The sequence below is a fragment of the Podarcis raffonei genome, chromosome 15 (genome assembly GCF_027172205.1).
Source record: "Podarcis raffonei isolate rPodRaf1 chromosome 15, rPodRaf1.pri, whole genome shotgun sequence".
Taxonomy (NCBI): domain Eukaryota; kingdom Metazoa; phylum Chordata; class Lepidosauria; order Squamata; family Lacertidae; genus Podarcis; species Podarcis raffonei.
This window is the reverse complement of record NC_070616.1, coordinates 43478544-43739233: the sequence shown is the minus strand read 5'-3', so window position 1 is coordinate 43739233 and position 260690 is coordinate 43478544. Positions and strand designations below refer to the sequence as shown.

At 44.2% G+C, this 260690-nt stretch overlaps 5 protein-coding genes, 1 long non-coding RNA gene and 1 pseudogene across 13 annotated transcripts; 3 read left to right on the top strand and 4 right to left on the bottom strand.

Annotated features, from left to right (window-relative positions):
- Window positions 1–27062: 27062 nt before the first annotated feature.
- Window positions 27063–67907, bottom strand: PHYHIP (phytanoyl-CoA 2-hydroxylase interacting protein). Its single transcript, XM_053367045.1, has 5 exons — window positions 67781–67907; window positions 38920–39103; window positions 33006–33180; window positions 29359–29476; window positions 27063–28019 (listed from the first exon to the last, which is right to left on the bottom strand). Exons 2-5 carry the CDS (start codon window positions 39082–39084, stop codon window positions 27485–27487), a joined length of 993 nt encoding a protein of 330 aa, XP_053223020.1. The 5' UTR covers window positions 39085–39103; window positions 67781–67907; the 3' UTR covers window positions 27063–27484.
- An 11778-nt stretch (window positions 67908–79685) lies between these two features.
- On the bottom strand, window positions 79686–81037 carry LOC128402712 (uncharacterized). Its single transcript, XR_008327761.1, has 2 exons — window positions 80927–81037; window positions 79686–80144 (listed from the first exon to the last, which is right to left on the bottom strand). It is a non-coding gene; the product is annotated as an uncharacterized LOC128402712 (long non-coding RNA).
- A 152-nt stretch (window positions 81038–81189) lies between these two features.
- POLR3D (RNA polymerase III subunit D) lies at window positions 81190–106684 on the top strand. The gene is made up of 9 exons (XM_053367037.1): window positions 81190–81287; window positions 83750–83927; window positions 97306–97349; window positions 98112–98263; window positions 99734–99858; window positions 100745–100910; window positions 102142–102404; window positions 102888–103040; window positions 106453–106684. Exons 2-9 carry the CDS (start codon window positions 83760–83762, stop codon window positions 106573–106575), a joined length of 1194 nt encoding a protein of 397 aa, XP_053223012.1. The 5' UTR covers window positions 81190–81287; window positions 83750–83759; the 3' UTR covers window positions 106576–106684.
- A 4829-nt stretch (window positions 106685–111513) lies between these two features.
- On the bottom strand, window positions 111514–111948 carry LOC128403160 (profilin-2-like). The gene has a single exon (XM_053367820.1). It carries the CDS (start codon window positions 111946–111948, stop codon window positions 111514–111516), a length of 435 nt encoding a protein of 144 aa, XP_053223795.1.
- A 1314-nt stretch (window positions 111949–113262) lies between these two features.
- Window positions 113263–158258, bottom strand: LOC128402706 (outer mitochondrial transmembrane helix translocase-like). 3 transcript variants are annotated; one of them, XM_053367039.1, is made up of 10 exons: window positions 158164–158258; window positions 146835–147045; window positions 140284–140382; window positions 139604–139724; window positions 136453–136653; window positions 121662–121768; window positions 120713–120802; window positions 117403–117453; window positions 116537–116712; window positions 113263–114035 (listed from the first exon to the last, which is right to left on the bottom strand). In XM_053367039.1, exons 2-10 carry the CDS (start codon window positions 147006–147008, stop codon window positions 113909–113911), a joined length of 1146 nt encoding a protein of 381 aa, XP_053223014.1. In that variant the 5' UTR covers window positions 147009–147045; window positions 158164–158258; the 3' UTR covers window positions 113263–113908. The 3 variants fall into 3 exon arrangements, with proteins under 3 accessions (XP_053223014.1, XP_053223013.1, XP_053223015.1); XM_053367038.1 differs by lacking the exon at window positions 158164–158258 and adding an exon at window positions 152505–152552; XM_053367040.1 differs by lacking the exons at window positions 136453–136653; window positions 158164–158258 and having other exon boundaries at window positions 146835–147451.
- A 388-nt stretch (window positions 158259–158646) lies between these two features.
- PIWIL2 (piwi like RNA-mediated gene silencing 2) lies at window positions 158647–230409 on the top strand. Of its 6 annotated transcripts, XM_053367003.1 has the most exons (23): window positions 158647–158764; window positions 162226–162424; window positions 165040–165118; window positions 166149–166272; window positions 168683–168871; window positions 169848–169958; window positions 171850–171967; window positions 184324–184448; window positions 186215–186295; window positions 188663–188776; window positions 189915–190103; window positions 190310–190394; window positions 190983–191072; window positions 194223–194363; window positions 197475–197588; window positions 199720–199908; window positions 201981–202082; window positions 203513–203632; window positions 203880–203968; window positions 222564–222669; window positions 223622–223875; window positions 226968–227075; window positions 229676–230409. In XM_053367003.1, exons 2-23 carry the CDS (start codon window positions 162230–162232, stop codon window positions 229830–229832), a joined length of 2880 nt encoding a protein of 959 aa, XP_053222978.1. In that variant the 5' UTR covers window positions 158647–158764; window positions 162226–162229; the 3' UTR covers window positions 229833–230409. The 6 variants fall into 6 exon arrangements, with proteins under 6 accessions (XP_053222978.1, XP_053222982.1, XP_053222983.1 ...); XM_053367007.1 differs by lacking the exon at window positions 168683–168871; XM_053367008.1 differs by lacking the exon at window positions 199720–199908.
- A 2814-nt stretch (window positions 230410–233223) lies between these two features.
- On the top strand, window positions 233224–235555 carry LOC128403159 (pleckstrin homology domain-containing family M member 2-like; annotated as a pseudogene).
- Window positions 235556–260690: the final 25135 nt, after the last annotated feature.

Here is a 260690-nt window from a genome sequence, read left to right as displayed (position 1 = left end):
TGGTTTGCCATGTGTGTGGTGATGTTTGGGTAAGAGTTCTCTAATGCCAAATGTCCATTGGCTCCTCCCCTGAGCATGATTCAGCCATTTTGCTTTGGGTGGCTCCCCCAATACCAAACAAAGTGCCCCTATTCCCTATTCCAACTGCTACATGTTTAAACAACCCGCTTGGAAGGAGCTAGATATTAAAATCACTGCACTGTAAGTAGTGAGCACGTGTATTGAAATTTATCTTTTTTCTTTGAATGAAAACAGTGGCCTTGTGCAAAACCTCTTCGAAATTTTGGAATGTTTCAGGTTTTTGTAGGGAGCAATGCATGAGTTTGCTGTTCATGGCTATGACCACCTATAAGGCATTCCTACTGTTTCTGTGTATTACTCCACCCCCACCCCAGCAAATCAAACATCTCCACCCACCAGCACCAAAAAAACCAAACCTCTGTTTTACCAGTTCTTAAACACAATAACTTTGCTTTTGGAGCCTTATTTTATTAAAACTGTGTACCTCCATCTACCTGTAGATCTCAGGGCACTTCACAACATAAAATTACAATATAAAAAATACATAATAAAAATAAGAACAGAAACAAAACAAAACACAGAGAAGGGGTCTGGGCTTTGCCAGTTCTCTGAGCCAATGAAGACAACAGCGAGTACAGAGCATGGCTTTATTCAGGCTGCAGGGGGGAAACTCAGGGGAGCCTCCTGCAAAGACTGAGCAAAAACCACAAGTGCCAAAGCACGCTTCTTTCTGTTAGACAAGCTAATGCTGTGTTTTGATATAAGTTGATGCAAGCAAACAGGGACTTTATCTGAGATCAGTGGCTCCTAGCTCAGCAAAGGAAATGAGCTGATGTGATTGGCTCACTTCACAGTTATGAAGGCCATCTCTGACCACGTCCAGGCAGCTTCACCAGAACACATTTAAAAAGGCATCAGATGTCAATGAGCCAAAGGCCTGATTAAAGAGGAACATCTCTGCCTGGAGATGTATAATGAAGGTACCAGCCAAACCTCCCTGGGGAGAGCATTCCATAAGCAGGGAACCACTGCAGAAAAGGCCCATTTTCATGTGGCCACCCTCCGGACCTCTCATGGAGGAGGCACAAGAAGAAGGGCCTCAGAAGATGATCTCAGAGTTTGAGTAGGTTTATAAGGAGAGAGGTGGTCCTTGAGGTTCTGGGGCCCTGAGCCATTTAAGGCTTTATAGGTCAAAACCAGCACCAGAGGCTCCTCACGGGGTCTCTGCCATGGGAGCATATTCACCCAGTGCTTTTCCAGCTGCACTGGCTCCCAGTGGAGTACAGGGTCAGATTTAAGGTGCTGGTTTTGACCTTTAAAGCCCTTCACAGCCTAGGACCCTCGTACCTACAGGACCGCCTCTCCCGGTATGCCCCACGGAGAGCCTCAAGGTCCATAAATTGCAACACCCTAGAGGTCCCAGGCCCTAAGGAAGTTAGATTAGCTTCAACCAGAGCCAGGGCCTTTTCAACACTGGCCCGGCCTGGTGGAACGCTCTGCCTCATGGGACCAGGGCCCTGCAGGATCTGATTTCTTTCCACAGGGCTTGTAAGACAGAGTTGTTCCGCCTGGCCTTTGGCTTGGAGTCAATTCGATTCCCTCCCCCTCTTTCTTTTTTCTTTTCTTTTCTCCTGCGATGAGGCTACATTTTAATATTTTAATGTTTCAATATTTTAATGTTGTATTTTAATTTTGTTTTTAAGTTGTATTCATTCAACTTGTTTTTATTATTGCTTGTTAGCCGCCCTGAGTCCAGCCTTGGCTGGGGAGGGGGGGGAATAAATAAATATTATTATTATTATTATTATTATTACTACTACTACTGCTGCTGCTGCTGCTGCTGCTGAGCTTGAAATTGACTTTAAAAAATGCCGTGGGCAGTCTTATGACAATGCTGCCAACATAGCTGGCAAGTACAATGGTATGCAGCAAAAAAATCATTGGAAAAACCCAATTTGCAAAATTTATTCCATGCGCTTTAAATCTGGTGGGCCATTCAGCTGTGGATTGCTGCCTTGATGCAATTAACTGTTTTGGCATTATCAGTGAAATTTATACCTTCTTTTCATCCCCCACAAAGAGATGGGCATTTCTAAAATCATTTTTGCCACCTCTGTCTAAAGTGCCTAAATATTTGTCAGACACTAGGTGGGACGCACATGCAAAAGCCACAGAAGCTGCTTTGGAAAGTTACAGTGATGCCCTCAGTCATTTGTACTCTGGGGTTAAAGGGAAGGGGGAGAGCAGGCTCCAAGCTAACAATCTTTTGCAGAAAATGGAAGAACTGGAATTTGTGTTTATGCTGCATTTTTTGGTTGGTCATTTTCAAAAGGTCAGCAAAGCCCTTCAGAAATCAGACCTGTTATTGTGTTTTTGTGCTAGTTTGTACAGTTCACTCCTGGATTTGTTAAGGAAAATTAGAGATGATTTTGATGAGCTTGAGAAACAAGCAAAAGCCACCTTGCAAAATGTCAACTACAAAACAAGAAGATATTAGATGCACTTGAAGCCAATTTTTTAAAATATATACTTTTTATTAAGTTTTCAAATTGGCACTTGAAGCCAATTTAAAAAGAAGTACTGCGTACAGTGATATTGCACAATTGTTTGCCATTCTTGCTAATTTCACAGCATCTAAGCAAGAAATTAAGGGACGCGGGTGGTGCTGTGGGTTAAACCACAGCACCTAGGGCTTGCTGATCAGAAGGTCAGCGGTTCGAATCCCCGCGACGGGGTGAGCTCCCGTTGCTCGGTCCCTGCTCCTGCCAACCTAGCAGTTCGAAAGCACGTCAAAGTGCAAGTAGATAAATAGGTACTGCTCCAGCGGGAAGGTAAACGGCGTTTCCGTGCGCTGCTCTGGCCACATGACCCGGAAGCTGTACGCCGGCTCCCTCAGCCAATAAAGCGAGATGGGCATCGCAACCCCAGAGTTGGCCACGACCGGACCTAATAGTCAGGGGTCCCTTTACCTTTTAAGCAAGAAATTAAGCAAGAAATTAAGCAAGGTGTTGAACTGTTGATGAAAGCATACCCAGAAGATATTGACCTGAAACTTATTGATGAACTTTTGCACTTTCACCTGTACATGACACAAAGCCATAGGCTTACAGCAGAGCACTCTCTGCCTCATACAGACCTTTATCAAATTATATACAAAGAAAAAATTCAGATAGCCTTTCCTAATGTGGAAGCAATCTTGCAGCTATTTCTTAGCCTTATGGTCACTAACTGCTCAGGAGAGAGGAGTTTTTCAAGACTCAAAAGAATTAAAAATGAAATAAGGGCCACAATGTCTCAAGAGAGGTTGTCCACACTGAGTACATTGAAAGTGACAAACTTAGACAGATAAATTTTGATGAAGTTTTGGATGATTTTGCTATGAGGAAGGCTAGGGGGAAAACATTTTACTGTATTTGATGGTTGTAGTTTACTTCCATTTTAAAACTGACTTTTTAATGGCAGCATAAAGTAGATTCTAAAAGTCCCCAGGTAGGACTTCCGGGTTAGCGCCAACGGCTAATGGCGGATTCCCTCCGAGCTCCGGAGGGAATCGGCTCTACAGGATTAGGGTCGTAGACTAAGATTGATGGACATTTGTTGGGGATTGAAACCGGGAAAGGGGGGGTGGAGTTTGGGAATCCAAAGGGGGCATAATTATAATTTGCTTTGTTTTTATTTTGTTTGGTTATATGTATGAGAATTGGGGAAATCGTGGAAGGGAACTTAGGTCGACTTTAGGGGGGGGAAAGTTTTTAAGTATGAGAACAGATATGCAATTATTGATCTTTATAAGTTATAAATTTATAAGTCAAAAGTTTAAAAGTTAAAATTGGTTTTTTAAAATGACCGAAATGTAAAAAGGTTAAGAATTGGGGATAAGAACTTGTTGAGCTAACAATTTGAACTGGAATACAAGAGGGGGAGGTGGGGGGAAGTCAAGAAAATATGTCATTGAAAGTGAGGGCTTTGAATTTTATGTGTTTTTTAATTTTTGTTTGTTTGTTTTGTTTTTTATTTGTGTTTTTGTGTTTTTCTTTGACTTTTTTGGATAATGGAAATTTTTAAATAAATATCATTTAAAATAAATGATTACCCCAGGTAATCATGATCATATTATTTACACTTCCCAGGCAAAATAATTTGTAAACTCAAGGGTTTTTTTTAAGGATAACATTACAACTTCATTTTCCTAAAAAATTATGCTTATTCCACAACAGGTTTACAAAGTTCAGTAATTGCAAAAGTTTTTCAGTGTTAATTCTATGCATTTTTAATCATCACCATGGTATTTAAGTTAACAATAACATCTTATGTCCTTTAGAGGAGAAATTGAGAATTGCAGAATTTTAAATACCGACCTCCATCCTTCGCTTCACTCAGTTTTGTTTATAACACTTCCATTTTCTTCTAGTCCTGGGGGGGGGGGCTCACAAGTGGAGGAGCCGAGGGCCTCTCTTCATCTAAATCCGGCCCTGCTTGGCCAATCTTCAGCAACTATCTTAAGGAGCTGAACAGCCCTGGAGTATACAAGAACTTGAAAAGGTACAAAGTGAACACGGGTGGAGGGGCAGACATCTCAGAAGGGCTGGAACTAGACATGTCAAAGAAGTGATTCCGTTAAATGCGTTGTAAACTCATACAGGGAAATTCGGTAGGGAAAGATGCAACTCCACAGCGCCACCTGGTGTCACACTGTTATACTGCATATACAATGCACATGAAACACTTTTTCTTTACCAATCTATCTGGGTTCAAGGAGTTTGTGTGAATGCTACTGTGACCTTGCTTGCTGTTGGAGCATGTTGGTGATAATAATGCTAAAGCCACTCCCGAACTTAGGAGGGGGGGTTGCGGGCTCATGCCCCCACCTACACTCTTGCGGGGCTGGTGCCAGCCCCGCGGGACTCAGGGATTCCCATTATTATTCATCTCCTGCAGCACCAGCCAATCGGTGGGTGGCAGGGGCGGGCCGTCCAAGGGGCACTTAAGGTTGGGGCAGCCCTGGCTCGCCCCTTTTCCTCCTTTGCAGCAGCTGCGGTTTGAGCTGCGGTTAGGACTTTCGTGCGGGTTTCCTTTTGCCGTGGTTGTGTTTTCTTTGTTGTTTTCTTGAGGCTTTTCTGGCTCTCGGCGAGCTTCACGGTACAGCGAACGAACGGGTCGCTGCCTAAATCCATGGGGATTTTCGCCGTGAGAGGTGCACGGGAGCCTGCGGCTCACCCTCTTCCTTTATTGCTTCGGACATCAGCTTCTCAGGGGGTGAGCGGATCGCGCGTGTGCCCGGATATCGCTGCCATCCTCCGAGCGGGGCTTCACCGGCTTCATTCTTCTTCCCCCTGAAACAGATCCTTATTCATCCCCGGAGACGCGTCTTCCTTCCTCCCCCGAAGCGGATCAGCGTGAGTTGCCACAGCGCTCACAGAAGGTTTGATTTCTTCTGGCGGGAGCAGGCTCCGGGGTGTCGGGGGTCGGTTGTAATATGGCAGTAGGCGTTTGCAGTGGAGTCCCTTCACAGCGCTGGCTTCCACACTGCGGTGAGCCTTATAATAATAGTACTTCCTGAAGTTTTCGATCGGACCGAGGGTGGATCGGGCTCAAAAGGGTGTCGTTACCCCTTTTTCGGTGGCTTGGGGCCATCGTTTGCCTCGCCTTTGGAGTTCAACACTTAGTTTTATAGAGTTATAGACGGCAATTCTCTCAGCCCTTACAGAGGTAGGAGATTTGCGGGCACCTGATCAGCTGTTTGACGCGGAGGGTGCGCTCGCTGCCTCAGTTAGATTGCCGGGAGTGCAGCGCTTTAGCATAGATTATATTTTACTTTAAAATCAGTTGTTTATTCGGTGTATTTCAGGCGGCATTGCAGAGTATTTCAAGGCGTGCGCAGTTGCCCGGGGAACAAAGGGGGGCGGGCGCCATCTTGTCTGGACCACATGGTCCCAGCGGCAGCCATTTTGGGTGAGGCATACCCTCGCCTACAGGCGGCTTCCTTGCAGCCTAGTGATAGGAGCTACTGTAGCATCGTTATTATATCCATTGCATTGCTTTAAAAAAGGCTACTTTGTTACTGTTGATTGCAGTTCTCAGCAGTTCTCTTCAGTTTAGCAGGCTTAGTGGCTGCAAACAAGCCCGGCTTTGCAGAATACTCAACTCACCTTTATCATTATTAGATTGGGCTGCCTGCTTGCTACATTTAAATCCTTGCACCGCCTCATAATCTAATAATTCATTTGCCGCATACAATTAATTTATTCTGCTATCTGATATTAATAATTCATTAGCTCACTATAAGGTGCTGCATTCCCAATTTAATAGTTCTTAAGTTTAATTTAAAAGTTTTGAATAATTCATTGGAAGTTCCTGGTCATTTCATGTAGGGAGTTATTGCTTGTTGTCTATAGGATTGTCTTTCATTGCATATTGGTGGCCCAAAGGCGCAGCTTATTATTTCTATTCAGCGTTGGCTATAGCGTCTTAAATTATTATTACAGGGAAGTTACTGCTTGTTTCTCAAAAGGCTTGCCTTTCGTTTGCATTCCTGGCCCTAAGGAGCAGCTTCATTCTGTTCAGTGTTGGCTATTGCATTTTAAATTAATCATAGGGGGAAAGTCATTGCAAAGTTTTAAAAGGCACGCCTTCAACCTTGCTGCCTTACTTTGAGCCGCTGTCTAGCAACGGTATCAGCATAATTACTTAATTATTAGGTGAATATACAAATATTATACATAAATAATAATATTAATAATAAAATAAATAAATATAACTAAATAAATAAATAATAAAATTTAAAAACAAACAAACTAAGTAAAATAAAAGTAAATAAAGTAAATTAAACTTATATATATATTTTAAAAATATATATATATATAGATACTCTAATCCTTTACATACATACATACATACATACACTCATACATATTTCGGTGGTTAACATGGCAAACAGGGGCAATGCTCAAGCACCCCAGTCGGGCTGTGCTCTAGTGCCTGTTGGGCCCTGTAACCCTCAAGCCCTAGCCCAATTGTTCTCGGCTCTACAATCATTTTACACGCAATGCAGCCCTCCGGTCGCCTCAACGGCTACCATAGTGGAGGTATCCCAAGATTGTATACCCGACACACACCCCCAGCCAGCAGGGCCAGGCAGGACCCTCTTCAGCTACGTCTAGCACGATGCAGCAAGGCATCAATCGGCCCCAGACACGTTTGCAAACCGCACGCGCACAGAAGTCTAAGTCTAGTGCCCAGAAGGCCAAGGCCGGTGCGCAGAAGTCTAAGGCCAGCACACATAAGGCCAGACCATCACGGGCCACCCCCTCTAATGCAAGCCAGGAGGCAATTGGGGTTCCTAGGGTTTTTCAGGATACTCCAGCCCAGCCCAGTCCGTCTGAGGGGTCTTCTTCGGATGACGAGTTGCCACCTCAGCAGGCAGCATCAACTTCTAATGACCCAGCCCCACAAGACAGTAGCTCCCGCGGAGGGAAGCGGAAGGCGAAGAGGAAGCACGTGTCCAAGAAGAGCAGGAGAAGAGACCCATCTGACTCCGAGGATGAGACAGGTACTTCTTCTTCAGAGGGTGATAGTGACACGCCCATGGAGACTTACTGGGGTGAAGGGGAAGAGACAGGTGCCCCCTTGTGGGTCCATGAGAGGCGGGCCAATTCGCACCGGAAAACCTTTAATGGTACCCTTGAATGGAAAGATGGGGTGCTAGTGGAGGATGTTAAAGTTTCAACTCACTTGTCTACTGATTTTATATTGGGTAATCACCTTTCCAAGAGGAAAAGGGATAAGATTCTGAATGGGGATTTCATAGATATGTTCACATTGCTACCGCCGGCACAAATAAAGGGTAAAGGGGAGAAAAGAGGTATTATGGTAAGAAAAGATATAGGACACCTTGCACGGAGCATACATTTGAGAACTGGCTCAATGGCTACCAGGTATTTATGGGGATAGTTTTAGGATGTTATCCAAAACGTGGGTTGCACCTTGCATCTTATCTGGCGCATGTGAGAAGGGCTCGCGAATTAGCGGGAGATGTGGCTGCTATATCGTACGACAAGGATTTCCGTAGGAATGCCTCGCTTTTGTCCTCAACGCGCTGGGATCAGAGGGACAATAACTACTGGCTGGAACATGTGGGGCCTAACATCGAGAAGAAAGTACATGACCAAGCAAAACCCGGTAAGGTGGACGCCAAACATTGTAAGCAATGCTGGGATTTCAATAAAGGGGCCTGCCAGCACACCTCTTGTAAGTACTTGCACGAATGCGATAAGTGTTTAGGCAGCCACCTGGCTAGTAACTGCTACAAGGGTAAACAACAGCCCTTTTGAGGCGGCAGGGGTCACCTCCACCAGGGAAGCCGGGGTGCCCCCTCTGGTTCTTCAGGACCCGCCCAAGGGGCAACAGGGAATCGCTACTAATTTGTCCCTCCACCTAGCTCACTCTCCGATTAAGCTCCAACCCCTAAGAACGCTGTTAAATCTATATCCTAATAGACAGGCCACCCTTCTTTTAGGTGAGGGGTTTTCTCAAGGGTTCAGAATTCCAGTTGTCTTCACCCCTAATTCCAGTTGCCCCCCCAATCAGAAGTCAGTTTTAGAGAGACCTGACATTGCTATGAAAAAGATCCAGAAAGAAATCCTAGCCGGGAGGGTGGCTGGTCCATTCTCGGAACCTCCCATTGATCAGCTGCATATTTCACCACTCGGTATTGTCCCGAAAAAGGCCCCTGGGGAATTTCGGATGATTCACAACCTTTCTTACCCCAAGGGTGCTTCAGTTAATGATGCTATCCCCCAAGAGCTATGCACGGTGAAGTATGCATCTTTTGACCAAGCGGTGAAGTTGGTCCGGAGATATGGTAGGGGCGCTTTTCTGGCCAAATGCAACATCGAATCCGCATTTCGCCTTCTTCCAGTTCACCCAGAGGACTATCGTTAGTTAGGTTTTAAATTCCAGGGCGCTTACTTCATCGATAAAGTGATGCCTATGGGGTGCTCGATTGCCTGCGCCGCTTTCAAGACTTTCAGCACCTTCCTGGAATGGGCGCTTAAATTTAAAACTGGTTCTGAAGGGGTGGGGCATTACTTGGATGACTTTATTTTGGTCGCAAGTAATGCAAAGGACTGCATGGCCTTGCTACAGGCCTTCAAATCCTTGGCCGAGGAGCTGGGCGTCCCTCTAGCAAACAAGAAGACGGAGGGCCCGGTCACCACGTTGACTTACTTGGGCATCGAACTCGACATGGTTGCCCAAACGTCTTGCCTACCTAATGAGAAATTGCTGGCCCTAAAAGAGCTTATTTCACAGATATTGCCCCTGAAGAAAGTTACCCTGAAGCAAATTCAATCACTCTTAGGTCATCTCAACTTCGCGTGCCGGGTAGTCTCCCCCGGTCCCCCTTCTGTGGACGGTTGGCAAAACTGTCAGCAGGCCTACGGTCGCCTCATCATAGGTTGCGCCTCTCAAAGGCAGTAAAATCGGATCTCCAGGTGTGGTTGCAATTCTTAGATGGCTATAATGGTATTTCACTTTGGCAAGATAACATGGCCCTGCAAGCTGATTTCCAGGTGCATTCAGACACAGCAGGTTCCTTGGGATTCGGTGTCTACTTCAGAGGTCAGTGGTGTGCACAACGATGGCCCTCTTCCTGGCAGGGTAAGCCCATACTACGTGATTTAACATTCTTAGAATTCTTCCCTATCGTAGTTGCAATTCACATATGGGCCGAGCAATTTAAAGACCATAGGGTTTGCTTTTGGACAGACAACCAAGCAGTGGTGTCTGTCTTAAATAAGCAATCTTCTCATTCCCCCAGAGTAGCGTCGCTGTTGCGGTATTTTGTCCTTTCCTGCCTTCGGCTAAACCTATATGCCTCTGCCAGATTTGTTCCGGGTATTGATAACAACATTGCGGATGCTCTATCTCATTTCCAGATGGATTGCTTTCGCTCATTGGCGCCGGATGCACAGCAGCTACCGCAGCCGTTTCCAGAGCACCTCTGGAGTATTGGCAACGAGAAGCGATAAAGGGAGTATTGTCAGCAGTAGCACCCTCAACCCTAGGATCCTATAACAAGGCGTGGTTAGATTTCACATCATTTCGCCAGAAAAAAGGGCTATTTAAACCAGGCAGGCCCCCGTCTAAGTCAGAGGTCATTGAATATCTTGTCCGCCTCCGTGACCTAGGTCGGGCCCCCAAAACCCTCAACATTCACTCCGCAGCAATATCATTCTTCTCCAAAGCTTTGTTCTCAATCGACCCCTGTGCACACTTCATGGTGCGGAAGATGCTGGAGAGCTGGCGTAGGTCTCGGCCTACTAGCTCCGACAGCAGAAGACCCATAACTTATGACATACTCAGGGAGATACGTAAGAAGCTCAGGGTCATTTGCTGGTCCAGGTATGAGGCCAGGTTATTTTCCATGGCATTTTCCTTCGCCTTCTTTGGGGCCTTACGCATAGGCGAGGTGGTCTGTGAGGACCAACCGGTTAGTAACAACAGGGGGCTCTTGTTAGAGGACGTGTCCTTGTCAAGCTCAGATGTAATCTTAAAGATCCGTAGCTCAAAGACCGATCAGCTTGGTAGAGGGGCCCTAATCCGCCTGCAGGCAACTCAGAAGGCTGGCCCCTGCCCAGTAAAGGACGCTAGGAAGTTTCTGTGCATAAGACCAAAAGCAAGTGGCCCTTTCTTCATACACGCAGATGGCTCCCGCCTGTCAAAACACCAGTTTACGAGGGTTATGCACAAGGCGATCGCAGCCATTGGGCTTCCACCTGAGGAGTATGCTGCACACTCTTTCCGCATTGGGGCTGCGACCACCGCTGTCCACATGGGTTTACCGGCAGAGAGGATAATGGACATGGGACGGTGGAAGTCGAACGCGTACAAAGGATACATCCGCAAACCACGTTAACTCCCCCTTCCCCCATCTTTCCCCCTGACCCGGCTCTCTTATTCTCTTATTTCAGGTGTCGGGGCAGTGCGTCTCTGGATCATTGGCCACAGTATTGTCCACTGGGCAAGACTGCGGGCGGTCACCAGGGGCTGGTGCAGTGACCTGCAACTCCCTAACAATGTCAAAGTGTCCTGGATTACATGGCGTGGAATGTGTTGGGAAGAGTTCTTCCCGGCAGTAACGAAAAGAATTGCAGCAGAAGGCCCACCCGACGCGCTGGTCATCCAACTGGGTGAGAACGACCTGGCTTATAGAAAAGGCGTGGACTTGATGTGGAATATTTTAAATGACCTGGAGGAGTTGCAGGCTTCCTATTCAAATATAACAATAATCTGGTCATCTTTGCTTGAGAGGTGCTGCTGGCGGGACGCCACAAATCCTGTGGCTGTGAATAGAGCCAGGAGGATCCTTGAGCGCTCGGTGGCGCGTAGAGTGGCTGCAATGGGTGGGCGGGTCATTGAACACCCATGCATCCAGTTTAGCAAGGAAGCACTCTATCGCGGGGATGGCGTGCATCTCTCTGATGCGGGTAATGATATTTGGCTGGCCGACATTTGTCAGGGTATCAGGGATTGGTTACAGGTCTGAGGGTATTGGCGGCGAGCCTGGCTCAGGTGGCGGTTAGGCATTGGCAGGGGTATTGTTATGCAAATGAGATTGGGGGGAGGAACACCATCACCTCCCCCAATTATTGAAGGGTAGTTCGTTAAAGGACTCCGAGGGGCGTCGCCTCATCCGAAACCTACGGAGGCTAGGGCCTAAAGCGCGCTCCTGAGCGGTAACCCCTTGGGGAGCGCCTAGGGATGTGCATCTCGGGGGCTCCCCCTGTTGGTGCTTAACCCTTCCCGGTTAGACCGGATAGTCTGTTAGGGCCAGTGCCTAAAGCCAATACCGCTCTTACCTGTAATCAATAAAATTGTGGCCATTTTTTGCCCATTAACCTAAATTCTGGTGTCCGGTGTCTTTATTTACTCCATCTGTGGGAGGGGGCGGGAATAGCCACGCAATCTTCATAGCATCCTAGTTAGGAAACCTGTTGCCATGCCACTGTTTTACCATCCATTCATTGTCTACTACAGTTTGTTTTTTTATCACCTGTGTGTGTGTGTGTGTGTGTGTGTTTCCCCCCAAATTATTTTTGTTGATTTTCCATACTATTACAAATCAAACCAAATAGTCATTGTCTACTTTGCATCTCCTTGAGATTCAGTTTGCTTCCTAAGTAGCACAAATGTGGCCACACATTTCTTTAAATATATATATACCGTATTTTTCGCCCTATAGGACGCACTTTTTCCCCTCCAAAAATGAAGGGGAAATGTGTGTGCGTCCTATGGGGCGAATGCAGGCTTTCGCTGAAGCCTGGAGAGTGAGAGGCGTCGGTGCGCACCGACACCTCTCGCTCTCCAGGCTCCAGGAAGCTATCCGCAAGCCTTGCACGCCTGGGGGGAGTTCCCCCAGGCGCGCAAGGCTTGCAGGCAGCAGCCTGCAGCGCGGAGCACGGGGCGCCCTTCAGAGGACGCCCCGTGCTTCGCGCAGGTGTCGGCAAGCCTTGCGCGCCCGGGGGATCTCCCCCCTGGCGCGCAAGGCTTGCGGGCAGCAGCCTGCAGCGCGGAGCATGGGGCGCCCTTCGGAGGACGCCCCGTGCTTCGCGCAGGTGTCGGCAAGCCTTGCGCGCCGGGGGGAACTCCCCCCTGGCACGCACGGCTTGCAGGCGGCAGGCGGCAGCGCAGAGCACGGGGCGCCCTTTGGAGGACGCCCCGTGCTTCGTGCAGGTGTTGGCAAGCCTTGCGCAGACATCGGCCAGCCCCACAAGCTCGGGGGACAGCGGGGAGGCGCAGCGCCACCATCCCACTGTTCCCCGACCTGGTTTGGGGGGGGGAATAAAGGGAAAAAAAATTTCCTTTATTTCCCCCCCCAAAAGTAGGTGCGTCCTATGGGACGGAGCGTCCTATGGGACGAAAAATACGGTATATACCCATTCTGTCTGGGGGCTGATGGACATTGCAGTCCAAATCATCTATAGGGCACTCGATTGGACAAGACTGCTATAGAGGTTGAGAGTCTGGGCTGCCCCTCTTAGAACCTGCATCCCAATCTCATGGGAGAGCAAGTTATCTTGAGCATCTCAGTCAGCATCAAGAACCCATGGTGGGTCATGGGGTCCAGTTGCCTAGCAACAGCAGTTGCATTCTGCTCACTCCTCCCACATGCGGCATAAGGATGGGCTTGAAGGGGGGGCGTCATAGGGGAGAAGCTACAAGGGGAGAAGCTCCCACGCCCATCAATAATTTAAGATGAAAACACTGTCAGGGGCAGAATGCTTCTGAATCCCAGTCGCAGGAAGGAAGGGAACCATATGCACCTTCTTGGGCTTCTGGGTGGAAATGTGGGATATAAACATCATTAAAAAAACAAAAACAGATTTGTTGCAAAAAACCAGTGTCAAAAAAAATTATCCTCCAAATGTCTTGTTATACAGATTGGGTTGGCCATGTGCCCAAAAACTCAGCAGGCCCTCCTAGCTCCAAATGACAGGTCCCACTACAAGGAAATCCTGTTTCTCATAGCTACCAGCCTAGCTTCGGTGGCCGTAGCACTCAGCAGGGAGTCAGGAGAAGAGCTGAAGGGGGCTGAAAGGCACTACTTGAGAACAGCCTTCCTAAACCTGTCAGTACTCTTGTCAGTGGCCTGAGATTGACCACCCAATAGCAAATTGACACTGTTCCTATGTAATGTGTGAAATGACTATAGCGTTAATTCTAGATTCAGGTAGGTAGACATGTTGGTCTGATGCAGTCAAAATAAATTAAAAAATTGTCCAGTAGCACCTTAGAAACCAACTAAGTTTGTTCTGGGTAGTGTTAATTGTTCACATGGTAAAACAGAATGTTTCACTTCTTTGGGACACACACAGAATTCTTGTGGCCTTTTTGGTTGGGGAACACTTGTATTCTGGATTTGGTTTCCTTATCAGGGCTACTTTGTACAACTCATCTTATTAAGAAATGCCACCGGTGAATGCAGTATTTGAAAATAACATGCACAGCCACAGCAAGCCCTTCAGAGAGAAGGATGACAGACAAAATGGCTGGTTTCTCATTTATTTTATGTACTTAATGCTTAATACTCCAAGTGAGATAATAATGACACAGGGCATGTTGGGTAATTGCAAACTAATTGCCACTTAGTCCAGATCTTGTATCAACAGTTTTCTCTCTACACGGGTTGTCTGATTTGCAACGAGTGTGTGTGTGTGTTCAGTATATAGCAATAACAACTGTCAAAGAATAAAAATAGTATCTGCAGGGGCGTGTGTGTTTGGGGTTGAAAAGGCCTGAGATAGAAACTTCCCACATTTCAAGCTACAACCCTGCCAAGGTTCTGGAACAATCCTCCCCCATTCTTGCCCAGTGCCTAACTTACTTTGCCAAGTACATTTACAGACACGTGCCAAGCCTTGCTGGGATACAGTGGTGCCTCGCAAGACGAAATTAATTCGTTCCGCAAGTTTTTTCTTCTTGCGAGTTTTTCATCTTGCGAAGCACGGTTTCCCATAGGAATGCATTGAAAATCAATTAATGCGTTCCTATGGAGACCGCTTGCCAGGCTGGCGGTGCGGAGAAGGGACAGGTACGGGAACAGAGGGGAAGGCGCGCAGCGCTTCTCCTCTGTTCCCGGGGCTTGCGGTGGGAGGAGGGGTTTTCCTCCCCACCGCCAACATTCAGAACAGCATTCTGAATGTTGGCGGTGGGAAGGAAAACCCTCCTCCCACCGCAAGTCTTCAGGACAGCCATCCGAAGGCTGGCGCGGGGAGAAGGTCTCTCCGCCCCACCGCCAGCCTTTGGAGGAGCCTTCCGAAGCCTGGTGGGGGGAGGAGGTCTCTCCGCCCCACCGCCAGCCTTCGGAGGAGCCTTCCGAAGCCTGGCGGGGGGAGAAGGTCTCTCCGCCCCACCGCCAGCCTTCGGAGCAGCCTTCCGAAGCCTGGCGGGGGGAGGAGGTCTCTCCGCCCCACCGCCAGCCTTCGGAGCAGCCTTCCGAAGCCTGGCGGGGGGAGAAGGTCTCTCCGCCCCACCGCCAGCCTTCGGAGCAGCCTTCCGAAGCCTGGCGGGGGGAGGAGGTCTCTCCGCCCCACCGCCAGCCTTCGGAGCAGCCTTCCGAAGCCTGGCGGGGGGAGAAGGTCTCTCCGCCCCACCGCCAGCCTTCGGAGGAGCCTTCCGAAGCCTGGCGGGGGGAGAAGGTCTCTCCGCCCCACCGCCAGCCTTCGGAGGAGGTCCGAGGACAGTGGGGAAGACGCGCTGCGCTTCCCCGCTGTCCCAGAGATTTCCCTATGGGCTTTCGTCTTGCGAAGGAAGCCCATAGGGAAATTCGTTTTGCGAAGCGCCTCCAAAACGGAAAACCCTTTCGTCTAGCGGGTTTTCCGTCTTGCGAGGCGTTCGTCTTGCGGGGCACCACTGTAATTGGCATAATTCTTGCTGTGACTAACTTTCAGGTGCCCCTCTTCAGATGACTAATGCAAAAATGTCTCTCTCATCACGTTGCTGAAATTGTAGCTGTTTAAATTGTAGCAGCTTGAAAAACCTGTTCTTACAAAGATCCTTTAAAACAACATTATTTTCCACCACCTGGTTGTGCTAAGGGATGGGGAAGAAATCTGATTCGGTTTGCATTTAACAGCAAACCTACCTCATTTGCGCTTCTGAAATGATACACAAACTGCAACACAGACATCCTTCGGAATTTGCCATTCTCCTGCCACGTAATGTGTACAAAAATGCATATACTAGGGTAAAGTGTGCTTTAAAAGGCATATATTAATGAAAATAATGTACAATGAACATATTAGGCAAAACTGCACACAAAATGTGCATATTAGAAGAAATTTTCACTAATGTGAATTTTCATGAGAACTTGTTTAAAAAAATCACAAACTGATCTGCAAATATATAAAAAAGAACTTAAAATTTAAAAAATGAGGAAGTGAGAGATACCAAAATTGACAGGTTTGCCCATCCTTAGTTGTGCGTATTGGATGTGGGCCCCAATGGGCAAGTAGCCAATCTACATTTATTCATTGGCTATGTAGGAGAGCTGGACCATAAAGAAGGCTGATCGCTGAAGAATGGATGCTTTTGAATTATGGTGCTGGAGGAGACTCTTGAGAGTCCCATGGACTGCAAGAAGATCAAACACATCCATTCTTAAGGAAATTAGCCCTGAGTGCTCACTGGAAGGACAGATCCTGAAGCTGAGGCTCCAAGACTTTGGCCACCTCATGAGAAGAGAAGACTCCCTGGAAAAGACCCTGATGTTGGGAAAGGTTGAGGGCACAAGAAGAAGGGGACGACAGAGTATGAGATGGTGGGGCAGTGTTCTCTAAGCTACAAACATGAGTCTGACCAAACTGTGGGAGGCAGTGGAAGACAGGAGTGCCTGGCGTGCTCTGGTCCATGGGGTCACGAAGAGTCGGACACGACTAAACGACTAAACAACAACAACAAAAAACATGTAGGTCTTCCTTGAGTGATATGGCAGGGGAGGCTGGTCTGCCCTTAGGCAGCCCCATCTGCCTGCCTGGCGGGGGGGGGGGGGCTGTCAGCTTCCTCCTCCTCCTTCTCAGGGTTGCCCTTGTGAAACTCACCAGGGAGGAGGAAGGTGCTCATCTAGAATGAGTTGGCTCTGCCCAGGAGTGGCGCATCCCGTTCTGTCCTTCCCCCATCAAAGCCTCCTTTCCCAGGTTGCACAGCAGCAGCATGAAGTGGCAGCGGCAGAGCAAGTGGGGGCCAGGGGGGGCTTCTGCTAACTGAGGCAGCTGCTTCACCCTTCTTCCAGGGTGGGCCAGCCCTGATTGTGGCATACCATTCTAGTGATGGATTTCTCTCCCCAGAGAACCTGGCCTCGCATCCGCATTGTTTACTTTCATAAGCCTTTCAGGTTTTATTTTGTTGACTCTTTTATGTGGCTTTGACATTCACAGTCTTGCTACCTTTTAATTTTATTGGCATTTGTAAATTTTGCTGTTTTGTTGTCATTTTACTGCTTTGCAGTAATTTTTTTCTGCATGTAAGCCACCCTGGTCATTTGATTGAAGGACAATATATAGAAATCCATGATAGACAGGTAAAGCAAATATTTTCGCACCATGCACTGGATATTCATCGCTCATGGCACACAACTTGCTAAGGAGCATGCCTGCTTTTGGTAGTTGGGCAAAAGTGATGGACAGAAGGACCACTTTGTTCCAGGAATGGCCAAACTTGGCCCTCCAAATGTTTTGGGACTACAACTCCCATCACCCCTAGCTAACAGAACCAGTGGTCAGGGATGATGGGAATTGTAGTTGCAAAACAGCTGGGGCTCCAACAACAGCATTGGAGCTTATTAGTATCATTAATAATAATAATAATAATAATAATAATAATAATAATAATAATAATTTTACTATTTATACCTCACCCATCTGGCTGGGTTGCCCCAGCCACTCTGGACAGCTTCCAACACATATAAAAAGCAAACATCAAACATTAAAAACTTCCTGTTACATTATTATTAAGGTTCCTAATATTGCTAGTTAATGTAAGGGAGTAGAAGTTAGTATATGTATGGAGGATTAGGCTTAAATGCATCTCTATCATCATCTCTAAATAAACAATCATGTGGCAATAGCAATCATTATCTCTGGAGCAAGACTTCTGCAAATAGCAAGGATACAATTTAACCTGAGCACAGAGGGCACTTTCATGCTTAGTATTCTTGAGATTCAGTGACATATCGGCAAATTCAGGTTGTGTAATTTAACTGGATTTGGCATTCTTGAGCAACAAGCCTGCTTTTTTCAACATACTTTTTGCAATTAGGAAAGTAACAGGAAAATGTAGCAGAAAGTGGGGGTTCCAATTGCTTGATGCAATGTCAAGCAAACACCCTGCAAACAAATCAGAATGAAGGCTCAGTATACCGATGTGGTATAACCTCTAGCTAATTTTGGGCAAAATGTGGATGAATACTCAATAAGGTCATCTGAATCCTGAATGAAACCTGAGATTGTAATGGTTTTCCTGCTCTGAATGATGCTGAATTATCCTTAGGTATGGATTGTGTAAATGGTTAGATGGGACATGAGAACTTTGTGTGAGGACCTTTGCCTGTGGTCAACAAAGTCTACATTTATGAATATGGATTCATGGAAAATGATGAAAGAAGATAAATCATCGCTCAGTCTGCATTGGAGTCTTTAAGGACCAAGAAAAAACTTTCTCAATTATGGCATTTGTGCAAGTCAAGAAACAAAAATGCCCACAATGCAAGAATAGCTCTACTGCACACCCACACATGCACAATTTATGCAGATGTCAATGCACTCTTATTGTGGGCTCTCTGGTGGCAGTGTAGACAGTCAAAATAGCAGAGGCAGTTGAACACAGGTTCGTAGTTTATTGATACACACTGTAAGCACAGCACAGTCTTGCTCAGAATATCGTTTCACAGAGTGCATCATACATAGAGTCTGGGAAAACGCCACTTGGAACTAGGGACGCAGCTTAGGCTGTGGCGTGAGAGCCATGCTGAAATTCTCAGCCGCATGCAAGCGTTGGGAGGGCTGTGGAGTGAGACTAGGCAGCCAACTTCTTAGGCTGCAACCAGAAAGACAGAGGTACCCTTGCCATAAGACCCACCACTTTCTAAATCAGCCTTCCCCAATATGGTACGCGGTGGATGTTTTGGACTACAGCTCTTGTCACCTCTAACGAGCATATTCCCGGTCACAGCCTGAAGGTTATCCCGATTCTCAAACAATTTCAGAATGCTCTCCAGGAAAACCAGCGTCTACTGACCAAATGATACATAAAATGCATTCATGCATTCTTTGTTATTTGTTATCCACCCTCCCCCCAACTTAAATGGCAGGTGCAGAGGAGTCTGATAAGGACTGAGGCCACAGGGAGGTAGGGAGGGGGCATTTAATCTTTTCTTCTCCTGCATTATGCTCTCGGGCTAGATCTAGACACATTAAAGAAGCGTTTCAATTTAAAGCGTTGTAAATTTAAACAGCGGAAACAGGTAGAGAAAAATGGGGCTCCACATCGCCATCTGGTGGCACAATGTTATATCGCATATACAACGCATAGACAGTGGTACCTCTGGATGCGAACGGGATCTGTTCCGGAGCCCCGTTCGCATCCAGAAGCGAACACACCCCGCGTCTGTGCATGCGCGGTTTGCGATTTGCCGCTTCTGCGCATGCATGTGATGTCATTTTGACCATCTGCGCATGCGGCGAAACCCGGAAGTAACACGTTCCGTTACTTCCAGGTCGCTGCAGCGCGCAACCCGAAAATACTTATCCCAAAGCTACTTCAACCCAAGGTATGACTGTACTGTAAATCGCTTTTCCTTTACCAGTCTAGCTGTATCCTGGGTCCAATGAAAGTAACATCTCAAACCTGCTAGTATTTCCAGGAGGAAAACTGCCACTGGTGCCAATGGAAGAGACACTGATTTTCAAGCTCTCGTCATTCAGAGAAGCATTCCCACATTTGCAGAGGAAGCCCAGGCTCCAGGCCAAAGAACTAAGCCTGTTGCCCTTGATCCTGGGACATATTCTTGGGCACAGTCTCAATCCATATAGGGAACTGGCCAGGCTTGCCAGATGACACCCACCCCATGAAAGTATGCTCTACAGTATGTACTTATCCATCTTTCTCCTGCAGTTACAGATTGCAAGGAAAGCTGCCATGGGCCATTGAGTAATAATCCCTCTCCTTGAGGAATCCCAGAGTAACAGCACAGATTAAAACCCACTGCCTTTAGAGATGTGTGAAGTCCAACGTTTTCAACAGGGGGCCAGTCCACTGTCCCTCAGAACTTGTGGGGGGCCGGACTATATTGGGGGGGGGATGAACAAGGGACAATGAGTGGCGCATGAAAGGGCTCCGGAGAGGGGCTGCTTTAAATGGCGGCCGCTCAAGAGGGGCGCTCAGCCAACCGCGGCTCCTGTGTCTTGTGAGCGGCAGGGGCTGGCGGCAGAGGGACAATGAGTGGCATGCGAAAGAGCTTCAGAGAGGGGCTGGCACCAGCGAAGCCCAGTCCCCTTCCTCCTCTAGGCAGGGTGGGGAGAAGCCAGGAGGAGGGAGGGAGGAGGTGCTGACGCCGCCATGGGAGGAAGAGGGAAAGAACATGCGCATGCTGGCGATCCACGCGGTGATTCCCGGACCGCCCGTGGGCTGGATTTAGAAGGCAGTTGGGCCTGATCCGGCCCGCAGGCCTCAATTTGCCGAGCCATGGTCTATACCAAAAGGCAGGTGCTCTCGGGAGTTTCAGACCAGACTCTTTCTCAGTCCTTCCTGGAGATGCCAGGGATTGAAGGAAGGGCTTTCTGCACTCAAAGCAGATTCCCTACCACTAAGCCACGGCCCCGATGGAGGGCTTGCAAGGGCATTTGACATGGAGCTGGCAATCTCAGCATGTCTTAGCTCCACATGACAGGAAGAGCAGGGAGTAGATTGACAGGCTAAGCCTCTTCCCAATCCTGCATTTTATGAATTTTTAAATATGGGATGTGTTTATGAATGTAACTGACATACTTCATACTTGGCATGTGTTTTTTCAGAGAGATGTGTGTTTTTACTTACTCCATGTTTGCCTACACAGGCTAATGGCTGACTAGGGGCAGACCCACCACATCCATTTAAAGCATATCCAGCCAACATTTAAAACACATGACTTGTCCCACATAATCCTGGGGAAGTGAAGTTAGTAAAGCATGCCAGGAATTGTGGCTTTGTGAGAGGGAAGCTAATGTTCTCAGAATTATTTGGAGGCGCTCAGGTGCTTTAAATGTGTGTTAGATGCCCTTTAAATGTAGTGTGGATCTGTGCTTTACCTGGTCTCTAGAACACACCCACATGCTCTTACCTGGGTTTCTCACCCAGCTTGTGTATCACATCAGCTGCTGATGGTCTGCACTTTGGAAGTGGATCTTTTGCTGCGACCTGCTCTCTTTTGTCCACTTGAAATAGCTCTCTCTTGCTCGCTCTCATTTTAATAGAATCCTGCAAAGTGTAGATTTGTTGAGGTTACTGACTTCACAGAGCTACTCTTTCCATGGTATAATAGTGCTTTAAATGGATGGTGTGGATGTGACCCAAGTGGCAGGTGATGGAAAACTCCCTGCTGCCAGTCAAAGGATCAGAGAATCCTAGAGGGCATAGATGGCATTTGATCTGGTAGACTGAAAGTTCCTCTCCCATCCTTTCTTATGAGGATATTAAAATTATTCAATCTTTTATCATCCATCAACTAGTTAGCCTAATCTCAATCCAATTATGTAATGTTACAATTCTGATATTGGGAAGGAAAATAAATAAAATCTCCTCCTCCTAATTCTCCCAACCAGCATTCCCCTCTTTAAGATCAAGTACATTAATTTAAGACAGCTAACTGAGGTTTGACATTTATTTTCTCAATATTTAATTGGTTGGTTCAGTGAAGAGATTTTATATGGAGGGAGCCTTGCATCACCCAATTCCCCCACCAATGGTGCAGTCCAGGAGCCATTTTTGCACAGGATGAACTCAGTAGACTCAGTAGACTGAGCCTGTGTCAGTCTGGGCTGCCGCTGATGGGAGCTGTAGTCCAAAACCTCTGGGTGGCACCAGGTTGGCCAAGGGTGCGATAGTACTCCTCACCTCCTCTGCACAGGGGAAGCAATTGGTGTTATGCACCCTTGGTGTTTGGCAAACAGATTCTGTGTGAAGATATGCAATACAGGAAAGCTGTCTGTCGCTTGTTCGGTTCCCTTTCTATGCCTGGTTCACCAGCCAAATGCTCTCTTTTTGCACTGGAAATGAAATGGGAAAAGGCTCTTGTCTCACAGAGACAGGAAGGCATATCCCACAGTTCTTCCCAATACAATTTTCAGATACACCTGCTGGAGGGGGGAAAGCATCTAACAAATCCAACACATACTGCCATCGGACTTCTTAGCATAACACTTACAAAGCTGGAAAGAGTCAAGGACAGCTGAATTTGCCTCCCAACAGTAAATACAGCATTCCCAGGGGCAGGTGTCACGCTTTCCATCAGCAAAGTTGAAATTTGCAGTGCAACAGGAAGGGGAAGGGGGAGGAGAGGAAATGGAAAGCTAGTATAGAAAAAGCCAGGGTTCTTATTACTCCATGCTAGCAGCATTCACGGCACGATACCTGCGACAGCACACAGCAATCACCACACAGCTGGCTGCACTGAACATCTGGACACTCACTTGTTCATTTTGAAATGCTGCCAAGAATAAAAACTTATCTGCAGCCCTGAAAGCCAAGCCTCCCCTGCCAAAACCTCTTTGCTTTAAAACCTGATTTACTGACTGCCATGTAATAATATTTATTTTAACGAAAAAACATTCTCTGTTAGGACTTCTTTGAGCACACCAGTCATTTTGCAGAAGGCCATTGGATCCAGGCTTGAAGTACAATCTACACTGCTTTGCTGATAGGTTTGTTGTGATAGAGTCCTCCAAAATGAGTGGGTAATGTAACATGGAAGTGCAATATATACCAGACATCCTTGGTCTAGCTGTGGGATTCCCTGCAGACCCTCTCGGGTGCTGAGATCAGCAGAGGGGGCCCTCTTGGTAGTTTCTCTGCCCTCATAGGCTCAGGGGCTGGTGGACCAGGCCTTCTCTGTGGTGGCCCCCTGCAGTGGGACTCCCTCCCCACAGAGTTCCACCTGGCACCTTCATTATGCACCTTCTGGAGAATGCTGAAGACATACCTCTTTCCTGTGGCTTTTTACACTTGAAGTGTATATTTTTAGGACCCACCTTATTTTTGTGATTGCAAATTGTTTTAAACTGCTTTTACTATTGTGTGTGAATGTTGTAACCCACCTTGGGACCTTAGGGTGAAGGGCAGGTAATCAACATCATCAACAACAACAACAACGCTTTCTCCAACCTGGTGCCTTCCAGGTGTTTGGGGAGTACATCTCCCATCAGCCCCAGCCGGGCACAGCTCCAGCTGACAGTGCTTGTGATTGGTTGCTGATGTATCCTCATGTATTTTTCAGCCAATGAGATATTTTGCAGGAATACACTCAATTCTACACACTGGCTACACAGGGAACTGTTGATCCTTCTGCATCATCCATCCAAGAGGATTATAATTCCACTGTCTACAAAAGAGACTTCAGTTTGCCTCATCATTCAGCAACCAACAAGACAACCCCATCTGAGATGGCCCCAAATGTCTTATTTTCAGGACTGTTTCTCATATGGGACTGGAGGGCATCAGATTGGCAAAAGCTGAACACTGTGAAGGTGCCTTGACCCAACTCCAGAATCATCTCCTGTTTTTGAAATTACTTGGATTTGGTGACTGAGGAATTGCTGTCATCTAAAAGGTGGCTTTCAAGACCACCATTGGCAGATAGTGGGAAAGTGGTTGGCATCTGGTTTCTGATCTGACAGTAAGAGCTGTTGGACAGTGGAATTTGCTGCCAAGGAGTGTGGTGGAGTCTCCTTCTTTGGAGGTCTTTAAGCAGAGGCTTGACAACCATATGTCAGGAGTGCTCTGATGGTGTTTCCTGCTTGGCAGGGGGTTGGACTCGATGTCCCTTGTGGTCTCTTCCAACTCTATGATTCTATGAAATTTTTGTTCCTCCATGGGTAAGTCACTGCCTCTCCCAATCTATATTCATTGAGCGTGAGGCTATCAGTGGCTGCCATGTTCTGCCACTGTGGTTTTAGACAATCGGCCTCTGCACACCAGTTACATGGAATGAAAAGTAAGGAGAGTTCTGTCGCACTCACATCTTGCCTGTTGACTTCCCATGGGCAACTCCTTGGCCGCTGTAAGAATAGGCTGATGATCTAGATGGGCTCTTATGGTCTTTTCTCCTCAAGATTTCTATGAGGCTCACCTTTCCATGTACAGTGGTACCTCAGGTTAAGTACTTAATTCGTTCCAGAGGTCTGTACTTAACCTGAAACTGTTCTTAACCTGAAGCACCACTTTAGCTAATGGGGCCTCCTGCTGCTGCCGAAGCACGATTTCTGTTCTCATCCTGAAGCAAAGTTCTTAACCTGAAGCACTATTTCTGGGTTAGCGGAGTCTGTAACCTGAAGCGTATGTAACCTGAAGCGTATGTAACGCGAGGTACCACTGTAGATTCATCTGCTATTATATTCATCAGAATTATTCCTGCAGAATCTCCACACACAGCGGAGGATTTTGGGGGCTGCAGTCTAAAGCACACTGGGTGAGATTCAACACGAATACGATTGTCCATCCATTTCTACTTTCTTCTCCACCCATGTGCTGATCTGTGGGTTCCCTTGACTATCCAGAGAGGATTTGGGGGAGACAATGGGGTGGAAGGCCCTTTGCTCTAGCAGGAGTCCTTGTGATCGCTTCTGCCAGCATTCCAGGCTAGTCGACTCTGGCCCAATGTGAGTTTATGGGCTAGCCTGCCCATATCTGTTTGGCCTTGCTATGGTTCCAGATCACAGACAAGCTGCCTTTTAGACACACCTGGCACCATTACAGATCTTTTTGTCCAAGGCTTCCTAGCAACACAGGCTGAAAACCCACAAGATGGCAAAATGCATTGCAGATCTGCAGAAATCTGCAGCCCACTGAGCCCAATGGTCCCCCTTAGCCATACATGGAGGCTCAATAGAGGCCTGATGAACTCTCTGGCTCTGCTGCTTCCTGGGGGGGGGGCGGAATCGGAGGGGTGTGTGTGAGAGAGAGAGAGACAGACAGACCTGCCAGGTCACATGTAGGGGGTGGGCTATGATCTTCATGGTAGACAGACACTCCAGGTTTCTTATAGACCAGCTGACTCCTCTCAGCCCCAGTTGGGCAAAGGCTGTTTATAGGTTCAGAAGAACCACAGAAAAGTTGCCACCCAGTGGCCTTCCATTTCTCTCTGTGTGCTCACAAGTTGTTTTTCTCAAGGTGTGAGCGCTCCTTTGGAGTATTCCCTTTAAATCTGCCTGTGGGGTTGGGGAGGGAGTTCTCTGGCACAACACTCCTATTTATTCAACAGTCGTAGACTTTTACCCCAATGCAAAATGGAATCTCTGCTCATCACCAGCCATATCTTACATGCCAACTCAGCAAAAATAGAGACACTGACCGAATGGAAACCCTCTTTCCTCCTGGCTGTGGGGAGACAAGTGGATAGAGAAGTTCTCTTCCTCCTCACACAATACTAGAATCTGGGACTATTCAAAGGAGCTGAATGACTGAAGATTCAGGACCATGAAAAGAATGCACGTAGTTCAAATATGGCATCTGCTCCCACAAGATGTTGTGACGACACCAACTTGGATGGTTTGAAAGAAGGACCAGACTAATTCATGGAGGCCCAGGCTCTCCGTGGCTCCTGGCCGTGATGGCTGCGTTCTCCTCTGGCTCTGGGGGCAGGATGTCGCTGAATCTACGCTACTGGGAATCATCAGCAGGGAGGGCATTTGGGCACTCAGGTCCTGCTTATGGGTTTCCCAGAGGCCTGTTTCTCTCTGTGAAGACCAGATGCTGCATGAGATGCGCCTTTCGCCTGATCCAGCAGGACTCCTCTCATGTTCTTAGTGGCCCTGCTGGCCTGTCTTTGTGCCAATGCCCTCTCAGGTGGCCCTGCATCAAAAGGAGCAGTGTGCAAGCAGCTCTCTTGGAAGGCAAAATATTCGCACGCGCACACGCAGCACAAGAAAACCCAAACAAATCAACGGAGGTGGCCTGAGCCTGAAGCACAGACCTGAGCCGGGGGGGCGGGGGTTGATTAGGTCTAGCCTGTCTCAGCAGAGCAGGTTCTTGGTGGCTGAGTGAAGTCAGGGGCAGGTTGAGACAGAGCTGGGGAGTGGCTGCAAAGGAAGTGCTAACACCTGTCAGGCCAAGCCTGAGATTTTTGCTTTTACCCCCACATTCCTCTGACTCTTCTTTCCTGCTGCAAGTAGAGCAGTTGCTGCCCCAGATTGGCTGTAGGCAGAGAGCGCGGTCCAGCGCTTAGCAGCTTCAGACGTGGCCAATTACCTGCTGCAGGACTGTCAGCTGCCAAAAGCAGCCTCAAGAGAGCTGCACCTGGAAGCAAGGGAACGGGGTGGGGGTGGCCCTTGCATATCCCTCCCCACTCCAGCCAGGGGGAGAAAAGAAGAGAGTCAGATGGAAGGGAAAGGGTGGAGCAGCCCTGTCCCCCTATTATGCCATGGCCACCAGGCTGCTTTTGGCTTAAGTCATACTTTGGTGGGGCTGCATGTCATCTGGCCCCAAGGCGAGGGGCCGCTCCCCCGCTCCCCATGCTGCCATAGTCTCAAAAGACAGTCACGTGAGGACACACAGCCTGGCCCAACGTGGGCAAACTGGATTCCTCTGCCAGCCCAGATAAGCAGGGAGACCAGGCAAGGCTGGGCTGCGTGACAGACGAGGGAGACAGGCTGGGAGCCTCTGTGCCGCTACCAGCCACCAGCATTCCAGTCCTCTTTGAGGCTGCGCCAATAGGCCTGCTGGAGCATGCCTCCTCTCTCTCTCTGCCCTCTTTCCCCTCCTCCAACTGCTTCTTTTATTTCATCAAAACACATAAATGATGTGAAGCAATAAGATGTCGCACCCAGAGGAAGTGAAGGAATCTACCTGTGATTCTCTTTTCCCTGCTGGGAGCCCCAGAGATATGACACATCATCCATAGGCTTCCCTCCTGCAGCCCTTTGTCCATGCAAACCACAGACTAGTTCTGCACATCACAAAACCTGATTGGGGGGGCGTTGTGCCAGCTGAATATGTGAGCTTCCCCCCAGAAGGAGGGGGGTTCTCCCCCTCCAGTCTTCCATACGCACAGAAGGCTGCAGATGAGGGGTGAGCCTCCTGCCGCTGCTGGACTGCAGCTCTCCCCACTCCCTGCCAGCATGACCAAGGGCAGGGAGAATGGGAGACGCAGGACACCAACGGCTGGAGTGCCACAGGCTCTGCTGTGGACGAGGGAGGGAGACGTGGCAGGAAAGGCCCCTTGGGTGAGCCTTCGGGAGCGGAACGGCCAGCAGAAATAGGGTGGTAAAGAAGTCAAGATGGCTCCCACTTGGGACCTGTTTCAGAAGGCAGATCCTTTATCACACTGGCCAGAGTGTTTGCTGCATCTGCAGTGAAATGCCCACATTGAGTTTGAACAGGGTGAGGGGCACAGAAGGCAAGCGGTCTTTCTCCCTATAGAGAGAACCCAAGAAATCTAGGCTGACCTTTCACAAGTGGACCCACTGGTTATCTTGCTGGAAGAGTAGGGCCCTGCAGAGCTGACTCCACCCACCTCTCTCTAGCTCAGGATCTTATTTACAGTGGCTCTATGGAAGCATGCAAGGGCTAGAGAGATGGATGCAGTGAGGGGCCCACTTCTCTAGCAATGGGGAGGCGGCAGCTCACAGCCGGCCACGTCACTGCCAGGGGCCTTTGGTCCACAGAGATCTCTCGTATCCCCTCCCTTCCCCTCCCTAATCCACCCCACCCCCTCCAGTCTCTAGCGCCCAACACTGATGTTGCACGTCTTGCAGCTGGGATCCTTCTTGGCGTCGGCCGTCGAAAGGCTCATGAGCTGATGGCCGCTGATCTCCCCCAGCACCCCTAGGCTGAGGTCAACAGGCTCGGTGTAGATGATCTCCAGGATGATGTCCTGGGCATGGCGGTAGACCAGCTCGCCCTCCTCCACACAGCAGGTCAGGAACTTGTTGCCCGTAATGTCCAGCTGGGGCAAGCGCTCCTGGCAGAAGTTGTCTCCGGGGGACCCCTTGGGCGCCAGCACCAGGATGACATAGTGGTAGGCGGTGTACATGCAGTAGAAGTCCGCAAAGTAGAGGTTGGTGTTGGGGCCAAAGAGGCGCTGGGCAGGGATCTGGAGGCGGTAGCGGCCGTAGGGGGAGTCCTGCGGGGGCTGCCCTGTGTTGAACTCGGTGTTGCAGCTGAAGAAGATGCCATGCAACATCCCGCTGGTGGGAGAGCCGTGGCTGCCGCTGTTGTCCTTCAGGTAGGGCTTCATGACATTCCCACTGTGAATTCTGGCCAGGAGGGAGAGGCAGACAGTCAGCCACAAGGGGGGGAAGCTGCGGTCAGGACGGGCCTTAAATGTAAAGAGCCCTTCTGACTATGCCCCCGCCCTGAATTATAGGAAGTGACCTCAGGAAGGTGGGAGGGGATCATCAGGGCTTTCTTATTTTATTGTTACATGAATAGCTATTTATTTATTTATTTCATTTATATGCAACATTTATCTTCCAAGGAGCTCATGGTGGTGGACATGGTTCCCCCCCCCCATTTCATCCCCACAACAACCCTGTGGAGTAGGTATGGCTAAGGGTTGGTGACTGGCCCAAGGTCACCCAGTGAGCCTCGTGGCTGAGTGGGAATTCGAACCCTGCTCTCCCAGGTCCTAGTCTAGCTCTCTAACCACTGTACCACACTCTGGAGCAGGTGAAGCAACCTCTGACCCCCACCCTTAGTACTTCAACCTAGCTCAGGGAACAGGAGTGAGAGGCAGTGTGAAGCAGTGGTTCAAAAGTTTTAGACTAGGCCTTGGGAGTCCTGGATTCAAACGCCTACTCAGTTGTGAAGCTCACTGGGTGACCCTGGATCCTTTGTGATCTCTCAGCCTGACCTACCTCACTGGGCTGCAGGGAGGATAAAAGTGGGTGAGGAAGGGAGATTTATGCATCACGCTCTGAGCTATTTGGAGGAAGGGAAGAAAGAAAATGTATTTCTTTTCATTTTTTTAAGTGTATTATATAATGGTCACCGTGTTGGCCTAGATCCAGGGAGGTCAGGGTTCAGTTTCCTATGCAGCCTTGAAGCTCACATAGACTAACCTACTTTACAGGATTGTTGTGAAGAGAAAATTAAGGAGACTTTGAGTTCCTTGGAGGAAGGATGGGATAAAACGGTAATGACTGGAAACCTTGATCAAAATGGGGGAGTAGCAGGAATCCAGAGGCCTGACCTGTATTCTCAGCTCTGGTGGAGAGTCTGAAATGGATTTCACCTTTAAGACAAGACAACGTGGGAAGGTGAAGCATTGCAGCTTATGACTGGGCAGTTCTTTGAGAGGGTCCCCCCCACCACCCACTTTCTAGGATCCCTAACATCAGACTAGAAGGGAGACTCTAGAATAAACGTTGGGGTCAGCAACTGGAGGCCCCGGGTCCAAATCCAACTCTCTGACGTCATATCGGATGTCATATCACACCTCTGTCCAGTGCAATTGTCAGAGGGAGAAGAGGGATATGGGCAAATGATAACCGTGACAACGGGATATGGCAACTTGGCGTGGAGGAAGGGATGGGGTACCAGCATCCATTTCCTGCCACTCTGGTCCCCATTCGCACATGGCTTGAAAGCCCTTACCTGACATGCTGGAAATATTCCTTGGTGTGGTTCCGATAGAAGACGGAGAACCTGAGCATCCTTCCTGCAATGAGTTCCGCTTTCTCCTGCAGCTGCGCCAAATGCTCCTTCGCATAGTCTGCAGGGGACACCAAGGGAACAGGGTTTCATCAAATTCTCGATCAATTGCCACATGACCAATCTCCACCTCTCTTCAGCCCCCACCCCAATATATCCCTATCCCCTTCTTCTTCTTCTTCTTCTTCTTCTTCTTCTTCTTCTTCTTCCCACACCTGGATCTTTTGCCTCCAGCCAGTTCTCTTGCTTGTCACCCCCACCCACCTCACCTGCTCTGGGCGTCTTGCAATGGCATGCCTTTTGCCTCCCACTCAGAGACTCTTGCTTCATCACGAAATCTGGATTTACTACCTTTCAGCACCACTCAGCCTGTTCCAGCTCCCATCAAACAAGGCCCCGCCTTTTAGCTAGCCCAAACAAGTGTGTGTGTGTGTGTGTGTGTGTGTGTGTGTGTGTGTGTGTTATAAAATCTCCCTTATTCCTTAAACTTCAAAACATACAGTACAGTGGTACCTCGGCTTACATACGCTTCAGGTTACAGACTCCGTTAACCCAGAAATATTACCTCGGGTTAAGAACTTTGCTTCAGGATAAGAATAGAAATCGCGCAGCAGTGGCACGGCGGCAGCAAGAGGCCCTATTAGCTAAAGTGGTGCTTCAGGTTAGGAACAGTTTCAGGTTAAGAACAGAACTCCGGAACCAATTAATTACGTAACCAGAGGTACCACTGTAATGGCCCACATTCCCTTTCCCATCCATGCAAGTAGGTCTTTTGAGACTGCTTAAGTGCTTTCAGACAAGGCACCAGCTTGTAGGCCGTGGTGTTGTGGAGCAGAAATGTGGAAGAGTGCAGAACAGGCACTTTTTTTTCAGAGCAGGAGTGATGACATTCTCTTCTGGAGCACCACAGTAATTAACAAACCCTCCATAGGGAAGAAGTGATATTGAGTTTTACTATTGTTAGTTGGCAGAAAGAAGTCAGAGAATAAGGAAAATAATCAAGAAGAGGCTGGATACTTCTTTCCTTTTCCTTGACGGGGTTCCTACCTCTTGGCAGAAATGTCTGTCCTTCTATTTAAAAGCTAAAGCCTGCATTTCAGCTGGCTGAATAGCTTTCCTTAAAGCTCATTTACAAATTGAACCTATGCAGCCAGCATCCCTGAGTTCAATGGCATTTACACCCAGATAACTATGCACAGCCAAGCCACAAACAATAGTGAGATGTGTTATTTTATCTCCAGTCTAATTACAGGGACAGTCATGGTAAGCTTCTGAATTTCAAAAATTTACCATTACACTTTTAAAAAGCAAATTTTATCCTACGGGACCGCCTCTCCTGGTATGTCCCACAGAAGAACTTACGGTCTGCAAATAAAAACATCTTGAAGATCCCAGGCCACAGAGAGGTTAGGCTGGCCTCAACTAGAGCCAGGGCTTTCTCGGCCGCGGCTCCAATCTGGTGGAACGCTCTGTCACAAGAGACTAGGGCCCTGCAGGACCTGACATCTTTCCACAGGGCCTGTAAGACAGAGCTGTTCCACCAGGCCTTTGGTCAGGGCGCAGCCTGACCCCCTCCTCTGGCAATCTGCACAGAATTTTGCTTAATGGTTGCCATCAATTTGATTTTAATTAATTTTTATAATGAAAGGTTTTTAGAATGTTGGATTATTTTGATTGTTGTTAGCCGCCCTGAGCCCAGCTTCGGCTGGGGAGGGCGGGGTATAAATAAAATTTATTATTATTATTATTATTATTATTAAATTGCAGACACTGGGGTGGTTGGTGGGTGAGAGTGATTTGGATTGGGACCCAGGTGCAAGGCAAGGGGGGGGGCTCTCACTGCAGCAGTCCTGAAATAGATCAGGGCCCCCACGTCTGCAATTTGCTTTGTGCGGCACAAGCTTTCATTGAAGGAAAAAAAGCTTCCCTTAAAAATGAGTGCCTAGGGCCTTGTCAGCTATCTCAGTTCCTTTGAACTTACTAGGAAGTGGAATAAATTTATCTCTTGGGGCTCATTCAGACTTCTGCTTTCTAGGCACGGGAAAAGTGGAAGTGTGGATGAGCCCTTAGTGAACAGTTGGGTAAAATCCTGCTTGCCAGCTTTTCCTCCTGTCTGGTTGTGGGGAAGCTGTGGCCCTCCAGATGCCCTGGGACCCCAACTCCCACCAGCCAGGGTGGCCAGGCAGCATATGGAGAGCCACAAGTGCTGCATCCCTCTTGTATCTTTTTCACCCATAAAAGTCAGAAGCTTCCCTTTTAAAAATAAGAACAAAAATGTCAAGGTGTCTGAGGTGTATGAAAGAGGCCTCCCTGTGGCCGTGACTCCAAGACGTTGCCATCGAGGTCAGCAGGTTTTCCAGAAGAGAGCAGCTCTGGGGGCTGCTGTCTCCGTGAGTGAGGCCCCCTGCCCTGCCCTAGTACCTCTAGCGCAAAAGATCCGCTGCACAAGGCAGCCACGTTGCCAGGCCTCCTTCTGGGAGGCTTCTAAACAGAGGCAGGATGGCCATCTCTTAGGGATTCTTTAGCTGTGACTCCTGCCTTGCAGGAGGCTGGACTAGATGAGCCTGGCGGTTCCTTCCAACTTTACAATTCTCTGATTCTGCAGTTCTATTATTCTCTGATTCTAGCATGTATTTTATTTATCTGCTGATTTATAAGCTGCTTTGCAAGCCAAGCTACTTAAGTAGTGTTTAGTAAGACAAAATAACATAAAATATGGAAGGATACAAATTCAATGATTTAATTTTCATTGAAATGAATGACAGTGTTTCTGCAGTTTTGCAATCAATAGTCCTTAACATTCCTGGTTCAAACTTCCGGAAAAGCCTTCTTAAAGCAAAGGGGCCTTCAACAGGCACCTAAACACTTGTCTAGTTGGTAACTGAGTCAGAGGCTGCAACAAAAAGAGCACACTTTCTAGCAACATGGTAACCTCCAGATCGGGGTGAGGAACCTCCAGGCTGCAGACCAAAGCTGGCCCCTAGGCCTCTCTGTTTGGCCCACAAGGCCATTTACAGAAAGCCACACACACACCCCCCCCGCACCCCAGGTGATGGCGGGAGCAGCATGCTCCATGGAACTTTGAAGGAGAAGGTGGAGAGGGCATTTGAAGGTGTCTTCCCACCTGCCCATCAGCTGGAAGGCAAATGGAAGCATGCTCCCAATCTCTGAGCTCCTTCAAATCTTTGAAGGAAAAATAGTGGAGGGGGTCTCTTAAACACACAAATATGTTTACTAAGGGCTGTTGGTTCACTTTGAAGTCCCAACAATTGGAACGTGGATCAGCGGATGTCATGATGTTGTCAGGCGATTGACAGGTGGGTGGCTCTGCCCAGGGTGGAGGAGATAAAGATCTAGCCCTCTGGCCAGAAGAGGTTACCCACCCCTGCTCCAGATGTTTACAACCACAATTTCCACCAACCCTGACCATTTACTTATGTTAGCTGAGGCTGATGGGAGTTGTCTTCTAAAACACCTGGAGTGTGACGTGTTGGCTATTATGGTTCTAGTACATACTAAGTGCATCTCTGGGTGTGTGGCCCTCTCAAGAGTAGGACTGCCAAGGCTCAAGGCTTCTGCTGAACACTCACCTCCTGTGCAGAATTCAATGGTCTCGCTCCATCCAGACACAAGGTACTCTCCGTCACTCTGCTTCACGGCCGTCTGCACGGCCACGCTGTACTCCGTCCGGGGACTCAGAAACCAATGACCCCGCACAGTCATGGGCAGAGCAACTGCCTTGGCCACTAGCTTGGTAGGGACATCCTGCCCAAAGAAAAGAATCAAGCCGCGTCAGGAATCAAACTAGATTTGGGGCCTGGAGTTTCCTGTGAAATGGCTGGGCCCAGGCGCCACCACCCTAGGCACCATCAGGAGAAGGGAGAGGCCAAGGTTTCTTGCTTTAATTCTGGATTGGCCACAGATGGGATGTTACATTCTCCCGGCCTGATAAAAGGCTGTGCTCCATCCTTTGATCTATGGCAGCCTTTGCCAACCTTTGCCCTCCAGATGCCTTGGACTACAACTCCCATCAGTCATCCCAACTCCAACTGAACTGACTGGGGCTGATGGGAGTTGCAGCCCAAAGCATCTAGATGGCCAAAAGTTGACAAAGGCTGGTCCACAAAATAAGATAACCCTTGTGCATCCTGCACCAACCCACTCCTGGCTTTATAGACTAGTGCACTCTCCAAATAGTCTACTTCCCAATTTTTCTACCTTCCCATATCTGCTTGTCTGCCATGAAAGTTCTGTGTGGCTGCAGCAAAGCACCTGGGCAAAGCAGAGGATTTGACAACCATGTTTTTAGGGTGCTACCTCAGTCCATGCAGGACACTGGCTAGCACTGTTGGGCCTCCCCATTATCTCATGCAAGCCGAGAGGGTGCTCTGCAACTGACAGCTGGCACTCCCGCAAAGCTGTGCAGGTGAAGGCATTGGGGGGGGGGGCAACCTGCCTTTCAGCAGAACTTTTCCTCCCCTTTTTTTTAATTTAAAATACGTACAGAGTGCCCTTTATTCTGAGATCTCAGGATGTGGAAGACAAATATATAATTTAAATTTATATTATAAGACTAAGGCAGAGGGAAAACAACAACATGACTCATTTGTGCAGGAAGTTGAGCCTGTTATTCATTACTGGAGCAAGGTACAAGATGCCACTCAGTTGCATGTTATGTTAGGAACAATCAGATTAATTCATCATTTGGAATCCTTGGCATAATTTTAAAAAATAATAATAGTCTATTAACAGGCAAGAGCAGATTTTTAAAAATTCACCCCGGAGAAGGCCCTCTTCTCCACCATTAAAGATCTTCTAATTCAGGAACCTTTAATCCTGATGCATTTCTCTATGCATTGCATTAGATGGGGAGGCTTGTCTGTACAGATTGTTTGCAAACTTGAAATGGTGCAGTGAATGACAGCCAGAGCTGTAGCTAGGTGATCTTGCACCCCTGGAAAAACTGTCCAGTTGTGTCCCCCAGCCATGGACAAATTAGCTCTTCTTTTCGCCTCTCCTCCAACCCCGCCCCCCCATTCAATTCACCCTCTATTAAAAACCTTTTCTTATGAGGCAATAATCAATATTTTTATTTATAGACATATTTATGGACATATTTCTAAGCCGATTTTGTGTGCGCCCCCCCTCGCCTGCGCCCCTGGCGGGGGCCCACCTCACCACCCCCTAGCTATGGCCCTGATGACAGCCAGGTTATTAACTGGGAGAGGTAGAACTGGTAATAATTGGCCAATGCTACCAGTTTCTTTCCAAACCCTGGAGCAGGAAAGCGAAGGGGCTGCTTGCTGCCCTATAAAAGTGCCTGTGTGTTAAGATCTTTGGTGAAGTGTGATCATGAGAGAGCACATACCTTGCATGACTGACCCAGGTTCAATCCCTGAAGCATCTCCAGCTAAAAGGACCAAAAAGCAGGGAGTGTGGAAGAACTCTGTGCCAGAAACCCAAGAGAGATGCTGCCAATCAGAGTAATGGCCAGGTCTAACAGTTTCCTATGTTCAGCAGAACCTATGCTCAGAGGCCATGCTCAGAAGATGGGGTCTCTCTATAGCCAGCAGGGCTCTACCTTATTCTTCTCCCCATTTGTCTAAGGTCGCCAGATAATGTTGAACTACAGCTCCCATCAGGCACAGCAACTACGGACAATGGTAAGGGATGATGGGAGTTGTAGTTCAGTAACATCTGGAGGGCCAGTGGTTCCCCACACCTGCTTTGGTGGTATTTTGTGGGTTTATTGGCTGCTGCCCATTACTGTTTGATACAGCTCCTTGCCAAGGGTGCAAGGGAGTCTAGATAATAAAAGTCCCACTCTAGCACTAGAAGGTGAACAGAAAAGGTTATCGATGATGCTTTCCTAAAACAACGGGCTGAGAAACATTGTAAGAAGAATCTGGCAGCTCTTCCTAAGCGCCGTTCTTCTAAAATCATATGCGAGGTGATGGGGCAATGAGGGTGCAGCAAGCTCCCACAAATCCCACATGGATCTGTGAAGTCCCCGGCCAGAGCCATTCAAAACACTACCTGCATCTTGGCTGGAATGCAGAGAAGTTTCCACCTGCTTTAGGGTCCTATTTGTCCCAAAATGTCACAGCTGCCCCACAGTTTAAGAGCTATGGCTCTAGTCTTTTGTTCAGCTGAAGACATTACTTTGATGGGCACTCAACAGCTTTTGATGCCTGATGGCAGCTGCCAGCCATTGAACACCTAACAGCCAGGTTGGGGGGTGAGTGATCTTGCCTTTGTGTGAGAATTAACAAGTTTTTTTAAATATCTGCTGTCTGATTAATGGGGGCAAATTTTTAATCAATCAAAAAGTTTTTAATAAATTAATCTAACTTGTTAACTGACAATATGCAGCAACCCTCCTTATGTGTTTACTATGTGGTGTAAAAGTACATTTTCTCTAAAGGTTTCAAAAATCTTTTGAGCACAACATTCCAGCCTCTACATCAATGTGCATCAAAGTCTTGTTTGAAACACTGAAGAATGGCCGCCCTAGGTGCCATAAAAAGATGGATGATGGATGTTGAGAGGCTTTTTGCTTACAGTGCTCGCAGAAGAAAAGGCACAGTATAAATTAAGCGTGGAGAACTATAACATTCATTAAAATAGTACTTGGTTACTGTGGAACACTGCAATATTTATTGCTATCAGTAATTATTGATGAACAGGGCAGTATGTTTCTGTGAAATACAGCAGCATTTTACTAGCACTGCATTCCCTGTGTACTCGCCTCAGTTTGTTTAAGTTTTAAAATGACTAATATGGTTGCTGTATACTCAGGTTTCAAAATGTAACACTGTAGTGAGGTCCGACTATTGCCTCTCCACCCTCATCCCAGGACCCGGATCTTGCTGAGTTGCTAAACCTGCATCCAGCTTGTACCACTTCGGATTATGGGGGGCTCACATAAGCCCCCTATGTCTCCATGCCAAATAAAATACATTCCTGTATATATGTCTCCATGCCAAATAAAATACATTCCTGTATATAGCATATCAGGGATACGACTGGGCAAGTCAGTCTATTTCCCACCTCTGTCAGCTGTGCATGTTTTCTTTCATAAGCCATTTCCACATGGAACTCCCTGCCCATTGATGGTGATGATGATGAAGAAGCAACCACATAGTGATGATGATGATGATGATTTCTACTACTACTACTACCACCACCACTACTACTTAATGCCCAGGTGTCTTCTAAGTGGTTAACAAAACATCATTAGAAAAGTGCTTTTACTGTCCTGTTTTTAGCACCTGTTAAAAACTTATTTGTTTAAGAATGCCTACCCAGACATAAATTTGACAAGCATTTTAATATGCCTTTTTCATGTTTATTTTTAAAACTTCTGATTTTATTTATATTGGGGGGAGGAAAGGTTAACTTGTTTTTAGCATCTGATTTTATGAGTAATTTTAATATATTATTTTATATTTTATGCAAACTGCTTAGAGGTTTAGTTGATTAAGCAGTATGTAAATCCTGTCAAATAAATAAATAAAACCGTAAGAGTTAGGCAAATCTGCTCCTGTTTGCATAATTTTGTACATATCTTTTCAAATACCTTGCCTTTTCGTATGCTTTCATTTTAATCTAAACTGCATGTTTTTCTACACATTGTCATGCAAAACCCAAAGGATAACCGCATTCTGATCTGGATAGCAGCTTGGGGAAATGCAGACTGAACAAAATCCTTGAGGACCCCTAGCCAAGTGGAAAGTTCTTTCCTAGCCTCCTCTTAGACAGGCTCCTTGTATATGTACAGAGCACTTTTTATATGAATGAACATTTGGTCATGTGAGTCTCCACCTTTGACCTGAAATGGCATGGCCTTTTACCAGCATCCACGCTAGAACATTTAAGGCACTATCATGCCATTTTAAACATTCATGGCTTCCCCCCAAAGAATCCTGGGAACTGTAGTTTGTTAAAGGTTCTGAGAGCTGTTAGAACATCTCCATTTCCCTCCAAGAGCTACAGTTCCCAAGGTGCTTTATCAATCAATCCCGCTTCCCAGGGAACTCTGGGAATTGTATCTCTGTGGGAGGAATGGGGGGGTCTCCTAACAACTCTCAGCACCCATAACCAGGGGTCAGCAAACTTTTTCAGCAGGAGACCGGTCCACTGTCCCTCAGACCTTGTGGGGGGCCGGACTATATTGGGGGGAGGAGAATGAACAAATTCCTATGCCCCACAAATAACCCAGAGATGCATTTTAAATAAAAGGACACATTCTACTCATGTAAAAACACACTGATTCCAGGACCATCCGCAGGCCGGACTGAGAAGGAGATTGGGCCGGATCCAGCCCCCGGGCCTTAGTTTGCCTACCCATGCCCATAACAAACCCTAGGCCTAGGCAGAAACTGACAAAGGGTTTTAAAAAACCCATCCTCTTTCAATGTAGTTGGAATAGCCCAATGAACAGAGCAAGTGCTTTAAAAATATTTGTTAGTAAGGGAGAACATGGTCACACCAGCCAGCAGGCCACCGGGGGTCCTCTGCGGAGCAAGGCTGTTTCTGTGGCAACAGCAAATGTGGAAGAGTCAGGAGACGGCAGCAAAAGGGAGGGGAGAAAACCTTCTCACAGAAAGGGTAGTGTGTGTGTGTGTGTGTGTGTGTGTGTGTGTGTGTGTGTGTAAATTAATGTTAAACATTAAGTAGCATTGTCATAGCAACCAACCAACCAACCTGTTAAACAGCATCCAAATTAGTGACTCCATTTCAGAGGGAGAAAGATGTGAGTAATTCATTTCACGACTCTGCAGCCTCTGTTCAGAAACATACTTTTTAAGTGTTCTCATTGTGAGGGTGTCACACACACACCCCTACACCTCAAACAGCTTTTAAAGCTACTCGCCCATCTCTGTTTTATAGTAAGAGAAAGCCTTTGTTCCCAGGCTTCCCTGGAGAAAAAAAATTACCACTGAACTAGTTTGCTTTCCGCAGAGCAATGCCCAAAGCCTTCCAAGTGAGCGATCTGGTTATTATCAGAAGCATTGGTAGGTTCATAAATATAGAGGCAGCCACAGCATGGAGCACTGGCGGTAGGCTGCCTAGTGCCCTTGCCTTGTATGTCTTGGACCACTGCTCCCATTAGAACCGACTGTGGGCTGTGCAACCACAGAACATACAATCTAGCCCATCAGGAGGGCATCTCATTGCTCACCCCTAGTGGTTGGTAATCAACAGCTGCCAACAAGGATCTAAGTCTGCGTGCAACTGAAGCAAAGGGGGAATGCTTTTTATTGGCTGAAGGGATTGCTAGTAGAGATGTATTGGAGAGCATGTCTTGCCCCACCCTGTATGCTAGGGATGAGGAACCTGTGGCCTTCCTCAGATGCTGCTGGACTTCCACTCCCATCAACCCCAGATAGCATGGCCAATGGCCAGAGATGATGGAAGTTGTAGTCCAACAACATCTGAAGTCCACAGGTTCTTCTGTTTCACCCCTGCTGAACACCAAGGCAGCCCATTGTAACAGCTCACCCGGTGCTTGAATTTGTTGGAGTTCTTGTTCTCTTTTTTGTTCAGGTCGATGAAGTAGTGAGTGACTCTGTTTAAGTCTCCAACATCCATGGCCCAGGAGATCCGGAATGAGTCACAGGTGATGTTGTTGATCTCAATGCTGTGTGGGGTGGACAGCAACTCCATGATCCGGCCAGTTCGGCTCCTATGGTTGGAACAGACAAAAGACAGTGAAAGATGGGTGCTCAAGGGGGGAGATTTGCAGCAACCAAGGTCCAGCTGGGTGTGGCCAGAATACCCTGGTACCCTGGGAAGGCGTTCACACTGGCACAAGGACGAGGTGTCTTGAGGCTGCTTGCCACTGGTGCAGTCACCCTCCTTACCAAATGTTCTGAAGATGGAGAAGGCCTCATAAGCTGCCTTGGGCTGTCAGAGTCCCCTTCTGACGCAGAAAGACATTATTCAACCTGGAACCCTCTAGCTGTAACTGCAACCTTTTGCATGCAAAGCAAACCTTTCCCACTAGGGATGGCAAATCAGTCCACTTCAGTTTTTGTCTCTGTTCCTCATTTTCCCAATCTTAAATTCTGTTCTCCTTGACAGTTTGCAATTTTCTTTTATAGAATCTTTTAAATTCATCAGGACTTGGGTTTAAATTTATCCCAATATACACAGTTTTTTGTATGAAATGCTGTCTGAGATTTATTTGTGATATTTATATTTCCCTTAATATAAAGCATTTTGTATGTTATTTTCTCCTATATATGCATTTTAACGCACACCACCTTAGAATGTACTCTTTTGTACACATTTCTTGGTGGAAGAAATGTACTGCACAATTCAGAGCAGCACAAATCTTAAAGAACGGTGGTGCTTTAGTACACATAGTGGTTCAAAAAGTGTGAATTAGGCAGATCCACCTTTAAATGTGAACTTAATTGACTTTCTTTTCCACCTGTATCAACCACAGAGCTATGAGCCCTTCCCCAAACAATCCTTACCTCCAGACAGGGACCCTATAGTTACTGGTTCTACCCCAACTACCCCACTCTCCCTCATGTGTCTAATTAATTCTTTCTGCAACCATGGAGCCATTTGAAGAGCGGGTGTCATCCCACACAAAGCCTTGACAGAGCAGACGGCTCCTTGCAGATGTCAGTGCTCAGAGAGTACATGGCAAGCATCGGAAGGGACAGATTCAGAGCAGATGGTGCTAGGGAGGGAAGGGGCTCACGGCCAACAGGCTCAGAAGGAAGGGGGGTAATATTTGTTTTGAGGCAGAACAAAGGGGAAGCTCAGGTAGGGAGGGAAACGCATGTGCAGGCATGTAGGAGGCATACAGAGGAAGCACCACATAGGCATCTCCATATAATTTGGTGTGGAGGGTGAAGTAATCCTGTCTTGCAGAGTATGAAATCTGTTTTCCATTTCATATAAGGCAGTTTGGCTTAACACCACTGTGCAAACAAGCTGGAGAGTGATACAATTTGGACAATGCTGCAGCTATGCTTCTTTTCTTTTTTAGAATAAGTGTTGCTATTATTCACATAAATCACACGTGCTTGGTGTAAAATTGGTGCACAGCTAATGCACAGTCACGCACGCATCCATCTGTGTTGTCCAAACCCGTGAGTGTGGAAAAACAGGCTGTATAACTATAATTCTGTAATGCTTGTCACAAAAATGAGGTGTGCAACGTGAGTTTGTGCACTGCATTTGTGACCCTTGTATGCACAGGCAAAACAAGTAAAGATGCTGCTTTGGTGGTTACAGATGACTAGAAGGTCAGTAAGCAAGGAGGCTGGTTCCTGCTAGTAGCTTCTGAGCCCCCCTGCCTCCTTGTACTTGAAATATTTCTGTTACTACACAGCCTGCTTGCTTGCCTGCTGCCCCTGCCTTTCCTACTCAAGCAACAAAGATGACTAAAATGCCACAAGTCTCGGGTACTCTTTCTCTCCTTAGAAGGAGAAGGAGAGGCCCTCTTCAAACTGGCCCCTGAAGTTTCCTACCACCTGGGGCAGCAGAAAGAAAGCACATGATGCAACCCAATGCAATGGCAAGATTCCCTAGATTGGCATTTTTTCGGTGGCTTTAAGGAAAAAGCTGCTGAAACTTCTTTCCTGTGGGTGGGTGCCTGCTGCTGTTTTGGCTACATAAGAATTGGCACTTGTACAACTTGGTGGCCATTAGAAAACAGCAGGGATGGGGCACATATGCTCCTCCAGATGTTTAGAACTATTACTCCCATCACAGCCCATGGCCAGGGATGATGGGAGCTGTAGTCTACATCAGGAGGGCACTATGTCACTTCCCTAGAAGGAAGCCAAAGACAACACATATCAGCACAGCCTTTCTTTAGGGTTTGTTCAGATGCTGTGCTGCCTTTTAATGCACCCAGGAGTTTCACTGGCAGCAGCATTTGGGGGAGCAATACATTGTGTGACCAAAGAGGTCTCTGGTCTTAGCCAGAGCAACTGTGCAAGAGAGGGAGCAGAGTACTGGCCTTGGGAGAGTTGTCGCTCTCCCAATTGAAACTGATAGGACTTTACAGTATCAGGGCTGTCATGTTGCGATGTGGGAGAAGAACTGTCCACCTTCTCCAAGCCCCAAAGCTCCCGCTTACTAGAACAAGCAGGACCCTCGGCAGGCAGGCAGGCAGGCAGAGGGTGGGTGGTAGCACTGGGGAAGCCTGAGCCAGGCAGGAAAGGGCTGCTGTTGCCCAGTGGCACAACATGTGTTTTTCATACCAAAGGTCCCAGATGGCATACCCAGCATCTCCTCTCTGGAACCCTGGGGGGCCACTGCTAGTCAGTGTAGGCACTACTGAGCTGGATGGAACAATGGTCTAACTTGGTACAAATATTCCTACATCCCGAAGGCACCAACTGCATCTTCCTTCATAACTATGGTGATGTTTACGGCAAAAGAGCTCTCCAGGTTGCGAGCCAGAAAGCCAACTCAAGGCTGCAGTCCTAAGCCCAGTTACAGAGTGGGCCATTTCTAAATACACATGCTTAGGACAGAAAAGCATAAGGGCTGGAGCAATCATTGAATCACAGAATTGTAGAGTTGGAGGGAACCCTGAGGATCATCTAGTCCAACCCCTGCAATGCAGGAATATGCAGCTGTCCCATCAGAGGATCGAACCTGCAACCCTGGTATTATCAGCACCATGCTCTAACCAACTGAGCTATGCATGCCCGAATTTTATTATGTCAATGTCTAAGATACTTTACAAAACCTCTCTGCTTAAATTACACACCAAACCAGTTGCCTTTTCAAATAAGGAAATCAGGTTTGGCATGATTTGTCCTTAAGTAATCCATGTTGGCTGCTTATTATCCAATTGTCTCTTATGTGCTTACAAATGGATTGTTTTATGATTTATTCTAATAGCTTGCCAAGGGTGGAAGTTGATTCCAGACATGTACAAGCATAACTCGTGTGTGTACTCTCACCTTCAGTGTTTGCCAAATGAAATGGAGGCCTATAAAGAATGTTAGCCAAAACGCTTGCAGACAAAAAACACAAAGTTGCCAATATTGTCTGAACTAGGAGATTCATGTTGTGACTTTAACAACTTGCCAGCTGACCAAGAGATGCCAAAGTTATTGCTTCTTCCACCTGCCCCTCTCTTTCCCCTGCTTGGTATACCCCTGGAGATAGTCACAAGGAAGGAATAGAGGTAGATGGCAGAACTGGGGAGGAACAGGAGGGGGCGCTGTCTCTGCTGCCTAACTGGTCATTTCAAAGCTACAGCATGAATCTCCGGTTGCAACATGGCAATCCAACAGAAGAGGCTTCTGACAGACAGACAGATGAAGAGTTAATCGCTACTTGACAGCTAAGAGAAAAACGCTTACGAGTCACTGTGACGTTTTTATAGTGGACCCTGGGAGAATTAAATCAGGTCTATGCCAAATTCAGACATAAACACACAGGATAGCCTTTGGGCAAATCTCTTTTACTCAGCCACAATGATTCTATTCTAAAATGTGAGTAATAGTAGGAAGCCTCACAAGGTATTGTGGGGATAAATGAGACTCTTGTGAGTTACCTCAACTTTCCCACTGCAGAGCTCCAGTGCCCTTAACAGCCTCATAGTGGCCATGAATCAGGGGTAGCCCATCAGGGGCCCTCCAGATGTTTAGAACTTCAACTCCCATAATTCTTGAGCATTGACCATACTGGCTGGGGCCCATGGGAGTTGTAGTTCTAAACATCCGGCAGGTAAACTGGTTACCCCTATCATAAATCAACAAGTGATAGTTTTGCCATCATTGAAATTTTCATGCCAGATCCAGTTTCACGTGATGATTTCTGGCTGTTATGCTGCTGCTAAGGGCACAGGAGTCCCGTCAGCAGGCTACCCTGCCTGTTTAAAGAAAGTAATCTCATTAGTCTAGAGGCAAGGCTTTAAAAGGTTAAACCCATTAAAGGAGAACTCAGATAATGGCTATGAACACGAGGAACCTGCTGTTCACTCTCTTGTATCATGGAAGCTCAAGAGTACCAAAGCTATTAACAAAGCAAAAGCAACAAAACACCATTTCCACAACACACACGAGAAGCTAAAAGGCTCAACAATGTCAGCTTCCTGTAAGAAGGCCTACAAACCCAGGTGGGAGAGGGGCAAGTCAGTGGCTGTTGGATGACATACCAATAGGATGCAACTTTACAGGTAATAAGCTTACAAATACAACCTTATGCATACCCGCCAACATTTTGCCAATGAAAATAGGGACATCCTAAATCTATTGTTGTTGTTACTATTATTTTACTATTTATACCCCACCCATCTGACTGGGTTGTCCCAGCCACTCTGGGCGGCTTTCAACATATATAAAAATATAATAAAACATTAAACATAAAAAACAACTTCCCTATACAGAGCTGCCTTCAGATGTCGGATAACTCCATACCCTCCAACATTTTTCTGATGAAAACAGGGATGTCCTAAGGAAGTGGGACATTCTGGGGTCAAACAGAAACCAGGGCGGCTTCTGTAAATCCAGGACTGTCCCTGGAAAACAGGGACACTTGGAGGGTCTGCCTCATGGCCTCCGTTGTCCCATCTGGGGGTTTGGCTTGAGCCTTGGCACCTCTTTTTAGAAATGAGCTAACAGGCCTGGCAAATGCATCTGTCTCATGAAGCTCCTACCTTCTGGGTGAACAAGCTAGGGCTCAGTCTGAGGAAAAAGTAGTAATTAGTCAGTGTGCTCAGGCAGTAACTGGCAGCAAGACGCTGGGAAACCCAGCCAACTGGGATATGTTTACAGGAAGGAAAGGGTCTGGACCATTCCTGCCTTGTTCCAAACTGTAGATGCTTTCCCTAGTTCTGTAAAGATTAGTGAGGTGATTAAATTGATTAGACCTAAATGCAAGCTGTTTGTGCCCTAGTTAATTTCACTCTTTAATTTAAAAAAAGACTTCACACTTTTACTTTTTTTTACACACACACACACACACACACACAGAGTGGTAAATATGCACATTGTCTTGATAAAAAAGAATGTAAACATGGTTTAAATCTACTCTGGGCATGGGGTGGAGAAAAGTCTATTAAACGAATCATATATACTATTCTGTGGGTTCCAATAACAGGCATACCAAAACACACACAAACAACTAGACATACTCAGGGGCTAATCCCAGTATTATACAGTACAGCTTGAATCACTACCCAAATCCTAGCCAAACTAGTTTGACCAGGGCAGAATACATATGACAGCGCACATGTTTGCTAAGGAAATGATGTTCTCAAAACAGCACCTTAAAAAAGCTATAATATCTGAACACCCCTCAGTTGCGCAAAACGTCTGTCTGAATTGAGGATGCAGGAAGAGTTTGTCTGCTCTGCCACAGAGTGTAGCAATGGCTGTGACTTTGGATAGTTTTAAAAGCAGATGAGACAAATTCAAGGAGGAGGCTAGAGCCAGATGGCTAAAGCCCTCCCACCCAGGTGCCCACCAGCATCTGGTGGCATCCTGCTGTGGAATCTAGAGGCTCTATATGGCCTTCAAAACCTGCAGCAGCCATGAGTGAGATTTGCCCCTGGTCCCCTTTACAGCCTTTTCAGCACTGGGAAGCTATGAATGTTTAAAGTGGTCTGATGCTGCTTTAAAGGAATGGTGCGGAGGTGGCCTGGCACAAGGCGACTTCCTATGTCCCTAAAGAGGCCCTCATGAAATGTAAACATCTACCTCACACCAGTCCCATTGGTGTGGCTTCACAGTTTCATAGCAAAATTAATCCAGACTAAACCACTTCCCATTCCAGATTAGAATGTCTGGGATAGAGCATGGATAGGAGAAAGGAAAATGTGAATCTGGTTTGGTGAAGCCAGTTCTAAATTAAAACAGACCAGCTCTTTCAAAGACCTTGTCATCATAACAGAGCATATGTGTTACGGCAGAGGCAGCTGGCCTATGTGACTCCAAAATGCAGTTTGGTTTACTCTGGCTCTAAAGAGAAGCATCCTGTATATTAACAAGAGGAACCAACTTGGTAGGGTGAGGCCTTATCTAGAGAGGACAAGTCTGTCCACCCCCATTGAGTGGGCACTGGATAAGTCATTTCCTGGGGTGAGTTTCCTTGCCCCTTTTCTTCACCCTTCCAGTTTAACTATGTAGGTGTAGACTAGGGTTTGAACTGCATTCCTAGCAGAGCCAAGTACCTAAAAACCTTCATGGAGAGTCAGTGTGGTGTAGTGGTTAGAGCGTTGGCCTAGCAACTGGCAAACCAGGGTTCAAATCCTCGCTCAGCTATTGCTCATGGTGACCTTGCATTTGTCACTGCCTCTCTGTCTAATCTACTTTACAGCATTGAGCCAGGCAAAATCGTGTGCACTGCCTAGAGCTCCTTGGAGGAAATTTAATGTGATAAAAATCTATGGAGAGACTACACTTGGCATGCTGTGTACAATTCTGGCAGCCTCATCTCAAAAAGCATATGATAGAGCTGGGAAAGGTCCAGAAAGGGGCAACCAAAATAGTCAAGGGCAGGGAGCAATTTCTAGTTTGGAAAAGGGCTAGTAAGTGTGGGGAGCACAATGAAGGTGTATAAAATTATGCATGATTCTGAGAAAGAACTCAGAGCAGACACAAAAAATACTTCTTCACCTGGTGCAGTTAAACTACGGAATTTGCCCGCAGTGTGGCTGGCTTTAAAAGAGGACTGGACAAATTCATGGAGGATGAGGCTCTCAGGGCCATGTCCACCACTGCTGTCGGAGGGGAGAGGGCTGCTTTCGCACTCGGGCCCTGCTTGTGGGCTTCCCTCAGGCATCTGGTTGGCCACTGTGAGAAGAGGATGTTGGACTAGACAGGCCTTTGGCCTGATCCAGCAGCCAGCCTCTTCTCAGGAAGGTTATCATGTAATAATAAAATCAAGGAGTTTGATGCTGAAGGGCGAAAGCTGCTGGTAGACACCTCAGTAGAGCTGTTTGGTTCTATCTACACTACAAATACTTTTGTGCTTTGCATCGCTTTTACCAGTTTGGCTTTCCCCAAAGGATCATGGGAGTCTCTTTGGTTTTGTGAGGTTGCTGACTGAGAATTCTCATGATTCGTTGAGGAGAGGAGTTTACTGGGAAGACAGCTAAAGTGTTTTCCTTCATAGATCGTTTCTGAAGATGCTGTGCTCCTTGATGACTCTCTAGAGTCCAGTCACACATGGCTTAGAGTCCCATCCTTGGCTTCTCCAAGAGCAAGAGGAATTAATGGGACATGTGAAAGGCCTAATTTCAGCCAAATAACACCAGAGCACGTGAATTAGAAACGGCATACGCCTTGTGTTGCATCACTACAATAAGCCTTTGGAAATGTGAGAGCATGGAAACACACTTTCGGGTCAGAGGATGTGACTTCAGGCAAGCTGGCACCTTGGCACCTCTCACCCTACTACTTTGCACATTTGTCTCCTAACCATCCGCGGTGACACCTCATGTTAGCATTACCACAATCCTGTGAAGCTACCCAGTAATCTTCCTGGTATAACAGAGATTTGGGAGTAGACTGCTTTTGCATCATGTTAACGGTCATTTATCATTGGTATGGAGATGGAGGAGAAATTCAATTCAGTTCACATTTAAAGGTGAACCTACCAAATTCTCATAATAATGCATATATTTGTGAAAATGGTGTAGAAAAATGCATTATATTAAGGGGAAACTGCGTTATAAAAGTGTGTATAAAGCTGTATACAAAAATGTGCATATCAGGAGAAATTTGTACTAAAATGCTGTTAACTTTTCATAAGAACTTTTTTTTAAAGTTGCAATCTGATGTGAAAATGTGAAGAACCGAATTTAAGATTGGAAAAATGAAAAAATGAAACTGATGTATTTGCCCATCCCTAACCATTTCCCTTTTAACTGAATAAATGATTGTTGTGATGATGATGATATATACATACCTAGCATTTACCTAGCATTTATTAGAATGTTCATAGTGTTTTCCATATATGCACCATAAGGCAGGGAACCACCTCAGGCGGTAAATGTGGTGTGGAGAGGCAATGTGGTGCTGATTAGAGTGCTGGACCTGGAAGACCAGGATTCTAGTCCCCCATCAGCCATGAAGTTTGCTGGGGGACCTTGGACCACTCAGCCTAACCTACCTCACAGGATTGTTGTGAGGATAAAATGGGGAAAGGGAGAACCATGGACACCACCTTGAGCTCCTTGGAGGAAAGTTGGGATATAAATGTCACAAATAAATGCTGGCAGAATACTTCTGTAAATAAATGCTAGGTGTGCCACACAGCAGATCCTGCACCCCCTAAATTAACTTGCTGCCCTCAGATGGCATGGAGGACATGATCCCATGGCCAGTGTCAAAGTAACATTCAGCTACTGCCAGTCCAGTTGACTTCTGTATGCAGAATGAGAAACCATTTTGTCCTTTGCCTCAGGCAGCAAAATGTATTGGGCTGGTCTGGCATATATGATCTCAGTAATTCTAACAATCTCCCTGGAAAGTACAGTGGTACCTCTGGTTACGAACTTGATTCGTTCCAGAGGTCTGTTCTTATTCTGAAACTGTTCTTAACATGAGGTGCCAGTGGTGGAAGTGCGCCTCTGGCGCTCGATTTCTGCTCACATCCCGGGGCAAAGTTCACATCAGGGAGCAACTACTTCCAGGTTAGCGCAGCTTGTAACCCAACACTTGCGCAACCAGAAGCATTCGTATCCAGAGGTACCACTGTAGGTCAGTATTACCAGTGCTATTTTTCTAGAGGGGAAATGGTGCTGGAATTCACCATGAACGCCTCCCTTGTTCTCTTATAATGGCAATAGCGTCCACTTGAGAGGGGCCAGAATTGAATTCTGGTGAGTTCTGGCTGAAAAAAAGGCCCTGAGTATTACTATCCCCGTACCGAGGCTGAGAGAAGTTTGCCTAAGCCTACCAGTGAGTTCATAAAAGAGATGATATCTGAGCAGGCAACATCCCAGTTCACAACTAACATTATAATCCTAACCATGTCTATGCAGAAGTTGTTGGCATCCATCTGTCTCAAGAGACAATAGAGTGTGCCTCCAACAGTGAAGTCAGCATCAAAGTGACCTCCTGGGACACAAGCCTGGGCAGTATGTATGGAGGTCCTGGGCTGCACAGACAACAAGACCCCCCCCCTCTCTCAGCCTCACTGATGGGGTCCAAAGGAAGGCAGAGCAAAATGTTTGGCACCAGCTGGGCTGCAGTAGTAGCTGGAAGGAGGTGTACAAGGTGCCACCCAACCGTCTTAGGGACTCCACTCCGGATTTATGTGCTTTACTCCTTAGCCTTTTCTTCTTCCAAAGATATACCACAAGGGAGCAGAAATTTAGGATCAGAGTTTTCCTTCTCCTAGATGGGCTCCCTTCCCACACTGACGAACCCCACCTGCCCTTTATGCAGAAGTAGGTTTTATCAAATTCAGTGGTGTTCACTCCGTGGTGAGATTAGAATTACAGTCTAACAGCCCAATCCAAACCCAATATTCACCAGAATAAACAAGACTGGAATAGACAGGGCTTGGGTTATCCCAGCTGAGTCAGGGATGTCCCGCAGAACTCATACCAGCACACACCTCAAAAGGGGGAGTTGGGTGGGGCAAGGAGAGAGTTACATCTAATCCAAACATTTTTCAGTTCAGTCACATTACCTAGCAATTTACACCAGCAAAAAGGGTGGTATAACTATATTTTAAAGGTTTGTTTTCTCTCTGACTGGATTTGGCCAGCTCAGTTGGCAGGAGCTGCACTCCTGAACAGAGTTTGGAAGAGAGATAACTTACACCAGCTTATATTAGGCCTCTGCAAATTCCACCAGCTTCCTGTACTTGGAGACGCTCTGCAAGTCTCTTCACCACTATGCTACACTAGTTCACACAGATGACTTGCCTTCTACCATTCAACTTCATTATCTTCATATGAGACCCTCCTCCAAGTCCCACCTTCACCTGAGGTTAGGCAGGTGGTGAATGGACAGAAGGCCTTTTTGACTGAGGTGCCCTGCATTTGGAATGCCCCACTTTAGAAAGCCCACCTGATGCCAACTCTGATACTTTTCAATTGGCAGGTGAAAGTTTTTTATTATTATTATTGTTTGCCCAGGCATCCAAAACAACTGTATAATCTACTGTTTTATAGTTCAGCTTTTCATTTTTATGGGTTTTTTTCTTTTTTTCTTTTTTTGGTGCTTTGGGGTTGCTATGTTCCCTTGAGGGCTTCCATATGCTGCCCTGGGTGCTTATGCAGAAGAACAGCTGGCAAATTTACTAACTAGCTAACCACTGCCTGGGACCTCAAGGGGATTCTCAGCAAATGGGTGGAGACTTGGAATGAGTGAAGCTAAATTATACCCTGGACCTCCAAGGAACATTCTCTTACAAGGTTGAAATACATGGGAAGAGGGCTCCTTAATGAAATCCATGAGCCTAATGCCAGTGTCTCTGTTAAGCCTAATGCTCTGCTGGTCATGCCTGCCTTTGGCCCACCTTAACAAAAATTGACTAGTTTCCCACTCAGTTTGGTCCTGTTGTCATTTTCATTTCCCAGAATGTCCCCAACTTAGCATCACTCTGCTGCATTGTGGGAAATCAAAATGGCATCGCTGAGCCACCCAGTGACGCTGCCTCCCACCACTGCCAAATAAGTCCAGATAAGTCCACCAAGGCCAACCACAGAGGAGGGGCTCGCTGGAGAGCACTGGCCGCTACACACCTGTCCCTGCATAAACAGCACCACCGTACGCCTCCCTGAGAGCTTCCTCAAACAACTGCAAACCAGGGCCAAAAGGCAGGTCCCCTCGCCCCCCCTCCTTGTCATTTGAATTATATCCACATCAATCCTAGCATCCTGATATTTAGGCAGCTACTAAATATGTTTTTGCTTAATAAGGCCTTTCCTGAAGTGTGGCTGAGTCATTTTATGGAAGAAGAACTGTACCATCATAGAGATGAGTTTACTGATTATTAAGAGTTTATCTTTGGTATTTCTGTCTCATTTTATTTTATCATACACCACTTCAGTAGTTTTCAGCCATTAAGAAGTTTATAAATCTGCAAAATAAATACTAATATTCATAATAAACATATCAAATAGTATGTTTGGTATTCATAACTTCCAATAATAAATTCACCACACATTTCCCTTCTCCATGTTATGGAATAAATAAGCTGTATTTCTGCTTCCCCTCTCTCACTTCCTGCCACCTTCACTCCCTCTTTTCTCCTTTGACTTTACTCCTTTTCCATCTACGTGAGCAGCACCTGCTTCCGTGGCAGCATCACAGCCCTTCCCTGCCAACTCCTTTCCCCGTGATGGCTCCTTTTGTGCTCTGAGAAGAAACTGCTTGTATTTATAGCTGTCTCCCTGGCAGCCCCCACGCCTGCTTTTTTCCCTGTCAGAATTCAGCTGATTAGAGCTGAACCCTCTGGTGGGCCTAATAAATCCATCTGATAGCACCAAATCTACCTTCTCGATAGCGGCTATGAGTTGAGCTGCAAAGAGGAGCAGCATGAAACTTATCTGCGCACACGCAGGCCCAGCTTGAAACAAAAAGTCAAGAGCTCCACTTCCTCTAATGAAAGAGAGAGAACAAACCAGCTATCAGCAAGAACTGATTGCACAGAGCAGAAGAACCTGTCAGCCGGCCCCGTAATCACAGTCTCCTGACTGCAACAGTCCCTGAAGTGGCTCTTGCTGTCAGGAAATGGGTGGCTTAAAATAAATAAAACCAGGAATATAAAAGCAGAAGGTACTAGGACTACTTTTTATTCAGAAACATCTCTTTCGTTTTGTTTTGTTTAAGATGTAAAAAACAGAATACCATTAAAATACTCTGTATCTTCACTTGCAACAAGGCAGACCCCAAACTAAATGTATTTTAAGCTATATTTTTACCATGTACTCTGTTTAGTGTTTGTAGCTATAGTGGTAGAACACAGGCTTGCATGCAAAATGTCCCAGGTTCAATTCCTGGCATTTCCAGGTAGGGAAGAGAAATGCCAAAACCCTGGAAAACTGATGCCAGTCAGAACAGAGCCAGAAGGAACTGGCAAACCACTCCAGTATTTTGCCAAGAAAACTCCACAGACATAAAAAAGGAGAAGCTTTGAGAAGAAAGTGAGCGTTTCCAAGGCATGCTCTGGTTCATGGGGTCACAGAGAGTCGAACACGACTAAGACGACTAAACAACAACAATTACTCATGGTGCAATAGTAAAAAAAAAAATCGACACATTTCTAACACTGAATTTCAGAATAAGAGGCACTGCTGTCATGAGCCTGGATGTTTGGAGGCTAGGCGTAGTTAGTGGTGAAGGAAAAAGCACTCTTGGCTTGCTCAGGGAGCCCATCATTCTTCAGGGTTGAACTGCAGCATTTAATCAGCTTCAGGGATGAAGCGCAGGAGGACAGGTTCAAATAAAGTTCTTATTACAAAGATCCTGACTGTTTACTACCTGACTGAGGTTCTCTTTCAGCAAGATCCTATCTATGTCTACTCAAAAGTAAGTCCCACTGAGTTCAATTGGACTTGCAAATAAGTGTGCATAAGTGTCGCCTTTATTATCCCATTTTAGAGAGGCAGAAATTGTCATCTTGATTAATATTTTGATCCCCCACCACACCACCCTCGCTTATCCTGCTGTTTAGTTTTCTTCCAGTTACATAAAAGTAGCAGTCAGAGGTTAGGTATCATCATTTTTTCATCCTGCCCATCCTCCAAAGGAGCTTGGAATGGCAAACATAGGGGTTATCTCAATTTAGCCTCACCACAATTCTGGGAGGTGGCATCTGGAAGCTGTGCCAAAGCGGAGGCTCTGAGAGGGCAAAAAAGTGAGGGATGGCGACACAGCAGGACTCCCTGTTCTGTTTCCATGGCAAAGATACAGCTCCATCCATTGCAGAGATGGCAGCCCCAAGGGATCTGGGAAAGAGCTAGAGCTATGAAGTGGGCACCTGTTCAGAGGCAGTAGAGCTAAAAGCAGTGCCGGGGGCAGGGGGGCGTTGAACCATGGTTTTTGCCCCAGGTGAAGCCTCCGGGGGCGCCATTGAGGCTCCCAGTCTATATGTGTGTGTTTGCATATGCGCCTTGGGAGTGCCAATCTGGGTCTTTGACCCGGGTGAAATAAAGCCTAGTTTCGCCCCTGCTGAAAGGATACAGCAGGGGTAGCCCACATGAAGTGAGATGGGAACAGAAGTACAACTCAGAGCAGCTCCATCCACTATGACCAAGAATGAGGGTTGATGGAGGCTTTCGTTCACAGCAGATGGAGGACACCAAGGTGGTTCTTCCATGGCTAGGCGGCCGCTGGGCCGAGCAGCAGAACTCAGCTAGCTGCCTGGGGCAGCTCCAGGTCTGAGGAGGCCCTGGCCAAGCAGCAGCCCCTTCGGCCTCCGGGGGCCTCTGGGATCTGAGCCAAGGTCTGCCCAATGCAGCTCTTACACTTGGTTCCCATTACACTGGCTCAAGGGAACCAGGCCTGCTTCCTGGAGCTGGGGCTGCGACGGCACAACAGCCCTTTCCCACCCTGGTGCCCTCACTTAAATATGGTGAGACCACCTCACGGTGATTTTATTACACAAAGGAAGTTTATGACACAAAGTGGATCAAACAAAGGATACTTCAGATTATAATGTTATTGCAGGTAACAGTTCACCTAATAATATTTATACTAAATCTAACTGATATTATGGACTTCTAATCAAGCACAGCTTCTTTTAAACTTCAGTTGCTTATGTTCAGTTACTTCACTTCAGGTAGATGTTACAGGTTTTTAGATTAAAGGGTAAATGCTCGGCTTATTTCCAGTTATTTCACTTCAGTTCTTTCTCAGTTGTTGTTGCTGTTGCTGCTCTGATACTTACAAGTTTAAAGTATATCAGGTCTCCAAAAACAACAATATGCTCTCAGAGAGCATATACAGTGGTACCTCTGTTTTTTAAACATCTCCATTGACAAACGTTTCGGAACTCAAACACTGTGAACCTGGAAGTAAATGCTTCCGTTTTCAAACACACCTCAGAAGTTGAACAGAAGTTGAAAGAGAAATTGTCATTTTGGGGAAGAATCTCTGTGATAAAGATGAACGTACTACCCAAAATGTTATTTCTATTTCAGACAATCCCGGTGATTAGTAGAATAGGACAGTTCAAAGATTGGCAAAAAGCATTGTCAAGCTTTATCTGGTAGGGGAAGAAACCTAGAATAAAATATAAACTTTTACAGATAAAAAAGAAAGAGGCGGATTCTCGCTCCCAGAGTTAAAGATATATTTTGAAGCATCATGCTTGACATGGTTAAGGGATTGGATGAAATTAGAAAATACAGACATATTAGATTTAGAAGGTTATGAAAATAGATATGGGTGGCACGCATATTTGTGATAAATTTAAAGTTCACAGAGGCTTCCTGAATCATGCAATAAGAAAACCACTGTATGAAGTCTGGATTAAATACAAAGAATTACTAGAACGTAAAACACCATGGTGGATTTCGCCAGCAGAGGCAATTTCAGTCAAGAGGTTAAATATGAAAGGTAATTGGCCCACATATAGGGAGTTGATAAGGGAAAGGGATAAAGTGTTAAAACTGAAATCATATGATGAAATATGTGATATGTTAACATGTTGGCTACAATATCATCAAATTAATGATGTAGATGAGGAAATTAAGGAGGTAATGATAAAATGGGCAATTGACATTGGGCATAATATTGATTTTGACAAATGGGCAAGGCTATGGAATAAGGGTATGAAATTTACTGCATGCAGAAAGAAAATATAATGAAAATGATGTGTAGATGGTATTTGACCCCTACTAAACTAGCGAAAATGTATAAAACAAGCAATAAGCAATGCTGGAAATGCAAGGTTAAAGATAGAGATTTTTATCATATGTGGTGGATGTGTGACAAAGTTAAACTATTCTGGGATAGTATTTATAATGACTTAAAAAGGATACTTAGGTACACACTCCCAAAGAGACTGGAGGTGTTTCTGCTAGGAATGGTAGGAGGGGAAATATCAAGAGCTGATAAAAATTTGTTTATGTATGCAACAACAGCTGCTGGAATTTTATTAGCCCAAAAATGAAAACAGCAGGAGTTACCAACTGTGGAAGAATGGCAGGCGAAGATGATGGATTATGCGGAACTGGCAAAGCTGACCCGGAGAATCTGGAACCAGGGCGACCAAGCGTTCCAGAGAGAATGGAGTAAATTTATATTATATAGAGAGAACATATAAAGACACTTGGCAGGACTGAGATAAATCTCACAACGTTTGTAATATGAGACATTCTATGTGTGATTAAAGTGTTTAATAATATAAGGTAGAATCAGAATCGAAATGTAAAAAATGTGGGGAAATATAAATGTGATATAAAAAACCAGAAGATGGAGGGAGGGAAGTCAAAAGCTCGGCAGAGCAAGGGATAAAATGTTCTTTTTTTAGGATGTCAAAAATTGTAAAAACTGGAAAACCAATAAAAATTATATTAAAAAAAAAGAAGTTGAACGGCCTCCACTGAGTGTATATGTTATTTTTCTCAATTTTCTCTATTAAATTTGCAGACCACTCTTTGCGCCTCGGTTTTTGAACATTTCAGAGCTCAAACGGTCTTCCAGAACAGATTATGTTCGAAAACCGAGATACCATTGTACTTCAAAATTAAAATCATTTCTGGACCTCCGGGTTGGCGCCATTGTTTAATGGCGGATTCCCTCCGAGCTCCGGAGGGAATCGGCTCCGTAGCGTCTGGGTCTGGCCGCTGCGGCGAAGCGGGGACCCTTAAAATCACAGGCGCGGATGCCTGTGAACACAGAGACTCGGCGGGCACCATTTGCGCCCCCCCAATCCGCGACGGAGCCTTTTTAAAGGCTTCGGAACGGAGGCAGGGTGAGGCGTGGTGCTGAGAGTACTCCCTCGCCTACGGAGTGAAGCCGCAAGCCATTGACAGAGAGCGCCAACTTCTTCCAAGACCGATTGGACTCTAAAACATAAACCCGTGAGTAATACGGAGATTGGAACTTTAAAAATTTGTAATTTTGGATTTGGAACGAGCGGGAAGGGGCTAAAAAGGAAGTTCACCCCCCCCTCTTTGTAAACAATCTAAAGCAAAGGACTGGGCAGCTAAGGTCGAGAGAATCTATTTCTTGTTTTTTTTTAATGAAAGATCCTGACTTCACGGTTTTGATACTATAAGAAGATTTACTGGAGGATAAAAAGAATTTTGGGAGCTGAAATTTCACCCCCCCCCCCCGAGACCCGGGAACGTCCTATGAGAAAGCCTGTTGCATTGAAGATTTTGACAGCTGTCAAGTGAGCTGCTAGTCAGCTAGCTGTCAGCTGGAAAAAGAGAACATTGTTTCTGCTGTTTTTGCTGGTTTACTTGGTATAACTTGTTGAAAATAAGGAGGGCTGATACAAAATAACTGGACTTTTGGTTTTGAGCTGAAAGGAACAACAAGGAACTAAAATCCCCCTAGAGGGGTATTAGGGACATTACATCACAAAAATGGCTGGAGTATGTAAAATCCAAGCAGAATTGGACAGAGCACTCGTTCTCTTGGGAAACTTGCAAGATGAGTACAATGCTTTGTCTACAAAGGTATCACTACTACACTGGACAGTAAACAACAGTTTTGAGCCTGATAAGGACTTGAAACAGGAAGCCCATTCAACTGAACAAATAAATGAAACTGAAAGTGAAGATACGATGGAGCAATATGTTGTTTTTGAAGAAAATGAAGGAGGAGCAGGAGATTTGCAGGAGTCAAAGGAGAGTTACAATATGAGGCCTGACATGATGATAAAAAAGGATAATAAAAAGTGGATGTGGAAAGCCTGGTCTGAATGGGAGTCTGGAAAATGGAGAGATCCCTTTTGGAGGAGATCTGAAGACCTGAGGATTACAAATTTGTTGGTGAAAGCTGGAGCTTTGGGGACATCTGGATTTGAAAGAAATTTGAAACAAGAGTTGGAGCACCCCATAGGCTTTGCCTTTAAGTATGGAGGACTGGCTGGAAGCATCATGGATTCTGTTGGGCCGGAGCCCCTCCGAGACTTGGGGTTTAACATCAAGGACTATCAAAGAGACCGGCAGAAAGGAACTGAGAGAGATATAAGGGCCTTGGATGTGAGATCTCCAGGCTAAAAAATAATAATAATAATAATATAAAGACTGATGGATATTGGTTGGGGACTGGAACCGGGAAAAGGGTGGGTGGAGGTTGGGAATCCAAAGGGTACATAAGGATAATTTGCTTTTTATATTTTTTGTTAGTGGTAAGGAAATTGGGTAAATCGTGGAAGGGAAATTTTGGTCGACTTTAGGAAAAAGGTTTAGGAATAATCAATGAGGTATAAGTATTGATGCGTAATTTTAATAAGGTAAAATTGGTTCCTTTTCTTTTTAAATTAATTGAAAATAAGGCTGTTAAAAATAAATTGAAGAAATGGAAAAAAGAAGTAAAGTAAAGCAATAGTATGTTGGAACAAATGTTTAAGCTAAGGTAAAGAAATAAGTTAAGGACTTGCTGAACCGACAATTTAAATTGGAATACAAGAAGGGGAGGTGTGAGGAAGTCTGAGAAATAAGGTTAAGAATAATAAGTATTAGAAACTTTATGTGTTTTTTCTATTTTTTTTTGTCTAGTTTTGAATGTTATGTATTTTTGTGTTTTTTGTTTCGTTTATTTTTTGTTTTTGTCTGTAGTGTGTTATTGGAAAATGCTAATAAATATTTAATAATAATAAAAAAAATTAAAATCATTTCTTTTCAGCTACAGCAAGCCTGGACAAAACAAGTCCCTTATGGCACAATGCAGATTGCCATCTGGGTAAACCGCAGAATGGAGCCAGCACAGCAGGTCACTCTAGATGACTTGCATAAGTGAGCCACGCTGCGTACTACAGGGCAAGTCAACCTGTAAGAACACCCTTTTCTAAGATCAAATACTAAAAGTGTAGAAAAACAAAGGCGATTTTTTCATGGAGGCAAACCCATTGCTATGGAGATAACAAGCACTGGAACAATTTTCTGTCATACAAAGATTTGCTATGTTCTAATGGCTTTGACAATAAAGAATGTGGCTGATGAAGGACCCTGTTCTTGAGCGATCTCTTTCGGCCATTGCTCAGCACTGGAACAACTGCTTCTCAGGCTGAAGGCTCCAGGTTCCCCCTCCAGGTGGGGCTGAGAGAGTTCTGCCTCCCTGAAGATCCTGGAGAACCACTGCCAATCGGTCTTGATCAGGCCAAGCAGGATGGCCCAATGGTCTGACTTGGAATGGGTCAGGTGTTGCTCAGCCCTCGTCCTTTAAGGCTGGCAAACAATGCCCTGCGGAGAGTCCCCTCAATGAGAGTGTAACAGCCTCTTCTCAGGGGTGACCTGGTTCCTGTGCGAGAGCCACTTGGTCCCAAATACAAACATTGTCTCCGTAGTTGTAGCTCAATGGCCGTAGAGCAGTGTTTCCCAACCTTGGGCTTCCAGCTGTTTTTGGACTACAACTCCCATCATCCCTCGCTAGCAAGACCAGTGGTCAAGGATGATGGGAATTGTAGTCCAAGAACAGCTGGAGGCCCAAGGTTGGGGAACACTGCCATAGAGCATATGCTGTGCAGGAGGTCCTGGATTCCATCCTGGAATCTCCAGGTAGGGCTGAGAGAGATTCCCCACGTGAAACCCTGGAGAACTGTTGCCTGTCAGTGTAGAATGGCCAACTGCATAGCTCAGTCGGTACAGCAAGCGAGACTAAATCTCAGGGTCATGGGTTTGAACCCCACGTTGGGCAAAAAGATTCCTGCATTGCAGGGGACTGGCCTAGATGACCCTCGTGGTTCCTTCCAACTCTTCAGTTATATATGAATCAATTTGGGGGGGGGGTTGGGGGTGCCACCTGGGAATCCTGCCATAGAGTAATTAGGGATTCCTGAGAAGTTTGAGCTTTGTAAATTCTGATATGAACTAGGTAACCAGATCAGCACCTCCTGGACTAATGTGGAACTTGATTACCCACCAGCTGCTGCCTGTTCCAAATGCTCTAGCACAGTTCTCAGCTCAGGAAATATATCAAAATGCTTATTTTGAGAGAAAAGCCATTAAAAATACATACTGAAATGTGAATTTTTGTGCAAATTAAAAATACACCACAGAAATGGGCAAAAACAGACTTGTGAATGAATATATGCAAAAGCTATATGGACCAAAAAACAGAGGGATTCTTCCACTCCTACTTGTGAGTGGTACAAGAGTAGTTTGAGATTGAATTCTGCCCTTTAGAAAGAGGGGAGGGAGAATGCAACCCAGCAGCTCGACTGTGAGCAGGTGAGGAATCCTGGCAGCATGCCTCTCCCAAATTCCAAGCTGACCAAGATCCTGCCCTAAAGCACTCCCAGATCCAAGGAAGACAGTGGCAGGAAGGTGGCAGCGACTCGTGCGCAATGGATGCATCAGATTCCGGCCTGACTCAGGCAGCAGAAAGCAGCACGTGGCTGGGGAAGCATGTGGGTGTAAAATGCTCCTGGTAACCTGGGAGAGATTCTGGATATGGGAAAGAGTTGCTTAGCAAAGCGTGAGCGATTGGCATGAGCAAAGAGCTCTTCTCTCTCTTTTGAAAGATGCATTATAGGGAGGTTGCATAATAATCTCCTTCCGGGAAGGATTCCAATAGGAGGCTGGAGAGCCATCTGTTAGGAATTGTAGAATAACAGAGTTGGAAGGGATCCCTAGGGGTCATCTAGTCCAACCCCCTGCAATGCAGGAATCACAGTGAAAGCATCCATGACAGGTGGCCATCCACCCTCTGCTTAAAAAACTCCAAGGAAGGAGAGTCCACCACTTCCTGAGGAAGACCATTCCACTGTCAAACACCAATTACTGTCAGAAAGTTCTTCCTGATGTTTAGTCAGAATCTCCTTGTTTGTAACTTGAATCCATTGGTTTGAGTCCTAGCCTCCAAAGCAAGAGAAAACAAGCTTGCTCCCTCATCAATCTGATGTATTCGAAGATGGCTATCATATCATATCATACCTTCTCTCCATCTCCTCTAAGCATACCCAACTCTCTCAACCTTTTCCACACCTTGATCACCCTCCTTTGCACACCTTCCAGTTTGTCAATCCCCTTCATAAATTGCAGTGCCTAAAACTGGACACAGTATTCCAGGTGTGGCCTGACAAAGACAGAATAGAGTGGTGCTTCATGAAATATTGTTTGTCCTCTGCCTTGAGCAGGAGGTTACCATTGTTCAGTGCTGGAGCATCTGCTTTGTAGAGGGAGAAAGCCCCATTGCACTGGGGAGGGGGGAGTGCTGGTTTCCGTAGCACACTGGATTATAGTTAAATCTAGCCCATGGATCATACAGTTATTTGGGGCAGAGATAACTGAAGGTGCAGTGGAACTAGGGGTGTACAAAGGAATCAGTTTCCATTGTGTCCTGCGTTTGCCACCTACAGCACTCTTTCCGTTCTGCCGCCATTCATCTCCAAAACCAACATTCTTAGTCTTGCCATCCACTGTGGCAAAATTGCATAACTAACGTAAATTACGTAATTAATTACATGTTACTCAAACCACATTGGCATGATATTATCTCACCCAGGCAAATTAGGGGGGCTGGAGGGATGGGATTGATTATCATTCTGGGCATTGGATGCATAAGCAAACATTGGCAATTTCTGTTCCCATTTCCCTCGGAATTCTCTGACACCCCTAAATGGAACCAAGAGTTCTTAACCATCCATACATGTCAATAAGGAGCAGACCAATCAGGCCTCCAAGCAAAGGGAATTCCATAACCTGGACATCACTCCAGAAGATAGCTTCTCCTGCATGCCAGAATATGTGGGTGTTTGCAAAAATGCTGTTTTGTCTCTAAAAGCACGTGTATGAGAGAGAAATAAAGTGTGCATGTCTGCAAATGGGATGAACAACAGCAAGGGATGGTGCTTAATTAGGTGCATGCACAGCTATCCAGACTTTTGAACACCAGTTCCGTAATTAAATAGTCTCAGGGCATAAGAACTGCCCAACTAGTTCTAACTACAGGTCTACCTGCTCCACTAACCTGCTTCTAAAAGCATTCAGCCAGAGGTCTCTGGGGAACTGACAAACTCATTTGCCCCCAGTGCCTGATATTCAGAGATATATTGCCTGTTAACCTGGAGGTTCTACTGCAGGTGTTGACAAGATTTACTTAATCCTCTTCAAAGCCATCTAATTTACAGGCTATTGCCCACACCTTGTTCCACTGAGTTAATTGCGCACTGTATCCAGAAGCTCTTGCTTTTGCTGTACTCTTAGCCATGAAGCTCCCTGGGTGACCTTAGGCCAGTCACTGCCTCTCTGCCTAGCCTACTTCACCAGGTTGTTGTGAGGATAAAACAGAGCGCAAGCAGCGGCATGCAGGCCACCTTGAAGTCCTTGGAGGAAAGGCGAAATACAAATGTCACTACAGCAGCACCAGCAGCAATAAGCTCCAATGGAGATGTTATGAGAAACGAATGGGGGGGGGGGAGTGTCACTCTCTCTGCATACTTTGAAATTTAAAAAACCTCTGTCATAAAAAAACCTTCAGGTGCTTGAGCCTTTCCTCGTAGCCAAGCTAATCCAAACCCCTTCTTGCATACAGACTCACCTAGGCCGGCAAACGCATCTCCCTAACTGTTGAATTCATGCAATTTCAATCACTGTTGCTTCAGTTATTTTTTTAAATGCCTCGAAAAACAAGAAATGAGACATCCCTTTCAGAGGAAGAGCATAACATGCCTTGCTTGTAATCCCAGTCAACATGCCAAGATAAAGAACAGCAGAACGGGGTGTGGGAGTTTTGGCGGGCGGGTCACATGGAATAAAAGACATCTTGCAGTCCTGGCTAAGCAAGGACTTGCAGAGAGAGGAGAGTTGAAGGGGAGGTCTCTGAAGCAAGGCGTAGGAAGCAAAGCCAGAACTCCTTGGTTCCCCCACTCATGTCCCTGGAGTGTTTCCCACACTTCCCCACACTTTCCCTTCTGACATTCCAGACCTTCCCTTTAGACGTGCCTGCACAGCCTCCCCAAGAAAAAGCTCCCTCCCCCGTTTGCAGAGCTGAAGCACAGGAGTCAGAGGAAGAGGCCAAAGAGGTGAGGGCCTGACTGCCACCAAAGGGCCTTTCCATTAATATGGACCACCCATCTACAGGAAAGCAATCACCTGAGCCAGGATGACGGTCAGGTCAAAATGTTCCTGTCAGGAAACAGCAGCAACAAAAAGGCTCAGTATGCAACCCCCCAGGCAAGCTCACATGGCCTCATGCTTCTCCTCCACTCACATGTTTGCAGGCACTGCCACGTGGATATGCACCCACTCACAGCAATCCAACTCCTTCACATCCCTGCAGATAACCACTCAAAACCATACATGCACATTTCCGCCAGGTTCTTTCTCAGATGCACATGCAAAGACACCTGAATCTCCCCCAGCTTCTACCATGGAGGCTGCCAGGTTCGCTCCCTTCCAGAAAGATGCCAGCCTTTCCCCAGCCTGGCACCCCCCAGATAATTTGGTCTATGGCTGGCTGTAGTCAGGTTTGGGGAAGCTGCTGATTGCTAAAATTCTCCAATATTAAATGCAATGTTGTTGTTTAGTCCTGTCCGACTCTTCGTGACCCCATGGACCAGAGCATGCCAGGCACTTCTGTCTTCCACTGCCTCCCGCAGTTTGGTCAAACTCATATGTGGAAGTAAATCTCTCTTCTTTGGCCTGAGAGCCACATCCCCTTGTGTGCAACTTTAGGGGGCTGCATGCCAGAGGCAAATGTGTGTGGACCAATGGATGTGCCTCTTCCTTTGCACAATGTACCCATTCCAGTCACACAAACGTCAGAGGCCTCTAAGCATCCAATCTGTCGGTCCTCCATCGAGGCAGGCAAATGGCATGCTTAGCAGCTCCAGGATACAGTCCAGCCAAGCAAAAATCACTTGGGGAGTACAGAGCACAGCGGGGTAGAGGCTGGCCTTGGGAGGAGATGCGAGGTTCTACATGCCTGGCATGGACAATTCTGTCCTGAGCAGGGTGGCCAATGCCCTGACTTTGCACAAGGCAGCTTCTTATGAGAGATGGACACATGTCTAGGTGCACACTCCAAATCTTGCAGAGACCACCTCACAACTGGCTGCATGCTTATTTCTTGTTTCAGTGCAGAAAGTGGAACTTGAGCGTTCTTACCTCACATTTAAAGACCATACAGTGTCCTGGGGAAATGATTAGGGATGTGAACCTGGGTCACTGTGAAGAACTTCTCCACTTGTGAGTCCCAGCACAGCTATCCAGAGGCCCGCTGCCTTCAGTACAGTAGTCCCTTGTTCAATATGTGTGCAACTGTGTACACACACAACGCGCCAAACCCAGAAGTGACCCAGGAACGTCATAAACACATCACTGAAGCATCACCCAAAGGGTGGGGCATGGGCAGTGCCAAACAGTGTTTGCAGGCTAATTTTCACTGGGTTTCAATTATATATGATTTCACCGACATGTACGGTGCCTCAGAACGTGTTAAAGGGGGGTCTGCCTGTACTGGACATAGTACACAGCTGTTGTGGCAAGCAGCCACTGGTAATCTCACGTTTTATGGATTTGTCTAATTCCCCTTTAAAGTCACTAAATTTGGTGCCCATCACCTCCCCCTGCTTTAAAAGGGGATTTGAAAATATATCTATCCATATTCTGCAAATAAAAATAAATATTGTGATACTCTACTCCCCTATTCTACACTGAAATGTTTAAATGTTTCTGTCCTTGAATCTTCCTGCCACATTTGCCATCCTCTCCTGCCAGACCCTTTGACACCCAGTGGGTTTGAGTGTTGAATTAGGACCGAGGAAAACAGGGTTTAAATAATCACTCAGCCACAAAGCTCCCTGTGTGACTCCAGGCCACTCGCTGTGTCTCAACCCGAAACTACCTCACAGGGCTGTTGTGAGGATGAAAGGAGGAGGTGGAAGAGCCATTTAGGCCCCCTTGAGCCCCTTGGGAGGAAAAGTGAGGTATTAACCCAAGAAAGAAAGAAATCATCCTCATCTGTCCCACTATTCTCCCACTATTCAGCTTCCTTGGATAGCCTTGGGCTTTAGTTTTATGAGACACAAAGAAAAACTTCTCTCTGCCCACTTCCTCTTTCCTTCCTTTTACCAGCAGCTAAAACTTAGTATGCACTATTATTGTAGTAGTTGTTGTTCAATTTCTTACACATCCTTCACCAAAAGGTCCCATGAAGGATTACAGCAATTTAAAATATAATATTAGAATCAGCTTAAAAGAAATAAAAAAAAAAAAATAGTGAGTGGGGAGTATGCTTCAGGTTCTGTGTGATGATTCCTCAAAAGGACCTGTATGTCTTTTAGGCCACCATCTGAGTGCCTATTGTTGTGAAAAAATATATCTGCTTATGTATCAGAGTTAAAAGGCATAGGCACAAAACTCTCCCCCCCCCAAAAAAATTACTAGGATAATTATACCAACCCACACAGATCTCAGAGCCAAATTATATTTTTTTCACACCATTAGGCCTTGCCTATATGATTTTTGTTTAAAAACTAGCCAGCGCTGGAGGCAGGTCAGACTGGGAATGTGATGCAACAGCTTTAACTCTTTACTCCGCCCTGGTGCCAGTTAGATTCAGCTCCTTTTCTATTCACACTGTACGGAAAACTCCTGCCAGCCCTGACTGCAGCTTCCCTCCCACTGCAAATAAATACTGAGGAGGTCTTGGTTCCCACTGGGACCACAGCAGGGGCAAAGGCTTAGACTCCCCACACCCTGGTCCCAATCCAGCTTGTGGGGGTCCCTCTACACCAACTACTTGTTAAAACAAAAATCAGCTGCGCAAGCTCAAGCGATGTACCAAGTGGCTACCAGATATCATGGTTGCGTGCTACTTGCACCACTGGGCGTCAGGTGCTTATAGGAAGCCTGCAAGCAGGAAAGAAGCACGCTGGAGGGCCCCCCACCCGGTATTCCCTGACTCCTCAAAGAGCAGGCTGTTGGGCGAGATGTGCCTTTGGCCTGATCCAGCAGGGCTGTTCTTAAGATCTTATGACAAATGTCACATCTACTCTGGCCCTCGGATGGTGACCAACACTCTCTCTTCATTCCCATGCTGGCTCTACAAATACCCCTATGCACACTCAGATCCACACACCCATACCCCACAGGGTAATGAGTTTGTGGGTGCCAGACTGATCCTGAGCCCCTGGACCCAGCAAGGGTTAAAATATCAGCCAGGCTAGCTTTCTGTGTTTTTGCCTGAGTGATGGGCCATTACAGAAGAACAAAGGTAATTGCCTGGGTGATGGGCCATTATGGGAGAGCAACAGAAAGGTAATGGGCCATTAAGAGAGCAAAGGAGAGGGGACCCTGTGCCAGATGACAACTGAGTTGGGCCCCTCCTCCAGCTCTTAGATAGTTAGAAGGACAAAGCCAGAGTTGCAGTTGAGCTTCTCTGTAAAGTCAGAGAGGCAGAGCACAATGTTTGATTTATGTTAGAATCCAAGGCTGAGTCTATGGAAGAAATAAGCCCTTTTGGGGATGTTAAAGCTCTGTACTCTCTCCATATAGGTTTGTATATATGTGTAACAGAACCATATATCATAAAGACACCACAGTCTCTGCTGTGCCTCATTTCCCAAAAGAAACACAAACCCTGGATGAGTGATGGAACCCCTGGAATCTTGCACTGCCTGCAGCAATAGCTTTGTGCCCATATTCAATGTGTACTTGAATGCCCTACATCCAAATAATGTCCACGTACCCATTAAGAACCTTGCACGCCCATCCACTACTCCCCGAGCAAAGTCATGCACATAAGCAGCCCTGCTTATGCTAATGTAAATGTCCATACTTTCACACCCACTCATGATAACGCACTTGCACACATATTTCACAGTCTCAAGCAGACACTTTCTCTCTTGGTTGATCACGTAACTTCCTCATAGTTCTGCACACTTATGAATTCCCATAATTATGTGCAAGTCATGCGCAACCCTGCATGTCCCCACAATACCATTTCATGTGTACTGTTACAGCTAGGCACACACATCAGAGTGACATAAGATCTTAATTAGCATTATTGTATCCACTTAAAGAAATAAAATCATTTAAGAATACAGTCATACCTCATGTTACGTTTGCTTCATATTACGTTTTTTCAGGTTGTGTCCCGCAGCGACCCGGAAGTACCGGAAAGGGTTACTTCCGGGTTTCACCGCTTGCGCATGCACACAAGTGCTAAATCGCGCTTCACACATGCACACAGGCACCAAATTGCACCGCACACCTGCGCCGATATGGCGTTTCAGGTTGCGGGCTTTTCATGTTGCGAACGAGCCTCCAGAACGGATCCCATTTGCAACCAGAGGTACCACTGTACATACAAGTTCTTTCTGACCTAAATGTTGAAATACTAAGCTTGAGTTTTTTTAATAAGGCAGATCAAAAAATCTGAATAAATGAGATCCTAATTATTCTACATATGCCTTCATTCAAAATGCCCTTTTAAAATCACATCTTCCCTACACATAAACCCTTGCTTTATTTTTTATATTTATATTCCAAGTTTCTTATATTCTACTCACCCCACACACATGCCTTTTCACTTTACAACAACCCTGTGAGGTAAGCGCAGCTGAATGAGACTGACTGAGCTTCATAACAGACTGGAGATTTGAACCCAGGTTTTTTTAATCCTAGTCCAACTCTCCAACACCACACTGGCTCTACGTAGGAACACAAGAATCTGCCTTACACCAAATCACATCACTGATCCAATGGGCAGCAGCTCTCTAGGTTTTCAGACAGAGATATTTCCCAGTCCTCCCTGGAGATGTCAGGAATTAAACTTGGGACTTATTGCTGTTTGTGCTGCCTCTAAACCTCTTCCCTACTTCTAAAATCTGTGCCCACAAGTACTCAGGTGGATAGTTATAAAACACTTAAGCCAGCATGTAATGCACACTCATCTGACTGTGCATGGAATAAGTTGACTTCACATTTTCACTGCGACACACATTTTGCCTATGCATGCAAGTGGTGTGTACTCATGCTCTCCGACACCTTGTCTAGAGCCCCAGACTTGTGCATGCACATACAATCACTTGAATCTGCATATACCAAAAACCCATCTGAAACACAGACCGGCTCACAAAGCCAGGCAAGCACCAGCAGGCTCCATCCGTGTGGCCTTTGTGCCCCCCATCCCCACACTTTTTCTTTTCCCTAAGCCCTCTGCTTTATTATTCTTGCAACATCATCTGCTCCTTGTTTGCAAGAACCAAGCTGAAGTTCTTGGTGGTTTCCCCATGTTTGGCGGAGCTGTGGGAGTGAAGGAAGGTCATCCCCTTCGGGACAGTGAAATTCAGTCTGACAGGTCCATTTGCCTTCATTAAGTAGATTCCAAAGTGAGGAGGAATCAGTTGACAGGATCTGTGTCCTGTCTATCTGGTCTCATTGTTTGGACCAGGTTCCTGCTGCCTGTCCTACAATAAATGGGTTTGTTTTTGAGGGGGGAGCTCTGTGCTGCAGCATTTCCCACCCCGAGATCCATTAATTCTCCAGAGCAAACATTTCCCCCCCAACCCCATTCAGCAGAGGAGAAAAGTCCTGCTGCCTGGAGGTGCCTTTGGCCTTTACTCTAAAGGGGAAAACCATGTGGCTTGGCGAAATGTGTCCCCTGAGAAGATGAAGTGAGTTGCTTGAGGCTTTTACGGGAGTCATTGTCAGAGATGCATCATAAAACTGCAGAGTTGGAAGGGACCCTGAGGCTCATCTAGTCGAACCCCCGCAATGCAGGAATATTTTGCCCAACGTGGTGCTTGAACCCCAAACCCTCAGATTAAGAGTCTCATGCTCTACCCACCGAGCTATGTCCCTCTGCTCTCCCCTCCTACACTGCTGGCCTTTGGATTACTGGACTGTAATCTCTTTGGGGCAGGGAGCTTGACTTGCTCTTCATTTTTGTTGGTTACATGGATGTCCTGCCTTTCCTCTCAGCCGCTCCGAGGGGCTGACGGACATGGTTCTCCCCGCACAGGTGGTCTTCACGAGAAACCTTTCCGGAGAGGCAGCGCCTGGCCCAGGGGCATCGCGGGAGCGAGACGCGAACCTGCGCCTCCCCGGCTCTGCTCTCGCCCGGCAACCACTACGGTACCTCACCGGGTGGCGTAGCCGACTGGATCAGGTGGCTGCAAGGGGGAAAGGAGGGCCGGGGTGCCGCCTCGAGCTCCTCGAGAGAAAGGCGGGCAAGAAACGGAATAAGCTGAATAGGCAGCAATGAAGGGCGTCTCGGTTTCGCGACTCCTTCCCTTCCACGCCTAGGCTTCTTTCAGCTAGGCTTTTCCCGCAAGATCGCCGTCCTACCTGGCTCCGCAGGAGACCCCGGACCTCTGGGAAGTTAACGTGGTGGCGGCTGCGCGGGGAGCGCGCCTCAGCCGGGAAGCCCGAGAGGGCGAGAGCGAGCCTGCCCCAGCAAGAACTCGGCTCTCGGGCGGGATCCCGCAGCTGCTGCCCGGGCCGGAGCAGGAAGGCGGAGAGAGAAGGCGCGCGGAGAGCGCGAGAGCGCAGCCCGATCCGGCGACTCCAGCAGGCGCCGCGCAGAGCGAGCAGGGACTCCGAGGCTCCGCAGCCGAGCAGCAGCCGGCGAGGGAGGCAGGCGAGGCGCCCCCGGAGCCCGGCTCCTCTCGGCCAATCAGCTCTCAGCCTGAGCAGCATCCAGGGCTGCAGCCAATGACTGCGCCGAGAGGCGCGAGCGCAGGAGGGAGGGAGGGAGCGCGCAAGGCAGCGCGCAGCTCCGCAGTCTCTCTGCGCCGGAGCGCACGGAGGGAGGCCCGCCGGGCAGGGCCGCTGGGCGACGCGAAAGGGAGTCCCGAAGGGACGCGGCTCGGCAATCAGCTCTCGCCCCAATAAAATATGGGGGGGCTGGTCCCCAAAGTGGACGGGCATTGTTCGCCGCGTCTTGTGATCGATTATGCGGGGCGAGGTTTATTTTGTATAAATAATTCTGCAGCGCATCGTCCAGAGCAGCGTTCTCCAACTTGCTGCTCTCCAGATGTGATTGGACTACAACTCCCATCAGCTTCACCCTCAACATCTGGAGTACACCAGACTGGTGAAGACTGGTCTAGAACAGACATTATGGTCTACATCAAATGCAGAACTGAGCCCCACTGAAATCAATCGATTTAAATGCACCTATAACTTGTGTGTTCACCTCAACAAGTGGGATCTGCAACAAAATGTTGCCGTTTGAATGGATGCTGCTCAGGGAGTCAGCCAGCCAGGCGTTGTTCCATTTCATTTTGACTTTTTTCTGTTTTTCCTCTGCCCAACAGACACTCTGTTTTTTGTAGCTACTGAGTACACCCCGTAATCATGGGGCTGTTTTGGAGGGTCCCTCTATTCTATTTAAATAATTATAAGTCTTCAAATATTGGTGTCCTCTCAAGCCTGCTGACACCTCCTACTTGCCGATAAGTGCTGCTGCTTTGTCTGCATAAAGATCCATCCTTGGAGAATGAGTTTGCTACGTAAGTTTTCTTTTGCACCAGGGATGCAGTGGGGTGGGGAACTGCGGCCTTCCAGATGTTCTTTGGCTACAACGCCCATCAGCCTCAACCAACATAACAATGGCCAATCTAACATTGTTAGATTGGCCATCTAACAACATCTGCTGGGCAACAGACTCTGCAAACTCTGTCTTACACATACCATCTTTGATTATCACATTTGGCCTAAATAGCACTTAGGTACAAATATATCTTTAGAGTGCTTCCAGATGGGCATTTATTGTGGAATTGGAGCTGCTCGTGCACCCTGCCCTGTGAGACTCCATTGCAGGCAACCGCACTGCCTGGAGACAGTCAGTCAGGTTGTGTATCCAGAGGAGGAAAGACCACTGGGATGAGCGCAGAGAGAAGAAACACCCTGTTGCATGTGCAGCAGCACAACTGGACACCTTCATCTGCCCCAACTGCAACAAAACAGTCTCTCCCGCATTGGTCTCCACAGCCACAGCAGGTGCTGCAACCTTCCAACAGTTTGACTTCATACCCAAAGGCACACTCCTCCATTGTCTCCTGAGGCAAATGGGTGCTAACCAATTCCCCTTCCCCATTTAATCCATGGAAACTCCAGCAATTTATTTATTTTTAAATACACCTGTTGCTAACAATCTGTTTGCAATACCCAGATGACTCATTTGCATTATTTATCCTCTTGGAACAAAAAAGCACACTGGCTAAAACAGAAGTTCTCAAACTGTGGTACAGCAGTGGTCCGTGAACTTCTTTCTAGTGGTCTGTGAATTTCTGATTGAAGACAGAAGAGGTCACACCCATCACATTATATATTCATATTGATTTTTAATTGTATTTTTAATTGTAATAATTAATTACAATTTTTAATTGTATGAATTGCTTCATTTATTTATTATATCACACTTTATTGTATTACACTTTGAATCCTGTGGTATTCAAATTGTAATAGAGTATAATACAATAGGAAAAAGCAAAAAACAACAACTTTAAAAGCATCTTGCATTTAGCACAGTACATGACAATTGCTACATCAGGCAGAAAAATATTGAAGTAGTCTGCTAAGACCTTCAGCAATTTGGGAGTGATCTGTTGCCAAAAAAAGAAATGTTTGGGAACTACTAGTCTAGAATGTAGCTCTCCTCTGCTTTCAGTGCTCCAACAACAACGTTCACAAGTGACACATGCCAAACTACAAGGCACTTTTAGTGTAACTCATGAAAAAGCCCAAGGACTACAACCTGGCACGCAGAGAGGAAGGATTTGCATTTGTCAGGGACAAAGAGAATCAAAGAAGAAGAGAAATGAGGGCTGTAGAGCAAGGGGCTCCAGCAGAGTCATTCAGCACAGCGAATGGAGAGACACAGTGCTACCTTATGCAAAAGGATAAATGAACACAACACTTGAGCTCCCTAAAGTGTGACATTCAGAACCAGTAGGAAATCATTACAGTCTCTCCTGCTGATGACCTGAGTGCTATGGTTCTTCGGCAAAAAAAGACTACAAAGAAAAGCTGCTGGGCTCTAATTTATCACCAAATTGGATGCTATTTAAATATGGCTTCCATCAGGTTCCTGTGAGTTTCCTTCCCATTGCAACTAGTAAATCCATCAGAAAGACTGCAGTGTGTACTGGTCATTTTGTTCTTATCTTGCATGCAAGATGAGCTTTGCATAGAACTGTCAGAGATGGTCTCTTGCCTTCATTATTTTATGAATCTCCCTCTCTAACACAGTATATAAATTAGGCTGCAACGCTAGCCTTACCCCCACTCAGTTTAATAGGACTTGGTTTTGAGTAGACATGTTAGGAATTATACTGTAAGACCATCAACGCTTGTGCCGAAATCAGTCTGTTAGATATGGAACTGCTACAAGATTTGCCTGGACAGACGAATATGGCTGCCTCAGGAAATTGGTGCCTTGTTACATTTCTTGAAAAAAGAGTGAGGGACAGGTGGTTCAGGGAAGAGTTTGGCGCTTTCCTGGCAACTGGTTTTGTCTTCATGTGGAGGCTTAGGAACATGAGAAGAGACCTGCTGGATCAGACCAAAGGCCCTTTTAGCCCTCTTGTTCTCACAGTGGCCAGTCAGGTGCCAAAGGGAAGCCCACAAGCAGGACATGAGGGCAACCTCAGCAACAAAGACTTAATGCCTCGGATACTGGAGATAATAATATGCAGCCATCATGACTGGTTTCCATTCATTGGTTTAAACCACTTTTAAAGTCATCCAAGCTGATAGCCACAACATCCTCCAGATTCAGACTGCCATGTTATACCCACTTGTCTGGCAGCAATGGCATGGTGTGGGGGAGCTGGGGCCCCCCGCGGTTCTGGGCGCAATTTTGGGAGGGGTGCAACTAGGTGCCCCCACAACACGCTCCTTCATTGAAGCCTGGCTCCAGCGCATGAGGGAGCTGACCAAGGTCTGACCCGGAGTGGACTCTTCTACTGGGTTGCGGCGCATAAGTGCATCCCTCACTCAGGGGAGCGCCCTGCGCACCTACCACAGACAGTGGTACCCTACAGTCTGCCAGTGTCTGGGAGCATGCCCCATTGAACTACATGAGTTTTACTTCTGAGTAGGACTGTATACAAACATCACTTTATAGTGGATTCTGTGCATCCCACAGGTACATGTTCTTCAAGACATCTACATGACATTCTCACCCAAGTGGCAGCCCACACTTTGTTGTTATTGTTTAGTCGTTTAGTCGTGTCCGACTCTTCATGACCCCATGTACCAGAGCATGCCAGGCACTCCTGTCTTCCACTGCCTCCTGCAGTTTGGTCAAACTCATGCTTCGAGAACACTATCCAACCATCTCATCCTCTGTCATCCCCTTCTCCTTGTGCCCTCCATCTTTCCCAACATCAGGGTCTTTTCCAGGGAGTCTTCTCATGAGGTGGCCAAAGGATTGGAGCCTCAGCTTCAGGATCTGTCCTTCCAGTGAGCACTCAGGGCTAATTTCCTTAAGAATGGATACGTTTGATCTTCTTGCAGTCCATGGGACTCTCAAGAGTCTCCTCCAGCACCAAAATTCAAAAGCATCAATTCTTCGGCGATCAGCCTTCTTTATGGTCCAGCTCTCACTTCCATACATCACTACTGGGAAAACCATAGCTTTAACTATATGGACCTTTGTTGGCAAGGTGATGTCTTTGCTTTTTAAGATGCTGTCTAGGTTTGTCATTGCTTTTCTCCCAAGAAGCAGGCTTCTTTTAATTTCATGGCTGCTGTCACCATCTGCAGTGATCATGGAGCCCAAGAAAGTAAAATCTCTCACTGCCTCCATTTCTTCCCCTTCTATTTGCCAGGAGGTGATGGGCCCAGTGGCCATGATCTTCGTTTTTTTGATGTTGAGCTTCAGACCATATTTTGCACTCTCCTCTTTCACCCTCATTAAAAGGTTCTTTAATTCCTCCTGACTTTCTGCCATCAAGGTTGTGTCATCTGCATATCTGAGGTTGTTGATATTTCTTCCGGCAATCTTAATTCCGGCTTGGGATTCATCCAGTCCAGCCTTTCGCATGATGAATTCTGCATATAAGTTAAATAAGCAGGGAGACAATATACAGCCATGTCGTACTCCTTTCCCAATTTTGAACCAATCAGTTGTTCCATATCCAGTTCTAACTGTAGCTTCTTGTCCCACATACAGATTTCTCAGGAAACAGATGAGGTGATCAGGCACTCTCATTTCTTTAAGAACTTGCCATAGTTTGCTGTGGTCGACACAGTCAAAGGCTTTTGCATAGTCAATGAAGCAGAAGTAGATATCTTTCTGGAACTCTCTAGCTTTCTCCATAATCCAGCACATGTTTGCAATTTGGTCTCTGGTTCCTCTGCCTCTTCTAAATCCAGCTTGCACTTCTGGGAGTTCTCGGTCCACATACTGCTTAAGCCTTCCTTGTAGAATTTTAAGCATAACCTTGCTAGCGTGTGAAATGAGTGCAATTGTGCGGTAGTTGGAGCATTCTTTGGCACTGCCCTTCTTTGGGATTGGGATGTAGACTGATCTTCTCCAATCCTCTGGGCCCACACTTTACCCTCATTCAATTCTGATTTTCCTGATCTGCCGATAATGTGGTGGTGGGGGGGACTCAACATAAAACTGCATGTCACCCAACTCTGGGTATACTGGAGCACCTTCTGTGTCTGCTGGTAACGGCATTAAGTGCATGGGGATGTTTTACTCAGTGCCATCTATTGCCTACTTCTGCTGGGGAGGCATGTTGAGTGTGGTATATTGGAAAACTTGTAGCTAAGACAAACAAATAAATTAGCTGCATACAAACACATGCCCACCATGGCCGGAGGTTTCTGGAACACAGAGAAGGTGGGGAGGGGAGGGGACAACAACACACTGTGCGGATGCATCCTATCAAGTGCCACCCACTAGTGTGGACAGAAAACATTGAGATAGAATTCGGTTGTAAGCGCCCAGGGGTGCAAACGAACATGCACTCAAACAGAATCCTATTTGTGCAACCCATGGGCTCATTAACATTCTGGTGTGTACTCAGCCTAGGTATGTTAGAATTGTGTTGTCACAACCTGTTTCCAAATCCTCTTCATTCTTTTATGTGGCTGACTAGTAATTCTAATATTTCAGACTAGCCATTCCATATTTCTTAATCATCTCAGATGATTGGAACACTCAAATGATGACACAGGAAATATGTGCCAGCAGAGTGACCCAGTGGTGATCACATCCATGCAAAGCTATGTTAACGAGACACAACAGGACCCACAGAGGTTGGGCATTCCTTCAACTCCTAATACTGTTGCAGATCTGGGGTAATAGAGTTTAGGGGTACAAGGGCACCCATAACAGCTAAAGTTAATGAATGTTAGAAATTAATAAGTGATAATATTTGGGATATTGAAGGGAAAAATCAGGCTGCAGCAGTTCTCCTGAACTGTGCCAAACACAGAAATTATGGGACTAGCCTATGAAAACTAGCCTGACCAGGCTGGATGTATGCAAGCCATTATCAAACAATGGCCAGTTACCTACACATCAAAGAAGGATCCTTGGGTCTGTGCAAAACAGAGTTGCCATGGTCACCATGAGCAGAGAAAGGTTTAGGATTGGAAACAGGAGAGGAGGCTGGCTGTGCCCTCAGGGGAAAAGTGTCCTTTTACACATAGGGATGGGCAAGGTGTTATGGGGACAAGGAGGGGGAGGTAGGCAGAACTCCATGTGGGGACTGAAGGACAGAACCATCTTGGCACTGGCTGGAAGAGGCTGTCCTGAGAGACTGGGAGCCATGACCGACTGCTGCTTTGGACCCCAGCTTGCTGAAGCTAAGAGAGGGGCAATGAGAGACACTCTTGGGGTGTAACATTCTGCTCCACCACCACTGAAGACTTTAGGTGTAAATATGTGTAAAATAAACCATATTTCTTAAAGACACTAGCCTCCACTGTGCCTTGAATTCCCAACAGAAACACAACCCTGGGTGAGCGCCTGGAACCCCCTGGAATTTTGCTATTGTTCGGCAGAGATTAGGAAGGCATGCAACCTTCATAACAATATGTTTCCACTGTGATATTGAGGGATTTCCTTCAGGCTTCCAAGAATTCCTTGCACATTACAAAAGACTGGGCACATGCAGAACACTGCATATGGTAGGTTGGGACTATTTGGCGACACTGTCAACTGTTTGTAAAGTGGGAATGCACACGAGAACAGGATACCAAGCTCTGCTGTTAGCAGTCAATATCCATTACAGAAATTAGAACAAAATAGCGTAAGAAGAGCCTCCTGGGTCAGGCCAGTGGCCCATCTAGTCCAGCATCCTGTTCTCTCAGGTGACAATCAGATGCCTGTAAGAAACCTGCAAGAAGGATTTGAGCACAAGAGCACTCTCCCTTCCTGTAGTTTCCAGCAACTGCTACTCAGAGGCATTTCTGCCTCCAGCTATGGAGGCAGAGTGCAGTCATCACAGCTAGTAGCCATCGACAGCCCTTTCCTCCTCCACGAATTTGTATAATCCTCTTTTAAAGCCATCCAAGGTGGTGGCCAACACTGCCTACTGCAGTGGCATAGCGTGGGTTGCCAGTGCCCAGAGCCACATGAAGAGGGTGGGTGGGAGGGAAACAGAAGCAGGACGCATGCTGGTTCAGTACTTCCTGGTTCACATGGAGAAGCCATTTTCAATGGAGCCCAGCGATGGAAGGGCACAGCTGTATTGTGGCAGCACCAGGTGTTGAAATTTTGCACCCCTAACAATTTTGCACCTGGGGCAACCCCCCCTATGCTACGCCACTGGCCTACTGTGGGAGCAGATTCCATAGGTTAACTATGTGCTGCATGAATAAGTCTTTTCTTTCTTTTGTTCTGAATCTTCCAACATTCATCTTCACATTGAATGACATTTGCCATTTTACTGCCTATTCACTCAGCACAAGAAAGAATGTACTGGAAGAGACTAATAGTCTGTCTAAACCAACACCTTCTGTTTTCTATGGTGGTTAACCTGATGTCTCCAGAAATCCCACAGGCATAGGGATTATGAAGTGAAGGAGGTAGCCCCCTCTTGATGTTGCCCCCCTCCGCAACTGGTGGTATTCATATTGCCCTTGAACATGGAGGGTGCATATAGACATCATGAGCAGTAGTCATTGAGCATTTAATTATCCAGAAATATCTCCAGCACCTTTTAAAGCAGGAGTAGCCAGCCCCTAGTCCTGGGCCTGATCCATACACACCCACACACCAAGTAATTATAATATCTTGCCGGACCTCAACTTTGGCAAAATGAAAAAATACTGATGCAGTCCTGGGCAGAGACACTGTATTTAAAACTCTCCTCCTGTCCTGGCACTGCAATGGAAGTTCAAATCCACTGCAGTGATGCTATGAATGTGTCCCTGTGTGTGGTTTGTGTAGCATGTGGGGTGCCCACACCCACTTATGACAACACTCATGGCTAGTATAATGGAGAGTGGTCAAAGCCAGGTGAGCATCACCCTTGGACCTTGAAAGGGGTCTGCCTAGCCCAAACTGAAGCTATGGAAGCGAGTGGCTATTGCCTGATCTTGTGGTAGCAATTACGAACTGTGCAAGGAAGTACTTCACTTTGCCCGTCCTGAGTCTCCTCTCCATCTGCTTCATGGCAGGACCCTGAGCTCTGTTGTTATGAGAAAGGAATAAAAACATCTCTCTGTCCAGTTGATCCTCCGCTACTAATCTTCTCATTAAGAAATTTACAATAAGCTTCAGAGGAATTCCAGTGGCTAATACCTAAAAAGAAATGTGCTGACTCTTAGTCTTGTCTGGAAGGCATACTCTCTTCCCTCCCCACACTGCAATTCCACATGCATGGGTGTTGGTTGGAAGTTATGAGGTGACAGAAAGGCAATCTGCAAATATTTAGAAGCCTTCTTCTTTCGTAGTAGATTTGCATGATCCAGAGCTCTGGCACTAAAAAGAGGTTCCGAGGTTACACTACAGTTAGCAGAGCCAGGTCAGGAGCAGCCCAGACCCTGAGACCTAGGGGTGGCCCCTGGTGAGGGCACACAAATGGGCCCTGGAGACGGACGTTAATTGGGAGAGGGGAGGGCAGGAAGGCAGACTACCCTATGCTATAATTTGCAGCCAGCCCCTGCTGGGCTGGATCTTGAAAGCTACATGCACAGTCTTAGTATTTTTTTTAAGGTATTAAAGGCACTCTTGTTCATTTCAGTCAATCAATCATTTTATTTGCATGCTACTTTTCCAAAGTTAAAATAATGTTCAAGGCGACTTAAAACATATAAAAAAATTACGCAGCTACAAACATAACAAAAGTAGTCATGAACAATAAACAAAATGTCAAAAAGTACACAATCAAATTCAACATTACCACATAAATCATATGATCCAAAATTAATATACAAAAAATTAAAAGCAACAGCAGCCACACCGCCACACCTGGAGAGTCAAGCCCTCAACCTGCCACCAGGAAGGAGCCAGGGAAACCTGGAGACCTCTTGCCAGTAAATAATCCCTCACGCCTTCTGCATAGTAGGATTTGGGGGAAGCAAACTGATTTTCTTTGCAGCAGCAGCAAAATGCTGTATCTTACTAAGTATGTTCTTAGTTTAAAGTCAGTTTACTGTCATCTAGTGGTAGAAAAATGTGTTGTGTCTCTTCCCTACAGTTAAAACAGTTCCATATTTGCAATTACTTGAACAGTTGGAAAATCTTGGATAAAATGAAAACAAACAAACAAACAACACTTATTAACCTCCAGAGCAGGGGTCAGCAACCTTTTTCAGCCGTGGGCCGGTCCACCGTCCCTCAGACCTTGTGGGGGGCCAGACTATATGGGGGGGGGGAATGAACGAATTCCTATGCCCCACAAATAAACCAGAGATGCATTTTAAATAAAAGGACACATTCTACTCTTGTAAAAACATGCTGATTCCCGGACCACCCGTGGGCTGGATTGAGAAGGCAAATGGGCTTTAGGTTGCCTACCCCTGCTCCAGAGGGAGTTAATGTATCTGGTTTCCAGAACTTTTTTCAGCTGGAACTCACAGGAACTAAGTTCTGGCACCTCTCAGGTGAGCACTATTGCCATAATAAGAGAACAAGGGAGGTGTTCATGATGAGTTCTGGCACCTCTTTTTCTAGAAAAAGAGCGCTGCTGGTTTCCGTTATGTGGCAATGAAGTTCATCTACCCCATAACTCTTTTTGTTGCATATGGAGTAGAGGCTGCTATTTATTTATGTACAGCATTTATATCCTGCTTAGTCTAGATAGAATAAAATATAAATTTTACTAATACTACAGTTATCATCATTATTATTATTTTAAAGCTATACATAATGGCAACATAAACCAACCAACCAATGTATAACTACAGAGGCTATCTATAAACATCCCAAACTGAACACCAACCATGTTTTGAGCAGATACCAGAAAGCAAAGAGAGAGAGATGGTGCCCTCTGTGTCAGGGGTGGGGAATTCCACAACTGAAGGGACACATCAGAAAAGGACCTCTCTGGTTATTGCACAAATGGATAGCTCCTGCATGGATTACCTTGTCCCATATGTGCTTCCTTGGCCACATCAATCCACGGGACTGACACTTGTACAATTGTCACATAATGTTCATCTCACACCTGTAAGGAATCAATCTTGCAGCATGGCAGCAACTACACACTGGAATTCCACCTTCATTGTGTTACTTTTAGTGCCTGCTGAAAACTTTTTTGTTTAGGCAAGCCTACTTGTGAAGCTGACCTGTATTTTAATATACATTTTTTTTGCTGGTTTTATGTATATTTTGAATTTCTTAAGGTCAACTTGCAGGTGTTCCTCCTTATGAGGACATGGGTGCAGCTGCAGCCGAGCCCCTTGCCATCCTTCTGGCCACAGGAGTGTAGCTGTCCAGGGCTGGAGCTGGGGTTTTCTCTTCCTGTCCCTGCAGTCAGAGGTGGGGGCTGGCTTAATACAGCAGAAGAGATGCGGGTGGCACTGTGGTCTAAACCACTGAATCTTTTGACCTTGCCAATTGGGAGGTTGGCAGTTCGAATCCCTGCAATGGAGTGAGCTCCTGTTGCTCTGTCCCAGCTTCTGCCAACCTAGCAGTTTGAAAGCATACCAAGTAGATAAATAGGTACTGCCATGGCAGGAAGGTAAACAGCATTCCGTGCACTCTGGCTTACATTCCCAGCCCCCCTTTTTATTTATAGAAATTTGGAAAATACATAATAATTCAACATTTCAAATTTAATATTCAATCAGCCAACCTAGGACTTCCCCTCCATCCCTCCATGGTTTCCCCAAATTCCAACTTTTGCTGCATATTATAATTACTCTTCTTCACACAAAAACCCCCTCCATGATACTTTCCACTGCTGTTCTTACTCAAATCCAAGTTGTTTACAGAGTTTTTAAATAATCCACAAACATTTCCAGTCCTCCTTAAAGTCAGTCTCTTTTTTATCTCTATTTTTGCAAGTCAAACTTGCCAATTCTACATATTCTGTCAGTTTCAGCTGCCATTCTTCTTTAGTAGTTACTGCCTCTTCATGCCATTTTTGTGCATACAGTATAATGTTTGTGCTGCTGTTGCTGCATAAAAAAATAGATTTACCTGTTTTGTGGGGACATCTGTTCCCGTTATCCCTAATAAAAAGGCTTCTGGTCTTTTTGGGAGGGACACTCCCAGCCCCTGTGACGCTTGGGCCTCCAGTGACAAAGATGAATATAGGAGCACTGCAGACTACGATCTGTACCTTCAGGGCTTGTGCAAGTCCCATTCGCAACAGGTCGTTTAACTCCCAGACCTTGAAAACCTCTATGTCACAGAATCTCCAGAGTATCTGGATTAATGCTCATTTTCTTGGCCCTCATCCAGCTCATTAAAATGACCAGATAGTGGCCCAAGACCTGCATGGCTTCCCTTGGCTCACATGACAGAGGGATATAGCTTGGCACCATCTTGCTTACTCTAGACTCTAGGACATGCCTTGGTGTGAGAGAAGGTGAGTGGCAACACCCAGTTATTGGCCACGTCCACCACTTAGCGCACAGCCCCTGAAGGAGCAATGATGGAAACGTTTAGTCACCCCTGCTCTAGAGCAGTTTCATTAAGATCAACAGGGCTTTTCTGGAATAGATGAGCTGTGGGATGCAATTGTAAATGGAGCTAAGCATTTAACCTAGCTGTCAAGTCACCTTAAGAGCTCACACTTTTGCATGTCAGGTAGAAAACCACAGGCAGCTAGAATGATGTTACCAAGAGGTAGTTTATTTGTCCTGGCCCTTGAACTTCCTTCAACCACCAGTTGTTAGACTCAGGGCACCATCTACAATTGGCAGCTTCCTTTTGATCATCCATGAATAGCACATTGGAACACCCATGTGCAGATGACTGAGTGAGCATGCAGGTATGCAGTGGTGCACATCTTTTCATGGATGCGCTCAGTGATGTCATTTAGTTCCTCCGCAAGTTAAACATCTTCAAGCTACTTACTCCTAAGTTAGCATGAATAAGACAGATGCAAAAAGAGCTTTCACGTATATTATCTTATTATGGTATTTGTCGCTGTGCTGCCTGGTTCTATGAATGTTCACTTAGGAGTACTTTTCAGTGGGGCCAGTGGGTCTCATCCCATGTAAGGGTACATAGAATTGCCATTTCTCTGCCTTCAGAATGTTCATCTGTGTTGCTTCCTGTCCTGGGCATCTAGGATAAAACAGTAGAAAATTCTAAATAAATGGATAAATCTCATTGCATGGCTCTTAATCATAAATCTCATTGCATCATGGCTCTTAATTATTTCATTTTTCCTTCAGTTGACTAGCGAGACTAGCCTTCTTACTAAAGCCTCTTGTAAATGTGGAGCTAGTTTTAAAAAATAACTTCACTTTGTGTGTTAACAAAGAAGCCTGAGCAGAATAATTTATTAGAAGAGTTCCTGCCCCTCAAAGTCCTGCATTTATCACCAGTTTTAAATTTTCCTATTTTTTCTCTCAAACAGAAGCATCACATCAGTCTAAAAGATGAATTACTGTTTGCACTTAATACTAAGCGCAATGAGTTTATATTTGAAAACCAACTTGTGAGAGCTTAAGTAAACTTCCGAGGAGAGAGCGGGGTGGAATCAGAAACATTATTTTATTAAGAAACAGCCTCTGGCTTCTCTCTCGGTTGGCGGGCGCTGGTGACCTCTGAAAATGATGTATAAAATAGCACATGAGGTAGAGAGAATAGGCAGAGAGGGGCTTCCTAGCGCCGACTATGTGAGAGGATTTGTGCTAAGAAACGCTGAATCGCACCTCCTGGCCTTTGCTTCCCGTTACGGGACCTGCGAGCGAGACTCGTTCTGCACGTGTCTCTCTAACACCCCCGTAACGTTGCATTCCTCATCAATGCTTATTATGTGGCTTGCCAACAAGTCCCAACTCTCCTCAGCTTAATTTTCCTCACACTGTCGCTAGAGATATACTGTACAGTATATCGCTAACCTTAAATTAAACTAAATTGAAACGCCCGTTACAAAAATGGCGGAGTCGTGGCCTTCCCTTCGTAGGAGCAGCAAGGTTACAAAGTTAGAAAGCCCTGCCCACAACAAAGATGGAGGCTCCGTCGCTTCCCCTTCCTCGGAGAAGCAACTACTACAGTGCAGTATACGAAACTTCCAACCCCTGCCCGGGACAAAAATGGCGGGTTCGCGCTCCCCTCACTAATCCCTCCAGGGACGTAGCGACGGGAGCGCCCTTCTCAAAGATGGACGCCGCTTGCGCGCCTCAGCCCCTTTGCCGAGGCGGCGCCTGAGGAGCCGCGAAGGGCGCCGCGCGGGAGGTCGAGGGAAGGCGGCCGTTTCGGGTGCGTCGGGGGCCGAGAGGCCGGTTTCTCCGGGGGTGGAGGAGGCGAGGCGGGCGCCTCGATGGGGGACAGGAGCCCGTATGGCGGGCTAGGGGTCGGGGCGAAGCAAGAGGAGCTTTTCCCGCTGCCTCCGCTGTTCTCCGCCGCCGCCTCGTGTTTCCCCGCGAGGAGCTCCAGGCGGCGGGCCAAGTGTCCTGGGGGGGCCAAGCTGCTCCGCGGGTTTCGGGCTGAGCAGCGGCCTGCGCCCCCAGCCAGGCCCCGAGGGCCACCCCCCTAACTTCATGCCACGCCAGGCTGGGTCTCCACGAGGATTAAGGGTCGTCGCAGGAACAGGCTAGGAAGAGATTCAGGAAGGACCAAGTGCTCCAGGCATGGTTGAAGTGCGGAACTCACTGCCACAAGATCCAATGGTGGCCACCGGCTTAGATTGCAACTCTTCCTGCAACTATTTAAAAAATAGACAAACTCTGTGCTCCTCACTATGGTGCACCCAAGGTCAATTTATGAATTAAGGGCAACCATTCACGTGGAGGGGGATGGCAGACAAATGCTTTGAATGCAAAAGGTCCTCTGTTCAATCCCTGGCATGTCCAGGGAGAGTTGGCCTGGCAAAGAGACCTGTTGTGAGACCATGGGGAGCTGCTTCCAGTCAGGGGAGGCCAGGCTTCCTCAACTTCGGCCGCCAGATGTTTTTGGCCTACAACTCCCATGATCCCTAGCTAGCAGGACCAGTGGTCAGGGATGATGGGAACTGTAGTCTCAAAACATCTGGAGGGCCGAGGTTGAGGAAGCCTGGTGTAGGCAATGCTGGACAGACTGTGTAAGGCAGCCTCCTGAGGTAGAATGTAAAGGAGTCGGGGTGAAATCTGGGGATACTGCTGAGATGGGGGCAACTTTGCTGTCTAGCCCTGATAATCTCATTGATGGATGAGAGACGAATGGGAACATTGGAAGCTGCCTTCTGCTGAATCAGACTGTTGGTCCATCTAGCTCAGATTTTCAGACCCAGGACTCACCTTTTAACTTAGCTGCATTTGGGGATCCCTTTCTGAATTCCGTATATTTGTACAGTGGCACTGCTGCAACCTGGAAGTGGGTCCTGACCCACCAGTTGAAGACCAATGCACTCAAGCATGGCAGAACTTTGCTTTTTTGACTCCCACCAAGGGGTGGTGTTTCTGTGTCTCGCATAGTTTTATGTATGTGGTGCTGCTGTTGTTACATCAGAATGTTTTACTCATGTCACTGCCTGAATGGAGTCTGTGAGATCCCCACTGTGCGTCTGCTGCCATGTTCTGGATATGGTCTTTGTATCAACTGGTAGCCTTAATTTAAGAAGCTTTGGTGGCTATATGTTAGAAATGAAAGGCAGCAGCTGCACACAACTGGTTTTCCATATGCAGCCCCAAATCAATGCAGTATGTGGGGGTCACCCACATACTGAAAGCAATACTAGTCCTTGATGGACATGAGAAGTAACTTAAGTTCCAGGAGTATGTATTGTAGTAATGTTTACTGAGGCCTTGACTCATAGATACCAACAGACAGGTCACGAAAGGCTCTAAATCAGGGGTCAGCAAACTTTTTCAGCAGGGGGCCGGTCCACTGTCCCTCAGACCTTGTGGGTGGTCGGACTATATTGGGGGGGTGTGTGAACGAATTCCTGTGCCCCACAAATAACCCAGAGATGCATTTTAAATAAAAGCACACATTCTACTCATGTAAAAACACACTGATTCCCAGACCGTCAACAGGCCTGATTTAGAAGGTGATTGGGCTGGATCCGGCCCCCGGGCCTTAGGTTGCCTACCCTTGCTCTAAATAATAAGGATGTGTAGCAGTTCAGGGGTGTTGGTGTTGTTTTGAAGCTATTCTACCTGTACGTCATCACCCCTCACCCCACCTGGAGTCAGGGGATGCTTGGCATTCCCAAATAACATCTATGCAGAACTTGCACTGATCATCCAGTCATACTTATGGCAGACGGAGGGAAATTGTGAAGATCTTTAATGAGGAAAAAGAGCACTCTGTTTCCATTGCTACTTGCTCATCCACACATGCGAAGGCACCAAACCAGGAGCATAGAAAACTTAAGTGCTCAAAGCTTGTCAAGTATTTTATCTTTATGCTCATATTCTAGATTGAAGGGCTGAAGTTGACACACAATGATTTCCTTAAGGCCCCTGTAAAACTCATGTCCAAGGTTAGATTTGGCATAGGATTTTCAGCTCATAGCTTGCACTCTTACCCATTGCACCAGCTCTGTAGTTTGCCAAAGGCTTCTTCTTGAGGGCTTTGGTTGCATTTAACATTCTGTTGCTTCTCCCTTATTCTCTCAGGTTGCAATTCTACAGTTGCCCTTAGAAATGAGACTTTTGTTCAACAGTATGGCATGGTTTGGAAAGTGTCATGGTTTGCAAATAAGAGTTAAGAAGAGCTTTTGTTGACCTTTCCTCTGGCAGGTCATTCAAGATGTCAGAAGGAACCTCAGGTAACGATACTGGGAATCCTGGAGGCAGCATCCGGCCCATGCTTAGTGCTGCACGAGGGTTGATAGGGAGAAGAACCACTGCCCCAATTACCCCAGGCCGACTGCCCTCCATTCGCTCCAGAGACCTGACTCTTGGTGGAGTTAAAAAGGTAAGTGTTTAATGTTTAAGGAAAAACCCTGTAAGATACTCCCTTTTCTACACACACACACACACACACACACACACACACACACACACACTTCTAGGATGCAGGTATAAGAGAGAGACTGAAAAATGTTCTTTTCTGATCTGGAATGGAAATTCCCATGTTGTTAAGGGATTAGGGCAGAGGGCTAGCAGTTGGAACCCTTGATTCTAATTCATGGCACAGTGTTCCCTTCTGGCCTTCAGCAAGTTATTGATTCTTACTATGTTTTGTTTCCTTATCTAGGAAGTGGGAGTAATGTGTATCTACCTATTTCAACAGTAGGTTTAATCAGTCCGTAATTTAATGTTGAAATTCCTACCTAATGGAATTTTTAACATTTCTGGTTGCAGGAAACTCAGAATAAGCAATAAACAATGTGTGGTTTACCCAATAGTGTGGTTTACCTCCTCTGAGCCATCAGATTCCAAAGAATGCCAGACTGCCTTTTGGGTTTCCTATGCAGTCCAATACATGCCTACTGAGAAGTAAGACCAATTAAGTTCAGTAAGGTCCAGATAAGTGTGTATAGGCTTGCAGGTGTAGTGGATGATTAGGACAGTCTGACACAATACAACTTCTGTTCTTAAATATACTGAAGTAGTTTGATAAGAAGAGGTTATACATACTACATCATGATCCTTGCTGTACTGTTGTTTTAAATAAATTTTTTTTTTGTTTTTACAAAATATTATGCAGGTGGTTTTTATGTATAGGAGGTTAAATCATATTAACAGGTCATCATCACTGTTGGAAAATGTGACTCAGATTTAAAGCAGTGGTTTTCAAACCATGTTTCAGGAACCCTGCAGTTCCTTGGGAACTTATCAGGGAAAAATAGTTTATTGAAAAAACATTTTACCCACCATGATCAGTTTGCCATAAGTTGCAAGGGAATATTGAGCGTATTCTAAAGTGCACATTTACTTTGCAAAGAGTGGTGTGAGGTCTGGTTTGCCAGGCAGAGCCTATTATCAACCAATTGTGCATGTTAGAACATGCCTCAGACTCTTCTACAGCATGCATGGCTTCTGTGGGAGATGACTTAATGTGGAATTTTCTCTGAAGGTGAAAAGTTTGAAAACCTCAGGGTTGAAACCAGAAGTGCGCTTCCAGCAAACTCTAAAACTTGTGGGTTATCTGAAAGATCTAGTTCAGTTCAATCTGGAATTGATAGTGAATGTATTGACACACAAAAAAAGGAAAAGAGATTTACATATTGCCAACTAAAACATAACCATTAAGGCAAGTTGGAAGGTCATTATGATGGTTAAAATGACCTATTTGGCAAGAGTTTTATGAGAGAATTGTATGTACTGTACTAATAGCTTCCATATGAAAGGAATTTGGTTTGATTACTGGAACTGATTTATTGCATACCAAGATGTTTTGTTAAGATTAATAACTTTGTCGTTTCTCTCTCTTGATTTGAATGTAATGAAAAGGAGGAGTGTCAGGTCATGGCTGGTGCAGTAATTCCTGTATTCACTTACAGTACTCATTGCACTCCAGAAAATTTTCTGGAAATGTGCATAGGATAATTTGCATCAGAAAAGAAAAATCAGTTTGCATTTTCAGATGCCCAAGAGAGTGATCTAATTTAGCATGCTTGTTTTACTTTTATTTAGTAAACAAATCTAAAAACTTTGAAACTGTCAAGCATGCCTAATAATTGTACTGCAATTGGCAATACAATTTATTGTTACTAATGAACTTATGAAACGGAAAAATGTCCACAGAAAAATAAAGCACTGGAAAATTTTCCACTCATTGGTCCTGGAGTGTGAAAGACAAGTTGCTTTTTAAACCTCCTAGGAAGTTGTATAGCAGCCTTCCCAAATCTGTGGTTTGGACTACAAATTCCATCAGTCCAGCTATGTATTTTCTGAGCTTGAAATGCTGTCCAACTAGTTCCATATTGCTTCTCAGCACACCTTACTATTCCTGTTGGTACTGTTTTTCTGGGAGGTTAGTTAGATATTTTGGTCCTTCTCTGTAGGGTGGTGTTCAAATGACAAACCTACATGGAACACCTGTTGGGCTGTGATAAACCAAGGAAAGGGTGCCAAGCAAGGTGGGAAGAAGATTATCTAGGAGCCAAATATTTAGAGTGCCTTTCCAGAATGTAAGACTTAATTAGCACACCTGCCCAGGAAGCTGGCAGATACCTGAGTGTCTTATTATAGTTCATGCTGTACTCAAGCCTTTCTTCTGAGAGCCACAACACCAATGCTGGTCCCCTTGATATGCAGGACAGCATGCTTGCTTTACTACTGTTGCAGACACTCACTGCTGTTCCCATCTTGCAGATGAAGAGAACTGAGCACATAAGAGGGTGACTGGTCAATGGCTATATAGTGATTAATTCTCCCATTTGGCCCTTGGACTACAGTACACTGTATGTCAGTACCTCCTGAGGTATAACACCATGATCAATATTCACCTCTAACTAAGATGTAAATCCTTGGTCAGGAAAAATCCCAGACAGTGCAGCAGAGTATTCCTGATAAGTATTCTCTTTTTTATATGCCTGGTGTCTTTGTCTATGGAGTTTTCTTGGCAGGGATACTGGAGTGGCTTTCCAGTTCCTGCTCCAGGTGGATCACGTTTAGTCAAAACTCTCCACTATGACCTGTCCATCTTGGGTGGCCCTGCACAGCATAGCTCATAGCTTCTCTGAATTATTCAAGCCCCTTCGCCACGACAAGGCAGTGAGACATAAAGGTCTGTATAGTTAAAGCTATGGTTTTCCCAGTAGTGATGTATGGAAGTGAGAGGTGGACCATAAAGAAGGCTGATCGCCAAATAATTGATGCTTTTGAATTCTGGTGCTGGAGGAGACTCTTGAGAGTCCCATGGACTGCAAGAAGTCGAAACTATCCATTCTTAATGAAATCAGCCCTGAGTGCTCACTGGAAGGACAGATCCTGAAGCTGAGGCTCCGATGCTTTGGCCACCTCATGAGAAGAGAAGACTCCCTGGAAAAGACCCTGATGTTGGGAAAGATGGAGGGCACAAGGAGAAGGGGACAACAGAGGACGAGATGGTTGGACAGTGTTCTCAAAGCTACCACCATGAGTCTGACCAAACTGCAAGAGGCAGTGGAAGACAGAAGTGCCTGGTGTGCTCTGGTCCAGGGGGTCAAGAAGAGTCGGACATGACTAAACAACAACAACAACAACAATTCTCTTTTTTATTATTATTTGTTTTCCAAATTATTACAAATCCATCCAAATTACTTTAATTTTATATAATTTATTAAAATCAGGTTTCCCACTCCTGTTGCAGACGTATGTCCATCTCTTCCTCCTGTTTCCACATCTTCTCATTTTTTATTTCCATTTCATCTATTACTTGTTGTCCATTCTTGCAGCAAGCCATATTTTCCTCCTCACAGGCAGCACCTCTGTCATCTCTTATAAATATAAAATCTATTTAACGTGTGCAGTCCTGCATAATCTTCATGTTGTCTCAGACCTAGTGTGCTGGGAGAGTTGAATATTGTCTGTCCATTCTTTGCTGCACAATCAATCTAAGGTCCCAGGGTGCAATGTTTACAAGACCACGTTCCCACTTCCGCTGTTGACCACTTAGACACAGGCTGTGGCTATAAATAACTTGCAGAGAACAAAGCAACTCTTACAATTAAAAGTCCACTCTGGAGTTCTTCCTCAGCGGACAGTTACAGCCAAAACCTTTTTCCAAGTACAGCCCTTTATCAGATCTATGCAGCAGCTGCTCAGTCTTCTTACTCAGCATTTTTGCAGGGGAGGACAAGAGCGAAAAGAGACCATTTGAAAGCCATATAAAAGCATAAAGCGCCTTGTCCTCCCTTTCTAGCTGTTGTGAGAAATTTCAAACTTTAGAAAAAACATTCAAATACCTTCAAAGAACCAGACCCCTTTCGGCAGCTGATTGATTGCAACCTGTTATCATATGTTGTTTCAGGAGCGCCTCTTGATTAAACGCCAATATTCCAGATTAATGAGGAACCAGTCACAAACAATGCCAGGGGTGGAGGCTTGGCCATGGCAGGGACATGCTCCCAGGTCGCACCCCTTCTGCCTTTCAAATTGGCAGACACGGGCTTAAGTGGCACAGCGGGATGCAGTGAACTCCCCAGAACCCACAGGGGGGCATGGCCAGGAATTTCACCTCATAAATCCTGGCTTTCGCCTGCCTGAACCTCCCCACAGCCCCGGAGGGCAGAGGAGAGCTAGCGCCAAGTTCCGGAGGGCGGCGCCAACGGCAATGGCAGTCTCCTAACTACGAGGGAGAAGCTCCGCAGAAATCGGGTCTATCTGCTATGGCGCAGCGGAGACCCTTTAAAAAACCGCAGGCGGGGGAAGCCTGCGGCCGTGGGACTCGGCGGGTGCCAAAAGCGCCCCCCCAATTGGCAAAGGGATCCCGCGAGGGGCTCCGGAGCGGAACGGGGGTGGTGCGGCACTGAGAGTCGATCGCTACTTCTGTGGAGTGAAGCCGCTGCAGCTGTTGCCGGAGAGCGCTGCCCTTTCTCCTTTGAAATTCGGCTTTTAAACTACAACCCGTGAGTAAGATCTTCTAAAGTTAGAAAGATCAAAGGATTTGTTCCTTTGATCGGAATAAAAGAATTTGAATTTGGCTCTGAAACGGCGAAGACGTAAAAAGGGAGTCCGTCTTCCGATTTTATAGACAGTATTAAAGCAAAGACTATTGGAACTAAGAACTGTGAAAGTTGAATTAAGAAGATTAAATTTTAATGTCAGATCTAAGAACCCCCCTTCAGAGTGGGGGGGGAGAAGAATGTACCTTTGAAGGGAAAAGTGGAAGGAAAGAAGAGACCACCACTTAATCCCTGACTTTGGTCTGCCAGGAAAGTGGAAAGTATTGCACCGTTTAGTGACATTGTAACTTGATGTGTTTAATCTGCATTTGAATTGATTCTGAGGGACTCTCTTTGCAACTGTTGCCATTCTATGGGAGAATTGGAAAGTAAGAGATACTGCTGCCTTTAGATAAAAGTTGCTTTGAAAAGAGCATTGTTGTCATTGTGCTCCCCTAGAGGAGGATTGGGATACAACTGGGGAATTTCCACTGCAGCTGGCTCGGAGACTTTCTCATAACAAAACAAGTTAAGTTGTGAGAACGACCTTGGGACTTTAAGATAGAGCTATGGATCAAGATAAACCCCAGGAAAAATCTACAAGGATAAAAACGAGGCAGCAGCAACGAAGACAGTCGATACCAGCTCCATCTCTCCCAGAAAAAGAGGACACTGGGCAGACAGGAATAAAGGGAGTAGGCTCTGATGAGACATTAAATGCATCACTTGACAAAATATTTGGAGCTTTGGAAAAGCTGTCAGCTAAAATTGATTTAAACACTACAACCATTAGCTCCAATACACAGGCTATTGACCGGCTGCTCCAGGAATCTAAAGAGACAAGGAAAATTGCTGAAGAAGCTAAAGAGAAGGTGACGGAGATAGAGGGAAAGATACCTCCAATTAATAAGCAACTGGAAGATCACAAGGCCCAACTATCTCTAATTGAACTTAGAGACAAACAGAACAATTTAAGAATTAGGGCAGTACCGGACGTGGAAGGTGGCAACTTGTGTGACTTTCTTACACAGGAGTTTGAAGAATTTTGGGAACTTGAGCCAGATAAAGATTTCAAGATAGTGAGTGCCTTCAGAATTGGCAAAGGGGGAAGAAAGAACAAAGTGAGAGACTGCTTGATTTCACTTAGATCTAAGGAAGAGAGAGACAAACTATTGAGCCTTCATTATAAGAATCCATTGGAGATACAAGATTTGAGAATTGAAATCTACAAAGATATTCCAAAGTATTTACTGGATTTGAGAGCTAACTACGGTGACTTAGTGCAACTGTTAAGAAGAAACAGTATCATTTTCAGGTGGGAGTTCCCTCAGGGTTTGACCTTCAATTATAAAGGAAAAAAGTGAAGATAAGATCAGAGGAGGACAAAGTGAGATTTTTGAACCATCACGAGGAAGACCTACAGAAAGAGACGGAAAAAGAGCTGACGATATCAAGACCAGGAGACCTGGACATAGGGAACCTAACATCAGGCGTGGAAAAAATAGAGAAAGCATTACCACCCACTGATCAAGAACAACTGACGGGAGCAGTTGGAGGGTCTACAGAATAACAATACAATGTCTCTGCAAGCACTAAGTTGGAACATTCGGGGCCTGAATTCCCCTGACAAGAGGAAAACAATCTTTCATTTGTTGAAAAAAGAAAATTTGGACTTGATTTGTCTGCAAGAAACCCACGTGATTAGAACACATAGGAAAATATTGATCAACAAAAGATTGGGCCAAGAATTTATTTCATCAGACAAAGTTAAGAAGAGAGGAGTGGTGATCTATGCGAAAGAAAGTTTATCCCCAAAATTTGTCCTTAAAGATGAACAAGGAAGATTTGTGGTAATTGAAATACAGGCCCAAGGAGAGAAATTTTTGATAGTAGGTGTTTATGCACCAAATGAGGGGAAATCAGAATTCTTTAAGAAATTGCATGAGACGTTGTTGGACTTTATGGATTATAACATCATTATGCTTGGAGATATGAATGGAGTGGTATCGACAAATATGGACAAGTCAGACAGACAAATAATAACAAAAGATGGAAGACTGCCGAAATCTTTTTTTGAAATGACAGACAATATGGATTTAATTGATACTTGGAGAACTAAGAACCCCCTAAGTAAAGAAGGGACTTTCTTTTCTGAAGCTAAAAAGACCTGGACAAGAATTGACCAAATCTGGATAACCAGAGGAATGGCTCCAAAGATTCGAAAGGTGGAAATCTGCCCCAAAACTTGCTCTGACCATAACCCTGTGAAACTGGAAATGAAATTAACAATGACTGGCTCCTTTAGATGGAGGATGAATGATACCTTGTTTAGAGATCCAGAAATTACTAGGAAGGCCCAAAAAATGGTGAAAGACTATTTTGAGATAAATTTGAAGACATCAGTGGAAAAAAGAGTAATCTGGGACGCAAGTAAAGCTGTGATGAGAGGATTTTTGATTCAGCAGAATGCAATAAAAAAGAGATCTCAAGAAGAAAAAAAGGGAAAGATCTTGGAAAAAATAAAAGAAGGAGAGAAGAAGCTCAGAGTTAAACCAAAGTCGCAGGAAATCTTGAGAGAGATCAAATTTTATCAAGTACAATATATGAAAATGACAAATCAGGAGATAGAATGGAAAATCAAACAGATGAGACAAAGGACTTTTGAATCTGCTAACAAATGTGGGAAATTGCTAGCATGGCAATTGAAGAAAAGACATAAGTTAAATACTGTGACTAACCTTGAAGTGAATGGAAAGAACATACAAAACCCACAGGAGATCAGAAACTGCTTCCAGAGATACTTCAAACAACTTTACACACAAGGGCCGCAGACAGAGTCTAAAATTGATCAATTTCTGAAAACCAATGGATTACAAAAAATTTCTCAAGAAAATAAATTATTGTTGAATTCTAAAATATCAGGACAAGAGGTTGAAGGTGCCATACAGACTATGCAACTAGGAAAATCTCCAGGGCCCGATGGACTAACCTCCAAATATTACAGAACTTTGAAGGACTATTTGATTCAACCACTAAAGGAGGTTTGCAACGAAATTATGGAGGGGAAAGAAGCGTTCATCACACTTATACCTAAAACCGAGTCTGAGAAGACACAACTCAAGAACTATCGTCCCATATCCCTGCTTAATGTGGATTACAAAATTTTTGCTGATATTTTGGCCAAAAGACTTTAAAAAGTTTTAGCAGAAATGATACATAAAGACCAGGCTGGCTTTCTCCCTGGTAGACACTTGTCAGACAATATGAGAAATGTAATTAACATCTTGGAAAAGTTACAAGTGAATATTAATACAAAAGTGGTTTTGATATTCGTAGACGCGGAGAAAGCCTTTGACAATATTTCTTGGGTTTTTATGAAGAGAAATCTGCAGGGGATGGGGGTTGGACAAAATTTTGAAAATGGTATAGGTGCGATTTACTCTGAACAAAAGGCTAAACTGATAGTTAATAACATAGTGACAGAAGAATTTAAAATTGAGAAAGGGACACGACAAGGCTGCCCAATTTCCCCACTGCTCTTTATTTCGGTCCTGGAGGTTTTGCTAAATATGATAAGAAGGGACCAGCTGATTCATGGTGTCCAGGTCGGAGCAAAACAATATAAACTTAAAGCCTTTGCAGATGATCTTGTATTGACATTACAAGAGCCAGTACCTAGTACTAAAAGGGCTTTAGAATTAATCCAGGAGTTTGGTCATGTAGCAGGTTTTAAGTTAAACAAGTTAAAAACTAAGGTTTTGGAGAAAAACTTGACACCAATGGAGAGAGAGAGGTTTCAGAAAGAGACAGATCTGACATTAGTAAAAAAGGTAAAATACTTGGGGGTGAATATGACTGCTAAAAATGCAAATTTATTTAAAGATAATTATGAGAAATGTTGGTCAGAAGTGAAGAAGGATTTAGAGATTTGGTCGAATTTGAAGCTTTCCTTGCTGGGTCGGATTGCTGTTATTAAGATGAATGTATTGCCGAGAATGTTGTTTTTGTTTCAATCATTACAAATCATTGACAAGATGGATTGTTTCAAGAGGTGGCAAAGAGATATTTCTAGATTTGTCTGGCAGGGCAAAAAGCCCAGAATAAAATTTAAGATACTTACTGATACTAAAGACAGAGGGGGGGTTTGCCCTGCCGGACTTAAAACTTTATTATGAATCAGCAGCTTTTTGCTGGTTGAAGGAATGGCTACCTCTTGAGAACACTGACATCATAGATCTTGAAGGTTATGATAATGTATTTGGATGGCATGCATATCTGTGGTATGGCAAGGTTAAAGCGCATAAAGCATTCAAAAACCATATTGTCAGGAAAGCACTATTTAATATCTGGACAAGATATAGAGATTTTTTGGAGAACAAAACCCCAAGGTGGTTATCACTTATGGAAGCGAAAGCTATGAAAAAACTTAACATGGAGGCAAAATGGCCAAAGTATTGTGAAATTTTGGAACAGGAAGGTGACAAGCTGAAATTGCAGAGTTATGAGAAGCTCAAAGGGAAGGTGTGAGACTGGTTACATTATTTTCAAATAAGAGAGGTTTATAATCAAGATAAAAAAATTGGTTTCCAGGTGGAAAAATCAAAGCTGGAAACAGAATTGTTGGAACCCAATGCTAAGATATTGTCAAGAATGTATAATTTGCTGTTGAAATGGAGTACTGAGGAAGAAACGGTAAAATCTGCTATGATTAAATGGGCACAAGATATTGGTCATAATATTTTGTTTGCCGACTGGGAGCAGTTGTGGACCACTGGGATTAAATTTACGGCATGTAATGCCTTAAGAGAGAATATTATGAAAATGATGTATAGGTGGTACATGACCCCAGTCAAGCTTGCAAAAATATACCATTTGCCCGATAATAAATGTTGGAAATGTAAGGAGATTGAAGGTACATTCTTTCACCTTTGGTGGACGTGCCCAAGGATTAAGGCTTTCTGGGAGATGATTTATAATGAAATGAAAAAGCTATTTAAGTATACTTTCGTGAAGAAACCAGAGGCCTTTCTCCTGCGCATAGTCGGCCAATTGGTGCCAAAGAAGGATAGAACTTTTTTTATGTACGCTACAGCAGCAGCAAGAATACTCATTGCAAAGTATTGGAAGACACAAGAATTACCCACCTTGGAAGAATGGCAGTTGCAAGTAATCGACTATATGGAAATGGCTGAGATGACTGGCAGAATCCGAGACCAGGGAGAAGAGTTGGTGGAAGAAGATTGGAGGAAATTTAAAACTTATTTACAGAAGTATTGTAAAATGTATGAATGCTGAGGACATTGAATTAAAATGAAGGGGTTCTAGTAATAAGAGATAAAAATTTGAAATTTGGGAGGTAAAATAAATAAGGATAAAGTAGTAGGATACGAATTTGCTGAACTAATTGTTAAAAAGGGATATAAAAAAGGGAGGCATGAGGAAGTCAGGAAAATAAGTTAATTGAAGATGAATAATTGGAAAAGAGTGATCTGTGTTTTTCTTATTCTACTTTTTGAGTGTTGATTGTCTTTTTTTGTTTTCTTGTTAAATGTTGGTATTTTATGTATCGTGAAAGTTTGTATTGTTGTGTTTTATATTTTCTTTGTGTTTTTATTGTTCTACTTTTTTATTGTTAAACTTAATAAAATATTATTTAAAAAAAAAGAGGAGAGCTAGCGCCATGAATCGTGACATCAGCAAGAACCCCTCTGATGCGTATTCTCATGCTTTTATCTTTCTCCTTCCCTTTACTCCCCCCGCCCCCACCTTACTTTGGAGACAGATACGCTGCCCAACATGTAGCCACCTGTGGCTGCACAGCTATACCATACTCCAGGGCAGTGGCGGAAGAAGGCAGGTGCGGGGGGTGCGGTGCGCCCTGGGTGTCAGCCATGAGGGTGGGTGACATTGCCGTGCCACCCCCAACCCCACCCCACACTTGCTGCGCGGGCTGTACCCCGCTAGGGACAATGCAGCCGCGGGCAGCTAGCGGCGCGCCACCCGGGCGCTCGCTGCGCAGGTGGCAGGTGACTAGGGACGCTCACTGCACAGGCGGCTAGCCCCACCCTCGCGCCACTCCGGGTGCTGGGGCAGCTAGCTCCGCCCCTGCTCCAAGGATGGGGAAACTGTGACCCTCCGAACGTTTTTGGCCTTCTGTCAGTCCCAGCCAGCATGGCTAGTGGTCAGGGATGACGGGCATTGGGAGTCCATCAGCACAAGGTCCCCATCCCTGTCATAATCCTAGCTCTCTGCCTTCCATCAGTGTGGCATATTTGCTTTTCATGATCATCTGGTCCAGTATTTTGTTTCCAAATGCATGGGCACAACAAACTTTATTTTTCCTCTGCTGCATCTGGTATTTGTAAAGGTTCTATTTATCACAACCAGTAACCAGTACTTAGCCTTATGCTCCATGAATTTGTGGAATCTTGTTTTAAAGACAAGTAGGTTAGTCAGTGCTTGTTAGCAGCATCCTACCTATATACCTGTCATCAGTTTTGTAGGGCCCAATAGGACTTAGCTGCTGATTTGCTTATAGTTTGTCTCAATTTTCCCCCTGGTGGGCCTGGCAGACCACTTTGGAAACCTGTTCTTTGGCACAGAGCCCATGTGGTCCGAGTGCTGGTCAACTAAGTCTTATTCAAGGGAGGCCTATTGAAATTAATGGACCTAACTCAGCCTTGTTCATTAATTGTAGTGGTTCTACTCTGAGTAAAACTTAACTGAATTCCACCCAAGTTCAGATCCCTCTGAATTTGATGGGTGGTTTACAAACCTCCATTTTGTAGTAGTAGGAAAAACAGAGCTGCTGCTCTGCTTTTTTACAATCACAATTCAACAGCTAGACAACCATAAATCTCTGTCAAAATCTGAATCCTTTTTCCTGTATACATTACATACAGTTACAGATCTCTGTTGTCTGCAAAGTTTATTCTGTTTTTGCTAGCTATGGGAATAAAGGGAGCAAAGAGCTACGAGGAGCGCTAAAGACCTCATGGCTGGAATCCTGCTCAGCCCTCCTGACTTGAGAGACTGGTTTTAACCCCACCCCCTGTTTCAAATTACATTTTTTGGTAGCAATAACAGTTAGGAACCATACTTGAAAGGGAGAACTGTTCAAATTCCAGACTTGGAAGATGTGTGGCGGGGAGGGGAGGTGATGGAATATGGGCTGGGCACAACCTTGACAGATAATCATGGAAGAATAGATCAGAGGTGGCAGAGTCTGGACTGGCAGTGTTGTAAGTGGATTGTACTAGACATCGTTTGGTGGAAGCATAATGGTCCTGCTGTTTAGATGGAGCTAAATTATCCTGCTATATATATGAAACTAGGTATCTTTTGTAAGCCACCCTGGGAGGATTTTCCCCTCAAAGGTGGCATACAACGATGGTACTTTAAATATGTAATAAATGAATTTGCTTCTGCAAAGAGAAAGCAATCCGAGACTTCCAGGATTGCAAATACTGTACAGGCAAATACTGTAACGTGGGGGTAAGTGAAATCACATAAAGTGGGTAGCAGCCTCCCAATGCCTGTTTTTTCCTGCTTTCCAGCAATCTCTCCACACAACTCTCTCTCCAACCAGAGCTGAAGCTCTGAGGCTGGCTGGAGGATGTGTAGAAAAGCAGTGGCAGCGGCTGTTGTGCTGCCCCGCATGTCAGCTTTGGCTGAGCAGCCCAAACAAAGCCCCACTGAGCCTCTGGTCTCTTTGGGACTTTCTTGGCCCTCACTAACGTCCTCTTTGGGCTCCAGAGAGGAACTCCTTGCGAGTCACAAGGACTCTCCAGCCCTCCCCTGCCATGATTCTATTTATTTAATTTATGATTCTATGATTCTATGATTTTCCAGCACCACGCATATATGCGGTCACACACAAGTAGAACGCGCATAAGTTGAGGGGATGCCTGTACAAAACGCCTCCGTTTTGGAACGTTTCAGCTCCCAAATGCCCAAAACCTGGAAGTAAGTCTTCCAGTTTTTGAACATTTTTCGGAAGCCGAATGCCCAACGCAGCTTCCACTTGAGTGCAGGAAGCTCCTGCAGCCAATCAGAGGCCGTGCCTCGGTTCTCGAACAATTTGGAAGCCGAACGGGCTTCCGGAATGGATTACATTCAACAACCAAGGTTTGCCTGTGTTGTAGCTTTTCTTTGCTTGAAAAGAATTGTGGAATATGTACAACCACAATTGTAGTGAGCTGCACTTTGCAGAACTGCTTGGAAATGGTGAAGTGTTTTGCTTCTTTAAAGTGCTATAGAAAATGAGTAATCCTAAAGGTAAGGTTACTCTGTGCTGTGGAAATGGAGTGACACAAAGTTACAATAATGGGCAATTTTGCATACTTGCTTCTGAACTTAATACTAAGGTGTTTGCAGATTTTGGAAATTCCTTTTGGACAGAGAAAAGGAACATCTCAGTAATAGCCACTCAAGTTAGGAGGAAATGGAAAACATTGTCAGAAACCAGAGAGGGCCTAGTAGCCATGCAGACCAGAAAACTTTCACCCTCTCTGCATGTTGGAGCTTTTGAAAAGGCACATTATTTCCCTTTTTTCGAGATATAAATTTTGCAGCTTTGAAGTCTAGAAACTTGTCTCCCCTTCACACATACACAATTTTGAGACTCCTAAGTATATTTTGAGACCAGATTTTGCAACACTGTTTTCTGTGAGAAATTTCACACACTGTGTTTTGCAAACTGAAGTACCATATACACCTGAGCTGATGACTTGCTTACCTTTTTACTTTTACTTTTTACAGAAAACCTTTGCTCCCAACATAATTAGCAGGAAAATCAAAGAAGAGTAAGTAGCTTTCTCATGCTATGTTGTCTGTGAAGTGTGACTATAGAGGTTGTAAATCCAGATCTGGGGGAAATAAGGATTGTACCCAAAGTAGGGTTAAGTAACTTGCTCCCTCAGCACAAGGGTTTATGCTTGTGCAATAGAACTCCCCCCCCCCCACCTCGGATGCACCCTCAGTCTGTTCTGGGGGTTCCTCCAAACCTCTGGAGCAGATGTGGGGAGAGCACTTGCAGAAGGTTGAGTGGAGTAAAAGTTCCATTGCAAAAGTGTAAAGCCTTGTGCTAACAGAACAAGTGCATTGGATGCCACCCTAACATAATAATTTAGTGCAAATGTCTAGTTTTCCTAGCTTCTATCTGCAGTGTATCCTATGAGCCATATTTACAGGTGGGGGATCTGTTAAAGAGCTTGGCACATGTGAAAATGGTCTTAGAGTAGCTGTCTCTCTGACATATTTCCACATGCAGGAATTTGTTACATTGAATTTATTTATTTGTATTTATTTAACAATTTGTATACCGTTTAATCGCAAAAACCTTGTAAGTGATTCAACCATGGGTTTCCCCCCATCTTCAGTATGAAAAGCTATATTGTGCGCTGTTTCTGCACATTTGACTTGGCTCATATTCACACATTAAGGCATCAGATGCTCCTGTAGCTACTGGTGAGAAATTGCAGGAGTCTTCTGGATATATTGAAGCACATAACAAGGGCAGGCTACTTTTACTTTCTTGTGATTCTGTTTGGTCTGCTTTTTCTTAGGCCAAAAGAGGAAATTAACATCAAGAAAGAGAAGAAGGAGCGTGATCGAGACCGGCAGAGAGATGGTCATGGACGAGGCAGAGGGAGGCCAGAGGTCATCCAGTCTCATTCCATCTTTGAGCAAGGTCCAGCAGAAATGATGAAGAAAAAAGGTATGTGGAAGATTAATGTGAACACGCCTCTGTGGCCCAGCATCTAGCATTTGGGCTTGAACCTGAGACACTTATTTCCAAGTCCTTCCTCATCTCTGGACTCCCAGGGATAGCTTTGGCCAAGTCACTGCCTCTCGGCATGAATTATCCCAGTCAGTAAAACAGGAATATTTCTTATCTACCTCACAAAGATGTTATGAGTAAACTGTCACAGAGTACTCTGTGAATATTAAATAGTGTTTCCATAGAAATTAAGAACAGTGCTCAAAAATACCAGCAAGAGTTGATACCTTTGGTTTCTGCTTTCTGTTGTTTCATATCCTCTTGAGAGTGATATAAAATATTTAAAACTGGCTGCTGTGGAAAATAAAGCAAAAGCTGAAGCCATGTTGGCAGTGAGCAGGCACACATTGCTGCTGACCACACAGCAAAGAGGGTGCTTGATTTAAATGCATGTGAGTGAACTGGACATGCAGCAAAACCGTTGGCCCACGTCTTTGTCACACATCAGCCATGGTGGATGTTATCTTGGTGAACTTGAAAGGTTATATAAGCTGTCCTTTCGGGCAGAAATTATTTCCATGTAGCTACCACAGAGAAGGGAAATGGGCCTATTCTGCCTACTCTACTGAGAGACCAGATCCATCAGGCCTTCCCTCCCACAACTGTCACCTGAGAGCAACCATTTGGTCAGAGGGAAACACAGGAAGTAGGACCACTCGATCTTCCCTGCTGAGAGGCCAACTCTCTTGGTCTTTTTCTTTTCCTGGTGGGCTTCTTTTCATCATAAGTGTTGCTGGTTAACTTTAAGAATTGGTTCCTCAATTTGTCCCGTTCCGCCCCCCCCCCCAAAATCTCATTTTCCTTTGTGTGGTTTTTTTAGTTTGTAAGCCTGCAGGCAGGGGCCTTATTGTTTTTAGTTTTAGCCTTTTCATCTGAAGTGGAGTGGGAGGTCAAAATGCTTTAAAAAAATAATGAAGTTCAAAACCTTCACACCTAAAGCTCATCTTTAATCCTAACCTGCACCATGAGACCCAGCTCTATTTTTTTTTTACTGTACTGTATATGTTCCATCTTTCTCCACCACCACCCTGGGTGTCTAGATGCAGGGAACTCGGGGTTCTTGAGTATTTCAATAGCTGTATAGAGGAGTTCATTTTGGAAAGTGGTTGCCAAGGTAAGCAAAACTGCTTGAACTGTGTTTCTTGCTCTGAACATGCCTTTCTATCTTTTTTCGTTCTAGCCCTCTGTTCTTGTCTTTTCTCTCTGCTTGTACAACTGAAGGCATAGCGGCACGCACCCGGCCTCTTGGGCTTCAGTTTTAAGGAATGGCTTGAGCAGTCGACTTCACCACACAGGTTGCTCTCAGTTGTGGAAGTTCAAGCTTCAAGGCGCTGTAATAGCCGAGTTACCACTTGCCATTCGAGATATGTTCTGCTTACAGCCATGCCATTCTCTCTTTCGGCACAGGCACCTGGGATAAGACTGTGGATATGTCTGACTTTGGCCCATCCCACATCATCAACATAAAGAAAGAGAAAAGGGAGACAGATGAGGAAACCAAGCAGATCCTGCGCATGCTGGAGAAGGATGATGTGAGTTAGATGGGACAGCTGTGTCTATGCTGAATCTTTTAAGGACAAAAAATGGCATGTAGCCCATAATCTATGTCCCAGTTATAGATGCTGTGGTCTTTCCCATTTTGAGGCAGGGAACCTTGGAACCATCTTTGACACACTCTCCTACCTCTCCTTTTGGGAAAGGACTGCAGCTTCACAGGAGGGCTATGGGCTATAGCTCAGTGGTAGACCTTTCATGCTGAAGGTCCCAGGCTCAGTCCCAGGTTCAGATCCCCACCTGAAACCCTGGCATAATACTGCATGGATAATACTGTGCTACTTGGTACCAGGAGCTCCCTATGTTCCCCGCTAACCTCCTTACCCCATTTCATTTTTTAAAAAATTCCACTCACAGTTGGCTTCCTTTTGTGTGTATCCCTTTTTGAGAGCTTTGTTGGAGCACCAGATGAGGGAAGGAGCTCTTAGGGAGGGTTGTTTAGGAAGCTTGTGATAATGAGACCCCCATGCCAGTATTGTTTAGCCCTGTTTTGCTGTGAGGTTTGTTTGTTTTATAGTGTGTATGTGCAACAGGTTCACTTTTAAATAAATGCTTTGTTCTCTAAAACTAATTTCTCTACACAATTATGTGTCAGTTGTTGATGAAATATTAAGAAAAATCAGAAGCTCAGCAAGTCTGTTTACTGTTGTATTCACAACAGGGTGTGGGTATGTATGTTTTCATGTGTCCCCATCCATATTATTATAAATATCTCCTCTCTATTTATTTATTTATTTATTTATCTGTCTGTCTGTCTGTAGGTATGGGTGTCTGGCTACACACCCATACACCCCACCACCAAGAACAGCTCCCTCAACATTCAGTACTTAATTCATTTTTTCTCTCCTGTTCCTTTGGTGCCAGTTCCTTGATGACCCAGGCTTGAAAAATGACATCCGGAACAAGCCAGTCCAGCTTCCTCTGGCCCATTCAGGCTGGCTTTTCAAGGAGGAGGATCAAGAGGATGTCAAGCCTTTGAGCTCCAGTGCCAGGGAGGAGGACATGGAAGTAGACACATCTTCAGTGAAAGGTAGATGCTTCAAATGGATCTGCTGTGTCCCTCTGGGGATTATACCACTGGGTGTCACTACTACAGTCTTGTGGTGTCCTCTCAGACAACAAAGACATAAATCTGAAAAGTCACAAATTTGCTTAATTTAATTATCATCTGTCAAGGGAGAGCTTGTCTTTGAGTTCCAGGTTCTGGGAGGGCAAACCGTGGTGGATGGCTGTTGCTGTTTTGCCCTGCATGTAGAGTTTATGAAGACGCTTGAACTCAGGACAAAAGGGAGCACTTGGCAAACCCTCGTGATCAACTCCCGCCCTGAAACCTATGTCTCCACTGTGGAAGGACGTGTGGATCCAGAATTGGACTCAGTGTTAAAACTGTGTTTATGGAAGACAATCTTACTCGACTACGAGCGATCCCCAAAGAAAGAAAGAAGATAGTCCAGGAGAACCTAGGAAGTGTTTTTTTCTCCCAGGTGCCAGGGATTGAAACGGGGGCCTGCATGCAAACTCTCTGCCACTGAACTGTGGCCCTTTCCTGTCAGATGGTCCACTATAGGATACAGGGTGCTGAAGCCAGCAGGACTTTCCTTATTTCTCTGGGCTGTATGCCTTATGTTTACTTCTGTGTAGAGGAGCTTCCCCAGGATGCACTTAATCAAAAGCAAATATCCTTTCTTCTCACAATGCATCTGTTCTAGCAAATCTTGCTTGCTCTTGATTTCTGCTCACAGTATATTATGATTGCAGTTTGCTTTTACTTTATCTTATACATGCAGTGTGATGGTGCTAGTGAAAGTTGTAGACTCTCATTTCAAATCTCAACAACCTGGTTTGAGGCAGAAAATTGGACCAAGTGACTTCTAATTTGTCTTTATGGTTTTATAAACTACTCATATTATAGAAATATCAGAGCAGTGCATAGAACACCAAAAATAAGTATAAAATATGTATCAGAAATAATCCAGTTAAAATAGCAGTAGAAGACAACACCAGAAGACAACCACTGGACAATAAATAAAAGTCTTAAACATGTGTCTGAAAGAAGAGATTGTTGGAGCATGCCTCATCTCAGAAGTCAATAAATCATCCATTAAAGGGACTGCAAAACTGAAAGTCCTGCAATTGGTAGACACCATTTGAATATGAGAAGCCCTCAGTACCACCAGGAGGTCCTCTCCCATGGAACATAGTGACCAGGTAATGGTGTAATCCCTTGCAGCTCTGATTTGAATTGTTATGTCTCATTTCAGTGAAAGAGGAGCCCCATGATGAAGAAGAGAACCCACTGGTCCTCAGACCAGCTCCTGCAAAGGCACCCCCTCCCTTCCCCCAGGATGTGTCTGTTGCGGAGCTGCTGCAGCGGCTCAGCCTCTGCAAGGAGGACGAGTTGCTCTTTCTACAGCTACCAGATACGCTGCCAGGACAGCCGCCCACCCAGGACACCAAGCCCATCAAAACTGAGGTGCAAAGTGAAGATGGGCAGGTGATGGTGATAAAGCAGGAGAAGAACCAGGTATGGGAAGACTTGATTCCTGTTTAGAATAAGAAGTAGCAGGGGGCTGGATAGGATGTCGTTCCTTATGTTGCCAAAGAAGGGGCCATAGGAAGGGATGTGGAAGTGTAGAAAAGTCACCCCATGTGTGGAGTGTAGGGCACATGACTTCTTCAATTTAAAAGTTTCTAGTCTTTCTGGGTGCTAAGATGTACTTGAAACTGTATGGGCTACACTTCATGATGCATCAGAAGCCAGAGGCCTTATTGCATAGAATTTCCATTGTTGCCTACTCTATAACCAGCAGAGGTAAAGTATGTAAAATGAGAAATGGGTCAACATTGTTTAATTTGCATAACTTTCACTGGTTTCCTGAGGTTCAGCTTATTCAGTTGAAGGCACTAGCTCTTGGTTCGTGAGAAAACAAGGGTGGTTTCTGAATACTCCAAGATTGGTTTTCCCAGAAGGATGGGTGATGTTTGTAACTTTGTGCTTCCTTTTCAGGAAGCCAAAGAGGCAGAGAACATCTGCACCCTTGGTGACCTCTCTGAAGGGCAGGTGGGGAAGCTGCTGATCCGCAAATCAGGGAAGGTGCAGCTAGTTCTGGGCAGGGTGACTCTTGATGTGACCACAGGGACACCCTGCTCCTTCCTTCAGGTATGGCTTACTCAGGAAACCTCTCTTTTACTCACCCTAACAGTAGATGACCTTTCAAAATGCACATTCCCTGCTAGCAAGTGAAATGGAAATGTTCAAAGGCAGTGTGCCTCTGAATAGCAGTTGCCAGTGTGGCCAGTGGCAGAGAAGAGCTATTGTCATGTTCGTTGGCTTGCCTTTGCTGGTCTGATCCAGTTGGGCTCATATATTCTTGCGGCTCAGTATAGGCTTTGATAGACAGGGGAGGGGAACCTCCAGCCTGCAGGACAATCAGCTGATGGATTGAAGGGTAGAGTTAAATCTAGCATTGGTTGTAAACACCTGGTTGCAGCAGGGGATTCCGATGAAAACCCCTTTCTGAATCAGAAAGAAGGAGAAGGATGATGTGAATTAGTTTTAACAGCACCCTTAATCTGACTTCATTGTGATTGACAGATGGGCAACCCCACTCACCTGTCAAATCGGGGTCACGAGGCAAATCCTCATGAGGACCGAAAAGGTTCTCTATCCCAGCCTCAAGGGGACACAGGCATCTTCATGAGATGGAGTGGTATACAAAATCAACCATACTCAGAAAAGAGCTGTTGAAATTATAGGATATGACTAAATTAATTTCATTGGCCTGCTCAGAGTAAAGCTTAGCTGGATTCCCCCCATCCATGGTCAGCCTCTGTGCTGGAACCAGAGTGTGATGTGTCTGAGGGGCCGCACCTAAAACAGGTGCTGTGCACTTGTCAAAAAGGTGCCGTCACCAGGAGCCCAGCATGGGGTCCAGCTCCTTGTCCACTGTCAGTTTGGAGTTTGGGTTTCTTAGCGGTATAATGTCTCTTTCCATATATTTTGTCCCGGGGTTCCCAGGGCAGAACACAAAATATGCACACAAAATATGCACACTATGAAGGTCACTTTTTTGGATGAAATCTGGGTTTCCTGTCAAGCTACATGCAAATGAGGGATGAAAAAGTATTTGTACATGTTTTTCTGTGATGTCAACCTCTATTTTAAAAACGGGGAGCCCTTTGTAATTAAGTAAAATAAGTATGGATTTATTTGTTTTTAACTTAGGCATCATAACTCGGGTACAAAATTGGAGAGAGCTCCAGGTTTTGGGGGATTGGCAAAAGAAATTCCCCCACAAAGCATATTGTTGTCCCTGGTAGTGACAGTGGTACTTTCTCTTCTCTGCTGGACAGAGGGCAGGCATCTACTTCTGGTCCTATTTCTGTCTGAGTAGGAGGGTGGTAGCTGAAAGCCGCTGCCACCACCTCTCTGGCAGATCGAGGGGGATGGGAGACTCAGTAGGCAGCAGCAGCACCAAAGCACAGAGGATGAAAGGAAAGAATGTGTCTGCCGCTTGTGCTACTTCTGTAGGGGGAATCAGAGCAGTGGTGGGCCCAGCCTCTGCTGTTGCCTGATGCCAACCCCTGGTTGTGGTCCTGTATAAAACAGTGCATATGAAGTGGCTCGGAGCATCACTCTACTGGTAATTGGAACAGGTTTGAGGATCTCAAACTCTTTCTGTACTGGACCCACCAAAGGCTTCAATAAAGGATCTGGCTGCCTACTTTCCTAGATAGCTGCCATTGGGAATCCTCCATTAGTCTTCTAGAAATAATAACCAACACCTTGACTCTTCTTCCTCATGAATTGATGACCCACAAAGTTGGTAGAGAGCACTCTCTTAATGCTTCAGTCTGGGCACTCAGAATGTCAAGGGATTTTTTTAAGCTAAATTTGTTTCCCCATATCATAGCTAGGAAGGGACGTGGGTGGCGCTGTGGGTTAAACCTAGGACTTGCTGATCAGAAGGTCAGCGGTTCAAATCCCCGCAACGGGGTGAGCTCCTGTTGCTTGGTCCCTGCTCCTGCCAACCTAGCAGTTCGAAAGCACGTCAAAGTGCAAGTAGATAAATAGGTACTGCTCTGGCGGGAAGGTAAATGACGTTTCCGTGCACTGCTCTGGTTCGCCAGAAGCGGCTTAGTCATGCTGGCCACATGACCCGGAAGCTGTACGCCGGCTCCCTCGGCCAATAAAGCGAGATGAGCTCCACAACCCCAGAGTCGGTCACAACTGGACCTAATGGTCAGGGGTCCCTTTACCTTATCATAGCTGGGGAACAGTTAAAAGACTTGGCTAAGGAATTAGATGAGATTATTAACTTTCAGCATTGCATTTTCTAATATCACAGTGCTTCCAGCTGTGAACCTATAGGACTACGATCATGGGTAGGCAAACTAAGGCCCGGGAGCCAGAACCTGCCCAATTACCTTCTAAATCCGGCCCGTGGACAGTCCAGGAATCAGCATGTTTTTACATGAGTAGAATGTGTCCTTTTATTTAAAATGCATCTCTGGGTTATTTGTGGGGCATAGGAATTCATTCACAACCACCCCAAAAAATATAGTCTGGCCCCCACAAGGTCTGAGGGACAGTGGACCAGCCCCCTCCTGAAAAAGTTTGCTGACCCCTGTTCTAGATTGTACAGTGCTGACCCCTGACTAAGACAACAGGCATATATATATATATATACCTCCATTATTGTGCTATGTTACTATTCTGTTAGCAGAAGGATTTCCACATTCACAAGAAAGCTGACAATCACATCTCCGTTACTAAAATGTATGCGGTGCCATCTCTGTCACTGAATGAAGAAGGGTGTTGAAGGAGTTGAATACAGGCAATGACCGATTAATGTACATTCAGAGGGCACATGACGAACCCACCAGTGACCTGAAAACGTCACTCAACATGTCACAAAAAGGGAGGAATGGGGCAGGGCGCATTTATAGGCACTCTGCTGATGTGGGGGGTGGGAGCGAGAACGGAACCCCCATGCGAAATGGTTGTTGACTTTACTGCCCTTAGTTCTGAGTAACAGAGATGGCCAAAGACATCTTAGTATCCGAGATGGAAGATGTTAATGGAGCACAATCTACTAGGAAGTTCTGCGCAAGTCTTAATTAAATGAATGAGCGCTGCCGACGTTTCAGTAGGAATTAGCTGCTCCCCCCTGCCTCATCTGCAGAAAAATGTTCTAGGTGAGCTATGGGGTTAAAGAGGATTTGGTGTTTTAACCCGCTTGTGGAGACTATCAGAGGTCACAAAGAGAAAGGAAAAATATATGAAAATAACAAGAAGAGATGTGGAAAAACAGTAAGAAAGGACTGGATAGTACTGTGAATATCATATGGTCAGATTTGTGGACATTAAAGCAGCAGCAAGATGATTGGATCCCCTTTCGGAACTTGAAATATGGGTACCCCCAACAAAAATTTAAAATTCGGCTTTGTAATTTGAAATTTATGTAATTTGGTTTGGTTTGATTTGATGTGATTGGTCGGTTAATAAAAATTATTCTTTAAAAAAAAAAGAGGATTTGGTGGTTAACAGCTTTTTCTTTTGCCCTTGGAAGGAGCTGGTGTCAGTGGGCATTGGAGACAGTAGGAGTGGCGAGATGATCATCCTGGGCCACGTGAAGCACAAGCTGGTCTGTGCCCCAGATTTTGAATCCCTGCTGGAACAGAAACATCGGTAGAGAGCATGGGCTGTGGCAAAGGCCTGTGGACAGGACTGCTTGCCCTTCCTCGAGGTTCCTTTAGAAGTAACAGTGACTGGGCTGTCCAGAAGAGCCTTGTTCCGAATCTGGAGAGTGCAGAGGTCATCCTAAGACAACCTCCTAGACAAGACATTGCAGTGGAGCAGAACTGTGTGACCACTTGCTGCATTTGGGTCTCTGAAGCCATAAAGTGTTACGTTGGAGATGCTCCAGTGGCCTACCCTTCTCCACAGGTCTAATTTACAAGCAACATATAGCAGACAAGACTGTGTCACAATCCCAGGCACCAGAGTCCTAGTAGGGGATTTGTCATGTGGGAGAGGCTTTTGAGCAGAGATTTGGCTGTTCAGCCATTACCTCCAGATGAAGAGGAAGGGTGCTCCCATTCCAAATGGTTCTATGGATTCTCAGGATGAAGCCAGTCCTCTCTGAAATTGTTCATATAGTTTCCCCCTTTTTTTTTTGAACAGCTACAAAATGTCTGTGCATTTTTAAAAAAGGTATCTAGTTGCCAGGGCTTGTGATTTGACGTGCCTATCATGCTACTTCATGTATGCGAAAAGCAGCAATAGGTTTCTTTAGAGAGGCCAGAAAATGGCATGAAGGGGCACACCGTCCCTCGCCCAGTTTTTGGTTTTCCATCGCCTGCAGTGTTGCTGTCCTTGATGAATGTATGGTGCATGTGATGCTGATAGTGAGTTGGGTGTATTTTGTCCCACCAGCTGTGCATCTTGCTTATATAACATATTCAATTAGCCTTTGATGAGGGAGAGCAGTACAGGAGATGGTGCCAAGATAAAATGAGTAATCACCCCTAATGATATTTTTTGAGGGGAAAGTTTGCCTGTTAAGAGTTTGATTTGGGCTCTGGAGGGTCCTGCTTTCGCCCTCTACCATACTCTTAGTCTGCAGGGATGATGAAGCTGTAAATCATGTGCTGTTTATCGTGTCTGGGAAATGCAGGACAAGAAGGTTTTAGGGCAGGGATGAGGAACCTCTGGTCCTCCAGATACTGTTGGACTCCCACTCCCATGGCCTAGTGGTCAGGGATTATGGGATCTGCAGTCTGCCACCACCAGAAGGGCCACAGATCCCCCATTCCTGCTGTAATGGTTTTATAGAGCAGGAATTAAAACCTGTCATCTTCTAAATTTTTATTTTTAAATTCAAGATGTGGAAGTTATAAAAATCTGCTGGAAAAAAGCTAAATGTTAATTCAGCTGGACCCCTGCTCAAGCACTGCTCTTAGGTAAGGACAGTCTTATGGGATTTCTTAAGGAAAACTCATTGCCGTGGTGCCATGGCACAATTGTTGAGCTCCATCTGGTGGCTGTGTATCTATAAATAAAAATGAGGAAGTGGCTTTTGTATCGTGTGGAAAAAGTGGATAGAGTGTTTTTCTCCATCCTGATACTAGAACATGGGATCATCCAATGCAGCGGAATAGTGGGAGACTGGCGTACTTCATGCCACGCACAGGTAAGCAAGCACTTTGGAATCCACAGCTTTCCCTCTTTCTTCAAAGCTTGTATATATTTTGTGAAGTGTTTGTATGTCTCCGCTTTACCTGTTCCTCTGTTCTTTGCAGCTATGAGACCAGGAGAATGCCTTTGAGAAATATTTTATTAATGAATTAAACTGAGCTTGTGGTGTCTGTTTAACTGCTGCCCTCAAAGCCACACTGCTTCATCGGAAGGCAGCCCTGTTTAGGGAAGCTTTTAATGTTTAATAGACTATTGTATTTTAATATTCTGTTGGAAGCCGCCCAGAGTGGCTGGGGAAACCCAGCCAGATGGGCGGGGTATAAATAATAAATTATTATTATTATTAGCGGCTAATTTGATTTCAACTGATTACTTTGGTCCAAGAGCATTTCATGTACCTTGAAGGAAAGAGGCGGTTTGCATTGCACTTCAGCCTGGATGGGCATCATCCGTGGCAGATATGCCATGACTTGCTTTCTTTCTAGACATAAATAGAGAGTGCTGAATTGCCTCCTCCACCTCACCATAAGCTTTATCTCCTCTCATCTGATTCCTGATGTCACTGATGCTCAGCTTTATTTGAAGTGGTGACAGTTCTGGATATCCAGCGGGACCTGCAAATGGCAAAGTGAAAAATACCCTGGAAGGAGAAAGAGACTACTAAATTGGCAATATTATGGTAGTGATGAAGTCCTGCTGTCGCAAAATTATCATGCCCAATTAGGTTCTTTTAATTTGTTTCGGTGTTTTAACCTCCATTCTTGACATTGATGTGTGTATGAGTGCATATTTTCTGTGTTGACTTGTTAGCTGTTAATCAATAATACACTATTATAGAGAAATCCAGTATTGGTTGTCTGAGGTTTATTTGTGCCTTCCCTGGAGCACACTGGGTCTCATCTAGGTTAAAACATCTAAACAAATTAAAAGAAGCTAATTGGGCATAACATAATTGGTGTTTTTTTAGTATTATTTGTGCAAGGTCTACTATTTATTTCTTCTTTAAAAATCACATTAAAAATAAGTCTTTATTTTACACATAAAAATAAGTATGAAAAACATGAACAGAGGTTTTTTTGGGGGGGTGGTGGTTCTTAAAAATATTTATTGGTGCAAACTGTAGACCTTCACAAAGGACTTGGAACGCTTGGCAATCTTCCTCTTGCCCATGCTGGCTGTCACTTTGCGTGGGTAGCGATCAATGCCAGCCACCAGGATGTGCCATCATCAATATTCTTAACAATAACAGCTTTGCTTCCAGAGTAACGCCGAGCAAGGACAAGGAGGACTTTTCCTCTTGGAGCTGCAGCAGCGATGGCACCCACGCCGGAAGAGCAACATGATCACAATTTGATTAGCAATAATGCTGACTTGGAAATTTATTATTGTGTCATGCATTCAGAAACGTCCTTGTATGAGTCTTCTGCAAGCCAGTGCTTTATAGTTTTCTTTGTAGTCTCTGCTGCTTTGTCGGTGGACTGGACACCTAAAGACTTTGTGTCCGCAGTCACCTCCTCTTGTTGCACTCTGTGAAGTTTTTGTTTTCTCACCTTCTCTCTGTGCTCTGCAAGAGCTTTTGCATTAGCCAGTTCTCGATCAAAATATTTGCACTGTTTCATTCTTGCCATGTCTGCTTTAGCAAGCCAAGTTTTGAGGTCCTCAATTTCATCCTTGTTCGATTCAGCACCTTCATCAAGTTTGGCCTCGAGAGTTTGCTTCTCTGCAAGTGCACTTTCTAGGCAGTTCTCCTTCTCCTCTAACACAGCCTCAAGGCGGACCACCTCATTCTTGAAGCTCGCACTTTAAGCTCCGTTGCCATCGTGTTTTATCCTTTCTTTATCCTGGGAATTTCTCCTCAATTCACTCATGGCATTTTCCAGCTCTTGGTTTTTCAGCTTCAAACTCTCTTGCTCTCTTTCAAGAGCCACAAACTCATAAGTGAATATGTTCTCCTTCAGCTCTCTGGGCTCACATATCAGCTGCTCTTTCTCTAGTCGCAGGTTTTCTAGTTCTACTTTTAAGGCTTTTTGTCCTGTGAGAGCATTATCCCTCTCATCTGCTAGGATTTCACAAAGCATGACAGAATCTGCAAAACTCTGGAAGAGCATTTTTTCTTTTTCTTTTAGTGCTATATGTTCACCCTGAGGAATGAAGATTATCCCTTGGAATCCAGTGCTGCTGCCTCAGCATCACTGAAAGCCTGCTTCATTTATTCCATTTCGGCCCCCGAGTTATTCAAAATCTTTTTTAGCTCACTAACATTGTTTTCCAGTGCTTCAATTTTATTCTTTTGCTCCTTGATCTGCAAGTCTTTTGACATTACTTCCTCCAAACCAACCTCAGACCTTGGAATCTGTTATTCTTCAGGAATTGTAACACTGGCTGTCATCCATTGATCTTCATATTCTGAAAACTCTGAGGATACAGACTCTCAACTCTGCTGGGCAAGGCAAAGACCTTTTAAACTGTTTGGCTTTTGGGGAGAAGCTTCCTGGGAGACATTCCCCTCCTTCCTGGTTTATTGTTCTTGGTCCGCAGGTCACTCTACTCCCCTGTCAAACCTTGAACTCTTCCGATGATGCAGAAGTTGACATCACCAGCATCTCAGTGAGAATCCTTACTTTCTCCTGCTGCTCCTTTTGAAGAGCATTCTTCTCTGAAACGATCTGTGCCAGTTCTTTTATGCGTTGTTTCAGGTTCTGCTTGAGCTATCCGTCTCTTTGCTTTCAATTATCATTTGGAAGATTGTATGCGAATGGCTGCTTCCTTTATTCATTTTCGTCTCCCCAAAGTTGTGTGCCAGACGCAGATGGGATCCCGTTGTCCGATCACCCAAGCTCTTACTGGGTCTGATCAGTCCAGTGAAGAGTGGTGCGTATGGATCTGTGTGCATGGATGTGTGTATGAGTGCATATTCCCTGTCTTGACTTTACTTTTTAAACAATAATACACTATTATAGAGAAATCTAATATTGGTTGTCTGAGGTTTATTTGTGCCTTCCCTGGAGCACACTGGGTCTCATCTAGGTTAAAACACCTAAACAAATTAAAAGAACCTAAATGGGCATAACAAAATCAGTGGTTAATTCCACTGCTTTACTGCTTGGCATTTTGCAGTGAGAATCCTTTCTCCCACTGAAAACTTGGGATGAAAGGTTGAAGAATATTCTAAGCTATCTGTCTTCAGCTTTAAATTTATAGATCTGTTTAGTGTTGTGATTCTAGTTCCGCCTCTAGCTGTGCAAGATTCTTTGTGATTGCCTGCTTTGGCCTACCTAGACCCCCACAATTTCACCAGCACTTCTGTGGGGCTTCTCTTCCAGAAGTTGTTGGCGTTTTCCTTTCAAGAATGCCTCAAGAGAAAAAGGAAACTGTCACCATTTGGAAGTTGCAGTGGTAAAGGAGGTATGTGCTGATCACCCATAGGACACATTTAATGATGCAAGTTGTCTTTGATATCCCGTGCAGTCTGAAGAGCCTTCATATTCAGCGTTCCTCCCTGAACCCCTTTCCGGCCAATGAGTATTAGGCATACAGGGTTGACCAGGACTACAGTGATGGCATGGCTGCAGCTGTCTCCATTGTCCCCATACAGCTTGGTCCGGAGGTCCATGGTGTATTGATGGGCATCAGTATAGAGGTTGTCACGTATGACCAGACACTTGAGCCCACCAAGGGTCAACCCTTGTGCGAGGAGGATGTCTCTGCTCCTACCAAGGAGAGCTTGGATCTCTGGCTTGGTCACTCTGGTCAATATGCCACTTTGGTGAGCACCTAGGAGTTGCTGTTGAGCTATAGAGACAACTGCTGCATCCCAGCAAATCCCATCTCTCATGATGCTGTTGATATACCTCTGCCAGACAGTCATTTTGTGATTTAAGAGTCTGTTATGGTAAGATGTACCCTGCAGCCAGTTGAGTAGGAAGGAGAAAGACAAGCTCTCCTTTTAGGGGTAGGTTGCTTCTTTAGAATCTCTAGTTGGATGTTGGTCATTAGATGAGCAGGAGCTGTTACGTGTCCTTTCTGTCCATCGCATGTGCCTGGGAAGACGAGTGTTGTAGGCTGAAGCAGTAGGATGGTGATTACTTACAGAGAGTGTTTCCTTCTAGCATTGATGTACGTGTCTTTTGGTGTCTCAGCCAAGGATAGCTTGCGATCAGGTTTTGGGGCACAAAGAGTCTCCTGCAGCAGTCTCTTTGATACCACCTATCAGTAGTCACTGCTGGCAGTAAACACCTCCTTTTCATAACCTTTTTGCTCCTTGCTCTAGAACTCTGGAAGCAGTTAGAGTCTTTCTGGTTGTGATGTCATAATGTTTGTGTCTCCTGGACAAATCAGGTTGGCCTGTCTTGCTTTACTGCTTACATATTATAAATATTAAGTGGTTTAGAAATCCTTCTAAATTAATAAAATTAAATATTCTAGGGTCATTAGTTGTTTTCTATACATCCCATTGCATTTTGTAGCCAGTGAACACTTAGAGGCAACCATTTTGCTGCACATCTGCATTCAATAACCTGTACAATGGTACCTCGGGTTACATACGCTTCAGGTTACAGACTTCGCTAGCTCAGAAATAGTACCTTGAGTTAAGAACTTTGCTTCAGGATGAGAACAGAAATTGTGCTCCAGCGGCGCGGCAGCAGCAGGAGGCCCCATTAGTTAAAGTGGTGCTTCAGGTTAAGAACAGTTTCAGTTTAAGAACGGACCTCCGGAACGAATTAACATTTTTCTTACCACTTGGCAGAATGATACAAGTGGCTTTCCCTATTCTGATTTACGTTGATTTTAATCTGATTCTAAGCTGTATTTCAGTCGATTGCTGGATTTTATGTTTTAATATATATTTTAATGTTAGCCTCCCTGAGCCCAGTTTGGGCAGGATATAAATAGCATATTATTATTATTATTATTATTATTATTATTATTATTATTATTGATTGCAAACCATGGTAAGCTGCCTATATGTAAAAGGTATTAAGTGCAGTGGCAAAGTACAGCAAGCGCAGGGGATGTGGTCTTCCCCAACTGCTTACATGCTGTGGTGCATAATTTGTCAGCTATGAGCACTTGAAGCATTATCTAAAGTAAAAAAGCAGGAATAATCCAGACTCCAAACCCTTCATGAGGCACCAGATTTCAGTGTGAGAAGGAAGCAGCCAAGACAAAAAAAGGCAATGAAATATTTCCAGTTCTGTATTTCTAGGTTTTAAATGCTTTTGTGTATGAACCTGTAGAGGAGATGAGCTACCTAAAAAAAGACTTCTTTTGTAAAGAGCCATGTGCACAGATGTTCAGGATGGCTCAGCCAGCAAACTTGGAACAGAAATAAATACTTGCTTAGTCTAGGCATTTGTTTTAGTGCCCTCTTGTATTATGAGCAGGTCTACTTTATAAGCATACCTTGCCACTCACTTACACAATAATAGCTCCAAATTGGGCTTTACTGGTGGTTGTCCTTTCTCACTTGTATTACACGGCTCCCCTCATCTTACAACCTCTAGAAAAGCTGTGACACGCCCCTCCCCCCACAAATGTTAACTGCGCTGACTTCTTTCTTTTGACATGAGTTTCTCCATTCCTACCAAGTGCCTGTTATGTCCCACTCCACCCAAGGTGGGTGTGCTTGGCCCAGATTCCCTTTCCTTTCACCTTTCCTCCTAAGTGCTGAGCTTGTGTTCTGCCACTATCTCTCTGTCATCTCACACATATACATATACAGCCTTTGCCTCCAGCCTAGTAAAAATACAGTGAACAGTCAATCGAACCTCTGGGCACCCTATTCTAAGTTGATGGTCTCCAGGCTCTCAGCTACATGGGCCAGCAGCTTAGTCCAAAGCCAGTTCTTCTAGTGTCGGCACAGCAGTCGACGCACCCTTGGACTCCTCCATCTTCTCTAGGGCAAACAACAAGTCAAGCTGGGTCAGTGGCCGCAACCGTTCCTCTTCCAAGTCACTGGATGCAAAATAAATAAGTCAACTGCCTGTTGGTTCTTTTGTCTCTGCCCACAGTTCTTTGCTCCCTAAAATGCCTGCCATCATCTTCCATTGTATCTTCAGTGTTTTTCCCAAGTTTATTGAGTCTGTGGGTTATAGATTAGTTTTATTTTACACTTTTTGGTTTCAAATTGCCTTGATTTAGGAACATAGGAAGCTGCCTCCTACCAGGTCAGAATATTTGTCTAGCTGAGTATCGTCTACTCTGACTGGCACAAGGTCCCAGGCAGAGAGAGATGGTTGTCATCTCCTGTCTCCTGATCCTTTTAACTGCAGGTGCCAAGTGTGGAACCTGGGACTTCTCACAGGCAAAGCATGTGTGCTTTACCATTAACCTATGGCACCTCTACTATTTCTTGATGTGCTGTGACTTGGTTCTGTTTTGCTTTTTGTAAACTGTTTCTGAATAGAAATAAATGTTATAGAATGGCAGAGCTGAAATGACCATTGGACTCATTTCAGCAGTACCATTCCAAGCTCAATGGCAATAATGGACTCCACCACTAAACTTGGGGCCCCTTCTAACATTGACTGGTTATTAATGGAGGTGCTGTAGGAGGAATAAGAAACCTGTTGAAGCTGGCCTCCATCATCCTTATTACCCATGCTGGTGGGGGCTGATGGGAACTGGAATCCAACAACATCTGGACGGGCACAGTTCCCCCCTCCCTGGGCTAAAGCATGGCTCCTCTTGCCCTGCTTGATAATAGTGAGCAGAGCCCTAGCTCAGTTGTGCCTATGCTTTGCCTGCAAAAGATCCCCAGTTCAGTCCCTAGCTGTAAAAGACACCTGTCTGAAATGCTGCTGCCACGGTCATTTGTGCCCTGTAAACACAACAGAGCTAGATGGATAAAAAAATCTGACTGGATTTCAGACCATTTTCTACGTTTCTAATACTGCCCAACGTGCACGTTTGTTGTAAGGATCCTAACACACCTCCTGGGTTCCTCCAGATCTACGGAGGAATAACAGCAGCATGAGAAGGAACTGCAGCAGAGGCTTCTCCTACATGGCCTCAGATTTCCACAGGAAGCAACTTTTATATAGGAACTGCTCCTGCACTGCTAAACGTAATGTTGAAAAGAGCTCTATAAACAGTTACCGTATGTTAATTTAAAGTCACCTTTTCATAAGTATGTCACAAATGAAAAGAAACCAGCTTTTTATCAACTGATGGATTATCCATATGAGAACTGGTGCCTTATGGAGATTGGCATGGAGTTGTCTCCCCTACACAGGATAGGATTTCAGAGGAAAAGATTACAAGTTCACAAGGCAAACAGCCCAATTCTTTTCAAAAATTGATTGAGAAGTTAGAACTTGTAGATATTTGGAGATATAAGAATGGAGATGCTAAAGAATTTACACACATGAAAGATACAGATCACATTCAAGACTGGACATGGCTTGGTTGTCTAAAACGTTGACCACAGAGGTGTATAAAGTAAGCATCTTACCAAAGACATTTTCAGACCATAACCCTGTCATTTGAGACTTTTAAAAGATTAGATTAAGTAGTTGTTTTATTTCAGTGTGTTATAAAAATATACTTCATAATGGGTGTGAACTTTTGTATATTTTTGAATAAGTATCAATAAATAAATTTTAAAAGGGGGGTCACCTTTTCAGTCTTCTGCAATTTAGCCCTCCTCCATTGCACTGATAGACTTGCTTAGATGTATGGATTTCATTTGGACAATTGGAGTTTAACCCATATTTTCATACTTCTGAAAGTCCATGGCCCAAATAATTTGAGCCCAGAACCTTCTGGTTATTAATTCATTCTATTTGTATAATTTAAGTTCTTTTGTAAGTATACAGATAAAATTCAAAACTGTAGACAATAAAACACTAAAACTTGGATAAGCACAGCAGCTAAAACAATTTAAAATGAATATAAAAACGAGATGTGCAAGGTTTTGATATTCCAGATAGATGTATGTATTAAAATTAAGGGATCTGGGAGAACAAAGGCTACATACATAACATGCATTTAAAGCTCCTCTCTCCTCTCCTCCTAAGCTTGGGAACTAGTTTGGTAAGATACTGGGAATGGTAGCTCTGTGATGGGTAAACCAGAGTTCCCAAGATTGGGGGGGGGGGGAGAAGGAGCTTTAAATGCATGGTGTATATGCAGCCAAAGGCTTTACCTGGCACAAAGAAAACCACCTTCGAGATGCCAGGTGAGCCTCTCTGAAGCCTGCATTCCCTAAGTGGGAGGCCAGCAAGGAAGGGCTCACTCTGGTCATGACTCAGCTGACTTCTTTCAGGTGGGAAAACCCAGAGAAGTGCATCCGATAAAGATCTCAAGACCTAGGCATGTATGCATGGCAAAAAAAAACAATCTTTCATTCAGAGCATTCTCTGTTAAAAGGAGCAAGGCAAATGAGGCTGAGAAACAGACCCAGAACTATGAAAAGTTAGAAGCAAAGAGGAACGGGAGTTGAGTGAAGCTCGTACCTTTCTTCCCCACTGTCTGCATCATGGAGCATCCGAGCAATCTGCCGCATTTGTTGCTTGCGGACATAATCACGCACACGATACATGGCAGCATCCCGGCACAATTCCCGCAAGTCACTTCCTGAGTAACCTTTTGTTTTCTCAGCCAGCTCTTTCAAGTTCACAGCATTGCTCATCTGTTTCAAGGGCAAAGGATCCCCTCTGGGTTAAATATGGAGAGTCACACATGCTCCCTAGGCAACTCTGTGGTAGTACTGGCAGCTGCACAGCCTTGAATCTGTCTGGGTAAACATCTATGACTTGGCAGATCTTAATAAATTTAGTGTTATGCTGTGCTGCTGATTTGGGGGGGGCATGTTTGCATACATGTGTAAATAGGAATTAATTGAGCTGCTTGCATATTTGGACTTTCCAAGAGCATATCTGTGGGGTTCATCACAATGAGCTCCTGCACTTAAAAATTATCCCACCTTCCCCTAAGGTGAGCCTAGGACTTGCCGATCAGAAGGTCGGCGGTTCGAATCCCCACGACGGGGTGAGCTCCAGTTGCTCGGTCCCTGCTCCTGACAACCTAGCAGTTCGAAAGCACATCAAAGTGCAAGTAGATAAATAGGTACCGCTCCGGCGGGAAGGTAAACAGTGTTTCCGTGCGCTGCTCTGGTTCACCAGAAGCGGCTTGGTCATGCTGGCCACATGACCCGGAAGCTGTACGCCGGCTCCCTCGGCCAATAAAGCGAGATGAGCGTCGCAATCCCAGAGGCGGTCACGACTGGACCTAATGGTCAGGGGTCCCTTTAACTTTACCTTTTACCCATAATCAGGCTGCAATTGGGGGGGGGGTATGGCAGGGAGAGAGGGAAACTTACATTTTCTCCAGCAAGGATGAGCTTCAGAATATCCTGCCGCTGCCTTTGTGTCTAACAGAAGAAACAGCAGAAGAGAATGAGACCAGTATGCTTTGATCTGGAGGTGGACCTAAGAACTGGCCAAGGCACATGATACAGCAACCTTACTGAAGCTAAACATCTGGATCTGGTCTGTGCCTGGATGGAAAACTCCATGGAAGCCCAGGTGTGCCACAGTGGGTTTCATGAAAGGCAGGATAGGAATTAAGACAAACCAAATTACATCTCCAGAAATGTACTGTCGCTGACAAGAAAGTGATCTGTACTTGTATAGTGCTTCCAGGTGTTCAGAGCACTTTACAGGGCTTACCTAGTTGTAACCTGTGGCCCCAGATCTCGGACTCCTGCTCCATCAGCCCCAGCCAACATGGTCAGTAATTCAACCACATCTGGGGAGGCCACACTTTCTCCACCCCCTGAATTAAATCAATCCTAATTGATTATATTTTGGTTGAATATTGGAGTAAAGAGCCTCATTTTGCATAGGAATAAACCAATAGATTTTAAGAAGGAAGTGTACTGGTATGTATTGCAGCAGATGTGATCCCAGAAACGGCATTTCCTCCTGGGTGTCAGAGAAGGAGGCAATGCCAATGAACTTAACACCCTGGCTTCTTTCTGAGCCATTAATCATATTCCTGACTTTGCACATAATGGGCAGCTTTGGTGAACAGCTGAGTCATGGCTTGTGAAGGAAAAGGTACATGAACCTCATGCATATCCTGCCTTATGAAGCAGGAACTAGTCGTGTCATGGGTTGAAAGCCAGTTAAGGTATACATGCATCTACTAACAGTGCAATCCTGTACATGTTGACTCAGAAGAAAGTCTCCACTGAGCTTAGTGGGTCTTTTTACTCTCAAGTAATTGTGTAGAGGTGAAGGCTTTATGCTTGTGCTTGCAATTAACAAAAACATAAAATATGGGCGGAATATGTAACTGTGTCTAGAACAGAATGCTGAGCTGATATTTGAAGTACATTCAGAAAGGCCATGCGGATTTGGAAGAATCTGAAAGGGGGTGTGTCAGGAAGAAGTCAAGATCACAATGGGTGAGGAGGGAGATAGTCAGATATTCAAAAACTAGGATAAAGATCATGGCTTTGTCAGTGGCAGACCTTGGGGTCTCAAATTTCAGTGGCATCCTGCATGATGCCAAAATTCAGTGCCCCCCATGCTCCATTCTAAATAATAGCTTCAGCAAACACAGTGACACCCCTGAGGCTCCGTGCCCAGTGCACTCCCCATAATCTGCATCCAGGGCCATCTTTACCTGGGGGTGCAAGGGGTGTGGGGCACCTGGGATCCAAATTCTGGGGGCACCAGGCACTCACTGCTGAATCCGCCCAAGCTCTTAACTAGCTACGTGTTATGAAATAATACATAATTTTGATCAAGCTAGAAAAACAAAATACATATATACCTAGGTATTACCAAAATGTATACCTACTGTTTCACTAAAGGACTTCGACTTTGTGCGCTCATTTACCAAAGATGTGCCGTGCCAGCGGCGGTGCTTGTCATTCACAATGGCGGCGCTTGTCAGACGAGCCAGCGGCAGCACTTGTCATTCTCAACAGCGCCGTGCACGCGACATTAACTCTTACAAAATATTATGTTACGTATTGCACCGAGCTGCTATGCAGCACCTTTGACACGACTGATCTCGCGCTGCCTGCCTGCCGGCTGCAATAAACACACAAGACGTAACCGGCTGTACGTTTGAAAAAATAATATATACTATTCATTGTATTGAATTGTAGATTTCAACAGAAGTGACTCAAAGTTCAACGAAAAAAGTAGAAGACCCAGTGGGTCAGTTCATTCTCTAATCTGTTTATGCATAAGGTCCATATATGTGAAAGTGTCTATTCCACCTGTCTGTTCATAAAGTCCAACAATCCACACGAAAGGTTGTTGCAGTTCCACAGAATCCTTTCACAGAGTCTAAGACAAGGATTTATGGAATATTTGGACAGTGGATCTTACAGCATAGTCCTGTATAGCACAGCTGCTGTCCTGTGATATCATATATGAGTTTGCCCAAGACAGCGAAACGAGGCTAATATTCCGGAAATATTCAATACAATGAATAGCATATATTATTTTTTCAAAAGTACAGCCGGTTACGTCTTGTGTGTTTATTGAATATGTATCACGTAACCAGAGGTTTGTTGTTGTTTTGTGCCTGCCGGCTGCAGGCAAGCCGCACGAGATCAGTCGTGTCAAAGGTGCCGCTGACCCCGAGTGAAACTTTTCAAATTGCATTTTAATTTCATCACTTACAGTTCAAATTCGTTTGGAGAAATTGTTTTTAAAAAGTGTGGCGTCTGGCATTAGCATAATAAAAGTTAATTTGGGGGCTAAACTAAATTTGGGGGCGCTGGGCGAATCTTTGCACCCTGGTGGCGCATATGCTAAAGACGGCCCCGTCTGCATCTGGCTTTGTTTCGTCTTTTGGGGGAGACTTCCTTTTATACAAGGGCATTTTATTCAGGCATCATACCAGCTGGGTAGCTGCTATGATGAGCTAAATAAATAATGCAAGTATATAAGCCAGTTTTTGCAAGCACAAGAAGATTCTAGCATAAGAAGACAAGAAGATCTATAGAAGATAAGACTTTGAAGATCTGCCTGCACTGCAAAATTATCTGCCTGCTTCAGTGGTCAAGCATTGCCTTGGACTGGTCAGAAAAGACTCACTTCTGCCTGAATATGGGAGGATCAGCCACTCCCCTTTCCTGAAGGTGTACTTTAGGTTGCAATGAGCCATCTTTGAACAGGAATTGTATCCTCTGTTGTGGATGAAGCATTGTACCTCAGTAAAATGGAGCTGCACCTTTCCCTCCTTTTGCAGTCTGGATTTCACTTCCTGAACTCTTATAAAGCCTCATACCGATCTATGTTGATGCTTACATAAAATTGCAGTCTTAAGTGATCTTTTGTGGGGCTGTTGCATCTCCCGATGGGGACACTGATCATTTGGAAAAGTTAATTTATTTTTTTCATTTTTTATTTTTACTGGAGGGACTTCTACTCTGTCCTTCAATACCATTCCTAGACCAGCTGGACACATGTTTAATTGCCTTGTTTTCTAGCACTTGGACCAGGAAGCAATTCTTAATTGTGTTCTGGCTGTTATGCAGTGATTTCTCTGGCATCTTCCTCGAGCATAACCCAATCAATATTGAACTGGAAACCTCACTGTGCAATAGCAGAGGTGGACAAGAAGCAGGTGTGAGCTGGATTTATTAGAAGGGAAGGTTTGCTTACAGGCAGGCCAATCTGGAAGGTAGTTGGCATTCTCCTCAGGATGGCTGGATCTACATCTTGTGGTCTGTTGGTTGCTCCTAGCACCATTACCTGAAACACAATTGGTCATTGATTGATCTTGTGTTTTAACTGATCTGTTAAATTTGCGTATGATTGCATATGAATAAAACAATGTTACTCATACTTAGAGTAGACCTACTGAGGTTAAGTCACAGGTCCATTTATTTCAGTGGGTCTACTTCAAGTTAAACTTACTGCAGGTGCCCCCCACTTGCCCGTGATTGACTCATGTGCAAACATGTATTCACACGGTGCCCCCAAATAAATAAATAAATACATAAATAAATAAGTAAGTAAGTAAGTAAGTAAGTAAGTAAGTAAGTAAGTAAGTAATTTGATTCAAACCTGGAAATGGCCAGAGAGAGCTGGAGAGTCTTCGTGACTTGTAAGAAGTCTCCCCTCAGAGCCTGAAGAGGACTTCAATGAGGGTGGGGGAAGCCCCAAAGAGACCGGAGGTGCAGTGCGGCTTTGTTTAGGCTGCTCAGCCTCTGTGGCTAGCAGCTGACATGCGGGGTAGCACAGCAGCCACTGCAGCCACCACTTTCCCCTGCATCCTCCAGGCTCCGAGCTTCAACTCTAGTTGTGGCTCTTTTTAGATACAGTATTTTTTGTCTGGATTGGAGAGAGTGTGGCAGAGAGGGCGTTTAAAGGGTGTTTAAGGGTGTTAACCACTTATGCAATTTTTGCTTATGCACACAGGGGCCCAGAATGTAACCCCAGTGTAAGTGGAAGGAACACTTGTACTCTTTTTTTAAAATAAGAGAGCATACTTTTTAGGTGACCCATGCATGGAGCAGGCATCACCTTAGAAGAGGCAAATGTATAACAGGAGGGAAGGAGCACTGGTTGCCCCTGGCTTGTTTGCATCACCTGAGCTAGGTGGTGGTACCTGACAATTGGTTCCAGTTTCCAGACCATCCCAAAGGCTCATAAATTCTGCTTTCATCATGGCAGTGGCTTCATGGTCAGCTTCGGAGCGGTTCCTCAAGAAGGCATCTGACAGGAGGGAGAAAAAGAACAGTTTAGCAAAAGGACTGGGCTTCTGTCCTTTTCCCTGTGCTGGTGTCTGTTTTGACACCCATCTCTTAAATTGATATCTTGGCAACATTTTCATTCATATTATAAAGAATGCTGAAATGCAGTGGAATTCTGGTTCTTTCTAGGTCATCAGTGATTTCATTTGGAAGGTCCTACATGTTTGCAGATCTCTCTGCCCTCTTATGAATGGTTGCTGGCAAGAGCAAGAGGGAGAAGAACATGATCAATTGAATCGGGAACCTGCTACCAGTGGCTGCTAGGTATGATGGCTATGCTGCACCTCTGCTGCAATATGTCTTAAAATACTAGCTGCTAGGAACTGCAGGTGGGGCAGGTGTGTTGCACTCAGAATTCACATGCAGGCCTCACATGGGCATCTGGTGAACCACTGTGAGAACAGAGCGCTGGAACAGATGAGCCTTTGGCCTGAGCAAGAAGGGCTCTTACGTCCTTATGCCACCTTTAATCTTGGGCAGAATCGCCCCAATCCCTCTTCCTTCTAGGAACCACAGAGAGGAAGCCCACTCTGTCCTGGTTTAGGGGAGTGATTAGTGCTTTTGTGAAATCAACAGCCATTACACCAATATTCACCAGCCTCCATTCTGACCAGTTTCCATACCTAGCAACCAACATACTTCACCAAAAGGAAAGTGGCAAAGACTGGCATGTTTAAGAGATGTACAACTGGGTGATCAAGTATGGATGCGAGTCTGGAGAGGTGAGCAATAAGCAGCCCTTGTTCACTGCTGCAGCCCATATTAATCCTTAGCATTTGGTGGACATTTTGATAGTTTTTCAGGAGTTCTTGCTAATAATTCCAGTTGCAATTAAGGAGATGGGAGATACAGGTTTCTGTCTTGTTTTTGTCTTCTGCTTCAATGGGTATCTTGCTTCCTTACACCATCAGTTGTCCCAACTATGTAAGCAGGACACTTGGAACCATTGATGAGTTTTCCTAAAGCCTGATGAAATCTGAGGTTTACAAGCAGTGGTATCTGCTGGTTTTAGCTACAGTGGGTACATTTATTTAGAAGAAGTGTTTGTGCTAGAAAAATCACAGCCTCCTACCACTGAGCTACACCCCTTCCTCCTTCTAGATCACGGGTAGGCAAACTAAGGCCCGAGGGCTGGATCCTGCCCAATCGCCTTCTAAATTCGGCCCGTGTATTTTTATATGAGTAGAATGTGTGCTTTTATTTAAAATGCATCTCTGGGTTATTTGTGGGGCCTAGGAATTCATTCACCACCACCCCCAAAATATATTCCGGCCCCCCACAAGGTCTGAGGGACAGTGGACCGGCCCCCTGCTGAAAAAGTTGACCCCTGTTCTAGACTGTACAGCACAGACTTCTGGTCTGTTGCAGACCAAGAAGGAGGGTGGATTTAGGTCTCCGGGGAAAGTCCGATTTCGTAGAGAAATTGGGGTCACGCAAAGGTGCTGTGGACTCCTAACAACCCCGAAAGCTTCGTTTCAGGTGTTGGGTACCCAGCTGCGCTCAGGAGCGTTCTCTCCACCATCCGAATCGCTCCTTAAAGGAGTGGAGAAGACTGGTGAGATTGAGATACGAGCACTAAGGAGTCATCTTCTAACTCTGAAACGAAGCCTCAGGCTCCTATAGGATAGAGTGACAGATTTTCCATGATATTTACAATTGAATCTAAAATTGAATGAAGAGTGAAAGTAGTGGACTAAATTAGCGGAAGATTCAGCAAAGTGGTCAGGTGAAAATAAGGAGGTCAATCCTGCCTCAGAGAGACTTTAAAGTGAATGACTTTACTTCCAAAGTGTAACGTTTGTATAAATTTCCCTACAGCGGGTCCTGATCGTATTGGGATTTAATACGGACGTCCTGCCTATCTGACACTTAAAGACTTATTCTATTTGGGGGGGGAGAAGACCCCTTTGAATTACCATATTTTTCGCCCTATAGGACGCACTTTTTCCCCTCCAAAAATGAAGGGGAAATGTGTGTGCGTCCTATGGAGCGAATGCAGGCTTTCGCTGAAGCGTGGAGAGCGAGAGGGGTCGGTGCATTCAGGAAGCTATCAGCAAGCCTGGGGAGCTCGCAGGAATTCCCGCAGGGCTCCCTAGGCTGCGGATAGCAGCCTGCTGCACGGAGCACGGGGCGCACTGAAGCAGAGCGCCCCGCACTTCGGGCAGATATCCACAGCCTAGGGAGCCCTGCGAGAGAAAAAAGTATGACTGAATCAACCAATAACATACAAGATACAAGCAGCAATGATGGACTTAAAATAGGAAAGTAGGAAAATAGGAAAAATTGAATGGAGTTCTAAAATGTATGATACATGAAGACCAAGCAGGCTTTCTTCCTGGATGACAGATGAAACATAATGTATTAGACAAGGTTGCCCTCTTTCACCGTTATTGTTTATAACTGTCCTGGAAGTTTTGTTGAGAAATATGAAAAGAAGCGAAAAGATAAAAGGAATTAATATTGGTCGAAAAGAATATAAATTAAAAGCCTTTGCAGATGATCTAGTTATAATAGTAGAACCGTTATCTAGTGCAGTAGAAGAACTGGATAGTAGTGCTTCTGGTAGAAGTAGGAGCGAATAGAACAATTTGGACAAGTAGCAGGATTTAAATTAAACAAAAAGAAAACAAAATGCTTGTTAAAAATATGGAAGAACATGTGAAATACAAACTACAATGCAAAATAGGTATGTTGTTGTTTAGTCATGTCCGACTCTTCGTGACCCCATGGACCAGAGCATGCCAGGCACTCCTGTCTTCAAAATAGGTATAGAGGTGGTAAAAAAGGTAAAATATTTAGGAGTCTGGTTAACACAGGGGTCAGCAAACTTTTTCAGCAGGGGGCCGGTCCACTGTCCCTCAGATTTTGTGGGGGGCTGGACTATATTTTTGTGACATGTTGAGTGACGTTTTCAGGTCACTGGTGGGTTCGTCATGTGCCCTCTGAATGTACATTAATCGGTCATTGCCTGTATTCAACTCCTTCAACAACCTTCTTCATTCAGTGACAGAGATGGCACCGCATACATTTTAGTATCGGAGATGTGATTGTCAGCTTTCTTGTGAATGTGGAAATCCTTCTGCTAACAGAATAGTAACATAGCATAATAATGGAGGTATATATATATATATATATATATATATATATGCCTGTTGTCTTAGTCAGGGGTCAGCACTGTACAATCTAGAACAGGGGTCAGCAAACTTTTTCAGCAGGGGGCCGGTCCACTGTCCCTCAGACTTTGTGGGGGGGCTGGACTATATTTTGGGGGGGGGGAAATAATGAAGGAATTCTTATGCTCCACAAATAACCCAGAGATGCATTTTAAATAAAAGGACACATTCTACTCTACTTGGACCGTTCCTGGGCCGGATTTAGAAGGCGACTGGGCCGGATTCAGCCCCCGGGCCTTAGTTTGCCTACCCATGGGTTAACATCTAAATCTAAAAATATAAATTTATTTAAAGACAATTACACACCGGTTTGGAATGGAATCAAAAGAGATTTAGAAGTGTGGGGAAGAATTAATTTATCAGCGATTAAAATGAATGTGCTACCCAAAATGATATTTTTATTTTAGTCAATACCAATTATAAGTGGTGTAAGTATTTTAAAGGAATGGCAAAAAATAATAACAAAATTTGTCTGGCAAGGGAAGAAACCAAGAATAAAGAATAAGATACTTACAGATGCCAAAGAGAGAGGGGGTTTCGCCCTACCAGATTTGAAATTATATTATGAAGCTTCTTGTCTTTGTTGGATAAGAGATTGGATATTGCTAAAAATACAGATTTATTAGATTTGGAAGGATTTAATAACAGATTTGGGTGGCATGCATACTTATGTATGAAAAAGTTAAAGATTTTCTGAACCACATACTGTAATCCGAAAAATCAATCTATGAGGTTTGGAATAGATACAAGAATTTATTAGAACGGAAAACAAATTGGTGGCTTTTAACGCTAGAAGCGACAACTGTTAAAAAGTTAAATATGGAGGATAAGTGGGCCACCTATGGAGATTTGTTAATAGAAACAGACAATCAATGGAAATTGAAACCCTTTGAGGAGATAAAAGCGTTAGTAAACGATTGGTTGCATTATTGTCAAATAAATGAAGTGTTTAGAGAATATAAAAATAAAAATGGATTTGAAGCTATAAGATCTAGATTTGAAATAGATTTATTAAGCAATAAAGTAAAAATATTGTAAAAAATGTGTAAGTTACTGTTGGAATGGCATACAAAAGATGAAGAAAATCTGTAATGATACACTGATGATACATTATCTATTGGTGATACACATTGATGATACACTAATGATACATTATATATTGGGCATAATATAATGCTAGAAGATTGGGTAAGATTGTTGAAAGATGAAATAAATTTAACTGCTTGTAGCTCGTTAAAAGAGCTCATTAAATGAAAATTATGTGTAGCTCATTAAATTAAAATTATGTGCGAAGACCTCGAGGACGGTGAGACTGCGAACACAAGCGGGAGAGCACCAACCCTGTGTTGCGATGCCTTCAGCTTCCCCTGAGAAGCGCAATGAATCTCCAGAAAGATAAGAATAAAATCCTTGGCGAAAGTGGAATATTTGTACTCTAAAATCTTGATGATTGGACCAAGTGATTTTTGGATGCTTAAAGATTGAAAACAGGGAATTCATCCCGGTTGAGGGGGAAAATGGCGCAGGAAACAAAGTCGCAAGAATGAGAAAGGAAGTGACTTGCTGCCTATCTGAGTGAGTACAAAGCAAAAAGCCCACAGCAACTTTTTTGCTGCGGCAGACAAACTTACCAACTACAAAGTAACTAATAAGGAACTGACTAGAGACTTTGAATACCTTTGTGCTGGAAAAGCAAAAAGTTAAAGAGTAACCACGTTCATTTATTTCAATAGAGCTGCAGTCAAGAGGATTGCGAAAAGATTTGAGAAGGCTTTAAGGAGAAGGGAAAAGAATGACTGCATGAAAACCCCAGCTCCTCTTTCTCTCTCTGTGATTAAAAGAGACTATATTTAGAAGGGGGATGTATAAGGATCGTCGAAGGGCTCTAAGAGATAAAGGAAAGAGGAGTATAATGAATCATTAAAGTTAAAATCAGCTCTAATTCCCTGCCTCCTCCTCGGCATATTAAGTGAACAAGCGACCACCCTTCCATCCTCCCCTGTATTAGGTTATTTTTGAAACTTTACCCAATTTTCTTTCACTAAGTAGTATAAAGGACCTGGGGACTATTGAATTATACCTGTTTTTGTTTGTTTGTTTGTTTGTTTGTTTGTTTGGAGGGACTCTCTAAACTCTCCCACTTTTACAATTGCTGAAGCGACAGGGATTGGCTCTGCAGGAAGGTATTTTGATATGGACTGAGTTGGAAAGAGATGGAAGATTCTAGACTTTGACCCCAGAGGCGAAGATTGGAAATTACACCTACTCTCTGCTCCAAGCTTTGATATATTGAACTCACCTTTTTCATCATAATTTAAATTCCCTTTCTAAACTAAATCATTTTCGACCTTGCAAAGTTGAATGAACTCTGGATTCACTTAAGGACTTTTAATATTGAGGATATTTGGATAATTTGATACCTATGTGAAACAAATTACGATTCTATATTTTGAGGTCTTATCTGGGGGGAGCTTCGACGAGACAACAATCGTGGAAGACTCTAGTGGGATTGAGCCGACAAGTGGCGGAAGACATCAGAACCAACCAGAACTGATTAGGATTGATTAGGACTACTTGAAAATTATTCTTTGTTTATAGGAAAATTATTCTTCCTTGTTTTTTTTTGTTTTTTTGATCTATTCGAAAAAATTACGCAAATAGGGCTATATTTCAAATAGGCAAAACTACTTGGTTCCCTTTAGGGGAACAAATTAAGCCTTATTAGAGGATTACGTTTGGGTTGGTTTTTTTTTTGCGGGAAAGATCTTTAATTTAAATCCTAAAGTTTCTAATTTTGTGCGTCTGGACTAAAATATAATCTATATAAGGTGACCTAAGGTAATAGACATCTCAGCGTTAGTAGATATATTGTGGATTCAGAGAAGAAATTATGGAACATTCTGTGTTTATATGACGTTTATTATTTAGATTGGACTGGGCTTGGTCCAAGCCATGGTTTTCCCAGTAGTGATGTATGGAAGTGAGAGCTGGACCATAAAGAAGGCTGATCGCCGAAGAATTGATGCTTTTGAATTATGGTGCTGGAGAAGACTCTTGAGAGTCCCATGGACTGCAAGAAGATCAAACGCATCCATTCTTAATGAAATCAGCCCTGAGTGCTCACTGGAAGGACAGATCGTGAAGCTGAGGCTCCAGTACTTTGGCCACCTCATGAGAAGAGAAGACTCCCTGGAGAAGACACTGATGCTGGGAAAGATGGAGGGCACAAGGAGAAGGGGGCGACAGAGGATGAGATGGTTGGATAGTGTTCTCGAAGCCACAAACATGAGTCTGACCAAACTGCGGGAGGTAGTGGAGGACAGAGGTGCCTGGTGTGCTCTGGTCCATGGGGTCACGAAGAGTCGGACACGACTAAACGACTAAACAACAACAACAACGGGCTTGGTCTGTACTTTTGGTAACAAAGACTCTACTCAGGTCTGGAATCCTGGGAGGAATATATTGGAAGGCACAGGATTTAGACAGAGCAAGAGAGAGAGATTGTGCACCCTCTAAGGGAGAGATTAGGTAATAAAACTGACAATCTGGGAAAATAACGTAAAATGTTGGAGAAAAATGGGAAAAAGGTAGGAGGGACCCCTGGGGAAAGGAAAGCATCTCAACAAGAGGAAATCAAAGATTTAGATATCTTGTGGCTAAAGATCAAAGAGGAATTTAAACAAAGCGAGGTGCATATGGAAAATAAATTAGGAGAGGTGCAGGAGAGGATAGACAAGAAAATAGAAGGGGCCGTAGGAGAGCTTTCTAGTAAAATTCAAGATCTGACAGTCAGGTCAAAATCAATTGAAGAAGCAAATAGGAAAATTCAAAAGGAGATGAAAGAGCAAAAGAAAGAGACAGAAAAAATAAAGGAGGAAATAAGAGAATGGAACAATAGACAAGACCAACTGTCGGACAGCTTAGCCATGGTAGAAATGCGGCAGAAACAGCTCAATTTAAAATTTAGAGGAGTCGGTGAAGAAGTAAATGAGAACGTGAAAGGAAAAATGATTAGAGAGCTATCTAAATGGCTAGAATTAAAAGAGGAAGAGGTGGCTTACACGATAGATAAGGCATTCAGAATCAGAGGAAAAACGCAGCAAGCTAAATCGAAAAAACTTGCTGGCGACTGCCTAGTGGTCTTCAATTCAATTGAGATGAAAAACATGATTCTAAGAATGAGCTATTAAAAAAAACTAATAATTGAAGGAAGACCTATTGTTATATATAAAGAAATTCCAATCAGGCTCTTGCGCAAAAGGGACGGATATAGACAAATAGTAAGTGTCCTGAGAAGGAATGCCATACCTTATAGATGGGAATTCCCAGAAGGGATCACCTTCTACTACAAGGACAAGAGATTTAGATTGATGAATACCCAAGAAATGGAAAAAATTTTGAGAAGATACGAGAAGGAACTCGGGAAAGTGGAAGAAAGGTTGGAAGAGGGAGAGAGATTCACAGAGGAGAGGGAGAGAAAGAGAAGGAAAGAGAAGGAAAAAGAGAAAGGAGAGAAAGGGAAAGAAGTGGAGGAAGAAGAGGAAGAAAAAGAGGAAGAAGGTGCAGTGGGAGGAGAAGAAGAGGAAGAAAAGGAGGAAGAAATTACAAGGAACAGGAAAACTAGATTATAAGCCTGAGTACAAGCGCAGTACGAATTAAAAAATAATAACACATACGATAATGACTCTTAAAATTTTATCTTGGAACGTGACCGGACTAAATGACAAATCTAAAAGGAATAAAATTTCGAAGGTTTTGATGAAAAAGAATGTTGATGTGATATGCTATCAGGAAACACACGTGGCCAAAAAACACAAACATATTTTGATAAACAAAAGGTTGGGGGTTGAATTCATCAATTCAGATATAAACAAAAAAAGAGGAGTGGTGATATATGCAAAAGAAAAAGGGGACCCTAAATTAATATGCAAAGATGAGGAAGGGAGAATTGTGGGGATACAATTTAACCATCAGGGAGAAAAATTAAATGTGGTAACTGTCTATGCCCCAAATACGAATAAAGCAGAATTTTTCAAAAAACTGGAACAAATTCTACTGGATTTAGAGCCTCATAAACTGATTCTACTCGGTGACTTAAATGGAGTTCCAATACCAGAGTTAGATAGAAGTGCAAAAAAGAAAAAATTGAGCCAAGGGAAATTACCAAGATCGTTTAAAAACCTTGAAGAAAATTTAGACTTGACGGACATTTGGAGACACAAAAACCCACTGATAAAACAATTCACATACTTTTCAGAGCCGCACCAGAGCTGGGGTAGAATAGACCAGATCTGCGTACAGTGGTACCTCGCAAGACGAATGCCTCGCAAGACGGAAAACTCGCAAGAAGAAAGAGTTTTCCGTTTTTCGAGGTGCTTCGCCAGACGAATTTCCCTATGGGCTTCCTTCGCAAGACGAAAGCCCATAGGGAAATCTCCGGGGACAGCGGGGAAGCGCAGCGCGTCTTCCCCACTGTCCTCGGACCTCCTCTGAAGGCTGGCGGTGGGGCGGAGAGACCTCCCCCCACCAGCCTTCGGAAGGCTGCTCCAAAGGCTGGCGGTGGGGCGGAGAGACCTCCTCCCCCCGCCAGGCTTCGGAAGGCTGCTCCGAAGGCTGGCGGTGGGGCGGAGGGACCTCCTCCCGCCGCCAGCCTTCGGAAGGCTGCTCCGAAGGCTGGCGGTGGGGCGGAGGGACCTCCTCCCGCCGCCAGCCTTCGGAAGGCTGCTCCGAAGGCTGGCGGTGGGGCGGAGAGACCTCCTCCCCCCGCCAGCCTTCGGAAGGCTCCTCCGAAGGCTGGCGGTGGGGCGGAGAGACCTCCTCCCGCCGCCAGCCTTCGGAAGGCTGCTCCGAAGGCTGGCGGTGGGGCGGAGAGACCTCCTCCCGCCGCCAGCCTTCGGAAGGCTGCTCCGAAGGCTGGCGGTGGGGCGGAGAGCCCTTCTCCCCGCGCCAGCCTTCAGAACAGGTCCGGGGACAGAGGAGAAGCGCAACGCGCCTTCCCCTCTGTTCCCGGACCTGTCCTGAAGACTTACGGTGGGAGGAGGGTTTTCCTTCCCACCGCCAACATTCAGAATGCTGTTCTTAATGTTGGCGGTGGGGAGGAAAAACCCTCCTCCCACCGCAAGCCCCGGGAACAGGGGAGAAGCGCTGCACGCCTTCCCCTCTGTTCCCGGACCTGTCCTAAAGACTTGCGGTGGGAGGAGGGTTTTCCTTCCCACCGCCAACATTCAGAATGCTGTTCTGAATGTTGGCGGTGGGGAGGAAAGCCCTTCTCCTCACCGCAAGCCCCGCAAGCTCCGGGAACAGAGGAGAAGCGCAGCGCGCCTTCCCCTCTGTTCCCGGACCTGTCCTGAAGGCTTGCGGTGGGGAGAAAAGCCCTTCTCCGCACCGCCAGCCCGGCAAGCAGTTTCCATAGGAACGCATTAATTGATTTTCAATGCATTCCTATGGGAAACCGTGCTTCGCAAGACAAAAAACTCGCAAGAAGAAAAAACTCGCGGAACGAATTAATTTCGTCTTGCGAGATACCACTGTATCAAGAGAACTAGTAACAAGAGTTGAAAAATGTGAAATACAACCCAGAACTCTTTCTGATCACAATTCAATATCCCTGGAAATCAAGTGTGGAGTTCAGGGTGTGTATAGATGGAGAATGAATGAATATCTATTTGAAAATGAGGAGGTAATTGAGAAGGCCAAAAACACCTTAAAAGATTTTTTTGACTTAAACCTTAATAAAGAGACAAATATTGATATAGTCTGGGATGCCAGCAAGGCGGTTCTAAGAGGCTTTCTAATCCAACAAAATAGCCATAGGAAAAAAATAAGAGAACAAAAGAAAGATGGAATCCTGACCCAATTAAGAGAATGTGAGAAAAAATTAATAACAAATCCTAGTGATGAACAGATTAAACAAACATCCAAATTGTTACAATCACAATATTCAATGCTAATTAACCAAGAAGTTGAATGGAGAATCAAATCAATGAGGCAAAATTTTTTCGAATCCGCAAACAAAACAGGGAAATTTTTGGCCTGGCAACTACGAAAAAGCAAAAAGCAAAATGTGATTAATAAGATAAAAATAGAAGAAAGGCTTGTGGAAGAGCCAAACGAAATAAAGAAAAATTTCCTAAAATTCTTTGAAAAACTTTACCAAAAAGAAGAAGACATAATAGAAATAGGAAAATACTTAGAAAATAACAGAATCACATCCATAACGGAGGAAGAGAAAACCCAATTGAACAAGTGCATAACAATAGATGAAGTTCAGGAAGCAATAAAGAGAACGAAACTAGGGAAAGCACCGGGCCCAGACGGATTATCGGCCAAATATTATAAAGTTCTCGAAGAACACTTAGCCCCGGTGTTATGTGAAGTAATGAATAATATCCTACAAGGAGGGAAGATACCGGACTCCTGGAAAGATGCTCACATAACGCCTATACCTAAAGCGGACTCAGACAAATTGAATATAAAATACTATAGACCGATATCGCTTCTTAACAATGATTATAAAATATTTGCTGAAATAATGGCAAACAGACTTAAGAATTATCTAAAAAATGTAATACACACAGATCAAGCTGGATTCCTTCCTAATAGACAATTAAAAGACAATGTTAGGCATATAATAAATATCATTGAATACCTGGAAAAGAAGAATGAAATTCCTGCAGCATTAATTTTTATTGATGCAGAAAAAGCATTCGATAATGTATCATGGTGATTCCTATTAAAGTGTATGGAGACAGCAGGGATAGAAGGTGCTTTCATCAAGGGAATCAAAGCAATTTATTCAAATCAAAGAGCCAAACTGATTATTAATAACAATTTATCTGACACATTCGAAATTTCAAAGGGTACGAGACAACGCTGCCCCCTGTCACCACTTCTATTCATAATGGTATTGGAAGTAATCGCAAATAAGATAAGGAAAACACCAGAGATACGAGGAATTAGAATTGGGGTGAAAGAATTCAAACTGAAATCATACGCTGATGACTTGATAATATCAGTGGAGGACCCAAAACAGTATTGACAAAGTCCTGGTACTTCTAGAGGATTTTGGGAAAGTAGCGGGCTTTAAGTTAAATAAAACTAAAACTAAAATGATGGTTAAGAACATGGGAGAAGATCTAAGGAGGCAGTTAGAATTTCAATCGGGAATCAAAGAAGCAAAAAAGGTAAAATACCTAGGAGTGTGGCTAACGATGAAAAATATAAATTTAATGGCTGATAACTATATAAATACCTGGAAGGAAATCCAAAAGGAACTAGATATTTGGAATAGGATAAAACTCTCCTGGTCAGGTAGAATGGCAGCAATTAAGATGTGCATACTGCCGAAACTATTATTCTTATTCCAAAATGTCCCGGTGATTAGAGGAAGTGTAATATTCAAAAACTGGCAAAAAATTCTCTCTAAATTCATATGGCAAGGCAAAAGACCGAGAATTAGACTTAAATTGTTAACGGATAGAAAAGACAGAGGAGGATTCTCGGTCCCAAATCTGAGACGGTATTATGAAGCCTCGTGCCTTTGCTGGCTTAGAGAATGGATTACCTTAAAAAATACAGATCTGCTAGATTTAGAAGGCTTCGATTTAAGATTCGGTTGGCATGCTTATCTCTGGCAGAATAAGGAAAAGGTGCATAAAGGCTTCTCAAACCACATTATCAGAGGAACACTGTTAGAAGCGTGGGAAAAGAATAGAAAATTATTGGGGGAAAATACCCCCTGGTGGCTATCGCCTATTGATATATTAACTATTTAAAAAATAAACATGGAAGGTGAGAGATTGACCTATGAAGATCTCCTGGAAAGATCGGAAAGAGGATGGAAAATTAGACCATACGAAGAGTTAAAAAGCAAATTAACAGGTTGGTTGCAGTATCATCAAATTAATGCCTTATGGAAGGAAGACAAAAAGATTGGAATGAATGAGAAAAAATCTAAGTTCCAGGTAGAGATAATAGAAAGCAAAACTAAACTGCTATCCAAAATGTATAATCAGCTATTAGATTGGGACACCAAGGACGAAGAGGTCAAGGAGGTCATGGTAAAATGGGCAATAGACATCGGATATAATTTGGATTTTGACAAATGGACGAGGTTGTGGACTAAAGGAATGAAATTTACAGCCTGTACTACCCTTAGAGAAAATATGGAAAAGAAAATATGGAAAACATCAACCAAAACAAAACACATGAACAAACCAGAAGACAAACATTAATTAACAACAAATAACGGTTGACTTCCCTCCATCTCGGTTTTGGGTTATGTAAATATTAAATCCATTCTGCAGTTTTTCATTTTATATCGTCTACACGTCGCAAGGGTTATATTAAACCTACTGTGATTTTTATATCTCTAGAATTTGTTTCCATATATGTTATAAATTTGGTCCAATCGTCAATAAACTTTGTACCGTTGGTACATCACCCCTGTGAAATTGCAAAAAATGTATAAGACTGGTGATAAAAGGTGTTGGAAGTGTAAATCCAAAGAAGGAAGTTTCTACCACATGTGGTGGAAATGTGAAGAAGTTAAAAAATTTTGGGAATCCATATACAACGAACTGAAAAAAATACTTAAATACAATTTCGTTAAAAAGCCCAAAGCCTTCCTTCTGGGAATGATCGGAGATGAGATTAAGAAAGAAGATCATATAATGTTTCAATATGCAACTGTAGCTGCCAGGATTCTGTTAGCACAAAATTGGAAAACCCCAAATATCCCGACCGTTAAAGATTGGCAAATTAAATTATTTGAATATATGGATTTGGCAAAAATGACGCAGAACATCAGACAGCAAAAAGGTACAAAGTTTTTCTATTAGGTGTAGTAGATAGGGAAATACACAAGCAGGATAAAATATTATTTTTATATGCAACAACCGCAGCAAGAATATTAGTAGCCCAAAGATGGAAGCAAGAAGAGTTACCGATGAAAGAAGAGTGGCAGATGAAGCTATTAGACTTTGCAGAAATGGCAAAGCTGACGGGGAAAATCCAGAATCAGCAGGACCAGGCATTTCAGAAAGACAACTGTAAACAGTTAACATCGCTAGTAGGGTTATAAGAAATTCTGTAAGGATGAAATTATCATTTATTGTTAAATACAGTTAATTAAGTAATTTTAAAATGATATAATTTAATAACAAGAAGAAATACAGGAAAATGCAGTATATTGAGATTAAATTTGAAAACCAGTTGTCGGGGAGGAGGGAAATCACAGGCTCATTAAGCCAAATGTTTTATTTGTGCAAAATATAGTGTCATGCAAGAAAATATTTGTAAAAACCAATAAAAATTGTTTTATAAAAAATAGATTGTACAGTGCAATCCTATATAAGTATGTCTACTCAGAATTCAGACGTCCTACTGAATTCAATGCTGTTAACTCTAAGAAAAGTGGGTATATCATTGCAGCCTTAGCCTGTTGTAGCAAAAACAGCAATGTTGCAACACTTTAAAGATTAATTTGCTTATTTATTTATTACATTTATATATCTCTTTTCCTCCCAAAGGAGCCCAGGGCTCCAAACACACAAGGGATAAAATAAAGAATCTAAAAATAATTCCATTACAGACGTAGACTGGGAAAAAGTTCTACTTAAAAGGCTTGTGGAAGAGCAGGGTCTTTAGTAGGCACACAGTAGGCAAACACATTCTTTATTACAGTCCAGAGACCTGCAGAGACAGTTCTTAAAGCAGGAATACATAGAAAATATTCCAGGAGAGTCACTGTGTTTTATCCAGAGCATGTTTATTTCTAATTCTTATTACCTCCGAGAGAAATTTTGCCACAGCCAGGGTAATAATTTGTCATATCTTTGAGAAGATACTTGAGATAGTAGGTTTCAGAATTCCCAGGTAAATTTGCCATTAAAATTTTAATTAATTGATCCCTGGCTTGTTTATACAGCCCACACTGTAGTAAGATAAGCTTCATACAATCAACAGCTTCTTGGCCTTTTGACTAAGATCAGGTGTAGTCTTCAGTAGGCATTGAAAACATGGGTAGTCTGTGCCTAATATTTAACAGAAGGGAATTCCAAAGGGTAGGAGCCACAACACTAGAGGCCTGATTCCTATATTCTGCAGTCTGAACCACTGGAGAAGGTGGTATCTGCAGGAGGCCCTCACCTGCAGAGCACAGTGACTGACTGGGTAGAGAAGGAGCAAGAGGGTCTTTTACTCCTTTTCCTTACCTTCGCAGGATGTTTGAGCATTATTAGAGCCATCTAACAAATGGTTGTTAGAAGAAACAGAACACTGGCCCAGGTGGCTCTTTAGCCTGATATGACAGAGCAATTCTTACCTTTATATGTTCAAGAAAGGAAAGGAAGGAGGAATTGGCTGGGAGACTGAGAGTGAAAAAGAGATCTAGGAGTGACTTAAGAGTAAGGAGAGGCAACCATGGCAGAGGACGCTGATGTTGGGATATGGGAGGAAGGGATACAAACATTACCTATTTCATCTATGAAAATGATGCAGGGCTGAAGCTTGGTTGCCAGTGAGAAGACGGCAGCTGTGAGCTTCTGTGACTCTCCATACCATTTGTCCGTCAGCGTAGATGCTTGCAGGTTGATGAACCTGCATCCTGAAGCCTGGGCTGTTGCTTTGGCAAGAAGGGTTTTCCCACAACCCGGAGGGCCATAAAGCAAGACACCTGGTAGCAAGGAAAAACCCATCAGCACAGGTTCACAGTCTACCTCCCTTTTTTATGTGAGAAGTTCATCCCCACTTTCTGATTGTATTATAAAGCCTACCAGGAACAATTTTCTAATTCAAAGATTGCCAGCCCTCTAGGGCTCATGGGCAGATGTGCAGATCAGAGAAACTTGTGGGCATTGTACATACCACAATCATGCACACATGCACTGCAGCCACACGTATATGTCTACACAGCAAATACTTGCACACTCCCCCAACCATTAGGCTTGGGAAATGTGCTTCTCTCCCCACCCCACCCCAGCCTAGTTAGAGAGTGGTCTTCTTGCAGAGGGCAGCTGGGGAGGCAAAAGATAAGCATTCCTCCCCGGCTGCCATCTCCAGGAAGATCTCTCGCTCCACACACAACAATTAGGCTTGACCCTCCCATCAGGCAAAGTGAGGTGACCATCTCAGGGCAGCAGATCCCGATGTAGATCTTCATTCACCCTTTCTTCCCTAGCAGGGAGGGGGACACTATTTAGTGGTTTGTCTCATGTGCCAAAATCTGTTTTGTGAGGTGGGCGTTTCAGAACAGGAGAAGGGAGAGTTGACACCCCCCTTGGAAAAAGGCTTCTATTGTCTATAACAGAATGCTTCTTTCAAGCCTAACTCCAGCATTGCAAGGAAAGGAACCCTGCAGGCTTCAGGGAAACCTCTGCAGGCACATTTGTGCCCATGTGCACTGCACCAACAACTCATATTCTAACTGCAGTAACCATTTTAGGAAAGGGACAATGGGCACAACTTGTGACCCACCAAGAAAAATTCAGCCCCCCCATCCTTCTATGTACTGTAGTTTGCCAGTGTCTCAGAGGTGTGTCCATATAAGTTCTACTCAGAGGGCACCCATTGAAAATGATGGACATAATTTACTCTTCTTCATTATATTCAGTTGGTCTTCTCTGAGTAGGACAAGCATTGGATACACCATCTCAGAAAAGCAGCGGAAACAGAGGCGTCGGAAGGGGAAATGTCTGTGCGTGTTATTGAGCGAATGTGTGGTCCCTGGAGCCGAAAAATCAGGCAAAAATCAAATCGCGCTTCACGGAGAAGGGAAACCTGAAAAGAGGAAGCGGCTGCTTTCCTGCATTCTGCCTCAGGGTCTTACTGCCCACCCGCCTCTGTTTCGTTGCTGTGTTTGCTCAAACGGAACAAAGAGCAGGGAAAGCCCCTCCCCTCCAGGCAAGCAGAGGGGAAAGCAGAGTGTCGTTCCTTCTAATTCCTCTCTGTGCTCCGGTGCTGCTGGGGGAGAGGGAGAGAGAGGGGGGGAGGGGGAGAGAGAGGGGGGAGGGAGAGAGAGGGAGGGAGGGAGGGAGAGAGAGAGATGGCTGGCTTGGGTGGGGGGAAACTTTTGCCTTTCTTTCCTCCCTCCCGTTAAATCCCTCTCCTGCATTCTTAGCCAGCTGCTTCTCTGCACACCCCTCTCATGTCCCTTCTTTGTTTTTCCTTCGCTCCCCACTTAAAATGTGGTTACAAAGCATAGATCCACATGGATCCTCAGGATCTTTGCATTGGGTCACCCCAAATTCACCATCAGATCACATAGCATGTCCATGGCTACAGCCTGCCCCCCCCCAAATCACGCACCCACTGTTGCCTGGGGCTGCAATGGTGCAAAAACGTGGTTAAAAAGCATGGATCCACATGGATCCTCAGGATCTTTGCATTGGGTCACCCCAAATTCACCAGATCACATAGCATGTACATGGCTACAGCCTGCACCAAAAAAATCACGCACCCACTGTTGCCTGGGGCTGCAATGGTGCAAAAATGTGGTTACAAAGCATGGATCCACAGGGATTCTCAGGATCTTTGCATTGGGTCACCCCAAATTCACCATCAGATCACATAGCATGTCCATGGCTACAGCTTGCACCAAAAAAAATCACGCACCCACTGTTGCCTGGGGCTGCAATGGTGCAAAAATGTGGTTACAAAGCATGGATCCACATGGATCCTCAGGATCTTTGCATTGGGTCACCCCAAATTCACCATCAGATCACATAGCATGTCCATGGCTACAGCCTGCACCAGAAAAATCACGCACCCACTGTTGCCTGGGGCTGCAATGGTGCAAAAACGTGGTTACAAAGCATGGATCCACAGGAATTCTCAGGATTTTTGCATTGGGTCACCCCAAATTCACCATCAGATCACATGTCTGTGGCCACAGCATGAAGCACAAAAATGATACATCCACTGTTTCATTCAGAATGTTTTTTCCCTTGTTTTCCTCCTCTAAAAACGATGTGCGTGTTATGGTCAGGTGCGTGTTATAGAGCGAAAAATACGGTAGCTTTGATTTGGAGGTATTTGTTAAATTTAAACTGAGTAGAACATTTAATTTAATTCTGTTGGAATAACGCTTTCAAGCTGGGGGAAATGTTGTTTTTGTTGTCGACGGAAAAATGCTAATGGAAGTATTAATGTTTAATACCTAATGCTGCTCTTGCTGCTGCCCAACTGACTGAGGCAATTCCGCGTTGATGTACATTCTGTCTGTGTGCATGTGTGGTGCCAGGTCCCCAGAAGTGGTCCCTGGAAACGGGGAGCAGCTCTTAGCCGAGCCCCACCATCCCTCCCTGCGTGTGTCAGCTGTGGAAGTTCCACCCCCCCCCCCCGGCTTGCGGGAGATGAAGGAATGGCAGGCCGTTTTACGCAATTTTGCTTTTGTGTGTGGGGACCCAGAACAGAACCCCTGGGTAAATGGGGAGTCACTTGTACATACCCAGCAAGTTTCTTAAGTGGACAACAGGTAGCAAACTAACCCTCTGACCATAATAACTTATTTGATATGTAGGGTTTGGCTAAATAATGCAGATTTTGAAAGGAAGGAAACACTTTTCTTAAGTCTCAAAAATGATATTGAGTAACTAGTAAATTGCCCCTTGTTCCAAAGTAAATACCTCTTGGGGGCTGGCAGAGCCTGGAGTGCTGCAACAAGTGTCGCCGCTGGAATGGGAGGATCACAGTGTCCTGGAGTTCGCTGACCATCTCATCCAGGCCTGCAATGTCCTTCCAAGTTACCTGTAGGTGGGACAAGCTGTGAGCAGTTGGCAGATAACAAAGGGACTAACAAAGGTTAGAAATTTGAATCTAAATGCAACTGCACTATTTTCCTGTTATCCTTGGCTTTTCTATTCATTCTGTCACTGTTTTTCCTCCATTATAACCATTCAGACTAAGCTCTTTGGGGTAGGGACCTTTTCTATCTATTCTTGGTTTAAAGGGTTGTCTACATCAGCAATTTTCATCCTTTTTAAAGAACTGACCCAAACAGTTTGCCATTTGTAGAGTGGTATTTGGACTGGTGGTTGTGCTGCTGTTGTGACCCATCTTAGATCAGGTCATGACCTGAGAGTGGGTCCCAACCCACCAGTCAAAGACCCAACAGTCTATATTGATGTGCTGCAAAGTGCTAAAGTTCCAGATCTGAATTACTAATTCTGGTGTGAACCCACACAATCTCATTTCAGAACTAAGATATGTGCAACCTTTGTTTTCCTGTCCATTTTTCTTCAGCAGATTAGAGAGCCTCAAACCTCTCTTGCATTTTGTCAAGAGGAGCAGCAGCCTGGCCACCTACCTTGATATCCTTTGGAACCACCAGGTGAGCGGCAATGATCATCTCATGCTCTGCCAGCTTCACTCCTTCCACCCCAATCTGCTTCATCAAGCGTTCTGCCTGCCGACAAAACAAAGAGGCCCAGAGTTGCAGTCCTCCCTTTATCTCAGAGATTTAATATAGGACTCTGCTATTGTCATGAGTTGCTATTGTCATGACTACACACAGTGACTTGCACCTGGCACTTTTAGAAGAAGAATTTCATTTATAAAAGATAGAGTGAGGAAAAGGAATAAAGAAAAAAGTGAGTGAGAATGGGAAAAAAATACTGTTACATAATAATAATAATAATTTATTATTTATACACCACCCATCTGGCTGTATTTTTCTTATCCTAATACACATATAACTGTCAATAACCTAATATATTATGGTTACAGCTGGGAAGCCGTGTTGGTCTGCCATAGTCAAAACAAAACAAAAAATTCCTTCCAGTAGAACCTTAGAGACCAACTAAGTTTGTTATTGGTATAGCTTATACCAATAACAAACTCAGTTGGTCTCTAAGGTGCTACTGGAAGGATTTTTTTTGTTTGTTTTGACTAATTTATTATGTGTAAACTCATTCAAAATATCATTATATTTATTCAAAGAAAGTGTGTGTCTGTTCATACATTGCCAATGTTGTCGTGTTTTCAAGCCATTGATTAAGGGGAATTGTATCGCTATTCTTCTAGTTCATCTGTCTCTTGGCCACCATTAGGGCATGTAGAATCCATTTCCTCAGTCCTGTTGCCAACAGAACTAGTATATAGTTCAAGAGCATCTTAACATTTCCCGCTGTGTCTTGTTTATATAGTCCAGCACTTTCTTCCAAAATTTAGTAAATGTGGGACATCGTCTTCTTCTTTCTTCTTTGGTGATCATTCGTAGCCAAGTAAGACTGTCTTCCATAAACACGGTTTTAACAATGAGTCCGTAAGTGACTGTGGAGGCCAATTATGGATCCACACATCCTTCCACAGTGGGGACATAGGTTTCATGGTGTGGATTTGCCAAGCGTGCCTTCCTCTTAGCACATTTCTTCCTTGCGTCCTGAGTTCGAGTGTCTTCAAAGCCCATGACACCTTTGGTAAAGGCTGTTCTCCAACTGAAGTGCTTGCAGGCCAGTGTTTCCCAGTTGTCAGTGTTTTTACTACATTTTTTAGATTTGTCTTGAGGCAGTCTTTAAACCTCCATTTTTAAGTTTGGAATAGAGTAGTTGCTTTGGAAGACATTCATCAGGCATGTGCACAACATGACCAGTCCAATGAATTTGATGTTGAAGAATCATCGCTTTGACACTGGTGATCTTTGCTTCTTCCAGTACACTGATATTAGTTCTCCTGTCTTCCCAAGTGATGTGTAAAATTTTTCAGAGACACCATTGATGGAATCTTTCAAGTAGCTGGAGATGGCTTTTATAAGTGGCCCATGTTTCACAAGCATATAGTAAGGTTGGTAGTACAATAGCTTTGTAAACAAGCATTTTGGTTTCCCTGTGAATGTCCCAGTCGTCAAACACTCTGCACTTCAATAGGGAGAAAGCCGCACTCACGGAGCTCAGGCGATGCTGGATTTCGGCATCAATTTTGGCCCTTGTGGAAAGATAACTGCCTAGGTAGGAAAAGTGATCGACATTTTCCAATGTTACACCATTGAGTTGGATTTGTGGTGCTGCAGATGGGTTGTTTTGTACTTGTTAGTGCAGCACTTTGGTTTTTTGGATGTTGAGTGATAGGCCAAGCTTTTTGTAAGCTTCTGCAAAGATATTTAGGATAGTTTGGAGGTCATCCTCTGAGCGTGCGCACACTACGTTGTCATCAGCATACTGAAGCTCTATGACAGAAGTCTTTGCTTTCAGCCTGCTCAGATTGAAGAGCTTTCCATCTGTTCGATATATGATTTCTACTCCAGTGGGGAGTTTCCCTTTGACAAAGTGTAGGATCATGGCAATGAAAATAATCAATAGAGTTGGGGCAATAACACAACCCTGTTTAACACCTGATCCCACTGTGAATGGAGAGCCATTGTTATCTATGATTGTTGCTGTCATATTATCATGAACTGAAACATGAGTGCAGAATTTCACTGCATCTTCTCAAATTTGGAAATTTCTGTATAGGCACAAACTCCCAAAATTATTCTTCTTCTGCACGGGCCCTCATAAAAATGTCATTTTTCAGAGTTAATATATCATTTTCAAGAGATATTTTGCACAATGAGTAATTTGTACTGATAAAGACTGCAATTTTTTTAACGTCCAAATCAGATTTGAATGGAAATGACATGTACTCTACAATTAATTCATTTTTTTGGAAGTCACCAAATCTTTTTAAACTACAGAATAACAGAACCAATTTTGGCCACATACTTCTCTGTTTGAAAAACAAAGTCAGGATTTTTTTCCAGACGGTCTTGCATATTAGGAAAGTGATCAAAAATTTTGATTGTAAAGGCAGCCGTCATTAGCTTAAATTTTGTTTTGTAGGATGAAACTATGATAATCATCTTGCCAATGCATTTACCTTTACCTTGTAGCTCTAGGTTCATATCACTAAGTTTACCTGTGAAATCAGCAAGGAAAGCCAGATCAAATAACCACTCATCATCTTCTAACTGAGTGTACTCATCTCCCCTCTCCTTCAAAAAGGATATTATTTCTTCCTACAAACTACGAAATCTTACCAAAAGTCTGTGCCTACTGAGCCACCTTACATCTGTGTGTAAAATTAATTCTAGCTGCCCTTCCTCAAGAGTGAGATTGAAAAGCCGCCTTTGAAGTGCTTTTTCACGAATTGAATTTACAATTTTAAAAGCTATGTCCATGACATGCTTTGTGTTCAGTTTCTTGCTTGCCAAAACTTGCTGGTGAATGATACAGTGGTACGCAAGGAAGTCAGGGAAATCACCATGTTGTCGAAAAAGGGCAATAAATCCATTAACCCGACCTGTCATGGCTTTTGCTTCATCTGTAGTGATGGCAACAAGCTTGTGTAATGGAACACTAAGCTTGTTTATAAAGGAATAGAAGGAATTAAATATTTCTTCACTGGTGGTTTTCTCTTTTAAAGAAACTATCCCAAGAAGTTCTTCTTTTGTGCTGTAATATTTAACAACCATACAAATAAAAACTAGTAGCTGAGCTGTGTCACTGATGTCTGTAGATTTGTCTAGCTAGAGTGAGAAAGCAACACAACTGGACACATCTTTCAACAGCTGTTCATCAATATTTTTACACATGTTTTCCATTCACTGTATGGCTGTGTTTCTTGATAATTGAAGATCTTGGATAGCAGCTATGGTCTCTTTTTAATTTTTAAACCCTTCAAAAAGATGTTCAGCTGCTGCAAGAAAATACTCTTTTACAAACTCCCCTTCTGTGAAAGGTTTGCACTTTTTAGCAATCAGGTTGAAGGATGACATGGTTGCATTGTTAGAATGTGAGTTGGATTTTACCAGTAATTGCTGCTGAGAAGCTAATTTTGCTTTGAGTTCTTTGAGCTTAAGTTTACGAATTCCACTTTTGACTGGAAAATCGACATCAAATTTACTACGGTGGAAAGCATTATAATGGCGTTCCAAGTTACCCTTTTTTGGTAAGGACACAGGCGTTACAAATTAAACAACAACACTTCTCTTTCACCATCACAAAGAAATACTCAATTTCCCATTCCTTATGAAAATGATAGGTTTTGGACTTCTTTGGAGCACTCATTTTTTTTACAATAGGGACTAGACCTTCTGAAAGAATTGATTTAAAAACTAACTCAGCAAGACAGAAGACTGCCTGCTTTGTAAAGTGTGACAACCTTTAAGATACAAAACACCCAGACAAGGAAAACCAACTCAGCTAAGTAGTTTACACAGATCTGAGGAGCCAGTAGATGCGTGCTAGGCTTTCAATTTCACATATGGCGCCCAAACAACTGTACCCACACCACACTACCTCCAAAGCAAACCAAAAAGCTAAAAGCAAATGCAGTAGCAAACCTCAGAACTGAACTTAAAACAAAAGCTGTATTCCCCTGCAACTGCACAGCCAAAGCTGCACACAAACCACCTCAAAATCAAACCTTGCTGCAAAACAATGCCACCCCAATGGAGGCTGGGACCTGCCCCACATAAGGAACCTGGGACAAGCTGAAGCACCAATGGCTCAGTTACCCTGTTTGTTAACTTAAAATGCACAATGATTATTTTAAAAAATTATTTATTTATTCCTTTTAATTAATTTTCATTTATTATATAAAGCAGTAGCACTGGAAACTTTAGCAAGAGCATGCCCACCTGGAAGGCACAGGAAAATAACAACCCAACCAGCGCCCGCCCCCTGGCCCCACATGGCTTCAGTTTTAAAATGCACCAACAATCAACAAAGACCCCGACAGTGCTGGTATCTAATTCCTGAATTTTTTTATTACTGAAGACCACGTTATGTAAGCAGGAAACAAACCAGCCTCAAAAAACAGCTTTTTAGCCAACAGAAAAACTTTTCCCCACACAAGCACAGAAAGCCCCAAATGGCTGGAAAACTCAGTTTCCCAGGATCCTCAGCCCTCGCAAAGGAACTACTCACCATGCAAGGGAACTCAGTTTCCCAAGCTCCCTTGCAACGATGAATCCTGGCAAATGCAGAAACCAGGACAGACGCCTCTTCCTCTCTTGCCTGCATGATGCAGCGTGGATACAAAAAGCAGGCGGGCAAGGAAGGATGAGATCCCAGGCGAGGTCTAAGACTTTCCTAGTCACAATGCAGGAGACCTACAGAGATCCACACTGGAAACCGGCAAGGGAAGGAAGAGGGAGTGTCCCAGGTGTGGGCTGCTTAAATGGGCAAGGGAAGCCCATGGTCCGCCCTTGGATTTGCCCCCTGGCACTGCCCAAGTCTCAGCCTGCATCCCCCTTTGCCCAAGCAGGGTGCAGGCTAGGATCTGGTCTCTGATAGGCACAGGGCAGCATCCCTGTTACATCCTCGGGGGAAGGGGAGCCGTCCCACGCACACATGCAAACTCACACACATACTGGCCAGCTCTTTGTCGGCATGAAGGAGGGGGAGCCATCCAGCCATCCCGCACAACACACTCACACACATACTGGTGAGCTCTCTGTCAGCAAGAGGGAAGGAGCTCTCCCTGCAATTGCCCATGGTTATTGAGCTTTTTTTTGGGGGGGGGAGAAGAGTTGTTGAGCTTTTTTTACGGGGAGCTTTTTTTTCCTTTTAGGCTGGCGATCACTAAAGAACACACGATCTACTGGCGATTGACCAGAAACTTCCTGGCGATCAACCAGTAGATCGCAATTGACCTGTTGGACATGCCTGGTCTAGATAATCGTGAACATTCCAACTCTTTATTCCAATCATTTCTTAAACTCTGTATATCAAACTTACTTGTTGATAATAAATACCTATAAAAAGTAATTGCTGGCTTTTTTGTTTCAAATGAATTATCCAATTGCTCCAAATTTTGGGTGTCTCAGATGCTGAGCAGGCCACCAGACCAAACAAAGTTACTAAAAGATGTAGCTGCAAGTATTGCCATAGGGCTACCTCTGGCAGATGGTATTTTTCTCTCAGAGCATCATGCCTATTGTGGGAATGTTCAGGGATGCAGCAGAGGATATATTGTTTGATTATATCCTTTCCAACTTGTGTTAACAAGTTCTACAATTTAGTAGAATAACATTCCCCTTTTTAAACTTTTGCAGAGGATGTGTTTGCTTAGGCTCGCTAAAGCCTCTAAAATAAGTTTCCTTGGTAATTTCCCCTTTAGTCCGTCATAAAAAGATAGATGCAACACAGTCTTCTATAAAAGTATAAAAAGAGTTTACTCACACATTCTGTTCACAAATGGATCCCAGAAGGGAGACTTAAGTTACGAAAGTAATATACACCTGGAAACTATCCCATAAGGAGATAGCTCCTTTGTCCTCTCACACAGATATTTTTAAATGTTAGCTATCTAGTATTTAGTTAGTTCATTTTATATTTATCTACTGTAAACTCATATAAAAATATATCTGCGTTGTGTACAAAATCTCAGTTAAAACCAAAACAACAAAAAATAAAACCAGGAGGGAGGTTGGTTGGGGGCCTTGCCTTCTTTTGCTTGTGTTTCATTTGCTTTGCATGTGGGTGTGGGTATCAATGTGAAATGTGTGGTTTTTTGGTGCCTGCAACAGTTCCTTACATTCTAAAAGTGACCCCGGGCCCCAAAAGACTGGAGGCTACTGTCCATTTGTTGTTGAAAGATGAGCAGAGACAAAGAAACATGAAAAAAAGAGAAAGATAGACCAGCCTGTCATTGAATGCTACAGTGGTGCTAAATGGTGCTAAAGCCATGCATAGGACCCGACTCCCCCCCCCCCCCCGATTATTGGCATGTGAATGTGCTGCTATGGAAGGACATATGAGGTATTCACCACAGCAGAATATCAGTGATCAAGATCTGTGACCATTTTAGGATTCCAAAATTATAGCCTAATTGGTGCACACACACAGTGGACTTTGTGGGTAAGTTCCATGTATATACCTTTTTCTTTAGCTGTATCCTTTGCTTACGGGTTGGGTCCAAGGCATCTGATACCCACTTGATGCTGAAGTAGGTGGCAGCCCCAAAGACGGTCAGGCGAAGGAGAACAGCAAACACTTCATTCCGGGTCAGTGGCCGAGTCAGAAGGTCTTTGGAGACTTCCCCTAGCAACATCTCTTCTGTGTTTCAGGCAGCCAGACTACAAGCTGAACTACATTAAAAAAGTAAAAAGCGGGGGGGGAGGTGACAAGGGATATAAATGAATTAGAAAGGAAAAACTGCAGCCATTGTATCAGCATTTTGGATTGTCACAAGAGAGCCAGTGTGGTGTAGTGGTTAAGAGCGGTAGTCTCGTAATCTGGGGAACCGGGTTTGCGTCTCCGCTCCTCCACATGCAGCTGCTGGGTGACCTTGGGCCAGTCACACTTCTTTGAAGTCTCTCAGCCCCACTCACCTCACAGAGTGTTTGTTGTGGGGGAGGAAGGGAAAGGAGAATGTGAGCCGCTTTGAGACTCCTGAAGGGGAGTGAAAGGCGGGATATCAAATCCAAATCCAAACTCTTCAAGATCACAAAGCCAAGTAATGAAGTCACATTTCAGCCAAGGAGAGACAATGCTGGTGCCGTGTAGTGACTAAGGAGCTATGAATCAGGAAGCCCTCCCATTACAGTCCCACCTCTGCTATGAACTTTCTGATCTCTATAGGGGAGCAATTCTTACTCATCCTCAACCTCCCACCTCCAGTATGGGGAAAGACTGTAGCTCAGTGGAAATATCACTTTTCCCCCCGGTCATAGCAGTTCAAAAGCATACCAGCATGAGTAGATAAATAGGTACCGCTGCAGCGGGAAGGTAAATGGTGTTTCTGTGTGCCAGGAGCAGTTTAGTCCTGCTGGCCACATGACCCGGAAAGCTGTATGTGGACAAACGCCAGCTCCCTCGGCCTGAAGTGAGATGAGCACCACACCCCATAGCTGTCTTTGACTGGACCTAACCGTCCAGGGGCCTTTTACCTTGGTGGGACTGTGCAAGCAGCTAAGTAAATATCCAGGGGTTGAAAGAGGGTCAAAAAAGGCCTGGGGTGGAGTAAAGAGGTTAAATCAGTAAAGATACAATGGGCAAGAGATTTTGGATACAATATTCAAATATGCTTATAAGACATTAGGCAAAAGCATTAATTCAGAACAATGAGCCTTACGAATAAAGGGCATTGAGAAACTTCTGTATGGCAACAGCTGCTGAGAGTGTGTGGGTCCAGCTCCTGCCTCTCTCACCAGGCCTAGGGCCCCTGACAGACTACAAAAGGACTCCTGCAGCCCAGCAGAGAGTTCTGTTTGCATTCTTTTAAACTGCTTTTTGATTGTAGTTTTAAAAAAAAATTGTTTTAACTGTTCTTAAGTGTTTTGGGGGGTTATTCAGCTGTTTCTGTTTATATTTTGATTATGTATTTTGTGTTTTTATATTGTAATTTTATCTTGTGAATTGGTCTGACCTGCGGGCATATGGGGAAGAATATCGGTTATAAAAATGAATGCATTGCCAAGAATGTTGTTTTTATTCCAATCAATACCTGTTATCAGTGGGACAGGTCACTTTAAAGAATGGCAGAAAGATATTTCTAAATTTATCTGGCAGGGGAAGAAACCAAGAATAAAATATGTAATTAACAGATGTTAAAGTAAGAGGTGGCTTCTCCCTGCCAGATCTGAGGTTATGCTATGAGGCGTCCGGCCTCTGCTGGCTTCGAGAATGGATAGCATTGGAAAATACGGATGTTCTAGATTTGGAAGGTCATGAAAACCGATTTGGTTGGCATGCATATCTATGGTATGAAAAGGTAAACTAATTGAAACTAACAAATTTTGAAGATATAAGAGAGTCATTAACAGATTGGTTACAATACCATCAATTAAATGATGTACTGTATTTAAAAAGGATAAAAGAAATGGATTCAGTAATGAAATCACAAGCTTTGAAAATGAATTGTTGCAAAATAAAGTAAAAGCACTATCTAAAATGTATAAGAGGTTGTTAGAATGAAGAGGTTAAATCAGTAAAGATACAATGGGCAAGAGATTTTGGATACAATATTCAACTCTTCATGGGAGAAGCTGTGGAGAGAGGATTTAAAATTTACGGCATGCAGTACATTGAAAGAAAATTATATGAAGATGATGTACAGATGGTATTTGACTCCTAGTATGCTAGCAAATTTGTACATGACTAGTTCAAATATATGTTGGAAATGTAAAGTAAAAGAGGGCACCTTTATAATATGTGGTGGACTTGTAAGGCAATAAAAGCATATTGGGAAATGATATACAATGAGTTAAAAAAAATGTTTAAAATAACCTTTGTTAAAAAACCAGAAGCCTTTTTATTGGGAATTTTAGGTGCAGAGATACCAAGGAATTATAAAAGACTATTCATGTACGCGACGACGGCAGCCCACATACGGAAGGAAGACAAAACACCTACAAGAGAAGAGTGGACAACAAAATTGATGGACTATGCTGAGATGGCTAAAATGACTGAAAAACCAGGAACCAGGATGATAACAAATTTAACAAGGACTGGGAAAATTTTGTAACATACTTAAGAGAACACTGTAGACATTAGCAGGACTGAAGTAACACTTGCAATGTGAAAAGAACCATGGATATAAATAGAGTTTTAAGGCTAAATAGAGGACGATTTGATATGCAGTAGAAAATAGTTATTAGCAGACTCCACAGAGGGAAGGGAGGAAGTCCGAGAATTTGGAGAATTCTACACTTTTTGATTCTATTTAATGTGTGAATGTAAAATTAAATTGTAAAACCAATAACAATTTATTTTTTTAAAAAAGAGACCTGCGGGCCTAGGACAGTATATAAATTTAATAAATAAATAAATAATAGTTTTTGCTTGTTTTTTCACATTTTTAGATCCCTAGCAATGGTGATTGATAATTAATAAACATTTAATATATATTGATATTTCTTGACTTTTTGTGATGGCCTGGGAATCTGATTCAGAGGCTGAACCAGAGGAATCCCAGCCTGCACAGGAGTCCCCGCCTTGAATCTGAAGGGCCCTCACCTGTGCCGGATCCTCAGGAGCAGACACCAGATGAATCCGCTCTGGCTCCGGGGGTGATTGAGGACCCATTGCCTGCAGGTGCTCCTCTCCCAGCCCTGTCAGGGGGAGGTGAGGTTGCCTCTGGGTCCAGTAACCCTCCAGCCTCTCCTGAGCTGCAGAGGCTCAGGGCAGAAAGGCGGAGGGAACTAAGTTCTCTCAGGAGGAGTGCTCGCCTTAAGGCCAGGAGAGGCGAGTCACCTGTGGGCCGGGACCGCCCTAGGCCCCAGAGGAGATAAAGGCCAGTCAGCCCAGTCCCAGGTTGCGGGAGCAACGTCGTTGGAAACCTGTTTCTGCCAGCACCCAGACCTGTTCTTTTGGAGTTCCCGTCCACGCCCGGCTTCTGCTTTGGACCCCGCTTCCCCCTTGGTGGATAGTCTCCAGACCCTCAACCCAGGACCAGACACTGACCACGCCTCACGGTAACACCCCCCCCCCAGGACCAGCACACTTTCTTTCATTTACTTTTCTAAGAATATGGGTCAGGGTCAATGGCAACTTTACACGTTCAGGGGTGTGCATGTGTGAACCAACTCAGATATTTGGGAAACCCTAGATAATACTTTAGAATGTACTGTAGTACTACTTTAAACTTCAAAATGCCTCAAACTAAATCCCTTCCACCTCTTTATAGTCACTTGCAAGCAATATAAATTTTCCAGAAACATTAAAGCCATGAGGAAGACCCTTCTTTTCTTGGCCCTGTATACCTGAAGGAGCATCTCCACCCCATCTCTCAGCCTGGACATGGAGGTCCACCTCTGAGGGCCTTCTGGTGGTTCCCTCACTGTGAGAAGTGAAGTTACAGGAAACCAGGAAGACGGCCTTCTTGGCAGCGGTGCCCTCCCTGTGGAACACCCTCTGTTCAGATGTCAAGAAAATAAACAACTATCTGACTTTGGCAGCCCTGTAACAGGAGGTTTTAAATATTTGATGTTCTATCATGTTTTTACTATTCTGCTGGGAACCACCCAGAATGGCTGGGAAAACCCAGCCAGATGGGCAGGGTATAAATAATAAAAGTATTATTATTAATAATAATAATTTTCTTGCACAAAATGAAATTTTTGGGGTGTGGGCAAATGAAATACATGCAATACTTATTTACTTCTTAAACTGCAGCTTATTTTACTGCAGTGATAAAATACCCTATTTCAAATTTAGCATATAATTCAGGAGTGTTAAAAAGATCAAGAAGAGGTTTGTTTTCATATTCCTGGGTGGCAATGGGAGTTTTATCTACTTCAGTTTCTAACAGTAAGGCTTTCTCAGCTGGTGTTCCTTCAGCTGGTTTCTCCTGTTCAGAAACGCCCTTTTCTGTTTTTACAGAAGAGTTCTCTGGTACTGTTTGTAATATTTAAGAAATTTACAATGCACTTGTATGCGTGTTTATGCAGAAGAGAGACCCACTCTTGTTTAGCAGGTCCTGTCTAAGCTATTATTTCTCGTGCAACATCTATTCCCAGTGTCCACACCTCTTGTGCAGATAACAGAGTTGAGGATGGGAGGCAGCTTCAATCAGGAAATTGGTGCAAAGAGCTTCCTCCACTAGTGGTCAAGTCCAAAGTCAAACTGGGTTCCCTGCAGCTGTTCTTAACCCTTTGAAAACAGGGATATCTATCCATGGATCTCCCTGCACCAGGGGAGAAGATTCTGTGGCCCTCCAGATACTGCAGAACTTGTAAGAAGTTCTAAGGACCTATCTAGTCCAGGACTCTGTTCTACCATTGGAAAGCCTGCCAGCAGAACTTGAATGCAACACCACACTCCCCATGTGACAATTGCACTTCCCCCGTGTGTGCTTCCCAGCAACTGGCATTCAGAGGCATCATGCCTCTGACAGTGGGGATAGAAGATAGTCATTGTGGCTACGACCTGCTCAGTCTCTGACCATTGGCTATGATGACTGTGGCTGTTGGAAATTGGAGTCCAGTAACATCTGGAGAGCCAAAGGTTAGGCACTTCTGCTTTAATCAATCCAGCCTGTGCTTCCTATTGGCTCTAAGGGGATGACAGTACCGATCTGCAATGTCAGGTTGTAAGAATTTTAATAAGCTCAGGGAGGGCAGTTGCAAACATCGGGAAGGTGCTGCAGAAATGCTAATTGTTGTCCTGGTTGTTACTATTCCACTGTTGAGCCCCAGAGGCCTGTCGGTAGTCGGCACGGCGCTCTCCAGATCTCTGGGAATGAGCCAGCACGGCCAATGGGCAGAGAGGCTGGAAGCTCAGGGGTCAGTCCTCCGGCGAGGGAGATGGACCAGGGCTCCGGCTCGGAACAGGGCAGCGCAAGGCCATGTTGTCCAGCCTTGCCTAGCAGCGGCTCAGCTTCTCTCTCGGGGCCGGACGAACCCTTGCAATCGGCCCCTGATCTGGGAGGCCCCGGACTGAGTCTCCTCGTCCTCGTCCTCGGGGCTCGGCTGGGGGGACTCGCAGAAGAGGCCTCCGGGTCTCCTTTCGGGCCGCGTCGCTGGCCGTGGTGCTGAACGCCAGCCGAGCCCAGGGAGGGAGGGAGGGAGACGCGGCAGCCCCACCAACTCGCCGCCGGGGAACTAACCCTTTCCTACCTGGGCCGCCGCCTCCTTCCTGGGGCCCAGCACGATGCCGGCGAGAGTCGGGCAATGCGCTTGCTGTGCTCACCGCCAACGGGAAACAGAAAACGCCGGAGGAAGCCTTTTGCTTCCGCGTCCTGGCACCGAAAAGAGTCACGTGTGCAAAGGACAGCCCACTAGGGCCGGAGCAGGACTCCTGGGTTCCTTGCGGGCGCAGGTATCCAAGCAAGCTGCTTGTCTCTCCATTGGAGTTAGGCGCAGATTCGTTAATGAACAGCGCAATGCTGCCCATGTTTAAAAAGGTAAACTCACCCAGAAGTAATTCCTATGAAGTTTAATGCTACTTCCGCCCAGGTAAATAGGTCTCATGGGAGTCGGAATAACTTATCTCTTAGTAAACGTGTATTGGCTTCTGGAGTAAGAGTAGGTAAAGGTAAAGGGACCGCTGACCATTAGGTCCAGTCAGGGAAGACTCTGGGGTTGCGGCGCTCATCTCGCTTTACTGGCCGAGGGAGCAGGTGTACAGCTTCCGGGTCATGTGGCCAGCATGACTAAGCCGCTTCTGGCGAACCAGAGCAGTGCACGGAAATGCCGTTTATCTTCCCGCTGGAGCGGTACCTATTTATCTACTTGCACTTTGATGTGCTTTTGAACTGCTAGGTGGGCAGGAGCTGCGACGCCCCGTTGTGGGGATTCGAACTGCTGACCTTCTGACTGGCAAGCCCAAGAGGCTCAGTGGTTCAGACCACAGTGCCACCCATATCCCAAGAGTAGGTATGTTGCTGCATTAATCAATTAAAAGTTGCATTAGTAAACTCTAAAACTCTAAAAGAAAGAAGAAGCTTTGCCTTAGCACTAGGGGAAAATTTAATCAAGATGTTTTACAGATGGTACTTAACACCTGCCAAAATAGCTAAAATGTATAAAACAAAAGCAAACCTGTGTTGGAGGTGCAGTACAGCAGAAGGGACACTTATACATATCTGGTGGACCTGTGAAAAAATCAAAAGCTTCGGGGATATAGTATATGATGAACTTAAAAAAATGTTTAAATATAATTTCGTAAAAATACAAAAGCTTTCCCTTTAGGAATAACAGACACAGGTATAGCAAAAGAGGATCAGAAAATATTCCTGTATGCCACAGGCACGCGAGGACCTTAATTGCCAGAAATTGGAAAAAAGAATTTGTGCCAACAAAAAAAGAATGGCAGGATAAATTATTAGATTATACTGAATTGGCCAGATTAGCAGAGACAATTAGGGGACAAGCTAGACAAGAATTCCAAAAAGAATGGGGAAAATGCAGAGAATACTTTACCAACCAGTGCCCCAAAATATACACCTGGACTTGTTTCGTTTGATTTCTATAGGAGACTTTGCGGTTTTTTAAGTCATAATTAGGAAAAATTGTAATAAGCACATATAAAAGAAACAGTACACAAGAAGTAAATAAGGAGGCCATTTACAGGATAAAGGAAGTCTTTTATTTTTATGTTATATTTTCTTTGTGTAAGGGGATAGGAGTTTAATTTTGATAATTAAATTGTCAATGGTGGTGGGTTTGTTTGTATGTATGAGTTGTTGTGGACTATGTTGTAAATAAAATAATAATAATAATTTTTTAAAGAAGTTTTGGAGCAAAAAGCACAAGGCTTAAAAACATATGTGACACAGGTTGTGATGTTGCAGAAAGCTTTTGAAATATAGGCAATCACCCTTCTAACATATATATGAGAGAATTAGAGAATCATAGAATTGTAGAGTTGGAAGGACCCCAAAAGGTCATCTAGTCCAATCCCCTGTAATGCAGGAATCTCAGCTAGGGCATCTATGACAGATGGCCATTCAACCTCTAATTTAAAAACTCTTAAGAAATGAGAGCCCACCTCCTGAAGGAGTCTGTTCCACTGCTGAACAGGTCTTACTGTCAGAAAGCTTTTCCTGATGCTTAGTCCTTTCTTGTAATTTCATAGAATCATAGAATCATAGAGTTGGAAGAGACCACAAGGGCCATCGAGTCCAACCCCCTGCCAAGCAGGAAACACCATCAGAGCACTCCTGACATATGGTTGTCAAGCCTCTGCTTAAAGACCTCCAAAGAAGGAGACTCCACCACACTCCTTGGCAGCAAATTCCACTGTCCAACAGCTCTTACTGTCAGGAAGTTCTTCCTAATGTTTAGGTGGAATCTTCTTTCTTGTAGTTTGGATCCATTGCTCCGTGTCCGCTTCTCTGGAGCAGCAGAAAACAACCTTTCTCCCTCCTCTATGTGACATCCTTTTATATATTTGAACATGGCTATCATATCACCCCTTAGCCTCCTCTTCTCCAGGCTAAACATGCCCAGCTCCCTTAGCCGTTCCTCATAAGGCATCGTTTCCAGGCCTTTGACCATTTTGCTTGCCCTCCTCTGGACACGTTCCAGTTTGTCAGCGTCCTTCTTGAACTGTGGTGCCCAGAACTGGACACAGTACTCCAGGTGAGGTCTGACCAGAGCAGAATACAGTGGCACTATTACTTCCCTTGATTTAGATGCTATACTCCTATTGATGCAGCCCAGAATTGGATTGGCTTTTTTAGCTGCCGCGTCACACTGTTGGCTCATGTCAAGTTTGTGGTCAACCAAGACTCCTAGATCCTTTTCACATGTAGTGCTCTCAAGCCAGGTGTCACCCATCTTGTATTTGTGCCTCTCATTTTTTTTTGCCCAAGTGCAATACTTTACATTTCTCCCTGTTAAAGTTCATCTTGTTTGTTTTGGCCCAGTTCTCTAATCTGTCAAGGTCGTTTTGAAGTGTGATCCTGTCCTCTGGGGTGTTAGCCACCCCTCCCAGTTTGGTGTCATCTGCAAATTTGATCAGGATGCCCTTGAGTCCATCATCCAAGTCGTTGATAAAGATGTTGAATAAGACCGGGCCCAAGACAGAACCCTGTGGCACCCCACTAGTCACTCTTCTCCAGGATGAAGAGGAACCATTGATGAGCACCCTTTGGGTTTGGTCAGTCAGCCAGTTACAAATCCACTGAGTGGTAGCATAGTCAAGACCGCATTTTACCAGCTTCTTTACAAGAATATCATGGGGCACCTTGGCTTGACTCCTACACTCCAGCCATTGGCTTGACTCCTACACTCCAGAGCAGCAGGTGGAAAAACTTGTTCCCTCTTCCATGTGACAGCCCTTTACATAGTTGAACATCATGATCCTATCTCCTCTCCGTCTCCTCTTTTCCAGGCTAAACATACCCAGCTCCCTCAACTGTTCCTCATAGGGCTTTATTTCCAGACCCTTGATCATCCTGGTTGCCCTTCTCTGCACACGTTCCAGCTTGTCAACATCCTTCTTAAACTGTGGTGCCCAGAATTGGACACAGTATTCCTGGTGTGGTCTGACCAAGGCAGAATAGAGTGGGACTTCAACTTCCCTTGATCTGGATGCTAGACTTCTGTTGATGCAGCCTAGAATAGCATTAACTTTTTTGCAGCTGCCTCACCCTGTTGACTTATGTTAAGCATGTGGTCCACTAAGACCCCTAGAGCTTTTTCACATGTATTGCTAGTAAGCCAGGTATCCCCCACCTTATATTTGTGCATCTGGTTCTTCCTGCCTAAGTGCAGAACCTTATATTTGTCCCAGTTCTCCAATCTGTGAAGGTCATTTTGAATTCTGCAGCATTACCCCCCCCCCGGTTTGGTGTCATCTGCAAATTTTATGAGCATCCCCTCAATTCCTTCATCCAAGTCGTTTATGAAGATGTTGAACAACAATGGGCTCAGGACAGAACCATGTGGCACCCCGCTTGTCACTTTTCCCCAGGATGATAAGGAACCATTAATGAGTACTCTTTGGGTTCAATCAGTCAACCAGCTACAAATCCACCTAACAGTCACCTCGTTCACCCCACATTTTACCAGCTTCCTCACAAGAACATCAAAAGCTTTACTGAAATCAAGATACACTACGTCCACAGCATTCCCCTGATCCATGTAACTCCATGGAAAAAAGAAATGAGATTTGTCTGACATGACTTATTTTTGAGAAACCCATGCTGGGTTTTAGTAATCACAGCATCCTTTTCTAAGTGCTCACAGACCAACTGTTGAATTATCTGTTCTAGGACCTTTCCTGGTATCGATGTGAAGCTCACTGGTTGGTAAGTTACCTGGGTCGTCTTTTTTCACATTTTTGAAGATGGGGACATTTGCCTGCCTCCATTCTGCAGGGACCTCACCTGTTCTCTAAGAATTCCCAAGGATCACAAACAAAGGCTCTGAGATTACATCCACAAGCTCCTTAACTGAAATGCATTCCTGTTTGATTTAAGCCGCTTTCAGCATGATTTTTTGTGGAAAAGCAGCATACAAATCAAATGAATTAACAAAACAGAAAACCAATACAAAACAAAAACAAACAATTAAAGATGTAGCATGGGTGTAGCCAGGATTTTTGTTGGCAGGTCATGCTTTTTTGGGGGGGTCAGAACCTCAGATTTGTATTGATTTTGATTGATTCTGATTGATCTAAGGGGGCAGCTGCCCTTGGCAATGGCCCATGAACAGTCACATAACCTCACAGGAAATTATTTCAAGATTGTTAGGAGGAATATATTTCGGTCATCAAATGCTTTGGTGAAGAGGAATGCTTAAAATTTATTTCTGAATATAAATAATGAAGAAGCCAGATACAGCTCACAAGGGGGGCATTCTATAACAGAGAATTATTACCCCAAATGCCCCATTGCAGGTCAGTGCCCATTGGACAGCACCTGGAGGCAGCAGCACCAGCAGTTCCTCCCTTGCTGATTTTAGGGCCCAAGACGGTCAGTATTGAGAGAGGTCCTCTTTTAGGTATAGTACTTGTGTCTAAAGCAGCTTATGGCTTTGTATTGTAGTGATAAGACCCAGTAGTTCACTGACAGCCAGGGCAGTGCTTTCAGGATGACACATGGTGCCATCAGGCTGCCCCTCTCACCAATTTTTTCATTTGTTGCAGCTTCTGGATCATCTTCAAGGGCAGCCCCATATAGAGCATGTTGGTATTTGTACTGTATTTCTTAGGAAATGTATTTTACTATACACACACACACACACACACACATACTGGGGAAAAGAAAACATATACAGCATGGGTAGGCAAAGTAAGCCCTGGGGGCCAGATTCTGGCCCAATTGCCTTCTAAATCAGGCCTGTGGATGGTCCGGAAATCAGCGTGTTTTTACATGAGTAGAATATGTCCTTTTATTTAAAATGCATCTCTGGGTTATTTGTGGGGCACAGGAATTTGTTCAGGTTTTTTTCTTCAAAATAAAGTCCGGCCCCCCACAAGGTCTGAGGGACAGTGAACCGGCCCCTTGCTGAAAAAGTTTGCTGACCCAATACAGTATAATGTAAAAGCTGCAAAAGTGACTCCAATCAAGGTCACAGAAGCGCTGAATTATTGCTTTGTTAACTTGTTAACTGCCTGAGAAGAGTGGGCGAGAGTTGGTCTGTCTATTTTGTTGCCTGAGAGCATGGGAGTGTGAAGCAGACTCTGTTCTGAGGAATTGATGAAGACAGGAAGCGATGCACTCATGATTTATGCATTGCTACGAAAGAGGGAGTCTTTGGAGCAAGAAGACCAAATCGTCTCTTGGGCTCGAAGGAGAGAAGCAAATTCTATTGAACCTGATCTATCGATACAGCTTGTTCAATTACTGCCCTGGCAAGAGGCAGAGCAGAGGCCCCTCCCAGAGAGGCGGGGCTGCACTTCAAAATCAAACCCCAACGGCTGCTTGGAGCCTTATGAGGAAGTCGCCCTTGAAATTGACCACGCCCTACGGACGCGCTCCCGATTCCCCCCTCCTTTCCCAATGGTACAGTTATAGACTGTACCATTAAACGGTGGTGGGTGAAAGCCAGACTGAGGCAGCGATATACTCCTAATAACCATTCACTGGCGAGATGTCCTAATGAACTACTTGAGGTATTTCTTAATGAGTAAGTTCAAGCTCGCGCCGGACGTGATGGGCCTTTCTTATTCCTGCTGGCCCGCCCTTTGCTTTGGGAACTTGGGCTGCTCCTAAGCCCCTGGGCCAGGGCGGGGCGAGGGGCGGGGGCGACCACGTGCTCTAAAGGCGCCAAGGCGGGCCTGGCGAGGGCGCTGGGCGGTGTGCGCGTGCGTGAGGTTTCGGCGGCGCGAGGAGGGCGCGTTGGTCTCGCTGCCGCCGCCTCGCCAACCGCCTCGCTGGGCTGCGCTGCTCGGCCGGCGCCCTGAGGGGACAGGCGGGTAAGGAGCGGGTCCGGCCAGGGGCGACTTTCTGAGGGGAGCGCCGTCGTCCCGGGTCAGCAGGAGGAAGGCGCGGGCTCGCTTTCCGAGGCCGCCTTAGCGGGGCTCCTCTCGGGCGGGCTTGGCTGGGGGCGCCTTGCCCTCGCGGAGGGCGGAACGGGGGCGCTGCTCGCCGGCTGCCCCGAGCAGGGCGGCCCCGCTTCCCGAGCAGCCCTTCCCCGCTTCCCGAGGCGTGTCCTCCCCGCTGGCCGCTCCCAGGCCGGAGGGTCGGGGGACCCCAGGCTCCAAGGCCCGCAGCCGCAGCTCGACTGGTAGCGTTCCCTGGGAGGCGGCGCTGGGTCCGGCGGGCCTTGGGCGACGATGGGTTGGTGCGGATATCCTTGGCTGCTCTTGTATTTTTGCTCGATTTTTGTTTTTGTGTCGGTTTTACTTAGTCTTTATTGAACTGTCAACATCGGCACATAGGTGTGTGTGTAAGAGAGAGAGGTAATAAACTGATCCCCGGGTTCACCTACTGCTGGATAAATAACGGCCATTCACAAGGCAAGCAAATGGTGTACAGGTGGCAGTTTAGGAATTGCAAGATTGCCATGGGTGTGAATTGTGAATATACAATATTGCACAGGTATGTGGACAACCACTGCCGTGAACTGTACACATGGTTTTAAAAGAGGGAATCTGCACTGGACAATGTTAATCTGATCTTGAAGGAAACGGTCAGGGCTGGATGGACAGCAGTTAAGTCTTCTGAGAAGACCCTGGATTCATGAGACTTGGAACACCGTTTCAAAATGGAAGCAGATACATTGATTTTCCATTACAGGTTCTCATTTGGTTGTATAGTTTAATAAGTATCAAACTTGCTTTCTGCAAAGTTACAGAAGAGCACCCAAGGTTGTTTTGGTTAGGAGGTCCAGCAGGTTCAGATAAGGTAATGGAAGAACAAGGGTCATTCTTGGGCCCATAATAATTCAAAAAGTGGCCTTGCTGGAGTCCTGTAAATAACATTCATGTTGATAATAGGAATAGAAATGGCCTTACAGGGTTACAGCTATTGGTTCTCACTTAAGCTGTTAGATAAGGTTGATTTGAAACACACACCCCCATAGCCATTTCTTGCTGATGTAGATTTCACTCCCTCCTTCCCTGGAAGAGGAGGTGGCACCATTTTGTGGTTCACGTCAGGTGCCAAAATGTTTTGGGTCACCCAAATTAATATAGCTTATTAGCTGTCAATTCGTAGCACTTGTTAAATTAGCTGATGGTTTTTACTACACCTGTTCCTGGAAAACTGGTGGAAAGTATTGTTTGTAAAGAACATAGAAGAACAAACCCCTACTAAAGCAGAGCAAGCATGGCTTCTGCAAGGAAAGTCCTGTCTCTCAAACCTTTTAGAATTCTTTGAGAGTGTCAGTAAGCTTATAGGTAGAGGTAGTACAGTTGACATAGTGTACTTGGACCAAAGACTCCTGCATAAGCTTGACAGTCAAGGAAAAAGAGGAGATCAGGAATTGGTTAAGTTGCAGGAAGCAAAGAATAGGAATAAATAGACCCTTTCCCAGTTGTTGCCACCAACGCTGTTGGAGCAACGCCACCTCCACCAGAGCAAAGTGTGACTGCGCTGAGCTGCTTGCCTGTCTGCCTCCGCAGGCAAGCCCAGCTGGCCAGCATGGCCCTTGCGCGAAGAGGAGCACCAGGCTACACTGGGATTGCCCATGTGTGGGTGCTTGGTTCACACCCCCTCAAAAATCTTGTGCCCGGAGCCACGGCCCCTGTGGCACCCCCTGTTGTGCAGTTCAAAAAGGTTTAGGAAAGGGCAACTAAAAAGGGATATAGTGACTCCCCTATGAGAAAAGGTTGTACTGTAGTGTTTGGACTTTTTAGTTTAGAGAAAAGGTGAGTAAGAGGTGACATGATAGAAGTTTGCAAAATTATGCATGGCACTGAGAAAGTGGAAGGAAGAAAGTTTGTCTTCCTCTTTCAGAACACTAGAACTTGTGGATATCCAGTGAAGCTGAATGTTGGAAGTTTCAGGAAAGATAAAAGAAAGTACTTAATTGAAAAGCCTGAATTCAGTATGCATTGTTTACTGATTCTTTAAAGATGTCTAACTCCTGGCACTCCCTTCATGGATCACTGCCTTGTCGTGGCTCAAGTAACTCAGACATCCATGGGGTCACGAAGAGTCGGACATGACTAATCGACTAAACAACAACTCCTGATGCATCTCTTTACCATTCTTATTGTGAAATAAATCCTTTCTCTTTAACTTTCATAAGACTCAGAGTGGCAGTTTAAAAGGGACAGGGATGATATTAAATAAAGGCACATTCTGCATCTGTTCCTGAGCAGAGTTATATACCCAAAAGACAATATTTCTGGGAAGGTGGGAGAGTACAGTATTTTAAACCAAGCCTAAGAAATACACACACTACCACAAGGCTACCTCAGTCTTGGGGTGCGGCAGGACATCCAAGTCATCATTGCTTCAGGTTTTCTGGTTCCCTTGTATTGGCAATAAAATCTGCCTCAGGTAGGAGGAAAGGTGTAGAGTCCACCTCAGCCACCAACTTGGATGGCTTTAAAGGAGGATTTGTTGCCCACCTATCATCTGACATTGGTGCTCCCAAGTCCCAAAGCTATTGCTTCAAAGCTAGGTGCTGCTGAAACAGAGGAGAGGGATGTTGTTTCAGCAGAAGTTTCAGTGCAACCCCCTTCATTATCAGAAGTTGATATGTGCAGCCATGAGGATGATGATCTGATCTGTGTTGCTGAAAAGGTTCCTCAACCCTGGCATATGCACTGATACAACTCATTCAAGGCATCACCCCATAACCAACAGTTTCCCTGAATTTGTGGAAAAGTACAAACATTTTATTTCCTCTCAAAATCCTCTCTAATTGGTTATATAAAAGTTTCACTTTCATGCCTTCCCCCCCTCCCCACCCAAAAAAGTTGGAATTTTAGTTTGGTGAATATGCAGAGGGTTCTCTTAGAATAGTGTCTTTGAACACATTAGCCAGTCACTGAACTGTATCCCAAGGCTCTATGGGGAGAGGGAATGGTTGTTTAACCAGTTTTAAGTCTGGTGTATCTGTGCTCATTAAGGTCTACCATTGTTGGTGCTTAGACCGTTGTTGGTCTGTGTGGGCCATTTTCTTCTGCATTATTCTCTGAGGGAGGGAGGTGTTCATGGGGGCGGGGAGTTGGAAGTACATTGTAGAATGATGAGAACCTAATTCTTGCGAAGGTCTTTCTTCACTATTTAAGGAGACTGATAGGAGACCTAGGGTTGGGGGGTGGCAATAAAATGAGATGTTGATGGTGGTAGAGGTGGATTGTGCTAGTCTTGGTAGATGGTTCAAGGGCATCTTTGTAGTCTTGTTTGGCATGGTGAACTGGGATCACTATAGAGAGCCCCTTGCTGTATGCTTCTGAAATGTGTTTTCCCCCTCAAACAGTATCATGTATCCCACAAGACCCCCATTTCGGGGTGGTGCATCTTTCCACATGCCTCAGAGTGGCCATGTGCCTGAATCTCCGCCACAGCTGCTTGCGATTGAAGATAATGTATACAGTAGAGGAAGGTCTATTCCTTCAGCTGGTAGGATGCAAAGAGTATGCGAGATGGTACAGAAACAACCAGGACATTTGCAGCAGGTAAATATACAACTTTTATAATCTCCAGCAGTGATACTTTGCTGGAAAGTGGTTGGCCAGTACCTGCAGGTTCATGCTAAAACTAGATCCCTTGTTCTTTTGGTACACAATGCTGTACAGGGAGATGTTACATGGCATACTTGGGTTCACTATAACTGATAGGAGGAATGTTTCTTCTTTATAGCGAATTCTGCTGTGTGTCCTTCATATTAATAGCTGTTGCTCAATCATCACTTAGAACATGAGAAAAGGAAAATGATTTTAAAAGACAGGATTTTTCTGTTGTTAGCTTCCCCCTACCCCTTTACTCTGGAATTGCCATACTTTGATTGCTCACTACTTTTTTTATCTTTTAAATATATTTTATTTAAATTGCTGCAATTAAAATAAAGTGGAGGAATATCTGGATGACATGGTTGCTAGCTAATTGCAGTCTTTGCCGTCCTGTTCCCCCACTTTTGGTAATAAAATGCAATTGTAGTACAGTGGTACCTCAGGTTACAGACGCTTCAGGTACAGACTCCGCTAACTCAGAAATAGTACCTTGAGTTAAGAACTTTGCTTCAGGATGAGAACAGAAACCAAGTGGCGGCGGCAGCAGTGGGAGGCCCCATTAGCTGAAGTGGTACCTCGGGTTAAGAATGGACCTCCAGAACGAATTAAGTTCTTAACCCAAGGTACCACTAGTTATACCTCATGTTGCGTCCGCTTCATGTTACGTGTTTTCGTGTTGCGTCCTGTGGCAACCCGGAAGTACCAGAACGGGTTACTTCCGGGTTTCGCCGCTCATGCATTTGCAGAAGTGCCGTTTCGGCTTGCATCAGTTCCATGTTACAGACGGGCCTCCAGAACGGATCCCATCCGTAACATGAGGTTCCACTGTATCTTTTGTTTTCTTACCCTCCCTCCCTTTAATAAAAAGGGAGAGATTGGTGAGGTGAGGGCTTTGTTGGGGTGGGGGGAATGGAGGGGAGAAGATTTAGCTGGCTGCCTTAGGCTGAAATAGGAGGTTGGGTACCATGTGAGAATGATGGGGAGGGTGTTTTTCAGTAAGCAGTGGAAGCAAATGCGTGTCATCTCACAAGCAAGCCGTACTGAACTCAATGGAGCTTACTCCCAGGAAAGTAGAAGTAAGTTTAGTTGAACTCAGTTGGGCTTATGCATGCACAGATTCCACTTAGACCTCTGAGTGGGGAAGCAGATGCAACCTAAGTAAATCACTTAAACTACTCATAAATTAGTTGAAAATATATTAAATATAATGTATGGAAGTTTATTTATTATTTTTATAAAATCTACTACTTCCTTACATTTTAAGGCCCTCCTTAAATGTAAAGCGCGGCACACCCTCCACCACTGCAGGGAGGTACAGCAGCATCCTCTGCCTCCACAGGGAGGTGCAGCAAGGCCCTCTGCTACTGCAGCGAAGCGCGGCGCACTCACTACTGCCACTGGGAGGCACGGCAAGACCCTCTGCTGCTGCAGGGAAGCACGACACACCCTCTGCCACCACAGGGATATATATCGTGATATATCATGATATCGTGATATTTTGCTCGTGATAAATTGTGATGTTGAAAACCAGATATTGCCCAGCACTACTTGTGAGTCATGTTCTAGGAGGATCTCACTACAGCCTAGGTCATTACTGAATAGTATGGTGCTATTAGGGCTGGATGATGCCAGCTTTTCAACATTGCGATGTCTCACCAGCTAAGCATAGTGATGTAGTGATACAGTGTGATGTTGAAAAATGGAGGGAGAAACAAGCAGCACCGGCCCTGGCCCTGCAAGGTTCCTGGGTAAAGCCAATGCCACTCCTGCCAGTACCTGGCACAGGGAGGAAGGAGGCAGTGGAGAAGGCAAGTAAGGTGCAGGCAAGCCCCACCCACTGAGTGAAGGCGGCATTGTGCTCTGGCCCTGAACGATGTTTCAGTACATTGCCCAGGCCTACATGTTATATTAAATTGCAGTTTGGAACATTCTAGAGAAATGTGGAAAAGCAAGGTTTCAGTAAAACTAAAGGGTTCTAGTGTAGAAACATTGTTCAAGGATACATTGTCAAGTGTAAAAGTGAATCTTTTAAAACTGGCTAGATTTTCCTACCTCATTCAGAAAGGGAGATTTATTTTTATTTTATTTTTTAGAATAATGGGCGTTCTCTTTTGTATTTGTATTTTGTGTGTGTAAAAATTAATTAAAATTTGTATTTTGAAAAGACATTCAAGAAGAACCTTAAATAAAACATGGCTAGAAAACTAGCTGTTTTCTGAATACTATAGTTAGATGCTTGTGGAACTAATTTGTGTTGGGCAGAGAGCTTATCATGCTGCTGCTTGGGCCTGTTTGAGGGAGGGTTTTGATGTTTGATTGTGTTTTTACTATTCCTCTGGGCTAGGGCAACATATAGGCAGCATACAAATAACAAAATTATTGTTGTTGTTGAAAAACTTCTAGCTTACTTTTAGGTTTGCAACTTAGATGCAGAAATTTCCTTCGTTTGCAAAACTCTAGTTAAATTTTCAAGAGTTATCATTGGCAGTTGTTCCAGTTGGCCTTATGCTTAACCAGTAGGTATAATGGGTAGAGTCTCTCTGTCCTCCATTCTATTTTAGGAGCATTCCACATCTACCTCGACCTTGGGTTCCATGTTCCGGGGACTTGGTTTTGAGACTGCTCCACAGCCTGCTTTGGGTAAGTTAGACCTATGACATAGGAGCTTCTTTCTTGTACAGTGGTACCTCGCAAGACGAATGCCTCAGAAGACGAAAAACTCGCAAGACGAAAGAGTTTTTCGTTTTTTGAGCTGCTTCGCAAGACGATTTTCCCTATGGGCTTGCTTCGCAAGACGAAAACGTCTTGCGAGTTTGTTTCCTTTTTTCTTAAAGCCGCTTGAAGAGGTGCAGTTGCGACGGACCGTGCTTCGCAAGACGAAAAACCGCGCAAGACGAAAAGACTCGCGGAACAAATTAATTTCGTCTTGCGAGGCACCACTGTACTTCAGTAATGTGTGTCCTTAGGTAGTACCTACACCTGTAACAATAATGTTGCATGACGCTCCAATCCCTGAGCAGTGTGAGATGCCAGGGGTTTCAGGTGTTTACTCAAGGTTCGTGTGTTCCTTTGGAATGAGGGACAGCAGAGAATGTGGTGTCTTTATGATATATGGTTTATTTACACAAATATACAATCTGAGCCTATGATGGAGGGGTTCACAGCATTAACTTCCCAAGAAGGCCTTGCTTCTCTCATAGCCACAACCTTGGATCCAAGCAGAAATCAGACAGGGCTCTGGATCTCTGGTTTCCCAGCGTGCTTCATTGCTTCCAGCTTCTGACTCACATAACTGCAACTCTCTACTCCAGTCTTTGTCTTTCTAACTAACTGTGAGTTGAGGGAGGGAGCCCCACCCATTTGTCATCTGGCACAGAGCCCTTTGTTACCGTAATGGCTGATTACTTCACCAGGAAGCCAGCCTGGCTATTCCAGCAACTTTTCTTAGATTTTAACGTTTGCTGGATCCAGGGACTAGAGGGGTCTCTGCATACAACCTACCCCTCCTCAAAGCTCATAATGGTTCTAGGGACTTGGTTTTGAGACTGCCCCAAAGCCTACTTTGGGTCAGTTAGGAGCTTCTCTCTTATACTTCAGTAATATTTGTCCTTGGGTAGTAGCTAAACCTGTAAAAATAACTTTTCTATCTTGTTTTTTATACTCTATTTAGGCCGAGGCATTTTGGGTGACATCACTATCAAACCCAAAGTGGACTTGCCAGCACAGCATGGAGAGTTTAGAGGAGGGCCAGCTGGAGACAGCAAGGTGGAAAGGCAGCTTCTGGGACGTGGCAGGTGAGTAAAGTGATCCTGAGGTGAATATAGGAATTTATTAAAATTATTTATATACCCCTCTTCATTATAAAAATCTTAGGGTGGTGCAGAGGGATATACATACACATGCACGTGCACACACATATCCAAACTTAGATTAAAACACAAAATTACAATAACAATCCACAGCAGAAAAGAAATCCATAGAACAATCAGCACTGAGAGCCTGGATTTAAAAGTTGGCAAATGTTGATGAACAAATGTGTCTTTATTTATTTATTTTAAGTAAATATTATAACATTTAAATTTCATAGAGTTTGTAAAGAGACATACAAAACTTAATATCATTTATCTTTTTTGTCCACCTTTAATCTAAGTAAGATTAAAACATGCTGCAAAAAGAAAGAAAAAGAGATAGCGACAAGAAAAAACAGATAGAAAAAGGCTTTCAAGAGGAAATAGATAATCTATAGTTCAGAAATTGAAGAATTTTCAATTCTTCATCTCCCTGCTACTTATAAACAATAATCACTTCATCCACTCCAATATAACACCCAACAAAACCATTTTATATAAACAAACATTATTTTCAATCCCCAGATCCTAAGGTCATTTCATTTTCTTTTTCACACAAAAAGTCTGAGAGATTTCCAGTCTTTAGTACATGTTAACAAGGACTTGCCTCTGATTAAACATGTCAGTTTTGCCATCTCATCTAATTTCATTAATTTTAACAAGCATTGTTGGTAATGATGAATCTTTGTGCATATAGTCTCGCTGCTGTAATGTGAGGATATGAGGGCGATCTGGCTGCGACATCTGTCACCCCATTGATCGCCAGGGTTGATTTGGCTGATCTGGCTGGCTAGGCAGGTGTCCCCTTCCTCCCTCACCGCTCCATGTGCGTCCCTTCCGAAGCTGCGCGCTCGGTGGAAGAGGACGACCATCCCAGATAGAAGGAGTGTACCGTTCTTCGGTCAAGGGTATACGATAGCTGCGCTCCCCTGCTAGAACCTCCAAACAAGCTGTAATCATATATTGAAACAAAGTTCCATAGTCCTTTTCTAATTGTACATCCATAAGTCCAAGCAGGAAGAGTTCTGATTTCAGTTCAAAGTAAATTTCAAAATTCTCCGTATCTATGTATGTGTATCCAATATTGTTTAGCTTATATTATACCAGAAATGCCACTTGTCCTACCTTGGGCAAAAATGACATGCTTCATTTAGCCAGCCAGTAATTATTCAGTGATGATCCATTAGATTTGTATATCTTTCTGGCTCAAGTGAAATGAGCTCAATGATCTAGGTATCAGTTTTCAAGTAAAAGTTCAAAGCCATTAGTTTCTTTCATTAGTTTCAGTTGAAAGATGCTGTGGATCTGATTAGTCCCTCTTTTATATAGATGTGAAATTTCACAGATTTTATTATGAGAACCATTGATCACAAATCATACTGCTTTTTTGTAAGTTTTTATTCACTTTCATCTTTAAACTGTTTAACATAGTTGCATTGAGATATATATTTACATTAGGGCATATAACTGCAACACTTACTAAAAAAACAACAATAATAAACACTGACATTTCTGAATAAATTAACAAGTTGTGTCGGCGTGTATGTGTCATAATTATTACAGTTATTACAAATATGAAATGATGTATATATTGTTTAGATTAGTAACCATAAGTAAAAGGTATTATGTATCAGTAATAGAATTTATAGGAAGCAGGGAGGGGGGAAGGGGAAAAATTAAGATACAGTGGTACTTTGGTTCCCATACAGCTTAGTTGTCAAACAAATCATCTCCTGAATGCCGCAAACCCGGGAGTGTTCTGGTTTGCGAACGTTTTTCGGAAGCCAAACGTCCGATGTGGCTTCCACGGTTTCCAGTTGAGTGCAATAAGCTCCTGCAGCCAATTGGTTTTCCTGCAGCCTTGGTTTTCAAACCGTTTCAGGAGTCGAACAGGCTCCCGGAATGGATTAAGTTTGAGAACCAAGGTACCACTGTACGTACTTCATGCATGCCAGAAAATAATATTTTTTTCCTGTAGCCTTGTAGCCCTGGAGGATGCTGCTTTGAGGGACAAATGGACAGAGTATAACAATTCCAGATTATTGGAGACTCACTATTTCTATTCTACTTCTGTACAGAATGTGTTGTACAATTCCTACCTCATTTGTCCATAGAACAGCTCTGTGTGGTAGCCAGACTGAGTGCGACTTGCCCAAACTGAACTCTGGGTGATGGGAATTGGAACACAAGTCTTCTGCATCTAAACAATGTACTGCACTTCACTGGTGTTGAGTCTGGGGAATTTCCATTGTAAAATATGTTGGGTTCTGAGCTTTATTTAAAGCCATCTCGCATGCTGTTTGAAAGCTGATAAGGAAATCATTGTGCTATGTATTTCTTTTTATTCTCTTTTACGTTTATTCAGGGTACCTGGTCTTGTGGAAAGTGAAATTCCTTTTGTTGGTCTTGGAAGAGCAGGTTTGGGACTTGGTAGGGCCTGTGGAGACTCATCTGCTGTAAGTGCAGGAGTTCTGCAGAAAGCACCAGTAGAACCTCCTAGATCAGAGATTTCTTCCGAAGTTTCTAACAAGCTTGTGGAGAAAAAGTAAGTGAAAGCTGATACTAAAAATCTATGATGGCTGATCATATCAATAGAATCTTCCTTGTCTACCTCCCCTCCCTCTTTAATCATTAATCTGCTACTGAGGGCATTCAAAGTTCTTGCTGGAAATGCAGTGTCTAAACTTTTGTCTACAGATGTGTGTCTCTTCAGAACAACTGAGTTTTATGCAGAAGATATCAAAGTTTGTTTCTTGTGTTGGCTGCAGAACCTCTTTTATTGTACAGAAGCATGTTCTATCTTCAGTTTAGATTCTGCTAGGTGTTCCAGAAATGTAGTGCTGCATATTCATTTGTCTTAGTGGTTAATTAAATCAGTCAAATAATTAATGCAAATCTGACTTAAAAATTTTAACAATATTACCTGTCATTCTGGCTTTTAGCATTTCAGTTGTTACTACAGTAAGCCCACAATTTATGTGCATTTAACTTTATGTGCTTGGGAAAAATAAAAATAAAGGGGCAGAAAGTGGGCGGGTGTCTGAGAAAAAAGACTTTGGCAGTCCCACCCACCATTGAACCCAGTGTGTTTTGACCATGTGTGATTTTGGCTTTAGGCGTGATCCCTGGAACATAACCCCTGCATAAGTTAGGAGTGTACTGTCCTCTGTACAGTTCCTTGAGAGAAAGTTGAACTGAACTTGTGCAATTTACTTCTTAGCTCTTAGGAATGTTTGCTAAGTGGACACTTATTTTATCATATGGCCCGTGTTTATACATTACACGAAACCCTGGTGTGTAGCATAAGTGTGAGCGGGAAGCAGCTGCCATGAGCCTTGGACTCATTCACTTCCCCTTCTGCTGTGATGAGGATGTCAGCCGCTTTCCCCTTAAAGTAAGCATACGTTGTCCTCCAAACCAGGGATTTTGCTTTATCATTAGTCAGTTTCAGAACAAGCGAACTGCTCATATCTCTTAAATTAAGCATGTAAATTATTTCAAGTATGCTTTCTTCCTTCTAGAGAACCGCTAATGAAGCAAGGCTCAAAAGGAGTACCTGTTCCCTTGGCTTTAAACCTGATAAAAATCCATTGTCAAAATGAAGCTGTGTATCAATATCATGTGACATTCAGGTAGTAATTTTTCACCATTCATCTGAGCTGTTGAAGGATTGTTGGTTTTATTTGTCTCTCTCCCCCTCTCCCCCTGCCCCCCACTTTTTATATGCCTATAATGCCGCTGTTCTCAAAAAGTAGGCCATGTGACATTGATTGATTGGTTCTCAGGATTCTTCATGTTACAATTCTAAACTGGATTTGAATTTTCAAATCTTTCTACTTGTGTTCCTACCCCCACCAACACATGGAAGCTTAAAAAGATGAAAGTGGTTTGTCCGTGAAGGGAGAGTTACGAGCCATGTAAGCTTGTAGTAGAATTTGTGATGCCCCTCTGTCTTAAATTTATGAGTGTGTGACTGTTCTGTAAACTGTAACTGTTACCCAGCATCCCATTCACTTATTTTTTATACGGCAGCAGGTTTTTGTTGCAAATGCTGTTGCTATTCATCCAAAGTTGTGGGTGAGGAGCAGATTAGCCCCCCTTCACACCATGTGAAAGATGAAACTAGAGGTGTAAAAATTCAGGAAATTTCAAAGCTATAGGACTGTGTTTGTGTTTCCCATGGGCTTCTGGAGGATGTGGGATGAGGAACAGAAGTTTTGGGATAAATGGAAATAAATGTGATACTTACCAAACCTGTAAATATTCTGCTGCTTAACGACATAATGTGTAATTTGGTTAGTATATAAAAATATACTATTGGAGACATGAAATATACAGAGCAATTCTATGCATGTTTACCGTATTTTTCGCTCTATAGGATGCACCAGATACAAGACGCACCTAGTTTTTAGAGAAAAAAATATTATTCCCCCCCCAGCACCAAAGAGCAGCGGACAGGCCCGGGTTTCGCCCCCAGCCCCAAAGAGCGAAGAAGCCAAGGCAGCGAGCGCGATCCATCCCGCTCTGGAGAGGCTGTGCAAGGCTAAAGAGGAAGCCAAGACAGCCAGCGGGATGGATCCCGCTGGCTGTCTTGGCTTCTTTAGCCTTGCGCAGCCTCTCCCGGCTGGGCAATTCCCCCACCTCCCGCAAAAGCCCATAGGAGCCGTGCACCCTTTAAGGAGCGCGCGGCTCCTGCGGGCTTTTCTACAAGGAGGGAGAAGGGACTGACTGGCCGCGTCAGTCCCTACTCCCTCCTGGGGAAAAGCCCACAAGAGCCGTGCGAAGCTTGTGTGCGGCTCTTGGTGGCTTTTCCTGCCTGCCTCCCCCCTGCATTCGCTCCATAGGACGCACAGACTCCCCGCCCCCCTTAGTTTTTAAGAGGGAAAAAGTGCGTCCTATGGAGCGAAAAATACGGTACTTGGAAGTGAGGCTCTGCTTAGTGATGCTTACTCCCAGGTTAGCATGTTTAGAATTGCAGACTGAAAAGTAGAAACCAGCTTAAGTTATACTAGGGTGAGGGTTTTTCCACTGACTCATTAATCAGCATCTTTCCCACCCTTATTTGCCTTATGTTTAAACCCCCCCCCCAATGAATATACTGACTGGAGAATATACAGCATTTAAACTGAACTATTCCTTCTGTAACAGAATATTTTTGAAATCAAATCAAACACTATTTTGGAACAGAAGTGTATAAATAAATTACTGATCTGAAGAATTCACTAGACAGCATAACAGTAAAGATTGTTGCTCTGCTTGTGGAATAGAATTGTGTCTGTCATCTCAGTGACATTGGGTAGTTTTCCCCCCAGTACATGATTTATTAAACTTTACTGGACTCTTTTCTACTGACTTTCGTGTGTTCAGATGTTCTTCAGACTTGATTGATCATTCTGTGAGTTCTGGTTTTTGAATGTCTTGGCCAGGAGGAATGGAAATACAAATTCCTCTCCCTAGTGAGGAAATTTTGTGAGCTCCATATACTGTGACTCCTCATTTCTCTTCTACATGCTTGTCTTCCAGCCCCAGTGTAGAATGTAAGAGTATGCGTTTTGGGATGTTGAAGGAGCATAAATCAGTGACGGGAGAGGTTACAGCATTTGATGGCTCTATTCTCTACTTGCCTATAAAGTTGCCTGAGGTAAGGCCTGATACAGGAGCCAAAGATGTTTTATGCTCTGATGTACCACCACCTACATCTCCATTTTCCCTCTTGTGGGTTTTTCTGTGTGGGACAATAGTTAATAAAAATCCTCTTCCTTAGGATATAGAAGCTGCCATATGATGCAGAAATGAGAAAACGTGTGACCAGTGTTAAGCTTAAGGTGCAGTGTGTTTCCATGAGAGTTATAATGAAAAGATGTTGGGGGGAGTACTTGGAGTACTTGAGTGTATGCTAGGGATGTAGCTCACAGGTAAAACATACAGAAAGGATTTTGTATAAATCGTCTCTGGAACAGGGGACTGTCTGGCACTTTTTCTTTTTAGAGCACCTTCTGCATCTTTCAAACCATCTATCAGTTTAGAGGTGAATGGTGAAGTTTCCATTTACTACTTGAACTAAAATACATGCAGTGAAACTAAAATACACTTAAGGACTAGACCACTTTTCCAAAATAAAGCAAGGCTAGATTTTTTACTTGGTATGGTTGCCATCTTGAGTAATCATCATCCGATTTTTATATTTTTAGTTGCCATCTTCAGCATTAAACCTATCAAGATTTTTTAATGTCAGATATTTTGTACTCAATACTTAAAGTACCTTATTGGCCCCAAAATAAGCCACACTACCCTCCCCCCCCATTCTGACAGTGAAAAGTTAAAGTGTGGCTTATATTTGTGACCTTTCCTTTCCCCTGATGCCTCCAGGGAGGCTTGGGAGTGGCTGGTAGGCTGCGAGCCGCACTCCAGGCTGCTCACAAGAGCAGCCTGGGAGCGCGGGGCAACACCGTGCAGCCCGCCTGCCACTCCCAACAGCACAGCTCCCCCGCAGAGCAGCCCAGGAGCTGCCGGGGGGGGGGGCAAAAGGGAAGGCCATCGGCAAAAGGCAAGAGCAGCCCAGTAGCATGGGGCAACGGCTCACACCCCACCTGCTGCTCCAACACCTCCCCTGAGCCGCCAGAAATAAGGGGTAAGGGAGGGGAGGCCACTGGCAAAGCGGCATAGCAGGTGCGGCATAGCAGGTGCGGCTTATATTTGGGCCAGTACAGTACTACCTCTCCCATATGAACCAATCCATACCCTGCAATCACAATGTGTGTGGCCTCCTTGGGAGGTTTGGAGGGCAGCAACACAAGAATAGGCCTGTTTTAGTGGTGGCTCCTCGCTTGTGACATGCTCTCTCCAGGTAGACTTATCTGGCCCCATCATTACATGCTTTAAGCACTAGGGAAAAATAACTTCCTTTTTGTCAGGCTCTTAATTGACTGGCCTTGAGTGGTTAGAATGTTTTAATCCAACCTTTTAAAAATAGAATCATTTCTTAGGTTTTTATTAATATTTCTCTTTTATGCCAGTATGTGTTTATATATTGCAAGTTGCTTTGGGTTACATTGGTTAAAAAAAGCAACCAACAAATTTTAATTAATAATAGTCATTTTCACAAATATTACTGCTAATTTTTATATCTGCTCATAAACAATTTATACTTTAATAAGTTCGCAAAATTCAAAGCTGAGAAGTTGAAAGTGCACAAGTTTTTGTATTGAATTTCTGAAATATGACAAATGGTTTTGTCCTAAGTTAGAGCAGAGTGATGCTCACTGTTTCTGGCATGCAGTGAGTCAGCTAGACAAATTCTCTTAATGCAAAACGAACAACTATAATTCATTGAACGTGTTTATTCACTGAAAATCATATAACCTTTGATTTCAGTTGGCTTAAGACACCTATGTCCCCTAAAACATGGTTTTGCAAAAAAAGGGGGGGATTTGCCAATGAGACCTCCTAAATTCGAAAAAGAACTTCTCCAAGCTAAGAATAAATATATCACAAAGATGTATAACCTCCTTTTAAATAGGGAATTAAAGGAGAAGGAAGTGAAAGGATCTATGATATGCTGGGCCCAGGATCTAGGATATAATATTTAAATGAATCAATGGGAACAATTGTGGAGAATTCATATTAAATTTACGGTCTGTATCAACTTAAGAGAAAATGTTATATAGATGGCACTTGACACCAGCAAAGTTAGCCAAAATGTATAAGAACAAGTCAGAGTTATGTTGGAGATGCAAGAAAGGAATTGGAACATAAATGCATATGTGGTGGGATTGCGAAAACATTAAATGTTTCTGGGACTCCGTCTATAATGAGTTAAAGAAGCTTCCGGGTTAGCGCCATCGGCGAAATGGCGGAGTTCCTCTGGTTGGAGGAACTGGCTCCGTGGAAACTGGGTCTACCCGCCACAGCGAAGGTGGGGACCCGCTAGAAATCCCAGGTGGAAGAAGCCTGGGAACGTGGGGTTTGGCAGAGCACCAGGAGCGCCTCCCCTACTTGCGGGGGACCCCTTTTTGGGACTCCGGAGTGAAGTAGGGTGATCGGCGCAGTGCTGCGAACTGACTGCTATTTTCACGGAGGGAAGCCGCATTGCCATTGCCGGAGAGCGCTGACTTTTTCCTGTCGACAATTGGACTCTAAACAAGTACCCGTGAGTAGAAACGGAAAATTGGATCAAGAAATATCTTAATTTGGACTGAAGCGGGAAAGTTCAAAACAGGAAGTCCGCCTTCCGCTTTCTGTAAATAGACTGAAGCAAAAATCTTGTAAGCTAATAGCCTGGAAAGTCGCTTTACAAAGGTTGAAATTTCCTTCATTTATAACCATTAAAACCCCCTTGGAAGCAGGAAAAAAGGGGGGAAAATTAAATTGTTCAAGCCTGCTGGAGAGGGAGTAAAGGAGAATAAGTTTCCACCGTCTCAAACCTGGGAACGGGGTGTCAGAGACAGAAATTATCGGAGACATCCATTGACTGTGAATGGAATATTTTGACAGATAGTAAGAAAAAAGAGAAACAAATTGATTCCAATGTTGCCTGTTGCATTTTAAAGAAACAAAATATTCGAAAATTGAAAGTAACTTTCTTTTGTTGGACATGATTTAAAAAAATGGACACAAATAGAAATTGTATCCTCTAGAGGGAGCTTGTCAAATTGTTGCTGCAGTTCACTTGGAGATTTCACAGCTGCGAGATTAACATTGTGGGACCAGACTGTGACCTTGAATAAAAATGTGTTTGGAAGAAGTCCTGGTGCTTGCTTTTTGCAAGACAAGTGCTTTGTTGGAGCAGTTGCATGAGAAGGTGGATTTGATGAACGAGAAGTTGGATTTGATGACTGTTGTAATCAGTGAATGTGGACAAGTAGGGAATACTGATATAGAAATTATACGGGGACCAATTCAGGAAACTGGTTCGACTGGGCAAATGCAAGGGCAGACAATAATGAAGGAAGCTACGGTGCTACCTCAAGCAACACAAATGGAGAGACCCGAGGCCCTGCAGGAGCATAAGCCGCTGTTTTGGAAGAATGAACTTGAATTAGGCCAGAGGGAGTTTGGAGCTGAGGAGGATCTCAACTTTGGAGAGATTTTGAAATATGCTGTTAAAGATCTTTTGGATTATATTGATGACTGTGGGGAGTGGGACTGTGGGGAATGGGCTGGTCTGATGCTGGGAGATGGACAAGAGTATGGGTGGAAATTCCCCGGAGACCTACTCCCTAATGAGAAAGGAAAGAAACTAAGAAAGAGACCAACAAAAGACAAGGAAAAGTGCAAAAATAAACAAGAAGAAAAAGATCTGCAGAAGGGGCATGGAAGAGACTTAAGAGCCTCGGATATCAGACTACCAGGTTGATGGACTAGATGGAATGGATAGCAAGGACTGACATAACCCGAGACCAGAAAGAAGGGACGTTGGATGAAAATTGGAAGAGTCTATAAAGAAAAATTTCTATTTTGGGAGTTAGTGTAAAATTAATGAATATTAGGGAGAATGTTGAAATGAAATTGTCTGGCTTTAGCAGAAATGATATAAGGATAAATAAGTATTAAGTTTTTTAAGTTTTAAGGTATTTTATGGTAAGATAAGGTTAAGGTATTTTATGGAAAGATAAGGTTAAATAAAGTAAGGTAAATTGAATAACAGAATATGGTGAAAGATGGATAGGATATATAGAGTTAGTTAATTGGTTATAAGCTAAAATATAGAAAGGATTTGCTGAAACAATGATTGAAACAGGATACAAGAAGAGGGAGGTGTGAGGAAGTCGGGGAAATAGGCAGATGAAAGATAGGATATGGAATGACTGATTTGTTTTTAACTATTTTTATTTTTCTTTATTTTGTATCTTTTTGTCTTCTTTTTCATTTTTTTTCTCTTTTTTCTTTTTTCATATTTTTTGTATTTCCTCTGAAATTTTAATAAATATTATTATAAATATATATATATATATAATGAGTTAAAGAAAATGTTTAAAATCCCATTCACTAAAAGACCTGGGGCATTTTTATTAGGACTCATGACATCAGAAATCAAGAATGAAATTAGACCATTATTCATGTATTCAACAACTGCAGCAAGGATTCTAATAGCAAGAAATTGGAAAAGTGATACCATCCCTTCAAAGATTGAATGGCTAGCCAAATTAATAGAGTATTTACAGCTAGCAAGGAGAACTGGGACAGTGAGAGGAACCTCAACACAAGATGTTAATAAGGAATGGATAATAATTAAGGAATATCTCAAAGGATACTGTGATAATAAATGTTTCCTGGCAAATATGGAATGAGTCTTGTGATATAAGGAAGTGTTAGAAAAAGTTTAAACTAAGATATAGAAAAATATGAATAAGAAACTTGTAAAAATTTTGAATGCAAAATAGTACAATGGGTTTAGTTGGAAGTTTCTTTTACTATTTTTTATTCTATATATAAGTTCTTTTCTTTTTTCTTATAGAATGTTTGTACTGTATGTTTGTTTTGTGTGTATTTGAAGATATTTTCTTGTTTAATAAAGTTTATTAAAACAAAACATGGTTTTGCATATTGGCATGCAGCAGGATGAAGCCAGTAACTTTGAAAAATGGCATGATAACAGGGATGAAGATTCAACATTTTAAAGGGATTTAGCATCTTCCACAATTGGGTCAAACTTTAATTGTAGAGCATTGTAATAGGACCAGGCCTCATTGAACACCCAAGATTTAGTGAATTTGAGGTAGCATATAGAACATGCTGGGGAAAGTGTAAAAATAGCAAAAAAAGCAAAATGTCATGTATCATGAATTGTAGATATTACTTTGGAGATGGCAGATGTGCAGTGTTTGCTGATCATAATTTTAGAAGTAGCAAAATTTATTCATATGTTGGCAGTAATAGTATTATGTCCAATTTTATAATTGTTATCAAATCTTTACTCATGTTATGTACTGGTACCTTAGCAGTGTTTGGATAAGCCAGATAAAGGCTTGCAGGTAACATGTGTCTAATGGGGAAAGGGTTGTAGTTCATTGTTTTTTTTTATAAATTTTTATTAGTTTTCCAACATAAAATAAGACACATCACAACACACAATACATAAACAAACAAACATATAAACACGTATAACTTCATAACCTCTTTTTCTTGAGCCAAATTTCAAAGACTTCCCCATGCCTCCCTTTCCTGCATCCCTATTTCAACTTTTTCAGCAACCCCTGATCTCAATTACTTATGATTCACTTTCTTTAATCGTTTTTCTCTTACCCAGTCATTTACCACTGCAAATCTATTTTACATTACCCATGGCATTTTAGCACTCATTAATTTTACAACAGTTCTTAAGATAAAGTTTAAATTTCTTCCAATCTTCTTCCACCGTCTCTTTTCCTTGGTCACGGATTCTGCCCGTCATCTCAGCCAGTCCCATATAGTCAATCACCTTCGTCTGCCACTCTTCCAGCGTGGGTAGTTCTTATGTCTTCCAATACTTTGCTAAAAGAACTCTTGCTGCTGTTGTAGCGTACATAAAGAACGTCCTATCTTTCTTTGACACCAATTGGCCTACCATGCCCAGGAGAAAAGCCTCTGGTTTCTTATGAAAGGTACACTTAAGAACCTTCTTAATTTCATTATAGATCATTTCCCAGAAGACCTTAATCCTTGGGCACGTCCACCAAAGGTGATAGAAAGTACCTTCAGTTTCATTACATTTCCAGCATTTATTATTGGGCAAATGATAGATTTTTGCAAGCTTGACTGGGGTCATGTACCACCTATAAATCATTTTCATAATATTCTCTCTTAAGGCATTACATGCCGTAAACTTTATACCGGTGGTCCATAACTGCTCCCAGTCAGCAAACATAATGTCATGACCAATGTCTTGTGCCCATTTAATCATAGCTGATTTAACCGTTTCATCCTGTGTATTCCATTTCAACAGCAAGTTGTACATTCTTGACAAGTTCTTAGTATTGGGTTCTAACAGTTCTGTTTCTAATTTTGATCTTTCCACCTGGAAGCCAATTTTCCTGTCCTGCTTGAATACTTCATTTATCTGGTAGTAGTGAAGCCAGTCTCTTACTTTAGACTTCAATTTCTCATAACTCTGTAATTTCACTTTCCCCCCCTCTTGTTCTATAATTTCCCAATATTTTGGCCATTTGGATTCCATATTAAGTTTTTTCACTTCCTTAGCTTCCATTGGTGACAGCCACCTGGGGGTTTTATTTTCCAACAAGTCTTTATACCGAATCCAGACATTATATAGTGCTTTCCTAACAATATGGTTCTTGAAACCTTTATGAGTCTTTACCTTGTCATACCATATATATGCATGCCAACCAAACCTGTTATTAAACCCTTCCAAGTCCAAAATGTCTGTGTTCTCAAGAAGTAGCCAGTCTTTCAGCCAGCAAACAGCCGCTGATTCATAATACAGTTTTAAGTCTGGCAGGGCAAACCCCCCTCTTTCTTTTGCAACAGTTAATATCTTAAATTTTATTCTGGGCTTTTTGCCCTGCCAGACAAATCTAGATATATCTTTCTGCCACCTCTTGAAGCAGTCCATTTTGTCCACAATCTGCAATGTTTGAAACAAAAATAACATTCTCGGCAAGACATTCATCTTAATAACAGCAATTCGACCTAACAAGGAAAGTCTCAAGTTTGACCATATTTCTAAGTCTTTCTTAATTTCTATCCAACATTTCTCATAATTATATTTAAATAAGTTTACATTTTTAGATGTTAAATTGATCCCCAAGTATTTCACTTTCTTTGCTACCATTAATCCAGTTTCCCTGTAAAACCTCTCTCTTTCCACTGCTGTTAGATTTTTTTCCAATACCTTCGTTTTTTGTTTATTCAGCTTAAAACCTGCTACTTGACCAAATACTTGTATTAGCTCTAAAACTCTTTTTGTACTAGTGTCTGGCTCTTGTAAAGTTAATACTAGATCATCTGCAAACGCTCTCAATTTATATTGTTTAGCTCCGACCTGAATCCCTTTGACCAGCTGGTCCCCTCTAATCATGTTTAATAAAACCTCCAAGACAGATATAAAGAGTAATGGGGATATTGGGCACCCCTGTCGTGTCCCTTTTTCAATAGCAAATTCTTCAGTAACCACATTATTTACAATTAATTTTGCTTTTTGTTCAGAATAAATTGCACCTATACCATTCTCAAAACCTTGGCCTACCCCCATCCCTTTAAGATTCTTTTTCATAAAGCTCCAAGAGATATTGTCAAAGGCTTTCTCCGCGTCCACAAATATTAATACTGCCTTAGTATTAATATTAGCTTCTAGTAATTCCATAATATCTATTATGTTTCTTACATTGTCAGATAAATGTCTTCCTGGAAGAAAGCCGGCCTGGTCTTTATGAATATCACCCACCAAAACCCTCTTCAATCTTTTTGCCAAAATGTCTGCAAAAATTTTGTAATCCACATTAAGTAACGATATAGGGCGGTAGTTCTTAATCAAGTTCTTCTCAGTCTCAGATTTTGGTATAAGTGTAATATACGCTTCTTTCCATGATTCGGGTGCCTTCTTCCCCTCCAAAATTTCATTACAGACTTCCTTCAATGGTTGTACCAGCCATTCTTTCAAAGCTTTGTAATATCTGGAAGTCAATCCATCTGGTCCTGGAGATTTTCCCAATTGCATATTTTGAATGGCTCCCTCTATTTCTTGTTCAGTTATTTTCTGGTTCAGGGTCACTTTACTTTGTTCAGATATTTTTTGTAATCCATATTTTTTTAGAAATTCTTCTATCTCTTTTTCATCCACCGGCCCTTGTGCATAAAGTCTTCTGAAATAACTCTGAAAACAGTTTCTAATCTCGTTTGGTCTATAAATGTTCTTTCCTTCAACCTCTAAGCTTGTAACCATATTCAATTTTTGTCTTTTCTTCAATTGCCATGCCAGGAGTTTCCCACATTTATCTGCCGATTCAAATGTCTTTTGTCTCATTTGCTTTATTTTCCATTCTATCTCCTGGTTCATCAATTCCATATACTGCCTCTGATAAAACTTAATTTCTCTCAAAATTTCATGAGACTTTGGCTTTGATCTCAGTTTTTTTTCACCTTCTTTTATTCTTTCCAGAATCTTATCTTTCTTCTCATTCTGTCTCTTCCTTTTTAAAGTGTTCTGCTGTATCAAAAATCCTCGCATAACGGCTTTACTTGCGTCCCAAATTATTCTTTTCTCCACCTCTGTTCTCAGATTTATCTCAAAATAGTCTTTCACAGTTTTCTGGGCCTTTTTGTACACCTCTTCATCTCTAAATAGGGAGTCATTCATCCTCCATCTGAATGAACCAGCTGTTGTTATGTTCATTTCCATCCTTACGGCGTTATGGTCGGAGCAAGTCTTTGGGCAGATTTCCACTTTCTTTATCTTTGGTGCCATCCCACTAGTTACCCAAATTTGGTCAATTCTAGTCCAGGTCATTTTTGCTTCAGAAAAGAAAGTTCCCTCTCTCTCAAGAGGGTTCCTTGTTCTCCAGATGTCAATCAGGTCCATATTGTCTGTCATTTCAAAAAAAGTCTTTGGTAGTCTCCCATCCTTGGAAACCACCTGTCTTTGTGCTTTGTCCATATTTGTAGAGACCACTCCATTCATATCTCCCATCATAATTACATTGTAATCCAAATAGTCCATTAATGTCTCATGCAATTTCTTGAAAAACTCTGACTTCCCTTCATTGGGAGCATAAATTCCTATTATCAATAATTTTTCTCCTTGGACTTGTATTTCAATTGCCAAATATCTTCCTTGTTCATCTTTAAAAATTAACTTAGGGGCCAACTTTTCCTTTGCACAGATCACCACTCCTCTTTTCTTCACTTTATCTGATGAAATAAATTCCTGTCCCAATCTTTTGTTAACAAGTAATTTTCTATGTGCTCTAGTCACGTGGGTTTCTTGTAAACAAATCAAGTCCAATTGTTCTCTTTTTAAAATATGAAAAACCTCACGCCTTTTTCTGGGAAGGTTCAGTCCATTACAATTCCAACTTAGAAATTGCAGAGCCATCTTGTTGTTTACTTAGTTGTTCCTCCAACGGCCCCAAGGAGTTTTTCTTCCTCTGTCTGTGCCTTGAGCCCAAATGTTAAATTCAAAATGTCTGTTACTTCCTTTACTTTTGTGGTTTGTTCCACCACTTCCTTCATGAGGTCTTCCTCGTTTCTTTCCAGAAATTGTTCTTTATCTTGCACTGTTTTTATTTTAATTTTCTTTCCTTTGTAGCTAAAAGACAGGCCTTGTGGGAACTCCCATCTAAATGGTATGTTGTTCTTGTTCAGCAGATTAACCAAGTCCTTAGAATACGCTCTCACCTCCAAAATATATTTAGGGATGTCTTTGTATATCTGCACATGAGAATCTTCAATCTCCAAAGTTTTTTGAAATTGTAAATTTAATATTTTAACTCTTTCCTCTTTAGATCTTAAAGTTATCAGACAATCCCTTGGGTTCTTTCTATTTTGTCTCCTGCCCAGTCTGAAAGCAGTTACTATCTTGAATTCCTCCTCTTTCAAATTTACTTGCCAAAATTCCGAAAATTCTTTTGTAAGAAAATCTACCAAATTATCTTTTTCACTTTCCGGGACCAATCTCAGTCTCAAATTTCTCTCCTTTCTCTGAAGTTCCAATAGGGACAGGGCCGCCTCATGCTCATCCAACTTTTTGCAGACTGGTACTAGCTTTTCCTGTGTAATTTCTGCAGAAATTTTTGCCTCTTCAGCAATCTTTCGAGTTATAGCATTTTCTTCAATTAATTTATTTATAGTCTCTGTATTGGATGTGACACTTTTGGTGTTTAAATCTAATTTTGTCAACAGCTCTGTCAGCTGTTTGGAATTTTCTGTGCTTTGCTTAGTCAAGGCTTCCAGGGCCTCATTTATTTTAACTAGTGCTTGTGTCACTGGATCCATAGGTATAGTTGTCACTTTTTCCTGTCCATCTGCGCCTGCTGGAACTGAGCCTGATATAGAGCCCCTTTTCTTTTGTGCAATTTTACTTTTAGCTCTTGTTGTTATCTCTTCTGCTGGGCCACTCATGTCCCAAGGTCGTTCCCACGGGAATTGCTTCTAGATGGAAAACTCCACTGACTTGCTCTTTACAAACTGTCTTGTAACTGTTTCCCCACAACCCTCTAGAGGGAGTAGTTCAAAGTCCAAAATACAAAGAAGCAAGAGAAAATGGCAACAAATCTTCCAGTATATTTCCACTAATAAGGCTGTCAATTAATAACTTCAACAAAGTCCCAAACTAGTAACAAATAAAGTCCCAACTTTGTATCAAGTAGGCAAAGCACCAACTTTGTAGCAAATCTCAAATGACAGTTTTCAGTCCCAGTGACTTACTTTCCTCTTAGGGCAGTCCTTTCCAAGGATTTAAAACGGCAGAAAATTCTTTCTTTACTTCTTTCATGCAGGTAATACAAGTTTAAATTCTCCCCCCCCCCCGCTCCTGCCTGCTAAGGGGGAGGTTCAAGTTCAATGTCCGGGTTAAACAGATTTAAAATTATTTTCCGTCAAATTGCAGCTTTGTATTTCGTTGCTTTAGCTGTCATGCAGTCCGGGAAAGGCAGACTTCCTTATTTTTAGCCTTCCCCGTTTTCGGCCAAATTTTCAAAGTTGTTATTAAGTCCCAAGAGCTTTTCAGTCCTACTCACGGGTATTCTGATAATTCCAAATGTCAGGAAGGAATTGGCGCTCTCCGTCTGTGGCGACGCGGCTTCACTCCACGGGCTGGGTAGCGACTCTCAGCACCGCGCTCACACCCGATGCCACTCCGGAGCCTTTAAAAAGGCTCCTTTGCAGTAAGGGGGGGCGCTTAAGGTGCCCACCGAGTCTCCGTGTTCACAGGCTTCCGCGCCTGTGATTTTAGGGGTCCCCGCTTCGCCGTAGCGGTCAGACCCGAACTCGTGGAGTAGTCTCCCTGAGCGGAGCTCAGCGGGAGACCGCCATTAAACGCTGGCGCCGACCGGAAGCAAGCCGAAAGCGTTGTAGTTCAATGGCAGAGCAGCTGTTCTGCATGCAAAAGGTCCTGGGATTTATCTCTGGAATCTCCAGGTAGGGCTGGGAGAGAGCCCTGTCTGAAACCCTGGTGAGCTGCTGCCAGTCACTACCAGATACTGAGGTAGATGGGACCAATGGTCTGACTCATTATAAGACAGTTTTCTGTGCAACTTTGTACAACTGGTATATGTGAGGCACTGCATGCTTTCTGAGTGGGCTTTCAAAGATTTTGGGGGGAATTTTGTAGGTAACTTTGCCATAACAAACAGGCTATTTTTGCTGGAAAATGATCATTTTTTAAAGAAGGCAGTGAAATTAGGTAGAAGAAAATTTGGCTGTGTACATTTTCAGGTGCAGTTTAAAAAAAAATATCAAACTTCAGTTTGCCACTGGCTACTCAGATGTTGGCAGTGAGTTTTCTGGAGGCTTTTCGGGATTTTGAATCTGAAAATAATAAAAGGTACACTCCAGATTTACTTCTGATATGTCCCTGAATGTACGAGAGGGAATGACCTGATTTAGCTCCTTACTTCTGGATTTTGTAAAAGTATTGCATTAGAGACACTAACGTACCATGGTGCCCTCTGCACAGTCCATGCAGACATTGGGAAGACAGTGCAAAAGATGAAGCAAAGTAATGTGTGTCTTCAAAGGACGGTTTACATTGGGACATAATTTTAAACGGCAGTTGGTTTAATATGTCTGCCTTTATTTTGCATTCATTTCCAGCAGCATGGAAATGAACTGTTTGGAAGAGCAAAGCAAGAGAAGGGCTGTGGTTGAGACGTAACTTAAGATTGCCACATCATACATCTTTTGCTGAAAGTACTTTTTAATAAGCAACTTGGAAGCATTGAAAACTGTCATTTGGATATTTTCTTTAAAACTTTTGAAGATCTTCTAGCAGACAAGATACAAAGTGATGACTTAGTGATCTCATTTGTATATATGATCTCATCAATATATTTATTTCTTATGTAGGATGTAAATCTGAAGTGTCAGAGAAGAACAGATGGTGTGGAGGTTAGTGTGACAATTCAGATGACCAAAATTCTGGAGCCCAGTTCAGATCTGTGCATTCCATTTTACAACGTTGTTTTCAGGAGGTAAGTGGCTTTTTAAGCTAGGAATTATCATTCTTTCAGTCCTTGAATTGAATGTGATGCAAAGGTAATGTTATGTACGGGTAATTGTTATGGTAGTTGACACGTATCCATACATGAATTGGAAATCCATCTGTCTCAGGAGACAATGGAAGAGTGTACCTTCAGAGGTGAAGTCAAACTGTTGAAGAGTTACAGGGCCTGCTGTGGCTGTAGAGACCAATACTGTAGCAGCTTGTCAAGGGAGGGAGGGACATCCAGCTCTTGCAAGACAGAGTCTGGACGCTGTCAACTGTTGTGTCTGTCACCATGTTTTCCCATGAGTAGTGGTATCTGATCAGTGAGACACAATGATCTCTCCCACCAGCATAGGCAACCTGCAGCACTGGTAACTTACGCCAATCAAGTTGAGCATATATAACTATTAACTACTGCTGCCTGCATTGTTTTTGCTGTGTTAGCAGTGCTAAAGTGACCTCTCCAGGGAGAAAGTTAAAATAAATGACTTGAAACAGTATTTTTCTTGTGATTAAAATAATGATTAATATGCCTTGTCCACTCTGACAACATGTCAACAGTTCAGCCAGCCATATGTTTTACAGCAGAGTATCCCAGTCTGTCAGCACCCTGGGTCAGAGGCCAGTTTTGTGGAATCTCTCATGGCAACATAGAGAAATAGAATTTGAGGTTCCTAATTTAATATACTGTTGGGATTAGGAAGAACATCTTAATTGTTAGAAAAGATCAAGAAGATTGATTTCAACTGTAGCAGTGATTTTCAGTTGTGGATTGGAGTACCAGAAAGTTAGCATTCAACCAAAGGTGAATTTATACATAATATAGCCTGGTCTTAAATGACAGATTACATTTCCCATAGGGAAGGGTACCCTGGTGGGGGACACATCATGCTCCTTCTGGGGTAGTTTGTCCACCTTTGGTCCCCACCTTGTACTTTGCTCTCACCTGTGGCTCCTATAAGTTGTCAGCATGTAACCGCAGCCACACTCCAGGAAGTGGCTTCGACTGACTGGCTAAACCAAGTGAGGGTAGCCAATAGGTCTCAAACCCTCAGTGAGTTAGGGATTTCCCCTGCATGCGAAGACAGACTCTGGCGGATTGAGTGGACGAGACCAATAGTGAGTTCAATGGTTAAGAAGATGGTTTCTGCATGTACTGTAGAGGGAGGTGGCAGGCAGATCAGGCTCGTCAATCTGGGAAGGTAACCCATCTAGGACAGCCTTCCTCGACCTCGGCCCTCCAGATGTTTTGAGACTACAATTCCCATCATCCCTGACTATTGGTCCTGCTAGCTAGGGATCATGGGAGTTGTAGGCCAAAATCATCTGGAGGGCCAAGGTTGAGGAAGCCTGCATCTAGGAGAAGGAAAAATCTGAACCTAAACTGCCTTGCAGGAAATCTTCAGGAGAATCTGGAACGGAGTCCCTAAGATTGTTGGATGGCACCTTGTATGTACACCTCCTTCCAGCAACTCCTGCAGCCAGGCTGGTGCCAAACGTCTTGCTCTGCTTTCCTTTGGACCCCATCATCAAGGCCGAGAGGCAGGTCTTGTTGTCTGGGCAGCCCAGGACCTCCAGACACACTGCCCAAGCTTCTGTTCCAGGAGGTCACTTAGATGCTGCTAATGCAGTGATTTGACTTCACCTCCGGAGGTGCATTCCATCGTCTCCCACGACAAATGGATGCCAACAACAACAACAGCCTTTTCTATATAATTTTTTGCAATTTACTACTTTGGCTTTCTATTTTAGGGTGATGAGAATTTTAGATATGAAACTTGTTGGGAGGAATTTCTTTGACCCTACCAGTGCTACTGTGCTGCAGCAGTATAGGTTGGTATACTTAAGTGTTTTTCCTGTTTTTTACCTGGGCACCCTAGCATTTGTAGTAGCCATAGGAGAATTATTATTATTGTTTGAACTAAACTTTTATCTTGCCTTCCTCCAGCTACTGTACATATTGTAATCCTTAGGGATAAAAGATCTCCCTTGTTTTCCTATAAGGGAGGAAGGTATTCTCAGATGGTTTTCTCCTGTTTGGCAAGGCCATTCAAATCAGACTTGGAAGTGCCTTCGTTTTATGGGAGAGAACCTCCTCCCAGTTCAAGTCATGCCTCACTCCAAGGGACAGGGGGTTGGTAGAGCTTTGCAGAACTCTTCAGTTTGCCTGGCAGCCTTGGCTACACAGCCACAGTGCTAATTCTTCTTCATCTAAGTTGGAGATTTACTAGTCAGGTCTTGGAGAACATGAAAGGCCTTACTCCACTGGTGTAGACATAAGTGAGTATCTTAGGTGTATGGAAGCATTGGTTAAGTCCTGTTTTTCCTGCGCACTAACTTTGCTCAGGAACTTTAGTCTTACATGCTAAAGCATAATTGTTTATTACTATTATTTACTCAGCTTATATACCACCCTTTATTAACACATTTTACGGAGCATCAGTAATAAAGACATAATAAAAAGCATAATAACAAACAGCATAATAATGAAATAATAATCTCTCCCCCCCCCCATCTTTAACAGGCCATAGATTATTTAATGGTTAAAGGCCTGGGTAAGGAGGACTGTTTTTGCCTGGTGCCTAAAGACATGTAATGATAGCGCCAGGTGAGCTTCTCTGGGGAAGAGCATTCCACAGGTGGGGAGCCAGGACAGATAAGGCCCACTCTCCTGCTGCCTCCTTCCGAACCTCTCTGGAAGGAGGTACATAGAGAAGGGCATCAGATGGCAAGCTCAGGGTCTGGCCCGGTTTGTATGGGGAGAGGCAGTTCTTGACGTCTTGAGCCGTGTAAGGATTTATAGGTCAACACCAGCACCTTGAATTGGGACCGGAAACTAATTGGCAGCCAGTGCAGTGCTGCAGCCCCTTCTACTGTTTTTACAAGGTTTTTTAGCCACACATTTGCAGAAATGTTTACAAACAAAAAGTACATTTATGGTGGAATGCCCTTTGGCCTTATTCAGGACAGTATTGTTAAAGAGATGGTGAAGATTATTGGACAAAATATTGTCGAAACCTCAAAGGTTGTTTCTTTTCAGTGGCATTGACATGGGTATCCAGTGCAGCTCTAAGTAACCATCCCATCAGCACAAGGATTTATACTTAAACAATGAGATGTTCCTCTCTTTCTTCCCTGCTATGCTCCTTAAATCTGTTTTGGGGTTCTCCTCAACCCTCAGGAGCAGATTTGGGAAAGTGCATGTGGAAATGAGTGGGAAATGTCCCATTGTAGAGTCATAAATCTTTGCATTGATAGGATAGTTACTTAGCACTGCATTGGATACAAGACTATTATTATGCATGTGTGTTTGTGTCAGACCCCTCTAATCACCGCCTCATTGGCAGTCCCCCCCCCCCATGGAACACCCTCCCATCAGATGTCAAGGAGATAAACAACTACATAACTTTTAGAAGATATCTCAAGGCAGCCCTGTATCAGGAAGGTTTTTTTTAATGTTTGATGATTTATTATGTTTTTATATGTGCTTGAAGCCACCCAGAGTGGCTGGGGGATAATAGTAATAATCATCATCATCATCATCCTTGGATCCAGTAAGTGTTAAAAGCTGTTCAAGCATTCTGATTCTGGGAAATAGCTATGCTAAATTCCTGGTGTGGTGATGGGGGATTAAGGGGCTCAGTTTGAGACAGCAAATGGGTGAGGCCTTCTCCCTCAAGAGGAAAAGCCAGAATTGAGAGCAGAGCTTGCAGTGATGTGACCTAGAGCAAGCTAGAGAGAGTGAGAGCGCATGCAACGTTAGATTTCTGTTTGAATCCAAGGCTACAGCTATGGGAAAAACAAGACTCATTTGTGAACCCCTCAGTTGCAGGATCAGGTTGTATATCTACAAGTAAATCATATATCATAAAGATACCAGTGTCTTCACTGTGCCTCATTTCCTAAAGAAAACATGGTAAGTGCCTGGAACCACTGGAATCTTGCACCGCTAGAAGATTGGGGTGGCGTGCAACGCCAAATATTACACTATTGCTAGCAAATATCTGTAAAAGTAGTAACTATTAAGTCTAAAATGTCATGTATGTTTCTGGCTGACATTGGATTTTTGACAACACATTCTGCTTACTACCTCGGTCTTGTATACTTTTAGTGCATTTCTAATACAAGTGCTGATGTCATAGCTGAAACTGAACTTTACAAATAAGCGTCCTGTTTTGTGTAAAATTTATTTCCCTAAAGATTGCAGATATGGCCTGGCTATGCAGCCAGTATCCGGAGAACAGATGGGGGACTATTCCTGTTGGCTGATGTTGTACACAAGGTTATTCGGAATGATTCTGTCCTGGATTTCATGTGAGTTAGAACTCTGAATGACATTTTGAATATTGGGAAGCATTGCATGAAATTGGGCTACTCAGTATCTCAAAGCCAAGCAGTCAAAATATTCCTGAAATAAGTCCATGAGAGAAACTCTCAATGTGTATACTTGCACTGGTTTGGTCCCAATGGAACTACGACAATGAGATAACCGGATTTCAGTCTCTGTTTCATGAATCTTCTTCTGGTCAGCCCAAAAAGGGACTCTAAATTATATATAACATGCTTATAAGAACCTCATTCAATACAAGCCTCATACAATGACAACAATTCTTAACATAATAAAAACTCAATGCATTACACTTGTATACATATGTAAGTGTTATGCATTGTAATCTGCCGACCAGTAGTGTAAGGTGAGATGTCGGATACAGCTGCCAGGAGCTGGATTCTAGACCTACTACGCTGCTTTTTCACCTACATGCATATATACATACATGAATAGGCTCTCCTCCAATCATTTCAGATGTCACACCTATCAGTCCTACTCTATCTGTGAGATAACGTATGTGTGAGATTATGTATCTGCAACAAACCTCTTTGGAGAGGTTGATTATTACAAATGTGTAAGAACATCATAGTATGAATATGCTTTGCTACTATAAGGAACTGGTTTCAGTCACGTCTAAAATAATCTAATAATTATACTTATCTATAGCAGTTTCAAGTTTTCAGAGAGTTTCACATGTGTTATCCAGTTGTAAACCTTACAATACTGTAAGGTAAATCATCGTTATGGTCTCATAATGCACTTGGGGGGATTTGGAGAGAATATAGTAACTTGCTGAAGGCCACCTCACAGGTTTCTGATAGAAGTGAGATTCAAGCTCAGTACAGTAGGCTCACAACTTGTGCACATTTAACTTGTGCACATTCAGCTTTACATGTGTGGCACAAACAAATTTTTAATGGAAAGGGTGTGGGATTCCAGGGAAAATAACTTTGGCAGTCCCACTCCATTGAACCCAATGCATTTTGGCTATATGCAGTTTTGGCTTTAGGTGCAATCCCCGGAACATAACCTTTATGTAAGTTGCGGGCTTACCATACTTCCAGCTGCAGTTCTTCACCAGCTCCAGATATGTCAGCTCAAAGTGCATTCCTTTTCCCAAAGGCATGCAATTTACCTACAGAGTCGAGAGAACTTCCAAGATGAGTGTACAAAACAGCTAATTGGCAACATTATAATTACCCGTTACAACAACAACACTTACCGTATTGATGACATTGACTGGAACAAGACACCAAAGGACAGTTTTACCATGTCTGATGGAAAGGAGATCACCTTCATAGACTATTACAGGTAAGAGGTGCTGCTTAAACACTTGAAGTGTTAGCAGGAAACGAAGTACTTAAGGTTAAAACATCTGTTATCTTCATTTTACATGATTCGTGTTCCTTTCCTCTGGCTTAATGACAATTATTTTTAGTTTGTTATTTTTGTAACTTGCATTTGGTAGCTACAAATGAACCTATTGCTCTTTAATCTGCATAATATTCCTCTTTCAGTAAAAACTATGGAATAACCATCAGGGAAGTCGACCAGCCACTTCTGATTCACAGACCCAATGAAAGAAAGAATCCTTCAGGGAAGGTGAGTTGTTGACCTTGCACCAATGGCAGTTCAAGTGCCAATGTCATGGGACAACAAAGTTTTCTATCTGCAGTTCTCAGAAGTAGGTCATGTGATAACTAGCTTATTACAGGGAAGGACTTTCAGTAGTTTGAGAGGTGTTTAGACTCCGCTCAGGTTGTCAAAGGGAAGTAAACCCAACCCTTACTAACATATTACCTGGTTGTTACTATACCATTTCTGATAATGCTTGTCATTTGTAACCTAAATCAAATTCTCCCTTGAGCCATTAAATTTAACTGTTGCTTTGAGAGCTATCAAATTCTTTGAGAATTAAAATAGGGAAATAGTGATTTAGCTCTGTATGTATAAGATACCTAATCTGCCATTCACCATAAAGCCCAGGGCAGTTACACCAGTTTAATCATACAATTAAAAAGAGGTAAAACTGATTATACATTTTAAAAAAGAAATCAACTTCAACAGAAAGCAACACAGTATGTTAAACCTATCCTGTAACCAGCAGCCTTCTCTTCACAACTTTACAATCTGACTGGGTTTTGGCCCTGCATGCTGTACTAATATTCATTGTCTCTAATTATCCTGCAGCTGCAAAAGGGTGAAATCCTGCTGCTGCCAGAGGTCACCTTCCTGACTGGAATTCCTGAGAAAATGAAGAAAGACTTCAGAGTCATGAAGGTGGTTTGAGATTATTTGCTGCAATTGAATAGAATTGAATTTTTTTGCAAGTCTCCAATTTCTTACTTCAAAAAGCTTACCCAGAAACCAAGTTTTAGGGCATAATCTGATATTTTGTTCAGTGTCCCAAAGCATAGTGTTCAGAGCTCTTCTATTCTGCATTAGCAGAAGCCAGAGTTCTGTGTGCCTACTTTTTTCATTTGATGATGGATAGAGATTGGACTCTAGCAAGATGGCAGGAGGTTGGGCATTTGATGACCAGAATTTTTGGCTTGGCTAACAGAGCCAAAACAATTGTAGATCACTTTGCTAAGTTAACCAATTGGTGGTGGTTATTTTCTCTGCAGATACATTATTTGATTATTTTTATTTATTTAACAAAATTTATATACCACTTGATTGTAATAAAACCTCTAAGTCAGAGCTTTCCAAACTTTTTATGTTGGTGACACACTTTTTAGACACGCATCATTTCACGACACAGTAATTTAATTTTACTAGCAAGCCAGAGGTTTAACTAACCCCTTTCTAGCCCCGGGACGAACATGGGGAGCGTTCGCACGACACATCTACACACTGCAACTGACACACTAACGTGTTGCAACAAACAGTTTGGAAAGCTCTGCTCCTTTTATTTTATTTTTTGTTTTGACAAAGTAATAATAATAAATAAAATTAAATAAAAATGTGCACCCCACTGCTGAGACCATTCCATTGTAACTATCCAGCCTCCCAAAATTTCAACACCTCTTGCGATGGTTTGACCCCTTTCCATTTTAACAGTACAAATTATACAAATACCTTCCATATTTCCTCAAAATAATTTCTCCTGCATATTCCCCATCTTACCTTAATAGCACATGTTAAAAAGGTAAAGGTACCCCTGCCCGTACGGGCCAGTCTTGACAGACTCTAGGGTTGTGCGCCCATCTCACTCAAGAGGCCGGGGGCCAGCGCTGTCCGGAGACACTTCCGGGTCACGTGGCCAGCGTGACATCGCTGCTCTGGCGAGCCAGAGCCGCACACGGAAACGCCGTTTACCTTCCCGCTAGTAAGCGGTCCCTATTTATCTACTTGGACCCGGGAGTGCTTTCAAACTGCTAGGTTGGCAGGCGCTGGGACCGAACAACGGGAGCGCACCCCGCCGTGGGGATTCGAACCGCCGACCTTTCGATCGGCAAGCCCTAGGCACTGAGGCTTTTACCCACAGCGCCACCCACGTTAATTTATCATTAATTTATCATTAATTTATCATTAATGGCTATATCCCACACCTCTTTATACCATTCTTCCATTTTCTATTCTGCTTGCCCCTTCTATTTCCTAGCTATAATAAATCGTGCAGCTGTCAATAAATTTGTGAGCACGTCATTCATAGCCTGTGAACCTTCCACCCCATTGTAAATTTATAATAATGCTACCTCTGGACTTTTGGTCAGCTTTAAAAGCTCTGCTCTAAGTGGTTTGAAACTACCCATCTTGGTGTCACAATAGTTTATGACATGGTCAGCCATGATATTCTTAAGGGGTGTCTCACTAAGATAAATTGCAGCTGAGCGCTGTACTTATATGGCTCTCACCAGTCATTCCTGAAAGGGAGGTATTTGGAGGTGGTGCTACTCATCCATGTTACTAGTGTACTTCCACAATAATATATGAAAACTTGACTTTCATCTGATCCTAGCGAGATGATGGAGCCCATGAATCTGATGGAATGGGATTAGGTGGGGTGAATAAACTTAATTTACAAGATAGAATTATTGATTGAATGTGGGAGCAAGTTTACAAGGGAAGTAGATGTATATGGGCTGCTACAGTTGGGGTTGCACCTTTAAACATCAGTTTGTCAGCTTGAGTGCAGTTCTGAATAAAGCACTGCTTTTGGGTGTCCTCTTGGCAGCAGTGGCCAAGAGTGCATTTTACCACTTGTTCTTTTGGCTCAGCTATGCCCTTTTTGTGGAGAAAGTAGACATGGTCATGTTAGTGGCCTGGAGGCTGCATGCAGACCTCATTTTACATGCCCCGCCCCCGAAGCTGCCTCTTTCATTTCATCACAGTTCATTCCTTTGTTCCTTCTTTACAATCTGTTTTTTCTTTATTTTTTTAGTGTCTCCCCATCTTTCTATGTAGCCTCAGAAAGCTATATTTGAAAGGGTAGCATTTAAAAAAAGGGGGGGAATGTATGGATTGATTGCTTTTTCCTGTTTGTATGGTTTGGGGAGGAAGAGAATTTCCCCCTGCAATCTGTCTGAGAACAAGTTTAATAGGCTTTACGTATGTGGTGCACACTAAAGTCAGAAAGGAATTACATTCATCTGCTCTCTAGAACAGAGCAATATTAGTTTTTGTACTAAAAAAATAATTCTCTGTACACTTACTTGAGAGTAACCCCACCAGACTTGACAGAACTTACATCTTTATAGACCTGCATAGGATTGGGAATTCTAATCGAATAAAATTATGGTGAAAATCGAAGCAAGGCAGTTTGTGTTCCTGATTTAGTTAACCCACAGCAGTTTTTTCCTGTGGCTTGGCCCCTCATTGGCTCCAGCTCTGCCCACTACCAGCTTGTCTGCCAACAGATTATTGCCCACGAGAATACGACTCTCAACAGAAAACAAGTTGCCCACTTTTTCTTTTAACTGATAAAAGTTGCTGGTTTGCTGGATAGTGTAATAGCTTCTCTTGACATTCCTTCACAAGCTTCTTCGTCCTCCTGCTACAGGATAGTGTCCCAGTCTGTCCTATGTTCTGTTCCTGGCACTCATCTGCTATAAATCTTCATCTTCATGAATAAGATAATTTTGTAGTTAAGGGCATGCGAAAAAAGACTGTGGATGATTTACTTGTCCTACAAGGTATCCCCCCCCACGCATTATTTGAACATTCTTGTTGAATCAGAACTTTCAGTGCAGGTGGGTTGTGACTTCTAATCTGAATATAGCTTCATTAAATGGTTCAAAATTACTTACATGAGGTAGGTCTTGTACTGATGGGGGGGGAAAGTAACGCAAAAGCTCAGAAGGCGAAGAACCACCGTCTTCCAAGCAGCTGATTTGCCTAAATCTCTTTAAAATACATGGTGAAGCACATGCAGATACAAATTTCATTTTCCCCCTCCCCACCTACCACTTTGGTCCCTCTTATTAGGACCTTAGCCAGCAGATCAACCTGAGCCCTAAGCAGCACTACCTGAGTTTGAGACAGCTTCTGAGCAGAATTGAGAAGAATGAGACTGCCCACAATGAATTGTCAAGATGGGGACTTCATTTGGACAATGATGTGCATAAGGTAATTGAATCAAGGAGGAGCCTCTGTCTTTACGTTAGTCTTGTCTGATGACATCATTCTGAATTCTGATTCAAACATGACCTCCATAGCAACTGATCTGCTTTTAGAAGAAATATAATTATGTGTTAAATATATATAACAATTGGATACCCTTTTCAGGTTATCAGTAACTTCAGCCTTGATATGGTTTAGAAAAGCGTAGAACATTTTTTCTACAGGTTCCAATAAACAATAAGTTTGACATTTATTTACTATTTATTTCATAAAATTTATACACTGCTTGAGTGTAAAAAACAGCAACCTAAAAATAGTTTGCAAAATGATAAAACAAATAAAATCAAGACAAATTTACAGCCATATTTTAAAAACATATAGTAGTTAAAATACCAATGGATTAAAATTACCTGAACTTTCTAAGCATCTGGGTAGGCTTGTCTAAATTCAAATGTTTTTAGCAAATGCTGAGAAGAATACAGTGAAGGCCCCTGCTTGATCTCAATAGGCAGGGAGTTCCAAAGTGGAGGTGCTGCCACACTAAATGACCGACTTCTGACAAAGGTGCAATGGATATTACATGGTACCTGTAGTAGTGCCTGTTCTCCCAGTCAAAGCAATTGAGTGGGCACGTGTGGGGTAAGGGGATCTTGTAGGTAAACTGGTCCTAAGCTGTTAAGGGCTTCATATACTAATAGTAGCACCTTGAACTTGGTCCTGTAGCAAATGGGCAACCAGTGCCGATCTCTGAACACAGGCGTTAGATGCTGACAAGGCCTCCCTCCTGTCAGCATTTGTGCTGCAGCATTCTGCACCAACTGCAGCTTCCAGATCAAGCACAAGGGAAGCCCCACATAGAGCGCATTGCAGTAATCCGGTCTTGCAGTAACCAACACAGGAACTTCCTTGGCAGAGCTTTCCCAGTCCAGGAATGGCCATAGCTGTCAAACCAGTTGGTAAAAGGCTATCTGAGCTTCCAGTGACAGAGCTGGATCCCCAAACTTCACCCCCAAACTGTGAATCTGCTCCTTCAGGGGGAGTGCTGTCTCATCCAGGGTAGGCAGCTGACCAGTTACTCAGACATAGGAGCTACTCACCCCACGGTGCTTCCGTCTTGCCAGGATTCAAGCTTGGCTTGCTTTTCCTCATCCATTTCACCACTGCATCCATGCAGTGGCTCGGGGAATTGCACTGCCTCTCCTGATTCACATGTTATGGAGAAATGGAGCTGAATATCATCAGCATACTGGTGGCACCTCACCTCCAAACGCCTAATGATCACTCCCAATGGCTTCATGTAGATATTAAATAGCACTGGGCATAAGCGAGTCCCCCGCAGCACCCATAATGTAGCCATTCTCCCAATGCTACTCCCTGGACTCACTTTTGAAGGTAGGATTGGAACCACTGTAAAACAGTGCCCCGAATCTTCATTCCCCAGAGCCAGTCCAGGACAATTATCATGGCTGACGGTATCAAAAGCTGACAAGAGTTCAAAAGCAGGAGTAAAGTTGCACTCCCCCTGCCCGCTCTCTGCAAAGGTCATTCATCAGAGCAACCACGGCTGACTCAGTTCCATGGCCAGGCTTGAACTCTGAATGGTTTTAAATAATCTCTGTTCTCCAAGAATGCCTGCAGCTGCCCCGCCATGACCTTCCCCAGAAAGCCTCTCAGTGCAGTAGGAACCACTACCTCACCCAGCGAAGTGTTAAGCAACCTCTGGACCCAGTAGGGGTCAAGGGAGCACATGGTCAGATGGGAGCAATTGTGTCAATCACCTGCTTCATCTTGCCATTGCATAGGGAGACCAAGGCTTCAACAGGATCACCAGTTTTCTCCACTGGGAAATCCCCTGGAGCATTCAGGGACACATAAAGTTCCTTAAGTTCGACAGTGGAATTTGCTGCCAAGGAGTGTGGTGGAGTCTCCTTCTTTGGAGGTCTTTAAGCAGAGGCTTGACAACCATATGTCAGGAGTGCTCTGATGGTGTTTCCTGCTTGGCAGGGGGGTTGGACTCGATGGCCCTTGTGGTCTCTTCCAACTCTATGATTCTATGATTCTAAGTCTTTGAGGGCAGGCCATCCAAATGGGTCCACACCTCTTAAACAGGGGATTTGCCACTATCAGTCAGGCTTAACCAGATAATGGTCTGACCATGATCTTCAGTCTGTCCCTTATGTTACTTGCCCATGAAACATTTTCTCTTTATGCATATTGCTGCAGATGGTGTATTCATATTTCTAGAGAAAGTTATCCTAGTTACAGATAAATTCTTCAGGTTGCAAAACTCTGTTGGTTGCAATCTTTAAAACACAATAAAAAGAAAACATTTAAGTTGTAGCATAGTTCTTAATTATCAGCTGGATAGCTTGGTTGGTTAGAGCTTGGTGCTGATAACACCAAGGTTGCAGGTTCGATCCCCGTAAGGGACAGCTGCCTATTCCTGCATTGTAGGAGGTTGGATTAGAGGATCCTCAGGGTCCCTTTCTATTCTATGATAAAGAAGAACAAGCCAGTTAACATACAAATATTTTAATGATAATTAGAGTTCAAATAATAGTTACAGCATAAAATATTCTGCAAAAAAGTTTACAAATGCTGCGTTGTTCACTATGGAGTTAACCCTATGCTTCTGGAAGCCGTCAAGAGTGGTGGTAATTAGAAGGCCCCTAGTTTCAGTAGTCATTTTGCTCACAGGCCGCCAATCCTGGTGGAATGCATCGTAGGCAGCTCATAAAAATCTCTGGCTAGTGATCTGTCTCTGCAGTTGCATCACCACCATGACACAATTTAGGGGAGAAGCTACCCTGGGCGTCATTTTCCACCTAGACAAATGGCTGACCATTAGCTGAAGCAAAATAAAAAAAATCCTTCCAGTAGCACCTTAGAGACCAACTAAGTTTGTTATTGGTATGAGCTTTCGTGTGCATGCACACTTCTTCAGTGTGTGTGTACACACTTAAACTTAGCTGTTTAAGTGTATGGGGAATCTAATATTTTGGGGTTGTTGTTCACTTTTGAAGAGATTCAACAACCTAACCTAAGCAGAAATATGCTATCCTTCAACCTATTTGTTTCCCTGGTCCTGCTTCCCTCTTATGGAATCTTCTGTACTAGACAAAAGGACGTATTCTCCCCATGGAAAGAATCAACCTGAAGAATACCTCCTTCAATACATCAGAAGACCTAAACTGGTCCAAAGAAGTAGTCAGAGAGGCCTGCATCTCTGCAGTAAGTTTGATCTTAGACACTGACAAAATTCCACACTGATATAGTAGATCCCACATTCTTCTCTGTTTCCCAGATTGCCTTCTAGAATATTTGAAAGAACACCTTCCTCTGGACCAGAGATGATTTTGGGTTAATGAACTAGAACAGAGGTTTTCAACCTTTTTCAGTCCACAGCTCCCTTGACCAACTACATTCTTTCTGCAGCTCCCCTAAGGAGAAACGTGCTCTGAGCCTCAGAAGCCCACACCTTGCCTACAGAGCTGGCAGCCCCTCACCCCTTTTGGAACACCCTCCCTTGTGTAGTGTTCTCTCAGCCTCCTCTTCCCTCCCCCCTCTCCTTGGGAGTCCTCTGGGCAGCTGCTGCAGCTGCCCCTGGTCTGTGAGGCCCCTCCCCCCCACCCCAAATAGAGGTGCCACCTCATACTGCCCCACAAGGGCCTGGGAAGAAGATGCCCCAGCATTAGTGGCCTAATGGAGACTGCCAAAGGTGAATGTGAGGCCTTGGAAGTACTCACTTTGGTAGGAAGCAGTGGTGGCAGCAGCAGGTACCTCTGGGCTTGCATGGCGGAAAGGCTTCCTGTCAGTGCCGGATACTCAGCTCCCAGGAAGGCATTGCACGCAGCAAGCACAAGAAAGGCTAGCACAGTGCCTGCCTGCCCAGCCTCCCACTTGTCCGTCCGTTCACAACAGCAAGGGTTGGTGGACTAGCTGGCTGGGCTCCCTCATCCACTTGCTTCTTTACATCAAGACCACCTCAGCTCCTGGCAACCAGTACCCCTGGCCAGCCCCAGAGGCACCATTAGCCTGGGGAGCTTGTAGCCAGGGCCACTGCAACAAACAGCTGCACAAGCCTTTGGAATGCAGAGACGTGAGAGGGCATCAGAGGAGGGAGGGAAGGAAAGAGGGACCCCTGAGCATCATTCAAGGTGCCCCAGGGTGCCATGGCACCCTGGCTGAAAACCACTGAACTAGAAGGATTACCAGTTGCCTGAAAATGCCCTCTTCAACTGACATTCAGAGGAGAGACTAGCTCATGTTCACCCCAAGGAGCTGTGAATCCACATACAGTGGTACCTCTGGTTGCGAACGGGATCCGTTCCGGAGGCCCGTTCGCAACATGAAAAGAGCGCAACCTGAAGCGCCATATCTGTGCAGGTGCTTGGTGCAATTTGGTGCTTGTGTGCATGCACGAAGCGAGATTTAGTGCTTCTGTGTGAGCGGTGAAACCCGGAAGTAACCCTTTCCAGTACTTCCAGGTCGCCGCGGGACGTAACATGAAAGAATGTAACATGAAGCAAACGTAGCATGAGGTATGACTGCACTAGTGAGACGGTTAACACAGCTATCTTTATTTTTACATGACAGATCTGAAATGGTTGGCATCCTTCTGTCTCAGGAGATAATGGAGGAGTGTGTTTTTGGTGATGAAGTCAAACTGTTGGAAGGTTACAGCGCCTACTGTGGCTGTAGAAACCAATATGGGATAGACGTGTTTTGTTGCATCTGGGGCCGATGAAGGCATCCGGTTATGCGGTTGCAGATGCACCATGGCATTTTTTCTTCTCCGCATTCCTCCCTGCAGTCATTCCCATTGCTTCTGCCACTGGAAGAATGTCCCCCTCAATGGTGAGAGGGAGGCGTTGTGGCACATGGCATTATTGCTTGGCTTTCCTGACCCCTGCTGGAGAAGCCAAGCAGCAACGCTTTGTGGAATGCCTGACTCCCACCGAGTTTGGGGAGAGCCAGTGTTTTCCAGTGGTGGAAGTGTGTGGAGAGGGGCATGGTATGACAGTGGAAATGGTGGGGATGTAGGAGGGGGGCAGGAGGCAACAATTGCCATTTTGCCTTGGGTGGCAAAATGGGGTGAGCCACCCCTGATCTCCAAGCAGAAATCTACCAATTTTTCCACCTGTCTTTCTACTTATAGAGCAGGAAATATGGGTGGACTTCCTTGGCAGGCGATGGAGAAGAAGATTCCTGCCTACCATTGTTTGGGGTCTGTTTAGTGATAGAAGTGAATAGTTGAACCTAGTAGTGATAAGATCATAAGAGGTTTTGTGAGTAGTCTGTATCAATCCTTTTGAGTTGGAAGAGGCTGCACTACGTATGCTGACTTCAGTTCTCTTCTTAGATTCCAGTTCATTACTGGGCACTGTTTTATCCGAAGCGGACAATAGAGCAAGCACGTGAACTGGTCAGCATGATGCAGAAGATCTCTGGCTCACTTGGTATCCAGATAACTCCACCGGCTTGGAATGAATTGAAGGATGACCGAATAGAGACTTACGCCAGAGCTCTCAAATCACTACTAAGTAGTGAGGTATTTTCATAACGGAGTTTTGAGTATTGAAACTTTCTAGTTGGTATTGCTGAAATAGCAACAAAGGGCATTTTATTGTAGATATAGTAGTGGACATCTAATGAGTAGAAGTATTAATGGTTGTAGGTGCAGTTCTGTGCATCTTGTGTCTTCTACATTCCACTGAAACCTTATGGGAAACAATAATTGGCTAAAACTGCCAGCTTAAATATAATGAAGTTTGCTGGGTTGCTCTGTAATATACAACAAATGTCTCCATAATATCCTGTCACCCGAAGTATAAATTGACTTGGCATTTATCCAATTAACTTCTATATAATAAGCTTCTTTAGCATTCCAGGTTTTCTAGTAGCCTGAATATGATGGGAAACGGTGTGGTTTCATGGTCTAGTCAACATTCTACAGGAGACAGATGTTTTTGGGGGTTGTTGAGGTGTTTTGTTTTTATTTTGATTATGTATTTTGTGGTTTTGTATTCTGATTTTATCCTGTGAACCTGAAAACTGCAGGTATAGGGTGGTATACAAACCTGCAGGTATAGGGTGGTATACAAATTTAATTATTATTAATAACAAGGGCAGAATTATATATTATGAACACAACAGTTTGCTGATGAAATCTTCATGTCAAGTTCTCTGCCTTCTTGTTGGAGTGAGGCAAAACACTCCAGTGCCCAATGTTATGAGGTTTCCTGCCTGTCACCAGCAGCAGTAGCAGCCTGTGATGAGGCAAGCTGAAAGTGATCATAATATTGGGAAGAACTCTGCATGGAGAGGCTGTTTTTCTAGTAGTACCATGTTGGGTGTATTTATCCTAATCCAAAATTGCCAGGTAAAATTGATACTGAGCCCCAACATGGGGGAAGCAAACTCTTATCAGTTTTTTTTGTGGGATTGGGCAACCACTTTCATCTCTTCGGAAAGGGGATAATTCATTGCTTTGCTTTAAATTGGCTTTTATAACTTCATTGCACAATCACATCTGGCTACATGGCATAGTAATGTCTTCACACTGATTTGGCTGGAAAGAAACAGTCCTGGTTGAGTAAAAGTGAAGCAGCTGATGAGAGGGTTAATGCATAGTTAAGCATTGTAGGTTTGGGAAAAATATTTAGAGCACCCTGGAAATCCATTTTTTAACTCAATTGTGAACATGTTGTCAAAATCCTAGGTTAGACTATTATGGGTATTTTATTTGCTCATAGGGATGCGGGTGGCAGTGGGTTAAGCCACAGAGCCTAGGACTTGCTGATCAGAAGGTCGGCGGTTCAAATCCCCGCGACGGGGTGAGCTCCCGTTACTCGGTCCCTGCTTCTGCCAGCCTAGCAGTTCGAAAGCACGTCAAAGTGCAAGTAGATAGGTACTGCTCTGGCGGGAAGGTAAAGGGCGTTTCTGTGCGCTGCTCTGGTTCGCCAGAATGCTGGCCACATGACCCACATGACCCAGAAGCTGTACGCCGGCTCCCTCGGCCAGTAAAGCGAGATGAGCGCCGCAACCCCAGAGTTCTCCACAAGTGGTCAGGGGTCCCTTTACCTTTACCTTTATTTGCCATAAAGTCATAGCCAGATTGAAAACTGTGAATGCTCATGTTCTTTGATGAAATTTTGTGCTGCATAAATACCATTAAACGTTGGTCAATATAGCAGTCAGCCTGCTGTTTCACAGCTTGTACAGTTAGAACATGATTATGCAACTAGAGTATTTCCTGTGAACAATTTTAGCTCTTTCATTATTTATTTTATTTACCGCTTTTATATCCCACTTTTTTTTCTCCAAGAAGCCCAATGTGGTGTGCACGGTTCTACCTCTCCTCATTTAATCCCTACAACAACTCTGTGAGAAAATTAGGCTGAGAGGCAGGGACTGGCCCAAGGTCACCCAGTGAACTTCATGGCCAAGTGGGGCTTTGAACCCTGAGCGCCCAGGTCCTAGTCCAACATACTAACCACTACACCATACTAGCTCTGATACAGTTCCCCATCATTATAGCATTTAATGTTATAGTTTTTGATGTGGTAATGTTATTCTTTTGTAAGTCTAACCAGTAGTCCCTCCCCCTCCCGTTTTTTAAAGGAAACTCTACAGTTGGTAGTTTGCATTATCACTGGGACTAAAGATGACTTGTATGGGGCCATTAAAAAATTGTGCTGTATACAATCTCCGATACCTTCTCAGGTAAGTCAAATAGTTGACTGCATAATTCTTATGCTGATAATGCTTTGGGCACCCATGCCTGCCTGAAGGCTTGCATGAACATCAGATGTGCATCCAGAATCCACCCAACTCCTGGGTCTGCATATGCCTGGAAGGAGGGCAACTGTAGGGCCCCTTATGGACTTTGTTTGCACAATCTATGAAAGATTCTTGTATTCCCATATAGTACCTTTCTTTAGGAATATTCCTATCTTTCTTTCTTCATGCTATACTGCTTTTTCATAAACGGGAAAATTTTTGTGCAGTACTGCCCCAGATTGGATACAAAGCGTTGCCCATTGAGACTGCTAAGCAACAACATTCACATAAAATAGGATGCTTCTGTGTAGTTTTCCATCAAGTTTTATTCAATATTTTCCCCACTTAACCTGCAACAACTCTAAAAGGAGCAGAGGAAAGAAGAAATATAAATGTTTTGATTTAGACTATGTTAAGGACTGCCTTCTTCCATATTTTTAGGGAGGTTTTTAATGTTTGATCTTTTATCATGTTTTTAGTGTTCTGTTGGGAGCCGCCCAGAGTAGCTGGGGAGGCCCGGCCACATGGGTGGGGTATAAGTGATAAATTATTATTATTATATTATTATTATTATGTTTATCCCCACATGCTCTGTGCAGCATCTGAGGGCTTGTTCCAGATTGCCACAGCTGTGCAAGGTGTCACAGACACTGATGAGGAGCAAGACCTTCATGTTGGTTCCCATCTTGTGAAATGCTCTTCCATACAAAAACCACCAAGATCAGACATTGTATATCTTCAGACTGGTGTATATTGTTGAAAACCGGTTTGAAATCACATTGTGATAACCAGTTCAAAATATCTGCCCTGATGATAAACTGCATGAAGCCAACTTTGCTGACTCAGCTCTCCCCTGTCTCCTGCAGGGGACAGCAAACCACAGAGCAGGCACAGACCAGGAACTTTGCTCTGGTGCCGCGGCCATAAGCTTCTTTTCCAGGCAGGCTGAAAGGTGCTGGGAGCTGAGTTTAAAAAATAAATAAATAAACCTTGCCACCTTTAAGCCTCTTCTTTCCTCCCTTCCTATTTCCCTTCTCCCCTTCTATCTCTCACACACCCAAGCACAGAAGGAGGGTTAGAGATCATACTAAGAATAATCTGAAGGTAAGTAAGATGATAGAGAGGAGCTTATTGTAGGTGGTCGTTCCTTGGATAGCTCAATTGGTGGAACATGAGACTCTTAAGGACTAAGAGCTCAAGAGTCTTTGGGCAAAAGATTCCTGCACTGCTGGGAGTTGGACTAGATGACTCTTATGGGCCTTTCCAACTCTACACAATAGGCTGGTTAGCGTTCAAATGGAAGGTGGGTGAAGGGTGATTGGTTAATGTTTTGCTTGGTGTTAATGGTGCTCAATATGTTCTTCTTCCATCAGGTTATTAATGTTCGAACAATTACAACCAATCCTAGCAAATTTAGGAGCATAGCACAGAAAATTCTGCTGCAGATAAATTGTAAGCTAGGTGGCGAACTCTGGGGTGTGGACATCCCTCTGGTAAGTTATATAAAAACTTACTTTTACTTGGGGAAAACTTAATTGGTAAGCATACCATAGTGAGATTGCAGATCATGCAACAAGGTTGCAACTTTGTCTCTGTTAATTCCAGTGCTTTCTCCAGTGCAGTGTTGTTGTTTTTTTAAAAAAATCTGTCTGTATTGATTGCCGTTTTGAATTATGGACACACTAACTACTGCACTGCAACGGGATTTTTTTTATTAAAAAATATTTTTTTGCTTTCCAGAAAAAGTTGATGGCAATTGGCATGGATGTGTATCATGACCCCAGTAGGGGAAAGCGTTCTGTGGTTGGCTTTGTGGCAAGCATCAATCAGTAAGTACAGTTTGTTTGGAAAGACCTTTAACTTTTTGGTGTCTGGGAATGAAAGTCTGTTCCAGAACTGTGCTCACTGTTGTGTCCCGAGCAGCCATTGTTAACAGCTGTGGATGAAGATTTGAGTTCCATGTATCCTTTGACCAGTGTTTCAGAAAAGTTTAGATATAGCACAACTACTTTCTTAGAAATCAGGAAATAGCTTCACTCATTTCCAAGCCAGGATGAATTCATACCTCTTATGCAGGACTTTTTTTTCAGCCAGCACTCAGGTGGGCGTCATTGCCATTCTAAGAGAATGAGGGAGGTGTTCATGGTGAGTTACTGCCTCTTTTTCTAGAAAAATAGCACTGCTCTTAAGGCTCCAGTCTCCCTCTTCATGTCTCCACTCCCCTTGCCTGTATTACACTAGAGAATAATAAGTGCCACGGCAGTGGTAGCAGGCTGGAAAGGAAAAGAAATTTCATTCTCCACTCCCTCCCTGTTTTGGATGCAGTGTGGCAAGCATAGTACCCTCTGGTAAATGTAGGTTTGCCATATTTCAAAAAGTGGAAATCTGGACAGTTTTTGAACTGTTTTTAAGGAAAATTGTCAAAAACGACACTGCAGACACGGGTTGCCATATGTCCAGATTTTCTGGGATGCTTCATCGATTTCCGCCCAGACACAGCTTCCGACCGTCGATTGCCAACTATTTCCAGGAAATTTTGGACGTATGGCAATTTATGTCATTTCTGGTAGGTGAGAAGGGAACCACCCTTCCTTCTCTCTGGCACTCCAGCCCAAAAAGTAGGTGGGAGTTAAAAGGAGGTTGGGGCTGGGTAGAGGGGGATCTGGGGGTGCAGAATTGAAGCTAGATAAGAGTCTGGAGGTTGTCATGGTCACCTTGCATTTAAGGCAAGCTCTATGAATGCTTGGGACTTTCAGGACATGGCACTAAATTCATTTTTGAATCTGATACCTGGGATTCTTTTTTTCTTCCCTTTTTTTTGCAAGCCCAGTATACTGTATTTTTCGCTCTATAAGACGCACTTTCCCCCTCCTAAAAAGCAAGGGGAAATGTGTGTGCGCCTTATGGAGCAAATGCAGGCTGCGCAGCTTTCGCTGAAGCCAGGAGAGCAAGAGGGATCGGTACACACCAATCCCTCTTGCTCTCCTGGCTTCAGGGATAGCCGCCCAAAGCCTCCCGAGCACAGCGGGAACGCTTCCACTATGCTCCGGAGGCTTCGCGTTGCTTTCGCTGGAGAGGCGCTGCGCAGCTTTCCCTCTCTGCGCAGTGCCCCGTTTCTCCTCCCGCTTTGATGGAGAGGCACTGAGCAGAGAGGGAGAGAATATTTTTTTTCTTGTTCTCTTCTAAAACTAGGTGCGTCTTATCATAGAATCATAGAGTTGGAAGAGACCACAAGGGCCATCAAGTCCAACCCCCTGCCAAGCAGGAAACACCATCAGAGCACTCCTGACATATGGTTGTCAAGCCTCTGCTTAAAGACCTCCAAAGAAGGAGACTCTACACTCCTTGGCAGCAAATTTCACTGTCGAACAGCTCTTACTGTCAGGAAGTTCTTCCTAATGTTTAGGTGGAATCTTCTTTCTTGTAGTTTGGAACCATTGCTCCGTGTCCGCTTCTCTGGAGCAGCAGAAAACAACCTTTCTTTTTTTTTTTTTAAGATATTTATTGGAATTTTCAAAAAATAAAGAAAAAACATAAAAAAATACAATTAAAAACACATAAAATTTACATTTCTTACTGTCAATAACCAATTTCCTTGACTTCCCCACACCTCCCCTTCTTGTATTCCAGTTCCAATTTTTAGCTCAGCAAGTTCTTGTCCCCAAACTTTACCTTATTTTCTCTAATTCATTTTAGTTAACCAATTTTAACTTATAAATCTCAATCTTTATACATCAATACTTATTCTTAAAAATCTTTTTCTAAGGTCAGCCCCATCATTTTAGTTAACCAATTTTAACTTACAAACCTCAATCTTTGTACGTCAATACTTATTCTTAAAGGTCTTTTTCTAAGGTCGGCCCCAATTCCCTTCCCCAAAATCCCCATTTTTATGTTAGTGGCAAAACCAAATTAAATGAAACAGAATATACACCCTTTGGATACACCCTTTGGATGTACACCCTTTGAATACACCCTTTGGATTCCCAAAGCCCCACCACCCCCTTTCCCGGTTTCGAACCCCAACAAAAGTCCATCAGTCCATCTGCAGTCAGCCTGGCGACCTCACGTCCGAGGCTCTCAATTCTCTCTCAATTCCTCTTTGCCGGTTTTTTTGATAGTCCTTTATATTAAACTCCAAATCTCGAAGGAGCTCTGTCCCAATAAGGTCCATGTTTCTTCCAGCCAGGCCTCCATATTTAAAAATGGAGCCAAAATCTTGTTTCTTACTTCTCTTAAGTCCAAATGTCCCAAAAGCTCCAGTTTCCACTTTAGCCAGGTTTGTATTCCATAGGTCTTCAGATCTCCACATAGAGAGATCTCTCCATTCTCCCTTCTTCAATTCAAACCAAATTTTCATCATCCTTTCCTTTATATCCATCTTAACCGGCCTCTGGCTCTCCTCAATCATCTGTGACATTATAGCTCCTCCTTCTTTTTCCTTCAAATCATCATGTTCCTCTTTCATCACATTCTGAGATTTCTCAAATTTCTTTTCTTGTTCAGCTGCAAAAATTTTTAAGTCAACTGCAAAACTTTCCTGTTCAGCTGCAAAAACTTGAGTCAAGTCCCTCCCAGGCTCAGCAACTTTATTTACTGTTCCATTCAGTATTGTAACATTTGTAGCCAAAACATCACTCTGTTCCTGCAACTTTCCCAAGAGAAAAAAAGTCCTCTCCAGTTCAGCCAGTGTTTTTCCACTTACAGCCATTTTTGTAATGTCCTAAACCCCCTCTAGAGGGATTCTAGTTTCTTAGTATCTTCCAGTTCCAACCCAAAAGTCAAGTTAGCCTTTTCTTCTTTATTTTTAACAATTTGTTACCAAATTGTAACGAATATAACCAGCAAAGACAGCAGAAACAAAGTTCTCCTTTTTCCCCAACTTTGACAGCTGTCAAAGTCTTTGTCTCTTCCGCAGGCTCTCTCACCGATCGGTCTTGGGGGAGGGGTGAATTCCGTCCTCAGTGTTAGCTCTTATCCTCCAGCACAATCACTTAAGTTGCCAAAACGTGGAGTTAATTGCTTTTATCCACAAAGAAGAAAGGTATTCTCACAACCTTAGTTGTAAAATCCTTGCTTTACGATGTTTACAAGGCGGGTAGGCAGACTTCCTCTTTACACCTTACCCGGTCGTGCCTAATTCCCAAAGAAAATTTCCCTTTTAAGTCCAATTTCCGTAATTACTCACGGGTTGTTGCTTTTAATCCAAATGTTCAGAGAAAGAAGTCAGCGCTCTCCGTCCATGGCATGCGGCTTCACTCAGCAGGGGAAGCAGTCGACTCACAGCACCGCACCGCTCTCCGTCTCCCGTTCCGGAGCCTTTAAAAAGGCTCCTTCGCGGGTCGGGGGGGCGCAAATGGTGCCCGCCGAGTCACCAGGTCCACAGGCTTCAGCGCCTGTGGTTTCTGAGGGTCCCCGCGTTGCCGCCGCGGCAGGACCCGACCCCTGCTGAGCCGATTCCCTCCGGAGCTCGGAGGGAATCCGCCATTAGGCGATGGCGCTAACCCGGAAGTCCCAGAAAACAACCTTTCTCCCTCCTCTATGTAACATCCTTTTATATATTTGAACATGGCTATCATATCACCCCTTAACCTCCTCTTCTCCAGGCTAAACATGCCCAGCTCCCTTAGCCGTTCCTCATAAGGCATTGTTTCCAGGCCTTTGACCATTTTGGTTGCCCTCCTCTGGACACGTTCCAGTTTGTCAGTGTCCTTCTTGAACTGTGGTGCCCAGAACTGGACACAGTACTCCAGGTGAGGTCTGACCAGAGCAGAATACAGTGGCACTAATACTTCCCTTGATCTAGATGCTATACTCCTATTGATCCAGCCCAGAATTGAATTGGCTTTTTTAGCTGCCGCGTCACACTGTTGGCTCATGTCAAGTTTGTGGTCAACCAAGACTCCTAGATCCTTTTCACATGTACTGCTCTCAAGCCAGGTGTCACCCATCTTGTATTTGTGTCTCTCATTTTTTTTTGCCCAAGTGCAATACTTTACATTTCTCCCTGTTAAAATTCATCTTCTTTGTTTTGGCCCAGTTCTCTAATCTGTCAAGGTCGTTTTGAAGTGTGATCCTGTCCTCTGGGGTGTTAGCCACCCCTCCCAGTTTGCTGTCATCTGCAAATTTGATCAGGATGCCCTTGAGTCCATCATCCAAGTCGTTGATAAAGATGTTGAATAAGACCGGACCCAAGACAGAACCCTGTGGCACCCCACTAGTCACTCTTCTCCAGGATGAAGAGGAACCATTGATGAGCACCCTTTGGGTTTGGTCAGTCAGCCAGTTACAAATCCACTGAGTGGTAGCATAGTCAAGACCGCATTTTACCAGCTTCTTTACAAGAATATCATGGGGCACCTTGTCAAATGCCTTGCTGAAATCAAGGTAGGCTACAACCACTGCGTTCCCTTCGTCTACCAGGCTTATGGTCGGGTGCGTCTTATCGAGTGAAAAATATGGTAGATTGATACTGGAGTGTGGAAGGGATTTGTTTAGTTCTTCATTCTCAAAATTGTCTTCCGGCTCTGTGATGCGGTTTTCAACAGGAAAAGGGCTAATCTCTCGTCTCCCTCATCCCATGCTGCAGTCTGGATCCAGGTTGCATGTCTCCCCTCCTGTAGCTGCTGCTTTTTTTTCTTTTCTTTTTAAAAGGAACAGCTTTTATGCCTCCGAATACCAATTGCTGGGAATTGCAGATAGGGACTGTTCTGTTGTGCTTAGGTTCTGCTTGCGGGCTTCCCATAGGCCTCTGGTTGGCCACCATGAGAAGAGAGTTCTGGATTAAACGGACCTTTGACCTGATCTAGTAGGCTCTTATGCTTTCATGGGATTCAAAGATTCAGCTTCACAGGTTGCTTGTATTTTAATAATCTCTGTGATAGGGTTTGCAGATGTCCTCTATTTCCCAGACATGCACTCTTTTCCCTGATTAAAATTTCCATCTGGGCAGATTTTTTAAATTGGGCAAAATGTCGGGGGGGGGGGGTTGCTTGTTGTTTGTTTGTTTACAGTAACCCCAGAAAAAAATCCTAGTGCATTAGACTCAGATCTAAGCTAGTCTTCAACAGAGAATCACAAAACAGAGCAGCATCTTAAACTAGCTACATACTGTATAAATCCATTCTCTTGTGGCTGACTCACTGGCTCAGCTACGGGATCTTGGAGAAGGAGTCTGAGAAGGCAAGAGTTAACATCTCCCTGCCCTTCACGAGAGTCCATATGTACATGTTCAACAGTTTAATAAATTGAGATGTGCACACTGATGTTCCCAAAGATGGGAACATGAGTCCCAATACTTTCATGTGGCAAGTAAGAGAGCAAAATGTTGTATGATTATTTGGTTGTGGAAAGTTAAGAACATTGCTACTAGCAATATATCATAGCTTCTATAGCCTACATATAGTAGGGTTATTTAAAATGAAAGTCATCATAGCGATCCGGCGTTAAAAGTAGAAGTCCAAAAAGGTGTCCTCTTTTTGGCTCTTCAAAATATGGTAAACCTACCTATCACTGCTTTTTAACTGCATGCCTGACATCTGACAGTGGCTTGTTCCAATTGCACTGATCGCTGATTTGTTTCTAATTCATTGTGCTTATGAGCAGTGTGAACATGTTTATTCGGGAAAGCTTTGGGTGTGAATTTGCATTTGACTGCTGATAGTAGTTGCAGGCCCCTTCATGGATCACTGCCTTGCCGTGGCGAAGGGGCTTGAAGAACTCAGAGAAGCTATGAACTACGCCGAGCAGGGCACACAAGATGAACAGGTCATAGTGGAGAGTTTTGACCAAACGTGATCCACCTGGAGGAGGAACCGGCAAGCCACTCCAGTATCCTTGCCAAGAAAACTCCATGGACAAAGACAACAGGCATATAAAAGTTATGACGCTGGAAGATGAGCCCCTCAGGTCGGAAGGCGTCCAACATGCTACTGGGGAAGAGCGGAGGGCAAGTACAAGTAGATCCAGAGCTGATGAAGCGGCTGGGCCAAAGCCGAAAGGACGCTCAGTTGCGGATATGCCTGGAAGCGAAAGGAAAGTCCAATGCTGTAAAGAAAAATATTGCATAGGAACCTGGAATGTAAGAACCATGAACCTAGGTAAGTTGGAGGTGGTCAAAAATGAGATGGCAAGAATAAATATTGACATCCTGGGCATCAGTGAACTAAAATGGACGGGAATGGGCGAATTCAGTTCGGATGACCATCACATCTACTACTGTGGGCAAGAAACTCGTAAAAGAAATGGAGTGGCCCTCATAGTCAACAAAAGAGTGGCGAAAGCTGTACTGGGATGCAATCTCAAAAATGATAGAATGATCTCGATACGAATCCAAGGCAGACCTTTTAACATCACAGTAATCCAAGTTTATGCACCAACTACTGATGCTGAAGACACTGAAATTGACCAGTTCTATGAAGACTTACAAGGCCTTATAGAAGTAACACCAAAGAAGGATGTTCTTCTCATTATAGGGGATTGGAATGCTAAAGTAGGGAGGCAAGAGATAAAAGGAACAACTGGCAAGTTTGGCCTTGGAGATCAAAACGAAGCAGGGCAAAGGCTAATAGAGTTCTGTCAAGAGAACAAGCTGGTCATCACAAACACGCTTTTCCAACAACACAAGAGACGACTCTACACATGGACATCACCAAATGGGCAGTATCGTAATCAGATTGATTATATTCTCTGCAGCCAAAGATGGAGAAGCTCTATACAGTCAGCAAAAACAAGACCTGGAGCTGACTGTGGCTCAGATCATCAGCTTCTTATAGCAAAATTCAAGCTTAAACTGAAGAAAGTAGGAAAAATCACTGGGCCGGTAAGATACAATCTAAGTCAAATCCCTTATGAATACACAGTGGAAGTGACGAACAGGTTTAAGGATTTAGATTTGGTGGACAGAGTGCCTGAAGAACTATGGATGGAGGCTCGTAACATCGTACAGGAGGCAGCAACGAAAACCATCCCAATGAAAAGGAAATGCAAGAAAGCAAAGTGGCTGTCCAACGAGGCCTTACAAATAGCGGAGGAGAGAAGGCAAGCAAAATGCGAGGGAGATAGTGAAAGATACAGGAAATTGAATGCAGATTTCCAAAGAATAGCAAGGAGAGACAAGAAGGCCTTCTTAAACGAGCAATGCAAACAAATAGAGGAAAACAACAGAATGGGAAGAACCAGAGATCTGTTCAAGAAAATTGGAGATATGAAAGGAACATTTCGTACAAAGATTACCATAATAAAGGACAAAAGTGGTAATGACCTAACAGAAGCAGAAGACATCAAGAAGAGGTGGCAAGAATACACAGAGGAATTATACCAGAAAGATATGGATGTCTCGTACAACCCAGGTAGTGTGGTTGCTGACCTTGAGCCAGACATCCTGGAAAGTGAAGTCAAATGGGCCTTAGAAAGCATTGCAAATAACAAGGCCAGTGGAAGTGACGGTATTCCAGCTGAACTATTTAAAATTTTAAAAGATGATGCTGTTAAGGTGCTACACTCAATATGCCAGCAAATTTGGAAAACTCAGCAGTGGCCAGAAGATTGGAGAAGATCAGTCTACATCCCAATCCCAAAGAAGGGAAGTGCCAAAGAATGCTCCAACTACCGCACAATTGCACTCATTTCACACGCTAGCAAGGTTATGCTTAAAATTCTACAAGGAAGGCTCAAACAGTATGTGGATCGAGAACTCCCAGAAGTGCAAGCTGGATTTAGAAGAGGCAGAGGAACCAGAGACCAAATTGCAAACATGCGCTGGATTATGGAGAAAGCTAGAGAGTTCCAGAAAGACATCTACTTCTGCTTCATTGACTATGCAAAAGCCTTTGACTGTGTCGACCACAGCAAACTATGGCAAGTTCTTAAAGAAATGGGAGTGCCTGATCACCTCATCTGTCTCCTGAGAAATCTCTATGTGGGACAAGAAGCTACAGTTAGAACTGGATATGGAACAACTGATTGGTTCAAAATTGGGAAAGGAGTACGACAAGGCTGTATTTTATCTCCCTGCTTATTTAATTTATATGCAGAATACATCATGCGAAAGGCTGGGCTGGATGAATCCCAAGCTGGAATTAAGATTGCCGGAAGAAATATCAACAACCTCAGATATGCAGATGACACAACCTTGATGGCAGAAAGTGAGGAGGAATTAAAGAACCTTTTAATGAGGGTGAAAGAGGAGAGCGCAAAATATGGTCTGAGGCTCAACATCAAAAAAACGAAGATCATGGCCACTGGTCCCATCACCTCCTGGCAAATAGAAGGTGAAGAAATGGAGGCAGTGAGAGATTTTACTTTCTTGGGCTCCATGATCACTGCAGATGGTGACAGCAGCCACGAAATTAAAAGACGCCTGCTTCTTGGGAGAAGGGCAATGACAGGCCTAGACAGCATCTTGAGAAGTAGAGACATCACCTTGCCAACAAAGGTCCGTATAGTTAAAGCCATGGTTTTCCCAGTAGTGATGTATGGAAGTGAGAGCTGGACCATAAAGAAGGCTGATCGCCAAAGAATTGATGCTTTTGAATTATGGTGCTGGAGAAGACTCTTGAGAGTCCCATGGACTGCAAGAAGATCAAACGCATCCATTCTTAAGGAAATCAGCCCTGAGTGCTCACTGGAAGGACAGATCGTGAAGCTGAGGCTCCAGTTCTTTGGCCACCTCATGAGAAGAGAAGACTCCCTGGAGAAGACACTGATGCTGGGAAAGATGGAGGGCACAAGGAGAAGGGGGCGACAGAGGACGAGATGGTTGGACAGTGTTCTCGAAGCTACAAACATGAGTCTGTCCAAACTGCGGGAGGCAGTGAAAGACAGAGGTGCCTGGCGTGCTCTGGTCCATGGGGTCACGAAGAGTCGGACACGACTAAACGACTAAACAACAACAACAAAGTAGTTGCAGGTGGCGCTGTGGGTTAAACCACAGAGCCTAGGACTTGCTGATCAGAAGGTCGGCGGTTCGAATCCCCGCGATGGGATGAGCTCCCGTTGCTCGGTCCCTGCTCCTGCCCACCTACCAGTTCGAAAGCACGTCAAAGTGCAAGTAGATAAAAAGGTGCCGCTCCGGCGGGAAGGTAAACGGTGTTTCTGTGCGCTGCTCTGGTTCGCCAGAAGCGGCTTAATCATGCTGGCCACATGACCTGGAAGCTGTACACCGGCTCCCTCGGCCAGTAAAGCGAGATGAGCGCCGCAGCCCCAGTCATCAGCGACTGGACCTAATGGTCAGGGGTCCCTTTACCTTTACTAGTTGCAGTTAGTAATTTGTCAGTATTGCTTTAGATGACTGTGTGTTGTTCATTTTTCATTATGTTTAAACTTCTGAGGCGAGGTGTCTCTTTGTGATGCATTTCCTTTGGGGTAGGTATTACAAGATAATAAAGATAATAAATGACAATCATTGCCTGCCTATATCTGAGTACAGGAGGGCAGCTTGGGCAATGAGTGTACAACTGATGGCTGATACAGTAACTCAGGGCATTTGAATACTTTAATTACTTTTTCTTGGTGTAATAGGATTCATGCTTTGTAACCCTGTCTTGTTTAACCATTAGTCAGTCAGTCAGTCAGTTTTATATAGCCAAAGGCTGCCACAATGTACACAGGATCATTCAACAATTAAAAGAAAATATGCTGAATTAATACAAAAAAACTTAAAATATTTATATTATCCAGACATTACCTACTCTAAACAGAGCTATAAAAGTACCTTAATATACAGGTTAAGACATTAAACAATAAAATTTATATGCTAAAATCACCACATGGCCACTAATATATTAAAAAATAATGTTAATTAATACAATGTGCAATTATATTCGGAGTTTGGTGATAAAGATAGAATATAGCTTGATGTAGATAGGGTCAAATAAGTTCATCTCCTTTACAGTTGGTGGCTATCTTGGCTATATAATTTGCTCTAGTTTTCCTAGCGGCAGTTGCAAAGAGTGCTACACACCAGGTCACATACTTATCTATGTGAGGAGATATAAAATCATGTCAGAGGCGTTCTGGCCAGGGGACCTTGTCATTATAGGTGCTAAAAATTGTTCTCTTGCTTCATTATATAAGGGGCAGTGTGATATATAATGCATAAAGTCCTCTAATTCAGGGCATCCCGTAATGCAAACATGGTCATTTGTTGGTATGCCTCTGTGTCTCCCATCTCTATAAGCAGAGTTTATTGTATTTAATCGTAACTCTGTAAAAGCTTTCCCAAGTTGTACAAAAGTCAGTTCATTGAAATAAGGTGTATGTTCGTGGACCTCTCTAAGTTTAAAATATAATGGGGTGCATGTGGATGTGTACATAGAGTTTAGGTCATTTTTAGTTGCCACTGCCCTTATGGGTCATTTGAAAATATTTTTCTGGAAATATAAGGAAAGTTACTTGATCTCAGTCATTGAGAGGTCATATTTGCCCATCAGTTGGGCAGCATGATGTGCCCAGTTTTTAAGGGGTAATCCATTCGAGAGCTCAATCAGGCATTTTTTTGGTAGCTTAGTGTTGTCCATCTGTTGAATTCTAAACCAGTAGCAGAGGATTCTTTTATCTATTTGGCTCTCTGTGCTCAACATACAAGTTTCCAACCTAACCATGGCAGATTGCATGTCTTTGGGTAAACCTAAAAGGATTCTTAAAAAATAATTCTGTGGGGATTCCAAACCAGAGACATTTGAGGTACCCCAAACCTCTGCACCATATAAAAGCTGGGCCATTGATTTTGCTTTATAGATAGAGCTGGGTTAACCAGATTTCCACTTTTACAAGCAGCGAATTTCAAAATAGCTTTTGCTGATTTAAAGGCTTGCAATTTAATATTGGATAGCTGTATATTTAATATTGGATAGCTGTATATTCCAAGATAGTTCATAGCATAGACATAACCATTATGTCTATGCTACAAATAGTACCTGTCACTGCCTTCCTCGCATTCACATACCTATGGTTTATTTATCTTGGTTTTGTTTGACAGTGATCTGTAGTTGTACATGGACTACGTATCTGGTCATCAGATCCCATTTGGTAACATTTATTTTGCAGAATTTTGTATGACCTTTTAAAATTATTTTTAAAGTACAACTTCTTATAGTCTACTCATGGGAATTGATTCATAAAGGTCTAACAGGAATTGGGAAAACAAATCAGTCTTCTCTTTTACACGTCATTTTAAATTCTAAGTTTGGATTTTTGCAATGAGCTTTCTGGGGCTGCCCTTCGGGATGATCTAGAGGTTGTAGCTAGTGAAAAATGTGGTAGCTTTTACTGTTCACTGGGCATAATATCAGCATTATATTTGTTATGTATTGAAGTTCTCGCCCTGGGCCAGCAGGGAGATACTGTAGATAGTTTTCACTCAGGTCCACATCAGTTATTTTAGGCGGGAAACCCTGGGTTGTTGTTGCTACAATGTTGACAGCCGGCTGCCTATAAAAGCAGGCCGGCTGAGCTGTTTGCTGTTCAGTTCTGTCCAGCTTACAAGTAAGGAGCTGCTCTGGAGAAATCGCTGTGTCGTCTGCTATGTTCGCCCACAACTTAACACTGGCGACGAGGATGGGATAAATGGACATCAGAGCACAGCCAGATGCAGCCACCTCTGAGCAGAACTGAATCACTGAGCTGAATCACTGAGCGAAATCACTGAACAGAACCAATTCAGAGCTGACTGTTCTGGCTAGAGCACGGTGTTCCATCCATCGCCCTTCACGCCGGCATCAGAATCATGGCTTCACTTGTGCCTCTACCGCCGTTTGCGCCAGCCTCTGAATCATGGGACTCCTACCTCGCTCGGTTCGACTGCTACCTCCAAGCCAACGAGCTGACACAAGTATCACAGGAGCGTAAGCGGGGCCTGTTCCTCAGCCTCTGTGGGCCTGAGGTGTTTGAGACGGCCCGAGCATTGGTTGCGCCTGAAGCAGTCCAGGCAACACCGTGGGACACGATCCAAGAGAAGCTCCGCAACCACTACGCACCAAAGCCGTCCAAGATTGCTGCCCGCCATGCGTTCTACCACCGGAACCAGGCAGAGGGGAAGTCAATCAACAACTACACCACCGCCCTGCGACAGGCTGCAATGCACTGCGAGTTCCGAGACTTAGACGATGCCCTGATGGATCGAATCGTCTGCGGGGTCTGGGACATCCATCTGCAACGGCGTCTCCTCACCAAGCCAGACCTCACGCTACAGAAAGCCATTGAGGAGGCTGTGGCCTCAGAAGCTGCCCAGGAGATCCGCAAGTCCAGCAGCCTGCGTCTTGCTAGGAAGCCAGTTCCAGTGCATCATGAAGAGGCCAGCAGTGATGAGGCATCCTCCAGTGAAGACGATGACGTGCACCAGACAAAGCGGGAGCGCAGGAAGTTGCAACAGAAGTCCAAGGGCCAACCGGAATGTGCCGGCTGCGGAGGCAACCATTCCCGTGCCAAGTGTCGATTCAGAGACGCCATCTGTAGGAAGTGTTCCAGAAGGGGCCACATCGCTAAGGTCTGCCGATCGGCTCCGTCTGACACCCCCCCTTCACCGACTCGCAAGTCCAAGTCTTCACTCCAGTCTGCCAAGGAAAGCTGTTTCGCTCTCACCAACTGCCGCTGCCTGTCTGGAACCACGATTGGCCAAACCGACTCGCCTACGCGACGCAAGCTGAACGTCACGGTGCTCATTGAAGGAGCTCCATGTGACATGGAGATCGACACCGGGTCTGCCCTGTCCATCGTGTCTTGGAGCACCATCAAAAGACTGGTACCCAGAGTGTCCAAAAGGCAACTCGACTCTCACCGCGTACACCTGAGAGACTACCAGGGAAACGACATTCCCGTGGTAGGCATTGGCCGGTTCCGGATCGCCTTCAAGGATTTTTCGGGCCTGCTCCGGTTGGTGGTGGTCGAAGGTCAGCGGCCAAGCCTCCTAGGGCTAGACTGGTTTGATGCCCTCGGCCTGAAAGTCACTGGCATCAACTGCATCTCTAACGCAGAGACTGAGGGTCTGGTCAAAGACTTTGCCGAGGTTTTTGACGGCACTTTGGGGCAGTATACAGGTACGCCCATCTCCTTTAGCCTTGATCCACAAGTCGCCCCCATCAAGCTAAAGCCATGCCGGGTTCCCTTTGCTCTCAAGGCTAAAGTGGACGAACAACTGGACAAGCTGATCGCCCAAGGAGTTTTGGAGCCGGTTGACCACGCCAAGTGGGAAACCCCCATCGTCACGCCTGTCAAGCCAGACGGGTCGGTGAGAATCTGCGCTGACTACAAGTGCACGATCAACAAGGCACTTCAGCAGCACGCTTATCCGGTTCCTGTTGTCCAACACCTGCTGCATTCCCTGGGTGAGGGTAAGGTCTTCGCTAAGCTGGACCTTGCCCAAGCCTATCAACAACTGCCCGTCGATGATGCCACTGCTGAAGCCCAGACGATTGTCACCCACCGAGGGGCATTCCGTTGCCTCCCGTTGCAGTTCGGGGTGAGTGTGGCTCCTGGCATCTTCCAAAGCCTTATGGAGCGTCTCCTGCAAGGGCTTCCGGGCGTGGTACCATATTTTGATGACGTCTTGGTGTCTGCAGACTCACACCAGCAGCTGTTCGAGCGCCTCCGTGCCGTGCTGACCAGGTTCCAAGAGGCCGGGCTCAAGGTAAAGAGGGAGAAGTGCCAGATCGCCGTTCCACAGGTAGAGTTCCTGGGCTATCTTATTGACGCCTCCGGCCTTCACCCGACCACATCCAAGGTCCGCGCTATCCAACAGGCCCCCATCCCAAAGAACAAGACGGAGTTGCAGGCGTTCCTGGGGCTGCTGAACTTTTATAACATGTTCCTGCCCCACAAAGCCACGGTGGCTGAGCCTCTTCTCCTCAGCACAAAGACGCCTTGGTCCTGGGGTCATCGGGAGACGGCGGCCTTCAACGCGGTCAAGGCTCTCCTTTCATCGGACCGTGTGCTGGTACAGTACAGTGAATCCAGGCCGCTGGTCCTTGCCTGCAACGCCTCACCTTTTGGCATCGGCGCTGTCCTTAGTCACCGTTTTTCAGACGGAAGAGAAGCACCGCTCGCCTACTTTTCCAGGATGCTATCTCCGACGGAACGGAATTACAGCCAGCTCGATGAGGCACTGGCACTTGTGGCTGGAGTGAAGAGGTTCCATGAATACCTCTATGGCAGGACTTTTGACCTCATCACTGACCACAAGCCGCTCCTGGGCCTCCTCGCCGGTGATCATCCAACTCCACCGGTCCTCTCGCCACGCATGCTGCGATGGACTGTTTTCCTGGCTGCCTACCACTACCGGCTCGTCCATCGCCCAGGGAAATCGATGGGCCATGCCGACGCCCTCAGCCGTTGCCCTCTTCCAGCGTTTGTGGAAGACCAGGCTCCAGCTTCATCGCTCCTCCTGATTGAGGATCTTCCAGCAGCGCCTGTATCGGCTGCCACTGTGGCCTCCGCATCTGCCCAGGATTGCACCATCAGCCGGGTGCTCAACTGGGTGTGGAGGGGGTGGCCACAAGGGTCTTTTGCATTGGAGTTCCAGCCCTTCGCAACCAGACAACATGAACTCTCGGCTCATCGCGGCTGTCTGCTGTGGGGAGACCGCGTCGTGATTCCCCAGGGACTCCGTCAGCGCGTCCTGGAGGCTTTGCACGTTGACCACCCGGGAATTGTCAAAATGAAGGTGTTGGCTCGGTGTTACATCTGGTGGCCTAACATGGACGATGCCATCACTGCCTGGGTGTCCGCCTGTCAAGCGTGCCAAGAGTCGAGGCCTGCACCACCGGCAGCTAAGGGACACACCTGGGAGACGCCAAAGACACCCTGGTCGAGGGTGCAGATCGATCTGGCTGGCCCCTTTCACGGCCGGACCTTTATGGTAGTGGTGGACGCCTATTCCAAATGGCTGGAGGTGGCCCTGATGCCCTCCACCACTACCGAGGCCGTCATCCGGGTGCTGCGAGGCCTGTTTGCGACGCATGGGTGTCCTGATGTCCTTGTCTCCGACAATGGACCGCAGTTCACGTCAAGCACTTTTGAGCGGTATCTTTTGGGACTGGGCATCCACCATGCCCTAACGGCACCCTTTCATCCATCCAGCAATGGGCAAGTGGAGAGAATGGTGCGCTTGGCAAAAGAGGCACTGGCACGCCTGGACCGGGGAGACTGGCACGAGTGGGTCGCCGAATACTTGTTCGTGCAACATATCACCCCTCATGCGGCCACAGGACGGAGTCCTGCTGAACTGCTTATGGGCCGCCGCCTCAGGTCACCGCTCGACCGGCTGCACCCGGACTTTGCCGTGGCTGAACCCCCAGGCTGTGCCAACGCGCCACGGTCATTTGTTCCAGGAAACCAGGTCTTTGCCCGGAACTATGTGGGAGACATTCCTTGGGTGCCAGCCACAGTAGTGGGAGTCACTGGACCTCGCTCGTACCAGGTGGCACTCGAAGATGGACGCTTGTGGCGCTGGCACATAGACCAGCTTAGGCGCAGGGTTGGGGACTTGGACACTACCGTGGTGCCCCCAACTGCGCTTGTGGCTCCAGAAGAGACACTTACAGATGGCGAGGCTCCACCTACACCTCCCTCGCAAACTGCCAGCGTGGAGCCAAACCAAGCCGCTTCAGAGGGTCTGCCAGACTTACCACAGACTCAGACCACTCCACTTGCGGAGGCTCCACCCACAGCAGCGGATCCAGGGGATTTGGTTTCAACGCCACCTAGGGTCGCACCACAGCCTCAGCAAGAATTGTGTGGCCCTCCGGACTTGGCTACCAGTCCCCGGTGGTCTGGCAGAGTTTCCAAGCGCCCAATTTATTTAAAGGACTATGTTGCTGGACATGTATCACTGTTGGTCTAAGTATGGGAAATGTAACCGATATGCTTTTGTGCCTAATTGAACCATTACGTGTAGTGCTGTATATAAGGAAACCATTACGGTTGTAACTAACGCCTTATCTCGGTGGGGAGGGGTGTTATGTATTGACGTTCTCACCCTGGGCCAGCAGGGGGATACTCAGGTCCACGTCAGTTATTTTAGGCGGGAAACCCTGGGTTGTTGTTGCTACAATGTTGACAGCCGGCTGCCTATAAAAGCAGGCCGGCTGAGCTGTTTGCTGTTCAGTTCTGTCCAGCTTACAAGTAAAGAGCTGCTCTGGAGAAATCGCTGTGTCGTCTGCTATGTTCGCCCACAACTTAACAATATTAACCTGCTGCTGTACTGGCTGCCAACTAGCTGCTGTTATGTTCAAAGTGCTGTTATTAGTGTACAGATAGCAACACCCTAGTGATCCCGGGCCCTAAGGAAGTTAGAGTGGCTTCAACCAGAGCCAGGGCCTTTTCAACTCTGGCTCCGGCCTGGTGGAACGCTCTGCCTCATGAGACCAGGGTCCTGCAGGATCTGATTTCTTTCCGCAGGGCCTGTAAGACAGAGTTGTTCTGCCTGGCCTTTGGCTTGGAGCCAATTTGATTCCCTCCCTCTCTTTCTTTTTTTCTTTCCTTCTCCTGCGTTGAGGCTACATTTTAATATTTTAATGTTTCAATATTTTAATGTTGTACTCTAATTTTGTTTTTAAGTTGTAATCATTCAAATGGTTTTTATTATTGCTTGTAAGCCGCTCTGAGCCCGGCCTTGGCTGGGGAGGGCGGGGTATAAATAAAAAATTACTATTATTATTATTATTATTATTATTATTATTATTATTATTACAGAGCCCTATCAAACTAGGGACCAGAATACCTAAAAGGTTGTCTCTCTTGGCTGATCACTCCATTCTTCAAGAAAGGGCATTCAGCAGATACCATCCTATCAGGAGGTTCGTTCTGCTATAGGGCAGAACAGTAATTCTATATTAGAATTACGCCTAGGCTTTGGAACTCCAAATACACCCACACCCACACCCCAGTTGGAATCTGTGGTAGATTTGAATGTATTTTATTAATGTATTGTATACATATATGTATACATGTATATTTGTATATATATATGCATTGTATATATTGTATATATATGTATATATATATTGTGTGTGTGTGTGTGTGTGTGTATATATATATATATATATATATATATATATATATATATGTATGTATGTATACATGTATGTATACATATATATTTGCTTGTTTGCTAATGTATTGAAACTTTTTAATTGCTTGTCACCCAAATGGTCTCCAAGTAACTTACAATGAAAACACATTATACTGTACATTATACCATAGAAGGAGAGGGGGAGGGCCATATAACACATCAATATTCCATGCAATGTATTGGGGAAACAAATAAACAAATCCACCACCCCCAGAACAGTGTTTTTGTTTTTTGTAAAAAAGCAGTACACACACAATAAACAAAAGAATATTCCCACCCACTAGCAGATAAAAATAAAGCCTCAACACCCAACATCCTATTCCCTAGCCCAGAAACCATTCACATCACTCTTCCATTGTCTCCTGAGACAAATGGATGCCAGCAGCATTTTTTAAATCCCCACTGAGACGTCTGGTGGGTCCTCCAGGGATGGTCTGGTGTCTCCTCTCCTTCCAGGGAGGACCAGAAGCAAAAGCAAAACAGAAATATGGTAAAACTGTTCTCTGCTACCTGCTCTGCAGTTGTTCCATCTGCTGCTGCTCTCTTGCTGCTGGTGGCAGGGCGTAAGACTGATGTGTCTGCCTGGGAATTTATCCTCCCACCTAGCTGTCTGGTGTCAAGGCCAGTTGCTGTAAATCGGGTGAGGCAGGGGGAAGGGTAGGTCTTGCAAGAATAGTCTGGCATATTGTTTGTGTGTTTTAATTGTTTTTATATATGCAGTTGTTCCTGTCCTTGTGTATACAACTGAATTTTATGTTTTGATCATCTTCTAAATCACTTCAGGATCCCTCATGGAAAGAGATTTGAAATGAAATAAAAATTGTAAACCACCATAAAGAGCAATTATGGTTTAAAGGTGAATGTGTAAAATGTTAGTGGACAAAAAGAAAATTGTAGCTGATTTACTCCACCACCACTGCAGCTATAACTAAGGTTTGTTCTTTGCTAACCACTCATGGTTTAGAGAGAGACAAATCATGAGCCCCTGTTGGATAGCACTAAGTCAAACCAATGCTTATTTCTGGATAGTGCTTTGAGAGCAGGGGAGGAGCAAAGCAGCTAAACTTTTCTTCCTGTGCATTAGCAATGCTTTTAAAGCCCTAGTTCAGCTTAACTGTGTCTTAAAGCGATGTGCAAGCTGTGCTACTCAGATTGTAAATTTAGGTTATTTCTTATACTATTGAATCATATAATTGCAGGAATATTAAACTACTAAAAGAAAAGGAGAGAGGACTTGAGTATTGTTAGGGCACTGATAATTTTGAGAAATTACCAGAGTTTGGCCTAATTATTCATAATTAGGTTTGTGTCTTGAATTAAACATTAGCATTTACTCCTTTTTTTCTTTCTACCACCAGCACTTTGACAAGATGGTACTCTAGAGTAGTATTCCAGCTGCCTCATCAAGAAATTGTAGATAGCCTGAAGGTCTGCTTGGTGGGTGCCCTGCAGAAGTTCCATGAGGTGAGGAAAACACAAGTTTTTTTCTGGCAGGGATGAACTACTGAGGAAAGCCTGACCAGCCTAATAACTTCCTGTACTGAAAAGAAAAAATATTTATTTGTGCTGGTCCTGAGATACCAATATGGTTGTCCTGCACACTGGTATCAGGTGCAGTATCTTAGCAGTAGGAAAAGCCATCTACCCTTGTTTAGTGGACTCCTGGCCCATTGCAGTGCTGCTTCTGTAGAATCCCACTTGTACATGAGGGGGAGAGGGTGGGGTAGCAGCCGGTCTTCGCCGCACACCCATATGGTCTTATCTGATTGCAGTGCTGTAGGGTGTTCACCTGGCTCCCCACCCCACTGCAGTACCCCTGCTGCTAGGATAAGCCCACTAGCAAAGGGAAGGTTGCCGGATGCCCCTTGTGTGACCCCCACCCCCCACCTCACTGCTTCAGGGCAAGCATGATTACATGTGAGGCTGAGAATAGCAGCTTCAGCAGTGCCACAGCTGGGTGGAGCAAGTGGCGGAATGCATGTTGGGGGGGGGACCACTGAGGGTAGCCTGCCTAGGCCCTTCAAAAATTAGAGGTGCAGCTTTGCTTTTGCTACTCCTTGCTGAAATATAGATTGCAAATTTTGGGCAGGGACCTGTTTATATTGCTAATATTCTCTAGAATGTTGGTAGTGCCCTATAAACTCAAGTAACAAGTGCTGTTCTTTTTAATGGAGAGGTATAGTCACAGGAGTAACTTTCCCCAGTCTCCATACAACTTACTCTTTTTGAGTTTTTTGCAGTCAGCCATGGCACTAATTATCTTGAATGAGAGCAGAAAGGGTTACAAATAAAGACAGTGCATTTGTGTCTGTATACTGGAGGTATCTAGAGTGCCCAGAGGAGATGTTTGCCTGAGTTATCCAGGTCTCTCTGCATATATTACAACATCATAACCTACATGTTTGGTCTCTTGAAGGTGAACCACGATCTCCCTGAAAAGATTGTAGTTTACAGAGATGGTGTATCGGATAGCCAGCTGAAAATGGTGGAGAGCTATGAAATCCCCCAGCTAGAGAAATGCTTTGAAGCTTTTGAGAATTATGAGCCTAAAATGGTGGTGATGGTTGTACAGAAGAAAATCAGTGCCAACATGTATTTGGCAGCCACTGATCACTTCTCCACTCCGTCTCCGGGTACAGTGATAGACCACACAATCACCAGCCGAGATTGGTGAGTGAAAAGCAGTCACACAGCCCTTTCTCTCCATATTTTCACAGGCTACTCTGCTCTTTTTGTAAGAAGAATTTGTTGCTTATAGTTGATTGATTTAGATATTTGCCACAGTTTAGTGCAACATGAATAAATTGGAATGAACATTGAGTTTTGCATGCTTCCTCCTTCCATGTGGGTGGGGAAGGATCTTGAAAGTTTCTCCTTCTAGCCTTCGTTATACATATATCATGCAGACCAGGAACTGTGTTTAATCTTAAATGTGGTTCATGTCAAACAGACTAACTTCAGTAACTGGTTTGAAGTTGGCTTGTTTGAAACTAGACAGTTAATGTCAAATAGAGTTGGTTGGTCCATATGACACAACAGTCCATTACTAAGTCAAAGCTTTCAAGCTTCTTGTCCCAGCCACTTGTGAAGAGGGGAAAGAGGAACATGTGTTTATTCTTGCTCATTGACATTGTGTATAGCATGTTTGTGTGTAGGTTCCTTTGCTGAAATGATCTGTCTGTTTTCTCAAACTGTTAAACCAAAATGTACTCTCCTGTAACTTAAGTCCATTAAATGAGTCTGTCCTTTGGGGCATCCGAGAAGTCTTTACTATCTTCTGTGTGACAGAAGATGCTTTGGTTTCCCCCCTCAGTCTTCTCTTCCCTCCAGTGCTCTTAAGCTTTCCTCATAGGGTTTGTTTCCAAACCAACACTTGAAAGTCTTTGTTGCCCTCCTCTGAACCCAATTCCATCTTCCCACCACCATAGAATAAATCAGGTGAAATGTGGCTGACTGACCGAACCCAAAGGGTGCTCATCAATGGTTCCTCTTCATCCTGGAGAAGAGTGACTAGTGGGGTGCCACAGGGTTCTGTCTTGGGCCCGGTCTTATTCAACATCTTTATCAACGACTTGGATGATGGACTCAAGGGCATCCTGATCAAATTTGCAGATGACACCAAACTGGGAGGGGTGGCTAACACCCCAGAGGACAGGATCACACTTCAAAACAACCTTGACAGATTAGAGAACTGGGCCAAAACAAACAAGATGAACTTTAACAGGGAGAAATGTAAAGTATTGCACTTGGGCAAAAAAAAATGAGAGGCACAAATACAAGATGGGTGACACCTGGCTTGAGAGCACTACATGTGAAAAGGATCTAGGAGTCTTGGTTGACCACAAACTAGACATGAGCCAACAGTGTGACGCGGCAGCTAAAAAAGCCAATGCAATTCTGGGCTGCATCAATAGGAGTAAAGCATCTAGATCAAGGGAAGTAATAGTGCCACTGTATTCTGCTCTGGTCAGACCTCACCTGGAGTACTGTGTCCAGTTCTGGGCACCACAGTTCAAGAAGGACAGTGACAAACTGGAACGTGTCCAGAGGAGGGCAAGCAAAATGGTCAAAGGCCTGGAAACGATGCCTTACGAGGAACGGCTAAGGGAGCTGGGCATATTTAGCCTGGAGAAGGGGAGGCTAAGGGGTGATATGATAGCCATGTTCAAATATATAAAAGGATGTCACATAGAGGAGGAAGAAAGGTTGTTTTCTGCTGCTCCAGAGAAGCGGACACGGAGCAATGGATCCAAACTACAAGAAAGAAGATTCCACCTAAACATTAGGAAGAACTTCCTGACAGTAAGAGCTGTTGGACAGTGGAATTTGCTGCCAAGGAGTGTGGTGGAGTCTCCTTCTTTGGAGGTCTTTAAGCAGAGGCTTGACAACCATATGTCAGGAGTGCTCTGATGGTGTTTCCTGCTTGGCAGGGGGTTGGACTCGATGGCCCTTGTGGTCTCTTCCAACTCTATGATTCTATGATTCTATGATTCTAACTATGTAGTCAGGTTACATAATGTACCTCAATATCAACTTTTACTCTTTAATCCAGAGGTTTCCAGTCTTTGGCAATAACCCTTCTGGAGTTCTTCATTGAACATCTTAAAGATTTGTGTATGAAACTTCTCACTATGTTGAAAATCTTTAGGTGGTCTCCTTGGCAGACTAGATACTATGACACCCTCTGTCTTCCTGGTATCTGTGCCAGTCAAACTGGTGTTCATCTCTGCACTCTTTCCCTTTTTGATAGAGGAAAGAGCCATAAATTTAACCTGATGGGAATAAAAAGCTGCTCATTGGCAGCTGCGACAACAAGTTGTAAATTACTATGCCTATGTGGCTAGATATCAAATTTTCCTCTGGGGAAAAAATAATTTGGGTTTAACCAAGCTACCTGAAGAGCATAGTGCTTCTCAAGTTTACCTGAATGTCTCCAAGCCAACCAGACAGCATGGCCAGGCACATGGGAAGTGGTGGCCACTGGTCAGTGATTTCCCTCTCCCTTAAGGGCTGTACATGACAAATAACCAGTCTTGCAATGTGATCAACAGGTAAGGATCTTCTCTTTTGTTGGCAAGGGGCTTTTTAAAGTCAGCACCGACAGTGCCCTCAAGAAGGTGTTGGGGAAGGGCTGCTGCTCAGTAGCAGAGCACATGGTTTGCATGTGCAAACCTCCCAGGTTCAGCTGCTGGCATTTCTTGGTAGGGCTGCAGAAAATCCTGTAAACACCAGGAGAAGTATTGTGAGTAAATGTAGACAGTTGTGATCTAGATGGCCTAATGGTATTGAATAAGCCCCTCTGTTTCCCAAATTCTTTTTGAGGGATTGAAGAATCGAGTTAGTCCCTCGCTTGCTTGCTTGACTATCTTGCTTGCTGCTTGTAAATAAAAAATATATCTTTATTGATATAATCTCTTTAAACTATGATCTATGTTTTAGGATGTAATTAGGTGATTTCACCATTGATGTCTTCTACTAATTTATGAGTAGAGGACGATGTTTATGTTACAAATTTATTGTAATGTATGATGTTGGTCTTTTGTTTTTGTTTTGCTTTGGTTCTTGTCTGTTTTTTGTAAGTCTTGGCGGTTTTAAATTTGGAGGTTTAAGTACATTATGTTGGTATGGGAAACTGTCGTGTGATGGGCCAATGGCCGTAATAAAGATCAATACAATCTTTATTGATATATATTGTGTGTATATATATATATATAATTATATATATATATATTGATAGCATTTTTTTAAAAAATTATTCTTAGGGTCGATTTTTACTTGATGGCTCATTATGCACGACAAGGTTGTGGCATTCCAACTCACTATGTCTGTGTAAGAAATACTGCCAACCTCAGTCCTGACCACCTGCAGAGGTGAGTGCATTTCATGTTTAGATGTAATCTCTTAATTCCTCTTAGGGATTTATGTGTATGTGTGTGTGTGCTTTTAGTTCACATGTACATAAAGTAATATATAAATATTTATATCATTACTTTTTAAAAGATTAGAAATCGGGTGTTTTCTCATGTCATGCCATTGCAAGTATTATACTGCTGCTCTGATAGTGAGATGGTCCTTTGACTAGGGTGAACAGTTGAGTGTGCCGAATAATGGCTCTAAGGATAACCCATCTGGAGGCTTGGGCTTTGACTAGCTTGCTGTTGGTGAGGATGTGCTTTGCCAAAGTGAAAGATCAGGGGCTCACCTTGGGCCAACTTTAATGTCTTTCAGCACCAGCCAAATTCTTTTGGTTTGTTTTCTGCTGTATTTTTTGTGATTTTAGATGCTCTAGGTCCATGGGGATGATTTGATTGCTCCCTTTATTATATTATTACATGATTTTGTCTGATTGCGAATCCCTACTCCAAATAGTTGTCCTATTTTTGTACATCTTCTGGTTTTATTGGTTTTGTTCTTTTTATTTCTTTTAATTGTTTGTTGCTCAGATAACTCTAATCATAGGATGACTGATACATTTAGTAAATTTTATAAAACAAATGTCTAAGAAATTAGAGTTGACTTCTGAACCTTTACTCTGCTAAACTGAGGGTGGGGAATCTCTGATCTGTGGGTGTTCAAGTTGGCCCGTGAGGCCATTTCCCCCAAACCACACCTAACCATCAGCTGGTGTCATTCAGGATATCATTTGATAGGCAGGGTTAAATCCTACATTGACTGTGCAATCCTACACTCAGTAGCCAAACAGAGCAGGATTTAACTGTCATTGAACCCTGCTCAGTTTTGCAAGGGGTTTGCACAGAATCCCTTGCAAAATCAAAGGGGCAAAAACCATCTTCCACCTGCCATTGTAACATCAGGTGATTGATAGGTAGGCAGCCCCACCCACCTGTCAAATAAGGCTGCTGAGGCTGATCCTGATAGGGGTCAGGCCTGTGGAGTCAGAAAGGTTCCCCACCCCTGCCCCGAGCTATCAGAGTAAAAGAGGTGGCTCAATAATGCTTAACACTGAAGCTCCTAAATTAATCATCCTGTCTGAACAGCAGGTACCTTACCTGGCACTGCATTTTACTCTTTCACATCTGTCGGCCTCAGTTTGGCTGAGATCCTTGTAGAATCATTTCCAGAAATACTTTCCTTGCTTGGAATTGAAGTGGAAGACAGCACTCTTGTTGCACATGCTTCTCTCGTCTTCCTCCCTGTACTTATGGATATTGGAATGCACATTGGATAGCAGTGGAGCAGTATATTCATAGAACTAACCGTGGCCATGATCCTAAAGTTCTTAACCCTATGATAAAGTGACTGGTGTTGCCCAGAACTGAATTGGATTAAGTATGGAGAAACTCTGATTTGAAGATCACCAGAATAATGTGAATAATGAAAATATTATATAAAGTGTCTTTCTGATGAAGCACTGTACAAATTAAACCAAACTACAGGTTCTTGCATCCAGGGGCTCCACATAGCGCCTAAAGTAGTTATCTGGTATAATTAATGGCACTTCTTAAGTCTGACAACTTCTCCTGTCACCTCTTAAATGGCCCCTAAAATACCCCTCTTTCTCCCTTGCTTCCCACTTTGCTCATCAGTACTGCTTTTGCCACCTTCTCCCTTGTCCTTTGTTTGGGTTACTCCCCCATTACTTTTTCCTTCCCATTTCCCTTTGTGTTTCTTGTTAATTGTAAGCAGAGCTCTGCAGCTTTTAATTCCATGTGCAGGTATGCAGGTTGGGTTTGATTTAAATCAAATCGATTTAAATCACGATTTAAATCACTACTCAGTAAGACTTGATTTAAATCATTTTTTTACAGAAAGACTCATTATTGCTGGTAAAATCTTAATATTTACAACCAGATGAAGGCTTCATTTTTGGAATAATAAATTTTTACAGTTATATCAAAAATTACTGATTTGGTTATACTATTAGAAATACATAGACATATAATTATGAAATTATTGTGAGGTTTAATAAGTTAACTGTTTATATTTGGACAATTTTTCTGCTGTACTTTATTGGAAGGAGAAAAATAATCATTTTCTTAATAACAATTTAGACAATTCATTTAACTAAAACAGTAACATTATAGCATATTTATCCATGTTTGTTAACCAATGTGGTTAAACAATCTAAAAAAAACTTAGACTGAGTTTTAGCACACATGTAAAACTTAAAACAAATCCTTATTTCCTGATGAATAGCCTTTGAACTATAATGTAACTTAAATAGAAAACTATATTTAGAAAGATTTTTCTTCCACAAGCATTTTATTTTAAAAATCTGATTTAAATAAAAAAAATCTGATTAAACTAAAAAAAAATCCGATTTTTTAATTTTAAATCATTGTTTTTTATCCACCCTGCAGGTATATTTTCCTAGGGCTTTATCAGCACAGTCACTGTTAAAGGTCAATCCTTCCTTCTAGAACGGGGGGGGGGGGGAGTTTCCAGAGAATAAGGTTGATATTCTGTTGGGGGGGGAATTATCCTCTCTCCCTCCCACCTTTTTTAACAGGCTGACCTTCAAGCTTTGCCACATATACTGGAATTGGCCAGGAACCATCAGAGTGCCAGCTCCTTGCAAGTATGCTCACAAGTTGGCCTTTCTCTCAGGTCAAATTCTACACCATGAACCAGCAATTGAGCTCAGTGAAAAGCTCTTCTTCCTATAGTTTCTCCAGCCAGTTGACTCCAGCCAGGAGCATGGAGAAGGCAGTCCCCCAAGGCAGAGATGAGGAGAATCATCCTGTTGGACAGCACATACTGCCCTTGGACCACTAACACACACGTGAGCTCTGCAGTAGCTGTTAGCGTCCTCAGTCCTATGCATGTTTACTTCAAAGTGAATACCCAACTATTCTTCAAATTTCAGCAGTTTGTAACAAGTAATAAATGGTAACCTAATTTCAGCAAAATAGCTAATATCTGGCAACTATTTTAACTTTGTGAATATTGCCTGGAATTTTCATTTTTGTGTTATTGTGTATGTTCAGTTAATACATATCTTGCTTTAGTTTTAATAGGTGGTTATAATACTAGAAAACTTTTTAAAAAACAACAACAACCCATGGACATTCCCCAAGTATCTAAAGATTTTTCAGTTGGATTATTTAAAGGTTTTTTTTCCTATAGTTATATACTTTAACCTTAATACTATCATGTTCTTTAAAAGGAAATGTGTCTTTTCTCTCTTTTTGTTAAAGGTAAAAATTCCTTTGTTAGGCTGGAATAAAAACAAAACTTCCTATATTTATCTGGCTGAACTAACTTTATGTAGTCTCCATACCACTAAATGCCTGTTTTTGCAAGTTGCTCTGTATTAACTATGTAGATTGTGAGTTGTTTAACATAGTTAAATCTCTGAAATGAAGAATATTTTCAACTGGATTTCAGATGCATTGCCAAAGATCGTGGCGGGTCGGGGCTGCTGATTCTTCTAGACCTGTTAGCAGCCTTCGACATGGTCGATCATGAACTCCTGGACCACCGCCTTGCCGACGTGGGGATCCAGGGCACAGTCCTTCAGTGGCTGCACTCGTTTCTCTCTGGTTGGGGACAGAGGGTGGCGCTTGGGGGGGGGGGAATTGTCATCGCGCCACTCCTTGGTGTGTGGAGTGCCTCAGGGTGCTATACTCTCCCCTATGCTTTTCAACATCTTTATGCGCCCCCTCGCCCAGCTTGTCCGGAGTTTGGGGTTGGGCTGCCATCAGTATGCTGATGACACCCAACTCTATCTGTTGATGGATGGCCATCCTGACTCGGCCCCAGACACACTGATCAGATGTTTGGAAGCTGTGGCTGGATGGTTACGTGGGAGCCGGTTGAAGTTAAATCCTTCGAAGACAGAGGTCCTTTGGCTGGGTTGGGACGATATGGGGTTGGGGGGGCAACTCCCATCTCTTGCGGGGGTGCAATTAGTGCCAGCACCATCCGTTAAGAGTTTGGGTGTAATCTTCGACACCCCCCTTTCCATGGAGGCGCAGATTGCAGCTATAACAAAGGCGGCGTTCTTTCATCTCCGCCAAGCTAAGCAGTTGGCTCCTTACCTCTCTCGCCCTGACCTAGCCACTGTGATCCACGCAACTGTCACCTCCAGACTGGATTATTGTAACTCGCTCTACGTGGGGCTGCCCTTGAGACTGACCCAGAAACTCCAGCTGGTGCAGAATGCCGTGGCAAGACTCCTTACGGGGTCCTTGCTGCGAGATCACATTCACCTAGTGCTATACCAGCTGCACTGGCTTCCGGTGGAGTACAGGATCAGGTTTAAGGTGCTGGTTTTAACCTTCATAGCCCTATACGGCCTAGGACCCTCGTACCTACGGGACCGCCTCTCCTGGTATGTCCCACAGAGGAACTTACGGTCTTCAAACAAAAGCATCTTGGAGGTCCCAGGCCACAGAGAAGTTAGGCTGGCCTCAACTAGAGCCAGGGCTTTGTCGGCTGTGGCTCCAATCTGGTGGAACGCTCTGTCACAAGAGACTATGGCCCTGCGGGATCTTTCCGCAGGGCCTGCAAGACAGTGCTGTTCCACCAGGTCTTTGGCCAGGGCACAGCCTGACTCCCTCCTTTGGCAATCCTCAAAGAACTCTAGCCCAATGGTTGCCATTAATCTGATTGGAATTAATTTTATAATGAAATGATTTTAGAATGTTTTATCATTTTACTGTTGTTAGCCGCTCTGAGCCCAGCTTCGGCTGGGGAGGGTGGGATATAAATATTTTTTTAAATTATTATTATTATTATTATTATTATTATTATTATTATTATTATTATCATCATCATCATCCTGGATATCCATACTCACTGTGTGGCCAGTATAGTTACAGCAAGCTTTGGGGTTGAAGCAGGCTAAATATTCAAATAAAGAAATTACAAATCTACATTGGCTAGCTAGCTTTTCACAATTCATAAAGTGTTTTTTTACAGGAGGGGGCAGTGTAGTGCCAGAAACGTTGGGTAAGTTACTGGTTGGCATAGAATGTAGGCATCCACCCAAAAGCTAAGGCTCCCTAATTATTGCTAGGCAATAGTGCAAAGTTGTGCCTGCCTTCAGCCGATAGAAAGCAAGCTTTCAGTGGAAGCATGTGTGGCTACAGTTTCTAACCCAACTCCCTAAGTATACTTTAAGATACCTGCTTTGCCTAATGTGCCTACTATCTAAATCATGTGGATGTGTGATATAAAACTTTCTTACTACCCTGTCTTCCAACCAGGTGTGGCAAGCAGGAGTCAGAGCAGCTTCATTATGAAGGGGTGACTTGAGCTAAGCTTCAGCTGGCCCCTTGTAAGCACAAGCCTATTATGCTTTGCTGTCTGCAAACAATTGTGTTTCTTTCTGTAAACTCCTAGCCCCGCTCCCCCAAAAACTGGGAGAAACAGCTTGACTATTCAATTTATTTTATTTGCTTATTTCATAAAATTTATACAATGCTTGAGTGACTTAAAAAAGAAAACCTCAAAGCAGTTTACAATGGGCTTCCACACATCCTTAAGAATGAGCAAAGAATGGACAACTCCAACGGCTGGCCTGTGCATTCTCCTCATTGCGGTACTACTTGTTAACTCTGTTTGCCTTCAGAAAATGGGTATGGAGAATGGTAGTTTCCTTCAACACTTAAGGAAGGAGTGGCCCTGGGGGACCCTCAGGTCGAAGGGCCTGAGGGGGCCACAATGCCAGGGGAGCATCCTCGCTGTTGGGGCAATGACAGCCGCAGGGGTCTCCACCTGAGGAATGCACCAGCCATGGAGCCTCCTGGGCAGGTCAGGGATCACATCCTAGAGAACATCTCACTCTCCATCAGGAAGTTTCAAAGCTACTTCGTTGTTTGCAAGGATGAAACTCCAGCCATTGGGAACCACATCAAGGTCCTGCAGCAGCTCTATGAGCACCTTGACCATGCACTGCTGTATGGGCTCCAAGATCTCCCTTCAAGCTCCTAGGCCTTTCGAACTGCCTGGGCAGGAGAGGCCCCCTCGGAGTTGAGGGGGTTTCAGCCCCCATGGATTTCTCCTGTTTTTACATTGAGAGTCCAAATGCTCCTGCAGCAGGTGGTGACCACCATGGCACTGCAGGGAGTGGCCAACTGCCACATGTTCCTGGTGGCCTTCAAGCAGCTGGAAAAGAGGAGGAAGGAGGAAGAGCATAAGCAGAAGAAGAGACAGGTGGGCCACGCATAGGTAGAGGCGGTGAGTGTGGAGGCCCTCAGTAGGCAAAGGGGAGACAGGGCCAGCCCCTTTCCAAGCAGTGCCATGAGAAGACAACCAGGGAAGCCCTTCCGAGACAACCCACCCCTCCCGAGTTCAGGGTAGACAACAACTACTTTTTGCTTCTGATGTTCCATGTTTTGGAGAATGAGGAGTAGCTGTTCTGGATGATCCTCATGACTTCTGGGCACATGGAGGGGAACTTCTAGCTTTTCTGTGTGCTGCTGACCGACTGCTACATCTACCTCTGCCGCAAAGGAGCCACTGAAAAGCCGGACATGGTAGAGGAGGCAGTTTCCTATAATGAGGAGGACTGGATCTCATTGGGCCTGGATCAACAGATGAGGAACTTGGTCTTCACCAACCGCAGGAAGCAATTCCTTATGGACATGGCTGACATCACCCTGACCAAGTTTTTCCTGGTGTACCTCAAGTCATCCATGTTCAAAGGTTGCTTGCTGGGAGCCACCCTGTGCTAGCACCCTGCTGGACACTGCCATGGAGAAGTTGGCACTGGCCAAGTTTATGGCTCAGGAATCTAAGCAAGAGACCTTGGATGTGATAGTCTGCTTCTATGGCCTGATCCACTGGGAAGACCCCATGGACACGACTTTGGGACTGGTCCCCTTGGGCTACATGATGGCTGAGCACCCCATCACAAAATAAGGCACCCTGAACTACAAGGCAGGCACCAACTACCTGGGCAAGGAGAAGTGGAAGACTGCTACCTGGTCCTCAGCAACTTCATCTTGTATCAATTGCTGGCCACTGCTAAGTTGGCAGGCATGGTCTTTGTCTCTACAGAGGCTGGCCAGGAATACTGTATCTTGGAATTTGCCCAGGACTGCAAGCTGTACCTGCTCTCCTGCGTGCTCTATTTTAGCTGCACAGTGTAACTGGAGAAGTTCCTTCTGGTGTTGGATACTATGTGGAAAAGCACCTACCAGGTCAACCTTCTGCACAAGCCGATTCAGGACAGCTCTGTCTGGAAGAAGTGCGAGGATGCCCTGAGCTTGATCCACAGCATCTGGCAGTGGATTGGCAGCCTGTGCTGTGGGTGGGCTTCCTGGGACCCCTGTTGTTAGCCTACTGGCAGGCAAGGAGCTGCCAGGCAAGAACTCTGCAGGAGCCTCTTGGTGTTGGCCTTCTTCACAAGCCAGAGGCTGCTTGAAGCTAGGGCTGCTTAGCTGCCAGCAGAACCCAGCTGGAGACAAAGGGGGCCGGGGTGGGGGCCGGGGCGCGTGCACAAACACACACGCGCGTAAAATAGGCCAACAAACAACTGTAATCCTCAAGCAGCTACCACCAGGGCCAGATCCTGTAGCATCTCACCTTCTCTTGCTGCATCTTGGCTGGAGGTTACAAGGGCTGCTAGCAGTGGTGAGCAGGATTGGCTTGGCGATGCTCAGCTAGCAGCCTCTCCCATGCCCTCTGCTCCTTTGGGGAGCAGGCTGCGGGTCCTCCTTTTTGAAGATGGTAATCTCTTATTCATGCTCTGGGCAGGGAGGTCTGGAACTGTTCCACACTTAATATGTCAGACACCCTGCCAGGTCTTGCCCCACTTTCACCCCACCTTGAGGTACAGACAAACCTTCGCTTGCTGCTCTCCCACCTCTCCTTAGTCCCTCTCTCTGGATGTTGTCGTTTTGTGACAGGATCTCCACCTGTTTCTAGCCCCTCTGCCCTGGTCTTGGCAGGCTAATGGGCAAATCTGGCGCAGTGGATTGAGCCTCTGCCATTTCCTTAACAAAGCTGAGAGATTAGGAGGAAGTTCCTGCAGCTGCTGCTTCCTCTGCTAGGCCAGCCAGTGACTCTCTGTCCCCAGGCTTCCCTGGGCGGAGTGGAGTTTCTGAGTAAAGGGCCTGTAGCAAGGAATGGGCTTTGATGTGCTGAGGTCATCCACTTTTCTCCTCTCCTCCCCTCCTAGCCCCACTGCAAACCAAAGAAGCTTCCTTGCCTGGGGGGGGGGGTCTGCCCTGGCCACTGCTGGTGCCCACAGAGTCTGTGCGGATCCTGCCTCTTCACATTCCTGTTCTATAGCAGGAGGGGAGTCCCTCTGTGCCTCCTCCTCCTGACTGGATTTAGATAATAAGGTAATACAGTGGTACCTCGGGTTAAGTACTTAATTTGTTCCGAAGGTCCGTACTTAACCTGAAACTGTTCTTAACCTGAAGGATGCTGCTGGAGCCCGATTCTGGGTTAGCGGAGTCTGTAACCTGAAGTGTCTGTAACCCGAGGTACCACTGTACTGCTGGGGGACCTAGAGGCCATGGCAGGGAGGTGGGTGAGTGCTGCTAATCTGTTTATGCCCCCCTTTTATGAGAACAAATCTGTATGAAGCAGGGGCCACATTGGTTATCCCAGCCATTATATGTTCTCCATGGATAGGCATAGTTCAAGCCTTATTTGACTGACAAGTGTTTTTTTAAAAAAAGCTGTTGGTATTTTAAGTTCCTTTATTTTAACAGAGACGAGACTATGATATGCGTTCATTCAGGGGTCTTCCCCGTCCCCCGGAGGTGGCCTGTGTGGCAGAATGTACCTGTAGATACACCTCCATCCCACCCTGTAATAAAGAAAAAAAGGAAGGGGTGTGAGTTGTGTTTTCTTGGTTGCTGGAGACTTCGTCGTCTTCTCTGTTCTCGGAGGAGGTGGGGGGTGTTACAGTCCCTTGCTCTGATTCTAAGCTGGGCACACACATATTGGATGTATACATCCACACAGTTGGGTGTCCCCCACCCCACTCCCACCCAGCCCCATTTGTTAAGTACAGCATTGGGAGCAGGGACATGTGAACACTCCTGGGGAAATATTGGCTAGAAGAATTTCATTTAAACTTTCTCAAGATGCTTCTGTTGAAGCAGTTCTCAATAAACTTTCTCATGTTGCATTTTGGCAAATTTGGTGACCATCTAAACTTGTTGACTCTGAAATTCTTCAGGCGCTAATGAGAGAACAGAAGGATAAATGTGTCTACTGTAGAACACACTTTTACACTATTAAACTGTTGGCATAGTTGAAGCTTACAAAGCATTGTTACCTTTAACTGAAAGGTTGCATTTGGACTTCGTGTTCATGGAGGTGGGATAATCAACCATTTCTTCTTCCAAAGCCTTGCAAAGGAGGCAGGCAGGGCTGCAGGGTTGCAGTTCTATACAAAATACCTCACTTCAAGAGGATCCATGATCGGCTTTTGGCTGAAGCCAGTTTTGATAGAGACTTTGTCGTTTAGAAAATGGAATATTGAGCTGTGAGTTTTGCTCATTCATCTAGATAGTTCTGCTGGGCAGCTCCTTTGCTATATGTTGCCTCAAAATACTTCTTGGCAAAGGGGTTTTGCTGCCCGGAATGGAAACTTTATATTACTATACACTTTCCATCTGATTATTTGCTAAGCCAGTGCTTTAGGTGTTACTTTAAAAGAGGCTGGTTTCTAAGTGCTAAAAAAACCAGACAGGGAGTGTTTTGCTTAGCAAGTTTATGGTTTTTCCTGAACAATAATTTATTTACAATCTAATTTCCTTGATCCTAGTATCTAGAAAACAAAAATTCCTCATGCAGTTAAATTCCATAGTTTGGTTAATAATTTACCCTTTCTGCCTAGTTAAATATAATATACTACTGATAGTGCCTTATCAAATTTTATTCTCCAATACTGCCCCTACCCATGAACTTTGATCAGGCTTACTTAAATATAATAAACAGCAGATACAGATGAGTATTTTTGCAGGAGACAACCATCAAGATTTGGAAACTGTGATAATTCCTAGCTAGAAGAATAGAAAGAAGATCTAAGGGGGAAGTGATGGAAAGAGTGGTTTACACTAAAAATAATAATAAAAAGAAACAGGCAGAAATAACTGAGGTGGCTAAAGACATAGGGGTGCAGAGCCTCTCTCTGTCAGGCCTGCTGGAGGCGGTGGCCGGCTGGGCCTTGGAGTTCCCTAACCTATTGGTATTGGGGGACTTCAACATCCATGCTGATGCCTTTCCCTCCTCACAGGCTCTGGACCTGGTGTCTTCCATGGCGACACTAGGGCTCTCCCAGTTTGTTTCGGGCCCCACACATCAAGCAGGCCACACGCTGGATTTGATCTTTGGCGTCGGTATAGATGTGATCATGTTTCCTTCGATGAATGTGCCATGGTCTGATTGCTACGCTCTGAAAGCCAGGATTGACGTTCCACCCCCACCCTGCTTAGGTGGCGAGCCGATTTGGGCTCGCCCGCAGAGGCTGATGGACCCTGATAGATTCCGTCAAGCCTTGTGGGACCTTTCTCCCCCTGGCGACTCATTGACTGAGCTTGTTGAGGGCTGGAATACCCAGCTCCTGGCAGCCATCAATGAGATCGCACCTAAGCGCCCTCTGCGACCCCGCAGAAACCGGGCTCCCTGGTTTACCAAGGAGCTCCGGAAAATGAAGCGGGACCTCAGACGGCTAGAGCGAGTATGGCGGGGTGCCCGTGACGGAGCCTCAAGAACATCTTATAGGGTTTTTATGAAAACCTACAAAATGGCAGTGAAGGCCGCTAAGAAGTCCTACTTCTCGGCCTCCATTGCATCCGCTAGCTCTCGCCCGGTGCAATTATTTAGTATAATTCGGTCTGGAAGAGGAAAAGGTTTGGTTTCCAGAGTGTAATGTCTCTCTCTCTCTCTCTCTCTCTCTCTCTCTCTCTCTCTCACACACACACACACACACACACACCTGGTAGAACGTGGGCACTTGGTTTCTGTGTGAGTCGCAGTTGCTGACTGAAAGACAAGTCCAGAATACAGTTGTACCTCGGGTTACATACGCTTCAGGTTACAGACTCCGCTAACCCAGAAATAGTACCTTGGGTTAAGAACTTTGCTTCAGGATGAGAACAGAAATCGCGTGGCGGCAGCAGGAGGCCCCATTAGCTAAAGTGGTGCTTCAGGTTAAGAACAGTTGAGGTACCACTGTACTAAATTCTACAGAGACAAAACAGGTATCCCCTGTGAGTGATATACTTTAGGATCACAGAATTCTTCAGTTCATTTAAAATTGAAATTTTCTCTTGGCATGTACCTTGGAAATTATGCTCTAGAAGACCTAGTAGCCCCCAGAAAAGTTGACCAGCCCTAAAAGAGTTGAGATTTTGCATTCTTGGTTCAGAAATCAAACGAGGTCTAACCATTCTCTTTGGTCATTCACTGCTGGGTTGTTGTTTTTTAGCTTTATCATTTTTAACAAATTGTTACAGGCAAAACTTTTTTTTTTAATTGAGAGAATATTTAAGCAAGTTAATCTAAAATGAGGCTCCTCCTTCCTATTTACCGTATATACTTGTGTATAAGCCAACTTTTTCAGCACATTTTTTATGCTGAAAAAGCCCCCTCGGCTTATACTTGAGTGAGGGTCCCTTTTGGGCTGCTCCTTCCTCCGCCGCCGCCGCCTTTGCCGCTATCAATGGTGGCGGAGGAGGAACGAGCAGCCCTTTTGGGCTGCTTGTTCTTCCTCTGCTGCCACCAGCCTCTGCCTCTCAGCAGCACCCTTGGTAGACAGGGGGGCGGGAGGGGCTGAGGGGGAGAGAAGGTCTTCTGCCGTGTGCGCATGCACGCGCGCACATGCACTCCGGCCCACCAAGAGGTTTGTGGTGTGGTGAACTGGCTTATACTTGAGTCAATAAGTTTTCCCAGTTTTTTGTGGTAAAATTAGTTGCCACAGCTTATATTTTGGTCGGCTTATACTTGAGTATATACGGTATATAAATTTCCCTACCCAGCACATAATGTGCTGTGTTGACTTTGTAATAAGGGAAAAGGTAAATTGGCAGAGAATATGCCATTAGCCATAATGAGTGTTGAACATTGGTAATGCTAGAATTCATTCACTTTCATAAGTGCTGGCTGATCTTGTCAGTCTGTTGTATGTGCAGGTTTGAAGAGATCCATGCATGAGAGGCTCAAGGCGGAATGGTGAAGTCAAGGTGTCTTGTCTCGAGATTCTCTACCTCCTCATGATAAAGTAGGAATGGAGGCTCTGCTGTCCCTCCACAGCTCTTGGGCTTGGGTCCTGCTTGCAGGCATCTGGTTGGCTGCTGTGAGAACAAGATGCTGGGTTAGAGAGGCGGCCATAGGTCTGAACCAGCAGGAGGAGGATAATAATAATAATAATACAGTGGTACCTCTGGTTACATACTTAATACGTTTCGGAGGCCCATTCTTAACCTGAAACTGTTCTTAACCTGAAGCACCACTTTAGCTAATGGGGCCTCCCGCCGCCGCCGCGCTGCCGGAGCACAATTTCTGTTTTCATCCTGAAGCAAAGTTCTTAACCCGAGGTACTATTTCTGGGTTAGAGGAGTCTGTAACCTGAAGCGTATGTAACCTAAGGTAGCACTGTAATAATAATAATATTAAATTTATACCCTGCCCTTCCCGGCCAAAGCCGGGCTCAGGGTGGCTACCACCAGTAAGATTACAATGGAAACATAATGGGGGGGGGGACAAACAAACAAACAAAAACAACCCAGTTTAAAATACAGGTTAATATTCAATTTAAAAAGCAGCCTCATTTTAAAAGTCGCCCATAAATCAAAACCGTAAGGGGAGGGAAGACATAAGGGTCAGACTGAGTCCAAACCAAAGGCCAGGCGGAACAGCTCTGTCTTGCAGGCCCTGTGGAAAGATGTCAAGTCCCACAGGGCCCTAGTCTCTTGTGACAGAGCGTTCCACCAAGTCGGGGCCAGTACCGAAAAGGCCCTGGTCCTAGTTGAAACAAATCTAAACTGCTTGAGGCTCGGTACCTCCAAAGTGGTGTTATTTGTGGTGTTATTAAGGTCCTCTATGGGGCATACCAGGGTCCTAGGCCGCATAGGGCTTTAAATGTCAACACCAGCACCTTGAACCTGATCCTGTACTCCACCGGGAGCCAGCGCAGTTGGTAAAGCACCGGATGAATGTGATCCTGTGGCAAGGACCCCGTAAGGAGCCTCACCGTGGCATTCTGCACCCACTGGAGTTTCTGGGTCAGCTTCAAGGGCAGCCCCGCGTAGAGCGAGTTACAATAATCAAGCCTGGAGATGTCTGTCGCATGGATCACTGTGGCCAGATCAGGGCGACAATGGTAAGGGGCCAACTGCTTAATACGGCAGAGTTGGAAAAATGCCACCTTTGCTGTGGCTGCAACCTGCACCTCCCATGGAAAGGGAGGCGTTAAAGGTTACACCCAAACTCTTGACAGAAGGATGCTTCTTTTGTTTGCCAAAACAGACAGTATTGAGCAAATGGTCTGACTTAGTAAATTCCTCAGTTGTTTCTCTGGTTTTCTCTATCCAGGCCCATTATATCCAGGGTTGTGGGTGTACCTGGCAATGGGCTGCAAAGGTACTTTGTGTCCTTGCTGGAATCTTAGATGTTGCAGCAGTTGTTCACGTGTGGCCAAGCCTCACAGCCTGTGTTGCCCTGCTCTTGTGGCATTTTAAGAGGAACTGCGGAAGCTTCCTTCCACCAGGCCAGACTACTTGTCCATCCAGCCCAGAATTGTATACTCATGACTGGCAGTGACTCTCCAAGATGCCAGAGAGCAGTTGATGGGAAAGACAGTGTTACAACCACGGCTTTTTTCAGCCAGAACTCACCAGAACTCAGTTCCAGCACCTCTCAGGTGGGCGCCATTTCCCTTACAGTGGTACCTCGGGTTACAGACGCTTCAGGTTACAGACTCCACTAACCCAGAAATATTACCTCGGGTTAAGAACTTTGCTTCAGGATGAGAACAGAAATTGTGCTCCGGCACAGCAGCAGGAGGCCCCATTAGCTAAAGTGCTTCAGGTTAAGAACAGTTTCAGGTTAAGAACGGACCTCCAGAACGAATTAAGTTCTTAACCTGAGGTACCGCTGTATAAGAGAAAAGGTGAAAGGTAAAGGACCCCTGGATGGTTAAGTCCAGTCAAAGGCGACTATGGGGTTGTGGCGATCATCTCACTTTCAGGCCGAGGGAGCCAGCGTTTGTCCACAGATAGCTTTCCGGGTCATGTGGCCAGCAGGACTAAACTGCTTCTGGCGCAACGGGACACCATGACAGAAACCAGAGTGCACGGAAACACTGTTTACCTTCCTGCCACAGCAGTACCTATTTATCTACTTGCACTGGCATGTTTTTGAACTGCTAGGTTGGCAGGAGCTGGGACAGAGTAACAGGAGCTCGCTCACTCTGTTGCAGGGATTCAAACCGCGGACCTTCCGATCTGCAAGCCCAAGAAGCTCAGTGGTTTAGACCACAGCACACTCACAGTGAGTTCCAGCACCTGTTTTTCTAGAAAAATAGCACTGGTTACAGCAATAAAACTGCTAGCACATTTGCAGATCTAAGCATGGTTTCTGATTGGATGGGGGAGCATTACAGAGGGTTGGACTAGTTGACTCTTTGGGTCCATTCCAACTCTACAATTTTATGAATCTATGATCCTTTTTAGGTGGAGATACCGGGAGGGACGGAACTGAAAACTTATGAATGCAAAAAATGGACTCTGCCACTCAGCCTGGCCACTTCTCTTCAGTGTCTTCTACTCTCTAAAGAGCACAGGTGTGCACAGCACATTTCATTAAGGTGTGCACCCAGTGATTTATTTCAACAAAGGAAGGCGGTAGCGAGGGAAATGACAAACCAATAAGCAAAGAACAATAAGAATAATAACAGAAGCTGACACCACCACCTCCGCAAGAGTGGTCAAGAAGCCAAAGCAGAAGATTTTTCTGCAGAGAAAAAAACTCCTGGAAAGCTGACCAGAGGCAGGGCTGATCAGGAGGGCTGAGAGTGGGGTGGCTCCTGCTCCTCCTAGCTTGCACACCACAAAGCAGCCCCTCATCCCCACAGAGCTCTCTCCACAAAAGGTGACTAGTGGATATTGGACAGAAACAAAGCCATGGGACAGGCAGATTCAGGCAGAAGAAAAAGGCTGGGATGGATCTGCAGCTTCTGTCTGCAGAGGAGTCCCTCCTCCTTCCTTACTGCTACCATTGGGCCAACCATTCCACCACCGTTTCCAGAGAAAGATGCAGGCAGAAACCAGGTCCATTCCAGCCCTTTTCTTCTGCCTACACCTTTGCTTTCCTTGATCCCCAGCTTTGTGAAACACCAGGGTGTGCTTGGGATGCATCCGGCACACATCTGTGCTAATGGGCCTTTGCAGAGCACCGGATCTTAATAGTAAGATAGCTCCTATGTTGACCCAAAGATTGAAAGATAGGCTAATAATTATTTAAGAAAGGTTTTTTTCCTGGTCCGGGGGAGCAGTACGGTTGAAGGGAAGCCCCACTGAAATGACAACTTCTCTTCCAGTAGATTGGCTCTAGATTCAGGTAGGTAGCCATGTTGGTCTGAGGCAGTTGAAATATATATAATAAAGGAGATATCAGTCTGTACCTGTGCAAGTTTCTTTGTGAGGTTGATGGACTTCCATTTCATGTGGCTCAGTGTGGTGCTTTCCATAGATTGGCTGTCTGTCAAGTGGATGTCAGTTATGCTGCCATATCCACCGTGCAAACATTGATGAGGAAACAACGAGGACAGAGTGTGCTTAGGCTGTGTTGGATTCGGGAGTGAGAAAAAGGCACCTGGCCCAGTTTTCCTGGCCTGGTCACGGCTCGATCTTTAGCTTTCTCTTCTTGTAGGTCAAAGCAGTAATGAGAGCCTGAGGACACACATAAAAATGGCAGGGACTGTTTTTGCTGCTTAGAAATAAGAGACAGCCACTTAAAACTGTAAAAGGATGAATCTGAAACCTTAAATAGAAAAATGTTTGGAATTTTCCTATATTGCTCCATTCATGTCATGAATGCATAACTGTTATGACCCACTTTGCTGCTCTCACCCCTGTTCTAGTAAGTTGACAAGTCTAAGCAGAAGCACTAGAGACAACTTGTGCATTGAGCAACCTGGTAAGTTACTGCTGTTGAGACATTCATGCTTATATACAGTATATCTGGCTTTGGAGCACCCTAGATCAGGTTGTGATTTAACACCACAGGAGCAGAACAAAATATACCATATAGAAAAAGGAGTCTTCACCCGGCTAGACAAGTTCAGGCTAAAAGACTGAATTGGGATCTTTTGAGTAAATCATTCTTGATTTACTTCTCATTGAAGTAATCTATATTGTTGCTAAACTTGGTGTATGTGTGATTATTAGAGCCACGAAAGGCATCAGTAAATTTTTCCAAATTGTAACCTAAGAACCATATCGTAAAAATAATTCATAAAAGAGACAGTTTAGAAGGAGAAAACAGAAAACCATGTACAGGATGAAGGAAGTTGAAAAAGAATTTGGAAGGAAAATATGGTGTGTGTGTGTAACAAATTCTTTTATTTTTTGTTTTACTGTTTGATTCTCTTTTACTGTCTGGTTTGTTTTGCTTTGGGGGTCAAGGGTATTGGTTTGTTCTGTTTTTGTTCTCAGAGTAATTGATTTATGTTCTAAATAATTTCAATAAAATTTTAATTTCTTTTTAAAAATAACAAAAAGGCATCAGTAAAGATGTAATGGAGATTGTATGCTTGTATGATGCTGAAGAATTGAGTGTTGATGCTTATTTGAAATAAGCATTGGAAAGGGGGGAGCTGTGGTTGAAAAACATATTGATGTATACATTGAATATAGCTTATTGGCAATAAAGGAAAGCGAAGAGCATGCTGAGTGAAAGGATGTTGTAAAAGAGTCAAAATGGCTGTGAAGGAATGTGAAGGAATTTGCTACTGCTGTGAACTCCTTTGGGATGAAGGGAGCAATAGAAATGCCTTATTATTATTATTATTATTATTATCATCATCATCATCATCCTGGGTGTTTTTGTGATTTTATGCTGTCATCTTTGGATGAGGGGGTGGTATAAAAACTAAATAAACAAGTGAGTGAGTGATGCTGGTTGCCTTTCTCCCTTAGCCTTCCCAACACCTTATTCTTCTGCATGTGTAGATCAGGCTTGACACTACAGTGGTACCTCGGGTTACAAACTTAATTCTTAACCTGAAACCGTTCTTAACCTGAGGTACCACTTTAGCTCATGGAGCCAGCGCGTGATTTCCGTTCTCATCCTGAGGTAAAGTACTCAACCTGAGGTACTACTTCCATGTTAGCGGAGTTTGTAACCCAAAGCTTTTGTAACCTGAGGTACCACTGTACTGATGAGAGCAAATGGTAGACGGGAAGCCTCCCATCTTTGAAACTTGTCCGCATCTCCTGAAGCATTTGTTCTGAAGATAGTCCTTCAGTCAGTTGGGATCAAGCACAAAGGGTGCAGTCTTAACCACACTTGTGATTAAACCCCATTGAATTCAGTAGGATTTACTGCTGAGTAGACAGGGTTAGGATTGGACCTAGTTGTCTAACTCAAAAATTTATCTGTGGCTGAGCTGTTCAGGAGGGCTAAAAATCCTTTCCCATAATAGCAATGGCTACACATTTGGCATGGTGCCATCTCGGCTTGTTAAGAGCTGGGTCTGTTTGCTTACCTCTGCTTTCTCTCTCATTCTAGTAAATAGCTTTTGGCAGTTATTATGTGCACCATGCTCCATGTAACCTTTTGTTTTTTCTTCTTTGTCATAATTTTAAGAAGTGCATTAACTTTTCAGAGGTTGCTATTCAGCTGTTTCCAAAGTTAATTAATGCCGCTGCCCACTGTCCTGCCCTAGTACAACAGCTTGGCCCTGGCAGAGCAAGAATCAGAATAAGAACTTGGATCAGAATAAAAACTTGATTACTGGGGGGTTGGGGGGGAGGTAGTTTTAGGGATGACTTTAAGAAGGCAAGTGTCATTTAATGTGTTGGGGAATATTCAACAACAGATGTGTGTATGTGTTACCAGTGTTTCTAAATTTTATCTGTATCATTTTTATTGCACATTAAATCGTAGTGATACCAAAGCAGGCAGTGTGACATAAGCATTGCCATGTTTTAACTAAAGGAATTTGTGTCTTCTGCATGTGCTACCCATGCATAGGTCCTTTCGGTGGTTTAGGATGGTATTCTGTATGTGGAGGTGGTAAACTGTCTAGAGATAATGGTGCTGTTAAGCAAGGCTAGATGTGTCCCTACATCCTACACACATTAGCAGAGATGTGGTCACCCCCTAGTTTCAGTCTACAGTGCTATTGCTATTTCTGTCTCTCACACAGTGCTTGTGAGTGCCCTTGGATCATCAGACCCAATTAGGATGGGAGCTATGGTTTCCTTCATACAGAAAATAAAATGGTTTAGATATGTAATTTATGCACATGCAACACCCTACCCAGATCAACAGCTTACACTTGCTTACTTTAAGGGGTCATATATTATTAGAGAGAGAGATGGAGTAGGAAATGCTACTACAGTGGTACCTCGGGTTAAGTACTGAATTCGTTCCGGAGGTCCGTTCTTAACCTGAAACTGTTCTTAACCTGAAGCACCACTTTAGCTAATGGGGCCTCCTGCCGTGCCGCTGGAGCACAATTTCTGTTCTCATCCTGAAGCAAAGTTCTTAACCTGAAGCACTATTTCTGGGTTAGTGGAGTCTGTAACCTGAAGCGTATGTAACCCGAGGTACAACTGTATTGAGGAAGAGTTATAGAGCTCTAGCAGACTGCAGTGGGGAAAACCTGAAATGCAGTGGGGTACAAATTTAAGCCATATGATGGAAAGGACAACAAAGTCAGGGCAATGGACCAGCAAGAAGAAAAGAAGGTTGAGGTAACAAGAATTACCTCTTCCAAAGTGAAGGAGAAGTAGACTTCCTAAGATTCAAGAATATAGTTTTACACCCAGGTTCTGAGTGTTATGCCATGCTACTTAATGGTGCAGGTTCAAAATGCTGAAACCATTCAATTCCTGAAATGAAAACTACCTCCATATGCCTAATTTTGTCGGGAGTTACCTGTAGGGCTTCAGAGTAGCACCAACACCATCTGAAGGCGCATTGGCCTAATTCAGGTGTAATGCTAAACAATGGTTTAGTGCAGGGGTGGGGAACCTTTTGGGGCCCCATGGACCAACTTTGACAGGTGGGCTGTGCCATCAGTCACCTGGTGTCATATGACTGAGAGGTGTGTTGACCCACCCAGCTGTCTAAGTCCCTTGCACAAAACCTTTGCAAGCACCTGACACACAGCCGCTTGTTGGGCACTAGAGTAACAGGGTGAATAAGGGGCTTTACCAAACCTTTGCTCAGCAAAGCACAAATAGGGCTGGCAAAACTGGTTTTTGCAAGGAACATCTGTGCAACGAAATTGCTCCAACAGCATCTAAACACCATTAACTCTGCTACTACCATGGATCTACCCAGGACAGCAGGAGCACGTTTTGCATAGAAAGCAGCTCAGTTAAGGCCAGGGAGGTCACCCTGCCTGAAAACCTTGGGGGCCTCTGCCAGTCAGAGGGGACTTTATTGCATAAGATGGACCACTGGCCTGTCTTAGTGCAAGGCAGCCTATGTTCAGATGTCTACAAGGAGGGAGGGAAGAGGGGGCATTCTCCAACTTACTTCTAGCAGTTCTCCCTTGTCTTTTGTTCAGTGTGTTTTCCCTTATTTGTATACCTTATGGTCTACATGGGAATAAATAAGACAAAAACCCACACTGTGCACTCACAGCAGGACGTTTTACTCAGCATGTCCCCCCCCCCGTATTTTGAAATGAAAAGTGTGTTATTTGGTTGGGAATGATTTGTACTGTTCTCGAGGTCTTGGATTCTTGTACCTTTCCAAGCCTTATCAGTAAACTTTGTGTGAGAGAGACACGCTTTTAAGTGGCTTTTCAAAAGTTGCGGTGGAAGGCTTGGTTCCAAGCTCTTTGGTTTCTCTTTTAAGTGCTGTAGCTCTCTCTACCCCTGCAGCTGAGTTTTGCCATCCTTAGTTGCTGGCTATTCCCATTCTATAAGGACATTCTCTTTCTTTCTCTCACACCCACCATCTATGTTTCTCCATCTCTCAGGCACACCCACATGGGCGCACTTTCCCTGTCTCTCTCACACTGACCATGCATCCATACTTACCTACCTATCCTCTCATACATACATACATACATACATACGTACCTACCTACCTCTGTCTCTCACACATATCTTCCCTGTCCCTCCCTCACACACACACACACATGGCTCCCCCTTCCATCATTCACACAGTGCATGGACCTAGTTGCCCCTCTCTATTACACATAAACACCCCACATTCTCTCTGCAACAGACACTCCCAGTTATTATGGGTGCTGTGCAATGCAGCTGCTATTTTAGGGGCTGCAAGAGAAATCCCTGCCTGCATTCCCACACCTGAGCTTTTGTTTTAACTGGTTGTGGTAGTATGTTTGGGTTGGTTAAAAGACTAGATTACATTGGATAATGCAGACATCCTGGACTTACAAGGACATGACCTAAAATTCATCTGGCATGCATGTCTTTGGTATGGGAAGGCAAAAATTTATAAAGGTTTTATGAACCATATTCTTAGGAAGAATCTGTATAGAGTTTGGGAGAAATATAAAAATCTGCTGGAAAGGAAAACACCTTTGTGGCTCTCTCCTATCGAGGCTGTTACTTTTAAGAGAGTTAATATGGATAGACAGTGAGCAACTTACAGGGAATTGTTGCACTTTACAGGGGGGAAACCCAAACTGAAATCAATGGAAAATGTTACAGCCATGTTACAGATTGGTTACAATACCATCAGTTACATGAAATGTTTAAATTAGATAGAAAGAATCGTTTTTCAGGCCAAAGCTCATAGTTCAAAAAAGAACTACAGAGACTTCTGGGTTAGCGCAAGCGATAATGGCGGATTCCCTCTGATCTCCGAGGGACCAGCTCCGTTGGATCGGGTCTGACCGCTGCGGCGAAGTGGAGACCCATTCAAAAATCACAGGCGGGGAAGCCTGTGAGCGTGGGACTCAGCGGGCACCTTCAGCGCCCCCCCCCAAATTGCAAAGGAACCCTTTTTTGGGGCTCCGGAGTAAAGCGGGGAGAGCGGCGCGGTGCTGTGAGTGACTGCTTCTTCCGCGGAGCGAAGCCACACAGCCGTTATCAGGGAGCGCTGACTTTTTCCTGGACAATTTGGCAAGAAACAACTACCCATGAGTAGGATTAAATTGGACTATAAAGGAAAGGAAATTGGTAAATTCGGCACCGAAACGGGGAAGTATAAACAGGAAGTCTGCTTCCCGTTTTTTGTATACATAATAAAGCAAGGAGACTGTGAGCTAGAACTTTGAAAATAACTTTTAAAAGGGTCAAAATCCGAACGTCAGAAGATTTCCCCTCCGGATTGCAGGAAAGGAGGGGAAAAGATTTGAACTTTACTTCCCTGTAAAGAAAGTGGGGAAAGGAAGGTAAAATCCACTGCTTAGATCCTGGGAACGGACTGCCTTGAAAATGAATGCCGCATTGTGAAAGGCACGTAATAAATTGCTTTTGACAGCTAACTCTGCAAAAAAGATGCAGTGTTTCTGGCTGACTTCTCCTGGTTTTAGAGTAACTTTAAAATAGTTGGAATTGATACAGTCGTCTTTTTTGATAAACTGGGGGACTTAAAAAAGTTATTTTTTAAAGTTACAAGTTTGACTGCAACTGTGTCCCCCTAGAGGAAGTTGGACATTGTTACAAAAATAATTGAGCCAGGGAATTTTCCACTCCATAACAAAGCCCAGCTGTGGGAGCGACCTTGGACTTATCTGGAGTGGTATGGCAGACGGGAAAGAAAAGTTAGATTTGACTCAAGAGAAAATATTGAGGTCTGGCAGAATTCACACGGACATTGGGCCACAAAGAAGAGCATCAGCCTCTGGGGTATCTGGACCACCAGGGGCCGTACCAGCACAAGCGAAGTCAAAGGGAATGTCGTCTGAGGAGGTTTTAGCTTTGGCATTAGGGAAAATTAATGAATCATTGGAAAATTTAACCAGGCAAGTAGCTGAAACAAATATACAGATGGCTGAAACAAATAAACAAGTAGCTGAAGCATCGGCAAAAATTGACCAGAATACCACGAGCATAAATAACTTGGGACAGCAGGTGAATACTAATACACAGGCTATTGAGAAATTGCTTCAAGAATCTACTCAGATTCGAAAGACTGCTGAGGAAGCAAAGGAGATAGCAACTGCCACTGAAGAGAAGATACCACCGATACACAGACGACTGGACGACTACGGTTTGATGCTTTCCATGGTGGAACTGAAGGAGAAACAAACTAATCTGAGGATCAGAGCTGTACCTGAACTTGAGAAGGACAATTTGGCTGATTTTCTTACTAAGGAATTTATAGACTTTTGGCAACTAGATTCGGGAAAGGAAGAATTCAAGTGAATTCAAGAATTCAAAAGGAGGAAAGAAGAATAAAGTGAGAGACTGTCTTATTACTTTTCGAACTAAAGAGGAGAGAGATAAAATCTTGAATTTGTACTACCAAAAGACCTTGGAAATTTATCAGTCAAGTGTTGAGATTTTCAAGGACATTCCGAAACATCTTTTGGACCTCAGGTCTAACTACGGAGAGCTGGTCGCTTTGTTGAGAAGTAACAGAATCCTTTTTAGGTGGGAGTTCCCTCAAGGCTTGTCCTTTAAATACAAAGGAAGGAAGATAAAAATAAGATCACTGGACGACAAAGATAGATTTCTGAGAGACCGTGGAGAAGATTTGCAGAAAGAAGCGGAAATAGGGAAAGAGCCAAGAGCACGGGAAAGTGGAATACTAGACATAGCAAACTTATCTTTTGGATTACCTGGTTCAGAGAAAGTGACGCCACTGACAGATCAAGAACAGATACTTGGTGCTGTTGGAGGAAAAACAAAGTAACTATACTATGGCTCTGCAACTATTAAGCTGGAATTGTAATGGTCTAAATTCCCCCCAGAAAAGGAAAAAGGTTTTTCATTTATTGAAAAGAGAACAATTGGACTTGATTTGCCTACAGGAAACACATGTGATTAGGTTACATAGAAAAGTACTGATTAATAAAAGATTGGGACAAGAGTTTATTTCATCTGACAAAGTTAAAAAAAGAGGAGTAGTGATCTATGCAAAGGAGAGATTATCACCGAAATTTATTTTTAAAGATGACCAAGGAAGATATGTGGCAATTGAAATTCAAATTCAAGGAGAAAAATTCCTGATAGTAGGAATTTATGCACCAAACGAGGGGAAATCTGAATTCTTCAAAAAGTTGCATGAGACTTTAATGGACTATATGGACTATAATCTGATCTTGATGGGAGACATGAACGGAGTAGTATCAACAAACATGGATAAGGCACAAAGACAGGTGATCACCAAGGATGGTAGACTACCGAAAACCTTCTTTGAGATGACAGACAATTTGGATTTAGTTGATATTTGGAGAATAAAGAATCCCCTGGCTAGAGAGGGAACTTTCTTTTCTGAAGCCAAAATGACATGGACCAGAATCGATCAAATATGGGTAACTAGTGGAATGGCTCCAAAGATAAAGAAGGCGGAAATCTGTCCAAGAACTTGCTCTGACCATAATCCTGTGAAGATGGAGATGAAACTGATTTCCACTGGTTCTTTTAGATGGAGGATGAATGACACCTTATTCAGAGATGAAAACGTGATTAAGAAGGCCCAAAAAACTATGAGAGACTATTTTGAGATAAATATGAACACTGATGTTGAAAAAAGAGTTATCTGGGACGCAAGTAAAGCCATTATGAGAGGGTTCTTGATACAACAGAATGCAATAAAGAAAAGAAGCCAAAATGAAAAGAAAGATAAAATATTGGAAAAAATAAAAGATAGTGAGAAGAAATTGAGAGCAAAACCAAAGTCACAAGAGATTTTGAAAGAAATAAAGCTACATCAAGTACAATATATGAAAATGATGAATCAGGAAATAGAATGGAAAATTAAACAAATGAGACAAAAGACATTTGAATCAGCTAATAAATGTGGGAAGTTGCTAGCGTGGCAAATGAAAAAAAGACAAAAATTAAATACTATTACAAACCTAGAAGTGGAAGGAAGGAACATACAGAACCCAGCCAAGATTAAAAAATGTTTCCAGAGGTATTTCAAACAATTATACACACAAGGGCCGCAGAAAGAAGTTGACATAGATCGATTTTTGAAGATAAATGGATTACAAAAAATTCCTCAAGAAAGTAAAATAATGTTGAACTGTAAAATATCTGAACAGGAAATAGAAGATGACATTCAGAACATGCAATTGGGCAAATCTCCAGGACCAGATGGACTGACTTCAAGATATTACAGAACTTTAAAACAATGGTTAGTACAACCTTTAAAAGAAGTCTGTAATGAAATACTGGAAGGGAAAAAGGTACCAGAATCGTGGAAAGAAACATATATTACACTTATACCGAAAACAGAAACTGAAAAAACTCAGCTTAAGAACTACCGCCCCATATCACTACTTAATGTGGATTACAAAATTTTTGCAGATATTTTGGCTAAGAGATTAAAAAAAGTGTTGATGGAAGAGATTCATAAAGACCAAGCAGGCTTTCTTCCGAGTAGACATTTGTCTGATAATTTGAGGAATATAATTAACATTCTGGAAAAGTTAGAAGTGAATATTAACACCAAAGCAGTTCTAATATTTGTAGACGTGGAGAAAGCCTTTGACAATATTTCTTGGAGTTTTATGAAGAAAAATCTACAGGGGATGAGGGTGGGAGAAGGATTTGGAAACGGTATAAGTGCAATTTACTCTGAACAAAAGGCCAAGTTAATTGTTAATAATGAGGTGACGGAGGAATTTAAGATAGAGAAAGGGACACGACAAGGTTGCCCAATTTCCCCATTGCTTTTTATATCAGTCCTGGAGGTTTTGCTGAATATGATTAGAAGAGACCAGTTGGTTAAAGGTATACAAGTCGGAGCTAAACAGTATAAATTGAGAGCATTTGCAGACGATTTAGTACTGATATTACAGGAGCCAGAATCTAGTACCAAAAGAGTTTTGGAACTGATTCAAGATTTTGGTCAGGTTGCTGGATTCAAATTGAACAAACTAAAAACAAAGGTTTTGGGGGAAAATTTAACAGAGAATGAAAGAGAGAGGTTTCAGAATGAGACAGGTTTAACAGTGGTTAAAAAAGTGAAATACTTGGGGATTAACATGACAGCCAAAAACGTGAATTTATTTAAAGATAATTATGAAAAATGTTGGGCGGAAGTGAAAAAAGACTTAGAAATTTGGTCAAACTTGAAGCTTTCACTGCTAGGCCGTATAGCTGCGATAAAGATGAATGTATTACCAAGAATGTTATTTTTGTTTCAAGTATTGCAAATTGTAGACAAGATGGACTGTTTCAAGAAGTGGCAGAGAGATATTTATAGATTTGTCTGGCAGGGCAAGAAGCCCAGAATAAAATTTAAAATACTAACTGACGCAAAGGAAAGAGGTGGATTTGCCCTGCCAGACCTTAAACTGTATTATGAATCAGCAGCTTTCTGCTGGTTGAAAGAATGGCTAGTCCTTGAGAATACAGACATTTTGGATTTGGAAGGTTTTAACAATGTATTTGGTTGGCATGCATATCTGTGGTATGATAAGGTCAAAGCACATAAAGCATTTAAAAATCATATTGTCAGGAAAGCACTATTTAATGTCTGGATAAGATATAAAGATTTACTTGAAAACAAAACCCCAAGGTGGTTATCACCAATGGAAGCAAAGGCCTTGAAAAAACTCAATATGGAGGCCAAATGGCCGAAATATTGGGAAATTTTGGAACAAGCAGGAGATAAATTGAAATTGCAGAGTTATGAAACACTAAAGAATAAAGTGCGAGATTGGCTTCATTATTATCAAATAATGGAGGCATATAATCAGGACAAAAAAAATGGATTCCAGGTGGAAAAATCAAAATTGGAAACAGAACTGTTAGAGCCCAAAACTAAGATTTTGTCAAGGATGTATAACTTGCTGTTGAAATGGAATACTCAGGATGAAACGGTGAAATCTGCTATGATTAAGTGGGCACAAGATGTTGGACATAATATTATGTTCGCTGACTGGGAACAGTTATGGACCACAGGTATGAAGTTTACGGCATGCAATGCCTTAAGAGAGAATATTATGAAAATGATATACAGGTGGTACATGACACCAGTCAAGCTTGCAAAAATCTATCATTTGCCCGATAATAAATGTTGGAAATGTAAAGAAACAGAAGGTACATTCTTTCACCTTTGGTGGACGTGCCCAAGGATTAAGGTTTTCTGGGAGATGATATATAATGAATTGAAAAAGGTATTTAAATATACCTTCTTGTAGAACATTTTTTATGTATGCAACAACAGCAGCAAGAATACTTCTCGCCAAGTACTGGAAGACACAAGATTTACCCACCGTGGAGGAATGGCAGACGCAAGTGATCGACTACATGGAGATGGCTGAAATGACTGGCAGAATCCGCGATCAGGGAGAAGATTTGATTGAACAGGACTGGAAAAAGTTTAAGGACTATCTACAGAAATATTGTAAAATCTTGGAGTGTTAATATGATGTGGGAAGTGAAGGTAACAGGGTTTGTGTGACTTGGTTAAAGGTGATTTAAAAGAAGAATGTTAAAAAGGATAGGGGGTTATGAACAGAACATTATTATGTCATAGTATATAAGAGGAGATATGGTTTAAAAAAAAAAGGACATAATAATTAGAAGAATGTAAAATTAAGTATGGTTTAAATAAGGTTTTGAATTTGCTGAATTGGATTGGAATAAAGAGGAACACAAAAAAGGGGGATGTGAGGAGGTCAAGACAGAGGGGTATGGAACTTTGGAAATTTAAGAAAAAGGGTTTTTCTTTTTTTTCTTTTTTCTATTTCTTTTTCATTTTTTGCTATATATCTTTGTTTTTATACTGTTTTTGCTTTTATATGAATCTTATTTATGGAAATGATACATCTTGAAATGATGAATCTTTTGTTTTGTAAAACCTTAATAAAAATTTATTAAAAAAAATAAATAAATATACCTTCTTGAAGAAACCAGAGGCCTTTCTTCTGGGCATAGTCGGCCAACAGGTGTTAAAGAAGGACAGAACTTTTTTTATGTATGCCACAACAGCAGCAAGAATACTTATCGCAAAGTATTGGAAGACACAAGACCTACCCACCCTGGAAGAATGGCAGATGAAGGTGATGGACTATATGGAATTGGCAGAAATGACCGGCAGAATCCGAGACCAGGGAGAAGAGTCGGTGGAAGAAGATTGGAAGAAATTTAAAGACTTTTTACAGAAATATTGCAAAATTAATGAATGTTAGAATGATGTTGGATTAAAAGTTATGTGGTTTTTAGCTATAATGCTATAAGGAGTATGAAAAAATGGACTATTAATAAGTAAAAATCTAATGTTACATTAGTTTAAGATTAAAGATTAGGATAAGCAAAGAGGGGAAGGATTTGCTGAACTGACAAATTAAACTGGAATACAAAAAGGGAGGTTAGAGGAGGTCCGGAAATTAAGTAAATGAAAGAATGTAATGGAAAGATGGAACTGTTTTTTATTTGTATTTGTACTTTTCTTTTTTCATTCTGTAAAACTTTAATAAATATTTTATAAAAAACAAAACAAAAAAGAACTCCTACAAAACAAAGAAACTTTTGTCTAAAATGTATAACCTGTTATTAGAATGGGAAACAAAAGACGAGCTAGTTAAAGCCTCAATGACACTGGGCAATAGATATAGGACACAATATAGATTTTAACCTCTGGGGAAAACTCTGGAAAAGTGACTTGAAATTTGCAGCATGTTATTCTTTGAAGGAGAACTACCTGAAAATGATTCACAGATGGTATTTAACTTTGAGTAGGCTTGCTAAGATGTACAAGACAGAAGCAGGTAAGTGCTGGAGGGGTAAAGATGCAGAGGGAACGAGGATAAAAGAGTATTGGGAAATGATCTATAATGAGTTGAAAAAAATGTTTTAAAGTACTTTCCTCCCAAAACCAGAGTCCTTTCTGTTGGGAATAATTCAGACTGAAATCCCCAGGAGTCAGAAAAGGTTATTTATGTATGCAACGACTGCAGCCTATGTTTTGTTAGCCCAAAAATGGAAAACGAGTGAGGTACCAAACAAAGAAGAGTGGCAACAAATTGACAGAATATGCACAACTTGCAGACTTAACATATAGAACAAGAGAACAAGAAGAACATCCGTTTAAAGAAGATTGGAAAATGTTTACAGTGGTACCTTGGTTCTTGAATGGCTTAGTTGTCGAACAACTCAGAACACGAACGCTGCAAACCAGAGTCCTTTCTGTTAGGGATAATTCAGACTGAAATCCCCAGGAGTCAGAAAAAGGTTATTTATGTATGTAACGACTGCGGCCCGTGTTTTGTTACCCCAGAAATGGAAAACAAAAGTAAGTGTTCTGGTTTGCGAACTTTTTTCAGAAGCTGAACATGTGAGTGCTGCACTTCCGATTTGAGTGTTATGCTTCCCTTCTGAGCGCCACACAGATCTGTCGGCTGGCGAGTCCTGAGCACCCAAGCAACGTGGAGGTGATATTTGGAGCTTATTGGTGCTTTTGTTTTTGCTATTTATTTTGCATTTTTGTTTTTGGGGCTTTTTTGGCTAATTTGTTTTTGTGACTGTGGAACCCAATTCAGTGGTCTCGTTAGTAAAATTCATGTTAAATTGCTGTTTTAGGGGTTGTTTTTAAAAGTCTGGAACGGATTAATCCATTTTGCATTACTTTCTATGGGAAGCACGCCTTGGTTTTGGAACACTTTGGAAATTGAATGGACTTCAGGAACAGATTAAGTTTGAGAATCAAGGTAGCACTGTATTGAATATACGGAAAATAATTGTGTACAGCTGAAAACGCTGGCAGTGTTAAGATAAATTCAACAGTGTAAATAAGTTTTGATGGATGCAGTAATGAAAAACTGATGGATTATGTTTTTTTGTAAAATATACAGGGATTTAAGATACGTAAAATGAACCATGGAAAGAAGAAGGGAAGTCATTGATATCTTAAGGATGTAAAATGAATATTTGAAATTGTAAAACATAAAATTTAATAAAAATTATAAACAAAAAAAAGATGTTTAAGATATTTCTGCACACTTTTAACCTGTCAGTGGACAGATAACTTCTTTCTAGGGTGCCTATTGTTTTACACTATCCATAAAGCACTTCCTGCCCTACCTATAATCTTAACATTTTGCACAGTTCAATGAAACTTTTTCTGCCATAGACAATCCCTGTTACTACCTTTAACTAAGAAGAAAACACTATCTGATGGGTAGAAAAACGCTACCAGAAGGTGCTTGGACCCTTCTGCCCTCACAAAGTCCCTCCTGAGCCACAAACAAGCCCTTCCACACAGAGTCCTTTCTAACTGCTCACTGTCAGTATTTAATTCCCCCCACCTCTAATTGGGTGTACTCATGAGCTGACTGGTTGCTGGGTCCCCAAGAAGCAGACCCAGTGCCTCTCCATCACACTTGCCCTTTCATGGCATGTACTTTTCTGTCTATAAGACACCCCCATGTATAAGACGCCCCCTATTTTGGGGGGCTATAATTTAAGAAAATGTGGGGAGATGACTATATTACCAGAGTTGCTGAGCTTTTTGGGGGGGTTGCCCAAGGTTCTTGAGCTTTTGTTGGGGGGGGCGGAATGCAGAAAATCACTAACCCTAAAGACAAGAGCTCAGAATTGCTCGCATCGCAGAAGGCGACAAGTGTCTGTCCGTTCGCAAACACAAGCCAGAAACCAAACACCCAGTTGCCACAACAGCAACCAATCCAAAGCAGCCCTTGATGCAGCCAACCATCACTCACCAAATCGCCGCTTACAAGCTGCAGCTTGCAGCTGCAACCAATCACCTGGTCTCCCAATGTACTGCCTGTGTCTTAGACAAGCCCCGTATTTAAACACTATTTTGGAGTAAAAATCCCTCGTCTAATACATGGAAAAGTACAGTATATTATTGCTCACCACCCCAGTCTCCAAGCAGTAGCAGCATCCAGGGGTTCCAGCCACTTGCCCAGGGCTCGGTGCCCTTGAATGGGGGACAATGGAGACCGTGACATCATTAGATGGTTTATTTAAGCATACAACCTGAGCCTGCAATGGAGAGGCTCCCAGCATTAACAGCCCAGGAGGGCTTGCTTCTCCCCTAGCCACAGCCTCGGATTCCAGCAGAAATCAGGCATGGCTCTGTCTCCCTGCTGCCCAGCCTGCAGACTTGCTACTAGCTTCTACCTCACATACAACTCAACTCTAAAACGCTGACCTTTGTCTTTCTAACTACCAGCACCTTGAGGGAGGAGGACCCCCCCCCATTTGCCATCTGGCACAGAACCACTTCCTTTGTTAACCTGTGTTTAGAGGGCAATTGTCTCCCCAGGAAGCTAGCATGGCTTTCGTGGGAATTTAATCTGTACTGGATCCAGGATTTAGAAGGGGCCTCCCCCCCCCCCGACTCATAACAATATATACACAAACTCCACACATGCATGTATATCCTCCCTGTCCCTCACACACAGCTCATCCATGCCTCCCTCCCTCTCACCCCCCCACCCACAGTCACAAACCCCACATGTACCTCTCTTCTGCACAGGTGACTCCTGCAGATACTTTCCTATGCAGACCAGCCCCCTCTCTCCATCCCCACAGATCATGGACCTGCTCACACAGCTGAGGCCTGTGTCACATGCTGTACATGTCCCTTTATGCCTGCCCCCCTTGCCCCCACAAGTATATATACCTTTTCCCTCTTTCTTTCAGACGTATGTGCTTCTCTGAAACTAGTTGCACTCTCCCCCCCCATCTCACAGGCCCCTCTCACAAGCATACAGACATGCCCTTCCCCAGCACACACCCCTCCCTCTTTTACATCTCCCCATATATTTCACTCATTTACACAGATCATGCTGCATATGCATGCACACACACACCCCTCACAAACTTGCTGTTTACACAGCTGATAAACCCTGGCCAATGAAAACAATGTACACGTAGATGAAAAAAATATGGCCAGTTAAAACTATGTACTACAATAGGAAATTTGGGGGGGTGCAATTAGCTTGTGGAATAAATGTGAAGAAGATTAAAATAAAAATAAAAAAATCCTTCAGTGCTGGCATGGTTAAGACCTGTGCAGTGCATTATGACAGTCCTGACCCCTGAACCTGGTTCTTATTAGGCAATTCAACAGTATGACCTCAATCTGTTGTCAGAAAAGAATTAATTGGGTGCAGACCAAGGATAGTTATTCTTGAGTTTACTCTGGAGCTCAGAGACCACCAGTGGTTCATCTCCTACAGTAAACTGCTAGCCTGGGAGTGGGCAGGTACCATGCTTTTCTGTGTATGGGACATACAGAAGCCTCTTTGTCTCTTTCCCTTCAACAATCAAGGCCTTCAACTTGAAGGCTACCTTCAATATTAAGGAAGGCCACACTTAACAATAGTGCACAGACTCTGAAAAGAGCCCCACAGTGTGTATTTAACACATTAGAAGACACTGATTTTGTAATAACAGGAGCAGCAGCAGATGTTTCTTTTAAAGTCAAGGTGATGGGAGGTGCCATTGTTCCTCTGATGTAATTTTTGTGGCAAGCCAAGTGGCTGTAATTGGGGAAATTGTAGGAAAAGTGCAAGTAATAAGCTTGAATTGGGAAACCCTTTAATTTAACCTGGTTAAATCCAGGTCACAATCTAATGCAGAGCTTCTGACTCTGCCAATTATCTACAGACAGGGTAGCCAATGTGGGGCCTGCAGATATTGCTGGATTCCAACTCACATCAGACCCAGCGAGCATAGTCAACAATCGGGAAGGATAGAAGGTGGAATCACTAGAGGGGATACTGCTGTAGATGTATCTAATTATAATTAACTGCATTTACATGCTTCCCACTTTCATATATATATATATATATATATATATATATATGGCCATTTTAAAGTTGAAATGCACAGCCTACCATCTTACATGGTCTCCCATCAACAGATGCTTTATATGATAGAACCTAACTAAACACTACATCTTTCTGCACTGAAGAATCTGCAATAGATTATGACAGGAATTGTCTGTGTAGCTTTTATGGGTTTAAAAAGCTGGAGAAGAGGTTTATGAGATGGAGAAAGCCCCTGGTTTTCAGACGTACTTTGGGTCGACCATTTACAAAAGGGAAGCATATCATCATATGTATAAAACTGGAGGGGGGAGATGGCGGAGAGAAAGAAAGACATACATTCACTTTGTACATTTAAGTATGGCTTCCTGCAAAGAATCCTGGGAACTGCAGTTTGTTAAGGATGCTGGGAGTTGGTCACTCTCCAAGGGATCTTCTAATAACTTTTAGTACCTTAACAAACTACAGTTCCCAGGATTGTTGGGGGGAAGCTATGGCTGTTAAGTTAACGTGACACAAGAGGGCTTTAAATGTGTCGTGTGGGTGAAACCAGAGAGAGAAGGTGGCCCAGCCCTCCTTCCTCACCCACCACTGTAGAAAGAGAAAAAGTTGCCTGACCCGGGTTAGGGGATGTCCCATAGCTCCAGGGTGGAGAACTGTGGTGAGAAAACATGTAATGTTCAATGGAAATAATCTTAGGAAACTGAAGCCTTGAAGAATTTCTGCTAGTCAGCACAATCAATACTAGTGGGCTAGTTGGACCAATGATCTGGCTTGCCATTTTACAGGGGTGGCTGGCTGGTGCCCATTGGCAGCATGGGAAATAAACAAGATGAGCTTGAGCTCTTGGTACAGCAAACTAAATATGACATAATAGGCACCACTGAAACCTGGTGGGATAAGTCCCACAATTGGAATATAATAATGGAGGGATACGATCTATTTCAGAGAAACAGACCAGACAAGAAAGGAGGAGGAGGAGTGGCGTTATATGTCAGGGATGTGTATACCTGTGAAGAGATCCAAGATTTAGAACCTCAAAGCCAAAGTGAGAGCATTTGGGTCAAAATTAAGGGAGAGAAGAATAACAGTGACCTCATTGTGGGAGTTTACTATAGATCCCCAAGCCAAACGGAGGACATAGATGATGCCTTCCTGGAACAGATGGCCAAGCATGCAAAAGGAAGGGAGATAGTAGTAATGGGGGACTTCAATTACCCGGATATTTGTTGGATGTCAAACTCAGCCAAGAGCATAAGGTCAAACAGATTCCTCACTGGCCTTGCAGACAACTTCATTGTCCAGAAAGTGGGAGAAGCAACAAGAGGAACAGCCATTTTAGATCTGGTCCTAACCAATGTTGAGGACCTGGTTAGTGGGGTAGAAGTAGAAGGATCATTAGGCACGAGTGATCATGTTCTTCTGAAGTTCACTATACAGCGGAAAGGAGCAGCCAAGCATACTAGGACTCAATTTCTTG

What these genes read in the sequence shown, in the direction of transcription:
- LOC128402706 (XM_053367039.1), bottom strand. Translation starts at nt 147,008, where the DNA reads ATGTTGCTAGGGGAAGTCTCCAAAGACCTTCTGACTCGGCCACTGACC. An exon ending in GGATACAGCTAAAGAAAAAG is followed by an intron (nt 140,383 to 146,834) that starts GTATATACATGG and finishes TTTTGTCGGCAG; the next exon opens with GCAGAACGCTTGATGAAGCA. An exon ending in AAACTGGAACCAATTGTCAG is followed by an intron (nt 120,803 to 121,661) that starts GTACCACCACCT and finishes ATTGTGTTTCAG; the next exon opens with GTAATGGTGCTAGGAGCAAC.
- PIWIL2 (XM_053367003.1), top strand. Translation starts at nt 162,230, where the DNA reads ATGTATCCCACAAGACCCCCATTTCGGGGTGGTGCATCTTTCCACATG. An exon ending in TTTGTGGCAAGCATCAATCA is followed by an intron (nt 203,969 to 222,563) that starts GTAAGTACAGTT and finishes TTCTACCACCAG; the next exon opens with CACTTTGACAAGATGGTACT. An exon ending in ACAATCACCAGCCGAGATTG is followed by an intron (nt 223,876 to 226,967) that starts GTGAGTGAAAAG and finishes AATTATTCTTAG; the next exon opens with GGTCGATTTTTACTTGATGG.
- LOC128403160 (XM_053367820.1), bottom strand. Translation starts at nt 111,948, where the DNA reads ATGACTGTCTGGCAGAGGTATATCAACAGCATCATGAGAGATGGGATT.
- PHYHIP (XM_053367045.1), bottom strand. Translation starts at nt 39,084, where the DNA reads ATGGAGTTGCTGTCCACCCCACACAGCATTGAGATCAACAACATCACC. An exon ending in CCAACAAATTCAAGCACCGG is followed by an intron (nt 33,181 to 38,919) that starts GTGAGCTGTTAC and finishes TTCTTTGGGCAG; the next exon opens with GATGTCCCTACCAAGCTAGT. An exon ending in GAATATTTCCAGCATGTCAG is followed by an intron (nt 28,020 to 29,358) that starts GTAAGGGCTTTC and finishes CCTCCTGGCCAG; the next exon opens with AATTCACAGTGGGAATGTCA.
- POLR3D (XM_053367037.1), top strand. Translation starts at nt 83,760, where the DNA reads ATGTCAGAAGGAACCTCAGGTAACGATACTGGGAATCCTGGAGGCAGC. An exon ending in AGCAGGAAAATCAAAGAAGA is followed by an intron (nt 97,350 to 98,111) that starts GTAAGTAGCTTT and finishes GCTTTTTCTTAG; the next exon opens with GCCAAAAGAGGAAATTAACA. An exon ending in TAAAGCAGGAGAAGAACCAG is followed by an intron (nt 102,405 to 102,887) that starts GTATGGGAAGAC and finishes CTTCCTTTTCAG; the next exon opens with GAAGCCAAAGAGGCAGAGAA.